We start from the raw sequence: 222,500 nt of genomic DNA, 5'->3' as shown, positions 1-222,500 counted from the left end.
CAGAGCGCCCACTGAGCTCCATGCATTATTCAGAGCTGCAGACGAGGCAGGGGCGGCTGTTTACAGAAGGTCAAAAGCAAGACGGAAGTCAGCGCTTTAGCTGCACTGTAGCATTGCCTTTGTGCTGATGGAGGTGGTGTGTGTGTGTGTGTGTGTGTTTGCATGTAAATCAGGAGACAGTGACTTACGTCTCAAGGCATAAGACGGGTATTCGAAAGCATCTCTGTCTGATTGTGTTTGTGTTGTCTGTGTGTGTTTGTGTGTCTGTGTGTGTGACATGTCCTGTACATTAGCATACAGTCCAGGCGGGGGTATGGCAGTGAAGATGGCACAATGACAGCAGGGTTTTTTAACCTGGCCACCTCTCTGTAGGTGTCTCTCTGGGAGACTGTGTGGGAAGAGACAGCAGGACATATGGCTCAATTAACTTACTGTTTCCTCTCTCCTCCACCTCTCCCCTTCATCCCTTCATCCATCCATATGTCCATTCCTCTCTCCTCCAACTCTCCCCTTCATCCCTCCATCCATCCATCCATCCATCCATCCATCTGTCTGTGGCCTCTCCTTCCCTTTGCCCAGGTGGCTCTAACTTTTGCACCTTGCTCTCATTAATGCGCCGTTTTGTCCCAGATACGCCCTCGCTCTCCTCCCATACTGTACTGCTACCCCCCACTCACCTGGCACGCAAGCACTCCGAGTCTGAGGTCAAACTGGCCCTCATGCACATATGCAGGAGATGGGGCATGGGCCAAACCTGCAATCTGAAAAGTCAATCTGTTCAGAGTCCCTTCTGGTGGAAAAGAACACACACACACACACACACACACACACATACTGTACACACACACACACACTCATGCACCACAGATGATGTAAACAAAAGTCTCCAGTGACCAGCTGGCAAGTGAAGGACACTGCAGAGACATAAGTTCCAGACTGATCTGGGGGAGAGACCTTGAGAGTGCACACTCATGAGTGATTACTCAGGTTGTTAAAAAAATTATATCATCCTCATCAACAGAACTAAGGCCATGTGTTCAAGGTTGACAGCACATGATAATCTGTTTTCACCAGAGTTTCCACAGTGATGTTACATGCAGGACAAACAAAGGAGAAACAGGACAACTAGACTAAAAGCTTTTGTGAATTGCAATGCTTCCTGTTGTGTAGTGAAATAAGATGTTGAAGTGGGTAGAGTCTACATTATTCTGTTTTAGACTTCTGTTGAATCCTCTCTACCTCATCACCAAGAACAACTTTAGTTCCCTCTTCAGAACCAGAACCATCAGTCTCCAGCAAAGAAACTTAATGGGGAACTTTATGGGGAACTTTATGGGGGACCTCTGAGAAAAACATTACATCACTAATTCAAGAACATGGGTGCACTCATGTTCTCCTGTGCTCATGTTCCAGGCATATGATGTATATGCTGACCAGATGCTACAATTTGGCATGCCTCGCTAAATGTTAGTCTAACAAAGGGCCCATCTCCTCTTCTTCTGTCCCAGGTGCAACGTGCAGGAGTACGTGTGGAACAAGGGCGCACGTTGCGAGTCGGTCATCACGGAGTTCCAGGTGATGTGCATCGCCATCGGCGCCTCGGCCGTCATGCTCCTGCTGCTCTTCATGATCGTCGTCTGCTTCGCCAAGCAGCTGCACGTCCTCAAGACCGAGAACAACAAGCTGCGCAAGCGCAGGTCAGACTCCACACCAGCAGGGGCAGCAAAGAGCTGCGGAATGAGAGAGAGAGAGACAGAGAGAGAGAGAGAGCGAGAGAGAGAGAGATGGGAGGAGGGGGGTGGTGGGATATGAAGAACAAAGACAAGGGGTTGTGTTTTAGGCTGCCGCAGTGCGTGCACCGGGGCATAGTTTGATTGGACACACTCTCCCCAGGGTATTGTAAAGAACTGGAGCAGGAGATGAGCAGGGAGAGGTACGTTGAGCAGTACAAGGTAAAGGCATAGGAAAGAGAAGGACAATCAAATGGTCAGTAGCAGATTCCGGACTCGACCCGGTCCGGTTCTAACACTAACCCGCAACTCTGGTCCAGTTGTAACACAGTCCTGTAGCACATCTGGCCCAGATGCGTTCCGTGTCTGTAATTGGTCAGGGGAACACGAGGGAGAGTGGAGGAATGCGGAGGAAAGACAGGAGGAGAGGAAGTCAACTTCACAGATGACAGAGAGACAAGAGAGAGTCACAAGGGTGGGCTGGGAGACGGAGAGCAGAGCAGAGCAGGCCTGGAGAGGGAGAGAGAGAAAGAAGGGAGAGAGAGAGAAGCAGGAGAGGTCTCAGGGAGAGGAGGAGCACGGAACACTCTGATTTAGAAAACAGATGGTGTTGTCATGTATCAGGGCTTGTTTTACCGCTTCACTGAGTGAGTGAGTGAGTGAGAGAGTGAAGGAGAGGGAGAAGAGAGAGGTAGAGAATGCTCTTGGACTGATTGCAGACTCTGTGTTTAAACACAGTATTTTCCACAGTGTTGTTGTTGTGGTGGCTGCATCAGCTAGGCGTAGGGGCACAGGCAGGCTGCAGCTGATGGCAGAGAGAATGATGATGGTGATGATGATGATGGTGATAATGATGATGATGGTGCAGGAGAGTGAAGCAGGAGCTGGATGGCGTGCTAATTCCTAGCATACGGCGCTAGCAGCTCAGAGCAGCGATGCCACAGCAATTCCAGCTGGAAAGTAGGCCAGTGAGCAAAAGGGGGGTAGTGGAGCAGTGGAGTGCAGCGAGATGGAGTGGGGGTGACCTACATACAGCTGTGAGACCTGGGGGTGGGGGTGGGGCCGGGATTTAAAAACTGCAGACAGCTTCATCAAAGAGGTGGAAGATGATGCTGGCAAAAAACAGCGCTGGAAGAACAAGGAAAGGGAACAAAGGAAGAATAGAACACAAGGATGGAATGGAGGAGAGGAGAGAGAGAGAGAGAGAGAGAGGGGAAAAGGTGCTGCATGGAAAGAGGAGGCTTTTGCTGTGGTCAGATTGTAGCAGAGGCAGAGAGTGTGTAGAGAGATGATAGATTAATCGAATGGTGTGGGCAGAGAGAGATGAGACAGAGAGAAGGAGGGAAATGAATGAGTTGTAAAGGAAGAAGAGAGATGGGGTGATAGATGGATGGAAAGCAGGAAAGAACTTGAATTTCCCCTTGGGGATCAATAAAGTATCTATCTATCTATCTATCTAAGATGAAAGGATGAATGGCTAAACAGAGGAATAAAGATAGATGATGTGATGGATAGAAGCAAAGAGAAATGGAGTGATAGACTCATAGATGAAGAGAATATAGATACTAAGAGGTGTGATGGAGAGAAAGACTGACCATGGTGGATAAAGAGAGTGGTGTGATAGAGGGATATTGCTAGAGATGGAAAATAAGAGATGATGAGGTGGAGAGATAGAAAGAGGATGGTGTGATGAGCATTTGGAGGGGTGGAGGAGGGACAGTGTGATGTGTGGAAGAGATGAACAGGCATTATGTCGGCACAAAGACAGAAAGAGGGGGAGAGGACAGAGAGAGAGAAAGGGACAGAGAGAAAGAGAGGGGGAGCAAAAGAAAGAGAGAAAGGGAGGGAGGGGGAGAGAGAGAGACAGCGTCAGACGCCTAACCCCCATCTGCTGCGGATTACTGCAGTCGGCTGTGAGGAGCGTGCGGCTCCACCAACGACATAAGACACTGCTGCTGTCACCTTACTGAGAGGAGAGAGAGAGGGAGAGATGGAACGAAGGAGAGAGGGATGGACTAAAAGGAATGGAAGAGAAGGAGAAGGGAAAAAGAGAGGGTGGAGAGTGAAAAAAGGGGGCTTAAGGTTGAAGGAGTTGAAGGACAGACGGAGAGAGAGGGAGGGAGAGAGGGAGGGAGGGAAGAGGAAGAGAGAGGAATAGAGAGAGGGAGAGTGTGAGTAAGGAGAAGGATAGGCAGTGGAGTAATGAGAACAAAGATGGAGGGTACAGTTTAACAACCAACAGGACTGACAAATTCACCCTCTCTCACTCTTCCTCTCCCACACACACAAACACACACACACACACACACACACACACACACATATCCACTGTTTGAGTATGCACTCTGGTGAAGCAGTTAAGAAAACCGTGCTCTTCAATAGACTCAGCACATAAAATCTACAGGCTCTTAAGCTGATGCCGCACACACACACACACACACACACACACACACACACACACACACACACACACACACACACACACACACACACACACACACACACACACACACACACACTCTAGAGACAGGGCTAATTGGCAGTCTTTCTCTTACTCTCAAGCATCATTAAAGAAGCTTTCATTAGCTAATCGTTAAGTATACATGCAAGGGAATGAGAGAGAGAGAGAGAGAGAGAGAGAGAGAGAGAGAGAGGGGGAGAGGCAAAGATGATGGGCAATGGGTAGATGAGGGATTGGGTTTTGGGATAAGGGGTGTGTTAGTGTCAGCATTATGTGCTTGAGACAATGAGTGTTGGCAATGAGGACTACACACACACACACACACACATACACAGGAAATCTCTCATTTACCGTGCCAGGATTATTCAAGGAATTCTGATGGAACAGAATGAAAGGCTGGGTTTTTCACCAAATACAACATGAGTGTTCTACACACATATGGAGGTTTAGAGTCTGCCAGTGTTGCGTACTGTGCTGTGCTTGCACATGCCAACGCCCTGTCTTAGCAGAGGGCTGGAGTCCAGGTGCAAAGCTGACCAGTGCTCTGGCCTCTGGGTTCGGTCTGTCAATGTGTTTGTGTTGCATCACAGAGTGTTTATTGTTTGTTTATTGTTGTATGTCTCCAGATCTACATGTTAGTATCCGAGTCTTTCCTAGATTTGCACTAATGCTTCTCTCTCTCCTGCTTCCTCCCCTCCCCCCACCCCTCCCATTGTAACATCACATTGTCCTCTGTCCTCTCCTTCTCTGTTCTTCTTTCACAATGCTTTCCCATCCCTCCATTCCTACTGCTCTGTCCATTTTCTACTCTCACCTGTCCCTCGGATTCTCTCCTCTTCCTCGATTTCTTCTTCCTCTTCTCGCTGTGCTCTCCCATTGCTCTGGTCTTACTTATTCTGGTCTCATGCTATTGGTTACTCTCACCTCACCTCTCCCTCATCTCACCCCCATCCCTCCATGCCTCCTCTACCTCTTCCTATTTCCATCACCCTCTCTTTCATCTCCCTCCATCCCTCTCTCCATTTGCACCTCCACCCCCCCTCCCCCACAGCAGTAAGTACCGTCCCTCCTCGGAGCAGCACAATGATAATTTCTCGTTGTCCACCATCGCTGAGGGCTCCCACCCAAATGTAAGGAAATTGTGCGACACCCCTCCTAACCTTCCTCATGCCCGTGCTTTGGCTTACTATGATAACATTATCTGTCAGGTAACGTGTTTCTCGTCTCTCTTTCCCCTCTCTTTTCCCTTTCTGCATGATTCTGAGGGTAACCTTTTTTGATTTGAGTGGGGGGTTCAATGGAAGGGGGTATAAATGATGGATAGCGAGGCGGGGGGGGAGAGACGATCTCTCTCCTTCTCTCCTGTTTCGCGCTCGCACTCCATACGGCAAGTTTGCTCTTCAGACAAGAAGCCCGCGGTTGCCGAGGTAATCACTGTTGCCATAGCAACAGGCATACTGTAAGGAACCGGCCACCACTCTCCCTCCCTCTCTCCCTTGTAGCGTGTAGGCGCCCAGTGGCGAGCGAGGGCTCATGGGTACGGGTTCACTGGGTGTAGCTGCTGACCGCAGTAAATTACTCTCCATCAGCTCCCGTTTCTCATCTCATTCATCTGGCCAGCTGAGTGTGTGTGTGTGTAAAGCACTCGCACGTGTGTGTGTGAGAGAGGAGAGAACACGCTAGCGACGGACTCTCCCATCACACTAAGGGACCCATGAAAAACCCACTGTATCGATCCTTCAGTAGACAATCGATGCATAGGCAGACCTCAGATGGTCAACCACTATCACATCGACACTGCGGCATCTTCCACACACACTCACACACACACACACACACACACACACACATACACACAGAGAGAGAGACACAGACACAAGGTGCTCGTTATTTATTATTCATAGGACCGGCTTTTAGATTCTTTGCTGCTCTTGTCTGGTGGCCATCCTGCCTGTTGGAGTGCCCTCCTCCTCCTCCTCCTCCTCCTCCGACCCCCCCTCCTCTCTTTCTGCTCTCCTTCCTCTTCACCTTTGCATTGGTGTGCCACTGCATGCTCTATCGCTCACATGCGCCCTCCAGTGGTCATGCGAGCTGCTGCTGCTGCTTGTTCGCTGTACTGCGCCCTCGTCCACAAATATAAATATGTATATATTTATATATCTATATATCGATATATCTGTATGTCTGTTTCACTTGTTTATCCTGGTTCTGGGGTTCAGGGGGAGGTGGGAGGTGGGGTTTCACGTTTGAGACAACAGGTGAGTGCCTTGTTAAAAGCAGGATAAACATCTGCGATGCAACGTCTCGCCACCACCTTTAGGTGGTGCTGTGTGGGGGGGTTGGGAATCAGACTCACACACACACGCCTAACATGGCTGCAGCATGGGGAAGTAGATGTAGAGCTAACATGGATGTCGTTCGTTCTCTGTGTGGGATAACCATAGCCTCCTCAGTCAACCAACACGTCTGACAAAAGACCCTGTCCTTTTAACGCGGTAGGAGCAACCTACTGCATAGAGGGACAAAAGATGAAGATCTTATTTTTGCCATCCACCTGCAGTCTCGGAGGTCTGCTATTAGACTGTGTGGCTGCAGTCGCGGTTTCTCAGCTCGGAAACTAACAGTCATTAAATGGTCTACCATTCTCCAGCCCTAGCTGGTAACCACCCACTCTGACACAGACATCCACTTACACACGCATAAACCTTGAGATGAAGCTAACACTTAACCCAATCCATGAAATCTTTTATGGTGTTTGTTCCCTGAAAGCGAGTGCCACTCTTTCTCTCTCAGCTCCTTAAATAGCCACTCTTGGCCTCAGAGAACTGTGAAGTGGAGTCATTCTCTGGTGTGGGCCTTAACTCAGGACTTGGCCGCAGACAACCAGCCACACCATGTAGATGGCACCAGGAAGTTCTGGTCCAAGCCTGACCCACGTCTGCTCAACCACACACTGGCTCTGACCGCTGTGACTGAAAAGAGTCTAACTAAGCCAGTAAGGTCTCATTTTAAGTGACCCAGGGACCTGGGTCAAATGGGGAGGGGAGATCGCAATCCGGGATACTAATCCTTCTCACAATAGACTCCTTTTCGGAGGGATCGCCCTTCTCTTCCTGTCCACTCTCTCTCTCTCTGTCCCTCCGTGTCCCTTTCTCTCTCTTTTCTCTCTTCTCTCTTCTCTCTGTCCACCTGCCCCATCCGTCCGCGTCCTGTCTCTGCTCTGTTGAAGGTGTGTTTGTGCATCTGAGGTACATAACCCTCTGCCCTGCCCCCACCCCTTAGAAAACCATGAGCAGATACACCTGGGAGTGTAAGAACAAAGAGGACACCGACTGCGAGGTAAGATCAACAAACAACCCCCCCCACCACCACCACCACCACCAACAATCACCATCACTACTGCCCCCCTCCCGCCCCCCCTAGCCCCAACCCAGTGAAAGCCCCACCACCAGGAACACTGTCCCTTCTCTCGCATTGTGCTGTGGCCTTGTCAATCATCTGTTTTCAAGTCAACCAATCCCTGTGCAGTGATCATTCAAAAACAAAACGCAGTCCCACATCCCCAGTCCTGCAGAGGAGTGGTCCACATGATGTCTACAGGCTGGCCTCTGGAGAGCAAAACCATAAGGAAAATAACCAAAATCATTTTTGTCTTGTTATGATTCAGTAGTACATACTAATTCAGACCGTCCCACTAAATTCAGATAGCAAATGTTAAAGCCATAATGATACTAATAATCTTAGTTAATATAAGTATATAATAAGTTAAGAAATAAGGATGGAAAAATGCCACTAAAATGCCAATAAAATCAGCTAAGACAGTTATCTCCAGCCCATTTAGCATTTGAGAGCAGTCCCAGCACATTTGGATTACACGGTATAGTGTAGCTCATAGTCCCAAACAGAGAGTTAAAGCAATAGAGGTAGAGGCCCATTTCCTGATCAGTGGGTTGGAGAAGACTGGAGGTTCAGATGTAGAGGCCCATCTCCTGATCAGTGGGTTGGAGAAGAGTGGAGGTTCATCAGAGGGGGATGAAATCAATCCCCTTATCAGAATGAGCTGAGCGCTGCCTATGTCTGCTGCTCAATCTTCATCTCGAGCGCCGGTTTCCTCCTCCTGCAGTCGGACTGCATGTGTCGAGTCCGACCTTCAGACACCGGAGGACGTGGCTATCGATTGTATGCGATGCAAAGGAAAGTCTAGAGTTCCTCATGTAGCGGAGAGCACTCCTGAAAATGAGACGAACGTGGCAGAAAGGGACACATCTGTCAAGATGGGGGAAGGGATAGAAGGAAGGAAATATACAAGCACATGCAGAATACTACACACACACACACACACACACACACACACACACACACACTCTGTCTCTCTCTCACACACACACACACACACGCACTCTCTCTCTCTCTCTCTCACACACACACACACACACACACACACACACACACACACTCTCTCTCTCTCTCTCTCTCTCTCTCTCTCTCTCTCACACACACACACACACACACACACACACATACATACATACAGACTGTCAGAGTCTTTATTACCGTCAGCCAAATGCTGCCGCTCCACGATCAATATCCGCTTGAGTAAAAAGAGCGAGGCCTGGGAATGCAGCCAATCTCAAGCGCACGCACACACACACACACACACACTTACACACTCACTCACCATCACCCCCACACACACACACACACACACACACACATACTCAGATTTACCCTCCAAGTTTGACAGGAAAATCTGAATAATGTCAAAGCGGTATAAAAAAGCTATAAAAAATAAACTCCCCTCAAAGTCAAGAAAATGAAACATAAGCAGAACTAACTCTGAGGTCATCTCTTTAGGCATCATAAGGACCACAATTCAGCAGAGCAGAGGATGAATCTTCACGACCTTCTTTGCTGTTAAACCTCAGACAATGTTAAATGAGCAGCAGTTTCACTCTTCAGTGCTGATGTCCCCTGTCCTCTCTGTTCAGCCCTGCTTTATGGGCTGTGTGCTGTTCTGTCCCCGTGGTGTGACTGAAGTCCTCTACCGGAGTCCTTCAGCCCTGCTTTATGGGCTGTGTGCTGTTCTGTCCCCGTGGAGTGACTGAAGTCCTCTACCGGAGTCCTTCAGCCCTGCTTTATGGGCTGTGTGCTGTTCTGTCCCCGTGGAGTGACTGAAGTCCTCTACCGGAGTCCTTCGCCACGTCCCTGTCTCCTGTCCTCTTCGTGTCCTTCCTCTTCTCTGGCTGCATACGGCTGACATCAAAAACAGCATATGGTCGGCCAAACTTAAACAACAACTACCAAAAAAAAAACACCCACGCACAAACACACAACTGTTCACTTACTTTCCTCTGCATCTTAAATCCACACAGCTCCCGAGAGATCCACTTTAACACGACCAACAGACTGTGCCTCATTTCGTGCCTGTCTTCTGTTTGCCTGGCAGCTTAGTAGCTGACTCCGGCCCACATCTGGCTTGAATCAGGCCCTGATCTGGTACGCATCAGCATCTTAGTTCATCCTAAACCACATCAAATTAGTAAACACATTTCGTCTCAAGCAACTTATAGTGTGTGCTGAGAAGTAGCACTTAAGGAAATGACCTATCTGAGATTGAACCTCTCAGCATTAACAAGCACCATGATGACAAAATTAGTTTTGAAAGCTGTTAATGGGATTGTCATTTTGGACATAATTCTAGCACGCCTATGCAACAGTACAAACAGTGGGAAGAAATTGTCAGTGTACAGCTAACCGCATACTTGCAGTGTTATTCTGGTCAGGTAGGGATCTAATTTAACTGCTCTGCCAACCGCTCAGAGTTTAAAATTCAGCTGGTGACTTCACAGAGTTTGGCACCCACTGGCAGCGCCCCCACGCAGGGCTGGCTAATTTAGCCTGAAATGAAAGGCCAGCAGAACAAATGCAGGTTAAAACCCCCTCAGGAGCGCCGAGCGAGGCCAGCGGACGACAGCGGTCTGCCATCACGTCCGCATGTCCGGGGAAAACTCCGCCAGATTCTCTCAGTTCAGCTTGTTATGTGGCAGCACAAGGGTACGATTCTTCCAACCTAAACACACAAAGACATCCGGCTTTACCCAATACTAATGTGGACATTCTTAGCATATACAAGTAAAGAAGCCATTTATCAATCTGTTAAATATTCAACATTTTGTAAAGTTTTAGATAGAGTCTTTAAATATATAACATATATACAAAATCAATAATAACTGTAACATCTCTGTAAGATCAATGCTTTATTTCGTAAAAATGGTAGAGGGGAAGGATACAAAGTCAAACCTTCATCACCCTCATCATATATCCCTGTGATATCACTATGTCATCTACATATAAATGACCCGACTCCCCCTTCCCAACCAGAAACAAAACACATAAAGGAATCCTTGCCCTCCTCCCAAAGCTCCCTTTCCAAATGCCCTGAAAGCAAAGCCCAAAATGAAACCAAAACCAAAACAACCCCGTTTTCCAGTTCCATGCCGACGGAAAGAAGGAAGGCCCCTACCCCGTTACCCTGGAGGTGGCGTACCCGCACGTCCTGCCCGAAGTCACTATATAGGCCTGCGCTGAACGGGTAAATGACCTCCTGCTGGCTTATGCCTTACAGCACGGCTGCTGCTAGACGTGACACACTGACACACATGCTCACTTCTCAGGGTGATTACATCTGCCAGGCCCTGTCAGCATTTAGTGAGAGTGAGGATGTGCGTGTAATACGTGTGTGTGTGTGTGTGTGTGTGTGTGTGTGTGTGTGTGTGTGTGTGTGTGTGTGTGAATGTGAGAAGTGTTGAAGGCAAAAAAATAAATACCCCATCTCTCTCATTGTTGATAAGGTTCTATCTCTACATTTAGTGATATTTTTATTGCAAACAAACTTCTGTTATCTTTAAAATAAACCTTCTCTTTATCCTCTCAAAACATTACTCTTCAGCTAGTAACATACATACACACACACACATACACACACACACTCCTTTAATGTGTGATTTCTCTTGTCAGTGACTGCCCTAATTAGGGTGTTTGATGGTTATTCCACAGAGGGTAAACGGGGCTTGGTTGGCATTGCAGTAGATTGCTAGTACTTTCCCTGCCTACCTCAAGCCTGATTTTTGTTTGGGTGGGGGTTGCGTGTGTTTTGGGGGAGGATATGTGTGTGTGTGTGTTATCAGATAGATAATACTATCTAAATAGTGGGGAATCAGGAGATGCATAGGGCTGTATAGGAGGCTGAAGGGGGGGTTGTTGCATGTGTGCATGTGCCTTGTGTGTTTGGGTTGGGGTGGGTTGGAGTCATCAGACCCTGAGCTTTTCTATGCAAAACAGTCTCTCATACAGCCCTGTCATCTTCCTTTTAAACCCACTGGTGCTAAAAAGGGTATTCAGTCCCCACTTAACACTTGGTGTGACGTGCTGGGAAGCCAAAAGGGTTAAATGTGGTTCTCTGTGTGCTCTTCTCCTTTGTAAACACCTTTATTCCAGCCACCTGGATAAGCAGGTAGTATTCCCTCTCTGAGAATGACTGACTTATGATGCATTTACACAATGTGTCATCATAGATACATACTGAACTTTATTAAATGGGGTTTAAGTAAATCTGAATGAATAAATTAGTTAAATTATAATTTACATAAATTATAATCTGTAGCTAAGATGGTTCTGGAGCACATTCATGATATTACCACATTGATATTACCTTGAAATAAGAGGGTATCAATTCTAGAAGAATACTAGATCGCAGCTGATGGGAACTATAACAGAGGGTGGGCTGTGTTCTAGACCAAGAGGGTCTTGAGAACGCACCAGAGGGGAACACGCATGTGTGGTTTGGGGGGGTTCTAATGGTTCTATTGGTTCTCCAGGATGATCCTCATGCCCAGAACAAGCTGGAGGACCCCGTGAAGGCCCCCCCTCCCAAGGAGGACGAATCGCTCAACATCCAGAACTCTCTCACCCCCAAGCAAGAGAACCACAAGGGTCTCGGCGACGAGAACTCCTCGGAGGTAAACTCGCTGCAGAACAACATGATGTAGAGCAGAAAAAATAAAGCAAAACGAAAATCAACAACAACTACAACAACAACAGCACTCAACCACTGCCACCCCAATTCTCAGACAAAAAACCCCACCCACCCCCCACATCCTCCACCCCCAACAACAACTACAGCAACTACAACCAGCCACAAACAAACGACACTGCAGCTACTGTTACCAACACCAACACCTCAGTAATGCTACTACACCCTTCAAACTTTCAACCGCCAGACCCCCAACCCCTCGCCCCCTGGCCCTTTGACCCTCACTCAGACTCTGCATCGCAGCCCCCCCACCCCCCACCCCTTGTTGTAGTCTCTTATTTTGATCCTGTAGTCCAGTCTTTAACCCCACCTTTACACACATATACGCATCATTACACAAACACCCAGACACACACACACACACACACACACACACACACACACACACACACACACACACACCTTCCCCTGCCTTACTGAATACTGGCATGCGTTGGTGTATTTTGTAAAAAGTTAAACAAAAAAAAACTACATATATACGGGGTTTAAAATAAAACATTGTCATAAATAGGAAAAAAAGAAAAAAGCTACTGAGAGGTTTTGATGTTTGTCTGACTAATTCAGTGAGTATGTATAAATATATGGAAAAAAAAAATGCTTGGATTGATATTAAGGTTAAAAAACACAATGTGTCTTCGTTTTCATTGATGTGATTTCTAATCCTTTGATGTACTTGTTTTATTTTGTACTTTTTTGGGAAAACCGACTTCAAAGAGAAAAATCAGTCCATTGTTGAAATAAACCTTTTTAACATTAAAACCCTTGTCCCTGTGATTCCTGGATGATGCTCTTACCCGGTCCTGTTGCTTTGTGTGTCTATAACCATGAGGGCTGTCTTTTCTGGCCAGAGGAGAAGCCTAGAGCTGGCATAAATTGTTTGTCTGTTGCCCGAGTGTTGTCATTCACAACGCAATTTAAGCCAGCGTTAGACTTAATCCCTGTCTGGAAGGGCTGCTCTTTGCCTCTCTTGCTGCAAAAATTGCAAATCTGCATGGCTTTTCACTCCTCGATGGCTCCCTGGTCTTTGCTCCAAACCTTGACAAATACACACACGCACACAGACACACACACACACACACACAGGTGGCATAAATCACCAGGTGTTTGAGCATGTGTGCATCAACTAGTGATTGCATCCTTCACACAAAAACACTGGGTTGAACCGTCAAAACGTCAATAACATTGACTGAAAGAAATGCAGAAGTCCATCACAAACTATTTGCTGATGATTGTAAATGGTTGAAAACTATTATGAAATGAGTTGAAATGTGAGACAAAAAACTTATCATGACACAAAGGACAGTACAGTTTATGAAATCTTGACTGGATCATTTGTGGACATTGAAGATACACACACACACACACACACACACACACACACAGATATTTCTTTTTGGAGCATCTAACCACACACACCCACACCTTTCTTTGCCTGTAGCTTGCATGTTCCTCACCTTTCTCTCTCTCTCTTGCTCTCTCTTCACAAACAACACCAACCAACCTGCAACCTGTAGCACACTCTACTGGCATGCCCTAATGGACTTCCACGTTATAAATCAGCTGTGTCCAGATAAGCATCCACTCTTCCACATTATAGATCAGCTGTGTCCAGATATTAATTATACAGCACTTCACCTCTAAAAAACAGCACAATTAGTGTTTGCGTCTAATTAATTAAGGGTAATATAAATGCATGAATGAAAAAGAGTTGACACTTCAGACGGAAAAACAAAATGCCTATTTGTGGAACACAGGTCTATTGCTATCTGGATCCTATGCCTTTTCTTGTAACCACCTTGCCAGTGTCCATGTTGGAGAATTCTGGATAATGTCTTGCATGAGGGGTCTTTTCACTGTCTTGCATTCAGGCCTGTGAGACTGTGCAGTGAGCTAGCCTGGCTGTGCGACTCTCGGCTCTCTCTGCTGGTCTTGCTCGGAGAGGCTTCCTTTCATGTGGCTGCTGTGTGTTTAGATACAGGCCCCTCCCCAGTAGCCAGCTGAGAGACACAGAGAGACTTTACACTGAAGACGACTAATTAGGAGTGGCCAAGCACTGATGAGAGTACTAATTATAAATACCCTTTCTCTCTCTCTCTCTCTCTCTCTCTCTCTCTCTCTCTCTCTCTCTCTCTCTCTCTCTCTCTCTCTCTCTCTCTCTCTCTCTCTCTCTCACTCTTTCTCTCTCTCTCTCACTCTTTCTCTTGCTCCTATTCTGTCCTCTTCTGTCTGTCATTTTATTTTCTCTCTCTCTCTCTTGAACACTGTCTGTCCTTTATTTTCTGTCTATCTCTTCATTTTGGTGTCGTCAGTATACCAGAGGCCCACGGTCGGTATGTCTCATTCTGTGACTCTGCATCTCTTACAGTCTGCCCCCAGTAGCACATGCAATTTTAGCCGCAGATGACGGGGCAGATTGAATTAAGACCTTGTTATTGCCGCCAGGCTCATGCCTCCTGGCAAAACAGTGCAAAAGATACGGCTAGATTTTGTATGCTTACATGTTTGTGAAGTGTGTGTGTGTGAGAGAGAGTGTGTGTGTGTGTGTGTGTGTGTGTGTGTGTGTGTGTGTGTGTGTGTGAGAGAGAGTGTGTGTGTGTGTGAGTGTAAGTGTGCAAGTGTGTGAGTGTGAAAAAGAGAGAAGAAGAAGAAAGGAGAGTGAGGTGGGGGTCTAAATTTAGGTTGATTTAGTCTTTGGAATGTGGAATTATTCCAGAATACAAGCTCATTTACACTGAAATGCTCATCTCATTCTCACTCTCTTTTCTCATATTTTCTTTTCATCTCTTTTCTCTCTCTCTCTCTCTCTATCTCTCTCTTTATCTCACACACACACACACACAAACACCTGCACACAATTTAAATGAGGAACAAGTTGGCGTGAATTGTGTCCCCTCTCTCATTAAACCATTTCTCCAAATTTAATTACTCAAGCCCCGGCAGCTACCATGGTAACTGCATTCGTTAAGTTCGGAACAGAGCGAGAGCAGGCTCAGGAGGTGAAACACACTGCAGTCTCCGAGTGTCTTTGTGGCGCTAATAATAGCTCGTGGGCCTCGTCAGCCTGCCGCTTCACGGGCCTTGATTATGAAAGGAGAGAGAAACAGGAAGCCCTGCTGTAGTGTTGAGTGAATGCAGTCCAGCCTTCAGCATCCTTTAATGTGATTATTATAGGAAGCTGAAGACGCAGCACAGAGGCTGATGAGGACCTTTTCAAAGCCCAAAGACAAGGCGATAGGCAACACATAAGGATGAAAAGAACCACATGTATGTGATGTGGTTTCATCCACAGCCTCTTGGGCTTTCAGTGTGCAAAGAGACCACTCCCCACTCTGCTAGCAGGCCCAGATCACGACCAAATCTGGTCCGTCACCTAGGCGACTGATAACAAGGGATGCTGCGCATGGCCACCTCTCCTATCACAGTCTCCTCTGGCACCATCCTCAGTACCGGTGGCATTCTCTCATACCCTCCCATTTACTTTCTCATTAACTCTCCACCTCCGTTCGCCTACTTGTTCCTGAGATACTGTATTTCACTGCAGTCTCCTTAATGCACACCCTTTACTCACCTCCTCCTCCTCCCTCTCCGCCTCCTCCTCCTCGCTGTTGCCTGTGAGCACGCTCTCACACAAGTGGCACTCCAAGCATAGAAGGCGCGGTTGTCATAGAAACTCGCTCCAATGCTATAGGTCAAAGTCAGATAAAGTGGAAGACTGCCTCCACTCTCATCTGATCAGTCGAGCGGAAAAGCATCAAAGCGGTGCCGTATCAGAACAGCCATTTGCATTTAAAATGACCCCGCTGCAACACATATAGGAGCCATTTACTATTAGCATAGAAAAACACCACACATTTGCCTTGTATCTTATGGATCTAAAGTATGGATTTACAGTATACAGTTCACTATTGGAGAACACCTCCATAAACTATTTTAGCTATAAGCGCCACTCCAAAACCCTGTCAATATAGAACTGTCGCTGGCTTAGTTTTCATCTCCTAGTTGTAGCAGCTTCCTCCTCCCTTCTCTTTCTCACCCACTTCTACCCAGTGACCTAAATCTGTGCGAAGCAGTGGCGCATCTCTTGAATAATGCTCTCGGAATTTGCCTGATGCTCCTGCATGCATAATTGGATTCTTTTGCATGTTTCCCTGTATCTCGCCACATTAACACCCCTCCACGTCCCCACCCCCCCGCTCCGACACTGCCCCTTCAACCCTGTGAAACCAGTGATGAGGAGGCATGGCAGGGCCAGCCTCTGCCACCAGGGGACCAGTCAAAGGAGAGAGAAAAAGAGGCCTGATCTGTGCTTTGTCATTGGCTGAGGATCTGGTGGAACGATGACACACTGATTTCAAAGAAAGCGCTGCCATTGGACAACAAGCACGCGCACAGACACACACACACACACACATACATCCAATGGTTTGGCAGCACACTGTTTGAACTGATTGAACTCAGTAGAAACGCAGTGGCTTATAAATGGAGTTCTCTTTTGGAATGCAGAATCTTTTCATATGGAAATTAGACATGTAGCCATGAAGGCAAATTTACCCTAATAGGCTGTGTGTTGCAGAATCTGAAATAATCCGATTTTGGTACACAAATATATATACAAAAGTATTGGGGTGCCTGCCATTACATCCACAGGAACTTCAACGACATCCCATTCTAAATCCATAGGTATTAATATGGAATTGGCCCCTCCTTTGCAGCAGTAACTGCTTTCACTCTTTTGAGAAGGATGTCCACAGATTTTAGAGTGCCTGTGTCAGTGTCTGGGTTTTGCCCAATCATTCAATAGAATATTTGTGAGGTCAGGCGCTGATGTTGGACAACATATAGATGTTTCATAAGGTTCAGAGAGACCAAGGAAATGAATGGCTGAAGTGTTAGGGTGTGTGTGTGTGTGTGTGTGTGTGTGTGTGTGTGTGTGTGTGTGTGTGTGTGTGTGTGTGTGTGTGTGTGTGTGTGTGTGTATATGAATGTTTGTCTACATGAATGTTTGTCTACATATACATGTGTGTTTGTGTGCGTGTGTCACACTCTGTGTCGATGTGAATTTGCTTTCCGTGTGTCCTTGTGTCTGTGTCTTCGTGTCTCTGTCTGTGTGTTTGTCTGCAGGTGGACAGGACTATAGACGTAGAACTGCACTTGCCCAAAAACGTCAAGGTGTTGCCCACCTCCAGTCCGCGCGTACACTACGACGTGTACCTCTACAAGGTGCAGAAGTCCCCAGCTCCGGGCAAAATGAGGAGCCGTGTCCGCTGGGATGACCGGCCGTACCACCCCTACCCCCCGTCTCCCGGATACAGTCCGGTCAGCACGCGCTCCCTGCCTCTGGCCAGCCCCAGCAGGCGGTCACGGCCACACACGGCCAAGATGGGCACGCCATAACAACCACACAAACCACCACTGCAACCGCACCCACGACCACAACTACCAACCACCACCAGCGAGCCGACCAGCTCAGAGTCCAGCAGGTGACGCGTGCTGCTGCTGTGAGCAGTCAGACCACGCAAAATAAACATGACATACACAGACATCAGTTATTCACTGACTGTCTCGGAGACTCAGGACTGATCAAAACACATCAGAGATGAGTAAAACAGTTGCAATTACTGGACAATGGTGCAGACATATTGGCTTGGTGTAAGCAGGGTGTACACTCCACTGCTGCTGGTGACTATTGTGGATGTCATACTTTTGGGAGTCTTCTATCAGTCTATGACAAGAGGTCTTTACAGTGTCAGAGGATTGACACAAAATCACCTGTCATTACAAGCCAGAGAGGGACCAACCACTAATGAACACGTGGTGATGTTGAGTCTTCATATGCTAATAAATATTTATATGGAATATATATATATATAAATCATGTAAAAATAAATCTTTAAAAAGATCTGTGTTCTCCTTTTTTGGTCTGCCTGTGCCTGTTTGGGGCCTCAGAGTTCATTTTTGAGCGCTTGACATGAAATATAAAATGGGTGCTTTTGTCCCAAATTGTGTGTTCCCGTTCTTGAGTTTGGGAGGTGCAAATGAAAAGTGCATGAGGTGTGGCACAACAGCTGGCTGGAGAGCCGAATCAAGTGAGTCATGAGAGGAACGCTTTTGTGTGAAAACCAGGTCACAGGATCCATTAGCTGCAGTGCCTGTTTAGAGTGGAGTGTGTGTGTGTTTCCGAGTGTGTGTGTGTGTGTGTGTGTGTGCAGGTTTTTCAACGAGAACAGGGTTAATCTGCCTGCTACAACTGCTGAGTGTTGGCACCTTCACTTCAATCATTGCCCCATGCTAAAATGTAATCTGCCACCTCCTTCAGGCTAAACCGCTTCGTAATACTAAATTGATGATGGTTCTGCACAGGTCAGGTTATCAGAACAATCCACTTGTGTCAATCCAAGAGCTTTCCAATGCATCCATGTGCTGATTACATTACTGCTATATAAACTATGTAAGGGTCAATCCAAGAGCTTTCCAATGCATCCATGTGCTGATTACATTACTGCTATATAAACTATGTAAGGAGACTTACCCGACACAGTATACACACATGCAGCGTTTTGCTCAGTGTATATGTTCAAGTGGATAATAGTGTTTCCAACATATACAGTTGCCTTGGTGTAGCCACAAACCATGATTACACACAAAAGACTGTCCCTGTTACTCTATTGCTTCTGTGTGCTTTCAATCCTCTTATCTTATGCTCCTTGATACTTTCTCCTCCTGCTTCTCGATTTCTCTCCCTCCCTGTCTCACACCCACCCCACCACCCCCTCATCTCCCCTGTCTCACCCTCCCCTCACCTCCCCTGTCTCACCCCCTTCACCGCCCCTGTCTCACCCTCACCCCACCACCCCCTCATCTCCCCTGTCTCACCCCCCTCACCGCCCCTGTCTCAACCCCACCCCACCACCCCCTCATCTCCCCTGTCTCACCCCCCCTCATCTTCCCTGTCTCACCCCCACCCCACCACCCCCTCATCTCCCCCTGTCTCACCCCCACCCCACCACCCCCTCATCTCCCCTGTCTCACCCTCCTTCACTGTCTCTCTCTCTCTCTCTCAGCTGGATCTCACACCTCCCTCCTCTATCCATTACAGGCTGAATGAAAACCTTCAGCACCTCTGCAGTCTTTTCTTATAAAAAAAAACCCACGCCTCTCCCTCTCTCTCTCTCGGTCCCAGAGGCCAGCCCCCTGTAAGTGTGAACGATGGCGTACGTCCAGTGGGCCCCTGAGGCAGAGAAAAGCTGAGGGGCCGTCTCCCCGGCGGCAGGGGGCCCCTGGGCTGTATTGTGGCACACAGGATTAAATTATCACACTCCATTAGCCTCTCTGTGACACAAGGGGCCTGCCAGGAACATACACACACACACACACACACATTCCCTCACAGTTTTTTTTTTCTGTCTGTGTCTCTCACTCTCTCCCTCTTTCTTTCTATGGTTTGACAATGTCCCTAACATTTATTTTCCATTGTCTCAGTATCACTTTTTTGCAAACATTGCCATAAGCATTTAGACAAAATTATCATGTGTCTGAAACTCACTCATACCAACCAAGCTCCACTAAGCTCTCCTCAAAGGCAGCCTGGAGCTGTTAGACTCTGAAAGCAAGAATCTGTGATGCAGTAATCCTCAACGCTACAAGCGCAAAGAAAAATAATTCCAAGTGCAGAATGCGATGATTCAATTTAGGAGGAGTCAGAGTGCCGTCCAAGAAGAGCTGCTTGCTAATGAGCCAACAACGATTCTCATATGATGAGAACACAGCATGCTCGCTGCTGGCAAGTGAGCTGGGAGAACGAAAACTTCTCATGGCCTTCCACCATAAACATCTTATGGGTCGCCAGTCTTGAAACCAAGAATGGGGCTGTGGATCTCTCTTTTCGGGGTAAGTCGGCCATGACCAGAGCTTGCCTCATTCCTCTGTGTCTTCCAGGAGACTGACTTGAGGCCTCAACTCAAACAGTGGTTACTGAGCGAGAAGATCACAAAAGAGTGATAGTGCTCTCTGGTGGTTAAGGAGATATACTGCATCCACGCCTAGTCTGCATTGCAACAGAAGGTGGTCATGCACTGCCATAGGCCTACTACTATGATACCGTAGCGTCACATCTGAAAAGAATGTATAGTGCTGGCACACAGTTTTGAGAATTCAGGTTTGATTTTGATCAGTGAACCACCTATCTGAAGGTAAAATTAAACTTATTAAATTACACTTTTTTCACACATATTAATTCCTTCATTTTCTCTCCACACCAAAGTCCAACATAGATTCCCACCATTTTAGCTATTTAAGATGCCCACAAAGACCTTGAAAGGTCTGTTTTGTATAATAAGGGTTCCTGCTGATTATATTTTTAAAATGTTCAAGGAATCTCCCCAGAACCTCTGTTCTCTAGAACACATATATGATGCATGTATTACAGAACTAATCAATGACATAAAGTTATGACTAACACACACTGTGTGGTATGTGGGTTATAACACACCATGCATATAACAATGCATTACATCATCTGTCAGCATCACAGGTTCAATAGCACTATTTTCTCTCAGCTGACTGCCTCCCCAGGCCGCCCCCCAGCCTAAACCCCAGCAGATCCATTTGCATGAATAAGGAAAGGAGAGGTTATGGGGTGCACCCACAGGAAAGCAGGTTTCGTTTCCTACAGACCCCTCTTTGTGTGTGTCCCATCCAGACCCCCCACCCTAGCCCCTATTCAGGGTCTGTTTTGTCTTCCTCTTTTCATCTTGGCAGCCATGAGATGTATTCAATAAGGAGACCAAGTTTCAGACACTCATGATGTATAGGCCTATCTTTCTTAACACAAGACCTTTTCGTCATGAAAATATGCATTCATCAGCCCAAGACCTTAAGAGTTAATGTTGAAATTGGAAGCGTGCACAATGTCCTGTGTGTGTGTGTGTGTGTGTGTGTGTGTGTGTGTGTGTGTGTGAGAGAGAGAGAGAGAGAGAGAGAGAGAGATCAAAGTCAAAGTCAAAGTCAAAGAGAGACATGTTCCAGACATACAAAGAGAGAAATTACGTTCACTATCCCACGGTGTTGTTGTGTGTTTGTGTGTGTGTGTGTGTAATTTCAATGCAATGGCATCACAAGGGTAGGCATAGGCTTCTATACGATTTTGCATTTCGCGTTTTACATATGTCCCTCTGCGGCACCCGTATGCCATGCTTTCGGCACCACTGCACTGGCACTAGAGTTGTTTTGCAGTGTGTTCTTTTCTTTAAAGCTAAATGCTCAAGGCATTTGACTGAAGCAATGAAGCAACCAGTTGACATTGTTATTAATTGATAAGTTCAGTAACGTTAGTTATCATCCTTCCGTTACCAGCTAGCACACAAAGCAGGTATTTAGCATGATGGATGGCTGTTGCTAACGTTAGCAGATATCACTTACTGACAGTCAGCCAACGTTGTGTTGTTCACAATGATGAGGTTTTGCGCGTTCCCTCGAGATATTCCTCTTAAGTGCCGTATTTGCGAGCTAAATTGGTATTGTTTTCAACATAGTTTCTCTCGCCTAGGTTGGAGCTAATGCTGTTAGTTAGTTATCTTGCTAAATGTTTGTAAATACCCATTTATACCACGTTTACGTTCTCTAGAAGTAACGTTAGTTAGTTTCAGGAAAAGCCATTCTACAGACATCATGTTTACGGAACTCAACAGCATCCTCAATAATACCCCGGATAATTGCAAGCTGGTAAGTTACTTACTCACGTCACTTCAGTGTTTCCCACAGAATGGAATTCTATTTGTGGTGGTAGGTTTGCAGAATTAATCTGAATGCAACAGTTTTAAACAAATTAGTGCAGTGTGGTTATGATTCTAACCAGATTTAAGCCCAATTTAGTACAACCAGGAAAATCATTGTGTGGTGGTCAATGTTGATATTGTGGTGGGCCGCCACAAATAAGTCAATGTATGGGAAACACTGCACTTTGTCAAGTGTTGATTGGTAATTTTACTTAGTCTTTATGGATCCACTCTTTTTTTCATTCTGCAGGGAGAGTTTGTTCTTATAATGGACAGAAAGGCTGATGCTTCGTTTCTGGTGCATCATTTCCTTTCTTTCTATTTGCGAGGTGAGTTCATGTGCAATATACAGTTCAAGACTTCTGAATGCAGCTTGAACTGATTCAATAAAGCCAGGTAGTCTGAGTACAGAATGTCTTTGTTTTCCAGCGGGCTGTAAAGTTTGCTTCTTGGGTCTTGTACAGTCTTTTAGTCATTACAGTGCGGTCAGTCAAAGACTGGTAAGTTCAAATACTTTATAATTCATTATCCTTTTTCTGCCTGGGTCAATCTCTTGTTTTGAGTATGTTATTTTACTATACTGGGAAAACAAATCAATGTAATCAGGATTCCTTTTCTTCCTTGAGGGTGTGAGTTTGGCTCAGGCAAAGGAGAAGGGCCAGCTTGTGTTCCTGGAAGGACTGAAAGATTGCCTGGGAGTACTGTTACCTGACGGGCCCAAACCTGACGGTCCCACATTAGACTTTTTCAGGTGATCCAGCACATCCTCTGACACAACAGGAGTGCTTAGAGACATCATCCTCTTTTTAGTCACACCTTAACCAATCTCTTTAGGTTTAAGTTCCCCACACAAAGGATATAGGCCTACTGTTCTGTATGATGTGCCTCTATGGTAATGTTCAATATGTGTTTACGCTGAATTCCATCCTTTCCCTCAGGCCCCAGTGCTTGGATCTGAGAGGTCTGTTTGAGTTTGTGCTGAGCTCTCTGAGTCCACCAGGTGGCACTGGTGGTGAGGGGGACACTGGGTCAGGATGTGCGAGTCCTCCAGTACTGATCGTGGATGACCTGAGTGTCCTCCTCAGTCTCGGCGTTAGCGTTGGAGCAGTGCTGGACTTTGCCCACTACTGCAAGGCTAACATCTGCCACGAGTTAAAGGTTAGTCATAACTGGTGTTGGTTGTCTTATGTCCCAACTGAACACTCTGTCACATGCACACATGCTTGTGTTTTCATGGAAGTTGACATCTGCTGAATCCAGACCATGTGAGTGTCAGTGGAGAAAAAAACATAAGATGCTGTCCTTAAACCTTATATAATTACTATACAACATGTTCTACATCATGTTTTGTTTTCATGATGTTACTTTCTTTATCCAGGGCAGTTCAGTGATGCTCGTCCGGTGTGAGGAGGAGGAGGAGGAGGATGAGGGTGATGAGGAAGGCTCTGAGATGCTCCAGAGGGGTCTGATGCACCAGTGCACCCTGGCTCTGCAGGTTCAAGGTCTCCCCACTGGCTACTGCAGGGACATTCACGGGCAGGTAGGACACTCATTACCATGGGAGCAGCAGTGGGAGGAATTGATAGACTTTAACAGTGTGAGGTTGCAGGTTGTGGGAATTGATAGACTTTAACAGAAATGGCAAATAAAATCACCAAAGCTCATGTTAATGCCAATTAATAGGAAAAGGATGGAAACCCAGCTTGTAACAGTCAGCACGTTTTCATGTCGGGAATAAACCGTTTTGAATCAGTTTATTGCCCAAATTCCATGTCAATATTCCGTTTATCCTGTTTACAAGCAAGTAGAATGTCACATTTTGAGCATATTCCTGTTTACATAGCAATCGACATTATTCCGAATAAGTCAGCGACGCAGCCTACAAATTGGCCCCCAACGTCAATACGTAACTCTCCGCTGGTGGGCTGCATAATACAACGTCTTCAGGGTCTTCCACCTGTATTTCACTTGTTCAGGTGTACATCAATAGCCAGCCTCATTAAGCTTTTTACAAATCTTATTAAAAACGTTATTACGTCATTTTCTCCCGTCGATGAACCCGTCATGATTGCAAGACATAAGTTTGTCTCCTCGTCTTTCCAAAAGTGTGCGCGTTGTTTTGCCATGATTAAGAAAGTGCTTGAGAGACTGGTTCATTTTATCCTACTTCTGTGCGAACTGAGCATGTGCAGGCCTACAACACTCTTCCTTCTGGGAGCATATATTCTGTTTAAGGCGTTTTCATGACCCAATATTCCGTTTAACACAGCCATATGCTAGGGTGTGCAAACTGTTTATTAGTAAACCGAATATGGCCTTTTTCGGTTTATTTCAATTCAGAATAAGGTGTTTACAAGACACACGCATATTCGGTTTATTCCCAATAAACTGATTCGAAACCGTTTATTGGCTTGCATGGAAGCGTGCTGATTGTGACCTTCAGTACTCGGGGTTTAGCATGTGTGAATGTCCTCTCCAGTGTCTCTAGTCTCAGGATTCTCATCGGACAATAAACTGATGTAGTTGCCAGGGATTGTAAACATTGCATTAATCACTGAAACATTAATCTTATACTGTGATTTCCTTATGAATAACACATGTGGTGTACCGTTACAGCACAACAGTGCTCATATCAGTTGGATGTCTTCCAGGTGGACATTTGTTGGAGAGGTCAAGGCCAGCAGCAGCAGCAGAATCAGAAGAAAGTCTTTCAGTACAAAGTCCAGGACAAGGGCGCGTCCTTCTTTGCCCGCGGGACCTCTAGTGCTGTCCTCTGACACTGTACAACACCTGCCCTCAATCCAGGTGGTGAATGTCAGTACACAACTTCATGACCTCGCCTCTCATTATTGATAATGGACTCTGGCTTTGTCATATTATCGTGGAGGAAACATAAACACAAGAGGTCACACTTATATCATTGTGTACATAATGCTTTTCCACTCTTGTTGACTTTGAATGTTTAACCAAGACTTAGAATTAAATGAAATTACTGATTCACACAATTGATCTTAACAGTTTGGCCTGGAGCATCACTATGGTGACTGATTGTGAGATTGTAAAACGGGTTATAGCTATCCAAATTCTTCTGATTTAATGTTCGATCAGCAGGAGCACGATGATCAGTGAAATACATTTGTCAGGCTCATTTATAATAATATCAATTGAATTAAAGGTTACAGTTTTGAAAGTTTCATTAAAGGTGCTGTCTGCAATTCTGGTCCAGTATATCTTGCCACTCACAGTCCTGGCTGTCTGTTCAATGTGGGCAATAATACAACTGGTGTGTGTACACTGTACTGTAAATGGGAAACAAAGATGGTGGCTCAGACGAGGCCATCAGCCTGTCCAGGTGATCAACACATTGCTTCTGGGGAACAGGGAGAGATGTAATATTAGCTGTTGAGGTTGAATATGAATCTTTTGCCAGAACAGCAGACTGTACCTAGACCTACCTAATGTATTGTGGGTAAATAAATGGCAAAATGTCTCAATTGGCAAAACTTTACTATATGTGCAAGAGAATACACAATGTAACTATTGAAAACTCAAATGGGATATCTGAATCTTGTCATGCATGCAGAACTCTCAAAGTCATTGTAGATATGTAACACAGCATTCTGATGTTTTGACACTCCTATTTAGGTAAAGACTCCCTATACACACCCTTCACATTTCAGTTCTTCTTATCATAGCTTCGGTATGCACCTGTCATATTTACTCAGTGATATCCACTTAATCTGATATAAATCAAATCAATCATAGTTATGACAGATTTCCTTACCCAATAAACTAGGGGTTCCACTGGTCATGGAAACTCAGAATTTTGAGAGTTTGTGGCCGAAATGGGCGGAAATGGGCTTCCATAGTGTGCTATGATCATAGTGTACAAATAAAACTGTACTTTAGGTTACACTTATATTTATTCAGGAACATTTTTGCAACAATATGCTTTTAGCAGAGAATGTAGACGGGGTCGGCTTTTAGGTTTTCTGTTGTTTTCCCTTGTTTTCCTATCGGATACGACAGTAAGCCTACAAATCCGCCTTATTGAAAAAAGGCAGTGAGCATAGTATATCCACCTAAAGTCATTTACAGATTAAAGATAAGAATGAAGAGTTGAAAAGAAAATTATTAAGATTTATATATGGTTATGGATTTGGCAGACACCTTTGTCCAAAGCGACACACAAATACAAAACAACATAATATTTAAAATTGAACAGGGAACAGATTAGAATGTTGGTCAAATATAATAAGGAGAATAGTAATAATAAACAACAATATCAATTCAATCAATAGCCTAATAAAATAAGCAATGAAAATGAGGGGAAAAGCAATAATAAAACAATAATGTCCATTCAATCAATAATATAAAAACAATGGTAAGACAGTAAGACTACATTAAGGAGAATATCAATAATAAACAATAATGTCAAATGAATCAACAGCCTAATGAAAATAAAACAATATTATACAAACCATAACACATAAGTGCTTAAACAACTAAGTACATGTTGAACAGGAATGTCTTTAGACCCCTATATATATATATACACAATGATTTCACCAAGGTCATCAAAAATCTTAGCTGTTCTAGCAGTTTGAACTTTGAAGTACTTCATTTCCCAGAAACCACTGCACCGGAAACAGTGCGCCTTCGGAAGTCACAGAAAACACGTTTCTGTCCATGTTAGCCGCAGTCTCAACTGCATTTATAAAGTTAGCGATGTGACAGAATAATACTGTTCCCATTTTCATGTCAGCAGGTTTTTCTAAAGTGAGTATATTGGCATGTGGGGGTGTTTGGGAAAGTTGCGTATGTAAGAATGTGTGTCATTACTGTATAGCTAACTCAATATGTAGGGGGTAACCTGATCTAAGTTAACTTGAACCAATGTAAGCAATGTGTATTTTGACGGCTAGTTAGCAATACTATTGCTACTTAGGGAGCTACTGAGACATGAATTCATGAAAATATGTTGTTTTGATACAGTAAAGAAGAGAATCCCCAGCGCAGCAGTAATGTCGGGGGCCAAACACAGGATGCGCAATAAAAAGATGAGAGATCAGCCCACCAGTGTGACCTATTCAGCGCCAGGCTGGCGCAATGGTGGAGACACTCCTGCCGGTTGGTATCATCAAAGCGTCGTTAAACATCATTGACCCAGCATCACATACCTGCATGTCTAGCAACATCAGGAATGAACCAAGACAAAAAATCAATGTAACGTTTTGCTGGTGTCAAAGTGGAGTAAACTTGGTTGTGTTGTTCTTTAAGGTCGTGCCAGTGACTTCCATCATGCGAAGGGGCAAGGCCTACCCCAACAGGGCGGTGGGTGGTCCAGGGGCCACCAGTCAGGTGGCTCAGTGTACCCTAAGGAGCTTCCCAAATGCATCACCAGTAAGATACATTCATTAAGGCCTTTCAGATGCACAAAGATACGATGGAGATCTAATGTTGGTATGTCATTATGGCTCAGTTATTTATTAATCATTTGTGTGGCATTATTCCTCTAGGCACATATTTTGCCAGGGCCAGGTCTGCAGAGGTGAAGGCGATGCTGAAGGCTGTCAACAAGACGACTGGCAGCTGCCATACCTTTGGCGCTCTGCCCAAACACATGAGACGCAGAGCCATGAGCCACAACACTAAACGGCTTCCCACCAGGCTACGGGAAGGAGCACAGAGGATGGTGTGCTCACATGAGATTAGTCCTAAACCTAATCAACATACGGATATGGCAACATATTGCATAGCTTCTTTTGCAATACGTTATCAATATGCGGGCACCACAAGTTTACAATTCATATTCCAAACTGACCAATTTCACTACAACTTTATGTGTCGTTATGGTGGCTCTTATCAAATGATTGAGGGTAACCCTCTACACACTGTCAATTTTTAAGAGGCACTAAGCTAAAACTCTGGGCACTTTGTACACTGTTTCAATTCAGTTGTGAAATGCTGTGCAGAAATGCATAATTTCAGCTTTTTGCCTTTTCCTTAATTTACACAGATGTAGCATAGTCTTTTGCAATGTATTGAGTATTGCAGAATCGGTGTATCGTGATATTATTGTTATCATGAGCAAAGTATTGTGACGGTATTGATTTACTGAGTGAGTTACTCTGTGATTCCAACCCCTACTACTAATTTGTTAGCTTGACTGTTCCTAAAATTGTAGGTATCTGACATACTGTAGGCCTTACCATGCTGTTGTTTCAGGTGTTGCTATAAAGAAAACATTTGAATTACTTTTTAGTTGGAGAAAAGCCTGCAAGCCGCAAAGAAGGAGAAGAAGGAGGAGTCAAAGGCCAAGAGCCGCAAAGCCCGTCGTCGCCATGGTAACCTGCTCCTGGAGTTCAACCGTAGACAGAGGAAGAACGTCTGGTTGGAGACGCACATCTGGCATGCCAAGCGCTTCCACATGGTGAAGAAGTGGGGTTACTGTCTGGGGGTCAGGCCCACCCTAAAGTGCTATCGGGCCTGCTACAGGGCCATGAGCAGCCACTGCCTCCTGCAGGTGAGGAGGACTCCACACACTAGCAAGTGCTTCCTGCAGATTGGCCTTTTAAGGTCCAGTGAAGGTCCACCATTTTTATCCAATACACTTTTGGTCAAATGTATCCTTGTTATCTATCCGTCTTCTGGGTGTACACTCAAAGAAACTCCTGGTTCTGTAAATTGGAAACAAGCACAGTTGTTCGGGCTGAGCCATTCACTACTCCAACCAACTCCATTGCTTCAGGATTACAGAAGGGAGGGGTGTGACTTTATTGGCTATTTAAGTAAAATATCTATAACTATTCATGTTCCTGACTTTAATTAGCTTTTAGATACTATGGGATATTGGTTAGTTGGGTTGTAAGGTGTTATTCATATATTTCCCTCATCTTTGCTAAGTGTTGATCTTTGATGGTCTTGGACGTTTTTGTGGTAGGACCTGTCCTATTACTGCTGTGTGGAGCTGCAGGGCCCAGAGGAGCAGCTCCTGAGCGCCCTCTCCAGGCTCACCAGCAAAGACACGGGTGAGTGAACATCCACATCTCATCACATCTTTATAGAGACCGCACACCAGGGCAGGCAGACTTCAGAGCACTAGCTACAATGCTGATTGACCACCGAGTTGCCTTGTTTTGCCTTTGCATGGTGGAAAAGAAAGTTTCACTACACACACTGTAATGACTGCCCACTGTCAACTACGGAGGTCCGTCGGTGTTGGTGGGTCCCTATAATAGATGTTTAAAGCAGAAAGTCTCCATATAGGAGTCATTCATATACTCACTATCAGGGCAATTTGTAGGTTATTATGCCTTGACCTCACCTCAGTGGTTACAGTCCATATGTCTGATATCGCTATCGTTTCAGGGAATGTAGGTGGTTGTAAGAAGCTTTTTGCCTTTATTCTCAAAGACTTTAGTTTTCTTGGATCCACTGTAAACTGTAAGATATGGGGATATTCTCCTGACACTTTTTTTCCATTGCGTGTGTGTGTGTGTGTGTGTGTGTGTAGGGCCAACCTTCGCTGCGCTGCAGTGCCTCTCCGGGCGCAAGCAGGGCAGTGTGGTTCTGTACAGGCCTGATCAGTACCCCGCCCAACCGCTGGGCCCTGTGCTCTTCCTTTGGAGGCCCCGTAGTGAGGGCTCTACTCACAGACAGCTGTGGATATGGGGCCACCCCACACTAAAGCAGGTGAGTCTCCACTTTTGAAAGTGTGAATTTGGGTGGCAACCGTAGGGTATCTAAAAGAACACTGCACTGAACATCATTATTTCTGAAGTGATGTGTTGTTTTAAGTTAATTATTAATTATCTTATTAATTATAATTATTAGTTAATTAATTACTGTATTTTCCGAACTATAAGTCACACTTTTTTTCATAGTTTGGCCGGTCCTGCGACTCAGGTGCAACATATACATATTTATATATATGTTTTTTTTCCTCTTCATAAAACATTTGACTGGTGCGACTTATACTCCGGTGCGACTTATAGTCCGGAAAATACGGTATCTTGCTTCTTTGTACAGCCATTAATGGCTTGTCAACAGCTATTCAGTTGTGGTCAAATGTCTCCCACTCGTGTAGGACCTCCTGTCTGAGCTGCGAACATTGTGCCAGTGCTCTGAGCCGGTGAAGCCAGTGCCTAAACCAGTGCCCAGCCCAGCAGTGGAAGCCGTAGCAGTGCCAGCCAAAGACCCGACTCAGAAGCCGGCCAGTGGACGGAAGAGGAAGAGGGAAGAGCAGGACTCTGATGGCCAGCCGGCCAAGAAGATACTTGGGGACGGGACTCGGTCACCTACCTGCCCTGTCACATGGAAGTCAACTACAACTGGAATAGTCATTAAGTAAGCACATCACATATACATCGTTTGTATCCAATAAGATGGTTCACTATCTGAACAAATTGTTCCCTGTTAAATTTAAGTATTATATTGTTGTGTATTTGTATGTCGCTTTGGACAAAAGTGTCTGCCAAATCCCATAACCATAACCATAAACATAACGATCATGTGATGTTCCATGTATGATTATACATATATATAACTGCCTTCGGCCTCGTACCTATGGCCCAATTACAGCCGTGGCGATATCCTTTACCAACCCCACTCCCACGTGTCATTGCTGAATTCAGACTTTGTAACTTGTCAATTTCCCACAATATAACACAGACTATTCATGAACAATATACATGAGATCTAATATGATTTAGTAAAATTTTGCAGAATTGGTGTGACATCTTTTATTCCTTTCCTCTTCAGTGACCTAACCATGGAAATGGTGCGCTATCGCCTCATTGGTCCACTCTCTCACACTGTCCTGACTGAGGCTCTGTCTCCTGCCACAGACTGTGATGTAAGTACACTCCATTAGGGTAGAAACCTGAACAGGCACATTTTGTGACACCAGAGAAGATGACTGTTTTTTTTCTTCCACAGGAAGCAGCCAAAAGCAGTCAGTCATGCTTCTGGTGGCCCGAGTACTCCAACCAGGAGAAAAACATGGCTCTTCACCGAGAGCAAGCCGACGTCTTCCAGCTCCTCAAGGGTCAGTGTCTGTCAGTTTTATAGCAGATCAGTAAGCGGTGGGAGAGGGTGTAGCTCAATGTGTTCCATGGTGGTTGAATTTGTTGAGATACAAGGTTGGTATTAATGGGAATATTATTGCAGAAGTTATCAGAAACTGTGAGAGAGGACCATAAAGGTATTGCTATGGTCTGTCATGACAGAGTGGCCTTGCAAGAAATCTGTGCAAGAAATTAATGTAGAAATGTATCCTCAATGGAGTAGTTACTGTGTAGAGATTCTGTGAATGGGACTGTGTGAGTGTGTTTTAAAGCAGCACGTCTTCCTCCAGGTGTGTATTCCTCCACTGAGATCCCAGCAGGCTCTGTCCTGGGCCTGACTGTAGATGACCCCCGCATCTCCCTGCCCCGCAGGAGAGTCCATGCCGAGCCTGACCTTCAGCAGGCCATAGGTAACCTCACAGCAGAGATGCCTTTTACTCTTGCACACAGTGTCCCTAAGCCAATACAAGGAGCGGATGCCATCTACAGAGGCTGTGGCAATAAACTGAACTAAAATCTAATAGTTATTGTAGAATATTATAGTATAATATGAGACCATAGCTATAATTACATACAATAGTACTCTAGAAATTGCTGTTTAAAAGCAGGTAGTTTTCTAAATGTATGTAGTTTGTGGTGATGAAGGTTCCAGTGTATTGTGGTGTTTGTGGTGGTGATGGTGTTTGTGGCGGTGCCATCTCCTGAGGCTGGTCCGGTCGGCATGCAGTGTGTCTGGTTCTGAGCCCCTGGGGGGCCTCTGCTCGCCCATGCAGATGACCCAGGTTCGAATCCTGGCGGGACCCTCTTCCACTCATGCCCGGGCCACGCCTCACATACTCTCTACCACTTCCTGTCCAGGCTCCTCCTCTTCCTGTTCACCTGCCCCTTTTTACGTGCTAAAAGTCCAAAATGACTTTGGTATAAAAGATTTATGGCGGAATTAATCTAATAATAGTATACTTTGCACATCTGTATATTGTGTAATGTGTAATGTTTGTCCAGCCATTGCCCAATTTAGGCTGGTGTAAGCCAAGCATTGGGTGATGCAGGCCTTTGCCCAGCGTGTGTGTGTGGTTGCGCATGTGTGTGTGTGTGTCAGGTGTGGACGAGGAGAAGAGAAGGGCCCTTACCCTGCAGGGAGTACTGGAGCACTGCTGCCAGAGTGCCCTGTGGGACCGGACCGTAAGGGACAACGTCACCGACAATAAGCTACCTGAGAAGGTACGTCCTCCTAAGGGTGGCTTCACTGAGAAAATACTCATTTGCTACTAGCAGGAATAAAGCAGAAGTGTTTAGGCTATGTAACTGCTAAGCCACAAAAGGAGTGAGATTTCTAATGTACATCGCACAAGCTGTTGGGAGGGACTAATGCCTGCAGTGCTTTGGAATGGCAGCACCAGGTTTATGTGTTGTTTTGAATGCCAGCGTAAAATCAAAAGATCAGAATGAGAAATACTGTATTCAGTTACACGAGAGCCCGCTTTGCTGTGTGTGTGTGTGCGTGCGTGCGTGTGCGTGTCTCAGGAGCTAAATCGGATGCGGAGCGAGCTCCTGGTGCCCGGCTCCCAGCTGACGCCCACCCCTCTGCAGGGCCGTGTGCCCGTGCTGCTGGTGCACCAGCCGGGCAAGCAGCTGGGCCAGGAGATGCCCTCCTGGGGGGTGGGCTGGGACCTGCTGCTGCCCAAAGGCTGGGGCATGGCCTTTTGGGTGCCTCTGGTACGTACAGCTCACTTCAGTACAGACAGTTGGCCCTTGGTATGGAATAAGATACTCATAATCAAATACTGAATGCTTGCATGCTGCATGATGTGTCAGCTGTGTCTTGGTCAGCCTAGATCATTCTAAATGGGCCTGCACATGCTATTCCACTACGACGGTCACCTTGACGATCCGAATAAAGAAATATTTGAAGTTAATCTCCTGAAGCTTTTTGAATGATTAACACAATAGCTGCTTAGTGAGCACAAAGACTCCAGAGGAGGTTTTTTTTATCAGAGCATCTATTTTGTTGATGGGTGAAGACAGCCGTTTTTTTAATATTCTGAAAAGTTTTATTTCCACCAGATCAGTGGCCGAAAATAGTTTTTAGAACTTACTGCTTGCTTCTCTCATAAATTTAGGCTCCTGTTTCTGACTGACAGTCTTTTCTCATTTCCTCGTCAAGTTTGAGTGTGTTTGTTTGTAGATCCCATATGTGTAATAAGTCCTATAAATGGCCTGATGGTTGTGTGTGTGTTAGGTGTATAGAGGGGTCCGAGTGGCCGGTCTCCAGATGAGCCTGAAACACTCCCAGCACAAGGGGGCGCCCCACTTCCCCCATGACTACCCAGACTGCCCTGCAGGTGCCCGCTTCCAGGACGAGCAGCAGGCAGAGCTCATGGACAAGTTTACGAGGTGGGCACCGCACTGCACGTACACTTGACACACTGCCCAGGAACTGCCCTCTCCCATTAATACCATCCGCCACCATGGACACATACCAAACTCAGTCGATAAGTGTAATAGCCACTCGTATAATTTGATGACCACTTTTTGACCTGCTTTCTGTTGAGTTGGTACATGTATGACAGGCAGTTGGTCTGTGTGATGATTAGGTGGCCACTGGGCTGTGGTCAGATCATCCTTCTTTACTGTTCCTTCACGCATTATTAACTGCTCCGCTGGTGCGGCAGATTGATGTAATTGACCTTTCATCCTGCCACAGACGCCCGCCCGCCAAGAGGACCAATTATATCAAACACGGCTGCCTGGCGCCGTTTCGATGCCCCTGGCAACAGCTGGCGGAGGAATGGGTGGAGATCGTCAAGGAGACTGGCAAGGGCACCGATACACGGACTGACGTGGAGACAGCCGGAGCTCCACCCAGTCGGTTTTCTGTGCTCAGGTAGGTGGTTTTTACCTGCACTGTCACGGTGCTACAGGACCTGATGCTGACACACCTACCTGTGCAGAGCAGTGGGGTTAGATGGATAGAGAGCTGCTGCTGTACTCCTGTACACAGATGGGTTGTCTATGAGGAGATTGCAGATATTGAAGGGTGCTACATTTGAAGCTGGTGTTGAATTTGGAGGTAAATGGTTTGGTTGTACACTTAGTGAGGGTTATGTTTTAAACCCAAATTTGATGCTCTTATTTGTTGTAAGACCAACTTTTTTTTTGTTGCTGTTGCTTATAGTGATGATGGAATAATTCTGTTATAATTAACAAACACAAATAATACAACACATTTACTATTCACAAAACTAATACAGAATACATTGTGAATTACTAGCATGATAAGTGTTATAGGCCAATTTCACTATTTTGTTTGTTTATTTATATATATATGTAACGCTTGAATGAAGCATTATCATATCAATTTTATCTGAACCCTTCATGGCTTTAGGCTCCATGTTTCAGTGCAGGCGATGAGCTGTTATTTGATTCTGAGTCAGATTTGGAGAATGGTGAGTGCTCGCTCTATTAGCTCTGCCATGGGTGATGCATGACTCCGCTGGAGGTTGCTCAACACTTCACGCGCTTCCAAATGGGAGCGCTCCGAGCTGGAACCTCGTGAGAGGGAAAAGCCCTCTTCCCAGACAGCCTCCTTAACAGCTGTGAGAGATGATCATCATTCAGCCGCCTCCGTCGCGCTAAATCGTTTGAAGCCGTTTTGGAGGGTTTTGCCAGGGAGCCCGGCGAGAGGCCTAAAGCTTGAAGTATTTGGCAGCAAAAAAACTGTAATTCTACTGAGGACTCAGTCCAGTGCTTTAAAGTTGCAGCGGCGTAGAGCGCAGCGGAGGAGGCTGTTCTAATCTCCTGGCAGAACCCCAGTAGGAGATGACTAGCAGAATTCTCAACAGACTGTTCTTGGAACAGCTTGCGGCCCTGATGCGGCCCAGGTCCAAAACATTGGGGGCCAGATCTGAATGAGTTATTGAAGGTCTAAAGTGTGACTTAAGTTCAAAGATTAAAATCGTGAAATGTTGTCTGTAGTTACAGCAAACCCATCATCAAGTGTAATGTTCACATCTATCAGTGTCTGTTTCAGAAGCTCCTATTTCAACACCATTTCTCTAAGTTTTTTCCTTTCTTCTATTATTAATTTCTATTTATTTATTTTAATCTCTCTTCATCTCTTTCCTCCCTCTTGCTCATCTGTCTTCCTCCTGTCCAGGAGCAGGAAGGTGCTGAAGCAGCTGTCTGCGTGGTGTCAGCCCACCTCCTCCAGAGGCCAGCGGCTCCAGCGCGGGCCCCAGCCCTCTGCCCTCTCCCCGGCCAGCGCCGCCGCCCTGTGGGCCTCGCACGGACGCGTCCTGGTGTGGGCGCGCTTGTCGCTGCTGGCCAAGGGCCGGCCGGAGCTGCACGCCATGGTGTGCGTGCCCACGGAGGAGGACCTGCGGCTGCTGAGCCGGGACCCCCACTGCACGGGCCCCCAGGAGCCCCGCCACGTGGACCACTTCAGGAAGCGCGTGCAGAGCGCTCGCAAAGACAAGAAGAAGAAGAAAAAAGATAAAGCAGAAGGAGCCTCAGCAGAGAGTGCGACTGGCTCTGGTGGTAGCGCCAAGAAGCCGGACGCAGCCTCTGACCCGAGCTTGGGGTCTGCTGAGCAGCCAGGTTCTGTCCCAGAGGTCACCTCCATCCCCGGTAGTATTTCGGACAGCGATTCGAGCGCCATTCCAGCTCTGCCCCAGGCTCCTGTCACGCCATCTGACCAGGACCCCTCCGCCGCCACTCCTGCTCCAGCTCCTCCTGCGGAGGCGGAGAGGCTGGTCCTGGGGCTGTGGCCGGAGCCACTGCCCAGTGTGACGTCGCACTGCTCGCGCGTGACCCTGGGCTGGGTGACGCAGGGCGACTTCTCGCTGGCAGCGGGCTGCGGGGAGGCGCAGGGGCTGGTCAGCCTGACGGGCCTGCTGCATGCGCTCCTGGGCCAGCCGCCCGAGCGCAGGGGCCTCGTGCTGCTCAGGAACCCCTCCTCTCTGCAGTACCGCTTCGCCAAGGTTACCATCGAGGCCTAGACCCCCCCCCCCAAGGACACACACACACACACACACACACACACACACACACACACACACACACACACACACATGTGCTGATCACTCACAGCTGATTGGCTATTATCCATGGGTGAAAGAAGAAAACCTGCAGGCTGCTAGTTTGCTACATCATATGCTAGCTAACTGCATGCCAGTGCAGGCTATCTCTCTCCCTCACACACTCACACACACACACACACACACACACACACACACACACACACACACACAACAGATTTCTGCTCACTTGATGGACACTGGCTATCTTCTGTGGGCTACTGCAGACGCTCCAGCTTTGCTGCATTCTCCAGTGTGCACTGAACGCTTCCTAGCGACACGGCGGAGTGCAGTCGCCTCCATGTGAATCAGAACAGCTTTAATCCTCACAACTCAGACGTGCATGTAGGGCATCGTTCACACCGGCATGTGCCACGTAGAATTAAACTCTGCCCCAGCTCTGGTCAGGTCTGCAAGGATGGTATTTCTGTAGCCTCTATTATAAGCTGTGAGGGACATGGAACAAGCCTTGTGCAGTCCAGTGAAGGGGTTTGTTGTTATTCACTGAGAGCTTGGCTGATTGCTCAGCCATCACAGTTGGGGTTTAGGTGTGTGCGTTTACTTGGTTCTTGTTGGGATGGAACACAAATGTAATTGCTATGGATGATGTCTTCACAAAGTGCATCACAAGACTACATGGTACAGACCCATGCACAGTTAATTATACCTTGCACGACATTTGGAAAAACTGAAGAACTAGTGCCTCTGTTTGAGTGTTACCTCAATCCTTTGTCTGGATTTCTAAACATTCATTTTTGTTCAGTTTGGTCTGGGTCCTGCATGGGACAGACTGCTTGGTGTGAGAGTGAACAACAGGAATGTAAGGTGTTCTGTTCACTCTCGCCACCTCTAGCATGAACATCCTCATCTTCAAACACCCAAAGGTGTGAAATGTGACTAACATTAGGTTAGAAACTTGTGTGAAAAGTGTTGTTTTTTTTTTTGTTTTTTTTTTGCACCTCATCCATTATGACATGTACCATTATCTCATGAACACTTTTTTTTCCCTAAATGCATTCAGTGCCTGGAGTTTGGGACAGGTGCCATTTGAGTTTTAGGTTTGGTTGAAATGCCCTGTGGGCACTGAGACCTTTCTCACCTACGGGACCTGCATCTGGGTCAGATGTTTTATTCAGTTGGATTATAAATAATTAGTTTTTACATGGTGTAACGGTTTTACTTTGATGAATGTGTTATGTTGGTCTCGGCACCAGATCTCTCATTTCCTGCTTCAGTGGTGGTATTCATGCTCCTGTCGCTTGTTTCCTTTTGATGTCAATAAAATCCACCTCTCTCAAACCACCTCAGCATTTTGACTGGAACATCCCTTTCAGCCTGCACTGGTAAAATAAAAAGAATGACATGAAATATGACAAAAGTCTAATCCTCAAATGTGTACGAAGTTGATGAGTTGGATTGGAAAAGTGATTAATTTATTTTTCCTTCTTGCTTTGGCCATCGTTCTCACAGCATTCAGAAAACAAGCTAATGAGTGATAGCAGTTTTGTTGTGGCCAATATTTTTTATCTAGCATAAAAACTATATATTTTTATTTATCAGTGCTGGTTTCAGAAAGTCAGTGACACTTCAAGAGATTAGTGACTGACTCGAGACATTGATTGCTATTGGTATGACTGATGATCTCCAAGATGAGATCACTTGATCATGACGCGGTTCTTTCTTTGAGCCTCAGCTCTGACCATCTCTAATCCCCATATGGTCAGCAGCTTCGGCTTCTGTGTGTGGTCCTTTAACTGTTCTGTCATCTGGTTGTTTGATGGCTTACGTGATGCCAGGTTGCTATTGCCATGCCATCTCAGAGTCCACACAGGCGCCCCGGTATGAGACTTATGCATGTGTTTGTCACTGTTTGTTTAGTTGCCATGTGATGCTGTCGTTGATGTCAGCTCCATTAATGAGCTCTGAAGGGATACTTGATGCGTGTGTGTGTCCTGCCATCGCTGGTGGCGCTGGTGGAAAATGGAATTTCCTTGCCGGCAGCAGGAGTGATTCAACGCTCCTTTCATGAAGACGAAGGAGCGGCGAGTTGGACTGAGAACGTCACCGCTGTGGTTAAGGTCACGGCTTTTATGTCCTGATCTCACTGTAAATTTCACTAGTTTGGAGCCTTCCAAGAATGGCACAACTTGGCATCAGGTCCACCTCAACTTCAGTAATATAAACACCTCAAAGACAAAATGTGAATTTAATTTTCTGTGTAAATATGATGCATGTGAATAATTTCTCCACTAGGTGGCACTAGTTAGTTAACTTTTGGAGACATCCACCAGGGAGACATCCACCAGCAACACATCATGGCATAATAACATTTTTTATTAAATTTCAGTAGAGAAGTTAATATCGCCATGACAACAAAATAATATTATTTTCTCATGAATATTTCCCTTTTTCATTGCTTGCAGAGCTCTGAGAGTGAAGTTATTGTGTTAAAGGCAAACACCAGTCAGTGTCTTAGGGTTGAGCAGCACGCACACATCACTTTCAAGTCAGCGTACTCTATCAGGGCTAGTCCTGACCCATCCTCCATCTTGCTGTCTTTACACACTCTCTCTTCTTTCAGTCATTACACATTGTCTCTCTCTCTCTCTCTCTCTCTCTCTCTCTCTCTCTCTCTCTCTCTCTCTCTCTCTCTCTCTCTGTACAGTATAGCCATGCTGTAGCCCCAGTGGTACCACTCTAGGACTCCTCAGTGTGCACTCCTCTGTTGCACATCAGCTTGGACGCCAGGGATCCGTATGAGCTGCTCTTGGTCTCTGGCTGGACTTTCTCAGTGCACCTCTTCCCTACCGAGAGAGAGAGACGGAGAGGAGTCAGTCATCACAAGGCCAGCGGCACACGGTAGTTGACATCAGAACACCTCTGGCCTGGGTCTCCCCAAACCCATTACAGCATCAGCAGCTGTGTAGAGTGGCGCTGGCGCCATGGTAACAGACATATTGTGTGGCCTTAACTAAGTAGTGTAGTGTAATGTAACTGAGGGCAAACTAGGTGTTCTAGGTAATATAGCATTGCCTGGGATTTGATTAAAAAAAAAAACAAAGGGAATACAAGAACATTGCTGAAGGAATCTCCTAATTCTTTGCAATAATAACCACAGAGTATTAAAGAAGAATGAAATAAAGAATAGAATAGAATAAAGATGACTGCTGCAGAACCATATGTAGCCTACATATATCATCGGAGGACATTTCTTCTCATTGGAAATAATGCACTTTGACCCACACACTGATATTAAAATGATCAGTATAATAATAATGTAACCACAGAGAACATGTTTTCCCAGAGTTCACAAGTCAGAGCCCGTCCTATTAGATATTCTCTGAGTGTACTTAATTTCACCAAAGATGCATCTTATGATAAACACAAGGAATTGGCTGGGTGGTGTAGTTGCCATGGTAATGAGAGCAACTGACAGAGTCTGTCATTAAGTAGATTTATAATTATACAACTAAAGTGCCAGCAGCACAACACAAAAACAACATTTTTGTACAGTTTATAAAATCCTGAAACATTTTATAATGACTCACCTGGGATTTGACCCATACTAATGAACACACGGTCAGTCTTGATTTTAGGTCTGGTTCGAGCAATCAGGAACACTCCAATGAAAGAAAGTAGACATCTGAGAAAAGAAAAGAAATATAGAAAAGTAAGAGACAAAATGGTTACACAACAGCAGTAGGCTACGGTAACCCCCAGTATCACCATGCGTTGCATTCCATACATACCCAAGAACAAACATGAGGATGTTGACTGGAGACAAGCCAAAGAATTCCTGATAGAATAAGATACCTGCAAATAGCAAGGCCAGATCAGAGCACTGGTGAGAGAGGTGTGTCATACAGGTCAGCTTCACTTATCCCCTCTATATGCCTCTGCACACATCCACACACACACACACATCTCAATACTCCTTCAGTTATGTGCTGCTGCAGATGTCTACACACAGCTTACATTTAAATGTATTCACTTAGCAAACATTTTTATCCCAAGCGACTTACAGCAAGAGAATCACATTCAAGCTGCAGTGCAGAGGAGACCTCAGCTAGGAATTACCACTGCGTCTGTCAATACTATTATTAGAGGATAAGAGTGCAGACATTATAAGTACTAGCCAGAGTGTGATAGGAGAAGTACTGTAGAGGAGGGAAGAAAGGGAGCAAAGAAAATACCTGTTATATGCTGCTTCACGTTTCTAAACTTGGTCTATATGATGTGGCATGTTTCTGAACACTATTTATACTTCTAAATGTGTCCAAGGGTCAAGGGTTTTTCCACATAAACCCTCTGCAGGACTGGGGGCCATAGCCCTCTGCCTATCTTAAGGTCTCATTTCATGACACGTTTTGGCAGCAGGAAAACAGGAAGCATGACCAGGATGAGTAACTAGATACATCAATGAAGAACTAAGAAAAAGGGTACCTGCAACTATTGCACTGGCCGTGAAGAAAACATAGTTGATGGGCACAACTTCTGTGGCATCAAACATTTTCATGGCTTGATTGAGAAACCTGTGAGGCGGAAGTGGTAAAGCTACATAATAATGTAATTATATGTAATTACAGCCACATATCATATAATTTCCCAAAAGATAACACAGTTAGCTAGAGTACCTAACCTTTCACCTGTTCACTACTGTGCTGAGGTAATCCAACATCATTACACAGCTGAACTGTAGACTCAGTTATTAAGACCGTTTATTGACCCACCTGCTGGACTGGTGTTGGATATGGATCAGCGAGTGTAGTGGGTAACAATTCGTCACTGTACGATTTTAGATGATCAAACTCTGCCTCTGTTCTCTCTGGTGTAATGCTTGCCCAGAGCAAGAGACATTATCTTTACTGATCGCTCAATAATGACCTAATGCCTGTTCCCAGGAAGATGGTAGACATGCCAGGAGCGGAGTTGTTTTAGCATTTCAGCCAGAAGATGCTCAAAGAAGTCCACTGTTCCTGGACACCGAGCGGTGATTGGCTATGGTGATTGGCTAAAGTGTTTGGCTATGGTGACTGGCTCTGGTGTTTAGCTACGGTGTTTGGCTGTGGCGATTGGCTCTGGTGTTTGGCTATGGTGATTGGCTATGATGATTGGCTATGATGATTGCTATGGTGATTGGCTATGGTGATTGGCTATGGTGATTGCTATGGCGCGACTCACTTGATCTGGAAAGCACAGGAGGCCACCATGAGGATGAACATGACGTAGAAGATGGGGTAGGTGAACTGGAGATGGTTCCCCTGAATGGACTCTGTGATCATGCCAGACACGGCTTTGACTGAGATGACCGTTACAGATGCTGTAACCACATACACACACACACACACACACACACAGATGCAGTGAGGGAGATGATTTGGGTTTGTGATGATCAACTGAGGGCATCCTCAGAGTTGTGTGTAAACGTTGGTCCTTACCAAGCAGGGCGACGAGCAACATGATGACCACAATGTGCTTCATTTTCCTGCACTTGTAGAGGTACAGCAGGATGCAGAACGCAATCACCTCCACAAACTGACAAAGAGAGACCGAGTGCGATTAACGTCACACAAACACCACACAACAAATGCTCCACTGTACATGCAGTTTAATGAAATTAATAGAGTGGAGTCTCTGGAGCACAAGAGTGGAAATAGTCTCTGAAGCACAAGACATGATGTCCCACTGATCAGCATGTATGTCATGGATCTTGGTTTATGTGACAATTGTGCTGAAAGGCAACCCCTTCCCTTAACATTGCACTCCAATGGAACCACTATGAACACAATGAAATACACAGAGATACACCAGGCAACTGACTCTGTGTAGGGTCTGTGTAGAAAGAATTGTTCAGACCGCCCTGGTGTTTAGATAGGATACAGGGACTCCTCCTAGTACTGCTGCTGTAGGCGTTGAGTGTCTAATCAGTGGTGTAGCAGTACTCAGCGTGGTGGTCTAATTGAAACAAATTACCCTGGCGGACGAGAGCAAGACGAATGAAATGTTGGAGAGCTGGCATTATTAATGAGCCTGGCCTCCGGTCGCCAGGCGAGTTCATCAGCAATCAGAACTGGGGGAATTCGGCGATGACGCACACAGCAGAGGAGAGCTATCTCTCTGAAACGTTCTTCTGAGCTGAGCCGCATCGAGGATGCAAGGGCATGCCGTCATTAAATACCTCCACACGTTCCGTTCTTCACTTCTCCAGTTTAAGTGGGTTTTTTTAATTATTGATGTGCTTTCAGCGTAGGCCCTGTCTTTTGATGCCACAAATACACACACTGAAGCCACACACAGAAGAGGTGTTTCATTTGCGCTGCCATTAGTTTCAGTGGCCTACTGTACGTTTCACACCTCCAGGTATGATCACACCTGCTGGAGGAGGTCTTGGGAGACTTTCACACGATGGTAATTTCACACTCACCTCGACTTAGCTGCTCAACTCGATCTCAGAAGCAGGGTGAGTAACACCATGATGCTACGGGCGTGACGCAGAAGGTGGGGATTTAACATGCTCCTCACTCTGGTGGTAGGATTTGGGAAGAGGAGTATGCTAATTGTGTTCCTGTGCCACAACGGTACACTAAAAAACTAACAAAACACCGAGTCATGGTTTCACCACTCAGGGAGTACACTTAGTAATGAAAATGTATTTCTGTTCAGACTGCCTATACAGTCTATAATGACAATGTAAAATGTTGTGCATCTGACTGTAAAATAATTATGGACAGCGTAGCCTATGCTCAGTCAAAAGTACAGCCACCAGAAGGAACTAAAAATGGATTTGGATTCAACCAAATATGGTCAGTTCTAGATGATTTTTTGTTTTATTTATTGCACACAACAGACAAATTTTGCCAATATGGCCGTCCAAGTTTGACTTAATTTCTTCAGAATATCACGGCACAATGATGCATTGCTGTCCATCCAAGTGAATAAATAATTACTAATCTGAGGCAGAATTAAAGAGCCATGAGCGACCAGTAGGCTACACAGTGTCAGCTCCAGGGGCAACCGGTGGCTCAGGCTCTCTCCCCTTCCCTCATGCCCTCTAGAACACTGAATGAGAGAAACCTTTTCATTACTGACTTGAATATAAATGTTTTGTTATTCTCTCCACAGGGATAATGAGAGCTGTAATGCTGCTTTGGGGGAGAACTCCCACGTGTGTGTCTGCTGCAGAAGGACATCCATCCATACCATCCAGTCATTGGTCACACACTCACAATGTAGGTGAGGAACTCCCAGCTCATCAGGCTCCTCTCCACCATGTTTGCAGTGACATGAGGGGCGAAGTGGGGGGCGAAGGTCACCAGGAGGTACGTCCCAGTGATTGCAAGAGCTCCCCCTGCAGTCAACACAAAGAGCGTGCCATTAGCCAGACACACCACGGGAGTTTATTTGTTTTTATTGGACAATAAAAGCCAACTCTAACGCAGACACAAGTATGTTAAAATTTTATTTCCTTTGTGGTTTATGGCTGCCAGAAGCATGAAAGAGATTTATTGTTTATTGAATGAGATCATCCTTGCTGTCTTCTAAATGACTAATGACTAAAGTGTAAAAATATCATTACCAACAATTTCTTTAGAACAAGAATGTCTTTTGAGGTCATTATTGTATGAGTGTTATTGATTTTGACATGAAAACAACATTTATTCAATGACCTGAACACAGCCTTCCAGTAAGCTTCATCAGAGCCCCCCTCTCTCTGTCTCCCATCCACAATAAAAAAAAAATAACATGGAGGTAAGACCAGGTAGAAACTGTGTAACCTTAGAGAAAGCAATAGCACAACTCGGGCATGCCGCTCCAACACGATCTTACCGAGCAGGTCGGAGGCGCGCAGACTCTCTTTGAGGAAAACCACGGAGATAATGGCACTGGCTGTGGAGGGGCAGAAAGAGGGGAGGAGAGAAGAGGCATGGATGAGACACTCCACTGGAGCCAAATAACACCAGCCATCACCACCAGGGAGCCATGTAATATCTGTTACACTTGGCAGGCTCAAGTGAGAGGCAGAGCTGCTTTTCTAATGGGAAAATGGATTGTGGTTCAGGAGGTGACAGTTTCCATTTCATCCAACCGCACCGCTTTTGGCAACAAACCCACTCGAATGGGGGGAATCTGTTAAGTAAAAACGCAGTGAATGGGAGGGCATTTGTCACTGCCATATGGGATATAGGGTTTTTATATGTCAAAACAGGTTCCAAACTGTTTTTTTTTTTTTATATCATATAACTGAACAAACAATGGAGTTAAAAACTTCTTGAGATATGAGAGGCATACTGGGACTTCTGTGTGCACACTGTGCTGATCTATGATGGATGCTGGGAGGCTACACAAAATGTGCACAGTAGGGGACAGAATGCTCATTTTAAAAATCAAACCAAACGAGATACAATCTCTCCAAAGCACCCTCAAACGAGACCTGCGAGAGCTGTTAGTGCCATAAAAGAGCTGCTCAAACTGTTGACATAAACAGTCTCGATCAAATCAACTTCATATTAAAATATAAAATTCCTATAAAAACAATCTTATTCACATTAACTGGGATTGGTCACAGTAGAGGAGGGGGCGATGAAGTGGATTAAAACCACCAGGAGACATGGGGGGGTAGTGTACAGAGGAAATGAGATTGTCCACACACAAACAACTATCAACTGTTACCAACTGGGGCCTGTTGCACAAAAGCAGAATTAAGACATCCGGGATAAGTTACTGAGCTGCGCTCAATGAATCCAAAACAAGAACGTACAGGCTTAATTGGTTGCACAACGAGCAAGCCAAGATGAGCAGACACGGATTCATCAAGCCAGGTGAAACCTATCCTGGATAAGTGTGCGCTCACGGCTCCCTCAAATAGACCCCACCACCGATCACAGATTCACCATGGCAACAAGAGCGGCTTCATTGCTTCTTCTACGGTGTGAAGTAGGTAGATAGCCTTCTCACAACAGCAACAAACAGCAACACCTCTGTTAAGGAGAATATTGCAACTAGTTCCGCGACCACCACGCGTGAAATGGTTAGGCGTCACATGACAGGTCGGGAATGGCGAGTACGTAAAAGTTAATTAATGATCACAAACGTTTAAATAATGACAGTGGGTCTAGGTATATGTGATACCAATGTGTAGTGGGCAGTGGAATAACTATTGGTTTCCGTTTGTGGTGACTGCTGACTGAGATAAGGGATGAGATTAAATAGATCCTGGAATTTAGCCTGGTCTGGAGCAGGCTAGCTCCACAGAATAAATCGCCATGGTGATTTATACCATAACATATCCTGCTGCCCCTTATCCCACTTTTGTGTATCCCGGCTTAATCCCTTATCCTAGTTTTGTGCAATAGGCCCCTGGAGCACACTCTCCACACACATAACAACCTGCACGACCACATGCCAGGGCAGACTGGTGATACAGTTCATCTCAGTGGCTACAAAAGACAGCAGGAACAGAGCACACAGTCTGGGTGAGGGGCTCACCATGGCTTAAAGACTGGCAAAGCTGATGAGACACTTGTTGGAGTGAACACGCAGGAGAAAGCCGTGACAGTGCACTGTTCCACAGCCACCATTCGCATGTAGCCGCCAGTAATGATCATCAGTGCATTAGGACCAGTTACGCTAGGACAAACTCGTCATTAATTATTCACCCGGCTCGTTTGGCACACAGGCACAGAACAACGATGTTTCTCACTTTTCTTTTTTCCAACCCCCTCGGAACAAGGAGGTTCGGAGAGGGTAACCATGGCAACGTCACTTGCAGTACGGCAGTGGGAAGGTTGTTAATAGCGGGGTCACTGGAGCTACAGGAGGGTCAGAAGGGACTTCAGCCAGCGCGAGCGCTAACGCGCTACATCCATCAGCCAAGGCCACTCCATGTGGCTCTCTAGCCTGTCACTCTCATGGGTTATGTGTGTTGGAGAGACAGTACATATGGCTGTGTGGGAATCACACAAACCAGACCAACCATTCTTGTAGTGCCTGGTAATGTCAGCTCAGCTCACTCACAACACACAAGCTGTTGTTCTATGTATTGTTTTGCAACCCCTTACATTTCAGTGTCTTTTGGTTCTCTGTTTTTTTTATTTCCATTAGGGCTGACGTGGACGCACTCATCAATGAGGAAAATGAGCAGTGAGCAGATAACAGATCGCAGTGTGACAGACAGACACCAGTCACGTGCTGTGAACGCTTCATAGTGTCTGTTCAGCCAACACTCAGCTCTCTGTTCCAGGTGACACCAGACAGTCGACACTGAACAGAGTTGAAGTCACACAACAACACAAACTCTGAGTCAAATCTGTGGCTCCCCTTATATAAAACTGTCTTTCTTTTCTGTGCAGTCTTTTGTCTCCAGCTGAATGCAGTGGCCTTTCGGATGTAAGCAAAATGTCTGACGTCTTATCTTTGCTTCGCCTACACGGAGCCATGTCATGCCATGACTATGCTGGAGACACAATGCAAAGGCAGTCAGTAAGCACAGCGTTCAATTACTAACGGGCAAGTGGAAATAAGGAAAACACACTCACTCACTCACTCTCACACACACATACCACACACACACGCACACACTCACACATACACACACACATGCACACACACACACACACACACAGAAACACACAGACACACAAACACACACACACAGACACACGCACGCACACACACACACACACACACACACACACACACAGACACAAGCACGCACACACACACACACACACACTCACACACACAGAAACACACACACACACACACACACAGAGACACATACACACACACACACACACACACACACACACACACACACGTCTGAGCTGATGGGTCTCGCCTCCACCCTTTGTGCGAGAGATGCGAGTAATTGCTCTCTGTACGTGGCTCAGAGGTGTCGGCTGCGGAGCAACGCAGGTGCAGCAGCAGACAGCTCCATGACAAGAATATGATTAGGCCCTAATGTGCCCTCCTCTATCACCAGCAGGCCTGCCTGCCATCGGGGGGGATCCAACCACGCCAGGGCCAATGCAGCAGACGATGGGAGAAAGCTGGAAGTCGTGTTTGATGGTGGTGGCGGCAGGGGAGGGTGTCGCACTCTCTCTCGCTGAATGGCTTTCTGGTTTCAGCAGGATAAGAGCAGCTGTTCTTTGCTCCAGGGTCTCCCGGGGTGCTACTCTGTCAGCGCAAAGTGTGTGTGTGTGAGTGTGTGTGTGTGTGTGAGAGAGAGAGTGTGTGTGTGTATGTGTGTGATGTCAACCCCTCTTCTGCTCACTCTCGCTCAGAGCCTCCTCTATGTTGCATCAGTCCCTTATTCATGAAGGGAGACAGCTCTGGTCTTTAAGAAGAGCCGCTGCAGGGTGCTGGGACACACACACACACACACCCAACTCAGCTGGGTGTCAGTCACAGCAGGATCCAGGAGCACTTTCACACATCTCTTAAGCACACAATACAAGACGCAGATCTTTAAGCAGTGCTGCCCGGTAATCCCAGCATGATGTTCTTGATGTTCTGATTGATTTAAGTTTGTTGATGTAAACCTTGTTGCCAAATATCAGTGCCAAACAACGTCGGTCAGTAACACTGCATTGCTCAAAAAACTGCCCTATGTATACTCAGCTTTAGACAGGGTGTGGATATAGAAAGGATCTGGCTTGGGTTTGGGTTGGGTCCAGTGGATCCGGCAACTCCACATCAGATCAGGGCCAGACTCATCACAGACTCAGCTTCTCTCTAGATCAATTTAATTCTTTACCACCAACTATTAGGCAAAACAGCATCTGAGAATGAGCTTGACTCAGACATTACAACATTAGCCTAGCAGGCTAAATTCTCTCGCGTCATTAATTAGCCTTCACCACAAATGGCTTTCTGGTGACTAATGGTTTAATTCCCCAGGGTTGATGACTTTAAAAAGCACATCTGTGGATGGCAAGCCGCCAGAGGCACCAGGCCCAGCTGAGGTCTAATAATAGGCCTCATTAATACAGGTGACTCAACAATGTCACTACCAACAGGAGTCACAGGTGACGTGCAAACCTGCAGCAGTATTTAACCTGCCATCACTCGGTTGGCTCAGAACACCTGCTGGTTAAGATGGGACGGAGCTGGGCTGGAATTCTGCTGTGCCATTGGTTGGAAACAACCTCATCCACGATCCTTATTGGTTGAGGTATTAACACAGGATGTCCAGGCATGACAGTGGTGAAAGTGGGGGGAATGGGATAGGGTCAAATTTAATCTCTGCTGTGTGATTGGCTGCTCATAACATTAGGCAGATCTTCGATTGGTCCGTGTGTATCCAGGCATTGAGCATTAGCCAGAGGCGTGGCGGTGAGGGAGCGCTGTTTACCTATAACAGAGACGCAGCCCAGGGGTGCGATGAGAGAGGCCGGGGCGAAGCCATAGGCTGCAAAGTTGCCCAGCTCCCCCAGGCCCATGAGGGAGATGCCCAGCCACCACAGCGCACTCTTATAGTAGGGCTGACTGGAGCCCCGCTGGGACTGCCGCACATGGGTGTACTTCTGCAAACACAAACAAACACACAACACCAAATTAAATGGCATGGTTGTATACAGGAATCATACTTATCCATCAATCAATAATCATACATACTACCATTAACATCACTAGTGAAGACACTGGCATTCCAAATCATACCTGGATATTTAAAGATATGCTGATCAGAAAGTTTCCACATATTGCAATGATGATTCCTTGGGTGTATGTCTATAAAGGAGAGGCACAGTGAGTACAAGGAGAGGCAGTGATTAGTCAACTGAAGACACTCCAGACGCTCCATCTCTCCCATCTCTCTCTCTCTCTCTCTCTCTCTCTCTCTCTCTCTCTCTCTCTCTCTCTCTCTCATGTCTCCCTCATTATCTCCTATGAGAGTGCAACCCAGAGCAGCAGCCGAGCTACTGTTGCTCATATGCTGTCTGTCAGTCTGAGCAGGTCCCTGAGGAAGTGGCACAGAGAGATGCAAGCTGTCAGTTCTGACAGAGGGCTCCATTAGCTCTTGGGAAGGTTTTGTAGCATGTTGGGTGATTCAACACAACATCCTGTACTTATAACTTATACATCTCATGTGGTTCACACACACACACACACACATACAAAGTATGCATACATATACATACACACAACTAAAATAAATGCATGCACATGCCTACACACACATTTGAATGACTCATTCATTCACCACATGTAATGAGCCACTGATACAGCCTTGGTAACACGGCATGTGAGCGAGATACACCAACATTAACAGCAGCATTAGCACGGTTCTATTGCTATTGCCAGCTTAGCGCCCCAGGAAACGTGGAGGAACTATCAAGAGGTTTCCAGCAGCCATAATTGCAACATAATTGATGAAGCGTAAATGAGATAATTTGAGAAACCAGCTGTTTCAAAGCGCTTCTAGACTCCCGATCCCCCTCACCCCACCCCTACCCTAACCTCCTGCCTGCAGCAAATCCAATTTGGCCAATTCATAGGCAAGATGGGTGGGTGAATTCATACATGGGAATGAAAGAAGCTATGAGGGAACGGATATGTGGAGGAATTACGGATACGGGGGGAGCGGTGAAGAGGTCTGGAGAGAAGAAGCAGCTGCCCAACTCATCCCAGAACCTCCCATTAAAGCAAACAGGAGAATCAACAAACTCCCACCGTAATCAGAGCCCTGGTTCTAACTCCCACCGTAACCAGAGCCCTGGTTCTAACTCCCACCATAACCGGAGCCCTGGTTCTAACTCCCACCGTAACCAGAGCCCTGGTTCTAACTCCCACCGTAACCAGAGCCCTGGTTCTAACTCCCACCATAACCGGAGCCCTGGTTCTAACTCCCACCGTAACCAGAGCCCTGGTTCTTACTGGCGGCCTGGCACCTGCTCACCATTACCTTCTCTACTGGGACATGTTCTCCGCTTAGGGCTGGGTGACATGACATCAAATCAATTATATTTTTTACACTCCCTAGACAGTCATCAGATCAGGTGGAGTAAATAGCAAAAATAACAGAAACTGTGTTACAGTATAATCTGCTCAGACCCAGGCTTGTTGGCTTAGCTTTGCGTCATTCATGCCACCAGCTTTAAGTGAACTCAGACTAGTGTTAGTAAGACAGGACGGAGGCATGAAACTGAACACAAAGTAGTGTTTTTTTTAAGGGGACAGTTCATGAATGTACGCATGCATTGAGGAAAGTATTCTAAATGTTGGTTTCAGTACATTTTTGGTTAATTGCCCAGCCATAAAAATAAAAATATGGCGGAAATTGGCAGCATGTTGTGGAGTGCCAAACAGAGTTCCCTCAAAATAGACTAGGAGAGTGTACCGAGTGAAACATATCATCTAAGAATACACACACCATGACTAACAGCAGTGTCATAGTGATGCATTTGTGTTTATTCTTAGATTATTCAGTCCCTGTGATCTTGTGATTTCATAAATTCATGTACACTAAAGGATTCCCTGCATTTTGTCATTTGCAAAATCATAGATTTTCTGCATTATTTGTAGTGGATTTTATTAACCTCGAAATCACCACAATTTCACAGTTTTGGATAAACATGCTGTCACTACTGTACATGCTTTCTATTTATTGCTTCTTAGATGCTTATTGCTTGCCCACTGCCAAACATAAACAGCACAGCAGTAATTACTTATCAGTCGATAGCACAAAGAGCACATGCTGCTAGTCCAAGCAGCACATTTGAGTATGTCTACACGACACACACACATACACATGTCCAAAATTTCCCCTGGAATTTCCCTTGGGGATCAATAAAGTATCTATCTATCTATCTATATATCTAAAATACACCTTGTGTACAATGCACACAGTTTCACACAAATAGAAACCCCAACTATCCAAGACTGCAGTTGTTTATAGTCTACAAGAGAGAGAAGTGACATTAAGCACTGATTATAGTACAAACTGCCACACAAATACACCATGATATACACACACATCCTTAGCATATCCTATTACAATATGTGTCAAGTCCCATCACTAAAAGACTGTATACTGTGTGTTATCACAGCACATGAGAGCGACACAAATTCAAGACAACAGGCATTGCCCATTGGCACATAAAAATGACTGTGATGTTTACACATCTCATCATGGCCATTTAAGACCATATCTCTCAGGGAATGGACAAATGGCACCTAGCAAACCATAAAAGTCTATTTATGCCACACTTATGGTTCATGTGGACCTTTTGGTTTCAAGGAAGCATTTGTCACACTTCCCACGGGCAGTGCAGAGCCCTTTTAAATGTGCCAAAGCATCGCTTTGATGCTTTTCTCCACCATAATGGCAGAATAAACAATCGCCCTCCCGACAAGATGAGCGTTACAGCTGGAGTAAAACAAACAAAGAGCCAAGCCTGACGACCTGCCATTTCAGTAATCAATTCAGAGCGAAGCACGGACAAATGACACCATACGCCGTGCATCAAATCCAATCTACTGCACAGCGCCTCTGATGCCGCCACGGGTCAATGCACAGCTAATCTCAAAATCTGACTGAGGATATAAAGGGCATCATGTGTCTTTTGGCCAAGTCTTCATTCTATGGACACGGAACAGGTGGAACGACCCGCCCCTGCAGTAAACACAACAAATGGATGGCTGTGACAGGAGTCACCTGGGAGCCATCGGCCTTCTAATCAACAATCCCAGAAGTCCCTGGGCCCTGGAGAGCGAGCAGCCTGCCATAGATACTTATACTGGCAATAGATGGTGATGCTGTGACCTTACTGGGTGAGGTGAGGGGAGAAAAAACATAAATAGGTAGAGCAAGGGAGAGGAAATTATAGAGAGAGAAAGAGTCTCTATGCCTATCGCTCAGTGAGATTGTGAATTCATTGTTGTTGTTGTTGTGTGTGTGAGTGTGTGTGTGTGTGTACTCATGTGTATATAATCCAATATGCGTGGGGTTATACATGCACCGCATGGCATACCACACATCACCCAAGAGCACAAAATCAACGCACTCTGTCTGCTACACACAAATGAGCTGCTACAGTGAAGTCTCAGCCCAGGCCAAATCGCTGACCTGAGGGTCAAAATATTCACTCAACTCACAGGGCAGACTTCTACTCATTTGTTTACTGCTGTTTACCACTTGCTAAACTCCTAAACAACCTACACAAGCAGCAGTAGCTTCTCCTGTCCATCCAGGTACAAACTCAGCTGTAAAAGCATTGGCATTGTTTCTAGGCTCTGGGACTGCAGCTAAAATAAACTGCCATCATGTCTCTTCAAACAGAGCCAGTCTTCTGGACAGGTTTCTGTGCTGCTGTTGGCAGCGGACAGGACTAGCTTTCCTGTTCCAGGAAGAGGGTGTGCAGAAAACAGGATCACAGACTGGGAGTGGCCACTCCACACTGGCCCACTTGGCAAACATTACCCTGCTGGATAAGCACTCAGAGGAGCAACCGGATGGACCAGTGTGATACTATAACCAGAGAGGGTTGAAGTGGAAGAAACTAATCAAGGATCTTTGCTATAACAGACACATTATAAATACATCTATAACTTTGTAATTACCAGAAGTTTTTATCCAAAGAAACTAGAAATCATATCCAGGATGTTGGTGTTGTTAGCAACGTACTGCTCTAACAGATGAGCTACAGGATCATATTCAATTTGATGCTCAGTCAGGAAGGTTTATCTCAAGGAAACATTTTGCAAATTCGAACAAGCCATAGCACTTTCACAGAATGAAATGGTGTCTTAACACAGATCTCACAGAAATGTTGTACTGAGCTCATTTATAGTAAGCTTTAAGAAAAAATTGTGCCCTCTCTTTGATTGCAAACCTGACACCGAAGCATAATAATGTCCATCATTCATTGCTTGTGGTCGCCACATCTGTATGAAATGTTAATCACATTAAAATGCATCCCTTTTCACCAGTGGACTAATCCTGTAACACATTGCTTCAGTGCAAATGGCCTCTTCTGGCTCCAAATAAGCAGCAATTGAGTAACATCCTAAACAAAATACATCCACCATATGCTTGTTGCAGGAAATAAAAGGGTCTCTGTTAGTCCAAACAAACAGCAATGGGCGTTACACAATGCTGGTGGGCTCCACTCTCTCACAACAGTGACAGTGTTGTCTTGAAATGCCATATGCCATCATATCTGTTAGCACGGCCCTTCTCTCTTTCCAAAAGCACTGATTAGCCATGTGAGAGGCATGTGTATTTTGTATTCTGTATTGTATTATGATTTGGTATTTTGCTATTATTCATATGTAATCATTTGTAAAGCACTTTGGGTCAACCCTGTTGCGTAAAATGTGCTATATAAATAAATTGACTTGATTTGACATATTGGAACATTTGCTGTGTGTTGTGTTTTAGCTCAGCCAGCTTGCTAATGTTGCTGTGTGTGTGTGCTGTGAAAGCGCAACAGGTTGATATTATAATGTGTGAATCAGACACAAGGATACCTCCATGCTGAGAGGTGTCTTCAGCTGTGGTTCCCAGGAAGCACCTGTAAAAAGGCTGTGTGCTTGGTGCACACACACACACGCACACACACAGTCAGAACAAGCTAGATATGAGCACTCGACTGTCCTCTGAAACGAAAACAAAGGCAGGAGAGGAGGGAAAAAAAAACAAAAAACAGCAAACGCTGGTGAAAAAGAAGACATTTCGATCACTCCTGAACTAGAGTGCTTCTCTTTGCAGGTGAGCTCTGGAGCTCTGGAGGACAACAGAAATAAATCAGGTGCAAATGTGATCAGATTATCCATGAAGCTTGAGCATCAGGTCAAACAGTCAAACTGGCCATTAATCTCCGCTCTTTCTTTGGTTTACTAAACAGACCTTCAATGACCTTGATACCTCTGAAGATTTATTTCAAAGGTAACTAGATTGTTGCATCGTTCTCTGCATGAAACAAGAGAGACTGAAAAAACAGGGGAGACTGTTACTACATACCCCAGCACACTTTTCCCCATACCAATGATATACTAATGATGTCCAACATTCATATATAATGCCATTCTCCTCGTCAACATACAATATTCTTTTTTTCCATCAACTGACAGTAAAGACTTAAAGTTAAGTTCACTTCACTGACCGCAATATCAGTAACGAGCAATGATGCCATGACCAGAATCCCCCTACCCACCCCTCCTCCCTTGTCATGCCTAGTCGTCCCAGCTATGACTTCACCTCCGCTGCTGTGGATGAGTCACCCTCATGCCCTGCCTTGCTGCCTGACTCTGAGCTAACGTTACATACATACGGCACGCCAGACGTTGTCCACGCGGGCGCAGACAGTGAGAGATAGATGCCGCAGAAGGGGCTGAGGCGGAGGCAGAGGTAGCGAGACCGCGGCTCTTTCGCCAGTGCCCAGCAGAGACGCAGCGCAGGGTGCCGGACAGACAGGCTGGCCCTTTGTGCTGGGGGGACAAAGATGATTTGTGCTCCGGGGTGGGGCGATTTGCGCCCAGGGGCGGCTAAGGTCTGACGAAAGATGGGGGGGTGTATGGAGCGGTCTGGTGAGAGCTGAGAGGCTGTTTAAGAGGGACAGTGATGCCATTCTTTCTCCTGCCCAGCCCTACGACCCCTACAGTGGGAGGCCCCGTGGGTCAGTTCTCTTGTGTTATTGTTTGTACATGAGAAGCTAAATGTGCCTCAAGAAATTGTGCAGACACAAAGACCAGGACAAATCTGTGACTGTGTTTGTGTGTGTTTGTGTGTGTGTGTGTGTGTGTGTTTGTTTGTGTGTGTGTGTGTGTGTGAGTATGAGAGAGAGAGAGAGAGAGAGAGGGGAAGATAGCAACTGAGAGAATGTATGTGTCTTTGTGTGCTTGTCAGTTTGTCTACAATAAGGGAGACTATACAACACACAGCCAATCACATCTCAAGATGTCCCAACAGCAATAACCACAGCCAATCACATCTCAAGATGTCCCAACAGCAATAACTCTCCCCAGAAAAGAAATGCTGGTGGTTTTGTTTGTTTATGAATCAGCTGATAAAATGCCACTCAGCATGCATAGTACTACAGCAAGACTCATCTACAAGCTCCAGACTGAAAAATGTAAATGCAACACGTGGGCAGAATTCACAAGTACCACAGCGGCTGTTTGTAGGCAACACTGTGCACACTGCACAGTGCTCGTGGCAACGGCAGAGAGAAGGACAGCTCCATCGTAGTGCCATTAGGAGTGAGCACACATTACCCCCCACACACACACACACACACACTCTACTACTAAGCGCTACACAACAGGGCTATGTTCCTGAATCCCAGGTTCACAGGCATATCTACTGAATATACATCACATGCAGAGCCACTTTTATCCACTGCCACTTACTCAGTGAGTACCTACTGAGACACTTCAGTCAGAGCTGCCAATGAATCAGAGATTTCTGGTGATCAAACAGATGTTCAGAGCAGCACAAAAACTTGACTTCTGATGTCAGTCTGGGATAAAGGATAACTGCAGGAATGCAAGGGGAACAGTTGAATTGAAAAGTAGAACATTGTTTCTCAGACAAAAAAGTGCTATGTTTGGACAGTCTTGCAGGATGAATGGATACAAATAAATGATAGATGTGCAAGGCTTGAAACGGAAGTGAATATATACTCTCAGTGGAATGACTGGGTGCTATTTCGCCCTTCACACTGGCAGACAGCTGAAGCTTGTGGTTTACATGAAAACCAATGAGGGTTTATTATGATTATGGCTAATGTTGTCAACACTGTTATCATTAATTTTTTGAAGTAGAAGAATATCAATTACAAGGTAGGCTAAACTCACTGTCAAAACCGACACCTTTTAAGATAATATTAGCCTATATGAAACAAACTTATATTCATATTTCCAAGTGGACATGCATGAATTATTAACTAATGCAATTATCTGTCAGTCATCCATCAATTCATGACTGCACAGAATTGTCGCTTTATAATTCACTTGTTTCACTTTTGCATTTATCTGACTACATAAGTTACCTTTGCATATTGCCTAATTACATTAATTCAATAAATATACTTGTCTTAAAAATGTAGATCAGGCTATCTGCATAATAAATGCTAAAATTAAGTTAGCACTCATTCTGTTCACAATTGTTATATGCAAGATGTTCCTCTTTACCCCGTAAGCATTCTCCCGTATTGCCCGAAGCGGTTCCGTTTGTGAGATATTGTCGAGTGTGTTCTGCGAAAACAATCCATCTGTCGAATTCGCCATTTTCCCTTCCAATTATGTGGCACTTTCTTTTCAGTCAAGGAGATGACTTTGCTGAAGTCTACACTACATTCTCCCTGGGTAAGTTTGAAACCAACTTTTCAACTTCCAGACATCTTCAGTTGCCCAAGGGAGTCTAGGCTAGAAGCGCTCTCCCTTTCACAAGTGTGGCCAGTTGCCGAGGTCAAGGCTAGTGGGCGTGTACAGGTTAGTCACTGCCCGGATGCGAGCGAGGTGTGGTGGTGAGTTGTGATGATTAGGGAGGAGGAGGTGCCAGGTCACCGTGGTTTAGCCTGGGCGTCTGGACGTCAGGTCTCTCGTGTCGCTTCGCTTCATCTGCCCTCGTCAGCTCATCCAAATGTACATGTTCCGTGTATGCATTTAGGTCTCCGGCTGAATTTTTTTGTCTCTACCAGGAGTGGAGTAGCATACAGTAGCCATCGTGGTGGTGGTTAACTGTCCTGTTGAGCTTGTCTTACCAGTTTGAATGAAAACCATTAACTGATGTGAAAATGTCCATAGTAAACACAATGAGGAAGTTTTGCATTGTTAAGCTGCCAAGTTATTGAGCTGGGCTGTTTTATTCCTTATCGCCACTGCGCACAAGGAAGGGCCTCAGCAATATAATAACATGCATTGCATTGTGTGCAAGATCGAAGAGGCTTAGTTTAGACCATATCTTATAATTCCTCGTCTACATCGAAAAAAGTTTCTTTGGAACACGTCCTCCCCGTAATAATGCAGGGGAACTTGTGAATAATGCTTTGTGAATTTCTGTGTCAATTGTCTTCTATTAGACACAAACAACCAAAGCAGTCCATATGTCCATTGTCCACTCTGCCCAAATTTAACTTTAGAGTCTCCATCTAGTGGACAGTACTTGTAGACGACAACGCGTCGGTTTAACGCTTCTCAACAAGTCAGTGAGACACAGGGTTGTACCCGGCCCGTAGTGTTTCGTGCATTATAGGGCGATTCTCAAGTTTTCAAGTATCCATGGCATGCAGTCATTTCCATTTAGGTCTACTCATATTTAACAGCACTCGCTGTGTGAATACTAGATATCGTATGAAATAGTAATTATACAAATCCGCAGCCGAACCATTTAGTACCGGTAGGCTACTACAGTAAATCACTACATGAGGGGAACGAGCAAAAAGCTTTGCTTCACGGACAGCATGTAGGCCACGGCGCACCTGCCCTCTTTACCCGAAGGTGATTACGCCATAGCCTTTTGTTTCGTTGAATAGGTCTCTTTTAAGCAAATGGATGAATGAGCGATGATGTGGCTTCCCTTCAAATCCAGCTCATTCTGAGGTAGGCCTATGTTGTGAATATGGAGAGCTGCGCGCACACAGTTGGGAAAACTAGGCCGATGTAGGCCAGTATATTATTGTGTAGGTACCCTGTTAATTAAGAATGTTAAAACAGTTTGTTTGCGAAATAGGTACATTTAGTATATTATTGGATTATAGGACACATTTTTTTTTTTTTTTTAAAGCAAAATGAATTGCTCAAAAGACACATGGTCATTCAATAGTCGAATTCTAGACTTAAATGCAGACAGCAGCATCAAACTGACTCGCTGACAATTTATGGCAGCGGTGTGCGAGCAGAAGTACAGGAGACAGCCTCATTTCCCAGACATGTGTGTGAGTAATATGACTTAGCCTAACAGTTTTCTTTTACGGCACATATAAATCAGTTTCCATCTCATTTGACTGATTCACTCCACAGGTCCCGAGGTCTTGGCATGCATTCAGAGCAGAACATATGGCTGGCTTTATTGACAACATCAATCATCACGCTAGCCTGATCACATTGGCCTAATGGTTAAAAAATTCTCCCAGGCGTGGAGGTCATATCTGGAGGACCACCTGATGATTATCATAACCAATGGCGGCCAACTTATTCCCGACCGTCGTCGAGTAGGCTAATCTTGTAACTCTTCTTGGAAAGAATGTAACGAAAAAGGACAAGAGATACAGAGAGGCAGAAGGCAGGGAAAGAAAGAAGGGTTCTGACCATACCTGTCAACACTCCCGTTTTTCCCGGGTTTCTCCCGTATTTCAAGGTCATCTCCCAGCACCCTCCCGTTTTGTTATTTCTCCCGGAAAACTCCCGTAATTTGCATGGCCATCAAACATCATTTTAAAATCATTGATCCATTCAGGTTGCCAGATTGTGTATGAAATACACCCTACACATACACGATAACTTACTTTGAATTTCAACCGTTTTGTCATAGGCTAAAACCTGGCAACCCAAAACCCAAAGCGGGTGCCAACTGCGCAGCCTGAGTCTCGTCGTAAGCAAGCGGGCTAGTTGAATGGCCTACTCCAGAACTAGCTGTTGTGAAATTGTTGGGAATTTAATTGATTAACAAATCACATAAACTGTTATTGAGTGTTGTTGATACACTGAACTTGTTCCCTCGGAACCAAATCTGACAACAAGCAGCTTTGGAGTTTTGGAAGGAGGCAGGCAGCTGGTGGATACATAACTGGCATGCGTAAGGTAATGGTAAGGTAAAAGCAACGACCGAAATGCAGTGTTGAAACACGTGTATGAAACGTATTAAATATGCAAACACAGATCCGGTATAAACACTGACCCCCGGAAAAAAATCTCCCGTTTTTGGAAAGCTAAATGTTGACAGGTATGGTTCTGACATATTCACACACACACACACACACACACACACACACACACACAGACATAAAATAATCATATCATCATGATGAATGAAATGTAAAATGAAATGATGGATTTTATAGAGCACGATGAAGTGCAGGGCTCAAGTCCCCCATATGTTCAACTCGAAGTTTCGCTCCTGGGCTCTGTGAGTGCAGATATGTGTATATAGGCCAGTCAGACTCCTACGCCTCTGAAACATGAACATACTCTGCTCTGCAGGCGTGATAAAAGATACAAACATGGACAGGCATGCGCAGAGAGGGTAATCTTGACATAACTCTTTTCGCTGCAGGATGATATAGGACAGGAAATAATCCCAGTCAGTCAAGAAGTCAAGAACTTCAGTCTTCAACAGCCATTAGGTCAGTGATCCTCAATATTTTTTACACAAGAGCCACATTGGCAGTGCAAAATCAAAACAGAGAGCCACTTTTACGACAACATACTAACTCATCTTTGCAAATGTGCATTTCTACATATAATATATAATATATAATATACATTCTAATATAAATATATATAAATAAATATCCCAGAAAAAAAGAAATAACACAGCCAATATAGCTAAATATATACAGCCAAGGCTTAATAACTTCCTTTCACCTTCATTATTTGGGTGAAGGGAGAAGTATAATTCAGATGTTTGCGTTTTTGTAGTGCAGTATTGTATGTTTATGAAGCACATTTGAAAAAATATATTGGCTGTGTTACCACATAGCCTACAGTGGGTCCCGTTTAGAAAGCGGCCACATAGCACATTCAAGGCTTCCGTGATACACGCAGATGCATGAAATGTATTACAACTTATCGCCACAAGGTGGCAGTTTAAGTCCGCTGTAGCATTGCCGGTAAACAGGGCAGCGGACTGCATTCAAAGGCATTGCCAGTGGCAGTGAGATACTGTAAGCAGAACGAAACTAAAGATCACCTCGTTGAAGTCACACAGTTGACTAGGCTAAATCAGAGCCTACTTTTGTTTTTATCAAGATGATGGCCTTTGGCGAACAGTTTAGGCCTACTCAAAATGAGTAAAACCAAATTTGGCGAAATCTCGCCAAAGCTGTATATGAGCCACCAATTATAGCTTGACGAGCCGCATGTGGCTCGCGAGCCGCGCAATGAGTAACACTGCATTAGGTGAACGGCTGGTCTATTAGGGCCCGTCCACACAGAGACACTTTTTGGGTTAAACGCACAGGTTTTGCTTCGTCTTGGCCCAAAAAGCGTCCAAACGAATCCTGTAAACGCACTGCAAAGGGCAGCTGAGGTGTGGCGATGACATCATCGATATGTAAGTAGGATGTGCGGTTTCGCTGTCCAAACGAATTCAAAAGGGCTACGGTTTCAGATTTTTCCACTCTGGGACCAGGTTTAAAAAAAGTGCGGTTTCGGGCAGTGCATTTACAGGATTGTTTGGACGCTCGGCCAAGACGAAGCAAAACCTCTGCGTTTAACTCAAAAAGCGCCTCCGTGTGGACGGGCCCTTATAGTATTGCCTAACAATACTGGTTTTCATACATGACATTACCTACGATTACACTCTGTAGGATAAATATCACAACTGGTGCTGCGCAGCGCCGATATCTTATGACTTGCTGGACTGAACACTGTTTTTCCCGGTGTTTTTTTCATGCATTCTAGCTACTGTCAGTGACGCGAGAGAACTTAAGTTATTAGGGAAGTGTGGTGTAAGTTTACATTAATTTGTGCATAGTGCCAGTGTCATTCATTTATTTTACATGCCTTACAATATATATATACATGCATGAAAGTAAAGGAGATTATTTGTACCTGCGTTAGCCAAATAAAGGACGGGACTGCACCCTTCACAAACCGTAAAAATGAAGTTTATTAGTTTTACAGTTGACTACAGTTGACAGTTCACCATCAGTCCACACAAACAATTCTGGTTTCCTTGCACTAGCCATTTTGTCGTAGCAAAGCCTACAGCGCGAACCCCCACACACACACACACACACACAAACACACAAACATCCCTCCAGAAAGATGGGAGCCTGGTGCGAGTTTGAAACACATTTGCAGCGCCTGCCAAGAGCGAGCAGCATGTAAAGTGACCCAGATTTAAAAGCTCCCAAGTCTCATAAGCTACAGTAGACAGCAGCGCACTCCTCTGCCTGTCTGTTTCATCTGAAGCTTCAGCAAAAGTCTTGGAAGCCTACAGCATCATGTATGCGCAGAAAACACTCGCGTCGCACGGACTGTGGCCTCCACGCGGGGTCGTTTGGCTCAGCAGGAGCCTGACACACGCTGCATGACTACCATGATTTGAACACTGTGATGCCAGCAGCTGAATAGAAATATTGGCAAAGAAAAAGGTAATTGATTACAATGCAAAGGCTACTTCTAATCATGCCCTATGCGGAGCTTTTAAAAGCAAAATTTTTTTTCCAGAAGACGGTTAGAGTATATAGGTTCAAACTGGGAGCACAGACAAGCTCTAAAGGTTGACCTAGAATAGCTAAAAGGCTATTTTGGTATAGGGAATAGGCTACTCTCATCAGATAGAGTTGATATTGTTGTCGTCCTTCAATTTCCTTCTTACAGTAATGTGGATATAATGAAGATGGATATGCCCAGTACAATACAATCACAGAGAGAAATCACTCCGCCAAAAAAAATGATATTTTAATTTATTATACCTCTATCTCTGATACTATTAGGAAAAACGTATTTTGTTTTTAAATACACATTTTATATCTACCAAGAGATCGTGTTGGTTGGATAGCAATTTCTTTCTGTGCGGGTGTGTTAATCTATGCGCGAGCACACACGCCTTCAGAGGTATTCGTGACTCCGGAGCTGTCCCTTTCAGTACCACGGAGGTGTTAAAACCATTCCAAAGGGGAAGCGGTCAGCCTACGTGTTGCTGCGCAGCAACAGACAGCGCATGGTGATGCGAGGGAGTCCCTCCACCGAGGACAGCCTAGGGAAACGTGACACTGTAAAATGCCTTTCAATAACAGTGAGCTATCGCCAAGAGAATGGGCTCAATGAACCGCTCTTAACATCTGACGAAAACAACACGGTGGATGCCGGGCGGGAACCCCGTCTTTGAGAGACAATGCTTGCCAGACATTGAAGCACCTTACTTGGTTCTCACTGGATACATTCTGAGACGCTTCTGTAGCCACAACGTGCATGCTGGATTTGCAGCGCCCATGGAGTTTAAAGTCCAATTTGGTAGAAAACAAGGACATCTTGTAATTGATAGTTCTTTTTGTAAGTATGCGCGCAACTCTCTTTTCCAGTTGATGCATATTTGACCTGCTCAACTTTGCTAGAATTTAACTTACTATATAACTGAGCTAGGCTATACATGGAGTATGTGTTATGGTGTTCTGGTTAACTTTAAACGACCTAAATGTAAATAAATAGTAAATGTGGATGTTTTAAACTGACCTTGTGTAAGCAATTGTATGGCGAGTACGCTGCTTTCGATGTTTAATGTTAACATTTGCTAACCTTCAACCGAGAACATGTGTGTGATCTCAGGGACAATGTCAGAACTCACATATTTTCTTGATTTACAAAATACTTCTTTTGTGTGTGCCCTCTGTGTAGGACCTGTTACCTACGCCACACGCGCCTGCATCACCCTTTAGACATGACTGGCCAGAGTCTCGAGGACCTGAGTGGAACAAACATTGAGGAAAATGTCATACGTATTAACGTTGGAGGGTTCAAGAAACGTCTCCTGTCCAATATGTTGTCTCGGTTCCCAGAGACCAGATTGGCACGTTTGCTCCGATGCCAGTCAAAAGATGCCATTCTGGAATTGTGTGATGACTATGATGACGCCGAGAAAGAGTTTTACTTCGACAGAAACCCGGCGCTTTTCCCGTATGTTTTGAATTTCTACAACACTGGGCGTTTACATGTTATGGCAGAACTCTGTATTTTTTCATTTAGTCAAGAAATCGAATATTGGGGTATCAACGAGTTCTTCATAGACTCCTGTTGCAGCAACGCATATCATTGCCGTATAATGGAACCCAACCGTGACGAATGGGATGACAAAAGTGAGGAGGGAAGCACTGCATCCTCCTTTGATGAGATTTTAGAATTCTACAATGATGCCACAAAGTTTGACAAGCAACCACTGGGAAGTGTTAGACGTAGAATCTGGCTGATGCTAGACAACCCTGGGTACTCGGTTCCCAGTCGAATAATCAGCGTGTTCTCCATTCTTGTTGTGTTGGGGTCCATTGTCACCATGTGCATGAACAGTATGGCCGAGTTTGTTGTGTTGGATAGTGACGGGCAGCCGTTGGAGGATCCGCGCTTTGAAATTGTAGAGCTCTTTGGAATTGGGTGGTTTACGTTTGAGCTGCTCGCCAGGTTCGCCGTGGCTCCAGATCTTTTACACTTTTTTCAGCACCCTTTGAATTTAATTGACCTTGTGTCAATTTTGCCCTTTTACCTCACACTTGTCATTAACTTGGTGGCCGAGAGCAGCCCGGCTCTAACCAACCTGGGGCGCGTGGCTCAGGTGCTGAGGCTGATGAGGATTTTCCGCATTCTGAAGCTTGCGCGCCATTCCACTGGGCTTCGCTCGCTGGGTGCCACTCTCAAGAACAGTTACAAAGAGGTGGGTCTCCTACTGTTGTACCTTGCAGTGGGGGTGTCCTTTTTCTCCGTGATGGTATACACAGTTGAGAAAGAGGACAGTGATGACCTCAACACCATTCCCGCGTGCTGGTGGTGGGCGACAGTGAGCATGACGACCGTGGGATATGGTGACGTCGTGCCCGTCTCCATTGCCGGGAAGCTCACCGCATCGGCGTGCATCCTTGCTGGCATTCTGGTCGTCGTGCTTCCGATCACACTCATTTTCAACAAATTTTCTCTTTTCTACAAGAGACAGAAACAGCTAGAGGTCGCAATGAAGAGCTGCGACTTTGACGAGGGCATTAAAGAAGCTCCTTCTGTCAACCTAAGAAACTATTACGCCCACAAGGTGAAATCCCTGATGGCAAGCCTGTCAAACATGAGCCGGAGCTCACCGAGTGAGCATAGCCTTACCGAGTCCCTCCACTGACTTACCGACTACTCCTGGCTTCGTAGGAGAAGTCGCTCCAAGCAAGATCAAGCACCTGAAACTGCCTAAAAATGCTACACGTACACTGAAACACCATTGCATGAAGAAGACCTATAGCTTCCACAGGCTTCGTAAAAATCAGTGGATATCACGAAAGTGACACTGATGTGCTTTTAACTATACAACCAGTGTTTTCCGTGTCTGTAAAATCAAGTGTGCGTCTCAATGTATTTCTTAATTATAAGGAACCTGTAGCATGGATGGCAAGAATCCTGTGAGTGGTATCAGGAAAAACATAGTTACATGAGCTGTTCTATAAATGTGCTTTAAGTGACTTGTCTTATATGAATGTGTTTCGACACAAACTTAATCTAGACGTCCAAACAGTTTAAATGTGATGTTACCGATTTAGTAGACTAATTAGATACTGTATTAGACAATATTTGATGTCAATAAAGGTACACATTTTTACATACTCTGTTTTGTAGTGTTATGTTAACTCCATAGCCTGGAAATACCCATAGGCTACGAAACTCACAAATTTGGGATTTGCTCTGCAGGTCCGTCTGGCCGAGAGGACATTGAAGCCCATTTTCAATGTCCCTAAAACACGCAAATACAGCCGGACGTATATTTCTTTCTGCATTTAAAACTTTCTTTTACGAGATTGCTACACCTCTGAAACGATTTGGTAAGAGTTAAATGCACCAATTTAAGTTTAATTTCACTGCTAAGGCCATGTTGGAAGTCGTAAGTCAATGAACATTTTCCAGACTCACTATCAATTACAATTGAGAAGGTCTAACCGGGCAATTAACTTTACTGGCAGCAAAGGAAATGTTTGCAAATGTATTTGTGATTATGTTTGCCTATTCTTTTTTAGCCATGATTCAAAATAACAATGTTAATTTTTAAAGAATCTTGAAGTCTGGACTGTTGGACTGTTATGCTTGTAACATTCACAAGTCATTCTATTATCTAATTATAGGCTATTGCTTTTCTTTGGATGTTGTAGAGAAGGTGAGTATAAGAGATTATCCCTGTGCTGACTACTTTAGTAATTGCAACATACATACTACATCCTGGCTACTGTTTTTTCTGAACAAATGATCTGGTTTTGGCAGAATAACCAACCCCTTTACTGTAACAAATGTTAGTCATATCAGCTCTGAGACATAGATAGATAGATAGATAGATAGATCTAGATAGATAGGCCTTACAATAAAATAATTTAATGGGATTTAGTGACCGTACACCAACAAGGATTCCTGGGACACTGAAAGACCGGGGTACATGAAACTTGGTGGGCATGTAACCCCACATGGATAGCATGGAACCATCGATTTTTGTTTTGATCTGTAGCCCCCCCCCCCCCGCTGTACTGGACCCACCGAAAGGAGGGTAGGGCAGACACAGTTTTCTGTGAATATCTTGAGAACCGTAGGGCCTAGGATGACCAATTTTTTCCGTATGTTTGCCTCCAGGGGTCATGTTAACCCATTCCATGTGCACACATGTGCATAAACAGATACACACGCACACACAAACATTCACAGTTATCATACGTATGACACATACTCACACAGTAGACATATGTACGCATGCATGCACATGCACAAACACACATACGCAGGCAAACACACAAGCACGCACACACACAAACAAGCACACACACACATAAACATAAACATGTACACGCACACATGCACACAATTCAAGAATTTCTCAGAATTATGAACAGGCAAGATGGGGGTGGGGTTGTATAAAATGAATTTTACATGTGAAATCTATGAACTAATCATGTTTTGGTACTTGTTGTCTAGCAGATACCAGTGAGAATTGAGTGTGGATAATGCAATTTAGTGAGACAGTTAGAATCATATAGGCCTTTCAGCGTGATTTATTTTTGTGGAAAAAATATGCTGGACTGGGCGGCGGTCATATTTTGTACCGCTCTGCGGTACATCTAGTTGTATTAACAGTAGGCCTACAGCTCTCCCAGCTAGAGTCAGAGAATGACCGTGCCAGTTTTGAAATTATCTATGAGCCCTTAGATAAATATCTGTTCTCATGATGAGATCATAGCTTATATTCTTCACATTGCCTAATGCTTAGGGAATGTTACCTGGATTGTAGTAAACTCTGAATCCAAATTCTGCTCTAGATCATTTCCAGAGTTGTGACAAATCAGACTGTGGGACTGTTTGCTAGAAAAGTGTCCCGGTTAATTGTCTACCATGTTCACAGCTTAGCAAATATGTGACTGGCACTCAGTATAACCACATTTGTTTCTCACAACAAAGTCGGTTATCTGTCAGAGTGTCTACAGAATCATTTGTAGAGCTTAATTATGTAAGCTGGCTGAGCTCCAAAGTTGTGTTTGAGTCATCAAAAGGTTTTGTGGTCTGAAATGAGACATTTTCAACATTGGATTAATGACTGTCTGCTATCTGCAAGAGAGTCAACTGTATCTGGAGGCATTTCGTCAATTTGTTAACTTTTTAAAGTTTTGAAATCATCATAGGCCACTTCATATTTCATCAATGGGGGTCCGCGTCTATGCAACCAGTGCACTAATGGTGTTCTTAAAACCACAATTCTAAGATTCCAAATACCCATAATTCATCTAAAAGTACAAAAAAAGTAGAGCAACCAAATAAAACGAATGCACTAGTGATGCACTAAGCAGTCCACCAATACTAGAAAAGTATTGCAATACCCTGAAATTAAAAATGTTACAATACCAATTTATTTGTATCTGTACTTTAAGGAAGGTGTTTTAATCAGACTTTGATTAAAGCCTTCTTTGCATCAGGTAAAAAAGCTCCATGTTCAGTCATTTGGGCCTTTTCTATTTCTTCCATGGTGTGATATCATTTCAGTATTGGTAATGAGATACTTAGGCATGGCATCATATTAGTCACAATTTTGGTGCCATCACACTACAATGCACACGTTTAAAATTACGTTAACTAAATTCTCTAGTGAAACCCTGAAAACACCAAGCATTTAGATGAGTGCTTGCTCGCTTCAACGCAGATATGATTTAATCTCTTAATCCTTAAGAGACCAATTAATATCTTCTCTTCTTGTCTGTTTGCTTCCAAATCCTTGGAAAGGTGGGCTGCTGCCTTGAGGGAATGGTGACATTAGCACAAGGCCCACTAAATGCCCCCTTCCAACCGAGGGCTCTGTGTACTCAAGTATTAAGCCATGATTACTCACCATTTAATTTGTGAAAATGTTGCCCTCTGTGTGAATACTAATGAAAACAAATTAAGCAAATAAACAGTTTTAAATGTGCTAATGTTTTCATTTTATTCATAATTAAATAAAACATGGAATATTTTAGTTATTATAAAGATACTTATAATATCATGACTTGAAATATAAATAAATGAAATAAAACAAACTGAAATATTTTGGTGTAACATTCCTCTCCATATAGCACTTCATGTGGTCCCTTGTGGTCAAAAATAGTCTCACTGAATGGGCATGCCTATTCAAGATGCAAAGAGTAGCATGAAAAGACCATCTTTGGTATAAACACATCAAAATGGACATCAGTTAATGACATTAGAAAACATTAGAAATTCACAAAATAACACTTTAGTTGTAGTGGAAATGGTTGAATGTCGGCACTCAGCACTATGAGTTACAATTTATAAAAGTCTTGGGTTGTTGTCTCTTAGTTCTGTGGCGTTAGTCTGTTGGACTGTTTTGAGTTTAAAGTACAGTAGACTAAAGTAGTAAAGTAGTGTAAAGTAGGGACGGGTGTGCTCAACTCCAAAATTAAATTCCCTCTTAGGGTGTGAGTTCACTGTTTTGAGTCTCACTGCACAGCAGCCAAAAACGTGAGGAGGTGGAGAGATCTCTCTGGGAATACACCTCTCTGTTAGAATAAGACCCTATATCCAGAGTAGTCCGAGTCTCCATTGAGCTGTCATGCTTTGGGTTGGCAGGCTGGGCTGTAGAGAGGAGGCAGAAAAGCATGGGCTCAGAGGCAGGAGGCCTGCAGTTGGTCCACTTGCACACAAGGACCCGTTCATGTGTCAGAAGTTCTGCTGCCGCCGCTTTTTGGCCTCTATGGCGTCCAGGATGGGCTGGCGTTTGACGTTGTAGCGCCGCCTCAGCTCCTCGATCTCACGCTCCATCATGGGGTCCAGGGCCTTCAGACGCAGCTGCAGCTCGTCGTAGCTCAGTTCCTTCAACTGGGATCACACACAGACACACACACCTACAGTCAAAGACATTGTCAGAGATGGGTTTTAATATCTGAATCCCCTTGAAATCTCAAGTACATGCCAACAGTGTCACCACTGAACAGTATTTTAATTACTTTTCCAACATCCCATGTATTTTTGGGCAACTGTGCTCTGGGTTACCGATGGGACTGTGGCTAAAACTGATGACAGGTCAGTCACCACAGGCAGCTTGTCATGGTCACATGGCTTGTCAGAGCAGTGTGGGCTAATAAAGGACTATGGTTGCTATCTACCTACAGACATGAGGCCGGCACATGTTAGCATCATCAGACGTTTCTATAGCTACAGGGTCATGGCACTGTCAAAACAGAAGTAGTAAGTGATTTCTCTATTTTTACCATTACCTGAGAAAAAGAACACACGGACCACTATGCTTCATTATGATGCTCTGGAGGTTATCTATCGGCCAATATACTCTGTGCACATGAATGGCTTTGGTGCTTTCTGCCAAACTGGTACCTTCCTCTGTATTTGGGGCCAAAATGTGTGGAATATCGAGGCTTATGATCGGCACCCAGGACTACTGTGCTGTCTGATTGTACCTGTCGCTGACCAAATTGTGGTTACATTTTCTGTGCATGTCCAAATATGTGCATTTGTAAGACTGTGTCTGTGTGTATCATGTGTGTGATGTATATCAATGTTACCCACACAGCTAGAAATGTCACCATGACCATGGTTATGTAGGTCTATGACATGAGGATTTACAGTAGATTCTGACCTGGTTTGAACCATCCTGAAATATTCCCATCACTTAATGCAGTCGTTACAGGCATAACAACAGGTTCATAATCCAAGACCTGACATCTATACAGAGAGCATTTTTCATACCTTCCTCTCTTGTCAATTTCTGTGACAGGAGAATAAACAGTGTACTTCAAATTCATCTCACTTGCAAATCACAATCAATACAATTCAGTAATGCTCCAGTGGGCCATTTATTGAATAAAATATGTAAAAGCGAAAGATTTTGTCATTGGCGCGGATACACAGCTCAACAGTCGTATCCATAGCAGTCCTTACGGCAAGACAGAAAAAACACACACACTTGTAGAGGAAGAACTTAGGGGGGCAACTCCCACTGCATGCACAAAATGGTTCAGACAAAATGATGATGAGGACAAATTAGGATAGATAGACCACACGATGTCCCCTCTGAAGAAGGTCAAACAATCCCCATTTAATGCAAGGGGCACTGCAGTGTAAAAATGGCTTGGGGGTTAATATTTAATACCACAAAACCAGGAAGCTCCAAAGGATTAAGTCTTTAAAGAGTGTTTTGAGTCAGAAATGAAAGTTGAGTTAATAACAAAAGTGGCTGAGTCCTCACCCACATCCGTGGCCAGTTGGCGTCGGCGAGTTTTCTGTTACTTGGAGGGTGCTTGCTGTTATTACACATTACCATCTGCTAACAGCATCCTGTCAAGATAATGTGAGATGAGCGCGTCGCACTCGAGCCTTTTTTTCCCTCCTTCGCCGCGCCTGCTAACACCCACTGAATGTGATCCTGTATAATCCTTACTTGCTGAGGGAGTGGGGTGAGAAGACTCCCGTTTTATTAATCCACCAAGGCACATACTCTGTTTAGATTATCACCTACACATCATATGCTAATACCACTCTCTCCTTCACAGCGTGCTATACAACGCAGAGATACACTGTATTCATGGGCACCTGCGTGTTCGTTTTAAATACATCCTTTTCTTTCACATCCACCTGGTAATATGGAGCGCTTGGAGCTGAAATGTGGGTAATTGTCTTATTTTTGTTGCAATTAGCATTTACTTTGTGTTTTGTGTTCCCCATCTGTGTCTCCCCAGTGGTTTAATACCATGTTCATATTGCAGAGTGTACTTTAACAAGTGGATCATGGTATGGTTGCACTGATTTGTAAGGCACAAGTGCTTTAGCAACTAGATGTACCGCAGAGTGGTACAAAATATGACCGCCGCCCAGTCCAGCACATTTTTTCCACAAAAATAAATCACGCTGAAAGGCCTATATGATTCTAACTGTCTCACTAAATTGCATTATCCACACTCAATTCTCACTGGTATCTGCTAGACAACAAGTACCAAAACATGATTAGTTCATAGATTTCACAACCCCACCTCCATCTTGCCTGTTCATAATTCTGAGAAATTCTTGAATTGTGTGCATGTGTGCATGCACACGTTTATGTTTATGTGTGTGTGTGTGTGTGTGTGTGTGTGTGTGTGTGTGTGTGTGTGTGTGTGTGTGTGTGTGTGTGTGTGTGTGCTTGTGTGTTTGCCTGCGTATGTGTGTTTGTGCATGTGCATGCATGCGTACATATGTCTACTGTGTGAGTATGTGTCATAATGCATGATTACTGTGAATGTATGTGTGTGCGCGTGTGTATCTGTTTATGCACATGTGTGCACATGGAATGGGTTAACATGACCCCTGGAGCAAACATACAAAAATTGATCATCCTAGGCCCCACGATTCTCAAGATATTCACAGAAAACTGTGTTCGCCCTACCCTCCTTTCGGGGTCCAGTACAGCTGGGGGCTACAGATCAAAACGAAAAACGATGGTTCCATGCTATCCATGTGGGGTTACATGCCCACTAAGTTTAGCGGTACCATGGTCTTTCAGTGTCCCGAATCCTTTGTTGGTGTACGGTCACTAAATGTACACATAAATTATTTTATTGTAAGGCCCCCATGAACGAAAGTTCACAAAACTTGGCATGCATTTGGAGGGTGTCATAATGATTCTACACTTTCAATTTCACTAATTTTTTGCTTTTTAATTTTTAACTAGGTAGCGCTATACATGAAATAAGTGGTAATGGGATGGGTTGACATGCCCCCTAAGACCAACATACAAAAAAAGGAAAAGATATTCACTGTCTCCGCCACCTACAGGCCAGTTGGTGTATAGTAACATAAATTAATTTATTGTGTGGCCCCCATGAACGGAATTCCACTAAAACTTGGCGTGCATTCAGAGGGTGTCATAATGATCCTACACTTCCAATTTCGTTGCAGTTTTGACTATGTTAGGTCACAGATACCTCAAGATTACAACACCTCATTTTTACTTTTTGTGTTTAACTAGGTGGCACTATACATGAAATGAGTGGTTATGGAATGGGCTGACATGGCCCCTTGAGATCAACATACAAAAAAAAATTGGTCCTCCTAAACCCACGGTTCTCGAGATATTCACAGAAAACTGTCATAGTCCAGCTAGTCCTGGTTTGCTATCCATATGGGGTTAAATGCCCATGAGCTTTCAAAAATGAAAATGATTAAAAAAAAAAAAAAAAAATCTGAGATCATTTAAAATTAGTCCTTTTGCTATTCATGAGCTAAAAATGAATGATTAAGAGCATTTAAAGCCTGACAAAACACACACTTAAACAGAGTGCCTTTGTGTTTTTCTTTTTTTTTTTACTTAAGTTACACCTGCTACAAAAGAGCACCTGTTTGAAGTGAATATCTGCATTAGACTCCTATAGTAGCACTCTCAGCAGTCTTTTCTCTCATCTACTAGAAGGGGCCATAGCCAATGAAGCTTTCTTTATTGATCAACCAACACGTAAAAAAATCTGAGCACATAATTAAATAAGACCAACTTTATCCTACCTCTTAATCAATACCTTTTAATTACCTTTAATCTGTTGGAGCCACAGGAATAGTATGGTAGAGAAGTGTGGGAATAGGACTTACCATATCTGTCCTCAATCTCTACAATTAAGAGACTGCACTCCTCTCCCTCTCTCACTTACTCTCTCTCTCTCTCTCTCCTTTGTTCTCTCTCTCGTTCACTTTCTCTCTCTCTTTCTCATGTGGAGGGCGTTCTCTTAATCTGGTGACACTGTAACCTTAGTTAGGTCCTCAGAGGGCCCAGAGGACACTGTGCCGTCGCTCCAATCTCCAGATCAGCGTCTGTCGCTCAATTAGCGGCAAGGGGGGGAGCCCTGAAGTGTAGCTCCGATGAGTGTGTGTGGGCACAGCCCCTGCAATGCCTCATGGGATGCCGAAAGACTGATTGGTTGTCAGGCAGCACATGCAGTGACCCCAGGCGCAGAATGAATAAGGTGTGAGTGACGTCAAGGACTTTGATATTGTGCACTGTGGAAAGTAGTATGTCATCTGTGTCTTTCAGAGATTCATATTTCTGGAACCATCTGTGAACAGATTCATATTTAGAGCACAGCAAGGTTCAAGGGAATTGTTGCCAATGTTCTGGGACACACTTCATATCTTGGTTGATATTACTATTTGTTCAGTGTTGAGGTATCTCTCTTTGCTATGAATGAGCAGGGTTTTGGTGTCCATGTTGTGTTATGTGCTACCTGTCAATCTATGACTGCTTTTGCAATTGCATGTAACCATGACTCTAGTCTCTTTACAAATGCAGTAAAATATGCTTGTTGTATCTGGAACAGATCAAATGCCAGGTGCTTCATAGGAGGAACTGAACACCATGTTGTGACACTGAATTAACAGTTAAAGTCGGTTAAACAGGAAAGTCGTTATCTGGAAGGCATTCCAAAAGGGTTGGACCTGAAAAAGCAGACTTGTTAGCAGCCTGGTACTACTGATAAAAATTCAAAAGTTATTAAGCTATAATTCAAAAGCTATGCTTTAAGTAGCCGAAAAATAAAATCAGAAAATATCATAAACAGCAAACAGACCAGATGACCTGATGATGTTTGCCTGATGAAGATCAAAAGGTCAACATGCTGCATAATAATGCTGCATGTTTTAGGAGCATAAGTGTTGACTAGACATAAATGCATGTGATGTTGAGGGAACTGGCAAGACACCTGGCAGCTATACATGGAGAAGCTACAGTTTAACTTCAAAGGTAAAGGTGATGTTTAGCAGAGATTTTTATCCAAAATCATATGGACTCACAAGGTGGGCCCAACAGGCCAATTGTCAGACGGCGATGCTCCCACTGCCACCACCATGTCCACAGTACCTGTGTGTAGCACCTTCCAAACATGTGATGGTGATGGATGAGCACACCTTTACTAGTTTGTAAAATAGACCAGGTGCACCACTGTCTCACGGTTCAACATCGTGTTCGAGTTGTGAGCAGAGGACAATGCTGTGGTGATGACCTGGGGTGACTACAGGAACTCACAGGCTTGCTGTTCAGAGGCTTCCTTGGCTGCCAACGTTGACCGATTTTTCCACCTGACACACGAGACATGAGAGGCTCAATATCTAATCTGCTGGGAAAGACACTGCGCAACGCCTTTTGACGCAGTAAATAAAAGACACAATGAAAATCAATACCTCTAATGCACCACAACATAAGACACACAACTATAGTTTTTCCCTCTCCACAAAGGAGTTCATGGAAACTATATTGGTCAGGGGCATACAAAATAAACCAGCACTGGAGATGGACAGGGTGTCAGCGGAGACTGTTAACGAGGCCGGATGGAAGAAGAGTCCGCCTTGAGTGATAAAGGCATAAACAGAAAGATAAACGCAGTCTTGTGTCTGCAGGGTCAAGTAAACACACCTCTGGCACTCTTCTCTCCTCTCGGTGTCTACCCTGGCACCTGGTTGGCACACAATGCCAGCCGACCGACGGTAGTACAGTATGTGCCCCTGAGCTTCCCAAAGCGCAGAACCAGCAAGCATTTTAGATTGCCATCACCATGGCAACCAGCCATGTTTATGATCCAATTGTGTCCTCCAAACATAATAGAGAAAGACAAAAACATCCTATTCTGATGAAGGCCTCTAGTGTATACAGTGTGTGTGTGTGTGTGTGTGTGTGTGTGTGTGTGTGTGTGTGTGTGTACCCTGGAGCAGGACCACTTACTATTCTCACCATGTTGATGGCATATACAGATCATCACAACAGCATCTAAATGGACTTGTATGCCAGTGGTCTCATTTAACACACAGACACAAACACATTACTGTTTATCACCGGATGAGCCCCTTCAAAGGAGGAAAAGAAATTACTCACTTACAAAACACAAAGGGGAATCAATATTAACCACAGTGGTACTAATAATTGTCCTTTGTGAGTAATTAATTTGTTGGTAGACTGACTTGAAAGCTGATGGTGGCAATGTTAAAGCTGAGAGCAAGAAAGAAGAGAAACTGAACACTTCAACACACATTGTAAACTAAACAGTATTTTTCTGTCTTCTTCCATCCATCAAAAGAAAAGGTCATGTTTGTAATTATACCTATCAGTACATGGCATGCCACATCAGTATAAACTGAACAGTCTAAAACCGGCTGCTAAATGATGAACCACTGCCAGAGGAAAGCTGATGCGTTAGATCTGATGTGATTAATGTAAGGATGAGATTGCAGCAGTCCGATGTGTTCCTCCTCTGGACCACCTCTGCAATCCTATGTATATGGAAACTTATATGGGACAGTTAGCAAACACTAATCTGCTTTCTGTGCCATCGCTACTCAATACTGATGATGTCAAGACCTGAGGCCAATCCCACACTGCAATCATACTTTACTGCACTTAAAGCCATTCACCGCTTCTGCTGACGCTTTGTGTTCGCTTGCCATCTCCCACATTAGGAGGCTCAGAGTGTTTTGACACCCTGTTGGCTGTGCCCTTAAATGTTAGCCGTGGGAGCATCGGCAACTAAATGGAATGTTTAACGGCTGACCTTTGACCCACTGCTGGGCTCCCCATACTCTTCTCATAAGCCCTGCAGCGCACTCCCGGGCAGGCAGAGGAGTGAAAAACACACACTGACAGCAAAGCTTCCTGGCTCTCTGACTGACCGCAGACCTGTGTCATGGCCTCCTCATAACTCAGGAGCATCGCCGGCTGATCTAGACTTTTTTTCCTTCTCACCATCCAGTGCTGTGCCAGCTCGGAGACAGCCAGGTGCAAGCCTGCAGATAAGGTCGACCCGAACCAGTCGGGGGACTGAGGTTTCCATGAGAGTCCACTGGCAGTGGGGGGCACGCCGAAGAGGGTGGGGGGTTATTCACCATGCTCTTCCTGCAGTCGCACACAGACGTTCTGGAGTCCCAGCATGCCCTCTCTGTGGGGTGCCAGGGGAGACTCTTTGGGGGAACACTTCCAGACTTCACATCCTGCAGAAGTGGCAATTGGGAACGTTTGCCAGTAGACATTGAAGGGCATGAGAGATAAAACCTCTCGCTCTCTCTCTCTCTCTGTTTGTGTGTGTGTGTGTGTGGCAGATTATAAGGCTTACCAGGTCCAGTCTGAAATCAGGGTTTCACAGCTCAGATGGCAATAGTCTGAAGCAAAAATATGTAGGTTTGAGTTCACGGAGGGAAACATTCTGTTCAAGCTTTCACTCCTATCGCCTGGCCTCCAAAGAACATAATCAATCATAAAATACATTTCAGAATGTGCTTTGTTTTTTCAATAACATGGCCTTCAGAGATCCATTTAAACAGCGCTGTGGTTTGATGTTTTAATGGCCCGGCCCCGGAACAATAATTGCCCTTCCAATCCATCTACTGTGGGGGCTCTCTGCGGAGTACCGGGCTCTTCCACAGGGATTCATCTTCACGCAACCGTAATTACGCAAGTTAGACAAAAGACTGGCTCCTCACACCTACGCTAGGTGTGGAGGCTTAATCACTGTCAGGGAGGGAGATCTGTGTAAGTGTGTGTGTTTGTAAATGTGTTCGTGTAGGCAGTAGTGCTGGTGGGAAAGAAAGTGTTTATTTTCTATAGAGATGGCAACTTTCTTTAGACATCACGACACAGCTCGGACACGGTACAGCATTGAGATGAAGCCATTAGTAAGCTTTCAAAGACACAGCAGTGGAGATCAGACATGGGGGAGACACACAGACACAAAGAGAGAGAGAGAGGGGGCGGAGAGAGAGAGAGAAAGATTTCCCCATATCCATTTTTGTCTATATCCCATCTTATGACAATGGCAATGAAGATGATCACAGGCAAGGTTGCCTGTGGAATGCTTGTATAAGATGCCTCACATGGAAGCCTAACATTTAACTACGGTAAATCAATAGGCTGTCACGCAAAGGGCAATGAAGATATGATAGTGTTAAGGTGAGGGAGGTAGAGGCAAAGAGTGTGAGAGAGAGAGATAAAGAAACACAAGAAAAAGAGATAGAGGATGTCATGGACGTGTAGGAAGCTGAAATTACAAGATGAATGTTTAAAAGGCACCAAACACCAAAACATCCGATATAACAGGAAGTAATCTAAATGTTCCCTTGAGGCTTATCCAGTTTGCATTACAATCAGTCCCCTGAAACACGCACATACACACACACACACACACACACACACATGCACGCACACGCACACTCCACCACCACGAGAAGCTGTAGCTCATGAAGGCTGGATCAGCCAGCTGACACACAACACAATAGATGCTCGGCTCATTTATCTTTCCAGAGCATAGACTGCCAATGAGGGAGAGGTGAATGATATTGATTTCTCAAATGATATGCTGCAGAACCTCTGGCATATTGTATTTCTGAGGCACTGTTGACATGCAATATTGGTCAGTTAATAACGGAAACTTATTTTAAAAGTGCATTACATAAGAATTTAAATTAGTCTCTAAAAGGTGATTTACCTAAAACTGCACTGTGTATAAGACATAAGGTGAAAGAGGCTCATTAGTGAAGCATTTAAATGTTCCAATAAGAAGCTGTTGGTAGCATGGGAGGTAAAGGTGTTCGACCATGTTCAGATGGCTCAGTATGTGGATCTCCTCATTCATCCAGACACTGATCCTCCTCATTGATTTAATGAGCTGCCAGGTGTGATTCCACTCAGAGCAGGCCTGAGCTGTGTCTGCATCCACGTCATTCCCCCAGCCCCACAAACACACAGTGATGCATTTTCTTTTCATTTTCCATGCATTTTCCATTCCCCCCCTCACAGCACCTTCCAGAAGCCTCAGGCCATGTGCTCCTGCTGATAGAGACAGAGCAAAACAATTAGAGGCCGCTGACTCGCACTCAGATTTATTACTTTTCACAAGCCTGAGTTCTGTGGTCTTCCCACTCCAACTCTAATCCCCTCTTCCTCCAACCATACAAGAGTGGAGGCATTTGAGATTCATGCAGGTCCTAGTTATTCATCTGCAAGCACTTAAGCTTTCGTTAAGACTGAGATGCATCTCATCAGAGGCGGAGATGCGACTTCCTATTTTCCCACCCCCACCCCAACCTCCACCTCCACTCCAACCTCCACTCTGCATTTACACTGTATATCTGTTGCCAGAACTAATATCCTCCTCAGACACACATCCATGCTATAACAATACCAGATAACACCTCAGCGTGCATGGAGAGACTTCAAGGTAGTGGCCAAATTGACATCTAACTGCAGTATTTGCTGAGAATTTATCTGACTACCTACACAGACCTTTGTGTCATTATGTGTCATATTGGTGAGCAGGAGGATGTTGGACAGTATAATGGAATTCAATTACTGTGTGTGTGTGTTTGTGTGTGTGTGAGAGAGAGAAAATGAGAGAGAGTCAAATAGAATGCCATTCTTTGCCACAACAATGCTAAAGGCAAAAAATCATTAAAAAAAAGTTCAATGCTCAAATATTTTCTCCAAAAATATAAGACATCATCCGTTCAAGCAGGATGAACTTCTGTAGACCGTGGTGTGGTTTTTGCTCTCTGCAGCGATGCTTTGCTCCTGAGTAGCTATCTGAGGACAGGGGTGGTACACAGTTCACCTCACACTCCTATAAGTTCACTCCCTATACCCGTCCATGAAACCCACACATGCCTGCAGTTCTAGGAAAGACACGCTGATAATTGTGTGACAAGTTGCTGTGATCGATTCCCCCACAACACGTGGCCACCGTTAGGCTGATAAGCCCATTCCACAGAGACCTCCCTGATTGATCTGGCGATGTGTGATGCCATTCTACCGACAGGGAAATGGACTGGCTGCTTGGACGCAAAGATATTTAATGATTATCATTACCCTAATGAGTTTTTTGAAAATATCACAGAGAATAGACCCTGTCTTCCATCGACTCAGCTGGATTCCCCACGGCGTTGGGTAAACAAACACACAGCCCAGGCTGTAATTAGGAGTCAATGTTATCACTTACAGCTCTGGGTGAACACAACTACTGGGCAACTCCTCCTCCTGTTGGTTTGGCACAGCGCTGAATACAATACTACAGGGCTATTCAACTAGCGGCCCGTTGAATTTTACCTGCGGCCCGCCCGCAAACTGCCTTCAACTCTGGCTTTCATGACTATGCTATAATCAATAAAATAAGCAGTGATTGGCTACAAAAATAAACAATGTCGCGTGGCTCGCGCCTGTCACACTGGGCTGTCAGATAGGGTGCATTCATAAATTCAATCTAACACTCTGAAAATAGAATAACGCACGATTAAAAAGTTTCAGTGTGGCAATTTACGAACTCACCCATAACACAGGAATTCCCGCGTTGGCAGCAGTACTCCTAATGTTAATGATTTGTTAACCATGTCTGTCTCTGAAACAGAAAATTGATGATGAAAACGGCAGTTCCAGTCCGAAAGGACTGACTGTTTACATTGCCGTCAACATCAAGTCATAAACCGAAGTGTTTACTGTGCAATGAATGCATTTCGGTAATGATAGCCTACTGTTAAGTGGCACTACAAGTCAAAGGAGTAAAGTCTCGGTCACTTTTGTACGGAACATTGAGGCATTGCAAATTACAATGCTGCTTATTGTTTGTCAGTATGTTTCACTGTGGTTTGTTTTACAAATATGAAATACGACTGAAGTTGGATGTTAATGATAGTTTTCACCTGTTTCTTTTAAAAATATGAGCTATGACAGAAGTTGGGTATCAATGTTATATATTCCATCCCATGGCACTGTTTTACTGGTTTATTTCACAAATATACATGCATTCATACATGCATTCATAAGTATCCAGCTACATTTAATAAGTTCAGTTTAACTGAACTTATTAAATGTAGCTGGATACTTATAAACGCATGAAGGCTATATGAAATTACTATTGTGGCTATATATATATATATATATATATATATAGACACAATAGTCATTTTAGCAACGCCATATTTTGGGTGGCCCACTTGGTAATGAAGTTGAATAGCCCTGCAATACTAAATTAAGTATCACTATTCAAACCAGCATGTGGAATCTACATGCCTGAAGCTGCCTGTCCACACTTGATGAATGCATAATAACAGCTTCAGGCAGTTGTACTACGCAAGGGCTTAGAGAAAGGTGATGCCAACTCATATTTGTTATTGTTTTATATACAGTGTCTGTAATGAACATGACTTTAACAGCAGCAGTTAAAATTAAGGATAAATTAAAGATGACTTTGTTATGACTAACAAAACATCAACATCAAATAGATATAACATCAACATTACTTATCAATATCTATTATTCTTTGTTACCAAAAAGGTTATTTTTAATGTTGTTGCAGCTATTATATTTGCTGATGGTAGCTGCAACCATTTCTGCCATTCAGTCATCATGTCTTATCTCCTTGGCAAAGGCACACCAAATGCCTACCATCATTACTTCCTGCCAGCGAAAGTGCTCATTGTCACTGTAATTCAACAGAGCCATAAAGAAAGGCAAAACACACCATCCATGAAGTTTGGGAAGGAAACAAATTGCACCTGGCAGCTAGTGGGAGAAAGAACAAAAGAATGGAGCACAGACGAGTGCATTAATCAGAGGCTGCCGTCACCGGGACGCTGTCTGAGGGCAGGGAGCGTGGCGCACAGACGCGCTCGACTACGGCGGTGATTTACAGCGAGTCACTGGGAGGGAGGCGATCAGAGCGGCGGAGTCTGACTGGACGGCCCGGGGGGAGGGGATGGTAAATAAGGTCAGGAGAGGAGCGGAGAGGAGCGGGGCGAGGAGATAGAGCTCTAAACAAAGGCAATAAGGAGCTGTCAGCTCCCATACACTCCACACCAGAAGCAGATGACCAGCCCAGTCGACAGCAGGACAGAGAAGGGACCGAAGGTGAGCACAGCCCTATATGACCTGCTCACAGTGACAGCCATAGGACTCCAAATCTATATGACCTGCTCACAGTGACAGCCATAGGACTCCAAATCTATATGACCTGCTCACAGTGACAGCCATAGGACTCCAAATCTATATGACCTGCTCACAGTGATGACCACACTGTAGGACTCCAAATCTACATGACCTGCTCACAGTGACGGCCATAAGACTCCAAATCTATATGACCTGCTCACAGTGACGGCCATAGGACTCCAAATCTTCAAGTACATGACCTGCTCACAATGACGGGCATTGGACTTCAAGGCTGACTATAGCTGAACCTTTGGACAGAGAGCGCTGAGCAGCAGGCATACTATACATGCTCTATTCTACCTTTCTGATAGCACAAGATGCCACTCCCAACTTTTGGCTTCTGGGTCATTCCGTGTCAAATCACCCAGTAGCTGGCAGGTCACCCTCTCTCAAAAAATCTGAAAAAAATCACAGGAGTTTGTAGACCAAACCTATGCATAAATCTTAAACAGTATATCTGTATCACTAATGGTTCCAAAACTACAGCCCTTTGAAGTTTCAAGTCATTTTAAGCATCGTGGTGAACAATCCTTTTTGTTCAACTTCCAACATTATTGGCTCTTTTGGTATTTCACACACATTAGTGAAACTATGTGAATAGAAGTACATTTTCCTGTTGAATTAAACAATCCAATCAAATCAGGTGTATCTTGTGTACTTTCCCCTCTGCAAAGCTCTGAAAATGGCTATAAATTCATTATGTGAAAAAACATCACCACCTTTGAGGGCTTGTCATTCAAAAAGTATGTGACACAAATTCATCAGATTTTTTTCCCACTCATGTATGGATTATAAGGTCATGTCCATGCATTAACTTTGGTTGTTAACATTATCATATTGTCAGAGCATTTTTATTAAATTGGGCTTGATTTTCAAAAAGCCTGTTTTCATCTTCTCATTTCACCACGTGGACAGTTAACAGGATTTTTAAAAAATTTACCATATATCATTCTGTATGTGAGGATCATCTGCCCAAAATTTGGGCTTGTTGCTGAGTTTCTTCATTGAGATAAGATTTTTTAATACAAATATTGTCTATAAATCCACTGAATTTGTACTTTATCTGCAGTACCACTTTGCACCACATGTGGTGCTCTTTTAATACAATGGAAGTCAATGGAAGAGTAAGAGAGTCACTTGTTTGCTGCCACATATCCAAATGAGAAGATGAAAATGGTTCAAGTAAAAAGGGGTTTTTAAAAAAAGTGCATTGTCAGATGCAGAAAAATAAATAACCAAAGATTTATCATCATTTTACAAATGCCTTATTGGATACATGAAGTCCTCAAAAAATTGTTATGAATTTGTGTCACATACTTTTTAAATGAGAAGCCCTCAAAGGTGATGATGGCTTTAAATTCATAATGAATTTATAGCCATTTTCAGAGCTTTCCAGAGGGGAAAGTACACAAGATACACCTGATTTGATTGGATTTTTTAATTCAACAGGAAAATGTACTTCTATTCAGATAGTTTCACTAATGTGTGTGAAATACCAAAAGAGCCAATAATGCTGGAAGTTGAACAAAAAGAATTGTTCACCACAATGCTTAAAATGACTTGAAGTTTCAAAGTGCTGTAGTTTTGCAACGATTAGTTATACAGATATACTATTTAAGATCTATGCATGGATTTGGTCTACAAATACCTGTGATTTTTTTCTGATTTTTTCGGAGAGGGTCACCTGCCAAATTGCGCTGAAATTGGGTGATTTCACACGGAATGACCCTTCTGGCTCAACAAGCAGCACTGAAGCCTGTGCATGTCCTTGCTCTCAGTGCAACCACACACATTAAAGGTCTCATTCACAGAGAAATCGTTTAATACTTGTTCCTTTCGAAATACTATAGCTCACTCCAAGTTGCATATGCATGCTGCATGTGAAAATGATCTTCTACCTCCATTGCCCGCATTAGCCAATGAAAAAAATACACAGAAAAACAAGCGAATCAGAAAGAGCATAACAGATTGCATAACAGATAGAATTGATATTACTGAATGTCTTCATGTGGGTGTGCTACTTAGTACATCATACACCTTACCACAGTCACTAAAATATTTTTGTTTCCATTGTGCCAGTACAGTTTTGTGTGAGATAGTGAATGTCCTGTGTACTATTAGTATCTTGTAACTTGACAGTTAAGTAACAGAATACTTCATGAAAAGTATGAGTATTGATACAAGCACTTCGGATACACCATGGGCATGAGGGCCTGCTACCTCTACTCCCGTCAAGCCTGTTCATCCAAGGCCAGCTAGAAGACCTCAGGTTGATCAAGAGGAGGAGGAGGATGAAAGCGACATCTCCACAATAACACCTGATGGCGCCACCTATGACCCAGCGCAATCAATGAGCAATGTAATAGAATCATCACAGCCAACAAATGTCTTTTGTGTGTTGTCCCTTCGGATCCCCAGGACAACACAAGCCGAAACAACAACTCAGACCTTTTTCCCTAAATAATCCCAGCACCATCTTACAAAGGATCTGTAGGCCAGATGTCTGCATCGTCTGGCAAAAAGAGGACATTGTTAATTCTGTACATAGTTTGGATGTTCTTGTTTTGTGTTTGCATTATTTATAGACAGCAATATTACTGTTTATTATACGACTCTTCACAATGCTAGTAGAACGCTCCATTGACTTGAATGGGATTTCCCAACATTCTACGGTAAAATAAATTCATGTAATTATCGCTGCAAACATATAATTACCGCTGTCAATGGCAACGGGTTTTGTGCTGCTGATCATATCACTCCGCAAGTATTCCGGTCACTTCTTGCATTGGAACTTCATTCAAAAGGGAAAGCAGACAGTTGATCAGCTGTGTTCTAAAGAATGTTTGATTCAAGTTCAGCGTGTGTTGCGAACTACAGTATTTGTTTCTCAGCAAAAGCCACGACAAAACGGTAACGGCAAATAAGTGTAAAGAGACATATCGTGGAGTTTATTTTTTTTTTTTGGCAAGTAGCCGTATAATAAGCGGGATAATGTATAGAACGCCGGTCATTATGGGAAAATAGGTCCCTTCAGGGCGAAACAAGACCCCTCCGCTGGCGCGTCGGGGTCCGGTTTGCCCTGTCGGGACTTATTTTCCCCATAATGACCGGCGTTCTATACATTATCCCTTACTTGATGGACGCTGAACATCAGATCACACACACAGAAAGATAGACAAGCAGACTCATGGCTGAAGAGATAAGATAGGCAGACAAACAGGTAGATACATCTTTTAGTAAATAATATCAATTGATTTAGTTTATTATCACTAATGAGTTTTGCCTTTATTTTGAATGGAATCAGAACTTATTTTTTTATCATTTAATACATTTTGTTTGCACATTTTGCATGATTATTTACTAAACAGGATATACTATCAGCTGCTTCTATCATGCTTAAAACATATTGGGTTTACTCTTTGTTTGAAGTCCAGCAGATGTGGGTTTTACCTATTTAACTCAGACATGCTGTTGCCCTCTATCCACTCCCTGCCATTCTGACTGGATTTGGAGGAAGCGAAGGTAACCGCCCACACCTGGCCTGTCTGTCTAGATTAAACGTCCACACAGCAGTCTGGGAGCAGCAGAGCGTTCTCTGTGTTTCTGTGCCTCTCTCCCACGCTTCAGCTCTCTCCATCTCAGGTACCTGCCCATCCCCTGATGGGCTGCATATGTATTGCATGAGAAAAGCACATCAACAACATCTGCTACCCATTTTGATAAAAAAAAAAACGACTCCCGCCCTCCTCAGATGCAGGATTGCAGTCACATGACTGCTTTTGTTTAATCGGAGACCAATTGTCCAGTCAAGTGGATGATGATGATGATGTCTTGAAAATACACATTTTCACTGTGACAAAACGCTCCCAATACTGGGCTGATGACCATGCCAAGCAGGATCTTGCAGGACCCTTCAGGACACCAAACACACATCACAGAATCCTTCACTCAGTCCACACAAGTACTGGCACCTTTAAAACACATATCCGCTCCTCACACCCCCTCTCCCCACACCCCCTCTCCTCTGCCCTCCTCTGAGGTGCAGCTGTCTCAGGTCACATGACCGTTGCTAATGGACTGAGCACGCTCCAGTGAGAGACCTGTCGGTTTCATCAGGGCCAGGCTCTTTAACATGCAGACAAGCCGCTGCTCAGGATTGCCTTCAATTACTTCACCACATCACACGACATACTGTAGCAAGCCCTGCCTTCATAGTGCCTTCCTGCTGCCTGCTGCTGAGACAGAGAAATGCATAGACAAACACACAGACAGACAGATATACACACAGGCAGACCATATAGACACACATTCACACAGATGAATAGACACACAAGCATTCACATGCACACATACATACCTACAGTATATGGTCTATAGAGAAAGACAGATACACCCACAGACACATGCACAGAAACAAATAAAGCCCAAATACCCCACACATACCACACATAAACCCAAATACCCCACAAATACCACAAATAAACCCAAACACCCCACACATACCACACATGAAACCAGAAACCCATGTACACATACTGTATAAACATACTGGAGCGGAGACACACACACCAAAACAGATGCACACATCAGCACGCTAGAGAGATGACAGCATGTACTTCATCGGAGATTGTGACCGTTTGCCTGTCCAACACACTGAACGCCTCGAGACGCCTCGAGTTTAACACGCAGTCTGCAACTCCAGAGATGACCCTTGCTTCTGCCTCACTCGTTAAGTAGTAAGAGTGACCGCTCGAGCGCAGAGCACCCGGCCGTTCACACAGTGACAGACGGCTTCACCTCACACAGACCTCAGACCAGCCAGTCTGAAATCCTGCATCACTCAGGGACCACCATTTGGAGTCAAGCGACGGTCCCCTGTCTCTCACCCTCACATAAATCATTCATTGTTAACACACTATGTGCCTGCATGCATGTGACTTTCCACAACTCATCTTGCAGTGAGTGGACACTCAGGTGGGGATGAAGTGAGCATAAGCAAGGCTGACATTCCCGACTGCGTCCCCTGAGAGGCCCTGAGGCGGGAGAGTGGGGTCATCTGTGGCGCCAAGACCCAAAAGGTCTCGTCCACAGAGTTAGAGTACGCTGAATATAAGGCTTCATTTGGTGCACAAACCTGAACGCACTCAACTGCACAAACTCCCTGCTCCCATCGGCCCCCATTGAATAATTAACCTCCATTTAATGATTTACACAGAACATTAGAATAATGATGAGCAGGAACGCTCATTCGACAGGTTCTAATGACCTGTGGCCTTGTTAAAGCCAGAGCACTGCAGCATTCAGATCTACCCAGATAGGAGATGCCTGGGGAACAGCTCTGATTTGGACGGGGCCCTCCACTGGCCAGGGTCCAGCAGCGCATCAGAGGCGGATCTGATTCACTTACCTTTTGGCTCACCGGCCCCACCAGGCAGACACCAGGCAAGACAAGACAAAGAAAACAGAATTAGCTGCCTCAAACAACACCTTGATGAGCCCCCTGGATCAATAAGCCATTAAAAGCTGTCTGTCTGAGCGACTCTGAGCTTTTGTAGAGGGGCGGCAGGAAGGCATGGCCCTGAAGGTACCCACGGCGTTTCCTCACGCTCCCTCCTCTTCCTCGGGTAGCCAGAGTGCGTCCTCATCTCTCATTCTCACCCATCTTAGACGCCCGCAGCATGTCTTCATCACATGGGCAGCCGTGGCCTACTAGTTAGCACTTCGGACCTGTAACTGGAGGGTTGCCAGTTCGAACCCCGACCAGTAGGCACGGCTGAAGTGCCCTTGAGCAAGGCACCTAACCCCTCACTGCTCCCCGAGCGCCGCTGTTGATGCAGGCAGCTCACTGCGCCGGGATTAGTGTGTGCTTCACCTCACTGTGTGTACACTGTGTGCTGTGTGTGTTTCACTAATTCACGGATTGGGATAAATGCAGAGACCAAATTTCCCTCACGGGATCAAAAGAGTATATATACTTATACTTATACTTATACTTATACATGCCTTCCTATTCCTGGGCGGCCATTTTGATTAGGTCTCCCTCAGAATTGAGATGCCGCAGGTGTGTGCCCGCACGGGTCCCCAAAGGATCCATTTTTTACAAGGTGAAAGACATAAACCTGCGACAGCAGCGCACACAGCCCTCTGCCCTACCTGAAGTCTTTTCTTGGCTTATTGACTTCTCTGCCCTTCAGTGCTGAGTGATTTCTGACATCCCATTAATATGGTGATACCCAGAGATCCTTGGCTCTGACCCACCATCTCCTGCACATGTCAGCAGCGGCATTCCCCACATAAAGCCAAACCCACACACCCATATTCATGCTGATATTTCAATGCAGGATTTTGTCAAAAGGACAAATCAGGGAGTGTTATCAGAATGTGGGTACGCATTGTGACTAGAGTGGCACAGATTCATTTGCACGATACCCACTGGGAGAAGACTCATGACAATGTGCGCTGCTGTTCCCTAGGAAACCGCCACTTTCATTTCCATTGCTCGCACGGCCGGGCTCTCTCACCGTCGGTACGGCAGCAGCAGCACAGCAGACAGGAGAAGGCAGAGATAAGAAACATGCTTGCACTCACACTCACACACCGTCATGCACACACACACACACACACACACACACACACACACACACTCACGCACCCACACTCTGCCATCATCAATCCCTGCCGCACATCGCCAGAGTCATTTCGCTTAAGTGGAGAGCCAGTTCTGTGCATATTCTGGTAATTGGGCCAAACACGCCCGCGTGCATCCCAAGCCACTGCAGGCGAAGTGCTGGAATCAAACGCCTTTTGATTTGGCATTTATCAGCCTGCGTGCATCTGCGTTGGCCTGCTCCTCGCTCCTTTCCCACCTGAATTATTAGCCGTTTGATCCAACTCCGGCAGGCGCCGAGCCATGGCAGATTCATGTTGTATTCACACACACAGACACACACAGACACACACAGACACACACAGACACACACAGACACACACACACACACACAGGCTCTGTAAGGCGAATTCAGCTAGAGGTACAAACATGTCACTCTGCTCAAGTCACCATTTATGCCTCAAACTGCAGAGAAAACCGACTTGAAGTGAGTGAAGACTGAGCATAGGGAGGAAACATCAACACCAGGCCATTAGGGAAAGGTCAAAATGCTCATCAATAATGAATATCCACACATCCAGGCAGACACTACACCACAAGAAACACCTTAGACCAGACAACTATGAGCAACTGCAAAGAAACTAAATTACAACATTGTGTCAACGAGTATGTGGTGGCACAGCACTAATGTCCACCATGTCAAGAGAGACAAAATAATGTCTGTTTTTGTGAAATGACAACATGGAGGCTGGAATCCTCCCTGAATATGGTAGGGAATATTAAAGAGGCATGTGGATTAAAAAACAGTAGGATTTTAATTCTGACCTTTTCTGAGAGAAAGGACGGAGGGAGTCAAGGCCCTTCTTGGATTCGTAAAGGCAAATAGTGTTTGGATGAAGGTCAAGTTTGATTGAGAGTGGATTTTATTCATTCGGACGGGCAGTAAGGTCCACTTCACACACACAGGCACACACACACACACACACACACACACACACACACACACACACACACACACACACACACACACACACACACACCATGAGCAGAACTCCTTAAATCTCTGAACTCCTGTGAGGCTTACAGCAAATAGAAATTGTGCAAAAAGAATCAACTCCTGATGACACATTTTCTGGCTAGAACATGAAAAGACCTTTTTGATCCGAGATGGGGTGTTCATATACACTACACAGCATGAAGTTAAGGCAACAGAACAAGTCCAACACACACTATAAAGGCACTGCTTCAGATGACCCCTTCCACCATAGCACAGACTAGGATAGACCCAAACATAACACAACACACACTTAATTTCATCTACAATTACTGTCTCAACAACAAAGCAACTCCCCTCTGATCATCTCTTCACAGCTTCTAAGGTGTGTGTGGTGTGTGTGTGTGTGTGTGTGTGTGTGTGTGTGTGTGTGTGTGTGTGTGTGTGTGTGTGTATCCCCGTCCATCCTAAGCACAAGGGTCAGAATGGGAGTGCCACTCTTGGACGATAATGGCAGGCTTTATGAAGGTGAGTCAATAGCATGGCCCCACAACTCCTCTGCAAACACTGATGCAGCAACACACCTCTCAGCTATCTCACAGAGGGAGAGAGAGAGGATGGAGGAGAGGAAGAGAGAGAGAGAGAGAGAGAGAGAGAGAGAGAGGAGAGAGAGAGGGAGGGTGGGGGCAGAGAAAGAGAAGACAGAGAGAGAGAGAAGACAGAGAGAGAGAGAGAGAGAGAGAGAGAGAGAGGCAACAGAGGCCATTTGCTCAGCCCCCTTAGGTGCAATGCAAACATCAGCAGGTCAGCTCTTAGTAACTATGGCAGCACACGTGATGCATGAGAATCACACTCAAGTAAAGCAGAGCCAGTGGACCATCACAGTACTGTATGTGGTGTGTGTGTGTGTGTGTGTGTGTGTGTGTGTGTGTGTGTGTGTGTGTGTGTGTTTGGTGTGTGTGTGTGTGTAAAAGAGGCTGGTACTTAAAAGCCACTGCAACTCCAATAGGAGTGGGTAAACGTCATAACACAGTAGTCTAGTGTTAACTGCCAGACTATAATTACACATCTCTGGCCAGAGTGACAGTTGGGGTTGTGGTTCGTACACAAGCATGTCGTCCGTTATCAGCTCTTTGCAGGTGCTGCACACGGTTTAGCTTACTGATAATTAGCATGTCACGCTGAGCCCAATGGTAGGTGATAACAGTGCAAGAGGCACTCTGTATTACACGCTGTCATTTGGTGTTGGCTGGCAGACTTGGAGGAGTTCTAACCAGGTTGCATTTTTGAGTTTGTGTTGTGAGTGAGGCAGGCTGACTGACAGGCATTCTCCATCTGTCTGGCCATATGGCGTCTGTTCATTATGGTGACACTCTGTCAAGGGCTCAGAAGCAGCGGAGCACATTGCTGATATTTTTGTTCCCATTCTGTCTCTGGTAGTCCATCACTGCACATGCTATATAACACTGCCTTCTTTCTGTCTCTCTTACTCTTTTCTTTCCTTGGGTTCTCAGTAAATCTCTCTCTCTCTCTCTCTCTCTCTCTCTCTCTGAATCAAAACAAGTCAAATAATGCTTTATTGGCATGAATGAATGAAGTCTCCTGCCAAAGCTTCAAGTTTGAGACTATAGACCCTTTCAAGAGAGTTCCATTATCAGCATCATAGTTGCCCTCACAAGACTTCCTTTTCAACATTCCATATGTTATCTTAATGCAGAGGAAGTAGATTGGGGCCCAAATAGAACATTCAAGCATTGTTTTTGTTTTTATTGTTGAAAGGGTCTATATGGAGTACACATTATAATATAGATTTAACATGCATGTTTTGATAAGATGCAGCCTCTCTCTCCTTTCTCTCTCCACCTCTCCCTCCCCCACTTCACCCTCCTCTCTCTCTGCGCTCGCTACTTGACAGCCTCCCTTCCTCCTTACCAGCCTCTCTCCAGCCCTCAGCACCCATGATGGCACTGATAATTAGGCACAGGGATGAGAGGAGAGGAGAGGAGAGGAATGGATGATTGGAGAGTGGGCAGAGGCCGCGAGAGAGCCAGCACTTGACAGCAGGCCCAGGGATAATGAAGAGATTGTTTTTGGAGGAGGAGGAGGGAGGAAGGCAGTGTCTGCAAGAGAAGGGGTGTGTGGGGGGGGGGCGTTCAGATGACGGACCGCAGCTAGGTCCCGGTGCGACGCGCGTTCCTCGGATATGCACCAATTACTGGCCTCCGCTCCCCCACAGCGGAGAGGAGTGAGTTCCCCGACCGCCCCACTTCAGGCTAATTTAATAGCCGGGGGAGCTCAGAGAGCCAAGGCTGCCCAGCTCAGGCCAGACAGCGCGGGGCGCGGTGGCAGCCGTGCTAACCGGAGCTGACAGTTTCTCATTTCACCAATTTGGTTAGAACAAAGTGGAGGTGTCTGCTTTACGGAGAAGCAATCCAAGAAGGCTCTATATTACACACACACACACGCGCACAAGGCACACCTGGGATTGAGGTCTTTGAAAGGAACCCAAAAATGAAGCCTTGTCTTATAAAAATGCTATAAAAACCAAGAAAAATATTTTAGGATATGCTTGGTCTAATTTCGAAACTGGGACACCACTTTGAAGCACCAGTAAATCAAATTTAGCTCTTTCGGAAATCAGCCGTGGCACCTTTCAGACATCAGTGAAGAGGGTGTTTGGTTCTATTTTGGTAGCACTTCCTATATGAAATGAGGCCTTCCCATGGCAGCACAGGTCTCTGTGGATTGGTGTCGTGATGAGGTTGGGGTGTGGTCAGGCTCCTGTGTTACACCACATCTCTGGACAGACAAAAGCTGACACAGCCTCCAGTTTGTCTCGCATGGACTCCTTCTCCTTGTCTCACATTTCCTTCTGTCATTCTCTCTCTCTCACCAATCTTTTCTCCATCGTTCTCTGTCCATCCATCTTCCCCTCCTCTCTTCCAGTCTTCTCTTTCTCTCTCGAAAAAGGACTTGATAGGTTGATATGTCTTTATTGGAAATTCTAATTCATCATGAGGATTTGGATAATCTAATGCAGTATGTGCTTGCAGTTGCAGCTTGCAGAAGTTTGAAAACTGGTTCAATTAACTAGTGTTTTTAAATTCTTCTCTCTGTTTCCCTCTCTCTCCCACCGTCCCCCCTCTCTCTCTCTTTCCCTCTGTCTCCCTCCATCTCTCTCTTCCTCTCTCTGAAGTTTGTCGTTGTCTGTTTCACACTCAGCAGCCCCCCCAGTGACTGGACCAGGGTTCTGAGTGTCCTTGAGCGCTGCTCAGGCCCCTGTCAGACACACGGCTCTGAGAGGGATCTTTCTCAGATTAGTGCTGATCCTTCACGCATGGCGTCTCGGGTCGTGGGAGGAAAGATGGCCACCATGCACGTGCTCCCCAGACTCCCCTTGCATCGATGAACACAAACGACTGGCTTCTGGTGGACTGATGTGCAGCTGCCTTTTATCATGCATGCACACTGGTCTGCTACGGCTGCTTTGATATGCAAGTGTTTGTTCAGTGTGTGTGTGTGTGTGTGTATATCTGTATCTGTGTCCGTATGTGTGTGTGTGTGTGTGTGTGTGTGTGTGTGTGTGTGTGTGTGTGTGTGTGTGTGTGTGTGTGTGTGTGTGTGTGTGTGTGTGTGTGTGTGAAATGTAAACCAAAGACAATCACAAATGATCAAACAAGCTCACATGCATCCCATCATGCTTTGAGTGGAGACAGACTGAGAGTCTTTAAAATGGCTAAACACTTTGTTGTTCCATTTCCAATTGAATCAGAGACACAGTGAGTAGAACACTCATTTGATTTATTTTGAACTCATTAGGAGAATGCCACTCTTTACTATTCTATTCCATGTTGTTGATGAGATTCTGTGATTCTGTAGGATGTTCATAGAGCTCTACAGCTGCTCTGTATGCTGTGGAATCTCTCCCAGACTAAAATGGATCTGGCACTGGTTCCCCAACCTGGTGCCAGTCCTGACCCAGAGGCTTCGTCCATCTGGACTGGCACCACAGCAGGCTCCTCAGAAACCTCTTTAACCTTAGCCTCTGGGTAGCACAGAACAGAGTTCTAGACTTGCTCTTGGCTGTACTTTTGAAGGCATTACAGGCTCAATGTATCTGTTTTGAGCCAGAAGAGGAGGAGAGAGAGAGAGATGGATAGACAAAGAGTGAAAGAAAGAGATAGACCTGAGGCGAAGAGCAAAAAAGATAGGGAGATGAGAGAGGAAGGGAAAGAGAGGGTGAGAAAAGAAAGGGAGAGAAAGAGAGAGATGGCTAAAGTGGGAGAAACACCAGAAGCCTCAGAGATAGCACTGTCCACAGTGTGCCTACACACACTGCTAAACTAAACAAGCTAAACCAAATCACTTGACTGAAGAGCAACCACATAACCATCACCTACATAACACCCCAACTACCCAGCACTACAATATATACAACCCCAGGCAGAAATTATGGAATCATCACTCTTGGAAGATGTCTAAATTGCCTTAAATTACTACATTTTTGCTAATTTCTTAAGCTGTGCTTCACAAAGCTAGAACGGTCATCTGTTACAGAAAAATAGTTTTGAGGAACTTCTGTGATTTGTTTTCTAAAAAATAAAACAGCTGAATGAGCTGAATGAGCTGAATAAGCGGTGATTAAATCATGTTTGCCAGGGGTTATACAAAGCTGGTATAAAGATTGCTACTTATAAATCAAAACATAAAATAATTACTAAGAATTATGAATATACATATCTATTCTTTTTGTATTGTACTTGTTGTGTTTGTCTATTCTGTTTAATTTTTGCCAGGCTTTTAATCATAACCAATCAAACCACAATGAACTATTCCTGGAGGTAAATATATATCCCATCTGATTTAGTTCCATTCCTTTTATCATCATCATCATCATCATTCATCATGCACTATGTGAGAGACAGACATACCATACCATACTGTTTTTATATATTGTTTTTAAAATATGTTCTTTTTCTTGTTTGTCCAGCAATTCTATTATGCTTACATTCTTAAATAACAAGCAAAGTTATTGCACTGTTCAATCCCTGCACTGTTCACTTCAAAGCACTACCACCATTGCACACACTCTACCATAGCACCTTGTCATGGTCAATGCCTCACATGGTCAGTCCATACCAGACCTTTGTAATCACTTCACATGCTTTTTCATATTTATTTCTGAGTGATTTTTATGTATGTGAGATATATGTGTGTTTGTTGTGTTTAAGCTGTGTATAAGCTACTGGATGCCTACAATTTCCCTCGGGATGAATAAAGTATCTATCTAGCCTGATGGAAAAATCTGCTGGTGGCCTGATTGAGACACGGGTAAGTACTCACAAACTCAAAGTTGCCATCCTGGGGCACTTTCCAGTTGTCCGGGAAGATGATGCCAGTGATGAGGTACGACTCCCGCTTGACCTGGGTGTTCTTGTCCTGGGCCTTGACCTTTGACTCCTGTTTGTCGAAGTAGTCCATGAACGAGGGTCGCAAGGGATGCTGGGAAGTGATGTTTCCTGTGTGTGTGAGAGAGAGAAAAAATAATAAGCGTTTAAACTTCTCCCCAACCTACTGAATCATTGTGAGTGTTACCATGTCAACTAACCTCTTTACAATTTCAGTGACTAAATACATTATTTATATAAGCATCTCTTTCTGTGTCACTCACTCTCTGTATATATATCTCTCTCTAACACACACATTTGAGATCATTCTAAAAACCAACAGTTGCTAAAATGAATATACACCCACTACATTTCCAAACATCACAAATGATTGGATGGAAATGGCATGGAATCTTGAGAACATACATTTCGGCATACTCTAAGCAGGAAAAAGTTTGCTTGACCTTGACAGATGAGTTAAGAGTTATGAGAGTGGTGTGTGTGTGTGTGTGTGTGTGTGTGAGTGTGCCTGGAGAATATTATCCCTGGTGGAAGCTCTTCACACAGACGGTTGACTGAGTCCAGCAGCCCACACACAATCCCACACACTACTGCCCACTTATAGGTAGGTACACACACAGCTCCGACCGCCCACAGCCTGTGTGTGTGTGTGTGTGTGTGTGTGTGTGTGTGTGTGTGTGTGTGTGTGTGTGTGTGTGTGTGTGTGTGTAGGTACACACACAGCTCTAACCGCCCACAGCCTGTGTGTGTGTGTGTGTATGTTAGAGGGTGGGAGAGCAAGTGAGAGTACATGTATGTAGGTGTATGTGTGAGCACTTAGGAGAAAAAAGATATAGCACGTGTTTATGTGTGCACCTGTGTGTGTGTGTGTGTGTGTACATGTGTGTGGTAAAGTTAGGTGAGTTGAGGAGAGAGGGTGGGTGAAATATAAGTTCCAGTGTGAACTCCACAACACTTGAAACACTCCACAGAAAAAAGGAAAGCTAAGTTCTCAAAATGAGTGAAACAAGGAAAACATGTTCTTGATAAAAAAAAAAAACAATCAGAAGGAAGTAGAGCTCACATTTTTCATTCAGATTTTAGTATGATCCATATCATGGAGTAGGACAGTAAAGACCTTTCCCCTCATTAGGAGAGAGACAAAGAATTCCAGTTTAAACTAGAAAACATCCTTCATTGTTTGCCAATAAATGAGACAAATAAAAAATAAAAATTCTGTTGTCTTTTTTATCTTTGATGTTCTCTGTTGTAAAACTTCCTAGTCTACAAAGACAGCCTACGTAGCTCTTCACAGCAATATCCCATTTGCGGATGCACCCCGTTATCCGGATCCGCTGCAGATTTAATGGGCCCCTGCTAGGCCCCTTCACCAATTTCATGAAAATCTGACAGGTCGTTTTTGTTTAATCCTGCTGTCAGACAGACAGGCAAACTAATAAACAAACCACGAACGAAAACATAACCAACTTTGCGGAGATAATTAGAAAAAAAAGACGAGTCAGTGGACAAACCTCATCCATGCAGTATATATACTGAAACAGGTCTGTACTGGCCTCGGGCCACGTATGTGCCAGCGCTGGGCTGGAACTGGGCCAGAGCAGCTCCACAATCAATCGTAACCAAGGTAACCACCCTAAAGAGAATTTTGTGTTCCGAGAGCTCAGAGGGCCATAAGACACCCAGCATCCTCAATGTCTTCCAACCAGTTCATAAGTACGTGTTCAGATGGGCCGGGGGACATTTGTCCAATTTCCCACAGCAGTACTCAGCTGGGGCCTAAATACTCCGAGGCTCTCTGGGGCACGATCTGGCTCTATGGCTCACCCAGTCCTCTTACATGAGCACAAGTCTCAATCAGGGAGCCACGTTATTGGGGGGAAGGAATAGGAGGCTCACAGGTAAGCCCCAATGGGCTCGTCTGCTTCTGTGAGCCACTCCAGTGCATTTCAGAGGGAACACAGCCACCCACGTCTTACATCCTCGACACACAAACGTCAGAATGGATTTCACTGGCCACGGGGGTATAGTGGACAGACAGTCACCACTCCTTTGGGTCGCCCTTTTATGTATTAGACTCTAACCCAGACAGACAGGAAGGCAGGCAAGCACACAGGCACACACACAGACAGACTGACAGACAGACATAGAGGCTGGCACCTTTTGTTCCAGTCAAGCAAGCTTTCTCCAGGGGGCAAGGGCGATGGTCCACAGACGCACCCACAGACAGACTGACAGACAGACAGGAAGGCAGGCAAGCACACAGACACACACACAGACACACACACAGACAGACTGACAGACAGAGAGGCTGGCACCTTTTGTTCCAGTGATGCAAGTTTTCTCCAGGGAGCGAGGGCGATGGTCCATTTAACTGGCTGACTCTCCTCAGAGAGAAAAAAATCTGTCATTACTAAACTAGACACAGACACACTCACAACGCCCGGATAAGAAAGCCTACATGTTTAGAATGTGAACTAAGATGGCTTCCATTCCAGCCCAGTATAAATCATGAAATCTCCCTCTCAGTCAGGACATGATGCGTCTCTACATCTCACAGCGAGCAGCTCGCCACTGCCTGTGCTCTCTCAGCAGAAACACAAAGCAGCATTCCAAAATGAATCACCCATTATCACCTGTGTCTCTCCATTTTCTACGCCTTCGCTGCAAAAAAAACGACACATTTCTTGCACAGCCTGTTTCACACTCTCCTCCCTGGGGTCACATCTTACAGAGTCTTCCCACAATGCAGCATGGCATATGGCGCTGGGATGAAAGAACACGCCTGGTTCACCTGGCATGATTGATCTGTCTTTCAACATGGCCATCTCCCTCTCTGCTCTATACACATCCATAACATAGGGATTTCAAAAGTAACTGATCTGTCCTTCATTGTCTTTTAAGAGAGAGAGAGAGAGAGAGAGAGAGAGAGAGAGAGAGAGAGAGAGAGAGAGAGAGAGAGAGAGAGAGAGAGAGAGAGAGAGAGGGTTTCAACTCATCTGAAGAAAGGAAGAAGGAGAAGAAGAAGAGGAAGAAAGACCCACGTACAGGTGTGGACAAGGGAGGACAGGCCAGAGGTAGAGAGTGAAAGAGCAAGAAAAGAAGCAAGTGAGATGAGCTACAGAAGAAAAGACAGAAAAACAAAAAAAGAAACATAATTTCCTATCCCTAATTATTGCATTTGCAGTGACAGACCAAAAGTTGTGTGTCTGACGGTCTTGGAACAAAAAAGTACATGTGACACAGTGTACGCCCTTGTGTACACACTCTGGTCACACAGTCCAAGTTTAGACAGGCTGGAAAGAGGTGCGGTGCCCATCTAGGCTGGTGATGACAACCCCTTATGCCCATGCTGTGGAGCTGTGCCAGGCTGTAGCTGGATGCGGAGCTGACGCAGTGCCAACTCAGAGGGGGTGCGTGGGGGGGGGGTGAGTGTGTTTGGGGGGATTGCTGGGTAATAGTGGCAGCGTTCCTTACAGCCGGAGGCCGCATCTCCTCTGGAACGGAAGATGTGGCGCTTTGGCTCTGTTCACTCTCCCCGGGACCAGAACATCGTATATTTTCCCGTGCTTGGCATCGCTGCCAGCCTCATTTCACCGTCTCCGATGCTCGCTCACGAGTCAGACCTGTGCAAGACTCACCTTAACCACCCCCATACTAAAGCACTTTAACCAAGAGAGAGGTCCTCCAAGGGTGAAAGGGTTTCAAAATATGTCTCATTTTACATTTCATTATTTATTTACATTTGTATTTGGGTTATTTTTACAGTACCGACTGTGGCTTTAAACCAAACACACAGCAGCACAACCCTTTCCATTTGAATGGTATAGCTGCGATGCACTAGAAACTGGTGCCTGCCGTGTTTCCTCTCAGCCTTTGTAGATCAAGGGGTGAGAGGACGATACACATCTGCGGAGGTTCGTCTGTGTTTGCTGGACTCTGCATCTGTATTTGTCAACATATGTGTGGTTTGGTGTGGTTTGCTTGCCTTATAAACAATTCACTCTAACAACAGCCCAGAGACAGTGCTGTCAGTTACAGATGTGCACACTGGCAGACCTTCACACATGCACACACACACACACACACACATCTCTGTGATTTTCATCTGCAATGAAAATCCCCCAAACCTCCAATCCCAATGAAATGAAAAGCCCAGCTTTGTGCATCACCTTTGTCCAGTGTGTGAAAGTCGCAGTTGTAAACAGAATGGGTGGTAATCGCCTGACCGGCCCGGTCTGAGACTTCAGCGCTACGCTGCGCTCCTTTACGGGCCCGGCTGGCCAGTGAAGGCTAAAACGAAGGACCAATGAGCCACCCCCCTCCTCAACCCCAGGTGCACAGTGGAATCAACCAGCATGTGTACTACAGATGTTTAGGACCGGTCCATTTACCACGTAAAGAGGGGGGTGAGGGGGCAGTTGTAGGTCAGGGGTAGAGGCTCCAAGACTGGTAATGTGTTTAAGATGTATGAGCTGAAGTGGTAATTCTTCATCATGATGGTAGTTGTTAATTTTTGTCCTATTCACAAGCACTGGATATTTTGGGAGGATTATGTGACGTGAATTTCTTAGCATTGCTTAAATCCATCTGGGGACAATAGTGAATTATCTGGTTTGACAAAATGATTAGTCTGGTTCTGCTGAATTCAGACCAATGTATAATTACACACTGTCTAGTCTTAAGCCTCACACACTGCCTACAAAGTTCACCACTGCACAACGAGAGAGAGCTGTGCCACATACCAGCAACAGATTTGTGTCTGTGTCAATGTCTGAGAAACAATCATTTGTCAGGATGACTGAAAACACATGTTCCTATGGCTTCCTATGGCTGAATATTTTTAACATTCCATAAATATAGTCACAAAGGGAACAAACAACTACAGAAATAGGCAGGTTTGTTTAAGAGAGAACAGCTTTCAACTGAATGCATCAGCTTGTGATGTGAGAATAAAATTAAATGTAAACAAAGTGCAGGAACAGGAAGAGGAAACAGGACACAAAGCCTTGAAAGTCATAAACTGCAGTGACAGAAATCAGAACAGGCAATCATCTGAACACGTTATAAGGGGACGCCAGTCAATTAGCACTGATTGTGTTTAAAATATTCCTGTATTAGCTATGGCATAATCATATTACTTTTTGAGTTAGTCTGTCTGCATCCATCACAGATGGAAATAGGGGGAGAGGATTATAAAGAAGGGTCTCCATCATCAGAGTCCATGTTGAGATTAAAATGGCTAATACAGTAATTAAAGTTAATGCAGCCCTCGCTCAGATGTCGGAGATGCACTGTCTGTGTGCCAACGCAAAGCACTTGAGCACATCAAAGCTAATCTCAATGGGCACTCCCAAGGGAATGAAGACATACCAAGGTGGGCATGAGGGGGAAACAAAACGCAACACTGCCACCTAGTGGAACATAGAATAAAACCAGCTTGTGCCCAGTTTACATTCCAGTACATTACATTACATTTGGCTGACGCTTTTTTAACCAAAGCGACTAACAACATGGTAAACAGTAAGTGTTAGAACAATTCTCACAATTTTAGGACAGTTTAAAAAAAACATTAGAGTACAGTAAGAATAAGTGCGTCGGTGAGTGCTGTTTTTAACAGTTACTTGATATTTAATTGAAATAGGTACATTAACATAACACATTTAAATACAAGGAACAAGTTTAGGGTTTGTGAAAATCTATACCAATGACAAACAAAAATTGTTTCATTAGTATTTCATATATTACCTTACAAACAACAAGCAATGCAGGGAGACTCTCATTAATGCTCAGTGCAAAACATCCAGGTGGAAAAACCCCTTATAGGCTGCTATACAATAAAATGGATACATCTTATTTATCTTCCGAATTCATTCCTGTCATGTTGAACCTCCTGTGAACCACTGGCCATGATAAGAGACCAGCGGCTGTGATCCTGTCCTAAAACCTCACTGAGGTGTTTGGCTGCTGTTTTAAAAGACAGGAGGCCAACTAGAGTGCCACCTACAGGCCTTGGGTGAGAAAGCACTCTGTAAACAACAGAATGGACATCAATAAAAATCTACTTATACAGGGTGATCTCCCAGAGTTGTCTAATACTATATAATACTATATAATGCAATATAATATATACATATCTTCATACAACCAAAAAGCCTTCTTATGTTCCAAATGTCACAGTGAATGTCATGGTGATTAGATGAGTGTGTGTGTGTGTGTGTGTGTGTGTGTGTGTGTGTGTGTGTGTGTGTGTGTGTGTGTGTGTGTGTGTGTGTGTGTGTGCATGCGCATGCGTGTGTGTGTGTGTGTGCGTGTGTCTCACTTACTCCTTGTGGTGCCATTTTCGTCTCCCCCCTCATCCTCGTCGCTGTTGATCACCATGGTGCCCAGGTTGGACTCCAGTGTGGCGCCACCGGGTTCCATCACCGTCCGTCCCCCTTCACTGGCCGTGCCCGTCGAAACCGCTGCTGAGGTCCGCACGGTGCTACTGCTGCTACTGCTGTCCAGGCCCGTCTTCACCATGGTGTGGGCATCCACCTCCACCTCCTCCTCCTGAGAAGACCAAACACAGAGGAGGAGAGGAGGAGGGCTGTCATACCTGTCTACAGGACATATAGTCCTGTGCAAAGTTTTTAGGAATTTATCTTAATGCATTCTTATCTAGCGTCTGAATTAGTGTGCCAGATTTAGGTTTAGTATACTGTATGTCACTAATTAATTAATAAGTAAAAGCTATTCATATTATCAATTTGAAATGAAAATCACTTTATCACATCATTGTTTAAATCTTTTGCACAGCAATGTACCTTCAAGGACATACAAGACGTACTGATGGTTCATGGAGGTAAAATCACTGGAGTTTCCATATGGAGGGTTTTATGTTATGCTTTCTGTGCATATTTACATTTGCCAGACCAAATATAGATGCCATTTATAAACAAATCTAAGGAGTACATTAAAGTTGCAACGTTAGCCTCTACTGCTACACATAACCATACACACTGGCACACATGTATCAATTAAAGGTGCAGTCAGCGATTTCAAACCCATACATTTTTTTTTTCACATTCCGCAATCATTTCCTCACAATCTGTTAGCGGCCCATTCCGTGAGTACACTGTACATAAAAGCGGGCTCTGTGGGTAGCCCAGGCTCTGAAAACTAGACACAAACAATGTGAGGGCAGCCTGTCCCCCAAACCCTGTGTGGAGTTTCTCTAGGAGTGCTAAAGGTAGGAGTGAGCTACCTCTCTGGTATGTAAACATAAACAAACGTGACTTTCCGAGCAATCGCTGACTGCACCTTTAGGATAAATACAATAAAAGCAAATAAATAAGAGAATAATTTTAACATTCCATAAACATAAATATTCCAACTACATGTTGAACAGCATATCGTCACACTCCCCTAGAACACCATCTGTGTGTGTGTGTGTGTGTGTGCAGTCATGTTATTACAGTTACCCTGCCACTGAACATAAAGTGTGACCAAACAGCTTTTGTTCCCAACAGTGAGTGGCAATTGGTTTTTAAAAAACACCCTGAAGTCTGTTTCTCTGTTTCTCCTCTCAGACGCGGTCACGGTGAGAAGTGCCTGCGGTCAGGACAACACACACACACACACCCACACACACACAGGGCGGGAGAGTGTGTTTGGAGCAGCCGAGGAGAGGACATGCTCCCTGAGTCGTCGGTCTGTGCAAACATTGCCTCAACGCTTTTCCATGATTCCCTGTCTTTCGGAGACAGCCAAGTGGGGACGCGGGGATGAGGTCTTCCATAACACTTTTAGTTCATGAAATAATATCCCTCAAATGTTCCCGTCTGTTTGTGTGTGTGTGTGTGTGTGTGTGTGTGTGTGTGTGTGTGTGTGTGTGTGTGTGTGTGTGTCTGAGTCTGACTGTCTGACCGTACATGCGTCTGTGTGTGCATTTTGTGTCTATGAGTATGTTTGTGTGTACGTGTTTGTCTGGGTCTGTGGTTGGTTGTGAGCTCTCCAGGGAGATGCCTGAATCGCTGCATTCAATGAGTCGCAGCTCTGCCCTGTACATGACATCTTCACACACACACACACACACACACACACACACACACACAGAGAGAGAGAGAGAGAGAGAGAGAGAGAGAGAGAGAGAGAGAGAGAGAGAGAGAGAAGGGGCAGCTATGTTGTGGCCAGCTTCACACAGACGCTGACTGCTTGCCCATGTGTCCATGACATCAATCTCATGTCTGCCTCAAAAATTATTGTTCAGGAATCCCCTTCTGACCTTCATATGCCCTTCCCCGCTCCCTCTCTCTCTCTCTCTCTTCCCCTCTCTCCCATTCTCCTCTTCTATCCCTCATTCTCTTTCTCTGAGTTTTGAAGACTGTCTTCTGATCTCTCTCTAACGACCTCCATTTCTCCTCTGTGCTTCCCTCCACACATTTTCCTAATGAGAAGTGTACACTGGAGAGAAAGTGGCTGCTGATTGATTAGCGGCCTTTTTGGTCTCTCTCTCTCTCTCTCTCTCTCTCTCACACACACACACACACACACACAAGACCACACACACACACACACACACTAGCTTTAATGTGGCAAGCCACTGTGCCAAAGCCCACGCCCAGCATGCCTGGCGCACTCAGACACTGGCGTCACCCCCCAACGTTAAGCGCCAGTGGAGATGGGTGATAGATGGATGGATGGACGGATGGATGGATGGATGGATGGATGGATGAATGGATGGATGGATGGATGGATGGTAGTTGGGCGCATTAGTGCAAATGTCTGCCCCCGAGCAGGGGCCGCCGCCTAATCAAGATGTCCTCTGAAGGAGACCGGGCAATCCATCTTGGGCTGGGCACGAAACAGGAGGAGGAAGAGGGGCATATGTATGATGTATGCGTGCGAGTGCATGTGACTGTGTGTGACTGTGTGTGTGTGTGTGTGTGTGTGTGTGTGTGTGTGTGTGTGTGTGTGTGTGTGTGTTTAGGGGAAAAGTATTTGAAAAGCTTGGATGAGACTTCAAACACAACTAGATGAAGAGGAAAATGGGAAAAAGAGTGAGATAAAAAAGTGTGAAGATAGATGGAGTAAAAGAGAGAGACAGACAGACGTAGGGAAGGGAAGAAACAGGAGAGCGTGGTGCTGGTGGTGGCTCAGTTTAAACAGAAGAGGACATGGACGAGTGACAACGAGACGACAGCCATCGTGCCAACACACACAGCGGCCGCGACAGAGGAGACGCGCGGCTGATTGTTGACATTTCACAAATGAACCCCTCCAGTGAGATCAGAGTGTGTGTGTGTGTGTGTGTGTGTGTGTGTGTGTGTACGCACTGGGCAGGTCTATGCTGCCATGGCAACATACTGTATATATGAGATATCAGTGTTTAAATGGGGCTTTGCATTGGATCACAGGTGGAGTAGACTCCCCAGCACTGGCATGGGTGTTGTGTGGCGTGGCGTGACCTTGAGGGGGTGCTAAATGGCCTCTGTTGTCCATGGCCACCACCCCAACCCCCCCCCCCCCAGACGTGGCCCAGTTAAATCCCCTCATCCTCCATGTGAGGGAAAGAGAAACAGGAGGAGGAGATGCGGCTCATCGACCCCAACAGCAGCAGCAACCACCCGGTCTGGGGGTCTAGGGCTCTGGGGTCTGGGATGTGTGTGAGGGGGTGTGTGTGGAGAGACAGTGGGAGATAGAGAGAGAGATTAAAGGAAAGAGATATAGCGAGAGAGATTAAAGGAAAGAGGAATAAAGTGATAGAGTAAAAAGAGAGGGAAAGGTGCAAGAGCCTTAAAGGAGAATTCCGGTGTGATATTGACCTAAAGTGTATTGAAACATGATACCGAGTGTGAACGTATGTCTCATAGCCCATCTCGGCTTGATCAGATTCCAAAAATAATTCAGTGGAAATGCATGGATTCCAGTTGCTGCTACTGGAAGAAACTGGAATCCATGCATTTCCACCGAATTATTTTTGGAATCTGATCCCTTGTCATACCTGTTCATTCTTACTGCTGTTCGATTTATCGCGGACTAAATTCAAGATGGCTGCAAACGCTTAAACTTGGTGAAGATACTGTCTGTATAAATCGCCTTGTAAGTAAACTACCAGTGCTTTTCAAAGTTCTCAATGTCTCGCTTTAAATGTCAGGGCCCTCGAAGTCTACCAATGAAGTGTGGAGATACATTGAGCCTCGTAAATGGGTGTAAAACAGTGATTTATTTGCAGGGCTAGCCCGATGCAAGCACCACTATTGAAAAAGCTGTTGGTAGCATCGGCTAACTAGCCCAGATTTTGGAGTGCAGGGGACAAGCCGAGATGGGCTATGAGACATACGTTCACACTCGGTATCATGTTTCAACACACTTTAGGTCAATATCACACCGGAATTCTCCTTTAAGTAGAGAGGGGAGCTGAGACAGAAAGAGCCGACTGCTGCGAGAGAGATACTATCAAAAAGACTTAGAGAGAGAGCGAGAGAGAGAGAGAAAGGCGATGATACAGGCCACTGAGAGACTGACAGAGAAAATTGTGCAAGAGAGGGGGTGTAGGGGAGGAAGCGACAGACAGAGGAGTATGGCCAGTGAAACACTCCCAGCTACACACAGTTATGCCGGGAAACAGAACATGTTGCTGTTCCCTCCACTATCGACCACATTGCTCAGACAGCCTCCCACACCACTAATTCACTGCAGCTAGTTAGTCACCCCCACGCTACTACTATCACTTACGGTCCACTTCCTCCTCTCTTCCAGGGAAGAGTGGACATGAAAGACAGCTGGGACTGCGACGCAAGAGCTACAGACGTGACGTAAATTCTCCTGGCCTCCACCGGCCTATGAGTAATGCCTCAAACATGCCCCGAGTCTGTCCAGCATTTGGGAGGCACTGGGTTGGTGCAGAGTTTACCGGTCAATCCTGTAGAACTCTTCCAGTGTTTCCTCACTCTGAACCACAGGGGTGTGTGTGTGTGTGTGTGTGTGTGTGTGTGTGTGTGTGTGTGTGTGGGGGCGGAGGTTGGACCGGGGTCAGTTTCAGCCTGTTACACGGTTACTGGGAAGCGAAGCCCTGAGACATACATACGTACAGACATAGGTGGAGGAGGCAGCAGTTAGGGTTTCTCCACACAAACAATCTACTGTTCTGTGCAATCTAGCGATGGCCCTGCTGGGATACGAATTCAATTAGGCCCAGCAACACTGCTCTGTGATTATGCTTTCAGGTTCCCCCACAACCCCCACCCTCTCAACCCCCCCTTTTTCCCTTCCAGAGGTTAAAAAAGGAAACATTTCATGCTAGAACAGTCCAAACTACTTCCACGCATCCTCCTCACCGATCCTATCGCATTAGGACGCCTGGGCAGCGATTCGAACTGGCAAAAGAGGAAACCAGCTCCATATTGTCCCTAATTGGCCATTTCCAGAGGATGCTTTGGTTTGTGAAAGCCACTTCCAGGGTAGCCACCCCCTCCTCCTTCAGTTACTCACCCCCAAATCCCCCAAACATTCATGGACTCCCTCCCATCTCCTGAAACACGCCGCCGCTCCATATGCACCTTGAGGAAGCCGGGACTTGATTGGCCTGTCCCCACTGGCATGCACTGATTGCAGGAGACACACTGGCCAAACTGCAGCAGAAGGTGGTGGAGGAGGAGGGGTGCTGTGCTTTACATTGCTGAGGTGAAACCCAACAGGCTGCTGTATGGCCAGGACATCAGAGCTTTGCTAACCTAAACCATGTATGGGGCCCAAACTAGGGCTCCGTTACCCCTTCCATTCGAGCTTGTTGATTATCTGTCACCTCCAAAATGTCACTTGCCACTGGCAGCCTGTTTCCCTCTCGCATGCAGATTACAAGATAAGTGATGGCAGGCAATGACGCACATTAGTGCAGTGCCCTCGTCTTCCCCCCCCCCCGATTAATCGGCTGTTTAATTAGGAGGTGAGAAATTGCAATGCTTGTCCCAGACAGGGCACTATTTCCGACGCAGAATGCTAGATAATTGCCGTGCCTGTCTTAAGTGTCGACTACCATTGAATTAGGCAAAGGGTCAGTCACACTATCAAAGTCATTATACAGCGACCTTGAGTTTGAGAAAGGCACTATATAAATAGAACTTATTATTTTTAATTGTTTAAAGGAGCCATGTGTGGATGGAAAACACACTGACAGGAGTGGCAGAAACTACATACACATCCATACAGTCTACAACTTTAAAGGTATATTCATTGTAAAGAACTGTTTCCTTGGGTTATTTGAATAAGGGTAGCTGATGGCCTCTGGCCCAGAGAGGGGGAGAGACTGAGGGGGTTTGTCTCGGTCTGGCCCCGTCACAGCCACTGGTGCAGGGAGTCAGACAGGAGACTGGGGTTCATAAAGCCCTGGAGCTCTGCTGGAATCACATTAACCTGGGCTCTGAATACGAACACGCACACACACCACACACACACACACACACACACACACACACACACACACACACACACACCCTCTGAAAACCTTATTGAAAACACACCTTTCAGTTTTACACCTTCAACAGACTTCTAGAGTCACACACAGACACACACACACACACACACACACACACACACACACTTGGAGGCACACAAACATAGCTTGGTGACATGGGACCAGGCCATTAAGTGCCTACAGATTGCAATCTCATGCCTGGCTATTGGGTTTCTAGCTGCAGGTAATGCACTGATGTGTATCAAACATGATGTAAATGTCAGCTTACCAGCAGAGCTTAAGTGTGGACGACATTGTTCCAAGGACCCAAACAATGGCCTATTCACAGCACTCCAAATGCAACGGCTGGCGTGTAACCTGGTACGGCCACAGACCTCCGCGGGCCGTGAGGAACACACTCTGAAGCCAGCAGTGCCCATTTCAACACAGCTGACTCCCGCCATGCCATACCCCATAGACACCTCGGCAGGTGATGACAACTGGCAGTCCAGTACCATTGCCCGAGGGTCAAGTGTCTGCGGACCAGAGGTCAAGGAGGCCAGGTAATTGCTCCCCAGTGTATCTATTCCACAACTCAAAACACTGTGTGAAACCATGCAACAAGCTCAACTCCAGCACAAGGCTGGTGTGCTCAGTGTGCAAGCTTCTCAGGCTGCTGTGAAAGGTATCAGGTGTTAAGGTATCGAAAGGTGAAAACAACAATGTTTTAGAAAATGTAAAATCTGTAGTTTAAATTTTCATGGTTTTTAAAACAATTTTTGACACAATTCAGTTGAGAGAAATGATCAGGCATTCAATCGCAAGACTGGAACAAGGTGTAAATGTATTAACATCTGCTCTTGACAAAAAAAGTCATATGTGAATATCTGTGAGGGTATTCATGCAGGGCATTCCTGCAGTGAGCAGGCCTCTTGCCTTCAGGACACTTTGCAATGAAACACACCGAGGGCACGCTGACTCGTACCATGCATCAGTTAATAAACACTTATAAACGTTATTTATTTGACAGAGTTTATTCCTACATAATTATAGCCTGGTTAGCACGCAGACCTTTTCACTAGTAATTGAGAGTGGGTCTGGAAAAGGTTCATTGACTTACAGCAGGGGTGTAACTAGCAGTGAAATTAAACTTAAATCGGTGCATTATACTCTTACCAAATCGTTTCAGAAGTGTAGCAATTTACTCAATCCCAAAGAAATACACACCCATGCCGGATTAGCAATTGTATTTGCGCACCTGGGACATTGGAAATGGGCTTCAATGGTCTCTTGGCCAGACGGACCTGCTGAGCAAATCCCAAATTTGCTGAAATATCATACGGATATTCCCAGGCTAACATAATTAATGAGAACAGGTACATTTTATAATAATACAAAAATATGATATTAGCTCTTTGCTGTAAGGATAGTTTAAAACAAGGAATAGTACTCTAAATTGTAAATTTTTCATCAATGTTGCTGGACATCCACAGAACCAATTCCATGTGTTCTGATTTGATGATCATGGCAATTTGCCTACTGGTAATTCAAATCAGAAGATTGTTGCCCAATATGAATGGGAATGTGCCAGAATCTCAGGAACTCAGGAACATTGCTCAGCAAACTTGCTCAAAAGGTTGCCTCAGGAGCTCTGGTGCGTGATACACAAACTGGACTTCAGCACGGAAAATATTCCCAGGCCTGATTCTGTACGTCAAACATCAACTTGCACACACACACATCAGTGCATACACACACACACACACACACACACACACACACACACACACACACACACACACACACACAAACACGAACACAAAAGAAGCACACACAGACAGGACAGAGACAGGCTCAAGTCAGGATATGGAGTCTAAATGGGGGACTTGAGAGCAAGGGGTAGTGAAAGTCCCCGACACACTTGCTCTCTCACACACACACACACACACACACACACACACACACACACACACACACACACACACACACACACACACACACACACAGACACAGACACACACACACACAGAGGCCAGTAGGCTGTTGAGCCCGGGGATGGAGAGTCGTCTGGAGGCTCTGGTGAGAAAACACGAGCAGGTGGCCAATGGAAAGCAGGTGTCCGAGCCCAAGTCTGGGGACCCAATTGAATTAATGTGCGAAAACAAATGACTCCATCAGCATGTCTCGGCTGTGACAAGCCAGAGTCTCAGCCGCACTGGATCTTCGTCACCCGACACTGGCCAGGGATAACACCACCGCATATTGCCCCAAGGATTCATGGGAAAACACGCCAGGGGCACGGGTCAGAGGCAGAGAGGACAGTGCCTCGCCGTGATCTTATTAGAGGGAGGGGGTGGGTGGTAATCGAGCGCGCTCTCGCCTCCTGCTGAAACTGAGCTCACCCGTTTAAAAGCGGGCATTAGGACGGCTTTCGGGGTGACACATTGCCGAGATGTTTTGTCTAATTGAAGGAGACGGTAGTCAATACACATACATGAATGACAGGCACGGTGTAATGGCGTCTCCCATTTCAGGATTACTCTGATAATCACGGGGGCGGCCATTTCCAAGATCCACAGCGGCCTGGCACTGGACCGCAGGGCCCCGAGCATGGACACCGAGCAGGCTCGAAGCCTTACAGCCCCAAACGCTTGCAGAAAGGCCTCTTCTTGGCCTCCGCAGTGTGAGAATGATTGGCGAGCGGTAAAAAAAAACGACAAAGTCATCTGCGGGAAAATGGACAAGCGCGCCTTTTGTTTCGCCAGAGACAGGCATTTGACAAATGTTTCAAGCAAAAGCTGGAAGGGAAAAGTGGACCCTCCGCAGGACGTGTGTGAGTTGTGTTTGAGTGTATGTGTGTGTGTGTGTGTGTGTGTGTGTGTGTGTGTGTGTGTGTGTGTGTGTGTGTGTGTGTGCTTGTAGGTATGTGTGAGCAGAAGTCAATTTCACCCGTGGGGGTCTCATGGATAAATGATCAGAGGAGCGGTGCTGGAGCAGGCTCACGTCCGTGTGAGCCAGAGCATTAAAGCCATGTAAATCCTGGGGGGAGAGTTGAGATGAGGTGGTTCTGTGTTCTGCAGTAGGTCTGTAACCTGCACCCCACCACTCCCCTCCCCTCCCCTCCAACTCCCCAGCAGCAAAGCAGCCCTCGTCCTCCCCGAATACCATTTACATAAATAGGCAGCTCACCGCCACCGGGACCCACGTCGGACAGCTATATTTACACTTGTTGCTGGTCCGTCACCAGGCAACAGAGGGTTTTCCTCTTTGTGATGCCAGAGAGCAACCAACAATCCCTTCCATAAAATGACCCTCCCCCCAACCCCCACAACACCAACCCTCCCTACCCCAAAAAAACATCTCATCCCAAACAAGCCGCTCACCAAACCTCATCAGACTATCATTATCCCCCCTCCCCACTTCCCCATCCCCTCTCAGCTGCCTGACCTCCCGCTCACCCCTAGTGTGGGTGGGAGTGGACGAGGAGGCGGGGGTGGGGGGGGCATTCTTCATAAACTACATGGGTGTGTAGAGTGGAGGGAGGGGGGGGGGTAATGGCAGTGCATCAGCAGCGCAGTGCAGTACGGTGCGGTGCGGAGATGAGATGAGAGCTGTGATCGAGGGATTAGCTTTCTGCCGGGCAGCGGCTGCCTCCACACTCTGGCCTCTCTAATGAGGAAACACACCAGGAATGGCCACAGCAGCTATCCAAACACCCGCGCCAATCTACTGAGACCTCGAGTGTGAAGGGGAGATAGAGATAGAGGTGGCGCGTTGAGCTCTGTGTGTGTGTGTGTGTGTGTTTGAGAGGTGTGTGTGTGTGCGTGTACGCAAGCGGGTTGAGGGTGGAAGGCTGGGTCGGCCACATTCTCCACAGGCCACAGACACTGGGAGAAGGGCAGACGTCTGACCCTTCCAAAGAGAGATAGAAGTGGTGCATGCACCTGTGTGTGTGCGCGCGTGTGTGTGTGTGTGTGTGTGTGTGCGCACTGAGGGTGGTTGGCAGGGTAGACCAGAGGTACACATCTCTCTGCACCCCTATTTATTCTCTCTCTCTCACTCTTTCTCTCTCTGTCTCTCTGTCTCTCTCTCCTCCATGTTCGTTCCTTCTCTGCTTGGATCTCTGCACTACTCTACTCAACAGCCAGATGCAGGCCTATTGGTTATCGACTCTGATAGCATTATCTTGGAGCAAACAGGAGAATCAGTGGACAAGGAGGGAGTGTGTGTGTGTGTGTGTGTGTGTGTGTGTGTGTGTGTGTGTGTGTGTGTGTGTGTGTGTGAGAGAGAGAGAGAGGAGGGGGGCAGGAAACTGGCTATGGAGTGGCTATGGTGGAATGTGGCCACTGTGTTACGTACATAGGCTGGAACTCAGCCCTCTCTTTTAGGCCACTCAGAAAGTGAGTGAGTGAGTAAATGTGTGCGTGTGTGTGTGCGTGTGCGTGTGTGTGTGTGTGTGTGTGTGTGTTCGTATGTGTGTCTGTGTGCATGAGTCAGCCACTTACAAAACTAAAGGTCCCTGTGGTGCAATTCAGCAGAAGCCTGAAGCTCTCAATCTCAAGTTGTTGTTGTGTTTGTGCATGAGTGTGTGCATGTGTGTGTGTGTGCAGGCCCGGAGTGGGTAATCGGGAGAATCGGGAGAATTCCCGGTGGGCCGCTTCACTTTTGAGCTGGTCTAGGGAAAAATATTGACATTTGCCACGTTAATCTATCTTCTCTTAAAGTTGGCTACACACGTTCACATTCTATGCCTAACACCGCATGGGTTGTTCTCCCATCCCAAGTAGAGTTGGTTGGGTCCATATAGCCCGTCTTTTCTAAAAAGTTTTCTCAAGGCCTTTTCACACAGAGATCCCGCTAAATTTGCGGGAAGAGGAGACGTCTTTTTGCCGTCTTTTTGTGTCTGAAAGCGAGGTGAAAATTTGCCGGCCTGCTGATCTGTTCACATGATGCGGCAGTTTGGGGAGCCAGAAGGCAGGATCAGCTATAGTAAATTCAATTGTGACGTGCAACACGGGGCGTGTAGAGTGATAGTCGTAGGCCTTAGTATGCGTGCGTGGGGCTTCAGATACAGCAGGTGTGTGATTTCAAAAACCATGGCGGGAGAACCGACTGCACTTTGGTTAGCTTGCATTTGCTTTGCTGTTGCTGTTAGAATGTTAGATTCTTGCGATAGATATCTTCAGACAATAAAAAGTAATTTGGAAGGGAAATTGAAGAGAAGAGTTGCCCTTAAAATCAGAGGTTCACAGGCTACTGTGGCCTTGGTCAGTGGCGCCGCCAGCCGTAATCCACAATTTATTCATGAAATCATTCAATATTACAACAATAAAAAATAGTTTGTGTATTGTCTTAATTGAAACATGCTTCGCGCACAAATGATAGCCTAGGGCAAAGAGAATGAACATCTCAACATAAGGATACATTAGAAGATGATGATTGGTGTAAACTTTGTCACACGGCGTGATAAGCAGTTCTGGCTTAAAAGCATAACGTTCCATTCAGTCATAAATCATTTAAGCGTAGGCCTAGTGCTCGTCATGAAAAGAAAACAGCAGCTTAATATTTTTTCAGGTGTTTAACAGTAGGCCTAGAAGCACTGTTAGCAGTTATGCGAAAGGCAGTGAGATTATTAGACATTGCATCCTGTCACTCTGTTTGGAACATCGCGAGTTCGGGTTGATAAGATTCAGTTAATGCGGTAGCCAATGGATCGTCTCAAAGTTTTGGACAACCAAACAGCAGTGTAGGCAAAGCAAATCCTAATTGTTAGGTTACCATAGGTGTCTTTTTTTTTCGTAAGCCTGGGCGATCGGAAATCGCGACATAAGCACATTGGTTTCTTTTTTTTCTTTTCTTTCTTGTTCGCGTGTTGGGTAGTGAAGCGATAATGCATTTAAAGCAGTACATCATGTGAGCCAGAGCCGATATGAACAGAGCTGCTGCTCTGTAGGCTATAGGTAGTCTTCCCAAACTACTTGCGAAGTAGCCTATTATCACAGACATCACATGTATGACGAAAGAGCCTTTTCTCAGCTTTAAACGATTTTATTGGTTAGTTGTTGTGGTAAACGGTTCGAGAAAAGTAACTTTAATTTAATCATATTTTTGCGCCCGTCTCCTACCCATTCATCTTGGTGGAATACTTGAAACTTTACCTCAACACATGACAAACCATATATCAGAATAAACAGCAGACCTTACCGAACACAAAGGTGTAAAGCATGCCCCTGTAGGCCTACAGTTAGCCATTCCAGAGTAATCCGTTTTAATTGCAGCAATGTCTTTATGCATGTCTCCAACTTTAAGGTTCCTAATGTGTTTAAATTGTTCAATAGGTCTATATGATTTTATAACAGGCCAAATACAAAACAAATGTTACAAATATCGCCTAGATATCTGTAAAACATTACAATCAGAGGATATACATAGGGCAGACAGGCGGCTCATGAGTTCATGCTTTGTTTTTTTTCGCTGGATTTTTTAGGATAGCCTATTATGGCAACTGATTGCATTCAAGCTACAGTCAACTCCAGCAGGCATTGAATGACTGGAGACTTTGTGAATTTATAGATTGACATAATGTGCTGTCTGCTATTGCTGCTTTTGATCAGTTAGATTTTTTTTGCAATCTCCTGTGGTGGGCTGGACATAGCATCGAAATGCCCGCCCAGATTCCCCTTTCCGCCTTGACCCATTTACACTGGTGCCAGAACGAAAAAACTCGGCAAAATTAGGGGGCTTGGTAGTAAATTTGGCGAGACACTTTGTCCCGCCGTTCCGCCTCGGTCTATGTGAAAGGGACAGTCGTTCCGCGATTCTGGTACATAAAATCGCGTACCAGAATCGCGGAACGACTGTCCCTTTCACATAGATACCATAGCCGGACCGGCCCTACCGTGGTGATAAGCGTCAGGGAGGGTGGATGGTACGAAGAGGCCATGAGGGACTGAAAATGCCAGGTAAAAAAGACGAAAAGTATTGGGGGGAAATGCTGCCAAATGTGCCAAGCTTCCAGATACAGCTTCCGGACAGTGGCAACTGGTTAAGAGAGATAGCCATGATTATTAGCGGCGTAATTATTGGGCTAATACTGGACGTTGTAGAGTTGTCAACCTATTCGCAAGCAACATATTAAATTAATTAAAATATTAGCCTTTTTGTATCATCCAATATGGCGATTCATATAGCCTACTTCGCAAATATTATGCAAATATGGATAACAAATCTCAAGCTTGATCTGTGTATGCAGTAGCCTAGGCCTAAAAACAAAAGTAGCCTCTGAGCAGCAGATCAGCCAGTCCCCCGCTGAAAATGATGGACATTAGCTATAACTGGACAAGTAGAAAGGATAATAGAGTTAACCATATGAATTAAAGTTATTTAATGTAAGAAAGAACAGTATATAACGGCAGTAGGCTACATGATCAACCTATAGCCTATGGCTTGTTTGCTCAGAAGTGGTTGTAGTAAAGGAGTAGGCTAAATCACCAACAACATGATAGCTGACCCATGCAGAAAAAACATGTAAACAATAGTTCAATATGCCTCTTAGTGGAATTGTGGGATACATGTAATACTTTATTTCTTCCTTCCTTTTTTTGTTAACTTATCAATCTATCCTTGTGGAATAGTGGAATATTGGTACTAATAAAGAGCAGCCGTGGCCCACTGGTTAGCACTCTGGACTTGTAACCGGAGGGTCGAGCCCCGACCAGTGGGCCATGGCTGAAGTGCCCTTGAGCAAGGCACCTAATCCCTCACTGCTCCCTGAGCGCCGCTGTGGTTGCAGGCAGATCACTGCGCCGGAATTAGTGTGTGCCTCACCTCACTGTGTGCTGTGTTTCACTAATTCACGGATTTGGATAAATGCAGAGACCAAATTTCCCTCACGGGATCAAAAGAGTATATATACTTATACTTATAAAAACTACAGGATAGTAAGAGCGGAACTGTTGTTTTATTTATCCAATTTCCACCACCACTAAAAAAGTGGGCCGGTCTTGGACCTGAAACTCCCGGGCTGAAAAGTGGCCCCACTCCGGCCCTGTGTGTGTGTGTGTGTGTGAGAGAGAGAGAGTATATAACAGCAAAGTAACTTTTCTGTTACATTGATGCATGTAAAACATCTACAGGCTACAAATGGATAAATAAGGAAACAAGAAAAGTGATTGCATTTTTTGCAGATTTGTATCCGATTACATCACTGTAAACTATCACTGTAAGAGTTACAGGCGAGCAAAAGAACATTCATTTGTTCAGCCCACTGATATCTTTGACTAAATCTCAGAAAAATGTCTTTTGAGATCACCTCGTTTCCCACCGCCCCTTACAACCTCCTATACAAGAAATGTGGCCTTGAGCCCCGGTAGCACTTAGCGAGCGCGTGCAGAGCAGCGGCCTTACGGAGTTCTCCGCGTCCTCGTCCTCCTCCTCCTGCTCTCTCTGCTGCTCCTCCTGCCTCTTGGCCTTGGCCTCCACGGCCTCCACAATCAGCTCCCTCAGGGTGGCCACGGGCTTGGCTTTCTTAATGAAGGAGTGCTAGAGAGGGAGAGAGAAAGAGAGAGGGAGAGAGATGGAGGGTGGACATTATGGATGGATAGATTGAGAGAAAGTGAAAAAGATGAGGGATTCATTTTATCATTCGGACTAAAATTGATCCTGCATGACAGCCTGCATTTCGTTGTCCCTGTCGCCTTAGTCCTCAGTCTGTAGGGGGTTCAAGTTCAAGTTCAACTTGAGCTGTGTAAAATGTCCATTAAAATTCATATTTTATGGCACTATATGAATAAAATTGAACTGATTTAGATTAAGTTAGTGCTTTTGTCTATGTATGCTGTATGTTCGTACCCTGTTCAAATGTTTTGCTTTGGAAACAAACTGGCTGTCAAGTGAAGCCAATAAAGCTCATTGAATCAAGCGAATAGAACTGAACTGAGAGAAAGAGAGATGGAGAGAACCGTTTCAATGAATAATGGCCTTCCTGTCCTGATATAAATCAGCTCATTGCCTCGAGTATTTGTCTTTCCTTCTCTTTCGCTCCTGCGGTGTCCATTTCCCTCTCTCTCTTTCACCACGGCAGGATAAATGGTAGCAGCCTGAGCAAAAAAAGAATAAGACCTACTGATGGAAAACAACTGAAGACAAATTGGTCGAATTGTTGAGAGTAAATTGCATGTAAAACTCCTATTGGGATTCCCTTTCCCTGCCAGGGCTCTGTGTGCAGTGTAGGTCGATGGAGCCCAGCGTATACGCTAAAGACGAACCCAGTCCACCTTGTAAAGTTCTTTAATACCCTGATGCCTGCAGGAATGAAATTTTCGGCTTTGGTCGACAGTGATGCGTTTGGCCGTGTCTTGGCAAAACCGGTCGCATCTTAAAATACGTCCCCTGTCATTGTGGCGAACGCGCGCCAGGAAAGCATTACGAAATGTAAACGCCGGTCCTGCACAGCGTGAGAGCTACTGCTTTTCAGCGGTCCTGACAGCCGCGCCGGCCACAGCGGACGGGTGTGTGTTGTGTGTTTCGCTCGCTCTCCCTCTCTCTCGGCCCAGCGAAAATCCCCCCCCGATGACAGTTTAGGAGCCGCGCGGGTCATCCATCTAAAGCGGAGCGGAGCGGCGCTCTTGCCTCTCGGCCCCGGCCTGCAGCGAGGGATGCAGGTAGTTAAAAAGCAGTTGAGCGCTGAGCGCCGCAATGGAGTGGAACTGAGAAGCCGCGCTGCTGCAAGCTCGCTCCGAGTGCGGCGCGCTCCAACGAGAACGAGGGCGAAAGATGAAGAAGAGAAGGAAAATCCCACCCGCCTCAGTAGGCCTTTAATCATGGGACTCCCATCAGAGCCGTGGCAGGAGTCGGGCTTCATTTGCTTCAATTAGTGGGGCCATGGAAATGTGACCGCCCACCCAATGCATGCGGGGACGCACATACCACACGAGGGGGGTTGAGGGTTAGGGGTGTGGGGGGGGAGGGGTGGGGTAGGGGGGGGGGCATGGGGGGCGAAACGTAAACAGCGCAACACGCTGACTGCCACGCAAGATTAGTTCCTCGCCCTGATTTACCCTAACCCTTCGCATTCTTCGCTTTCCTTTTTGAAGATCAATTCACCCCGGCTATCAAAAGCTGATCGAGTTTGCCAGAGTAGGGTAATTAATTTATTCATCTAATCAGCATTATCAACAAACACTCTGAACAACGCTATCAGCAACTATTCTTTAACGTGGAGATTAAACAAAACAAAAAAAAACTATTTCCACTGTGACTTTCCACCAGCACACGAGGCATCCTGCCTGTCTGCAAATTGAACATGAACGTGACCTTTCCGGGAGTTCGCCCTTCATCGACGGCCAAGCTCAATACCCCGCACAGCGGCCGCCGTACTGGACCGAGCGCAGGCGTGAAATATGACGGCTCACGGCTGGAGCGAACATGTCCTTCAGATCAGCTGGACGCTCGGGGGACTGATATCTGAGTGTGTGCGGTATCTGACCGGGTGTGCTGGGCAAGCACATCAGCGCCTGCCATGGAAGGTGTTTTCGTTGGAAGGGTGGACGTGGGGTATTTATGGTGGGCCAGGGGGAACAGCTAGGAAAATAAATTGGTTTGTTTTTGTAGCTTTCTGCGTTATTGAGTTCAACAAATGTGATCCGACCAAGACGCCTGCTGTCAGGAGGACAAGGGATCTTCTGGTGAAAAGCTGTTTCAACCTCACTACGTGAAAACACACACACATACGCGTGCATGCATACTGTTCACAAATGCATATACACTGACACCTCCACAAGTGATATACAGGGTTATAAACACTTTCCCAAACACTCACACACACACACGTTTGGACAACGCAAGTACACAGCTGATCAAACACATGCACACACTTCTTCACAATCGCACCCGCTCTTCACGTCTTCAGGCACTGGAATAAACACTTGTCTTTTACTGTTTCTCTGTCAATCTCTCTCCCTCTTTGTACTTCTCTCTCTCTCTCTCTCTCTCACACACACATACACATGCTTACATACCCACCCCCCCACAAACACACAAACACACACACACACACACACACCTGTAGGAGTTGTGTGGCGGTGGCCCTCTGCTCTGGGTTCTTCACAAGGCATTTCTTGACAAAATCGGTGAACTGGTCCGACCACGCCTCAGGCTTCCGGAAGGTTGGCGGGGGGTTAGTGGGGATCATGAAGATGGCCTGGAGTTAAGAAAACACACAACTGAGCAGAGGGCAAATCACTGAAACAATACAGAGAGAGGGGGAGAGAGAGAGAGAAAGAGAGAGAGAGAAGAAAATAGACAGACAGAGAAGTTCTGCATATGGAGAAATGGGTACAAGAGAAATGTTCAGCGGAGAAAATAAAATGAAAAGAAAAAAAGACCCGAATCAGCGAGAAATCAGAGGCGCCGCAGCCTCCGGTGAAGGCGAATAAACACATCCTCCTGGACGCATGCGGCCCTATCGGACTGTAAATCTGGACGCAAGAGGCCCTATCGGACTGTAAATCTGGCGAACAAATTTTGGGAGGCCTTCTAGGATTTCTACCATGACAGAGGGCCAGGAAGTGGGCCCATCTGCTACCAATGGAGCCCCTCTGCAGCGCTGCTGGACCTCTGAGGAGAGGGGAACAGGGTCCATCACACCACACACTGGGACAGCACAGGGACTCTCTCTCTCACGAACACACACACATTACACACACACACACACACACACACATAGAGTCTATCTATATCTCTGTGCAGTAATTTTCTCTGTTCACTCTCCAGCTATGGGTTCAGGGCTGTAGCGCTGTGTAGTATTGTGAGGTGGTACCACATGTAGCACTCACCACTCTGTTTGTTTAGTTTGCCTGACACAAGTGATACCCTTAACTCAAAATCCCCTGGCTTTAACCTATGCCCCCTCTCTTTCTCTCGCTTTCTCCCTCCCTCTCCTCCCCTCTTCCTCTCTTCCCTTCCTTATGTACATGTCTGTCCTTCCCTCTATCTCAATAAAACACTCTTCTCTTTCCCTGTCAGGTCTCTCCTAGGGCTAAATATGAGCCCAGACGCCTTAAAAAAAGAGAAAAAAACAGGAAAGAAAAAACAGCTTCAGCAGCTCAGGAACCTAGGAGGAGATAAAAGCCGTGAAATTCAGTTACACAGTTGGCCTGTGCCCAGCTCTGTGGCGAGAGCTACTTCCACTATGGCACAGGATATTCACTGAGCTTCACATCCCAGGCCAAATTAAAACCACCAGCCGCTCGCTCTGGGGACCTTATCAGAGCAGCTTTCCCAGAGTCCCAGCGTGGACAGGGAGCTTTAAAGACAGACAGCGGACATTGGGGAGGGGAGGGAAGGATTGGTGTGTGTGTGTGTGTGTGTGTGTGTGTGTGTGTGTGTGTGTGTTTAGGGGCTGTAATCATCCACTGCACATAATTATAAACGAACTTGTTTTATAGACAAGTTTTGATATGATTTGTGGTATTTAATGAGGCAACTCAGCTTTTGTTTGCTCGCATTCAAATCATCATTATTCATATAGTCATATTATATTATTCTCTCTAAACAATTAGATAAAACAGACTAATGCGCTTATCATTGCTACAAACAAGACTGGATTAATTTCAATGGTATTTCCAAACAGTCATTTCTCAATAATTTTTCCAATTTCTCAAGTATCTCACCGGGGGTTGTGTGAGTCACTCCATGCTGGGACAGAGGGCTACGTGCTGGGGCCAACACCCTGATCAGCTCACGCTGACCGCATCAGTCGAAGCCCGGTCATGGGAGCCACTGACCAACACTTCATCCCAAATATAGTTTCCGCTCAGGATCAACCTCCCGCCTGTCTCAGAATTCATCATCCTCTCAGCCTCCACTAGTAACCCTGCACTCACCACCCCACACACCCCTCTCTCTCCCCCTTTCTATCTCTCTATATCGCCTTCTCTCTCTCTCTCTCTCTCTCTCTCTCTATGTGTTTACATATTGAGGGACTTTTTGAGCAGTGCTGCCGGCCAATGTGGCTGACCAATGCTTTCCAGGTATTTTTCCAATGACATTGGGTAACAATTAATTACCTGGGAAACTTGAATCATTAGGGGGCAACATGCGAGCACTTGGATTTGACCATGTGATTGTCCACCAGACGTAAGCTTATCTCCCTGTAGCTCTGCCTCTCATCTATATATCTATATGGCTCTCTCCCCCCCTTTCTCTTTATCTCTCATCACTCTCTACCTCTCTCTCTATCTCACAGTATATCTCTCCCTCCTTCTCCCTCTCTCTCTATCTCACAGTATATCTCTCCCACTCCTTCTCCCTCTCTCTCTTTCTATTTCACTGTATCCCCCTCTCTGTATCTCTCTCCATGTGTGTGCATCCCACTCTCTCAGTACCTCTCTCTGCATCCCCATATTCTCCATTTCTCTCTGCAATCCTGTCTATCTCTCGCTCTCCTCTTCTAATATTCCCCTCTCTCTCTCTCTCTCTCTCTCTCTCTGTGTCTCCCTCTCTCTGTCTGTGAGTGGGGAGTTGGGTGTTGGCTCCCTTTTCCCGCTCCAGCAAATACTTTGACCAACCTCAGACAGAACCCACGCCAGCCATATTTATCTACCTCAGCGTCGGAAAGAAAAACAGCCTCGGCCGGCGCAGGTGGCAGCTCCGCCACCGTTACCCACGGCAACCCAGCATCTCGACATCTGCAGGCTATTACCAGCCCAGCCCCCAGGGCCACAGGGGCAGAGAGGCATTTTATTCTCCCCCGTGGGGGAGAGGGTGGGGTGGGGGGTTGGGCTTTGGGTGGCCTGGATGCGGCCACAAGACACGGGGCAAAGCCCCCCAAATCCCCGGGCCTTTTTCCAGTAGTCTCACCGACCACCTCCGAACAGTCCCTCCAACCACCGGCCCCATCCCCCACGTGCCCTCCCACCCGTCCACAAGGAGAGAGAGAGAGCGCGTAGGAGGCCAGTGCCAGGAATAGCTGAGGCGTTTGAGACGAGTTAACTAATCAGCGCTCATTATAGCCGATGTCTAGCCAGAAGACAAACAAAGGATCACAGGAGGGCTCAGTGGCTGACACGCTGCGACAACTGAACTGCAGCCCTGTTACTGAGGCCCAGCAGAGCACTGCTCCTGCTCCTTACAGGCCCACAGAGAGAGAGAGAGAGAGAGAGAGAGAGAAAAGAAAGGGAGGGAGAGGGAGGGAGGGAGGGAGAGAGAGAGAGAGAGAGAGGGAGGGAGGGAGAGAGGGGGAGAGGACAGGGGTCACAGGTCATTAGGACCTCTCTCTGGCCACAATTCAACATGGACCCTCACACACTCCCTCATAAAAACACAAACACAAAACCACTCACATATTCATGTACATATATGTAAACCATTTCACACACCAATAGTTACACACACTTCTACACAAAAGGAGAAATACACACAGTTACAGTACAAGTGAGTGCTTCTCTAAGCCTTAACCTGTTCACTGGTAATGATAATATGGATGGTGGAGGCACATTCATCATCATGCATCATTTATAGATCCTGCAGCACTCTGAAGAGCCGTGTAATAAGGATTAATATTCAACATTACAAATGTGTGAAACATCATGCTCTTTAATACTTTAAAAGTGAAAAAAAAAAAACTACTTTAAACCTCCACCAAAGTCAATTTGCACTAATATCATCTCACAATGCCTTAATATGGAGCCGCACCAACATTGAACAAGCTCTTCCGTGGACCAAGCTGCACACCTCCACCCAGTTTCCTGAAAACCAGGCCAGTAGTTTCGCATTATCTTGCCCGCTGACAGACAAACAGCACCAAACCTATAACCTACTTGGTGCAGGTGATTGAACTGTTATCAGATTGATACAGCTGTTTCTTTAGTAGTGAGCACTGAACAGTAGGTTAAATGTTGTCAGATATTGCCTGTTAAGTTTGATGGATTGGCATGACTTATCTCCTATGAATCATATCTCACCCAACTGTGTACAATTCACACGCACTGATAATGGGAACTTTATGATAAGATGATGACACAAACACACACTTCCCCCTGGTAAGTGGCTGGTACCTTATTCTAAAAATGCCCCAGTTGAAGCATGCTCTCTCTCTCTCTCTCTCTCTCTCTCTGTGTGCGTGTGTGTGTGTGTACGCGTTGTGGTGTGAGCCGAGGACAACAAGGACAACAAAAGGATGGCCTGCTGGACAGGACAGTGAGCTCTGTTCCCCGTACCCTTTGAGCGGAGTCTCTCCTCGGCCTTATCAGTGCAGATAAAGCTGCAATACTAAAGGAGCTGGTAGCTATCTGAGCGCAGATAAAAAGCACCAAGTAATGCCTTTATTATCCAACCTTTTGCCACTTCCAGACTTCAGGGTCGGTAAGAGAGCCCATAAAACCGATCTTCGTCCCTGACAGGTGATAGGACAGATCTGCCCACAAACTGGGTGAGGGGGGTATGTATGTCCCTAAACCCCCGCCCCCACACACACACACACATACACACATGATGCCAATACCCCATGCCACCAACCACCACGGCAACATAAGATGTGCCAATATCCCATCAACCCAACAATGCAAGTAAACACAGCACATCTGTTCTCTTCACAAACAAATGCATATCTGATCCGTTCCACTTTGGGCCTGTGCTAGGCATCCGATTAGCACTGCTGATGAGCCATGAGGGCCTGTGGTATCTTAGCACATCTTGCAAGGCCAAGCATGGGAAAACATGGCTGGACGATGGGCACCTTATGGCTCCCCACGCCCCCCCCCCCCTTTATCGTCTGCCGAGACGCTGAGGCGGGGTCTGTAATCTGTAAGTACCCTGGCCCTGCTCTCTCTCTGTGTACAGACCCTATAGCGTAATGAACGAACTGGCCGCCGCTGCCGCCATCGCCACTCCAAGCGACCGCCACAGTGACGCCTGCTGATGCGGACTGGCGGCCACATGGCACCATGGGCTGATGGGAAAATCTGATAGGGACGGCCACTTTATCTTATCGCCGCCATCGCAGAGCACAGGGAGGACCTGCCCACAGGGGCAGATAAGGTGCGTTTTATGTCCCCCATGGCGCTCTTTGGCAAGGGATAATTACCCTCCACGCCCCGAGGAGCAGGGGACAAGATACACACACCACACTGGCTGCTTAGGGAACATGGAGGGGGGACAGAGGTGAGGGAGGGAGATGGGAATGTGTGTGTTTAGGGTGGGATGTGTGTGTGTGTGGGGGGTTAATTGGGGAAATAAACAGCGAAATCTTCACAAAACACAGCAACTAGACTCCTGTTGGGTGCATTATGCTCAGAGCTAAATGTTATTTGCATTGAGTTTTGATGGCTCCATGTGAAATGTGACAGTTATTCTGGGATTGCATGTGCCTTTGATGATGCATTGGGAATTGTTTACAAAGGTGGATGGGATATAGTTAATTGCCTGCAGATATCTTGTGGCATTCTCAACTTCAATTAGCAGATTATTATGTTACAACATGCTGTCACCGATCAAACACAATGAAAAAGAAAATATATTAGAGTAAATTACTGATTAAAAGTAAAATTACATAGTTTGATGGCCTAGTTTGATGTTTAAAATTTCATCAATGAAGTGACTATAAAATAAGATCGAACATTAGGGGGCGCTGTAAACTGGTAGTGTGTCGCCTGCAGCACAAAGCAATAAAAATGGATTGCAGCATCCATCTCCCTGTAAAAAGCAGAGGCAGCTGTATTTTAGATAAGCTTTGCTACTAGACAGCCCTAGATTAGCATATCTGTGGCAGAGCCTTCAGACAGCTTATGGCGACAACACTTATTTAATAATCTTAAAAGTGCACTGTCAGTGTGCAATTAGTGCAATCATTGCATTGCTATTCTGTAACATCATACTATGGACTTTAAACCAGTGAGATGGCAGAAAATAAAACTACAAACAAATTATAAAACAAATAAAACAAATTTAATATCACGCCATAAAAAATCACGATATAGTGCAAATAAAAAACAAGAATGCATTGCCCATTTAACTTCTGGCATCCAGCTGTCTCTATAAAAAGAAAAGAAAAAAAAATAATGCAAGTGAAAAGACAAACCCAACGTCGATATTTCCACAACCAGATATCTCGGAGCCCTCCTTTTTTACCTTCCGCACAGACATCTGTTCAGGAACACGAACACAAACACGAACATGACTCTGACTCATCGGCCTGCGTCGTAATCAAGGACAGTCGGTCGGTCGGGGCTTTCCCTGTACCCCCTGCCCTCGCTGCCAAAACACACCAAAACACATGCACTGCTTTTCTCCTTCACAAGGTCGAGACCACCGCCACCACCACAACCATCGGGCCGCTTTTATGGTTAATAAACATTTGACAATTTGTTTCCCAATCCAGACCTCTCTGCTCACATATTGCAGTCATTTTGCCTGCAAACTGCAGCTGCGGCCGCTTTGTTATTTCTCCCCAGAAAGAGAGGAGTTTTTCCATCAGTGGGCCTGGACAGGCCTGGCTCTCACACTCTCCTGAGGGAGCACGGCTGGCATCCCAAACCTGCTGCTATACTCGGCATGTGTGTGTGTGTGTGTGTGTGTGTGTGTGTGTGTGCAGGGTGGGGGGTAAAGTGGTTCAGGGAAACATTGACGGTCAAAAGCAGCACTCTTATCACAACAAGCACAACCACTAGCCCATCAACATCACCATCACCTCATCATTACCGCTGCCCTCATCGTCATCATAATCATAATCATAATCAACATTGTGGTTTTGATGATCATCGTTTCTGTCGTCATCATCATCATCATCAATGTGGTTGTTGCCATCGTCAGCGTTCATGTAAAAACAAACAACTGAGCGGTGCCTGTGCACCTGTGCTTCCTTCGGGCTGGCTGCTTTCCTGGAGACCACTCAGGAGATATTCGCTCTCTCTCTCACACACACTCACACACACGCACACACACACACACACGCACACACACACACACTCCACAAATACATAATCGCACAGTGAGTCAGAAAACCCCTGGAAACAGCAGCAGGGTTCGGTGCAGCAGAGCACGCTACTTTTGTGAGCGTGTGATTTCACAGGCCGTCTCCTGACGCCGGGTTGGGTTGGCCTGACGGTCTCCCTGGGCCAGTGAGGTGAGGAGAGCCTCCAGAGCGGTCACCTCCAAACACAAAGCAGGCTTCTCCTTCCTCTCCGACCGTACAAAACAGAACAGAGCAAAAGAGAGAGAGAGAGAGAGAGATGAGATAGCGAGGAAGAAACAGAGTCCCCTCCGACCATAAAAAGAACAGAACAAAAAGAGAGAGAGAGAGAGAGAGAGAGAGAGAAAGAGAGATGGGGTGGGAGAACAAGATAGAGGCGGGGGAAACAGAGGGAGCGAGAATGAGAGAAAAAGAAATCAACAGAGTAGAGAGAGAGAGGGACAAGAAAGGCAGTGAAAAACAGAAGGGTGAGAGGATGAGGAAGGGGTGTGAGAAACAGAGCAAGAGAGAAGGAGGAGTGAAAAATGTGGTGATCAGCAATATGAGGACAAAAGGAGAGGAACAGAGGGGAGAGGAGAGGAGAGGGGAGGAGAGGAGAGGAGAGGAGTGACGAGGAATCAAGTGAAGCAGAGGTGGCCAATGAAACGGTCATCATATCAGATCAGAGGGGAGAGGAGAGGAGCGCAGAGGAGCAGCTAAGCCCTGCTGTGGGAGGCCTTGCTCCCAATGGCCAGGGCCTCCAGGATGAGTTCCAACTAAAACAATCCCAGCCTGGAACGCATCTCCCACTTTATAGTGAGCAAAGGTCTGCTGCAGCTGGCACTGCGAGGTCCGAGGCAGGAATAATCTTATCTGCCATCAGCTATAAATATATGACAGGGAGAGGGGGAGAGAGGGAGAGAGAAAGAGAGAGAGAGAGACAGAGATGAATAGAGAGAGATGAAGAGAGAGACGGAGTGAAGAGAGAGAGATAATAAAGTGAGGGGGCGGAGAGAGAGAGAGAGTGGGGAGTAGAGGGAGGCAGAGAGGTGGTGAGACCTTCTTCTTCTTCTTCTTTTTTAACTGCCCTTACAAATAAACAAAGATCTCCATAAGGATCTGAAGAGCGGGGAAAAGCAAAGGGTCGTATAAAGGCCAAAGAACTTTGAAGGACGACATGATATATATCATGCCTGTGCAATACATAAATCAAATGATTATATATGCACATAAGGACATACAAAGGTTGAGGCTATTTTGTCTATTTGTTTTCTTTAGAGATCCATAAGATACAAATATCAGACATAAAAACCTACGCTGAGAGACAGACTAATATGTTCTATAATGTTATTCTGAATGAGAGAGCATTATGTACTATCTTGCATGAAAGTCACCCCAAAACACCCTAAAACAACTTTTGATGGTTTCAAGATGATTGTACTCAGCCAAGTCAAGTCCATTGAGTTTGCATTTGGGATAACAAAACAAAAATCAGGCCCTCTTTAGTCTGGGGAGGTTCTAGCCTGGGGCCTGTTCACACTTTTTTCACTATGACAGCAAATGATACATTATAATAATGGAGGAAATGAATCAAACGAGAGAGACACGTCTTGGGCACAAACAGTAGTTTGTATTCATTGCATTATCATCAAATATTTCAATGCAATATCCTGACCCAGCGATTCTGACCTAGTGATTCAGCTGCCCAGAGCCATAGAGACACGGCTTTGACCCGACTAGTTGCATCTCAGGGGAGAAAACCTGCCCGGGCTTTGAATAGTCAACATGTCAACATGTGATAATCAAGCACAAACTCACTAATTACCTCAAGATAAAGGACTGCAGTTGACACATTCAACCACACAGTGGAAACTCCTCTAATCATATAGTATGAAAGTTAAAAATGTAAATTCCCATTAGAAGTGGGTAAATTGCGTTGAGCTCAGTTTAGAGTGACCCGAACTAACGGTAAACAAGATGCTGACACAAAGGGTTGAATGACACAATGCAGCTATATCAGTGTTGAGATTGTTAGTTTTGGACCAATCACCAATGTGATTAAGTTCCCTTTGTGACAATTTACTCCGCTCTGCCTTCGGTAGAAAGCATAACCTGCCAAATATCCTTTGAGAGGAGCAGCGAGAAATGTCTGACAGACACAAACTTCTCTGCTGTGTTTCAATTTGCCCATGAAACACGTAAACAGTGTAGCGAAAACAATTGGAGCCCCACCGTGCAAAGCATCTTAACCCAATCAAAAGTCCATCAGGAGGACCTCTTGAGCAGCGCTGCTGTCACACAATCTGGGCTAAGATGGATGAGCTGTGCGGGTGCTCCACATACGCACCCACGCGCATCCATGCTTCATTCCCACACCTCGTCACTGGCCCGAGAGGTGGAAAAAGCTGGAGGAGCGCTGAAGGTGTTTTGGAGCCCGCCGTGCGGTCCGAAACACAATTATACGAAGCAAAACTATCCCGTTTGTGTGGACACTCACACATTAATCACTCGGTATTGACAGATCGCTGGGTGCGAAACGCTGGTTTCCAGAGATGGCGTACAGCTGGGGGTATCCCAAGTGGCGATGATGGCGATGATGATCGTGATAATAATAATGATGATGACATCATTGTTCTGGCGGGCCAGAGGGTCAAGGCCACGTCCAGTAAGAAATGGTGTGAAACATTCCAGGACACCATGGAGAGAAGAACAGGCAACTGCATTGCCAAGAGCATGCAGATCCATCTGCCCATGTGAATGACATAGGGACCAAAATACACAAAAACAGTTTCCTAACAGCAACATAACATCATATTAACCCATGCACCTGTCCAATAACTAGCATGCTTCTCTCGACCCATTGTGATTTTCTCTCTAAAAACGCCTAAACAACAACACTGGTAGCAAACTTTTACAGGCACATCTTGACATTTAATCACCAATTAACTACTGTAAACTGTTATCTTTCCTGGAAGAAACACCTTTGAACACTGCTGTGGTTGAACAGTCGCACACAAGGGGTGATAAAGCTGTAAAAGTGACCTGGGCCCTGTTCAGCATGGAGCGCAATTCTGCTCTACACGCCACTAAGGTGAAGGCCATGGAGCCATGAGAAGGCGCTGATAAGGCCCCCTATTAGAGGTCAACCCATCTCCTGATTGGGAGTTGGGGTGGGTGGGGAGATGTGAGAGTGGGGGTGAGATTAGATGGGGGGGGGGTGGACTAGAGGGGTACTGAGCTGGGGGCTAGAGGTCTGTGCTGTCTCAATCCTGACCACTCTCCTCTCCGGCTTCCTCTTCTAGGTCATGGCAGTTATGCAATGCGACAATAAAAAGGCGGTCGTAAACTACTGTTTATGCTCTGGGCCATAAACGAAGAGGTGCGTTTCCTGCGGACATTTACAGCCGCACTGTATCGCCGGCTCCCTTCACACACTTCTTTTATAAGGCAGCTTGTTAAAAAACCAAATGCAAATGTTATTCAATTAAAGAGCAAACACGGGCCACCGTTGCGGCAGAGCACGTGGGTCTGTTCCGTTTGCCCGAGTTGGATGCCGCAGTCGAAGAACCTCGCAGTGAGGGTTTATCCCTTTGACGTCAGCATCGGCTCTAGCTGTTGCAGTCAAATCACATCTGCTATATCATTTATTTAATCTGCCTTGGCCCAGTATAAATACTGCTTATCGAGGGGGGAATATTGAAGAATGGCGATAGCCTTGGGAGGGAGGCTCTAAATAACTAGCACATGATAAGAGTTGATATCAGTGGAGGTATCTGTCTGGACATTTGCTAAGAGTTTCCACAACAAGCCTACGCCACCGGCGCAGCTGCTTCAAGCAAAATCCTGCACATCCAAATGTTACCAAGCACAGAATATATCAGAACCCATCACCTGCTGAGGGCTGGTAAACCAACAAGTGATTTATAGTTCCAAAAGCAAAGCAATCCAAATGCTAAATGCGACGTCTTTCCATTCTCAGAAGAACAAAATGGGAAAATTGAGAAATAGAACTCTAGGAATCTGCTTAGTTCAGTGCAAATCTTAAATATTTATTTTCCGATGCCAGAGATTATACACAGCACCTTTAAGCAGACACTAGCTGTGTGATGTATATGTGGCTCTCACCTCCAAGCCAAACCTCCAGAAGTTAAAAACGGCAGTGACCTCAGGCCTAGCTCATGTGAGTTCCCCCCACACACACACGCTCTCTCGCTCCCACACACACTCTCGCTCATACACACACACACACATACACACACACACACACACACACACACACACACACACACAGTGCTTGCTCGTGGCACTACAGCATGGGAGCACACCGCTCTCTCTCTTGCAACCACCGTCCCATCTGCGGCGGCCCAGGGACGGCAGGCGCACACAGGGTGGGTGGGTGGGTGGGGGCGTTGGTCCAAGAGCAACAGGGCCGGCCACTTAAAGTGTCACAGTGCAATTAGAAGCGCATTAGGAAGCTGTGCAAACACAACCAAACCCCATGACAACCTCAACGGGGCAGAACACGACTTCCTCCTCCAGCGTAGCAGGCTCAGAGGGGTAGTGGGGGGTGGGATCGGGTGGGGTGGGGGGGTGCAGGGGGTGGAGGAAGTTGATGAAGTGGCAAGGACAGAGTTGATGAGTTAATGAAGCTCGCCTTCAAGAACAACAAAGCAGCGCGTCGGCCACTTGGACCGCTCTTCAAAGCGCCGCGGACCAGGGCTAAACACTTGCAGAAGAAAGAATTGTTCCCAGTGATCAGCAGAGAATGGTGGGAGGCTGGGAGTGGGATGGGGGGTGCTCAGAAAGAGAGGAGGAAAGGAGGAGAGGAGGATAGGAGGAAACAAGGCAAAAAAAGAAAGAAAGGGGAAGAAAAGAGAGAGAGCCTGGACAGATTGGTGACACGCCAGTAAAACATAGTGTCCACCAACACGGAGGTTGGTCTCAGGTTTCCCTTTTTTATCAGATGGAACTATTTCACCCTACTTTTCCTTTCCTGTACACGGAACAGACCGGCGTGTTCCTCTCCTCAAGTTAGCATGTAAGCTAATTAAACACAGGTCACCGGGCGTTCCATGGGTCCAGATGACCCAACGTATGAGACCCAGCTGCTGCATGGTCAGTGTGGCTTCGTCTTCACCCCCGCTTACAGACCATTACAGGATGAGAGGCACAAACGGCCTCACCCTGGACATACCTCCAGCCAATACAAGTAGTCCATATCTCTTCATGTCTGCATGTGAATTGTTATTGGTTAACATGTTAATTGTTATTTTCCACAGCACAACAAATATGGGCTAAATATAAGCAGCTGTGGGAATGTTGATGAATGGCAGTTAGTAAAGTCTTTGGCTACTGAAGGTCACAAACTCATTTGCATACCCACACTGTACTCAGCTTTACCAACATCTGAACATTAGGTGCAGTACTCCCGAAGAGGCCAGATGGCGCTTCAGGAGCTAACAATAAGCACGGTCCAGAGCAGAGCACCGACCGATTCTGGGGTGGGTCTGGATCTGGTTCCTATTCTGGACAGTTCCAGAGCCCAGTAAAGAGACAAAATGGCTGGATCAAATTTAGAGTCAAAATGAGCTCCGAAATAGAGTTTCAAAACAAATTTGCTAGGCCGGGAGTTTTGAAAGGAAGTGGTCGAGCTGGAAAGCAGACTCTCTTGTTGTTCCATTAGACTGTTTTTTTTTTTTTTGTAATTGTGAAATTGCGCATCAATCTTTACAATCTTTGCAATCAAGTTCATAAACCACAAGCCTCGCCTAATACCTTTTTTGCCATTCGAAATGACGTGTGAGTGTGCGCACACACAATGCAAGGCCCTGGAGTGTCTTCAGAGAGCTGTGAGCTAACACCTCCCAGGCCATCTTAAGTGTGAGAGAAATAAATAAGAGCAGCGCGTAATTATTACAATACATCATCGATCCATTAGCATGGGATCAGACAAGTGCTTTATTTACGGAGCAAATGCACGCTGATAGAGAAGGCTGTGGCTTGTGACTCAACGCCTCTGCTATGGAGCAACAAAGGAGAGAGCATACTTTCCACAGGGTTCACAGCACACAAGAAAACATTTCAAATTACCCCGCAAAAATATACAAGTACTCAAAGACTTCAATAGGGGCCCATCCAGAGAAGGCTATGGAAGAATGAGGAAAGAGAGACTGAAGGAAAGGGGGGAAAAAAGAGCCTGAAAAAAAAGCTGGTATAGGGTGTTTTTCATTCTAATTATTTTACCAGACCGACTGCTTACTCTGAGAATGATTAATCAGGGAGAGCTGAGCCAACCATCAACTGAGGCATGTTTTGCATTTCCTCTACTGGTGGATCCGTCCTTATTGCCAGTTAATTGAAACCTTGTTTAGGAATACCAAGGTCAACGTTTCCACCCATGTTATCCGAATTAGCCTGAAATGAATCCCTTCTAAATGGGAAGTGCGGTGTGGGCGAAACGGAGTGCTACTTGAATTCCGGCTGGGACACCCACATAGATACCTAAATGGGATGTGTGTGTGTGTGTGTGTGTGTGTGTGTGTGTGTGTTTGGGGGGGGGGTGTAGTGGGATGGCCAGTTTGGGTGGATGGATGATGTAGACCTTGAGGGAGCAGCAGGAACAACAGCAGCAGCAGCAGCAGCAGCACATTCAGCCCTGAGCAGTTGCAAGAGGGGAAAAGAGGGAAGGCATGCATGCGAGACCAGGCTTCACTTTCCATAAGGCTTATATCAGTGACACAACACCCTCGGCAATCTGGACCGGCTTACGCAGGTCTTCGCCTCATCTCCAACAAACACTGTTTAAAATTGGTCTTGAAAAAAACCCCAAATTGCATCAACAGCCCCTTCTGCAAAGATAGGGTGGGAAAATCTGATGTGCAGTCCCACATGACTGCACAAACCACAAAGTCCTTAACACTGTCCTCGCTCTTTTCAGAGCACGAGATTGAGTGGAGGATGGGACGGAAACCGCCATGCTCGTAGAACAAGGGGATGCTGACGCTGCAGAAGATCAATGCTGTCGCCCGGACTCTGTCTGGCGAATAAAAAGCCTTCCGAATCGCCGCATCAGCAGTGGGCCGCTGGCTCAGCTGCTTCAAAGGGACTCCCTGTGGTGATTTCATACCTTGCAGAACGCAAGCAGACAATGACATTAGCCCGGCATTAGCCAAGATGTCTAGAAGAAGGCCTCAGCGAAAAACACACTCATGCCCCCTTTCCACCTCCACCTTCAGATCCATGTTCGTGGGTAAAAAAAAACGCTGAGCCTGTGTGTTTTGGCATATGGACGGAGAGTGAGAAAAAAAATAAGAGAGCGCTTTGAGACAGCAATAAACTGTTTATGCATGCCGTCCGAGAATTGGGCCGGCAGGGGCGACAGGGCGGCTTTTAAATCCGGGAAGCAGAAGTGCATATGGTGTACAGAAGTCACGATACCCCAGTGAGCCAGAGAGAGGGGTATAAATCCTGGACGCCGGTAGGTGATCGACACGAGGCTGTGACGAGGCCCGGCTCCAGTGGGCTAATTCATCTCTCAACCCTACGTGTGGCCGACCACTTTCCCTTACCAGTTAGTGACAGGATGTCAGTTGACAACTCATTTGATCGGTGGTGAGTGAGTGTGTGAGTATATGTGTGTGTGAGTCTGCATACGTGGTTGTGTGCGCGTTTCGGGGAGGTGGGGTTACACGACAGGCGTGGGGGCGGTGAGGTGGTGGGGGCACGGGAAGGAGATTTACGGCAGCAAGCGGAGCAGCAGCTGGCTAGGTGGCGCGCAGAGCCGGGCAAGAGGGAAGCTAATCTTGTTTACATTCAATCTGCTATTTCCTCCCCTCTGAAACCCTGCTAGAAGAAAGTCATGTAATATGTGTATTAAAAATAAGTGTAGCAGACCAGGAAACAACCTAACTGGCAGCACGGGGCCTTTGTGGGGCAGCCAACGTACCCTGCGGCTACGCGCAATTGATACATGCTCTATTCCAGGATGGATTCCTGAATCACAAAAAAAAGGAATTTGCTCCAGTCGGGCCCCTCACTGAGACACATTACTGGGTTAGAACACAGCAATGTGTAGCGTCTGTAGCAATACATGAACTGTGGTTAATATGGTCAAACTGTGCAACTGAGTATATACAGATATACTTGGGTGTGTATGTGTGTGTGAGAGTGTGTGTAGACATTAAGGCGAGGTAGATTACTTTGTTGAGAACTGGCGATAATTGAGACGTGAGGAATGAATTTCTTTTTCCAAGCGTGGTTCCTCGTCTCTGACTCACACAGAAGCCTGAATTTAATTATGCTAACGTGTTGCTGCTACGGGCATCTCACGGCACTGATACACTGCACAGTGCCAGGCACTGCCAGGCAGATATGTACTTTCAATGGCTTTCTATGCTTCTATGGATGCAACTTTGCATCCTGCCAGTACTTCCACCTAAGTCATATGATAAGTATAAGTAGATATAAGATATCACGTCCGGCACAGGGAAACCTGATTCTAAATATGTAATATATAGTGCAGAGTCCAACTGAACCTCAGTCATGAGATAAAAGGTTAAGTGTACACAAGGTTCACAACTTTGGCTTTCTAAAAAAAAAATGGTGAGAATGCCCTGAGAAGACAAAAGCTGATAACCGAGGGGAGAAGGAAATGTTAATAGAATTGAAGAAGAAAAAAACAGCGGAAAAGCTTGTGGCTTTTTTTTATGGAAACTGAAATTTCAACTTCAACCATGCAATCACCACATTAAAGGAGCCCCATTCTGGAGACGACCGCCGGTATGCGCGGCCAGTGCCAGGCTAGTGTTTTTCATTAGATTTGTCCATTTTTTCAGTTGATTTGGCAAATTAACTTACTGCAGGCCAAGCACACCATCCAGACATGGCAGCGCATAGCAGCAAATTGCATTTATCAAAAACACACACAAGACCTGTTTAATTAGCGTGATGTGTTTAAAACAAACACAGGCACACACACACACACACACACACACTCACACAAACTATTCTCAGTAGCATAGGAGCAACAGAGAAGCCATCTCTTTACCAGTCACTGTGTACAAAAGGGAACACATTTAAACTTCATCATTTGTATTTAGGTACTGGTGGTAATCCTTCAGTCTATCTTGGTAACGCAGCTTTTTCCTACAATCTTCATTTGTTGGTAAGACTTCAAAGTCTGTGATTGATCACACAAACAATTTCCTTGCTCCGGCTTCTTGGTTTGTTAAAGAAAAAACAACATCAGCTTAGATAATTTTGCTCTATTATTTGGAAAGCACACCTAACAACTTCAAGCTTTTTTCCCAGGAAACAAATTTGTTTGTAGTTGCATGATGAGGATGATAGATGTACAATGTGGTTTTGGAGCTCAAACGCGGCCCGAGGACGAGGAAGGAGGAGAAGGCCATCCCGGTCTGACGATGGGGCTTATGGTGGAATGAGTGCTTGTGTGCAACTGATTGATTCTGACTTTGAAGTGCACCTCATGTTCCACTGTTGGAGTTATTAATTTGTGTACATAGGTGTGTGTGTGTGTGTCTGTCAGTGTGTGTTTCATTCACTCCTCACATGTGCTGTAATCAGGAATATGCTACAAATCATCGGAGGTATGAGATTATGAGCCGGCAAACCCACTCCACATGTTGGCCCTTGGGGAGGCAGGCAAAGGTTTCCTGAGGGAACACTGGGAGACCGCCCACATCACCCCTGCCATTGCTGTTGTGTTGTGTGTGTGTGTTTGTATAGTGAGTGTACAGTATAGTGGTGTAGTGGTGTGTCAGTGTGTTAACAGTGATGTGAGGGTGTACTGTATGCATGTTGTGGAGGGTGTCTGGAGTGTGCGTGTGTGTGTGTGTGTGTGTGTGTGTATGTATGTGTGTGTGTATGTATGTGTGTATGTATGAGAGAGATAGATAGATAGATACTTTATTGATCCCCAGGGGAAATTCAAGGTCTCAGTAGCATACAGACAACACACACACATTCACTAACAGCAGAAAAAGTAATTAAAAGTATATAATATAAAAACACAACTAAGCAATAAGGACAGTAGAAGATAAAGAATATACCAAAATACAAATTATACTAACACTTAATCTAAATCAATTCTAAAAACAGTATCCACATAGTGGTGATTAATCAATCAAGAAATATATGTGCATGTAGCTGTGTGTGTGTGTGTGTGTGTGTGTGTGTGTGTGTGTGTGTGTGTGTGTGTGTGTGTGTGTGTAAGTGTGTGAGTGTGTGAGAGTGAGTGAATAAGTGAGTGAGAGAGAGACAGAAAGAAAGAGAGAGAGATAGAGAGAGAAACAAACACTCACTCTCATGGGGTGAATGTCTGCATAGGGCGGCTTGCCCTCAGCCATCTCTATGGAGGTGATGCCCAGCGACCAGATGTCTGCCACACAGTTATACCCAATCTCCTGGATCACCTCTGGGGCCATCCAGAACGGCGTGCCAATCACTGTGTTCCTCTTGGCCATCGTGTCCTAGAGAGAGGTAGGCCGGGAGGGCAGGCATTAAGGACACAACACCAAGGCCACAACTAAAGAGGCCTGAATACATAATCTGCTATTTCTTTTCTCTAGCAGGAATTTTATTTTTTACTTCAAAGCCTTCATGTTTTACATGTTCTTTGATGGGTCGTATATCAAACAAAACATTTTTTATTTCACTATTTAATGACAAAAGAGGTTGTACTAGTGGGTCAAAGATGTCAGTTATGAGTAATGCAGGACTGAGACGCAACGAGTGCTGTTTTATGTTTTCCAAAGTAGGAATGGCCACCACCTAAGGGACGACGTAGCAAGCCTGTCCACTGACGGCCATCTTGTCTAGTGCCCACTAATGTAGCTCATCAGATGTGGGACTTGACAAAGGGTGAATGGTCATGAGTTATCAATGGTAATAATGTGGGCACACAACAGATGTACTTCGAAACTGATATGGTCTTTGTGGACACGGAACAGATTTGTTCCTAAATATCCGTACACTAAAACGAATCCACAATAACGTAGACGTAGCCTAAGAGGCCGTGGGGTGATGTTGAGGGAGTCTGTGTGGGTGCTGTGACAGCATGGTGAGGGGTGAATAGAGGGTGGAGATTAGGCCATTGATAAGAGCCAAACATGTTTCAGGCTGTGAAACAGATCAGCCTTCCAGCCTGTCACAGATGCCGTCCGTGAGCCTAGCGCTGGCGCAAAGAGGCCGTGATTAACTTCGCAGATCCTCTGGCGGCCGGTGAAACGGCACACAGCAAAATGAGAAGGGGGCAAAAATGTGTTCTTCTCCCTCTCGACCCACCCCCCCCTCCCTCCACATCTTAAATGATCTCTGTGTTATGTTAAACTCATGGCTCAAAAATGGTTTATTGAACTTTATATATTCCAGGCACCCTCAATTGAAACACCAACACCATCCACAACACACACACACACACACACACACACACACACACACACACCCCATGCCGTCCCGAACGCCTGGAGCCTGAACAGGTTCCGAGGGGCCGTGGTCCCGCAGCTTTTATGGGTCTCTTTAAATCATCAAGTGCTTAGCAGGAACACAGCGTCCAGGGGCGTAAAAGCGGGTTCGGCCAGCGCCAGGTAGGATAATGGGGAGCTTATGCGGTGCGGCCCGGCGAAAAAGAATCGACGAAAACGCGGAACGAACAAACCGACGGAGAAACGGATGGTGGACCACCCTGCAGAGCCGCTAGGGCTAAGTAAAGCTGTTCTGACCCTGCAGAGCCGCTTAGGGCTGGCGCAAAGCTGTTCTGACCCTGCAGAGCCGGGGCTAAGTAAAGCTGTTCTGACCCTGCAGAGCCGCTAGGGCTAAGTAAAGCTGTTCTGACCCTGCAGAGCCGCTAGGGCTAAGTAAAGCTGTTCTGACCCTGCAGAGCCGCTAGGGCTAAGTAAAGCTGTTCTGACCCTGCAGAGCCGCTAGGGCTAAGTAAAGCTGTTCTGACCCTGCAGAGCCGCTAGGGCTAAGTAAAGCTGTTCTGGGCGAGGCCTGTTGCTCAGGGCACCTACACTTCAGCCACTGATTGTTACACAGGTCCTGTGTGTGTGTGTGTGTGTGTGTGTGTATATGTTTGTTTGTTTGTTTGTTTGTGTGTGTGTGTGTGTGTGTGTGTGTGAGTGAGCTGGAGAGAAAAAGAGAGGGAGAGAGTGACTGAGAGAAAGAGTGAGTGAGTGTGTGTGTGTGTGTGTATGTGCATGTTTACATGCCAAAACCCGGTTGTACTCAGAGTCGATTACGCTGTGATTTACAGACATGCTGTAGGAAAGCGAGGCAGCTGTAGAGATGTAATGAGAAGAGATCACTGCCAACTTCTAAACACTGCAGAAGAGTTTAGCAACCCAAGCCCCTTCTCTCACTGTGACAGCACAGCAGGGAGCCCAGGAGAGAGCAGTGTACACTTCTCACATGCAATTTCAAGTCAAACCTAACTTGGATTTGAGAGATTTGACAGACATTAAAAAGACTCACTCTCCTCTATAAAGGCACTGGCTGTCTTTATTTGATGACACATTGCATGATATAGTGTTTTTACAAGCAAATGAGGCAATACGAATGTCTGTCTTTTTTACCCAGTTTTTGCTAATACAAAGCTAAGATGCTATATGCTAATTAGTCAGGTCAGTAAGGTGTGGTGACTTTACCTGCATATTGGAAGAAATAAACGCTTACTATTTGTGCCATTGGAGCCATGAGGTGCTGTCTGCCCAAATGAAAGCTAGTGAGATTTGTACAGTGAGACTTAAGGCTTCTTTGCTCAACAAAAGTCTTTTGCAGTGTCAAAAGTACCACAAGTAGAACAATCTGCACAATCAAATTAAGTGTCTCCCAAAGGCCTTACATAACGAGTGAAACATATGGTGAGTTCAGAAGGGCTTCAACAAATAGCAATAAAGTGTATTTAACAGTAGCAGAATTAGCCAAAACAGCTTAGCAGCAGTGTTGTGAATGTGTGTATGTGTGTGTGTGTGTGTGTGTGTGTGTGTGTGTGTGTGTGTGTGTGTGTGTGTGTGTGTGTGTGTGTGATTTTGTGTGTGTGTGTGTGTGTGTGTGTGTGTGCCCTGACTTCTACCTCGGAGGGGTGGGAAGGCTGCCTAACAACAACCAAAGTCACGGATCACTCCTAGACCTAAGGCGCTAAGTCTTCCAAGTTTCTGCCTCTTGAGGTCAGTTGTTTACAGTTTTCCCTAATCAAGCCGCCGGTAGATTCCCTTCGCCTGCATAGCATAATGGATAGGAAAGATAAGAACAGACGCCTATTTACAATTTCCCCCTGCCAACACACACATTTCAGCTCAGTGTGTTGGCGTAGGCTGAATGCATCCTGAATGGCTGCGCCTTTCAATAATTTAACAGGAATATGTAAAGGGGTTGGGGAGCAGTCTTTATCGAGCCTCAGGAGTGTGTGAGGCCACACACACAACCTGTGGGTTTTTTTTTGAGCTGTGGATTGTGCTTTCCTGAACATTAGTCCAGGTCAGACGCTAGCACCAGCAGAAATGTCCAACTCACCGTCAACTGCCCAGCCACTCCAAAGTCGGCCAGTTTCGCATGACCTTCGGTGTTGAGGAGAATATTCCCAGCTTTAATGTCCCTGTGGATCTTCCTCATAAAATGCAGATACTCCAGGCCTTTCAGGGTTGATTTGAGGATTGTGGCTATCTCATCCTCACTGAGCTGTGCAAGACAAATAGAGAGAGAGAGAGAGAGAGAGAGAGAGAGAGAGAAAAAGATTCTCCTGTGATTTAACTGTTCCAAAGTATCATTCATGGTGAATCTTCACTGGGCTTAGAACAGCGGTCTGTGGGTTGTGCTTTGCACATAAATGCATCTGTAGACACACACACACACAGACACACATACAAATGGGTGCAGGCACACACACATTTGGTTACTGTGTTATATCCTGCTGTGTGAGTGAAACAAACAGGCAGCACTGTTTTTTGCATTTTGGACATGCATGATGTCTTTACCAATGGGCTATATCATTCAACAACAACAATGAGCAAAAAAACAAGCCATTTTATTACACAGTGACGGGTTACTACGTGCTTCTGTTAAACTGTAAAGCTCATGTTTCAGTAATCACAACCCTGTCAAATAAATACACGTTGATTTCAACAAATAACATACTCATGGACTACATTTAACAAATTCACAAGATTTCAGGCCAACACCCCCCCCCAAAAAAAACAAAAAACCCCTTCATCCATAATGTACAACTCAGCTTGGTCGTGTGAAACCTTTGGGTCAGGCTGTCGGTCGGTTGCGTCGGTCTGTCGGCCTGCCCGGTGAGAGCTTGAGAAACGGGCCGGGTCCAGGACGTGAGTCAGTGGCGAGTGGCAGTGGCGGGGGAAAGAGGGGGGATTCCCATTAAGGCCTATATGCGGCGGCGCAGGCAGGGACCGGGCCAAACCGGCCGCACCACGACGCACCGCGCCGAGCCCAGCGCAGCCAAGCGCTCCGGCAGCAGAATGTGCACTTCATTAGTGGGAAAAGTGCCGGAGAGAGCCGGGCCCCGGCCAAGTTCTGTGGGGCCCCATGAAACGCCAATAAAAGTCCCGGCCAGGGGGAACCGGCTCGGACCGGGAGGAGAGGAGGGGAGGTGAGGAGGAGGAGGAGGAGGAGGAGGAGGAGGAGGAGAGACCCGAGGCCTCTCCAGATGAGTGCTACTTCTGTGGAAAATGCTGGGCTCTGTTAGGTGCCCACTGGGGCTCACTGGAGATGGCCACTGACCCGCAGCCCTGGATGGACCGGCCTTACCGCCTACGGGCCAGACCACAACTTCTGGTCTCCCGCAGCTCAGAGCGCGCAGACATCAGACAGCGAACACTGCTACTCTGCCAGCACACGCAGACGCACCTCAGAACAGAGAATCTACATACGTATAAGCGTTTTTGTTAGACTGACACACACATTATGTACGTGCTGTATGTATGTATATAACTATGAGCGTACGCCGTACGGATATAATACAGATTTAACGGTATGTTTACACATATCTAAGTATGTTTAATATCGTGTCACCTAGACTGAACCCTGGACATGTGTGGAGAGAACTGAATTAAAGAGATAATAGAATAACTAAAAGTCCAGTCCATTGAGGAGAAAAGAATGCAGTAGGGAGAGGGGGATGGGGCAGAAGAAGAAGGGGTCATTCAGAGCGCACATCCAGTGGAGGCCAGATGATTCAGTCACTCTGGTTTTCCCAGGCCACAGCAGACACACACACACACACACACATGTTAAGCCGCGCGCGGTCCCCACGGATCACTAACACTCACTGTTTTCGTTTCGATGGAGGCTCTAAACACACAGGCTGGAGATTTACAGCACTTGCTCCCTTTTTCCCTTGCTCATTCTCCCTCACACACACACACACACACACACACACACACACACACACACACACACACACACACACACACACACACACTCTATGTGCACAGGTATAAATGTACATGTTTATACAATATCATGTACACTGATACCAAAAATCTGGACTGTATATGAATGCATGTATGTACATACACTACACTCATAAACACACCCAAAGTAGAATGTTACACACACACACACACACACACACAGCCCTAGCCAGCAGTGTCTGGGGCCTGAGTGGAGCAGCACCTGGATTGTTACTGATCCCCACAGTCCACTTGGGCCGTGGCTCCGCTCAGCAATCCCAGCATCCCTTTCTCCACCGCCCCAGACCACCCCGCCCCACCCCACCCCACCCCCGGCTCCACCGAATCGCAGCACACCGCACCGCACCGCACCCCCACCCCTCGGCCCTTCCCAGCGCACTTAGCCTTGTTTATTTTCTCAAAACAGAAACAAAGAGAAGGCACCGCCGAGAACCGTATCTTTTTACAACTTGGTGACATCACTCGTTAAAGGGCCGGCGCACACATGCGTGAGGGCTCCTGGTCTTCGGGCTTTTTGGGGCTCCCCCGGCGCCCATCCACGCGCCCCCAGGTGACCGTGCTGCAGTCTGACCCCTGATCGGGGTCACCGGCATGGCGTATGTTGGCTTCACGAGCGAGCAAGTGAGAGCATGAGTGTGCTTCTATCCAGAGAAGGAGGGGGGGGGGGACAAAGACACGGAGGAAAACAGAAAAGGAGAGAAGATTGAGATGAAGAGCAAGAAGCATACAAGGTGGAAAAGAGAGGAGGTTGACTTTGTTGATGTGGGATGGGAAAGATATGTGGAATGACCAAACTAATTACTGGACAATGCAAGGAGAGCGGATATGAGTATCTATGCACCCTATCTGACTTAATGGCATAAATATCTGGAATAAACAACTGGAGGAACATCTGCTCTGAAATGTCATGGCTATTTTCCACAACATTGTGGCAATTGAGCTCAACCAACATGAATCTTACATCATGCAGTGACGCATGGGCACAAACACACACACACACACACACACACACACGCGCGCGCGCACACACACACAAACACACCCACACACTATCGTCACACATACTCCATCCAGCTTCACCAGGTGACCAGGAGAGTGAAGTCACTGGCCTCTAAGTGTAAACACAGTGGTTAATGGCATCTTGAAAGACGCCAGTTGATGATGGAATAAGGAAGTGTGATCTACAGTCATGGGTCCTATCCAGATCCTCACAGAGTTCCGTGACTTATACTTACGAGAACACAGCAGTTCAATGAATACCTGGTCAAGTTCTTAGAAGAACTCAACAAGGTGCTATCTAGGATTCTTTAAAGAGTCTTTACTAAGAATCAAGTCTTGCCTAAGGATACCTACCTGAGGCATAGTGATTTCTGACTTTTGTGCCATCTTTAACGGCCCTGTTGTGAGTAAAGAACAGTGTAAGCGAGTCTCTTTACCATTGAAAGTCAGTAAACCCAAACAAACAGAGGCCTTGTAAGCCTATGGATGGTGCCCAGCTGCTGTGCTGTGCTGGTGCTGGAGCTTATTAGTGCACCGCACTACTTCAGCGCCGGGCCCCGCTTCCTCCCTGTGGTCACTCCCACCCAGCGCAGATGCACCAACGCAAATAAAAACACACAAATTAGCCGTGCGGACAGTAAACATTTCCAGTTCTCCGGGCAGACTTCACCCACACTGTGCAACATAAACCACTCCTAATACGCTCTCGCAGTGGCGGCATCGACAAGCAGTACGGCGTTAGTCACGCTGACGTCCTCTGCAGCGCAAGACGCATGGCATCTGTGCATCGGCAGACAATAGGTAGGCGTTTTAAAAAGGTAACTCTCTTTGAGTATCCTTCACACCAGAAAGCGGCCCATGCTTAAAATCTGTTTAGCATTGACCCGTCTAGGTCAGGCAGAACTACCAGGTCTACTGTGCCAGAATCTGTAAAAGTCCGCTGCCTCTTATTTATGAGTTCATTTATAATCATCAAGTGTGCAGTTACTGAGGGGGCAAGCAATCAATTTTCGCCGTTTCGACCAGAAACACATCCACCACAGCATTAGGAGAGATTTATAAATCTTGAAGTCCGAATAATTGTGGATGTGGAACTTTTACGACCGGTTTTAACGGCTCCCCAACCCGCGGTACGGAGCGGTCCTGGGGCTCAGCACGGCGGAGAGTGCCGGCACATCCCGGGCGTGCGGGGCCTGGCCTCTCGGAGCAACCGTCTCTCTCTCTCTCCCGGCGAGGAGTCCACTCGTCCACATGTGAAATCAATACCTCCCCCTCCATTTATAAGCTACTCTCGCTTGTACCATCAAATCAAAACCATATTGCCAAAAAAATGGCTTCTTCTGAAAAAAGATCCCATCCAATCCCCTAGTCCCAGCATGAGAGAAGAGATAGATACTGAGTGGGGCTATGACACCGTTTTTGAAAAATGCACAGTCTGGCTCCCTCAAAATGACCAGCGCATAACCTGCTGACTTCCAGCTTCACATCTATATTGAATTGGAACCTTCAAACTTCATCTCAATTTTGCGGCTTGACATAAATACATCTAAAAGTAAATCTCCGAAAAGTATTAAAGTTGGATGCGGTAGAGCCGCATCAACTCCAGGGCCCTTCCAAGGTGTTTAATAAATGCTTGGTACATCCAGGAAAATACTTTCCCCGGGTTTATGTTCTGCAGAGGTGACCTTAGGGGCTCTTTGAGTTGAATAAAGCCGTATCCTGGCACAAGCTCCGACATCCATCTTCTTGACGTCTACAGTACGTCAACCTAATGGTAAATCTGTGAAATCGCCAACCGACATCAAGACACAGAAAATCTGCCCTTGGCACCCTGGCAGGACCACCTTTTCCTCCATCTCAACGGTATACAGGCCTGGAAGTCGCCTCTTAAGGACTAGCACTATGCAGAGGGAGTGAATGAGAGAGAGAGAGAGAGAGAGAGAGAGAGAGAGAGAGAGAGAAAGACAGAGGGAGAGAGAGAGAGAGAAAGAGAGGGAAGAAGGGAGAGAGGGAACACCCAGTGTTTTCCTCCTGCAGCGAGCTGCTCTTTACCTGCGCTCTGGTGCCCGTCATCTATTCGGCTACTTATCAGAGATTTCCACCCCTGTAAAACGCTGTGTGCGCTACAGTAACGGTGCAGCATGCAGAACTTTTCCATCGCCCCTCGAACAAACGCTCCAGCCGTGACTCCACTTCCCTCCTGTTTTTATGAGAACACGCTGGTGTTGGTGTAAAACAGGTCATTTGGACCTCCCAGGGTCCACTCTGGCAACGGCCCTTCCCGCGTGCCAACATCTACAGCCGCCCAAGGCACTCCCATGACCAATAATTTTGCTCTCACCCGAATGTCGTAAACAGCTTAAAACCCTATTAAAAGCACAAATACGTTTGCAAAACTAAGTAGACGTTTATAAAACAATATTTCCTGTCTGCGCGTTGACTGTAAATAGTGTATTCAGAAGCACATTATTGCTTGTGACTCAAGCAAGTCCGATTTTTTCCCTGGCAGCGAGCTGAGTACAAGTGTCCTATAAATACAAGTAGGAACCTGACAAACTCAGCTGGAAAGGAAGTTATTACGAATGACTGATGAAGGAGAATGTTATATCTCCAAAGAGAGAACTTCTCAGTGGACAGCTGTGAGACTGTGTGTGTGCGTGTGTGTGTTCCATAATGTGCATGTGTGACCAAGTTTAAAAAGTGGGCATGTCATGTGTATATTGTTTATATGTACATATGTCTGTATGTGTTTTGAGTATGTGTATGTGCATGCATGCGTGCGTGTGTGTGTGTGTGTGTGTACGTGTGTTTATGTGTAGAACTCAAGCGTTTGGATATGAATACAAGTTAATATGAGTATTCATGAGAACATGGATGTTGATGTGTGAGAGTGCGAGTGAGAACATGTTCACACACGGCCATCTACAGACACTAAATAACAGTGAAGAAACATGGCTCTGCATATTCCATTAACTCACAGGCCTGCTGGACTGGGCCATCAAAAATCACAGGAGTCCATTTATAAACGTTCAAAGACTTGAAAGGGAGAGAAAAAAAAACGACTGAAGGAAAAACAAGCCTGGAGGCCTGCCACAAACGGAAGATATTTTTAGCCCCAAGCTTCCAAGTGAAGTTCACGGTCATTGTAGTATGTGATAGACTGGACAATACGGCTGTAAGGCAGCAGGACAGACTCCGCTCAGCACATCCTGTAGGGAAGAGTGCAACGCGGAGAGGGGAGACTCGGCGGAACCAACCAGAGAAGAATTTCATAATTCAAGGTCTCTCCCTCCAACAGTGTCAGGCTCTGTTCTCGTGTTTAGGAGTGGAAAACCATTTCCTGCTTGCTGCGCTCCTCTGCACAGCTCTCCTGACTCTGGCACACCATGAAACGAAAGAACCAAGAAAAAAAAGAGACAAAAAAAAGAGAGAGAGCGAGAGAGTGAGAGAGAATACGGGGAAGTGAGGGGAAGAAATGGAAGAAATTGTGCTCAATCACACAAGGATTACTGGGTGTGTTTTGGTTATGAAAAAAAAGGGAATGTCATAGGGCTTCATCTGAGCCCAATTCTTTCATGTATACATCCACAATGTAAACGGAAGATAAGTGCAGTCATACCCCACACACATACAACCACCACCACCACCACCACCCCCCACCCCGCCTCTCCAACTGCCCCAGCGAGAACGACGGAGCCAGGGAGGAACCCGGAGAGTTTTCTCCCACAGTGTGTCACCTGCTGGCCCCATAGTGGACCGGCGGAGCCAGCCGGACCGTGCTTAATCCTGCCATCCAAACGCGGGGTAATAAATATGTAACAGTAGTAAGCGCTGAGAAATGGCTGCTCTGACTCACTGCGCCCTCCGCTTTTTTATTGGAAGTGGAAACATTGAACTCAAAACAAAAACAAAACGTCGAGTCCGACATTCGATGGGGCCGCGTGCATTTCATGCGCCTCTCTCTCGTCATCGTCAGGGCTGCGCGCTGAGACAACTCGGAAAACCCTGACCCTAATGAAAGACTCAACAAAAACACTTTGAAGCTAACAAACATGGGCAAAATTAGTCTTGCAGGTGCAATAATTAATTCTCTGGCAATATGCAAGTCCAGCTGAGGCTATGGCAGGCACTGAGGTAGAGGTAGATTTTTTCCAAGGCACGTTCTGTGTGCGGAATACCCCATTTAGCACAACCATCTGTGCTGAAAAGATTGTTTACTGAAAGTGTCTTTAGTTTTATTATTTAAGTTAATTTTATTAATAGTTCATTTTGGTGACAGATACGTTGCAGCATCAACAGGTAGTTCAACACGTAAACTTAAATACAGCTTGCATACTGTATTTACATATTTTGAGTAGCTATAAGAGGAAAAACACAATGCCTTATATCATTCAACACTTCTTTTGAAGGATGTGTGACAACCACCTCAATTTTGCGCTACAATACTCAATCAGCCCAATATCAGAAAAAAGGATTTCGTTCTAGTAACAGTCACATCTAACTGCGTTAGTGTGCCTTGTGGTTGTGGTGTAGTGTTCACTCTGAGGTGAGCAGCCGTTATCTTACTCAGGGCAGAGGGGCCCACTGCGGCCATGCTGCAGCTTCACCCCACACAGCTCCCCTCCTGCAACAGTAGCCTCTCTCTGGCTCTCATTAGGATTAGCAGCTCTGGGTCCAGCGGGGGCTACATCCCTGCTCAGGTAGCAGTAGCGCACCAGGCCTGCGAGGTGCAGGGGGGATTTGGGAGGGGGGAGGGGGAGGACTGGAGGAGTGGAGCGGAGCGTCGGGGGCCTTTAAAAACGTCACCTCTGACAGAGTGCCCGGGACATTCTGTGCCTGAGCGAATTTATGCCCCCGTCGCTGCGCTGTTACTCTGTTTATGTCTCTCATCAGCCTATTAACTACACTGCAGCGTGGAGACCGGAGGGGGGAGCGGGGGCCAACAGGTGCCTTGGAGAGGGAAAGGTTTACCAGTGCGCACACACACACACACACACACACACACACACACACACACGATGAGAAGTCTGCTGTTCTCTTTCAGTCACAAGGCCACTGTGCTCACAGGTGGAGGTGGGCCTGGACAGGAAGATGTTGGAGAGTAGCAGGTAACACTAAGCTGCTTTTGCAGAGCCACCAAAAGGCATGTGGAGTGGGGGGTGTAACGGTAGAGGTAGAGGTAGAGGTAGAGGTAGGGGTAGGAGTAGAGGTAGAGGTAGAGGTAGAGGTAGGGGTAGGAGTAGAGGTAGAGGTAGAGGTAGAGGTAGAGGTAGAGGTAGAAGTATGGATAATGGTAAGGAAGAGAACTCAACTTCTCTGATCACATCCAGTCCTGAGGAAGAAAAAAAAACACGACTCACCCTGGGCCAAACCCAAATCTGGAGAATGCCCTCACCCCTATCCAGAGGGAATCTGTTCTGCAAATGTTTTCTCCTAGCTGTGTGATTGCTTCAATCCTCAAAAAACATTTCGTTATGAATGATTGAACCAACTCCCCCCACCCCCCAACCTCCCGCACTCACACACACACACACACACACTGCCCTCCCTCCCTGCTTTCATAACGGTCCAGAGACTGTGCTGAGCGGAGCGGGCTTTACGAGGCAGAGACGGGTTTGGGACAGTTTCATAGAGCCCTCTCTGCCAATATCGCAGCCAGGGAGGAAGTGAGGACTGGGGTCACGAGGAGAAATAGCACTTCCTGTGAGACCCTGCTGTTTTTTTTCTCTTTCTCTCTCTCTCTCTCTCTCTGTCTTTTTTTTTGTTCATTTTAAAATGCAGGGCTCTCCACGAGTGTGCGCCGAGCGAGTGCTGGGTCGCATGTGTGTGAACTCGCAGCTGGACAGTCTCACGCGTTCGCTCCTCACTCCTCATCATCTCTCCGGTCAGCCAGAGCTGAGGCATCCCTCGGACACGAAGCTACAAAAGCCCTACAAAACCCCACTACAGATGCTTTTGAAACAACACCTCTAAGGGTACATTTGCACTGTCAAAAGCATAAGTCACAAAAACATGATGGAAAACAGGACAGAAAAACACTAAATGTGGAAAAACCGTTGCTGCTGGACTGAGCAATGAACACAATACAGGCCTATAATAAATGTTACAGAGCAATGCAGTGAATGAGACAAATGTCATATGAATGAGACATTTGAGAAACTACTAAACATCAATCAAATGAAAAAGCTGACACTGATCTCTAGAAAACGGTGCTGACTTACTGTCTTGCTCCGCGCTCTGATAAGGTCTGACACAGAGCCTGCTCCACAGTACTCCATCACGATCCACAGGTCTGTGTTCTTGAAGTAACTGCCATAGTAGTTCACCACATAGGGGCTACAACCAGATATAACAACATGTGGGACTGCAACTTAAAAAGTACATCTCAGCAAATATTCATAACAGAAATGATTATGTTCAATGCACATGCATTTATTTGGCAGATATTTTTAGTCAAAGTCAACCGTACAAGACATTCATTTTGTTCTGTGTGTGTGCACTCAACAAATCAAATCAAATCCATGACAATGGGGTTGCTAACACCTGGCTCTACTAGTGGAGTTCGAGGCTTAAGTGGTGTCAGTATGGAGAGGCAGAGATGTATGAAGTGTTTGCGTGATTGCACACAGAGAGCAACAGGAGGGCGGGGGTTACGAGCTGCGTGCGGTACCTGTCACACTGCTGCATGATTGATATTTCTTTGATGATTTCCTGCAGGTCGGATTCCACGGGCACCTGTTTTATGGCCACCACCTGCCCCGACTCCTTGTGGATGGCTTTATAAACACTCCCATAGGACCTGAGCAGAGGCGCACGCGCACACACACACACACACACACACACACACACACACACACACACACAAAACACACATACACACACACACATTACAAACACACACACACACATACACATTACAAACACATGCACACGCGCGCACACACACACACATCGTGTGTGTCCATGTTTATCTACCTCTATGTCTGTATATTTGTATGTCCCCCCTCTTCCTTATTCTCATCTGGAGAGTGTGACCCGGGGCCTGCAGAGGGACTGGACATGGCATGTCAAAGAGACCTGACGCCTGAGGCCCCCCCTCTCCAGGGCCCCCGGGGGAGGAAGGCCCCGAGGCGTCCGTGCAGCGAATGGGAGTCTGGCGCGCGGGTTGAGCTGCGTTAACTGTGGGTTTTATGGGCTAGAGGAGTACAATATCATGGCACTTTAGTCTCAGGCTTTTTTACGCGCCTCCGGTGCACGAGAGCACCGGCAATGGCGTGGCAGGGAGCGCGGGCGCCCGGCGGTCACGCAGAGGAAAAAGGCGCTGGGCGCTGTTAAACAGATGGCAGCAGAACAGAGGGCGGTAGAGCGCAGCATGGGCGCACGCAGATGGGGAAGAGATCACAACCCCCTCCCCACCCTACACACACACACACACACACACACACACACACACACACACACACACACACACACACACACACACACACACACACACACGCCACACACACACACACACACACACACACACTAAACCCACCCCATCAACCCATACACGCCATCAAACTGGAATGCACCACCTCACCCTGGCTCATGGGGGGAGGGTGCATGTGTGGGGAGCAACGGAGTGGCGGTGGTGGTAAATATTACCTTATATACCCCAAGGCACGGCACAGGCTTGGGATCAGTTTCTGTGGTTTGCCCGTGATGTTGATTGCGGCAGGAAGCTACGCAGGCTACTGATTCACAATTAATGTTAAAAAAAAGAAAGAAAGGTAGCTCTCCAGGTCCCCAGGTACGGAACAATGGAGCTAGTGGGTAATCAGAGCCTGTTGCCTGCCTCTCTGCTCTGGGGAAGGGCCAAGACTGGAGCAGTGGAGGAGGTCTGAGACTGTCAGCTAGAGTGGAAGAGGTTTGTGACAGTCTATGACGGATGATTACAGATTGCTTTGCTCAGTTTGTCACTGGTGATTAATGTGAAACACAATTAAAATTGATCTGAAACATTTGTTACAGAAAACTACACTATGACAATGGGAGTGTCATGGCTATGAAGAAGTCAAAAGAGCTATGATTGAGTACAAGGAGAAAACACATTTAAACATTCCCTTCATTGTTAACATTAGTATAATACAGTCAATTACTTTCTTGACAGTAGACTACTGTAGCCAAAAAAATACAACAATGAAGTAAAAACACAGAAACCTATGTTAGTTAATTAGACAACATGATTTGTCACGTTCAATTCAGATCAAAAACACAAATGGGTTAAAAACATATCTAAGAAGGAAATAGAAGTACAGAAAGGGTGCCAGAGACAAAGACCATGGAGAGGCAGAGAGAGAGGGAGTGAGTGAGAGAGAGAGAGAGAGAGAGAGAGAGAGAGAGAGAGAGAGATGCCCTGTTCACATTTTTACTGCTGTGCCCCTGTAGTCAGGCGGCCTCCTCTGACTGACGTTACACTAAACAGAGCGAGGAGCCGCACCCACCATCAGATGCCGAGAGATGCCCACACACACCAGAAGAAAGAGGGGAGCAGCAGCAGAGAGAGAGAGAGAGAGAGGGAGGGAGAGAGACAGCCAGCGTGCAAGCGCGGGCGAGTGAACAAACGAATGGTTTAAAGAAGAAAAAAGAAACGTGGTTCTCACCCCTCCCCAAGCTTCTCCAGCATGTCAAAAACGTCCTCTGGCTGCTTGGTGAGGCTGTCTTCACTGAGCTTCTTCAGCTTGCTGTGGTGGGAGAAGGAAAAGAGCACATGGGCACATGGGCATCCCTCAGCAAACCCAACATAAACAAGCAGCATGTCCTTCAGCAATGGAGGAGCAGACCTACAGGGCCACAACTAAGGAGCCTTTTAGTAAATAAAACATTTTGTAGTGGTGTTTCAAGCTATGTGCTAAATCATCAAATTGTGATACAGACTGAAAGCATCTAAAACACATTTCCTGTGTGTTGAATGGTGAAGGATGCCACAAATTCTGGGAACACATAGAATTTAATCATAGCAATCAAACGTAATCAATGATTGGCTACTCGGATGACGGCTGAACATACTGCTGTATGTCAAGCTTATAGACTTTAGTTTATTGGTCAATGACAGCATAATTACATCAACCTTGCAAATCCAGTGATATCAAGTCTGTAAAGTGCAACTGGTAAACTGATAGCTTTCAATGAGAGGTCAAAAATATTGCAACTAGCTAGAATGAAAGAATTTTAATTTGATATCAATGCATTTTGTGGCAGAGGTTCAAATTAAGCAAGGTTTTGAGATGAAAAATACAAGCTGCTTCTAAAAAGTCACAAGCCTACTTGTGATGAGCTTTTATGTGTTCAGGACCAACAACAGCTTTTACTTCAAAAATGCAATACAGCATCCCAGTTTACTGTGCAACCATTTTAATGTTTTTTTGATAAGCGGGTGGATGAAAATAAATCAGGGCTTCTGTCTGGTCTCTGAGGAGAGCAAAGCAGAATGCCGCTACCCAAATAGGACAAAGAATGCCAATTTCTCCCCCAGGGTAAAGAAGCCAACTATTTTGACTTGGGAGGCCTCTTCAAAAAACAACAAATGACACTGATATATTAACATCTGTCGTGGGGTAATGCACCGAGGAGAAATGGCCCAGATTTATAGCTGTGTCTACTCGATCTAACTCTGTGGGTGGTGTCTACAGCGACACAAACAACGTCTGGGTAGGAAAATAAATAAATAAATAAATAAACAAACACAAACGTGTTTCTCACAGTCGGAAGACAATGTTTTTGGATTTCCAGACTGAGGGATGTGTCTGGCTGCGGTTGTTTTCTAGTTCTGCCCTAATGGATCATCCAAAGGTGTGATTCAGAGTGGAGATTCAGAAAAAGATCAAACAATACCTGCCTTATCTAATGCCTCAGTGTCTCAACCCAGTATAAAAAAGGGGCATAGTGTGGGACACTTGGCAGTGAGTGGTTGTTGTAGGAGATCCTATGGGATGGAGCACCACTGGCAGCAGGACCAAGATCGCCTGTTCACAGTTAAGAGAATTGGTTCACAGGGTTCATTGTTTATTCTCTCAAAAAGTGACAGACCGCAGAGATTCCTTGTGTTATAAGACGACGAGACCATAGCAATTTGTGGTGTAGTTCCTGCCACTCACACACGGACGAGGCTGCCATTTCTTCACGCAACAAACAGACATGCTTCTCAAGACATTCTCGACCACCCCTTTCACATCAAAATACCGTAACAGATGATCTGCAAACATGCACGGTTTTTCAGAAGCAATTTATTTGGCCATGCCTAACGTCTGTGCACACAGAGTCCTCTACAGCCCTACCACAGCAGACAGAGGGGCCTCAAAAAGTTGGAATCGTCAGACATGATTTGACATGAAATATGAATGACCAACATCACTGTGAATAATGAAAATTGTGTTGTTTTCTCTAAAGACTGTGGCTAAAGGAACATTTTATAGGGTTTTGTACCATAAAGTGAATAAACTAATTTATCATGTGTCACGTGACAATTTAAATATGACAATATCTGAAGATGAATTGAGTGCACAGATTTAAAACAAAACAGGTCCATATGTGGTGTGTGGCCATCAAAATTGGCAATTAGTCAACTCAATTGTTTATCACAAAACAGTGTTTAATAAACAAATACCATGCATTAGCAAAACAAGTAGGCTACAGTGTGATGATCCTAACATGAATAGCCTAATATAAAACACATGTTAAAGTCTGGGTGGGCTGGGCTTTTAACTGGCATAATGAACAGGTGGATTGAAGGCACTTGCCCTGCAAAGACAGTTCAGCGGAATTGAGGATCCTCTGTAAGCGTTTTAGGCTCCTTTAATACATTGATTTAAAACAAAGTATGCAGTAGAATTTAATGCATGAACTTTTAACCTATAGATGAACAAGCTGTATTCATCAGTTTTGGATATTTACAAATTCCGGTAATCATGCGTCGACAAATTACTTTTTATCCCAATTAAGTGGATGTTTGATGATTGTTAGATGTTTATTCTAAACTGCATTTGAGAAATTACTATGGAATAATCCAGGAGATTAATTTAAATGAGGAGTTGGCTGCAGATGCAACCTTTGTTAGCCGCGAGTATTGCGAACCAATGAGGGGGTGGGACCCCTGAAACAAAACACAAAAGCGGATGCTGACAAATCCGAGCAGAGTGTAACAATTTTCTCTGGTGGATTCGCACAATAATGTTTACGTGCACACCCGTTATCGTGTGCAAATCAGACTGTAGACATGATTAGCCATAGGCACGTGGTAACGCTTCTATGTTTGCCATCAGTTGGAGGAGGTACTTGATCAGTTGTGCCAACATCGGCTATATAGCAGCAGCACAAGACTGCGCGGACAGTTTAAATCGAGCGACGTTGTTGTATCCCTGAAGCAGGATATCACCCACCTTTTGGGCGCAGAATAATCCATCAGATGGACTCTTCAATTCAATGGCGCTGGAAGAAATCGCAAAATGAAAGTCGTGTATTGTTTTTGCCTACGCCTACAATTCCAACTATTCAAGTGTCATGCTCAGTTCGCTTGGCCAGCTGTTCGTCGTAGTCTGCTGACAACTTGGTGATGTCACGAGAGAGTGCTGACAAGCATGCTGCTGATAGTAGGAAGAGCTTAGTCGCACATGCCCTCCGCTGGTTGGCTGAGGTCGGAGAGGAGAGCTGCCCTCACTGGTTTCCTAGTATATCCATTTCAAATCATGAACATGGAACATTAACAAGAAGCCGAGTGTATTGTTTTGGGTTGCTTGGAAATGCTTGCTTGCGTGTCGGTGTGTGTTGGGACGGGAGTGGGTAACTCAACTCTGCAATAGCCATGCTGCCATCTGCGACAGATGCAGGACAGCATAGTGACAGACTTGCTGTTGCTGTCTTTGTAGGACTATATTAAGAACACACACTATCCACACTATCACTATCCATCAAATACCAAACAAAACGAGAAAGCTTTGCCTCTGTTCTTATTTCTGAAGTTCTGTTTCTTTTCAATGCCATAGCCTACATTGCATCTTTGCTTAGGCCCAATAAAGCCATAATGTCTTACCTACAGTAGAGTAATTCATCAATAAATCTGCGAGCTAAGTAGCCTGTTAGCATTCATAGAAGGCTTACGTTCTAGAGTATCTACAAACATGGAACTAACTTTAACAATAGAAACAAAGTAACCTTACATTAGGCTACATTACAATATTTGCAGGTTAAATATAGACATGACTGTTGAGCAAGGCATTTATTTTCAGGATCTTTTCTTCTTTCCAAAGCATTGCTTAAGACTATTGGCAAATGACTAGTGAAATACAGGTGTCCATAGGCTCAAATATAGTGTGCGCCGATCACGACAAACTTAGATCCTCAAAACCTACAGAAATTACTTCCCAGTATGTATGTTGGACATAAGCATGTCTTTGCCATTTTATTTAGTGGATTGTTGACTGTTTGCATCAAAGGTCAAATGGATTGTCAGCCCTTGTTCAGTGCAACAACACTGGATAGGCCTACACACTGTGAGCTGACTAAGTGCCATTGCTAAGTACTAAGACACAATGCACAAGTGTTTCCACAAGATAGAGAGTAAAATCTGAATAATTTTAAAACCATAATCATTGCTGTAAAGACAAATCACAAATTATCTGTAGCCTACTTAGATGTCACTTTTAGATTGTTCACAAAATAACAATATGAGGAGTGATATTAGGGTTGGTTGGTTAGATAAGTGCTCTGCACTCATATCTAACTCATATCTAAGCCACTCAAATCTTTACTGCATGGGACATGCCAGAGAAAACTAGAGTTACGTTGAAGCTCTGAAGAGAAGACGTCACCCTTGTAAAAACAGAAACTTAACCCAACGTAACAAACGTAACCCAATATGCAGTCAGGGCCTTTGAACAGACATCCCTAGACTCAGTGTTCCGGGACACAAGGCGTTAGAGTGTAGGTGGGTACGTGAGGTGAGGGGGCTTGGAAACCACAGCAGGTTGCATTAACTTACCACCCTTTCCATTGAGGACTCCACTTCCTGTCAGAGCTGCACTTCAGCTCAGAGTCATAACTAGAGTCTGGTGTCAGGAAACACGCTTCCCAGGCAAAAAACATCTCTAACCCTGTCAAACATTTTGAGATACACAGACAGCTGGGTCCTACACAGGTAAAAATATTTCTGACACACATTTAATCTGCTTTTTTGATAGATTTTCTTAACCTATCTATCTTCTTTATTTTCATAAATCCCTTAAGTCACATTGAGGTACCAGGTTTACAGCTAAAATTGTGTTCTTTACATTATATTCAAAGAAAACATCACTTGTAACTTATACAATAACCTGGAACATCCAACAACAGCAGTGTATTATAACTTAGTACAGATCCAGTTCTAATCTTAGCCTCATTACAACTGTCCTGTATTAAAGTTGCTTAATGTGACATACATTCATATTATACAGCTTGTGAATATTACACATTTAATGATCAAACACACCTGCATTGTTAAGCAGATGTTGGGTGCCTAAAAGCGATTCTGATTTCCTGATTGTTGTGCCTGCCTTGAATGAGAAGACCAGAATGGTCTCGAGGCCATAATATCTCTTCGGCTAAGACCAAAATTGTGTGTGTGTCTGTTTCTGTTTCTGAGTATGTGTGTGTGTGTGTGTGTGTCCAGCTGCTGCATGCGTGAGTAGTGTCTGAATGTTGGAAGATTTTGTGACGGTGGCTGTCACAGTTCAGCCATTACAGGTCTAGTCTCAACGCAACGGTAGCGATTTCACTTTAGAAATGTTATGAATGAGTATAATGATCATTTAGGACCAAATGATATTAAGTTTAAGTTACTCCCTGTAGGGACATGTTATTGAATCAATATTCATTAAAGAGGACCCAGATGAATAACTTCACGGTGATCTACACAATGTCGTCGAAATAAATTTCTCCAGCATTGACAACAGGGGGGCTCATGGTAGACATCACACAAAGGTTTCTCCAGGAAGTGGCCCTATGTTTTGAATCTGAAAATCCGCCATTTCTCCACATTTTCATTTCTTTTGTTTCTTTCACATGCAATTAGTTTAACTATTCTGTCTTTCTCAATTAAGATAATATAATTTGATGATGGTAGGCAGTGATGTAGGCAAATTAACTTGTATTAAACATTTTAAAATGCCATACAGTGTAACATCTCAGAGTGTTCAAGGAAGCCCCTCAGAAATACCTTTTTTTTCTCAGAAACGTAGTTTGCTCACCCCCAGACCTCAGACTGTGCTCGGCTCTGCTCTGCACTGCACTGCTCATGTGATTATGTGCTCATAGATTCAAGGCTTATTCAGGGCTTGGAAAATGACTTCCAGCAATTCTGCAGTTGTTCTGCAAGATAGTATAACCTGTTACTATGTATTAGCTATGTAGATGGATCTCCGTCTCTGTCTGTAGTTAGGGCTAAAGGGATGGTTGATCAGCCTATATCAAACCATGTTTTCTTATCACAACAATTTACAGGAAAAGACAGCTGAATGAATGAAAATATGTTATACCAAAACTTCAATTCTTTCTTCTGCCCAAGTTTCACAAGTACCTTATGGAATTATTCTATCCTTTTTATTTAATTAGTTTGAACAGATAGTTGGTTTGCCTCACTGTATGGGCTTTTATTGCAATGCATACAAATTGATGCACAATAAATGAATGCACTAGACATTTATGGACTCTACATTAGAAATTAATGTGGCTATGTGGATTTCTGGAAAATGTTTGGTCTGATATATTTATGGGTAACCTATTCTAATTTAATTCAAAAGTCAGTTAAAACTCCATTGTTCACAGCATTATTTATAAATAAATCAGAATAGTTTTTTGACATGTTCCTCATTGTAGGATCATGTTTTGTGATTAAGCTACATGTGAATTGCCTAATGTCCTCTGTTTGTGGTTTGATCATCCCTTTAATCATAAACCACATATTTAGGGGCGAATACACCTTGTAATTATTTTATCAAAAAAGGCTCTGGTCAGTCCAAGATTGATATTTGCTGACTATAACAGACGGGGGCCCAGATAGGGCGCGGATCTTTTGAATCATCGCGACTTTACTGAGGCACCTAATCTAGCTCTGGACATATTGAATATGCCATCCACACCGCTTCTCTTATTATTTACTTTTCAATATGTTTAACCCGTATACGATCTAAATCAGACAACCGTTGAAAGTTGTTGCAGGCTTTTTAATATTTGGAAATGTGTGCACACTGGTCAAGTTTGCATGTTTGCGTATGGACATGCTGTTATCGCCGACTGTCCTCTGTGGTTGCGCTTTCCTTTAAAACATAACCTTAACATTTTAATGCAATTTCTGCATTAAAAATAATTCTGACTTATTATGAGAGTTCAACATCACATAAATGTTCTTGCGTACCCTTATTATGTATTATTTTCTGCAATGTTATTTACCCACAAATGTTTTGCATAAGTATTTCTCGTCATTTCGATTAGAAAATGCGATACCGATCGTCCGTAATTATTCATGACATATATCCTAAACGAATGAATATTTTCTATGTATTCTACGTGGTTCATATAACTTTTGCAATTTGCTTTATCATGTTTACGTTTTCACAAACCGCTAATTAGAGGCCACTTCATGTTTTCTTTCCTCTACACACTACCATTTCTTCTAAGAGAATAAAAATGCCACAATATCTTTTCCACGCACCTGAGACCGTTTCCGCTGTGTATCTTCATTGTGGTGAAATTATGAATGAAGTCTTGCACCGCGTTGTTGTACCTCGAATTTAATGTCATTCCATCCACCGCCGATAGACGGCGCTGCAGACCTAAGGAAATAGTGTTCTAGTCGCTTCTGGGATGCCTCTCAGATTCACATTCCTATTCACGCGTATAGCCTACTGCCAGTGGTGTCAGTTATGCATTCAATATAACAAAAATAACACTATATGTACAAGTGCTTATTTTAGAATAAATTTGGTCATTTTTGATCACTGTGTACCAAATATTCAAGCGCAGCTGAAAAAGCGATTTCAGGTGTAAAATCCACTACCTATCATTGAAACAAATCATTATTTACCCTACATTTTTATATAAAATAACCTAACTGTTTCTATTTTTCTGGCGTTTATGAAATATTAACAAATGTAATCTCTTAAAAACACCATTCACAAAATACAGCCTAACCTATATAACAGCATAACAGGTGTAAAATTGAGTTGGACCTCTTGGGCAATCACCTCATCGGCTAATACACAATTTAACTTTCTTATATATAATATAACTTTCTTGGTAATTGGAAATTGGTGGATTTTTGAGGATGGAACATTAGGCTTTGGTAGTAGTAACATTAGTAGGATTTGGCTCGACGCGTTAGGCGGTGTACAAGTGACATATTCAAGTGACATTTTTCAAGTGACATTTTTTTCCTTACCAAAGGAAAATATGGGAAATAACATGTATATATTTGTACAGCCTATGTGCTTGAAGATTGTCTACACATGTAAGGCATTTTTGCTGTGTCCAATTATGATCCGATTGTGTAGCCATATGGCTCATTGGTTATATTAGACTGCAGAATATAAGCATATTATATGTGCATCGGTAAACTATTACTGCTATAACCTGCATTCATATAGGCTAATTAACCATTGACATCTGAATCCGTTATAAATGCAATGTAGCCTACATTACTTTTCATTAGGCTACTAATAATCAAAGTGCTCGACAACGGTGTGCAGTTTATTTAAAAGTATACAGCCGCCCGTCATATATATTTAAAAACGTGGTGTTTTCTAAAATTGCTCTATTTAACGTTTACATTTAGCCGACAGTAATGACGGCGCGCTAGTTTTGCCTTAAATAATTTGATCATCCACTGGCTCAGACGTAGTCAAAAACACTAAGGGCAATGCGACTCAGGACTCATAACCACAATGTAGTAAAACAGTGCAGTGGTTGTCAAACATACCAAGTCTTTACGCAATATGCACGGCTTTCCCGCTGATGTAAGTCGCTCGAGTCATTAAAATCACGTTTTTGAGGCGTGAATTAGGAATAAAACACGTTTTCCCCTCGCTATTTTTGAGTCTCCAAGAAAATCTGAACCACCCCGAAAAAATGTTACGGTTTAGATTTGAGGTGTCAGATCCATGTTGAGCTGAACGCCGTCCTCTTGAATTGTAGTTGCTATCCAAACACAAATAAACAGAGAAGAGCATTGGAGTTGATCGCGGGTGGAGGGCGTGTCGAGGGCGGGCTGAGCGTGCTTGAGCTCTGAGCCCTGAAAAGTGAAGGACCTGTTGCGCTGTACTGCACTCGAGTCGAACTCTCAGCCCAACGCAGGACTTCTGGAGCGCAGCTAAGAGAAATCAACTTTGTCCACTATTTGTTCATATTCTCTGCCACTCCACTCCGAAGATATAAGTAGGTCATCAGCTCAAAGAGGGCAATGAGTTGTATATGGACAAACTTGGAAGATTTTTGCTGATATTACGTGGGTGTTCGTCGCCTTGCACCAAGCGTTGTGGATTACTGAAAAACAGAACTCTTTGTGGGCGACCTTTGGCATCTATTTATTGGGGGTAAGATTGTAGCTACATTTGAAGCAACCATTATCGTTAGTGTTCATTACACTGACAGTCAACCTAGTGTTTTTTTCAAAGTCAGGATTTTAAAGAGCTGTTAGTGCAAAAACAGAGCTGTCAGAAGAGGCTACCGCTCTTGTCATGAAACGTGACCATGTTCTGAGTCCAAAACTATGTAAACGACAAAAATCGTATTCTTGGCACAGTCGACATGCTTGCAATTTAACTTTTCGAAGGACCACATAGTCTCGTGTATGCTGTTGACAATATTTTTTTAAACACGCGCATGACCCAGAAATCCAGAGGGATGTTCTACATTCATAAACGAACAACCATTACCTCTAACTTGAAGATTTTTTACATAAAGTGTCAAAACCTCTTCACAATTGGAACAACCATTGTTGTTTCAACACATGCATTATCCACAACCTTATATTGCCCAAATGACATGTCTTCTATCTTTATGACATAGGTTGTGCTACGGTGTTATAGTGGTCATATAAATTCACGTTCAAAACTGCGATAATGGAATCTGCTCGCTGCAGCCCATGTGCCTTGACAAAACGAGAACCTGTTTTAAAGGCACATTTTCCAAACGGGTGCCCAAACAGCCTTATCTATCCTTACTGAGCTATGTTTAGGATAGTCGTCAAAACAAGCAGCGTATCAAATGATGTCGTAATTCTCAGATTTTAGAAACATGCAGTAAGCTTGGTTGGCCCTACTTTTACTCTCTCGTGTAAGTCATATTATTCTTAATAACAAGAATATCAAATGCGCAGTACACCCATATTTCAAGTCGATCGAAAAGGACCTTTATTATGGAATACACTTTGGTAAACGCTGAGTCTCTCAAATGTAACATGACATTACTCACTTATATGCAGTTGTGGTACAGTTAATACTGTAAGCTACGTGTCTTGTAGGCTTCGACATATCACTGGGTGAATGCATGCACAAGGGAAAACGTTTCTGTAAATCTTACTATAAGGCGACTAACTCTGGTAAGCTTAATCCACGGAGCCACATAGGATATTTCTCTCCGACAATCCAGGAGGCCATACTCATATCAACCCCGCAACACATAACAGTGTCAGGGCAGGCCTATCAAGCCAACTTATTTCACTCTAATGTGCTCGGTGTAAGCAAAGAGGGCTTCTAAAATTCACTCAGGTCAACGTGATCCTGTCCCTTGTTTGATAGTCGCAAAACATTGTTTCCCTTTATGGTGAAGACGTATATGAAGATATAGCCTATTATTTTTTGTTATTTCGGGATTCAATATTTTAAAAAATAAATTAAAAAAAGTATGAAATGTGTGCCATATGGATATCACACACGTTGGTGATTTCTTAATCGTATAATTATAATGTCTAGTTTATTCGTTGGACAATATCTTAAGACACTCTCATCCATTTGGACATATTTAAATCAAACAGAATTATTAGTTTACGCCCTGAGTAGGCTATACCTAAAATTCACCCATTTAATTGCATATGTTGTAGTGGTAGCCTAACAAATAGGACTATATTTTCTGTCAGTCTGAAGTGGGCACATAGCCTATGGAATAGGCTTCAAGTTGTGAATTGCATATTAATGCGTCAAATTCTGAAATATTTTACACAAACGTGCTAAACAAACGAAACGTCTGTACAACCATAACGCCTTTAAATGTCATAAAGAGACTGGAGACTGTAATCGCAAAATATAAATGTATGTAAAAGAGGCCTAGTGAATTAACCCATATTTCCCTTCAGGCTGGGCGTACTTTTACAGCAAATACCCATTACTTTCTTACCCCATGCCAATACCGTCTTGTGAAGTGCACTACTAAAAAGCACATACTCTAATAATTATTCTTGTCTTACAGGTCTCGAACGGGAGTTTGAACTCATACATAGGCAGCGTCTCGACAACAAAACCTGCGTTGAAAATGGGGAGCAAAGCACTGCCTGCACCGATTCCTCTCCACCCGTCCCTACAGCTGACAAACTATTCATTTCTGCAAGCTGTCAATACTTTTCCTGCGGCCGTGGACCACCTGCAAGGACTGTACGGCTTAAGTGCTGTACAAACTATGCACATGAACCACTGGACCCTGGGCTATCCGCACATGCAAGGACTGAGGTCAACTATTACCGAAATGGCTGCAGCTCAAGGCCTGGTTGATCCCAGGTTCCCTTTCCCTGCGTTACCATTCGCCACGCACCTTTTCCACCCCAAACAAGGTGCTCTTACGCACGTCATACCCTCCCTGCACAAAGACAGGCCGAGATTTGATTTTGCTAACCTCGCCATTGCGGCTACACAAGAGGACCCGCCGAAATCTGGCGAGCTCTCCAAGCTGACCGCAGGCCTAAGTGGCGCGATCTCGGAGCTCAACAAACTCTCGCCGGACAGAAAACCCACGCGCGGACGGCTGCCTTCCAAAACGAAAAAGGAATTTATTTGCAAGTTCTGTGGCAGGCACTTCACTAAGTCCTATAACCTTCTCATCCACGAGAGAACCCACACAGACGAGAGGCCGTACACATGTGACATTTGCCACAAGGCCTTCAGGAGACAAGACCATCTCCGAGACCATAGGTCAGCATTTTATTTCTCTTTTTTAATGGTAAACAGAAACGATACATGGCGTGCATTGTGTTTGATTATGTTCTAAATACGTTGGGGGTCGTGGACGCTTTCTGTTTAGAGTTATTGCAGTTTTATGACTTACGATTTATGGAAAATGTCATTCTGCCATCAGCCGTGCCATCTAGTAGTAACCTATATACTTTTCCTTTGGTTTGCTTTGAATCATAACTGCAGTTTCGCTGATAATACTGGAGGGCGCTAAAGCATCGCTTTGCAGATACAAACTGTAAATCACTGTTTTGCATGCACGAACGGAGTGACTTGGCCGATATTTAAATATATTTAATCGGTTCTCTAACCCCGTGATATCTGTGCGTTAATTTGCAGATACATCCATTCCAAGGAAAAACCATTCAAATGTCAAGAGTGTGGGAAGGGATTTTGTCAGTCTCGAACTTTAGCTGTTCACAAAACATTGCATATGCAGGTAAGATTTCCCCCCTCTCTTTTCTTATATCGTTATCTGCATTTATTATGGTGAATAATGAATCACAAAGTCTGGTGATAAAATCCACCTAACCACGGCGTTGGCATAGACAGAGGCTTGCATACACCATGATGTTATTTATAAATGGTGATATCAGAATGGTTCTTTATGCTAATGATGCTCAAAATAGCGCACAATGCAATCCATGTGACTTACAGACACAATTGAAAATGCAATAGGACGGGAAGAAACATTACAATGATTCTTCTTACCTGAAGAAATGCAACAGAAAGTGGGCAATTATAATAAATTATCATGTTAAAATAAAAACCTATAGAAAATTATTGATTTAACAATTAAGGGAATAATCATTTGCTTGCTTCAAATCTAAACAGGAATCTCCTCACAAATGCCCCACATGCGGAAGAACCTTTAATCAAAGAAGTAACCTGAAAACTCACCTTCTTACCCATACAGACATCAAGCCCTACAGCTGCGAGCGCTGCGGAAAGGTGTTTCGGCGCAACTGTGACCTGCGACGGCATAGTTTGACACACACACCCCATCAGGACTTCTAGTCTCGATGGCTGGACAAAGAATTATAATAACAATCAAAACGGACACAAAGAGAATAGCAGCAGCGCAGACTGGAGGATAAACATGCATGGACAAAAGGACATATTAAAGCAATGGATTCATCGCTTGCATATACAACCCACACAAGACAATGACGATCCTGGACTAATTTTTGTCATCCTTGTAAATACAAAAGCCCCTGGAACCCATGTAAATAATATTTTCCCTGATTTTTTTGTATTTGTTCTGTTTGATTGATCTTAAAACTGTTGAAACTTGCTTATATGTGGTTGTTTGTTAAATTGTATTGTAGAAATAAAATGTAATTATAACCATGAATTATTATGTCCCCTTCAGTTGTTTGTAACGCCTAAAATATGGTAAACAATAAAACAGTAGATATAATGTTTTACAGTGCCCACTGCAGGAGGTGTGGAAACAAACAAATAAGTCAATCCTAATCGGTTTCCATCAAAACATGCAATAAATCATTACTGAGCTGGCGAATACTCCTTAAATAACCCTGCTCTTGGCTGAAATCATGTTGTTTCACAAGGCTTTTATTGGAAAGACGTGGTAACACCGAAGCAGTCAGTGTTACTGCTGCTGTTGGAATGGTAACATTAACTCATTCATTCCAACATCATGTGAAATCATGGTTTGGCTTAGCAATTAGGCCTAGTGGTCTATATTATTATCATTATTATTATCACTACTATTATTAGTATTATTATGAGGAGTAGTAGTAGTAGTATTGTTACACATGACAAACCTCTCATTTGTCAGTTTACCTCACACCACTTGCACAGCATGCTTTTCATTTAATTCTATATTTTACCTAATTACAATATCTTATGAACCAAAATCTATTATTATTATTACTATTATTATCATTATTATCATTATTATTAGTATTAACTAATGGCTGATTTATCACAGCTAATGCGTCAAAGCTGAAAACAATAACATCAACATGAAAGGTGTAGTGAAGGCGCTATGTTGGTCTGCGAGGCCGTCAAGAGACATTTTTGGTTTGGGATCCTCTTCTCCCTCTGTCTTTATCGCATTTTTCGCATGTCTCTTCATCTCGGGATGCATGACCTCAAATCCAAATACTCCCCGGCCTTCACCCCCTCGCATGCATGCTGAACAGCCCATGCAACAGGTTACTCCTCCAACAGAGCAGAGTTCATTGAGATTTTACACCGGAACGCCGAGAGTGAGGCGGCTAATAAGAGGTGCCGTATGGTAATGGCCGATAATTTATTAGTTTCATATGTTAATTAAATCAGTGTCAGATGCATGTATTTCAAACGGACTATAGCCTATGGTCTACGTGGTGACGGAAAATCGTCGTTTAAATACGCAAAAATAATTGCTTTACTATTTGTATATACTTTCAAGTCATTTGATTTGGCACTGTTTAGCGTTTCATCCATTTCAATGCTGGTTAGATAGGCTACAACATAGTGTGAGGCGTGAAGTTACAATACAATTCATTTAGCGCCCTTGATTCGGGAAGTAAATAGTTGTGGCAAAAAATAATTGTATTTCTTTTATACAAATTTGGATTTTTTTCAACAAAGCAGAGTAGCCTATCCCATGCAAGCTGGTACAGATGGATGAGTTAACATGATACACGCCGACAGCGCAACACGAAACATTATTAAGACACAACATCACAATTATGCAACAATAACAATATTATTTTATTTTAAGAGGATTGCAAGCGACCAGGCACCACAATCGAGAAGTCACATAAAATGTTAGGCTACCTATTTTTTTCTGGCAAAAGGAATAACGGGACGATATCAATTAAGGTAATTTGCTAAATGTCAAAAGTTGTTAAGTTGTACATACTATATGCGCAAAAAGCAAACGCATGGTGCAATTAATCGAACGCTTATTTCAGTTATTGTTTTATGCGCACAATGTTCTCGTTTAACAAGCCAATGAGTCAGTGCGTTTTTGAGCCTTCACATCTCCAGGTCCAGGTTGTATTTTGAACGAATATTTAAAAAAATAATAATACAGCAATTAAGAAAGCAATTATGATCTAAGTATCTCAAAAGTAAACTTTAACACGAAGGGGTTAAAACAATAAAAGGAAAACACACACAATTTACAATCTCCGTTTGATATTTAATCTGTCTGTGAAATAAGTCCATTTTATGCAACCCCGGCTAAAGGCCTTCGCACATTTAAAAGGGAATACAACCTTTCTTTGGGGGTTAAGCCACAAAAGCTGCTGGGCCTCCTTGATTTTATATTCACGGAAGTGGAAATCAAGCGTGGAGCAAATCTAGAGCTGTCACATGTCCTGATTTTGACATAGGCATTTACACATTTGACCTCTACAGAATCAGTTTTCCATGTTTGGAAATTATGGTAACTCAACACCAGAGGAACAAGACAGGCCTATGAGCTATATGAATGTCAAGTCTAACAAGTGTAAAGACAGACTAAAGTGAGAATTTAGGCCATTTTGAAGCCAAAATTGAAAAGGAATCTTATCCAAAATAAACATGTTCATCAGAAAAGTCTGCTCTTGATTAATAGTGTGTGTGTGACAGAGGGAGAGAGAGAGAGTGAGAAGATGGAGAGAAAGAGCAATCCATATAAGTGCCCTAACCCTGATCAGATCAAATGAAGTTGTAGCATTAGCTGAGTGACCACAGTGCTACACACTGCAGATCACAGGTCCAGTAGTGCAATAGTCTGGTTCTCAGACTTCTTAACCCCTAATCTGGAGTTAATGAGTTTTGGTACTTTTACATCCTGATGGCACAATATTCCCAGTGATTTTAAATGGTGTGCAAAACATTAAGTCCAAACAAGTCCAATATTGACAGGGTGAATTTATTATGAGAACAGGTTGATAAAAATGTGCCATATTATGATTCTGACACCATCAAAGGGACTTTTGCTTTAGTCACCTGCTGGAATAAATCTTAATAATGTAGGACGAGGACACTGAATTTCTAAACAGATGCCAATTCAGTGCGTTACAGCAGTTGCAATATATCTACTGGAGCAATACCTGATACATGACTTAATAAAATGAAATAATCATACCAAGAACATAGGCCTACATATTGCATATGTCCATATACTGCATGTTAATCCACAGCATAGCAGTTTCAATAAATTCGCGTTGGTTTCTTGTTAAGATAACTGTTTATATAGCATGGTCAATTTATAATCATATTTCTTTTAAAATCCTGCCAGCAATATATCTATATGATATGACGCGTATTTTGTAACGTTTCCCCATGTTTGGTTTCACATAAATGTCAAGTTTAACCGGAAAGAAGAGAAGACTAATAAAAAGGGAATAATTTTAAAGTTGGTTACATCAGTAGCTTATGGGACATGGATTTTAGATTTGAAATGGCATAATGAGTTTCAAAAAGGTGAACCGTAAAGTTGGTCGATCTTGATGGGACCAGAGGAGCTGATAGCCTGTCACACTGAAAAAGACCACCCGGGTTCAATTATGCACATTTTTTCTCGGTTTTCAGTGTCAGAATCAAACGGCTAGACGGTCAGGTCCAGTTTCATGCAATCGTTCAACCTACTTGTTTTTTTGTTTTTTTTACACAATCTCATTTTTATAAATAATAATTAGGCTACCATAGCAAGTTTGTGAAAAATGTTTGCATGTAGGAAATTTACCATTTTCAAATTGAGGCACAAATGATTTCTCTTTTTAAATGTTAGGCTATGCTATCCTAATATAGCCTAGTGCTTCACTTCCGCACTTAAATTGAAACATTTCAATTTAGGATATAGACGCAACATGTTGGCGATACAATTGTTTCAATTTATGCAACAGTTAAAAAACTAGTCTCTGCCAGATGTTACCTCAATAAACCGATACAAGGTTGCGCTGCGGCATAGGAAATGACGTTACCCTCATACAGGAAGCTACAACGCGCATACGGAAGAAATGGAAGGAATGATGTTGATGTTTGTGGATAGCTAGCGAAAGCAATGTGACAGTTTGGAATAGTGGCAACAAATCGAAAGAGCTGGAGTGAAGTAAGAGATATTTTCTTCCATGAATGACACGGGCTTGGGATGGGATCTCCGGCGTGATATTTTTACTAGCAGATATCATGCCTGCCAAGGATGTAAACTGCTAGCATGCAAGCTAGGTATTTTGTAAGCTAATTTAGCAAGTTAGACAGCACTGTCAGTGTTGACAAGTAATTTCAAGTAAGTCTACAGTGTCTAAACTTATCAATATGAGAAATTTGAAGCATCATCTGTCGTAGTCTGAAACATATATGTGCGGGGACGTTTCGTGCATTTTGGACGGAACGCATTGATAAACAACAAGTTAGCCAACTTGATGTCAAGCAGCTTGCCAGATGGCTTTGGTTTCTGTCAGAAAAATCAAACATATCGGCGAACTATTTCAGTTTCAGGCCACGATTGTATAGTAACATTGTAACTTGCTTACGTCTTAATGTGAACACATTTGATTTGCAGAGTGTTGCTCTTTAGTAGACATCCAACTGCATAACCAAAGTGCATTGTAGTTGTCGTCAGCAGCGAAGCAAAGACACAGCAGTGTCATTGAGTGCTCGTAAACAGGCACCCCATAAGGGTTCGAGCATAGAATACTACTGGTTTTGGTACGGATTACCCTTTATGAATTGCTAAGAAATGTGTAGGTGTATGTCCAGATGTAGTACCACCAATGTTTGAATGTTAGTCTCTGTTTTATACTCTAGTCATCAGGAAAAATTACCTGTCAGCTTGTGGTCATGCACTTCTCTCAATGTAAGCTATAGAGGTTGGAGGTGTCCTACCACCCATGATGCCTATCTCCAAAGAGCTGAATGGTTTTCTCTCTGTGGAAAGTTATAATGTATCTTCACAGATGTATCTGTACCATAAGCCCAGAGATTTTTGTTGAAAGCATTCTGTAAGTTCTGTTTGTCAAGCAAGACGCGTGTTTGTGTGTGTGTGTGTGCACAGGATGTTTTCACTCTTCTCTTGTCCCATGCCCGGGCTATGACTCATCACTGTCCCATGTTTGCACTGCAGCTGACAGGAGCTGAGGATGTTGGAGTCCTACGTCACTCCGCTCTTGATGAGCTATGTGAACCGCTACATCAAGAACCTGAAGCCCTCGGACCTGCAGCTGTCCCTATGGGGGGGAGATGTGGTCCTCAGCAAGCTTGACCTCAAGCTGGATGTCCTGGAGCAGGTAGGAATTCTGTTGTTCTGCAGCTCTGCTGGTAGATCCAGGTGCTATTACAGCACAACATTGATGAGGTGGAAATACCAAAGATCCTTGATTACTAGCTCCGCTTTAACCCTCTCTGGAAATACTGTATTTCATGAGCGTGATTACTAGCCATTGGTTTATACAGATTCCCAGAGAGGCACACACTGATTAATGACAAAATGTTCGTACACACAATAGCACACTCCTGGGCAGTCTGAGCACATCATAGTATAATTGTTTAAGTTGTATGCATGTGTGTGTTTGCACCTCTTGGTGTGCCATTGTCTTTTTACTTTCCAAAGCAGCCATATGTGGGCCATACTGGGGCGGTGTTGATGTAGTGGTTAAGGATCTGGGCTAGCGTGCAGTAGCCTGAAAAGTTGTGGGTTCAATTCCCGCCTTCCACCATTGTGCCCTTGAGCAAGGCTCTTAATCCCAGGTTGCTCCGGGGACAATGTAATCCCTTGTAACATAATCCCTTGTTGACATATGTACCTAAATCACTTTGGATAACAGTGTTTGCTAAATTAATACATGTAAATTTAAATGTATATTAAAATAAGAATTTCTAAAATTTCCCTCAGGAAGAATAAAATATGTGTGTGTGTGTGTGTATGTGTGTGTGTGAGAGAGCTGTGTCCCCCTGAATGGACACAGCTCACCATCTGTACTGGAATGTTCCATTGCATTTTTAGTGGATTAAATAATTGGTAATAGGCAGTTCTTCTAAATTCCACTGAAACAGGTGGGACCAGCTTGCATTTTTTGCAGAGCAAAGTGCATTCAGTGTGTTTCAGGATCCAGAGAACACCAGAAGCTGACTAATGGCTTGATTAAAAAATGAATGAAGAGCAACTTCAGCTATATGTAGTGTCACTAGCATTTCTATTTTATGTGGACACGTCATTGTGATTCTGTGGCTCTATTTGATCCAAAGTCATATCATGTCAAATAACACCCTTGTTTAAAGAGTATGATACAGCATAGTGAATGCGGAAAATCAGTTTGCTAAATGAAATCACTAAGTCAGTTTGCCAGGGAACTAAATGCCCATACCAGGTATTATTTTTTGCCTTAAAGCTACAGGCTAGGTGCAGCAGGCTACACAGACCATTCCTTAGACCTGTGCTGCTATGAAAACTCAGCTAGTTTGGTATAAACACCCTTGGACTATCAACAATACTATTCCTTCCATACATCAGTCTATTTGAATGTAAATGTGTAATTTCATGGACTGAACACAAGATTGTCACTTTGACCACTGTGTTACTTTTAGCCATTCTCAGATGTCATACTGGGTACAAAATGCAACCTCAAAACCAGTGATTCGGTCACAGCATGGCAGCAATGGACATTGCTGTCAAAAGCAAAATGCAAGATGATAGTTAAGTTTGTCAGGGTGTGTCTAATCTGTCTCAGGTTTATAATAATGTTTCAAGTTCTTGTTGAGGTCTTTTATCATCCTTCAACCCACCAGAATATGAGTGTGAATGCTCACAAACACATGTCTTCTCCAGAAGGGCATCTGATTTTACTAAAAATGATCATGGATGCCTCGACACATGACACTTAGGAGCTTGAAGGCCTGTTTAGCTTGTCAGTGGTCACAGCCTTTTTTCACGGCCACTGCTTGATCTTCCAAAAAATACCCAGAACCGTCCATAGCTCCGGGGAACACTAATAGGGAATAGTCATATATACTCTCTGCAGAAGTAGCTATCGTTGGTGTTCAAAGACACTACTGCAGTCCTCAACCAGAGGCGGACTTGGCTAACCACAGTCAGATTTCTCCTCAGCGTTTTATCTGTCAGCCGACTTTGTTTCACACTGGGACGGATTAATGGGTGCATTTGCTTTGTTATTCTGGGGGCACAGTGTGCCTTCACGTATCTGGATCGAATCAGTCTGCCATGTTTCTGAGAGTGTTTCCTTTTGCTGAGAGTGGCTCACGAGTGTTGCTGAAGCGCAGACATAAACACCACCTTACAAAAAGGGCCACACTGGAAGTGCTGATTGGAGTCAGCTTGCATCAACCCCTCCAGTGGGAAATGGAACGAGCTTTATTGGAGATTGGCCGCAAAAACGGGGTGATCTCTCCAACGTCCCAGCGGAATGGTTTCCTCACCAGGCTACTTGAGTAGTTTCCCCTTGTGGCGGATTGAATTGGGACGCGCTGGGTAATCTGTGCAGAAATAATTAGAGACGATCCGTTGTTCTCTTGAAAAGGCAGGCCATAAATCTACGATAGCTACTCCTCAAAAATGTAATTATTAGCTTTTGGCTAGAGTGGTGGTGGGGGGGGGCATTCAGAACTGCGTGGGGAGTTTGGCTTCATGATGCCTCCTCTCACACAAAACACCATGGAAGAAGTCTGTGATGCATAACGCTCCAGAGAGAGAGAGAGAGAGAGAGAGAGAGAGAGAGAGAGAGTGTAAATCTTCTTTTGTTGTTTCTTTTTCTTTTGGTGTTTTTCTTTCCCTTTAATCCCTATCAGTGCAGCCCAATTTACATTAACTAGTGATGAGTTTGTTTTTTGTGCTCCTCATGCGTAAGACCACAGTACGAAAACAAGGACGTTTCTCAAATATCTGTTTTTCTTTATTCTGCTTTGAGTGCTCCTATCCCCCCTCAGTTCAGAGAACTGTGAAAGTGAATCTTCCTCTAACCATGTCTTATTCTTTCTTCACTTGTTGCTTGCCCGCAGGAGCTGAAGTTGCCTTTCACCTTCCTGAGCGGTCACATCCATGAGCTGCGCATTCACGTGCCATGGACAAAGCTTGGCTCTGAGCCAGTGGTCATCACCATCAACACCATGGAGTGCATCCTGAAGCTGAAGGACGGTGCTCAGGTGAGTGCTAAGACACACTGGTGGGGTCGGGCTTTAGAGGGTCACCATTAGCAGACAGCTATTGTAGTGTCAGAGTGGTTGTCTTCCATTGGCTCATGTTAGTCATGTGTTGCGAGTCTGTGATTGGTTTTGGTTGTGGCGGCCACTGTTCATGTGGCCGTTGCTGCTCTGGGGATTGGCTGGAGTAGCTATCATCATACCATTAGCCATTGAATGGAAGGTAGTTCGTCACTCTTGCTAGGTCTATTTAATACCTCCATAAGGCATAACAAGAAGGAAGAATGTCTGTGTCTGTCCCAGTAAATACTGTTCCCATGGGATTTTTTTTCCACTATGGCTTGTCTTGATGATGTGGTTGGTTGGTGGTAATGTCAGTTCAGAACACATCAGAATAATGTAGAAAGTATGGACATTAGAATTTATGTGGTAGACTTCTTCAAGTGAAGGGTGTTTTGTAAGCTCTGAAGTGGGTTACTGACTCTATAGTGAAGGATCACATCCTTAATTCGACACTTTTTTCCTTTATTGTTCCGTGAACGAGTCATAGTGTTTATTGTTTAATTTTGGAGCCCATTGCCCCCATTATCCTCTCTAATCCACCCTCTGGTTGAGTTGATGTCTTTGCTCCATTCTGATTTGGCCCAGTCTCAGGCTCGCAGCCTGGGTTCTATCATCATCATAGGACGGGTGTTGCTACCAAACGGCTCTCTGCAGACCCCTAAAACCAATACTCATCCTGAGAGAGAGGGAGATGGAGAGAGAGATGGAGAGAGAGATGGAGAGAGAGGAATCAAAGCTCATCTGAACCACAGGACAGTACACCACAGCACACCACAGCACACCACAGCACTCACTTCCCAAGTGTACAGTGTTATTATGCTCGACTTCAGGCTTCCATTATTATGTGGTGACATTCTTTCCAGACATGGCTTCAGGGTTCATTAGCGCTACATGCCTTTAGTAGCACACTCCTTGATCTTCTCCATTGCCTCCGGATTGTCGCACCCTCAGCTCCTCGCAGCTTTTGATGAGGGTGCGCTCATAAGCAAACACAACAAGGAGACCAGAAAGTAAATAAATCAAGAATGCATTGACGGAACATGATGTCATGCCTCCTCCTTGCTGTGCTTTTGGGATTTTTGATCTGTGCATATGAAAAAAAAAGTAGAAGAGAATAACCCATGGGGAATCAAAAAGAAAAATATAAAAAATAGAAAGAGAGGCAGACACTGGCGTCACCGACTTTAAAAGAAGTTTTCCAACGAGGAGCACATTGGAGGATGAAAGGGTTTGTGACGGGAACGAGCCACTTTTGCAAACGCTCTTTTAATTTAAGGTCAGAAAGAAGGCCTGCTGCTGCTGTTGCTTCAGAGCGAGTCACATTTCACTGCAAAGCCAAGCGCCATGATTATTAAGTCGTCTATTTCTGTTGTACACAAGTGCGCTGCTGCTCCCGCTATCACAGAAGTGTGACCCCCATCGCTACGCTAGTGATCTCCGGAAAAACAAGTCGGTTCTGATGTCTGACGACGTTAGATTTCTCTTGTAATCACAGCGCTGATGTGAGCTGGAATCACACGCAGCACATTCTTGTGCCAATTCTAGGTTACTTAAACTTAGTGCATTAGATAAAACCTAATTAAGCCCACAGGAAATGATACACATTTCCTCAAACTGCGTTAGTGTATATGTCTGTGTGTACCTAGTCAAAATGTTTGAGAACGTTTACTCTATGGCGGACCATAAAGAAGGCAAGCGAAACAGTGTGGCGCTTTGTGGAGTGCAATTTCAGAAGCTTTTCATGAGTTTGGTCCCCTTTGAGATTTTTTTTCGTCCTCGTGCAGGCATCAGTTGCTTCAGAGTACACATCGTCAGTCACTTTAGAGGCGGCCGGATCAACTCCAGCTGCAGCAGCTCAACGCGCGGCCCACCAGAGGGAAGGCGACATTCCCGGCGCTCATGCCACCAAAACCGTCCGCTGGAATCTGAAAGCCATTACGGCGGGGAGAAATATTTATATTATTTTATTTGGGTTTGGGATCATAAATGTTTTCATATCGGAAAATGGCTTGCATGAAAGACAGCTCTGAAGAAGCATTTATTTGTGCGGAAGAGACCGGCCTTACGTTGCTGGTCTGGTCTGGTTAGCACCGATGCCACCCATGGTGCTGGGCCGACACGGAGCTCAGCCCAGAGCAGCCCCCGGGAGAGGAAGGTGGTGGACCCAAGGCCACATGGCCCGGCAGAAACGCATTTCGAGAGGAAGTCAATTACAGCTAATTACCCAGACTGCCACGAGAAAGATTTGTAACACATGAGTTTTTGAGCCCGTCCAGAAATAATGGTAAATATCATGCCGTTGCAGAAGGCTACTGCGGGAGCGATCAGGTTTCCCGCCCTCCCTGCTCCCTGCGCGCATGGAAATGTCTGAGTTTTGTTCCTGTCGAGCGCGCTGCCTTGCACAGCTTAAGGTCACTCGGCTCCGGTGTAAGCGCCCTCTCAAAACAAGTATTTGTTACAGATGTGCTTCAAGCACAGGGTCTCTGGTCAAAAGAGAATTGTTAAGGGGAAGAAATTGAAATGACGTTTGGACAAATTATTGGGTGGAATGCACGCACCCCGAGAGACGCAATTTGGAGCGTGGCCAGAGCGACAACAGAAGTCATAGCTGGAGGAATTTAAATGAGCCGCTTCTGCACCCCCTGCTCATAACCCCTCCTAACCCCCATACACTCCTGAGCAGGAGGCAGCGTTGCGCTCTTTGCGTACCGTCACCTCAGAAGCCAAGAAGGTGTGTGTGTGTGTCTGTCTGTGTGTGCGTCTGTGTGTGTGTGTCTGTATGTGTGGGTGCGCGTGAGACCTCCTGTGATTTGTGAAACCTAACAGCTATTTATCACACTTACCGGATAAAGGTGTTGGAGCTAATCAGTTTCAAAGAACGCTGTTGCACTTTAGGAGCGAGTGTGTGAAATCCAGCTAAGCCTCCGACTGCGGGCCGATTTCTGATGACTGATTGTATAAGATCATAAGCCGACACCACACTCCCTCCATAAATAAACCTATGTTTTATAAGTCACTGGGATTGGTGCTTACGAGTGCGTGCAGGAGCCAATTTATTATAACCTCAAGTCCGAAGCACAATAATGACCTCAGCGTGAATCAGTTGTTATGATGGAAAACTTTGCCATCGGTTTATTGTCTTTAGTCTTGATGTTGGACCCCGCACTGCGAATTTACACAGAAACCTCACAGGAAAAGTTAGCTGGTAGCCCTCATAGGAGGAGCGTGTGGAAATGATTAATGATGTCATTAATATGGTTTGTTTTCACAAATTACAGTTAAAGGCCGAACACTCGCCTGCAAAAACATCCGCAGGCCTTTTGAAGTTCATTAAGAATCCTGTAATTTGAGTGATATTCAAGAGGAGGAGTGGGGTGGGGTGGGGGGTGGCTGCAGAGCTCATAATGTTTCAGTCTACCCCTGAGGGAGAGGAAACTCTCTGTGATATTAGGATATTCAAATGACTTCCAGTGCCCATTTGCCAAACTCTGCACCGAACAGACAATTATACTTTCCAGCGCTGCTGGGAATGGAGACAAGTTGCCGTTTAAGATTACCACTCCCGCTGACAGTGTAATTGTCTTAAATGGGTGTAATGAGCAACTTTTTCAGCTGCTAGAAATATGATGATGACGGCCCTTAAAAATAGAATACAAAACAAGAGGGTTGTCGACTTCTCGTTGTTTGTTTAACAAACTACTGTGAGGAACGCTGTTTGTTTGACAGTGGGCGCTTTGGGTTACAGAAGAGCGTGATGGGTTGTCTGGTTCTTCAGCCAGTTCAGGAAGTAGCTCAACCTGTGTACGTGTGTGTGCGTGTGTGTACGTGTGTGTGCGTGTGTGTGTGTGTGTGTGTGTGTGTGTGTGTGTGTGTGTGTGTGTGTGTGTGTGTGTGTGTGTGTGAGTGAGCGCGCGCGTGCGTGAGTGTATTCTGCGGAAGAGGGTATCATTTCCACTAGCAGTGATTTCTGAATGGCGAATGACATTCACAAGCATGTGAATGTTTATTTGGTTCTTTTTGTGGTTGCCGTGGCCACTGTGTCCATCCTGCGCTGCTTCCTTCTGTTCTTTTGGAAGAGCGTCCAGTCCTGGAGGGGCTTCCTTCTCCTCTGATTCACAATGAACTCCTATGGGCACCAGATCCCAGCCTGGGAGAACTACACTGCATGTCTCAATGAAAGTATCTACATAAACAGTGGTTTGATGGTCTCTCCCAACTGGAACCAAATATGTACACAAACCCTTCGAGGACGTCATGGAGTATATTAGGCTGTCTGTATGATATCTGGAGTTGGTTAGTTTGACTGAAGTTCTCTCCCGTGGTTCCAACTCTGGAGAAGTGGATTAGGGAGTTCTGCTGCTCGTCAAACTGACCCATTTCCGGGCCTGTGAACAAATTAGTGCCAACTGTGAAACAAACAAACAAGTCCATTTCGATGAGTCTTAGATGAGAGAGAGAGAGTCTAACCTTGGAAACCCATGTGTTGTGCGTGTCTATCTATTCTGAGGCTGAATTAAAACTCAAGACGGTTTTGGTCAGTAGCAACTATATGGGTTTTAATAAAACCAAGGCAAAAAAGAAGCCTCACAGGGGGTGAGTTAAACACATATGGTGTACTCGTGTCACTTGATTAAAAGCAGGGAGACAACACCCAGACAGACAGACAGAAGGTCAGAGGAAGCAGCTAACAACAGCAGAAGCAGTGGCAGTGAAAAAGAAGACTTGGACTTGTGGTGGATTGACTGTAAACCATCTCCTTTTATGTGTATCTGCCAGTGCCATGGCTCTCCCTGACAGTTTAATTGAAGAGTTCACAACTCGCAGCTCTGGTGGCAACTTTTTGCCAGGGCCTTTTCTGAAAACACCCCTGGCCAGATGTCAGAGGGCGAGGTGTGAAGACCGCTGTGATGGGAAAAGTACCTGCAGGCGAGCAAACTCGCAAGGAAGGCAGGCATGCGGGCACGCGGGCACGCAAGCTGGATGGATGGAAGGCAGGCGGGCAGGCAGGCGGCCACAGGATCCAGCGGTCCTCCCCAGCGTCCTGGCAGCGCTGCTGGGCTGCTGAGCTCCTGAGCTCCTGATGTGGCCTCTCCTCAAGCTGCTGATTACTGGCTTCCCTGCCACCCGCTCCACAGGGGGAGAGAGGGCGGATGCGTCGCCCCGCATTTGGTCAGGGGGAAGTCCCTGTTAGGCCAGGCTGTTCTTTGGCATCCCCCCTCTCTCCATGGTTCCCACCAAATTATTATTATTTTCATTCATTTTATGGTGCTGGTAAAGGAGGCAGGACTCTTTTGATGAGTCATGGCTTGTTTTCGACAGCGTTGTGAATCATGCCATTATCAAACAGGTCATTTATTGGTCAGGAATTGGTTGTGTGAACTCTGAACGCATCAAGTGGAACAAGGAAGGTTTAAAAAAAAATATATATATATTTTGAATATGTCTAAAGGCATTATGATGTCACTCATCAAAGTGTTACCACGGTAATGGTACAGACAGCCCTCTCTTGTAGTCATGTTGTTACTGGTGGTTTGGCCCACTCCAGTCTGTTCTCTCATTGGCTCGAGCTGCGCTAGTACTGGAAATGATTTCTCCAAGGGTTTCCCAGGATGGTTTTCCACTATGCTTGCAGCGTGTTGTAATCACAGATATCTCTAGATATCTCACAGTGATTCCCCAACAGAACCCCCCCCCCCTCATTCACGTAAAACAGAAGCCTGGCCTGACCTGGCCTGTCCCCTCATTCTGCCCCCGACTCAAAAACCTCTAACTAGTTGTCCTGAGGCTTTCGAGAAGCTTCTCAGCACTTCTGTCTGTCAAAGCAGATCGTTTACCAGAAATTAGCCCCTTTTAGACATGAAGCCTCCCTCACCCTCTCTTCTCTGCGCTGAATCAGCTTACTCACTTCTTCCAGGCTGCATTCTCTCATAATTGGGCTCAACCCCTCCATTTGAATTCTCTGTGTAACACTAAATAAGAGTTAACAAGAACAAAACAAAAACAAACAACAAAAGAAATCAACAAAAAAAGAGATAAGCTAGATCCGTATGTGGCGCAGAGAGAGGAAAAGCGGGGAACGATTCCAAACGGAAAGACGCTGAGCTAGTAAGAGAAAACAGCCGCTGGGGGGGTTAGCAATCAGATTGCACAAACGGGATAATCTGTGTCCCGACGCTGTCCGGAAATCTGCCCTTTGATTTGCCAGCTTGCACCGAGCAAATGGCTTACAGAGATTCCTCCCTGAAATCCATGTGATCATGTGGGCCACTCGGCCTGCCATTAGAGCACCGCTTCTCCAGGGGCAGAGACACAGAGCTGATGTACACACACACACACACACACACACACACACACACACACACACACACACACACACACACACACACACACACACACACAGTACTGGTACTGATACTGATTCACAGGCTGGAAGCTGTTATTGTTGGTAGTGTTGTTGTTTCTGATGTAGATGTAGAAAATATAAAGGAGCTGTAAAAAATTCCAGCATGTGGTTTGTGGATGAGCGAATGTGGGTGTGTGTGTGTGTCCGTGTCCGTGGGTGTGTCCGTGTGTGTGTCCGTGTGTGTGTCCGTGTGTGTTTGTGTGCACGTGCCTGTGTGTGTGAGAGCTGGCATAGTGAGATGTTTACACTGCGTAGCTGGCCCTGAGGTAAGGCTGTCACAGAACCGCGGCCTCTGTTTGTTTCATCTCTGTGCCTCTCCCTGCCTCCTCCTCCTCCTCCTCCTCCTCCTCTCGCGCCGCACCGACTCCTTGCACAAACACACCGCTGTATATTTTCACAGCCAGCTCATTAAAGAAGCAGCAACAGGACCAGGAGGAGGAGGAGGAGGAGATGGAGGAGGAGGTGCAGGTGGAGGGATCGAGTAGTGTCGGGAAGGTGTAATGGCCATGTTTGCTTTAAGGTTTAGTTCAGTGAGACGAGGACGGACTGCCATTAACAACAGTGGCAGCGAGAGGCTGAGTCTGTCGTTGTGTTTTCGGGTACTACCAAGATGGTCGGCTGCTTACTTTGAGGCCCGTTGTTTGGTAGCTGCAGGCGCTGGGAGGTGGCGGTGGTGATTGGCGGTGATGTGGTGTTTGTTGACCCAAGTCGTGTGTTATAAGCAGAGGTGTCTGTAGCCCGTCATTCCTGGACCCCCTGGTCACACCACCAGGCTTGACCGCGAGGTGAACTTTCCAATTTCAAGGACAAAAGCAACTTAAATGTTACACACACACACACACACACACACACACACACACACACACACACACACACGTCTTGTCTCCCTGCCCCCGCTCAACGAGAGAGAGAGAGAGAGAGAAAGAGAGAGAAACCCGAAGAGTCAGGGGTATTCTCCTGTTACCACCGCACCACCGGTTCCATGTTGCTCTGCTCTTTTTAAAACGCTTCCACTCTGCCCTTGAACCCTCACACAGTGTGTCACTCTGGGCAACGGAAAGTGATTTGCCGCCGAATTCATATTGGTGGTTTCCAGAAGCATAACTTTATGGATTTAGCACACACACTGTAGCAGACTGCTGGCGCTACTGGAAGGCCTGCGTGTGCTGATGGATGAGGTGCCTGGCGGCCACAGCTTCCCCCGAAGCCATGTACGCCGCTTGGTTTTCCCGCCAATTATGCATGTTGCGAGCGAGGCCATTGTGTCATTGTTGAAATGCGAACACAGGCGATATTTCATTCGCAGCCATCCGTAATTAGCGACTACTAGTTTTATGGCGGGTGCTTTTTTTTCAAAAGCAGTCACACCACTGTGATGCCTGAGCGATGACCGAAGGAGCCTAGGACTTTGTCACAGGGATAGCCGTCCTCATAGTCATCACCAGACGTTGTGGTCTCTGGCCTGGCAGTCTGTCCAGTCCCTTCTCCCATGTGCGTCGGTCACCACTGCGAGTCTAACCTCTCCCAAGGGCCCATAAAGCAGGCGCCCTGTTAGTCCTGTGCACTCCTCATGGCCCCTGTCTTCCCCCCTCTCCATGTGCTCATAGCCCAGGGCTCACCAGACCTGACCGCAGTAAAGACCACAGCCTCCTGACCGCACCCCCACCCACCACCACCACCTCCCTCCCCACCCTGGTTCTGTGCTAACGGGAATTGATTGTGCCCGCCTCAGCGTTGCTCGGGTGAACGTGCCGCCAGGCGTCTGCCCTGAGTGACTCAGTGACTCAGTGACTCTGAGCAATGCCCTAAAGACGCTTTAATAGGCCCTCTCAGCAGCTCCAGAGAGAGCTGGGACCTGTTTTCCATTTGACCCCCAGAACAGGAGTCTGTCTGGTCGTTCCCTTAAATAATCAGGAGCTGGTTCTGTTCTGCTGCCCCCCCTCAAAAAACGTGCCATTAACCCGGTGTAATGTGCTGCAAATATGCCTGCCTGCTCTAGAAGCAAAAACAGCAAGGGCAGCAGCAGCGTCATCATCATCATCATCATCATCATCATCACCATGAGCAGCAGCTGCCGTGGCTTCCCCCAGACACAGGAAGCAGCGTGGAGGACCAGTAAAAACCCAGATGCTACCAGGCCGGCCTGACTCAGCTGCTGATCAGTGCACCTCGAACGGACACGCAGACAGGTCAGCGATTAGCCTCCCACCACCCATCCCCACACACACACACATCTCCCTACCCACCCTTGGGGGCAATCCGGACAGGATGCTTCCTCCCAATCACAGCTATTTCTACCCCCCCTCATCACCACCCCCGCCAGCAGCCCCAGATACATGCTACTGCTAATGGGAGGATGAAAGCTCTCCAATAATCTTGAGGCTTTCTCTCTTCCCTGCGTAATGAAATGTTTAAATGATGGCGGTTAGCCCTGGCGAGGATTAGCCTGGGTTTATTATTAGTGCTGATTGGATGGAGGGAAGGGAAGCCGTGTGCGCTCCACAGATGATGTGTTGGATATACGGCCGTCCAAAAGAGTAATGGAGTTATCTAATGGATGGATCTAGAACAACGTCTAGAGACAGCTCCGCTTTAAGCGCCATGTTGAAATACACCCTGTGCCCTCATGTGCAAATTAGAGCACTGGAGTATGATGGAGACTGGGTTTGTATTTCAAAGACGGGTTTTGCAGGTGATTTTACAAATACTCTTAAAGTGCTCGGTAAACTGTTTCAGTAGAACATGATAAAACTTCACAGTGTGTTTTAACTACTGCCGAGAGCAAAGGGGAACTGAGCAGAGTGGGGCTTTCGTGTGTGTGTGTGTGTGTGTGTGTGTGTGTGTGTGTGTGTGTGTGTGTGTGTGTGTGGTATTGGTATGTTTTTTTTTTTCTTGAACGCAACTCTGTTTCATGTGTAACATGGTAACTGTGGTCCTTTTTCTCCCCCTCTTGGGTGCCCTTGAAGGCTCCATGAGTGGCTCTGGGTTGCGGAGCGTGTGGGTGGTCCGGCGTTCGTTTAGGTTGGTGTACTCCATTAAGCAGACCCTCACCCCGCTGACCCGCCGCATAATTCCACCTTTCCAGTCGGAGCGGCGGGACTGAAGTCCTGTGTAGCCGTTTCTCCCTGCAGCCCTCTTTTTTCTCGTCCCTTCCCCTCTTGTCAAACAGCTCTGATGGGATGTGACTGTTGCGGCTCCCCGCGCCACCCGCCATCTTTCACAAGTGCGAGATTTTCTTCTCGGAGGCCGATCCGGTAGTTTACTCCGTGATCAGCGCGGCTCGCCGGTGGCCACGTTTTTTAAATTTTTTTTTTATTTCTCTCACATGGGTTTATCTTAACGTCTATTTACACCCAAGTGGTCGGAAGGTTGGAAAACACTGATTACTTTAACACTAACTGTGAACAGAGGTGGAAGGATTTACCTTCGCCAGGACGCGGCTCCTCTGCTCGGGCTTATTTGTTGGGGCCGGCCTGTTCTGGTGTGTTGTTGAAATGGAAATGGGCTCCACTTGCTGGGGGGCGCGCTGGAGCGAGATGTGTGTTTGCTTTTATCCGTCCCAGCAGCAGAGCTCTGTGATGTGCGCCTAAGAAGGGAAGAATGCAGTGGGAATAATTGCTCGACATGTCACTCTTCGTGGTGGTGGGGGGTGGATGGAGAGGGAGAGAGAGAGAGGGAGGGAGGGATGGAGAGAGAAAGAAAGAGAGAGAGGGAGAAAAAAGGGATTGCTAAAGCATATGGTTAGCTGAAAAGATAATAAACATTGTAGGCTTGGAGAAGTGTATCGCCTGCTTGAGATTTAACACATTGCTTCTTCAAGTGACCGGCATGATAAGAACGTACATGTGTTATAATTACATTGTAATTGCTTAAATCTTTTGCTAAACTTTGAGACGCTTATAATTTCCAGCTGACAGTGAGTTGGGTGTTCAGCAGAGGCGGGAAGCAAACCCTGGCGTCTCCTTGTGTGAGCCCCCCGCCCCCCGCTCCTGCCCCCTGGCCTTAACACTGGAGATGAATCATCCAGCGGTTATTAAATGCAGGACAGTAGTCATGCCAACCCCTGTTGTGCCGACGGAAAAGGCTACTCTACTTCAAAGATGGATGTGTTTGTGCGGTAGCTGAAGACGTGTTAGTCAAGGTGGCCTATCAGGTGTTTGGCTCCTGGCCTTTGAATGTTGACTGCTACCTCTTTAGAACTTACTTACTGAGAGATGTTTCTGGAAAGATAATCATCAGTACTTTAAAACTGGCAGCACTTCCGTACACACTTCTCTTTCCTCACTCGTATGACTGAGTCTCCTGAGTCTGGAGAGCTTTTCAACACCAGCCTGCCTTTCGAGAGGTGTAGTTGACAACAGCATTATGAAAGAGGCTGAGAGGATGGATATTTACATGGCTTAAAGTTCTCAGGCGTGGACAAAGCTGTTCAAGTAAAAAAATAGAAAATATTTTTGTCATTTTTTTTTAAAACTTTAACAGCTTTGTTTTGTTTTGTATTTATTTATCCGGGAAGGTCCCATTGAGATACAATATCACTTCTGCCTGACAGTCCTGGTTAGTGGCTTAGAACATTTTTTGACACAGACCTTTTTCTTGTGTTGTGTCCTGGGCTTAAGACTGGCATCATGTTCATTGTTCCCCTCATACTGGAGAGAGGCCCTCTCCTCTCAAGGAGTGCTCACACTTCACAGAGACCCTCTTACTGTAAACCTCATGTCATGTCATCCCTATAGCCCCCACGCACGGTCAGGTAATTGCTCGCGTCTGATCCAGGTAGATCCCTCTTTGTTTACAGTTGCGGCGTAACTACAGGGCGGTCGCCGAGGAACTCACGGAATCTCCGGCAAAACAGCAGCTGCAACTCCCATGTGCAATTAAGATGTCAAAATAGCTGCAGCGTCCCGCCGTTGCAGAGCGCGACTCCAGCCACCGCCGCACGTATCTGCGCCTGTCCGTCACAGCGCTGGACGAGTGTGGACGTCGGAGGAGGAGGGTGGTGGGGGTTGTTGTCACACATGCACCAAACTCTCAGCCCCCACACACACGCAAACACACGCGAGTGCCGAAGAAAGATGGCGTCTGTCAGTCATCAGTGGCTTCTGTGCGTCAGTGTGGGTATGACTGAGAAGACCTCAGGTTGACGGATGAGTTCAGCACGGAGCTGGGGGGGAAACCCAAACGAGATTACGGTTGGTTTGGACTGCGTCGTGGGCGTCAACTTTGACGTGGTGGAGAGATGACATGAACACCTGTTCTGTGCCGCGAAAATCCAAAGCGTCGATCTTGTGCATTAAAATTCATGTCTAACCACCTCTCCCATTTTAAGCCATACTGCGAATGTGTCCTCCAGTGTTTCAGGGAACACATTACTGAGGCCTTAAAAGGCACACAGATGCGTCAGGCTCACTTCCCGCTCAGGAACGCTAAACGCTAGCGTATTAGAAATTAATGAGTGGTTCCTATTAAAGGCTGTGGTTTTGGATACGAGTTTTGAATTTTCCCCCCTGTCCACTGATTGTTTGTGTGTGTGTGTGTGTGTGTGTGTGTGTGTGTGTGGGACTGACTGGCAGGCAGGCAGACAGACAGACAGTGTGGATTGCTTTATTGTAACACATTGCAGTTATTAGCAGGAGGGGGGGATGGAGGCTGTGCCAGGCTAGTCCAAATGCTTCACATGTTTGGGCTGAGGTTGCGGTTAGCTGATGGAGACATCTGAAGAGCTGGAGCCACTCTGTTCTAAATCAGGAACTCTCTTTCTTTTTATTTTCTCTCTCCTCTGTCGTCTTTTCATTCTCTCTCTTGCGTTCTCTTCCTCTAGTTCTTTCTTTTCTTTTTCATTCTTTTACTCATCCTCCACTCACCCCCCCCTCCTCCTCCCTCTCTCTCTCCCTCTCACTATGCCTTTTCTCACACTGTTTGCACGTATTCTTAAATAATGTTTCCTCTCTCTTTTCTCTCTACTCCCGCACCCTCTTTCTTCTCCTCTTTTTTTGGAGGATGTGCTTACTCGCTGCCTCAGTGCTAGTCATAAACCTCACTGCCACTGTCTAGTCAGTGTAAGTGATGAGTAACAAGGATGTTTTCCACTTAAAGGAAACGCATAATCCACTGAGCTAGTGTGTTACTCTATTATATGCTGTAATGTTATTTCTGTCCATTCTCCCACTCGCCCACTAGCTCACTAAATCCCTAAGAATGTAATACGAGAACACTATAGATTTTTTTGTCTCCTGTATTTGATGTCTCGTTGTCCGTTTTTGTTTAGAGTGTTCGAGGTGTTTGGACTGGTCCAGTGGCAGTAGTGCCTTGTTGTTGTTTGTAGCGAGAGTATGAGAAAGCTTTCCTCTGTTTAGCGTTTAGCGCAGTGTAGGGGCAAAGCACATTTAGCAAAGAGGGATTTTCTGCATGAATACCTTAAATATCAGATTTATCCCCCAAGCCCGATTTATAGCGCATTATTCACATTTTAAGGCTCTAGCAGCTACTGTACCGTAAACACAAGAGAGCTTTCTTGTGGTTTTGCACTCCAGACCGAATGTGGAAAAAAAAGAGACCTAATTGTTGTGTTGCTCCTTTTTCTTGTGGAGGGGGGCTGCCTTAATTGTTTTGCAAGCCCGCGTTTGATCCTCGGAGAGTCACGTAATAAACAGCCGCAAGAAAGGACCTTAACGAGACGGGAAGATGAGGACGATGAGCAGACGCTCCGCTCGTTAAACGCATCCCCAGTCGCAGCAGCACAGGAGAGTTCAGGACGAGTGCTCTTCTGGATAGTGGGGCTGTGCTCTGGCCTCTTCGGGCTGCTGCAGGATGGCTCTTCTGGATAGTGGGGCTGTGCTCTGGCCTCTTCGGGCTGCTGCAGAATGCCCCATTCCAGCGCCCTGTGTGCCCGAAAAATAGCTGCAACCGATTACCTCTCTGCAGGTCAACCTGTCTCCCAAAAAAGGGCCTTTTGTTTTCCTTGCTCAGAGGCTCTATACAAAAAAGGCCTGAAAAATGAGGAGGGGTATAGAGCCTTAGCTCACAGCCTGCCGGTGCACAACCTGACTCCCTGTTTGTTTTTGCTGTTATTCTGGGCTTGTTTGAGGCAGATATTAAACATACCAAGGTTGACTTGGGCACAGCAACGGCTGTCTTGGCAGTGCGGGCTGCCTATGACATCAGCGCTGCCGTAGCGGTGCCTTCCGAGGCTCTCAGCGTGGAAATAGTTTAGTAATTATGCAGCGTTCTGGCACCGGCGACTTGTCCCTTTTATGAACACGTTTTTATTTCTGGCTCCTGAAAGAAGCACATGCTTGGAAAATTAACCAACTGCTTTCATTGTAACATTATGCAGGGCTAAAATGTGCTTAGTAACACATTTGGTATCGCCGGGCTCATAAACAACTCTGGTTTCAGAATGATAACAGAGGAAGCTGCTGGCTCAGACACTTTGTTGTGGCTGAGCGAATATTTTTTGGTGCGAGAGCTGTTTTGAGAGATGTCTGTTCTAAAAAATGAAGCCTGGTATAAAACAACAAACAGAACTCCTCTGGCCGAGCCCAGCTGGGTGGATGTTTAGTGAAGTTTTTTCGAACGTGAGTGATGTTTGAAATTCAGGGTGCCTTGTTTATCTGAGCCGTAAACACAAACACGCTCAGCATTCGCTGAGTGTTTAGTTATGCTGCAGTGTGTGGTTTTCATTAAAGCAATTAGGCTTGGAGCGTATTTTTATAGAAGCTTTATAATTGTATGCTATTTATGTATTTTAAATTGGCTCGATCGGTTCGCATCTTTCATGTTTCTCTCTCAAACCAAACCAAGTCGCTGAATGACAAATCTGGATTGAACGTGGGTTGAATTTTTCTTTAGCATGAAAGTTCTGTTTAGTATGATGGTCTGTCAGCTCAGCAGCCTCACGTCAAACTCTGTGACCTTCGGCTACTGCGGTAAGAGTCCCTCCTCAGGCTGACCACTTTTGTGGCATCGTGTTGAATTGCAGTCGAAATTGAAGTGTCACTTTCTCCAACGACAATAAAAGCAACGTGTACTAAACGTCTCCGCGTCTTTTCGAGCGCTGCTGATGTGGAGCTCCAGGCAACGAGGACTTGTCGATTCCCGATGCACGGCTCCACTTGATCAAGGCAGAGCTTGTGGGCAGAGTCTTGCCTCTGAGGCGAGCATGCAGAGCACTCAGGGCCTGTTACAGAGTCATGTTGGAGTTTAGGAGTGACCACATAGCGCATCAAAATGCAGCCATGCATTTGAATAACCACACAGGGCCTGTGCTGTGAGCAAGTGGTTGCATACACACTAGCATACCTTTTCTGTTTATTTCAGCACCACTGTTGTTGTTTTTTTTTTTTTGCAATGCTTCTCTATATGGAAACATGGCTTCCACACAGAAAAGGACTTTGTTGGTTTCTTTATTCATGTCTTATTCATGACGAGGTAAAATGAGCGTAAAAAAAAAATAACGGTGCAGCTTCCCATATTTGCAACACTTCGGCGAGGCTCACAGCGCAATTTCTCAGGCCGCCCATTTTTCATCCACCCAACACCAGTGGTTGCCCCGGCAGCGCCACTATCCCAGGCCTCTCGCGAACAAAACACATTTCTATGTAACGAGCTCCTTTTCATTGAGATGATTAATCAGCCGGCCCTCGAGGCTAATAGTCCGGCGCACTCACCGGAGTCGGATTCGGCTTTTTAATCCCCGGCGATTCGCCACGGATTCCTCAGCTGCATTTCTCTGATAGTGGAGTCAGCTCTTTTACGGCCTCCTGTACTGGGATCCAGCAGGCGCGGCGTTGGCGGCCATGTTTTCTTGAATGACTCCGTTAAAGCTCTGGGATTGGAGGAGGAGGAGAGGGGAAAGCAGCAGGGCCTTTAATCACAGGCCCATGGCTTTCTCAGCATCGGTTACACGTTCATTAAAAAGACATTATGGACTCATTCTTCTTATGCATCTGACGTGCACTCTCTTAGGTGTGAGTGGGTGGTGATTTGAGGCAGTTGTGTTGAGCTTGTAAGTTCTTCACAGAGCAGCTCTAATTTCCTTGTTTATTTCTTCCTCTCTGTCCGTTTCACATGCCTGTACCCCACACACACACACACTCTCTCTCACACACACACACACACACACACACACACACACACACACACACACACACCTTGTCTGTCATGTTCTATTACACATTCTCCGTTCTCTCTTCTTCCTCCAGTCCTTTTTGTATCACTTGTTCTCTCCCTCTCTCTCTCCATCTCTCCCTCTCTCTCTCTCCCTCTGCCTCTGTGCCAGCTGGAATCCATTCCATCAGATGGGTGTCATCCCTTTTTTAGAAAAAAAACAACAATGTGCTGGTTGATTACTGTGTGCGGTGCGTTGGCGGCTTGAGTGTTGATATGAGGAGGGATGAGGGCAGCCCCAGACAGATTCCTCACCCCTCTGCAGCAGGTCACTCTGCACCCACACACCCCCAATACTCAACCACACACACACAGACACTCATACACACACAAACACACACACACACACATACACACACATACACACACACATACACAACACCCCCACAACGCCCCAAGCCCCATGACGACCAGGGAATGCAGACAGCACAGTTCTATGAGGTTCTGGAAGTTGATAAAAATTAGTTCTTGGTTCTCGCCTTCCACAGCTGGACCTGGCTCAACTTCACGTTAGTTCCAGCACAACCATCCTTGTCTCTGGCTTGAGATTTGGTCGCTGTCCATCTCCCCTGGAAACTCAATGCCCCCCCCTGCACTGGGGTTGCAGCCCTGCCCCTGTATGGCTGTGCACTGATGGAGGGGTGACGTGGTCAAGGACTGGCTTCTCGCTCACTAAACTGAGTGCCTTCTCCCAGGAGGAGGAAAGCCCTGGGCGGGGCAGGAGTGAAGCGGGAGGTGCTGGTGAAGGGGTCTTTGTGTGTGTGTGTGTGTGTGTGTGTGTGTGTGTGTGTGTGTGAGACCCAGCGGGGGAGTCTGATGGAGATAAGAGTGAGTCGGGTTCCCTCCGTTTGTTTTTCCATACCAGCGGCGTTGCAACCAGCCATGACACCCCCACCCCCCCTCATCCACCACCCCCCTCCTGATGGGAGTGTCTCTTGGTGTGTGTGTGTGTGTGTGTGTGTGTGTGTTGGGGGAAGGGGTGAGTGTTGATGTCATTCTGAGTTCACTAGGTGAAAAAGTAACAGAAACAGGCCGTGACACTCACCCACTGCCTGGTTTGAGCGTCTCCAACCAGGCAAACTCCATGCGGTACCAGTGTTGGAGAAAGTTCACAGAAGCATGTTTCTCAGCCAGTGCCTGTTGATTTGATTTATGCCATTGACGTGAACAGCACTGACAAATTCTCTGGGTAGGATTTAGCCATGATGTCCAAATGAAGTACAGACGTGATTTATTCTGCTTTATCAAAATATACCTGGCACATTCCCTAACAAAAATAAGTCATCCCGGGAGCGTTAGTCTTTCAAACATCCAAGGCTTGTGTCTAACAACACACTGTTGTACTCAGAGCCAATCTATGGACATGATAAACAGCACTATCTTTGCCCAGCTAAAGTGTCCAGGCCACGTGCCAAGTCTATCTACACTCATTCGTTTTTCCCTCACTGAAAACAAACCCTGCTCTGTTATTTTGTCTGCCCTAACTTCATTCCCGCTGCTTAGATTTGCTTGTTATAGTGACGTCAGTTCGAGTCCTGTGTATCTTGCCTAATCAGGGAACAATTTTTTTTTTGCGGCACTATTATTTGGAGGGGGCGGGTGGGGGCGGGGTAGTGGGTCGGGGGTATCGAGAGCAGTGTGCTTTCTATCATTGTGTTTACACAGCAAGCCTCCCTTAGCCCCTGTGTTTGGAGAGGGAGGGAGGGGGTAAGTGTGTGAGTGTGTGTGAGTGTGTGTGAGTGTGTTTGAGTGTGTGTGTGAGTGTGTGTGTGTGAGTGTGTGTGAGTGTGTGTGAGTGTGTGTGAGAGTGTGTGTGTGTGAGAGTGTGTGTGTGAGTGAGTGTGTGTGGGTCACACTTCAGGGTTTACCGTCCAGACAAGGCTGCCATGCTGCCTATCAGCGAGCCAGACGTGTGTGTGTGTGTGTGTGTGTGTGTGTGTATGTGTGTGAGGATGGGGGGGGTGTTGGGTGTCAGGGGGCCGCACACCTCACCTTCCTGTGCCCCCTAACCCCTCCATCGGTGCCCACTTACCCTCTGAGTAGGGGGTCTCCCCTTGGCTGTCACTCACTAGTCTGGCTATGACAGAGGACAGGGGTCTGGGCAGAGAGTAAGAGGGGGCGGGAGGAGAGAGGGTCACCACTTCACTTCATTCCTCTCCTCCTCTGTCTCTGTCTGCTCTCAGTCCTCCCTACCCTGGTTCTCTCACTCTTTCTCTGTGTGTCTGTCTGCCTGTTGGACAGTTAATTTGTTTGCCACCCTGATTAACATTCTTCTGTCTGATTCTCTCTCTCTCTCTCTCTCTCTCTCTCTCTCTCTCTCTCTCTGCCTCCATGCCCTGTGTTGTACCATGGCCCAGATCACTTTACCCCACACCCTCTCTCCCCACCCCACCCTTCCTAACCCCCAGCAGCTGAGAGCTGGGAATGCCTGCATCTGTCCCAAGGCTTTCCCCCAGAAATGCACACACATATATATACACACACACACACACACACACACACACACAACCCCTCCCTCCTGTGAAACACCACAAACAAGCCAGACTGGTCTCCCCAGTCAGCCCGAAGTCTGAGTTAGAACTGCTTCAGCAGCACCCTTGCTGAACCTGCAGGGGCTTGAAGCTACAGCAGCATGAGCACCCTCGTTGAACCCGCGGGCGTCTGCAGCTAGAGCGGCTCCCATAGCCTGGCTGAACCTGCGGGCTGTGGAACCGGTGGTCTTGGATGGACATGTGTGCTGAAGATGTGTTGATATGCATGATTGATGATAGAGATGACTGAGTGGAGATGAGTTGTACAATCGAGAGTGCGAGAGAAAAACAACGCCACACCAACACCCCTTCCCAGAAACAGTACTTTGTATACAAGCGTTGGACTCTTTCAACAAGAACCAATCAAATCCTACCCCCCACCACACCCCTCCATCAGAAGAAGAGGGACTGGAAAATGAGGTGTTAGCAATCAGCAATAATCTATTTCTTATTATTGCCCCGAGCTCATAATTTGGCTCTGATGAGATTATTTATTATTCCTGGGCGCTGTGTTTACCAAGGCGAGTGGAAAAGCTAAGTGGAGTGGGGCCATACGGGCATCCAGACCCGACCCACGGTGGCATAAATATTTTGCCTGGGTGCTTTTGTTGCCTGTTTTGGCGTAGGTCTGTTTACGTTAGCACGCCGGGTAAGAACTCTGTATCTTCAAGAGCAACCACCTCCTTCAATTATGCGAGGCACGTTTAAAATGTAATCTTCATCAGCCGCAAGCGGAGAGCTCATTACCGTACTCCGTCAAACTGAGTGGAGAGAGAAAGAAAGAGAGAGAGAGAGAAATAAAGAGATACAGAGGTAGATAAAGATACACACTTAGAATAAGGGAAGCAAAGAAAGACAAGTAGGGTGACAGATGGGAAAGTGTGGCAGTTGGGGCCTACTGACTGTGATTTCGTTTCAGCAAAGGGGCTGTGATAGTGTAGTGGCTAAGGAGCTGGGCTAGCATGCAGTAGTGTAGTGGTTAAGGAGCTGGGCTAGCATGCAGTAGTAGTGTAGTGGCTAAGGAGCTGGGCTAGCATGCAGTAGTAGTGTAGTGGCTAAGGAGCTGGGCTAGCATGCAGTAGTGTAGTGGCTAAGGAGCTGGGCTAGCATGCAGAAGTAGTGTAGTGGCTAAGGAGTTGGGCTAGCATGCAGTAGCCTGAAAAATTGTGGGTTCAATTCCTGGCTTCCACCGTTGTGCCCTTGAGCAAGGCACTTAACCCCCAGTGGCTCTGGGGAGAATGGCCCTTGTAATATAATTGAGTAAAATAAATATAAGTCAATTTGGGTAAAAGTTAAATGAATGTAAATGTAGCACCATCATTACAAACCCAGAGTTAGTAGGACTCACAGAGCTCGACATACCAGCTCATCCCCGCTGACCTCTACACACACGCAACGGAGCCCTCTGACCTCTTAACACAGATCAGGCCAAGCCTGCCGTGCCTGTCAACACATTCCTACCCTGGACACCAATCAGGCCTGTTCTTTCCTCAGTGTTACCAGTCTTACCCAAAGCAGCTTCCAGCACTGATAAGGCCTAGATAGTGCATGATAATGGTACAGTAAAGGAGCTGCAGTCTTCTGCCTTTCTCCTCCTCTGAGCAGCCAACGCGCTTTACTGAGGAATCCCTCACATTCACCCGTTCACACACACACTGATAGCGAAGGCTGCTATGCAAGGCTCCAACCTGGGAGTTTCGGGTGCAGTGTACTGCTCAAGGACACCTCGACAGGGTCAGGAGGAGCTGGTGGTTGACCGGTTCCTGACTGGCTCCTCTACTTCCTTAGCCACTGCCCACCAGGCCCACCATGATGGGCCTAGAAAGAGTGGGTGCTGCTCTGGAATCTAACATGTGACCTCAGTATTGTTCGTTCCTTGTTCTCTCGGTGCAGCTAGAGAACATAGTGACCATCAGACGCCTCTATGGACGTCCAGCGGTCTTTTCAGGTCTTCATTAGGATGTTTGAATTTTATGGCAGCCAAGGAGCAGGCAAGGGGGAGGGGCAGGGGCAGGGACGTTGACATGGCCAGATAAGACGAAATGATTGAAGTGTTTCCATGACTTCTTCTTGTTGACTTCTCTCTCAAGGTTCTGACCGGATTCTCTGCCTTAAAACAGTTTGTCATTATTCTGACCTTTGCCCCCGTTGGCCATGTGTCTGTGCCAACCCGAGTAAGGCGTAATGGTCACTTTTATTGCCCTAATGGGCTGTTGGTGAGTGGGCCAATGATGGTCTGACCCTGGCTCTGGCCATTACCATTTATCCTGCACTCGGTGTGTCCTGTGTCCTTATCCTTAACAGGGCCTGGAAACAGAGCTGTAAACAGATCACTTGTTAAATGAGTAAGCCACCTTCTGATGGTGTGTGTGTGTGTGTGTGTGTGTGTGTGTGTGTGTAGGGGTGCATGCTGGGCTAATCAAAGTTAAGGGCTGCAGTCTACACCCCCCTCCCCTAAGCGCCACCCAGGCCAGTGGAGTGTGGGCACTGGGTTTCCTCAAGGCTCTAATTGTTTTTGTTGCACCTCATCTTGTGGCCGTTGGGCTCTTTTATGGAGGGGCACTCGCCTTGGCCAGCCAATAAATAACTGCAGTCCGCCCGCCCTGTGTTTACTCTAGGGGCTTTTCTCCTGGGAGTGTGGGGGGTGGGGGGGTGGGGTGGGGTTCCCTCCCCATTCCTACCTCTGCCATTCCCACCTCTGCCATTCCCACATTCCGGTGCATGACTGAGTGCCACTGACATGAGGGGGGATGAAGAGAGGAAGAGAGAGGGAGAACAAGAAAGATGGATGGATAAGTAGAGAATGAAAGATAGGGAGAGGGGCTTAGAGAAAGAGTAAGTGATGAGGAGTGATTGAGACAGCGAGAGAAGAGAGAGAGAGAGAGAGAGAGAGAGAGAGAGAGTAAGAGAGACTAGAGACAGACTGAGAGCTGGAGAAAGGGATAGAGAGAGCGAGACAGGGAGTGTGAGTGAGTGAGAGAGAACAGACAGACAGACAGAGATAGATAGAGAGAGAGAGATAGATAGATAGAGAGAGAGTCCTGTGCTGTTTTTCATCCTTGAGGTGGGGTTTATTTGTGCAGCCCAGGAGGTGGTTGTAAAAGCGCAGCGGACTCCCTCAGTGGTGCGTGACCTGGACCTCTGTCTGTTGGCTCTCTCTCCTCATTTTGTCTCAAAGCCCCCTGCCCTCCCTCCCTCTCCCCTCCTCCTCCCTCTCCCCCTCCCTCCCCTCCCCTCCCTCTCCTCCCTCCTCTCCTCTCCTCTCCTCTCCTCTCCTCTCTCCCTCTCCTCTCCTCTCCTCTCCTCTCCTCTCCTCTCCTCTCCTCCCCTCTCCTCTCCTGCTCTCTGCCCCATCACTCGTGCCCAATGGAATGTGGAGATGCTTTCCATTTTCTTGGCTGTGATTTAACAGAGGTGGCTAATTGTAGAGAGTGAGCACAACCCCCACTCTGCCTTCTCTGATTATGTAAAAGCTCGTTATAAATGTGATACTCAACACCCACAAGCAGTGGTGTCATTTTATTATTATTAGCATTCTACAGCCGTCCTCCAACAGTATCGCTCTACATCGTTTCATCTTTTTGATCTTCTCCTCTAATCGCTACCTTCTCTCTCCCTTTTCTTTGATTTGCTCTCTGCAGGATGACCATGAGAGCTGTGGCTCGAGCTCGACCAGTCGCAGCGCCTCCGACAGCTCCAAGTCCCTGGCCAAACCGCGGCGGGTGCAGCAGGCCGCCCCTACAGACCCAGACCTTCCCCCAGGTGAGTGACGAGACCTCCATGGCCACCCCGACGCCCTGCCTTCCCCCCCACACAACACCCCCATGGCCTGGGCTGAGGTGTTTGGGAGGGGGAAGGTGTGTGTGTGTGTGTGTGTGTGTGTGTGTGTGTGTGGCGAGGGCCATATATCAGCGGGTGGTGTAGTGTGCCTTATCAGCAAGGCCACTTGACCCCATGCCTGGACAAGGATTCCTTGCTTTCCTCTCTCTTCTCCTTTCCTCTCTCCTTTTCTCTCTTCTTTCCTCTCCTCCCTTTTCTCCTCTCTTCTCCTCTCTCTTCCCTCTGGTGTAGAACAGCACTAGCATATCCTGTTGAGGTTCATTAAGCACTGTACAGCGTGGTGGAAATGTTCTGCTCTGCCCAACGCACTGTGCAGACCTTTGCACCTCTTTGTCCTTGCTGAGTGCGCTTGGCTCTGCTCCAATCAAAGTGTGTGTGGCGATAATCTCTTTTGCTTTGAGTGGCAGGATGACAATCTCTGTGTGTGTGTGTGTGTGTCTGTGTCTGTGTCCAGGGGCTTCTCAGAAGGACCCCACACTGGTCTCTGTCCCTCATTGCTGCTGATTTATGGCGTGTGTGTGTCTGAACAGAGTCCAGTCCGTGGTCTTAACACCAGTGGAGCGTCCAAGCCACAGCCGCTGCTGCACTCCTGCTATATGTCACTCATCAGACATAAGCACGCCCTACTATGACCTATAAGAGTCTCAAAAATGGGGTGTATATGAGGCGGTGTGGCGGCTTTCAGGATATCGGACGATCTTGACCTTACAGGCTGGATTGTGATAGCCTCATAGCGCTTGCGCTGTGTGTATCGAGAATGTTCTTGTTTGTGTACCTATGAAGGAGAGAGGTAGGAGGTGGGAGTGGGTGGATGAGGGAGGAGGGAGGAGGAGGAGGAGGAGGGAGGAGAGAGAGAGAGAGAGGGAGAGAGAGAGAGGGAGAGAGGAGAGAGAGAGAGAGAGAGAGAGAGAGAGAGAGAGAGAGAGAGAGAGAGAGAGGGAGAGGGAGAGGGAGAGGGAGGGAGAGGGAGAGGAGAGAGAGAGAGAGAGAGAGAGAGAGAGAGAGAGAGAGAGAGAGAGAGAGAGAGAGAGAGGAGAGGAGAGGGAGGGAGGAGGAGGAGGAGGGAGGAGGGAGAGAGAGAGAGGAGAGAGAGAGAGAGAGAGAGAGAGAGAGAGAGAGGAGAGGAGAGAGAGGGAGAGGGAGAGGGAGAGGGAGAGGGAGAGGGAGAGGGAGAGGGAGAGAGGAGAGGAGAGGAGAGAGGGAAGAGAGAGAGCTGGAAGAAAAAAAGAGGAACCACTGAAAGAGGAAGAAAGTGAGACCGCAAACAACCAGGAGGTGTTTCCTCAACTGTTGTGTCCCTGGCGGAGAGTGCAGTGGTGGTGGGGGCCTCTCAAGGCCCCCTATGAACCCTGGGGCTCGTGCCCAGGGAGGATCCTCTTCCTCGGCTGCGGGGAGATAGCATCAGCCCCCCAGCTGTGAAAGCAGGGGATCTGCCCTGCACCCCATCTCCCACCCCCTCCAGGCGTCCTGGGGGACCCTACTCCTGCTGGCCTTGTCAGGCACAGCCGGGCTGGGATGCACTGGGTTGGGCCGGCCTGGGCCCCGGTTGCTCTGTTACCCAGCTTGCGGTGGTGAACTCGGGGTAACCTCTGCTCCGCTGTGTGGTCATCAGGCTCACACTCTTGGAGATCAGGACGCCCCCTAATCCCGTCCCTCCTCTCCTCTCCTGTCCTGTCCTCTCCTCCCCTCTCCCTCCTCTGCACTGGCTAATGCAAACAAAAACACACAAGCCACTGGAGCGGTTTATTTCCCTCACTACCCCCTCCGCTCTCATCACTCACATGGCACTCAATTAATTGTGCAGAAATGCTGATCACTCAGCCAGTGAATGTCTTTCAGTCATTCTCTTGATCATGTTCAATCTGAAAGAGGGGAGAAAGGTTTTGTGCACATACATTTTGTTTTTTGTTGTGTACGGTTTCAGTGCAACAATGGTCAAATGGAAAATGTTTAGTACGATGGTTAATTCCAGTAATTATAATTCCATATGAATTGTTATTACTCTATGCCAGCTCAGGATTGCCCGAATCACTGTAAAGTTGATTAAATAAAAGACAGAGAGCAGGAGGAAACAGGATTGGGCAGAGTGATGTCCAAACGTTCCTCTTTTTTGGATGTATATGTCCATGTTCCCTCTCTTTCCTCTCCTCTCCTCTCCTTTCCACTTTGTAGTCTCTCGCAAACCCTTCGGAGGCATTGCCGTGCTTTCTTCTGTGTGTTTTTGAGCGAAAGCTCTTCAGCGAGTCTCGCTCGGCCGAGTCCCTCGGGGCCCCCTGACTGTGATGTTGTTTTGAGTCTCGTGCCGTCTCGTCTCGTCTCGTCACGTCACCCACCCATGGCTGTGGGCGGCCTGTGGCCCGTCTCTCCACCCGTCATAAGGCGTGCCCACACCCCTCTTCACCACACAGCTGCCCACCAAGCTCCGCCCATGGCGCATCCTCAAGTCATCCACACACACACACACACACACACACACACACACACACACACACACCACAGTCACGTGATCCACACGTCATCAACTCAAACACACAGTTTGACTCATATATATACACACTGTACACACACTCTCTCTTCCCTCTCTTTCTCTTTCTCTTTCTCTTACACACACACACACACACACACACACACACACACACACACACACACACACACACACACACACACACATACACACACACATACACACACACACACACACACACACACACACACACACACATATATACACACACACACACATACACATACCCATACCCATTTTTCAAGCTCCTCACTGGAGAGAGGCAGATGGGATTAAGGTCCAGATATTTTTTGATGCTTTTGTTTTGATGCATTATTATTTTTCGGATGCTCAGTCTCTGACCACAGGCTTTCTGAGAGTGTCTGAAGAGGCCGTCCGCTTGCGGTCAGTGCCATGCATCTGCAGTCTGTTGAACTGACCCCACCGATGACCTGCTAGGATCGCTCCTCTCTGCCTCTTCTTCTCCCTCTTTCTCTCTCTCTCTGTGTCTGTCTTTCGGCCTTCTGTTTTTTCTCTTTTTTCTTTAACACACACATTCCCCCTGTTTTCTTTCCTTTTCATTCACTCCCTCTGTCTTCCTCCCTCTTGGATTCTCTCTCTCTACCTCTCCCTCTCTGTCTCCCTCTCACTCACTCTCTCTTTCTGTTTCTCTGTTGCACCAAAATTACAGCATCCACCATGTATTCTCTGGTAAAATAACTATTCCTAGGCATTCAGCGCCCAGAATAGTTTTGTGACTCTCTGTTTTTTGCAGTTTTGGTGACCTCCTCTGGCATTTCCTCTTGGGGTCTCCGGTCCCTGTGCAAATGGGACATTTAGCTCTGGCAGTTAAACTTAAATATCATGGCAGTGCACACTGCAAATGAAAGACACACACACACACACACACACACACTTGCATGTGCTCTTAACGATGTGCTGTAAACACAGCTACTGTCTTGTGGGGTTTTGTCTGTGGATGCCTGTGATGGAAGTTTATTCTGTCACTGTTATTTTTTAGCAATCTACTGCCACTGGTCAAAATGCCCTCAAACTTAGATTTCACATCCCTTACTTTTGTATTTTATTCTTTGACTGAATTAAAGGCATTCAGTGTATAAATTAGCATTTGTGGCGTCTGGTGTATGGAACAATTGCTTTGGCAATACAAGTGTCATTTTTCATGCCAACAAAGCACCATTTGAATTGAATTGAATTGACTTGACTGGTTGGGCTTTCTGGTCAGGTTAAGGATAGAGACTGGTCCGTGCTTGTCAGGTTATTGATGGAGGGTGATGTGTGCCATATTGGATGAGGATAGAGACCGGTCTGAATACTATCCCCCTCCGTGCGGAGCAGGAGTGTAGTGACCCGTGCTTGGCTGACCACTCAGAGTGGTCCCTGGTAAGACTCTCTGAACTGTGAAATGGAAAAAAAAGGGGCAGATTGTAAACCTCTAATCTGCAGTTAAATCTGAGGGAGTGGCATGGCTCTGATGAGAGCGGCGCGCTCGACGCATTATATCAACAGCTGAGCACTGGGTCCTGAGCGATATGCTAAACAACAGCAGCTCAGTCAGAAGATATGCTAAGCAACAGCAGCTCAGTCAGAAGATATGCTAAACAACAGCAGCTCAGTCAGAAGATATGCTAAACAACAGCAGCTCAGTCAGACGATATGCTAAAGAACACCAGCTCAGTCAGACGATTTGCTGAAGAACACCAGCTCAGCCAGAGTGCCAGACAATATGCTAAAGAACACCAGCTCAATCAGACGATATGCTAAAGAACACCAGCTCAATCAGACGATATGCTAAAGAACACCAGCTCAGCCATCTGGAAAGCTTTGACTTTGTATCACTTAATAATTGCTCTTGGAAGACAAATAAAATATTTGTCAGAGGTCTAAAATGGAGCTTTTATAATTCTGTATATTATACAGTCAGCTTTTGAAAGTAGCTGTGCTTTAAAAAAAAAAAAAGAGAGCAACAACCTTAAAACGAGATCTATTTGTGGGCGCTTTATAAACAGACGCCACACAGACAAGCACACTGTATATTACCCAGTGCATCCGTCTTGCTGAAAAGACTTGTCACTCTTCTTGTTTCCTAATAATTGGCAGCGCTAATAGCTGCTAATACCTTCCGTCAATAGGAAAAAGGAGAACACTGGGCGGTATAGGGTTTCTTTCCTGAATTGCACTGAGGAGACTCTGGGCCCTGGCCTGTGCGGTGATCGCATAAAGAGGTTGGTTTTTCCAGTCATTTTATGGTCGAGGAGATTTAAGTGGGCCTCATCCCGACGGGCCCAGTCACAGGTGCTGGCTGTGTCAACTGTTTATTGAAGCGGCACGCTGCGCAGCGACTAGTCGAGAGAGAGAGAGAGAGAGCGAGCGAGCGAGTGAGTGAGGTGAGGAGAGGGAAGAATGAAAGACAAGAGAGAGGAAGGAGAGGGTGAGTCAGGGAAAGAATGAGAGAGAGAGAGATTGAGAGTGAGTGAGAAAAAAGGAGAGGGAGAGTGTGTGCGTGCTTGAGAGAGAGAGAGAGAGGAAAAGAGAGTGAGTGAGAGAGTGGACACACAGGTCTTGTGTTGGTCCTGGGTAAATTGGATCCAGAGAGGTGATCGGCGGGGGGCGAAGCGTCACTTTGAGGCCCCTCTGCAGGTGCGCCATGCAGGCCCTCAGAGTGACCCTAACACCCTGCTCAGAAACACACACACACAGACACACAGACACAGATACACACACACACACACACACCCTGGGGCGGTGTTCACTGTAACCTTGTGTACAATCTGTCTTCCTCTGTCCCTGTGGTGTGAGAGGAAATGATGTGACATCACGGGTCAGAAGAGTGGCGTTGAGTTGCTCTGATATCCTGGCTCGGCAGGCGGGCCTCTGGAGAGCCATCTCACAGATCATGTAAATGGTTAGACACAGCGTCACCTCCACAAATATGTGTGTCCATGTGTCTGCGTTTGCGTGTGTGTGTGTTTGAGCGTGTGCTTGCATGTGTGTTTGTGTGTGTGTGTGTGCGTCTGGCCACTGGTGTCCTGAGTCCCCATTCAGCTGATACTTCCTAACCTCGGAATAGGTTTTCTCACTCCTGTCATAAAACCTCCACTTCCATCGCTGAAGTATCTCTTATTTGTCTTCCAAGAGCAGTTATTATGGGGTAGAGGCTTTCCAGATGTCCGAGTGGCCAGTTACTAAGTTTAATTTCACCATTACTCACTCCGCACGCAACGCAGGACAGACACAGGGACTGGGGATTGGACATTTCACGACGTCGGAGAATTAGGGGAAAAAAAAAAAAAGCAAAACTATGGCCTAAGTGGGTTTAGGATTCTTTTTCTTATTCAGTGATACATCACAGGTCGCGTTAATTGTCGTTTGTGTCACTGTCTCGAGGAGGCTTGTACTTGCAGGAAGACAAACATTTGGGTTGGAAAACAAGGAAAAAGCATTAAACTTTTATACGTTTAACTCTGAGTTGCTGTGTTTAACAGTACAAGAGAGGAATGAATAATGTCATTGGGGCTGTGGTTAAGAGGATTTATTGCTGTATATTTTCATATTTTATGGTCGAAACTCCCCTGTCTGTAATATTTTAAGTTCTTTCGTACTTTGTTGAGTAATGACCTTACCATGTATGTTTTTCCTCACGAGCTTCTGTTTCCCTGCGTTGGTGTGCTGTTAGGAGTGACTGGTAACACTGCAAGATAGCTCCCCAAGCACCGCTGAAACCCAACCTTGCTCACAGTATGCACACACACACACACACACACACACACACACACACACACACACACACTCACTCTCTCTCGCTCTCTCTCTGATTCTCTTTATTTCTTGTTACTTACTTTCTCTCTCTCTCTCTCTCTCTTTTTCCTCCTGCAATCCCTCTCTCACCTTCTCTTGTGTTCCTGATGTTCCGTGTCTCTGCTCCAGTGCTTGGGCTTTTCCACTCTTTACTCTGTTTTTCTCTGTGCCGTTGAAAGACCAACTTGACTTGCCTGCAATGCCAGCTCGTCACATAGTCCAGACAAAGACAAAGGGCGTGTGTGTGTGTGTGTGTGAGTGTGATTGTGTGTGTGTGTGTGAGTGTGTGTGTTTCTGACAGCAACAGGAATACTCTAAAGAGGTGTAATAGATTATCATGACTGCATGTTGCCGATGGCATTTTGTTTTAGCATTTGCGGCTTTCAACCCCAGAATTACCGTAATATTGAACGAATGTTGCACTACAAGTCAAATTCTTTGTTGGTCATGACTCAGAGTGGTCACAGCATTGCATGTTGTCCTTACATGCCACAAGGACACAAAATGTGGCCAGTTTCTCATTGTGTTGGATATAATGTTGATACATATTATCTCTCTCTGTCTCTGTCTCTTCCTCAGGATATGTACAGAGCCTGATCAGGCGGGTGGCCAACAACGTCAACATTGTGGTGAATAACCTCATCCTGAAATACGTGGAGGACGACATTGTGCTGTCCGTCAACATCACCTCAGCGGAGTGCTACACTGTAGATGAGATGTGGGACAGGGCCTTCATGGACATCGCTGGTGGGTCTTCCACATTCCTGTCACAGCCATTCTCTCTCTCTCTCTCTCTGTGTGTGTGCGTGTGTGTGTGTGTGTGTGACATGGGATACATAATCAGTTTTGCCCTCCAAATGTTCTTTATTTTTTATTTTTTAGATTTTAGAACTTATTGTCACTGCATAAGAAAAATACTAATACAACGACATGTAGGTGTATATCTTATAACAGGACAAATTGTGCTTTTGATGCAACATTTGCACATTATATGAATGTAGTATGCGGTTGCCTGGATACAGTATAAAGGGTGCCAAATGTAAATAGCTTTGCAACATTCCATAGATGATGACCAGTAGTCTATTTCACTGTTGAGACATTGTCTGTTCGCAAGTCCTTTGCGTGATGAGCTCCAGTCTTCAGATTAGGCTTAGCCAAGTATAGGCTCGGCTATGGCTGGACAGTATATAAAGACGGAAATAACACTCCATAGCATTCCATAGACGTTGTCTAGTAGCCTATTCCTGTGGATCATGCCAATATGATGAGTTAAACTGGCCAACAGTGACGTATCACATCAATAGTAATAGGAATAGCCCAGGTGATGAAATTTATAGAGCATACTTTCAGGACGTTGGCAATGGCGACAATAAGCAACAATAGCAGCAGCAGTCGCTTGTAAAGGTGGCTGCCTTTGAACTCCGTGCTGAAAACAGCCACGGATGATATCCCGGAAAGCTACATCAAAGGAGATGTCGATTTACGGGCCGTTGTATTTATAACATCTGAATGGGTTGGAAATGTCTATGGACAGATGAGTGTAATAATTGGCCCTGGGATTGAGCTGTGGGGAAGCTCTCCATTTCCTGTGTCAACACTCTGCCTGCCTGTCTGTGTGGGAAATGAATCCGGCAGCACTTGTGTGGTGGAGCCCAAATGGACTTCTATGTGTGGGATCGCCTGTCCCAGAGCAGTTGCTTTCCGTCTCGATGAAAGCCTGTGGGTAGAAACACACCAGTTAAATAAAGTCTCCATATCTCAATGGGCCCTAATTTAAATGGTGGACAAACTGCAAAGTCTTTCAACAAGCAAAATCCTTGTTCATGAGAACATATCGTGCGGCATGTTGGAGCATGATGTTAATTTAGCAAATCGATTTGTACCTTTACTTTTAAATGAGCTTTAGTTAGACTTAAGACTTAGCACCTAATAACCCATCATTAAATGAGGGCCCTACACCTGTCACTCTCTCTTAAGCACTCCTCTTCTTTGCTCGTCCTTTGCTCATTGTCTGATGGTCTTTGTCCTTCTTCTGTCCAGCCCCTGATCTGGTTCTGAGGAAGGTGATTAATTTCTCGGACTGCACGGTGTGTCTGGACAAGAGGAACGCCAGCGGGAAGATCGAGTTCTACCAGGACCCGCTGCTCTACAAGTGCTCCTTCCGAACACGCCTGCACTTCACCTACGACAACATCAACTCCAAGATACCGGCCGTCATCAAAGTGAGCCTCCCGCCGCAAGCACTCGTCCCTTGCTCCCTAGCTCACTCGCTCCATACTTCCATCTCTCTCTCCATCTCTCCATCTTTCTCTCCATCTCTCCCTCTCTGCCCTGCCTCTCTTCCACTTCTCTACTCTTGCACTTTCATGCTTTTTCTTGTGTGCTCTTTTTCTCCTCTCTCTTCTCTCTTCATTTTCCCTTTCTCTCTCTCTCTCTCTCTCTCTCTCTCTGCACATCTCTCTCTCTCTCTCTCTCTCTCTCTCTCTCTCTCTCTCTCTGCCTCTCTCCGCCCAGTCTATGTGGCCTGGCTCTTGTTTACATCATAGAGTGGTGAGGGGGTTGGGAGCTCGCTGGTGTTAATAACTTCATTTCTGTCGGCACTGTCTTAATACTTCACACATGGAGGGCGGGCGGGCGGGTGGAAGAGGGGACACGTCGGTGCTGCTTCTTTCACAGCCAAGTGCCTCCGTCACCGGTAGCCGGATGGCCAGGGCTGCAGACCGCCGCCTGCTACCGATCCTCATCCCAGAGAGGCTGTAGGATCCTCGTGTCAGGGTCCTCTGTTTGTGGGAAGAGCTGAAATGGACGCAATAAGATGAAACATTTGAGACATCTCAGTAATGTGTCTGGACGTTGTTTGGGCTGCCACTGTGGTTTTTGGTTTGGGCCATCGGGGAGGGGGTGATTCACATTTATGGATGCTGACTGACGGTTCTGTGTTGGTGTGTGTGTGTGTGTCTGTTTGATTGTGTGCGTGTGTATGTGTGTGCATGTGTGTCTGCCTCTGTGTATTTGGGCGTGTGTGTGTGTGTGTGTGTGTGTGTGTGTGTGTGTGTGTGTGTGTGTGTGTGTGTCTTTATCCATACAGATCCAGACCATGGTGGAGAGCCTGAAGCTGTCCATGACTGACCAGCAGCTGCCCATGTTCATCCGCGTCATGGAGCTGGCCTTGGCACTGTACTACGGCGAGATCGGCACCAACAAGGAGGCGGACGGCGACGATGGAGCGGGCAGTGCCAGGGAGGTGGTGGTCAGCATCCCAGGTGAGGACAACAGGTCGTCAAACTCAACTAACCTACCAGGTCATCAAAGGCATCCGACTGATGGGTCAGCAAACTGAGCCTTTGGTCAAACTAAAGGAGCTCACAGCAAAGATGGGCCCTCAGTTGACCTCAAATGCTTAATTGTTTCCTCATTGAAGAAGGATGCTCTTTCTTGGTCTGAAGAGAAATGTTTTTAGGTTTGTTCATATTCTGGATATTTTTAGCGGTAGGTTTTTTTTTTTGCCCGCTACTTGACTCGTGAGTGTGTGTGTGTGTGTGTGTGTGTGTGTGTGTGTGTGTGAGGCCTGCCTGTGTGTTTGTTTGTGGAGCACAGCAGCGGGACTTACCCCCCCCCCCCCCCCCCCCCGTCAGTGACTCATGGTCTCTGCCCCCACTCCCTGCGCTCAGTGTGTGCTTCTCCACATCAGTGCACAGGGACGGTCACTGTTAGGGAACGCCACATTGAACATCAGTTTGACCGTGGCGTGTTCTCCATGTCCTTCCTCGAAAACGCGACGCGACGCGACGCGACGCGACGCGACGCGACGCACGCCCTTGCGACGTTACAATACACACTCACAGACACACAGACACACAGACACATGTGCATATGGACACAAACACAAAAGCTCACCCGGTCAAGCAGCGGGCAGAATAACTGGACACAGACTGTCGTTGTCGGAGCCTGATCTCCTCCATCTGCCAAGGCTCAAGGGGCGGATGAGAAAAGAGAAACAAAAGTCCTCCATATAAAATAAGAGCAGAAAGGAGAAGAAGGAAAAACTACAGTAGCCCTCACAAAATGGCCGAAACATAGTTTCACTCCACCAGCTTGACTGTGTTCCTACACTCTCCTGCTGACCACACTCTGTGTTGCGGTGTGTGTGTGTGTGTGTGTGTGTGTGTGTGTGTGTGTAAAAGTGTTTGTTTGTCTGAAAGGACACGTGTGCGTATGAATTTGTGTGTTTGTGTTTGTGCGTGTTTGACTTTTTGTTTGTTTGCATGTTTGCATGTGTCTGTGCCTGTTTCTTTGTGTGTGTGTGTGTGTGTGTGTGAGGGAGAGAGAGAGAAAGGGAGAAAGAGCGAGAAAGAAAGAGCGAGAGAAGGAGAATGCCAGGCCTGAAAGGCGCTGTAACTTTTGAACAGAATGGGGAGTTGGCATGGCCTGTGGCTTCAGTCCCATGCCAGATGTAAGCCTTGGTGTCATGCTACTGCTATGTGCAGCTCGGCGGGTGAAGTAGGATCCTCTCGCAAAAATATACAAGAAAGGCTGACCGCTGCTGGAACCTGAGCATTTGAAAATCGCATTATGCTGGAGGAAAGTGAGGGAAGGAAAAAAAAACACACACACACCGACCTCTCGTTCACCCGGCTGGGGAGTTGTAAGGATGTTTCCCGGTGATATTTTAGCAATTGTTCTGACCCTCTGTTTCATCGCCCTTTCCAGAGCCGAAATAGAGAGGCTTCTGGTAACACTTCAGTTGGACGCGACCGCCGAGCGCTAGACACTAAACACTGCACCGCTCCGCTCCGCGGCTCACAGCACCGCACGACTTTACTGGACCGGCCGGGCCGAAGCTTGGTCGCTAACGCCCAGAAACAGACTCCGATTGGCCAACGTGCCAGCTCCTCTGGGGGTCCAGGAGGCCGTGCGATGCGTAGCGGTGGGCCGGGGTTCGGCGCAACACCCCCGAGTGTCTGGACCGTCGCCCACGGCTCTGTGCACTTGGCTCATTGTTCACAAACGCTTTTGCCGTGTTTTGTCTCCCAGACGTAGAGCTCGGACAAAAAGGAAGAAAAAAGAGATGGAATAGTGGGCGAAATCTGGCTGCGGCTCACAGGTTGGTCAGTGAGAGGAGCCAGGGCAGCCGAGTTCAGAAGCACTTGGAAGGACAAAGAGGAGAAAGTCAGAATCCTCCACCTGAGCCATTGTTTTATTGGCTGTGATCCCTGGTGAAATGTGCGGGGTGTTCATGTGTTTTATTTGACTATGTTTAATCTTTATTAGCCTTTCCTTTTTTCACACAAAAACTGAACTCTTGCTTGCTTTTAACTTCATATCAAATTTTGTTGTTGGGATTAAATCTGAAAACACCAGTTAATTATTAAAGATGTTTTGCCTCTGCTGCAGAAGAATAGTGTTTAGCTGTGTGTGTGTGTGTGTGTGTGTGTGTGTGTGTGTGTGTGTGTGTGTGTGTGTGTGTGTGTGTGTGTATATGTGTGTGGGGGGTGTGTATTTTGATGGGTACATGCAGGTGTGTTTGTGTGTGTTTTGGTCAGTAAAGTGTTTTTGCCTGTGACTAAGTTGTCTTGGCTCAGCGTGTGTGTGTGTGTGTGTGTGTGTGTGTGTGTGTGTGTGTGTGTGTGTGTGTGTGTGTGTGTGTGTGTGTGTGTGTGTGTGTGTGGCCTCTTTAACAGCCCACTCTGGACATAGTAATGCACCGTGACTTGTAATGGTGCGTAGTTCTTCACAGAGCTTTTTCAAAGAGAATATTCATTTTCCCCTCTTTTTAGCTCTATGTAGTGGAAATAGTTGGACAAGGAGGCCTGTGTGTGTGTGTGTGTGTGTGTGTGTTTTTAGTTTGTGTATGTATGTTGGTGTGTGCGTGCGAGTATGAGGGTTTGCCAATCAAAGTGTAAAGTGAGTGTGTGTGCGTGTGCGTGTGTGTGTCTGTGTGATTTTTTTACACGATTCGGAGTTCCCCTGGCTGACACCAGCAATGTTTTGTTAAAACACAAACAAACGAAAGCAAACAAAAAGAAAAACAAACAGAAACACCCTATTTGAGAGTGCACAAGCTTCTGCAGGGTGTATTGAGCCACGCACCCAGACCAAACAGACGTGCTTTACTTTTTTTTTTCTCTGCTCTTCGTCGTGAGCTGCATTGAAGTCTGTGGACAGCAGTAAAAAATTCAGTGGTTGGAAATGGAGATGACTAACGTGCCTGCATGGACTGGCCACTCACGGGCGAGAGCGAGGGGAAAAAAGAGGGGTTGTGAAGAATGCAAGAAATTAAGAGCCTCAACAAAGAATGGAAGAGAGAGAGAAAGAGAGAGAGAGAGAAACCAATGTCCACCCACACTCCTCAGATGCCTGGAAGTGTGAAACAGACATCCACTGCAAGCCGTCTGACCATTCTGACTCAAGAGGGAAGTGTGTGTGATTGTGTGTGTGAGTGTGTGTGTGTGACTGCTCCTAGTCGGTCATAAGATGAGACAGCCTCTGGTTTTGTGTTCATCAAGGTCTGGAGATGAAGGCGGCGGTGGTGGTGTTTCGCTTCAGAAGTCGGCGCAAATGTGAATCTCTCTGCAGTATGGTGGCTTGGAAAGGGAGCTGGAGGAAACATGTGCTGCACATGGTGCCGTTCTCCAGGCACACACACACACGCACACATATATTCACACACACACACACACACACACACACACACACACACACACACACACACACACACACACACACACACACACACACACCGTAGACTTGTGTTGTATGGCCCAGGCACCTGAGAGAATGTGCCATAGTGACAGACGAGGTGTGAGGAAAGCAGATGAAAAGTGTGTGCGCGTGCGTCTTCGTCTGTGTATGTTTAACATTAGCTGTTTTTTTCATCTGCACTGGACTACATGTGTTTATCTGTACAATAGCCTGGAAGTCAAAGAGTATTAGTCCTCTGTTTCTTGGCATAGATTGTGTCTGGCAATGGGAGTGAACGTGTGCCTCAGTCTGTGAAGCTTTGTGTGTGTGTGTGTGCGTGCGTGCGTGCCTATGTGCTTCTCTGTGTGTGTGTGTGTGTGTGTGTGTGTGTGTGTTCTGCTCATCAGAGGCAGAGCGGAGTTGTGTTGTTCCAGTGCCGGTCACTTCTCTCTGGCTGTGCGCGGCTGCTGTGAGGGGTCAGGTGTGCAGCGCTGCCTCTAGCACCCCTCACGCTCACACAGGGACATCTGCTGGAGCCTGCGGGCACTGCCTCTGTCACACACACACACACACACACACACACACACACACACACACACACACACACACACACACACACACACACACACACACACACACACACACACACACACACACACACACTGCTGATGCTCACTCACTGCCTTTTTATGGGCTGAAATATAGTCCAAATTGTCTGCATTTGTGCAATACTGATGGATGAAACAAAAGAAACTTGTTTTTATCAGTGGGTCTCCAATGCAACACAAAGTGTGCTCCTGGTACGGGAAAGCCCTCACAGGATCAAAAGAGTATAGATACATACTTCAGTAACAGGGCACACCGCCGCACAAACACGCTCATACATACACACACATTGTTTTATTCTCCCATACAAATACTGAAGTATGGATGGAATGGACACACTTACTCACACATACATGCCCCCATTCAGTCATCACACATCCACATTCAGACACGTACACACCCCTGACAGCAGAGTACACACACACACACACATATACAGAGACTCACAGTGCTGAAGTGATTTGCCTGAAGCCTGAGTGCCTAGTGAGTAGTTCTGTGTCTCTGTCTGCTCCACTGCTCTTTAGAGAAGTTCAGAAACAGTCCCAGGTCCTACTGAGGTGAAAAGCAACTGTCAATTTCACACCTGGATGGGCCCAATAACTCTCCCGTCCCTCAGCATGTTTGTCTTTCCAGTTCACTCAGCTGCAGTGTCACTGCCAGGATTAACACTTGAGAGACACTTCTCCCCTTTGTTTCCTCTTCCCCTCCTACTTCTTGAGAAGTTATTTTTTCAAAGTTGTGTTTTTTTTAAATTCTTTTTTTATATACCTATAAACAGCCCTGCTAAAATTCAAATATGGGAATTGTCATAGAGCCCACAGAACCCTGGAGCTGAAAGGATTTAATGTGCAGGGGGACTGACACCTCAAAGCCTCAGCCAGCAACAGTGAGAGAGAAACGAAAAAAAAAAAAAAAAAACACATCCTCACAATCGAGTCTTGAAGTCTCTGGTGCTCCGTCTCCAGAAAGTGTCCGATGTGGTGGAGTGAAAGATTTCATTAAAACATGTGGCGGTTTTTCGCCGCCTAAGCCTGTGGGATTCCTCAGGCCTGACCTCACCGGCCGCCTGTATTGTTTCCCTCGGGCAGACGCGAGGTGCTGTGGAATGGGATTACACATTCTTACGCGCTGACATCAGCTTCCCGTTCTCCTCGCCGCGCCAAGGGGGGGGGCAGACAGGATGGGCCGGGGGTCAGAGGTCACGGCGAGCACATGACTGAGCCTATGGACGTGCCCACCCCCCCAGCCCCCCCACACGGTTCCTCCCTGATTCCCTTCATCATATCCTGGGCAATGACAGCGCAGCTGCGGCCGCACTCTACATGTCCACGGTGCTGTGACCCGATTGGTCACTTGCATGTCACAGCCGGCGTTCCTGGCTGGTCTGAGGAAACTGCCGATGACCAATGACCATGCTCCCTTGCCCGGCTCTTTTCCACTACCCCCCCCAAAACCGTCCAACACACACATATGCACAATGGCAACTTCCTGTCTCATCATGGCCTCTGGACACCTGCATGTCTGTCAGCAGAACGCTACTGTGCTGTCTCTGCGCCGTGCTGCGAGGAAAGATTTTTTTTTTTATTGTTTTTGCTGACAGCGGAACCCGTCTGTCAAACACGTCACTCAAGCGCCATGGCCGAGTGACAAAATAAAGTTTGTCTTCTGACACTGTGCGAGAACGACACTGCGTTTGAAGCCGCGTTTTTTGTCTATTTTTGCCTGCGACCCTGAATACTTTGGTTAGCGGAGCGCCGACCAGAGGCATTTTCTTTGGAGCGGAGACAGGAATGCGGGCCTGTTTCTCAGCGCTCCAGCGTCGCCAGCGGCATAGCAGTGGTTACGTGCGGTCGGCAGACCTGTAACTCATAGCTATGACAGGTGTGAGAGATGAGAAGGGGACACAAGAGGTGAAGTGCACCGTAATACCCCTCCGCCTCCCACCTTCCTCATCTAGCTCTCATGTCTGTTCTTTTAAACTGTTAGAACCTGTGTTAGAACCTCTCTTAGAACCTCTGTTAGAACTGCTATAGGTTGTGGATATTCAGGTATGGTGGCGGACCAGACCAGTACGTCTAGACGCAGACATTACTAACATGTTTATGTTGTAACTGTGTTATAACTAATGTAATATGCTATGGTTGAAGAACTGCTTTGTTGTGTGTGTCCAGGTATGGAAGTGGACCTTGACCCCCAGGCCATGGCGGGCCAGTACCCAAGCCCAGACCAGTACATGTCCCCGGGGTCAGATGACGACGAGCAGGGCTGGGTGTCGTGGGCCTGGTCGTTTGTGCCGGCCATCGTGAGTGAAGATGAGGAGGATGGGGAGGGGGGCTTCTATGTGGAGGGTGACCAGGGAGACGGCAGTCCCAGCGGCCCTCAGCAACACACGCCCAAAGACCCCATAGTGTCCATCGGCTTCTACTGCACTAAGGCATCAGTCACGTTTAAGGTGAGGCTCTCACACACACTCTCTCTCTCACACACACAGACACACACACACACATGCACATGCACATGCACCCATGCACACACAAACAAAGAGAGGCCATTCATGGATGTCCACCAGTACACTGTAGCACACAAACAGACACACACACGTACAGACACAACAGAGATGACACATGTCCTCAAACATACACTAGCAAAAACATTCACACCCTCCCCACAAACACGCACTTTAATCATACTCATATCTGCACACAGAAACAAAAAACACACACACCCACACACACATACACTCACACACTGCACAGTAGTGTTCTCTCCCAAAAATGATGCCGGCAGTTGGAGTAGAGAAAACATGTTCAGTCAAATTCTCAGAACAAATTCAATTGTCCCGATCCAGTTGGTTGCATTACAAAGGCACATTCCTCTCACCACTGAGTGTGCCTTGCTCTTCATCCTCCTTTTGCAGCCGGCCTGGTCTATTTTCGTGGGTTTGTGGAGCACAGCTGGACTCCTCTGCTGTAATTAATTCGCTCTGCTCCACTCGGCTTCACTCTGCTCTGCTCTGCTCTGCTCTGCCTTGTTCTGGGTGTGCTTGGTGAGGCCGTAAAGTTTTCCACATTATGGTGGAAGTGTGGCAGGAGTGCGGTTGGTTTACCTTACCTCCAGGAGCTTACTGCCGACCTGATTACTCTTGACTGAGACACCTCCTCAGAGAGAGAGAGAGAGAGAGAGAGAGAGAGAGAGACAGACAGACAGACAGACAGAGAGAGAGAGAGCCTACGGAAGCCCAGCGGGCCCAGAATTCATAAAGCCGGAGCTTCGCATGCAGAGCCAACCGGTCGCATTAATGTTTTCAACATTACACCCGCTGTGATTGCTATTCAGAAAGCAGATAAGTGCAGTAATCCTGCTCGTTTAGCGTAGAATTTTCTGGAATTTCTCCACCACTCCGTTCACTACCTCCGATCAGGTTTCTGCGTTCCGACTTGTGGAACGCCGGGGGAAAGCAGAACCGGTGCCAAGCAGAGCCCGGTGTTTTTCTAATAACGCTCAAATTGGTCTTGTAGTGTTTGGGTTCTTTTAATCAATTAATTGCTCCTCCTGAGCGGTAATTGCAGACAGCTGAATGGTCTTTCGCCTCTTTTAGCGTGCATGGTTCTGCCGAGCCGTTTCATGCCGGAGGAAGCATTTTTTTTTGTCTGTTTTGTTTTGTTTTCTTCCTCTGGCTTTGAAATGGCTTGCCGCTCGAGTGAACCTGCTGTAGAGATCGCAGTGAAACTGGAGAGCTACAGTGAGAGAGAAAGAGAGAGAGAGAGGAAGGAGAGAGAGAGAGAGGAAGGAGAGAGAGAGAGAGAAAGGAGAGAGAGAGAGAGAAAGGAGAGAGAGAGAGAGGGGTTCAGAAAACGGCAAACTTTACCATACCTTGTCTGAGATCGATGAAAGCTTTTGATCCATGGGTGGATTGCCATCTGGCATGATGGCGAACGCAGACCCTTAACGTTTGATCGAAAAGACAAACAGTCGAGAGTTTCTTTTTTTTTTTCAAGTCAATCATCACTTTCTGACAGACCACCCTCTCAGCCCATCAGCTCCAAACCCTGGTGGTCATGCCTGAGGCTCCACTGACCAGGCCATCCAGACCCACACAAAGCGGCCTCATCCTTTGGTCGCCCTGCTCCCAGCTTCTCCTTTTTCCTTTGGTCAATGTCACCGCAATGTAGCTTCAGCGCTGCCAGTGAAAAACACATATTTGGAATAACGCTGGTAGGAGGTCCTGCTAATAGTGGGGAATTGGATGAGTATTGTTTTAGCAGGTTTGGAAAGTTCTGGTGGAAAAGGGAAGAGGGGTAGCAGCAGCAGCGGCTGCAGCCGCAGTAGCTGTAGGCTGGGGTTACAGTGAGAGACTGTGCAACTGGCCTCCGGTGTTGTTTTAGGAGCAGGTACAACCGTCCAAGTGTCTGGAGCCAGCAGCGGCCATTTTGGCTCTGGAGAACACATCAGCCGAGCCGGGGGTTTCTCTGCGGCCCAGAGGCTTCAAAGGGCCACGCTAACACCGAGGCTCTCTCGGCGGCCCTCTCGGGGGCTTCTGGGAAAGTGTTTGTGGCATTCCACACATGTGATGGGGTAAGGGGAGCGGGGTGTGAGGGAGAGGGAGAGGGCTCCGGCAGGGGGATAATAAGGCGCAGCTGCTGCTGGTGCACCTGCTTCCTGTGCTAAAGTGGAGGCTAAGTCCTCCAGCCCGCAGACGGCCTTCCCATCACACCTCTGCTCGCTCCACCAACGCACCGCACAAACACATGGACCGTGCAACACACATATATGCAGAGACACACACACACACACACAGACAGACACACACACACACACCACACAAACACATAGACCATGCAGCATACACACATACATGTAGATGCAGACACCACATACTTTACTCTTACACACAAGAACACACACATTTTTGTAGAAATACTACACACACACACACACTCACACACGCACGCTAGCCACAAATGACCTATTCACAGACCATGAAAATACTCAGACCAATACTCAGACATGAGAGGATGCCCAACACACACATGACATCCCAAACATCACAAGCATCCATCCAGCCATCCACACACACATGTCTGGAGTTGGGGCTGAAAAAAGTGCCTTAAATGTATCACATTATCATTTTGGAAAATCGGCTTCCACCTCAGATTGCATCCTATTCAGATATCCCAGATATGCTTAACTCAGTTTTACTCGGGTAACTCTCCACCTTCTTACACACACACACACACACACACACACACACACACACACACACACACACACACACACACGACTGTCTAGTTTGTCTTTCATGCTAGAGTGATACTTAGCTCCCTGGTGCTCTGAATGGGCTGGAGTGGAGACGCATGGCCTCCCGGTCAGTATCAGTGTAGTCCGCTGAAAGGCCACTTGAGTGTCTTTTGAAGCCAATGTGTTTGCTCTCCCTTTAAAGAAGAAAAGCCCAATTCCCACTCAGACAGGAAAAAGCATACCTGTGATGCATGTCTCTCGGGCACAAAGACTCCTCTGGACATTCCTCTGGTCTTTTCTCCGCTATTTCCACCATGCTGAGCCCAGGTCTGTCCAAAACACTTCCCACTGCTCCAACAGGGACTTTCCCCTCATAAGTCATATAACGGTAGTCTTGTTCACTGGTTAATCAGTACTATGTTTAATGCAAAGCTGAAATGGCCTCTTGCTGCCAAGTCAAACTGTGGCTCTCTCTATTAAGATGTGGAGGAGTGCTACTGTGGGATGATATTTGCATTGGTACATTAATGCTGTGCTTTCTGTCCAGCATGGCACGTTGCCATAGTTAAATGGTTCTTTCTCTCTACGCAAACGTCAGCTTTAAGACAAAGTTGTGTCTAGTGCCTTGAGCCGTGTGATGGTGCTTGATGTACGAGCCTGTTCGCCTGTCTAAGTTCTGTGTCTGTGTTCTAAGTTCTGTGTCTAAGTTCTAAGTTCGCCTGTCCCTGTTCTGTGTCCTGTGTCCCCGCCCCCCTAGCTGACGGAGACGCAGGCGGAGAGCAGCTACTACAGCCCCCAGAAGGTGAAGTCCAGGGAGGTGCTGTGCGTGGAGCAGGAGGGCATCACCGTGGAGGTACTGTAACCATGACGACAACACCACTCATCTCCCTGATGTCCCATTATCAGGCTCACACTCAAAGCTTTGCACTCCAAAACGCTGCAGATCTGTGTTCCATAAGGTTCATGCAAGGCATCAGAGTCCAGTGTTCTCTGCAAGCCGAGGCATTTCACTACTTTCACTTTAAGCATTTCACTGCTAGACAGCACAGCATCATCCGAGAATCGACATGGTCTATCTGACATGTCCATAAATAGTTTTGCACCACATCATTTAAAATAATATGATTTGGTGGAAAATAATAATGTTATATTATTTCTACAAATAATAAAAAATAGCATTTTTGTAAAGCCAGATAGAGCTTGTTAATTCCCAGGTGATGGCAGCACAGTGCTCCAAACATGATGACCCAACTGTGGTCTTGTCCATCTCACTTCTATGATCCATAAAGAGCACATAAATCAGTTTTTCCTGGAACTCAGCAAAATTCATTTCTCCAGTCAGGATGTCATAATTCAAAGCTCCCAAAAGATATTTTTCAAAGCTCCCTACATGACAATTATGTGTGTCATACAAACCAGTTCCATTTGGAGACTGGCGTATCGTCTCCTCATGTTGGCTAGCGGACTATGGGATAGAACAGAGAGCCTGCACACTTCCATCCCAGAATGCAATGGGAATATCCCCTTAAAATGTATGGATAATGTATGTACTGTAAATCAACTTTCTATTCCTCTTGAACCGCATGACTAAAGTATGTAAATTGACTTTCCACTGGAGTGTTGGCGCTCTCCAGTTTGCCCCTGTTCAGTATGAATATCCTTGAGGTCAGGTCTGTGGGAAAGTGCAGCGCTTGATGGTCACTGGCTGTGACTAGGAGAGCACACAGGAGAGCAGCGCACCTGGATGAGGGCCTGCGTTACCCATCACGCTTACATTCTTCTCTGGGAAGGAGGAGCAGGGAGGGTGGGGGGGACCTTTTCGTGATCCCCCTGGCAAGCGCTGCGCCTACAGCCGTCCAAGTGTCTGTCCGTGCGCGTCTGTCTCTCCTCGTCTCCTCTCATTCCTTCCTTTATTACGGCTTTATTAGCTTGTGTGGTACTCTCCTCTCCTCTCCTCTCCTCTCGTCTGTCCTCTCCTCTCCTCTCCTCTCCTCTCCTCTCCTCTCCTCTCCTCTCCTCTCCTCTGCTCTCCTCTGCTGCTGAGCAGGCCTTCACTCTTCACTCTCATTCCTCTCTCAGCATGGTCATCAGACTGCTCCAGGGGACTAAGACCACTGCCACGGAGAGAGAGAGAGAGAGAGGGAGGAGAGAGAGGGGGGGGGGTAGTAGGAGAGTGCAAAAAGAAATGTGTAGGGACATGTATGAAGATGGAGAGTGAACTTGGAGAGATTGAAAGATGGGTGGAGAGAGAGAAACCGGATGGTGGAAGAGAGATGTATTTAGGGAACAGAAGTTTAAAAATTGAACTTGTGGGAGAGAGAGAGAGAGAGAGAGAGAAGAGAGGAGAGAGAGAGAGAGAGAGAGAGAGAGAGAGAGAGAGAGAGAGAGAGAGAGAGAGAGAGAGAGAGAGAGAGAGAGAGAGAGAGAGAGAGAGAGAGTGAGAGAGAGAGAGAGAGAGAGAGAGAGAGAGAGAGAGTGAGAGAGAGAGATGTGATCTAAAAGTGAGTGAGATGCGAAAGAGAGAGAGTCCATTCCGATCATTTTCCCCGTCCCTCCTGGGCGCTGAGGTATTTTTATACCTTGTTCTCTTGGATACTGCTTACCTGCTCCGCTCCGCTGGGCTCCGTCCTGCTCCGCTCCACCACCACTGCCGCCGCCGCCGCCACTGCTTCCCAAACGCTCCAGCAGATGTGTGCACTCCCCTTCCAGCACATTTCACTTATACGGCCACTGGAATGGGGACCTGGAATTAAACCTGCCTTAAGTGTGTGTGTCTGTGTGTGAGTGTGAGTGTGTACAGTATGTGTCTGAGGGAGCTGATGTCCATTTGTGGTATTTCTTTTGTGGTGTTTTCCCTTGGGCTCTTTTTGGTGTAAATGTGGGAGCCTGTTTGTTGATGCATTTTGATACTTAGTCCTATTAGTCTAATTTCTGTGTGTGTGTGTGTGTCTGTGTGTGTCTGTGTGTGTCTGTGTGTGTCTGTGTGTGGTCTGTGTGTGTCTGTGTGTCTGTGTCTGTGTGTGTCTGTGTGTGTCTGTGTGTGTCTGTGTGTGTCTGTGTGTGTCTGTGTGTGTCTGTGTGCCTGTGTCTGTGTGTCTCTGTGTCTGTGTCTGTGTCTGTGTCTGTGTGTGTATGTGTGTGTGAGTGTGTGTCTGTGTGTGATGGGGAGTCACTGTAAGCTGTGTTTGGCTGTCCAGTGAAGGAGGGGTGGGGGTTTGAGAATGAGGCCTTGTAATTACTGTGTGGTGAAGCTGGAGGTTTTACTGGTCGGGCCTGTTCCCCGTCGAGTTTGGCTCTGTGCAGCTCAACCCCAAAGAGATTGGAGGGGGGGTGTGGTGATGAGGGCGGCGACGGCGATGGTGGTAAACCACACCTTCACCCCCCAACCCCCACCCCCACCACTCACCGACCGAGAGAGTTTTATTAGTAGACCTTAATGAGATAGTAACCTCACCCCCGCCACAAATGGAGGTAGACATGCCGTGCTCGGGTAGGTTATTATGCTCTAGGTTTATGATGCATTATATTGAATTTGACATGCTCTTAAAGCTCACACCCAGGATGGCCCGCGCCAGACCCAGAGAGAGGGAGCTGCGCTGCCTCCTGGAGCTCACAGAGGAGCAGTGATGGGGGCATGATGAGTGTGTTCTGGAGGTAGAACAGGGAGCATTGATGGGGGCATGATGAGTGTGTTCTGGAGGTAGAACAGGGAGCAGTGATGGGGGCATGATAAGTGTGTTCTGGAGGTAGAACAGGGAGCAGTGATGGGGGCATGATAAGTGTGTTCTGGAGGTAGAACAGGGAGCAGTGATGGGGGCATGATGAGTGTGTTCTGGAGGTAGAACAGGGAGCAGTGATGGGGGCATGATTGTGTTCTTTCATACCCTCCCTCCTCTTGCCCGTAGTACTATAGTACTACTAGTACTGTACATCGGTATGCAAGTTATGGATTTATGTTATGTGTCAACAAACTGTCTCATTCACCCTCTTGTTCTCTCTCTCTCTCTCTGTCATTCCACCCCTCTCTCCATACAGGCGCTGATGAAGGGCGAGCCCTTTTTCGACTGTCAGATTGGCTTTGTGGGCTGTCGGGCCCTGTGCCTGAAGGGCATCATGGGAGTGCGGGACTTTGAGGAGAACATGAACAGGCGTGAAGAGGTAAGAGAGAGAGAGAGAGATTAGGCCATCGGCCACCGACGCCCCTCTCTCACCTGTCTCCCAGTGCCCTGGACAGGTCAACCTGGCTCAGATTGTTCCACTGCCAGTTAGGGTAGATTCATAGATGTGTAGAGGTTCTCTGCTGACCTTATGACCTGTATTACTAATAGATATTATTTATTTATATCTGTTTGTGTAAGTGGTTAGGAAAAGGGGGGAGGGAGGAATAGAAACAACTTAAACATCAGGACATGGTATCAGGGCATGATATTAAGGAACCTTGTATGTCAGTGTCTCCAAATGATGCATTCAGTATCATGTGTTTTATTTTAAACTGATCACTGGTAGGCTCTGTAGATCCACCCCTACAGAGCCACTGAAAAGGAAAACATAAAAAGACTTCCCTTTATCTGGGGCAGATGGCGTCCTTGTACAGTAATGTTTGTGTTTGTGTGTGTGTGTGTGTGTGTGTGTGTGTGTGTTGACAGGATGCTGTGTTCTTCACCTGTGGGGAGAACCTGAGCTCCAAAGGCATGACCTACCTGACCAACTCCCTCTTTGACTACCGGAGCCCTGAGAACAATGGCGTCCGTGCTGAGTTCATCCTGGATGGGAACCTGCACAAGGTACCTCTCCCTGCACTGGCCCCTACACATCACTGCACACACAATGCTTATGCAAAAGGTCCTAATGGTGAAGGAAGGGGAAACGTGAAAAGTAGCATTCTCAGATGAAGATGATTAGCAGTGTAGCTGTCTAAGAATACTGCGAGAAACCATTGCTCATGTAATTAATGTTAGTGACACAATTAACAATAGTTAATAGTGCTCAGTTTTGGCACAAGTCGGTTTATGTTGGGGATGCATCAACTTAGAGACATCTGCATTTGAAAAAGCTAAATTCACTGGCAACTTCCAAACCTCCAAAGTGATCCAGTGAGTTGCAGGGTTTACGGGGTTCATCCGTAGTATGTAAGTAGCGACTTGGGGGTGTGTGTGTGGGGGGGGGGGGCTACTCTGTCCCTCTGTCCCAGGTTGCCATATCAGTGTCAGACTTTGAAAAAAATGTGTGTTTTCCTCCGAGCTGTCCGAGCTGAAGGGGTTCGGAGATTAATGCCCCCTCTCCAACCTTATCAGAGGTGTGTCCCACACAGCACCACCTGTTCACACACACTGCGGCCTCTCCACCTGGTAGTCAAACAGAGAGCCCATCCGTCCTCAACCCGCAAACAGCGGCGTCCGCGACCGCCCGGGTGGCCCTGCTTGCTCTCTCCGCTCAGGTGTGATTAGGTGCCAACGCGGCCATTTCAGGATATCCTGGGATGAGCAAAAGTGATGGACGATGCCGGACTGCGTGCATTTTGCAGGGGGGGGCCCTGGGGGTTTGTTTGATTGGGCGTTAACAAAGTGGACGTATTTGGCTTCGGTTGTGTTTTATCCCATAAGCATGCCATTGCTTTTTTTGTGCTTTACCGTTCAGAGTTGGAATGACTAACTGTGCCTCAGTGTGTTTTGATCTGAAAACAATCTGGACATTCCTATTTTGACGTTTTTGCACTCTGTCAGAAGTCTGCATGACCGCGTTTAGGGGGGAAATTCCGACTGATAAAGCCATATTATGACTTCTCCCTAATACAACACTTCTGTTTGGTAGCACGCTCATTTTCCCCTCATTTCCACCGGGGGGGAAATACACCTCTCCCATTGATCATTCCTCAAATTGTTAATAAGTGCTTCCACATGCGCAGAGCACACAACAACAACAAAAAAAAGCAACTACCAAACAAAAAAAGAAATTTCTGGTGAGGACGCCACCTCCCCCCGTGGCTATTGAAGTGGTGGGGTCTCGGCGGGTCCAAAGACATGCATTCCTCTCATAAATATCACTCAGTAACCCCTTCCTTTCAGGAGCTCAATGAGCTGATGGTGTAGGTTTAGTCCCACTGCTGGACAGGCAGCAATTGAAGTGGCATTAGTCACTGAAGAGGGCCACAGTTACTGATAACCTCCCGCAATTGAGTCCTGGCTTTGGGGGGGGAGTGTGTTAGTGTGTTAGTGTGTTAGTGTGTTAGTGTGTTAGTGTGTTAGTGTGTGTGTGTGTGTGTGTGTGTGTGTGTGTGTGTGTGTGTGTGTGTGTGAGTTTCAGTCTTGTTTACTCTGGCCTCCTCTTGTCTTGTTTGGCAGGAGACCTACACAGAGATAGCGGGCATGCAGAGGTTTGGGGCTTTCTACCTGGATTACCTCTACACAATGGAGAATGGCGGTGACAAAGGTATTGTCCCTTTACGTGACCGCCCCCAACACCCCCACCCCACCACAACGTCCTCTAGGGTGTTTGCTGACTCTCAGTCTGTTTTCTTCTGCTCCTCCTTTCTTTTCCAAGAATCATCTATCTCTCCCACCACCCTCTCTCTCTCTCTCTCTCTCTCTCTCTCTCTCTCTCTCTCTCTCTCTCTCGGTTTCCCTCCCATCTTCCTGCTCTCGCTCAAACGAGCCGTCCGACTTGCAGAGTCAAAAGAGTGTCGTTTCTGTGCGGAGGGCGCAGCCACCTGGCCCCTGCCCCGTGTGTCCTCTCGCTCACCCCAAACCTACCTGCAGGCCACCTGAGCTGAGCCGCGCTGAGCTGTCACCACTGTTTAGACAGCGGTGACGCCTGTTTGAGGCGCTCGCTTTCTTCTACGTGTTAATACACTTCCCTTCTCACACCCCCCTTTCAATCTCTCCCTTCAGACATCCCTCCCTCTCTCCCTCCCTTGTTCTCTCTTTCTCTCTCTCTCTCTCTCTCTCTCTCTCTCTCTCTCTCTCTCTTTTTTCTCTGTCTGTGGGCTGCCTCTGTGTCTTTCTTTCCCTACCTTTACCTGTGGCTGTTGAGAAAGAGAACAAGCCCTCTTGGCTAATTAGGTGTCACTCAATCTTCTTTGGGTCGGGGGCAGGTGAGCGTCAGTTTAAAGTTTAAGTTTGCCTGCTCAAGATGAAGAATCTGGTGGGTGTGTGTGTGTGCATGTGTGTGTGTGAGTGTGTGAGAGGAGGGGTTTTGGGTTTATATCATTTCTTTGTAAAGATCACATGTTTTGCCCCTCCCAGCTCACTAACATATTTGCCGCAGCCTTTGATCTCTGGTTTTTGGTTGGAAGTGCCCCCACATAGAAACAGACAAGCGTGTCTTTGTGTGCAGAGAAGTGTGGAATCCAGAGAGAGAGAGAGAGAGAGATGTCTCACGTCAACTAATCAAGACTCACCTGTGGTCATGTGACTTCTGCGTCCACCAAGAAGGCGTGAGGGTACACACAGGCGTGTAGTGCACACTTTTTCCTGGGGGGGTGAGTTAAAATCCCATTTGGGGTTTGAGGTTTTGGCGAGTTCCAATGCATGCCAAACACGGCAATTAAAGCAGCGCCTTGATGAGCTTTCAGGTCACCAGATTGGATCCAGCCGGAGCGCTGGCGTTGCCATGGCGAGTGTGTCTGTGGCCCACATGTCACTGAGGGTCATGCAAACAGACGGTGAGGTGATAATGGATTCCCGCTGCATGGCTTTGCTCTCTCTGATTGTTTCCAAGCCCCTTTGGTTGATTCGACCTAATGCCACAGATATGCGGTGTTGTCACCCCGCGCAAATGAAGCCATTATGGCCCAGCGTTGATTAAGAGGCCATTCATCTCACTTAAGCTAACAAGCTAACGAGGCAGGCACTGGTGTTGGCAGTGACTGATGGCTTTGCCCTTTATCTGGAGGAGATGGTGTCCTGGAGGTCCAAAAAGGACCAACATTAAAAACTAATAAGAATTTTTTATTTTATGTTTAGTAATATTTCATGTGTTACTCATTTAGCCTTATTCTCATTTCTTTAATTAGTTCATTCATTCATTCATTCATTCATTCATTCATTCATTCATTCATCCATCCATTCATTCATCCATCCATCTATCCTGTCTTCCTTCATTCATTCTCTCTCTCTCTCTCTCTCTCTCTCTCTCTCTCTCTCTCTCTCTCTCTGCTGAGAGCGCGGTCACCTTTGCCTTCCCACTCATAATCACCTAAATGAAAAGACAACACAGATACGGCGGGCCTCAGCTGTCAAACTCATTTCAGAACAGAGGGATAAGTGTCAGTGGCCTCTTCCAGAAGCTCTAATATTACACCCTGTGATCGGAATGCCTCCCCTCTCTCTCCTTCTCCTCCTCTCTCTCCTCTCCTCCTCTTTCTTTCCCTCCTCTTCCTTCCCCCCTCTCCTCTGACCGTCCTGCGGCGACCCAAGCAGGCGAGTGGCCTCAGCCACCGGAACCAGAGTCTTAAGCCGGGTAAACGTAACCTGAGGCGGGCTAGCTTGGCCCTCTCTGGCTTGGCCCGGGTTGGCCCTGCCCGGCCCGACTGGACTCTGAGCGAGTGAGAAAATGGAAGACACCTCTAATTCTATTAAATCCCGCCTAATTTCCATCCCTCAATCCCCCATCTGCTCTAAGTGCTGCCATATGTTTGATATTAGGCTTAATCCACCCCAGCCAAAATGGGAAAAGGAAGTGACATCGCCTGCTGCAACCCTTTTTATTCTCTTTTTCTCTCTCTCTCTCTCTCTCTCATTTCTCTCATTTCTCTCACTATTTGAACCCGGTGCAGCCGGGAAAGTGGAATTTGCCTCCATGTGTGTGAACTCTGAAAAGTGCTCGGTGTGAGGAGAGCAGACTTAATGAATAGAAACTGAGGTTTGCTCAAGCACTTTGTGCACTCCCCCTCCTCCTCTTCCACACTCCCTCTCTCCCTTTTACCTTCAATTCTTTCTGCTTTATTGCAAAGGATTGTGGGTTTAAGGCTAACCTCTGTTTTGTCTGTGTAGAGTGAAGGGACAGCTGTGTGTGTGTGTGTGTGTGTGTGTGTGTGTGTGTGTGTGTGAGAAAGCGAGAGAGAGCAGGATTGAGCGGACATTTGGAATATCCATTTCTCCTCGGGGTAGCGTTGAGCAGCATGAGCGCCGTTCGCTTGCTCGCTCACTCCCTCTCGCCCTTTCAGCCGTTCGGCCGTAAAGCCGCTAGACGTCTCTCTGGGCGTCATTTGCGTGGCGCGGCGGGCGTAAATCAGAGCCCAACCCGCCTGTCTCTCTGCTGCACGGGCGCGCGACCCCCATTAAAAAAACGAGATAAATAATCGCTCCCTCTGCACAGCCCAGCCCCACCACGCCCCGGCCCAGCCCGCCTGGATCCACGCCGAGCCGTCAGGGTCTGGAACCCGGCCCCCCGGGTGTGTCTTGCCACGCTGAATCAGAAAGCAGAACCAGAACTGGAACCAGAACCAGGGCTCCTGCAGGGACGGTGGGTCCCCAGGTGGCCATTGGCGGGACTTGGACATGGAGATGGTGCTGCTGCCCTGCAGCTGCTGACCGCTCCTCGCTCACGCCACCGTGCCTCTGCTTGCTCTGCTGCGTGCATTCTGTTTGAGCTCACGCTCCATTTCACTATGCTCTATTTGTTGATGACTTCATGTTTATTTTCTAGGTGTTGCTTTGGTGTGTGTGTGTGTGTGTGTTTGTGTTTTCATGCATATGTTTTGGTGTAACTATGCGTATGCAACTTTGATGTTTTTGCTTATGATTCCTAATCAACATCTGGTCATTAGCTAGAGTACATGGGCCCATAAACTTGTACTCATCTGTTTAACAGAGAGTGTTTGTGTGTGTTTTTGTCTCTGTGTGTGTGTGTATCAGTGTGTGTTGGGTCTCAGGACTTCTCGTCAGCGGGTAAAGAGGAACCGTCGCCGCCAGTGCAGGAGTCATCTGTGAAGCGTCTGGTGGTCGGTCCTGTTGACGTGCGTCTCCAAAGCAGTGCCGTGCACCGCATCCTCAAGATGGTGGCCTGCGCCCTGGACCATGAATATGAGCCCTACTGCAGACCCAAGCCAGGTGAGACACACACACACACACACACACACACACTACGCACACACACATACACATATACACACACACACACACACACACACACGCGCATACATACACACACACACATACACACACACACACACACACACATATGCATACACACACACACACACACACCCTCACACACATACGCACACACACACACACACACACACACACACACACACACACACTCACACACACCCTCACACACACCCTCACACACATATACACACACACACCAACCCTGCCATTGCATTACGTGTGATGTTCTGTTCTTGTTTTTGTTATACCAACTACCTGCCTAGTCAGAAAAGTTTTGGCAGAACAAAATTTTGATTTAAAACATACATTTTGCAATGCCAAAATGACACATTTGAATTAGAATGGAGAAAGAGAGCGTTCAGGAGAGCGTGAGTGAGAAAGGGAAAAAGAAATGGAAAAAGATGGAGAGATAGAGAGGCCACATGCGCACACACACACACACACACACACACACACACACACACACACACACACACCCTTGTACACTGTGGCAGTGATGGACACCGAGAGAGAAAGAGAGAGAGAGACAGTCAAAGAAAAAGAGACAGCAAGTGAGAGGACGAAAGGGCCGACAGCAGAGAGAGAGAGAGAGAGAGACACAAGCGCAAGCTACAGGCCCATGAACTCTCCAGCAGCCACATCTGTGGGAGCCATTGCTCTGAAAAAAGCAATCCCATTTCACATGAGGCAATGCGCTCCGTAAAGCAGAGTTTAAGAGTCTTTTCACACCTTGGTCCACACTGGTGAGTGTGCTCTGGTCACTCTGAGGCCACGCCCCGGAGAGCGACTGCACGCCCGCCAGGGGCAGGGAGCCATGTTTTGGCAAAAAGGCACCGCCGCCCCTAACTGCTGTGTCATCACAACACAACCGACCAATTACGAGCTGTCATAAAACCAGCCGACCAATTGTTGGGCTTGGGTAAACAGCGAGCTGTTTTTTTTCATGGGGGATTCCGGGAGCTGGTGGCCAGAGCAGGGGCCCCTGCTCCGCTTGGCGCTTTGGCAGCGCTGCGGTTTTTGATTAGCCTCGCCACGGGATGTTTGGAAAGACGCTGCGCCCAATGTGCGTATGGAATTTCGGGGAAGAAATGAGTTTGAATTTTGCGAAACCATAACATCCGTTGCTTTCAATTATTGCGCATCTGCAATAAATAGAGTAATTAGGGCGCATGAAAGGGGGCTCGCTGCGGCAGATTCCTTCCCCTCCTATTGTGCGCGCACGCTTCTCCAGCCAGGACCAAGGAGGCGGCTCGTCTTAGCGGAGGATGCGGGCCCAGACGAGAGACGGAATTTTGTCAGGGGGTCAGGACGAGGCGGGAGAAGCGTGCCCGTTCGTCCTCCCCGCTGTCTGGTAGTCATTTGTTGGACAGCTGCTCTGGTGTTGCTGGGGTGGAGAGGGGGGTCAGCCACCCTGTGCGTCCACCCTGGAGAGAGGACAAAGGTCAGAGGGATGACAGGATACTTGTTTCTCTTTGTTGTTGGTCTGGGTCTCTGTTTTCTCTTTTACTTTCTCTTGCCCTCTTTTCACTCTGCCCTCTCTCTTCCCACTGCCCCCCCTCTCTCTTCTCTCTCTCTCTTCTCTCTCTCTCTCTCCTTTTCTCTTTCAAGCTTTCTTTCTTTCTCTCTCTCTCTCTCTCTCTCTCCCTGCCTCTCTCCCTCTCTCTCTTCTTCCCTCTCTCTCACCTTCCTCGCCTGCAGCCCAGGAAGATCCGCTCTCCAGAAGAATCCGAGCCACCGAGAGTGGGGCCAAGTTGGCCCGTGCGCTCGAGCTTTTCAATAAGTGCCTGACCTCCTTCTCTAATGCAGGCCACTCCAAGCAGCAAATTACTCCCAGTGTGTGTAGCGCTCGCTTGCTCTTTTTTTCATCTCAA

General features: G+C 46.1%; 8 protein-coding genes across 20 annotated transcripts in view; 6 read left to right on the top strand and 2 right to left on the bottom strand.

The window, feature by feature from the left end:
• Nucleotides 1-13,042, top strand: part of cspg5a (chondroitin sulfate proteoglycan 5a) — a 34,446-nt gene extending 21,404 nt beyond the window's left edge. Inside the window, exons 3-7 of one of the 8 annotated variants that reach the window (XM_048260173.1) lie at nt 1,509-1,697; nt 5,243-5,321; nt 7,474-7,530; nt 10,682-10,783; nt 12,069-12,198. In XM_048260173.1, the coding sequence (XP_048116130.1) occupies nt 1,509-1,697; nt 5,243-5,321; nt 7,474-7,530; nt 10,682-10,768 (412 nt within the window). In that variant the 3' untranslated portion in view covers nt 10,769-10,783; nt 12,069-12,198. Of the gene's footprint in view, nt 1-1,508; nt 1,698-5,242; nt 5,400-7,473; nt 7,531-10,681; nt 10,784-12,068 lie in introns of all 8 variants that reach the window. The other 7 variants (XM_048260170.1, XM_048260169.1, XM_048260172.1 and 4 more) reach the window with 7 other exon arrangements.
• An 8,432-nt stretch (nt 13,043-21,474) lies between these two features.
• elp6 (elongator acetyltransferase complex subunit 6) lies at nt 21,475-25,250 on the top strand. The gene is made up of 7 exons (XM_048260175.1): nt 21,475-22,003; nt 22,307-22,385; nt 22,486-22,556; nt 22,683-22,807; nt 22,995-23,214; nt 23,435-23,596; nt 24,708-25,250. The coding sequence occupies exons 1-7, from the start codon at nt 21,950-21,952 to the stop codon at nt 24,831-24,833; spliced, it is 837 nt and encodes a 278-aa protein (XP_048116132.1). The 5' UTR covers nt 21,475-21,949; the 3' UTR covers nt 24,834-25,250.
• A 1,481-nt stretch (nt 25,251-26,731) lies between these two features.
• pop1 (POP1 homolog, ribonuclease P/MRP subunit) lies at nt 26,732-36,131 on the top strand. Its single transcript, XM_048260165.1, has 16 exons — nt 26,732-26,835; nt 27,052-27,186; nt 27,337-27,459; nt 27,576-27,751; nt 28,322-28,582; nt 29,000-29,087; nt 29,573-29,751; nt 30,146-30,405; nt 30,820-30,913; nt 30,997-31,105; nt 31,415-31,534; nt 32,224-32,345; nt 32,649-32,840; nt 33,364-33,518; nt 33,829-34,008; nt 35,281-36,131. The coding sequence occupies exons 2-16, from the start codon at nt 27,081-27,083 to the stop codon at nt 36,119-36,121; spliced, it is 3,006 nt and encodes a 1,001-aa protein (XP_048116122.1). The 5' UTR covers nt 26,732-26,835; nt 27,052-27,080; the 3' UTR covers nt 36,122-36,131.
• Nucleotides 36,132-38,515: 2,384 nt separating this feature from the next.
• On the bottom strand, nt 38,516-56,662 carry LOC125306452 (NIPA-like protein 2). 3 transcript variants are annotated; one of them, XM_048261840.1, is made up of 12 exons: nt 54,468-54,927; nt 53,669-53,712; nt 48,860-48,928; nt 48,552-48,723; nt 44,027-44,086; nt 43,426-43,547; nt 41,638-41,734; nt 41,381-41,519; nt 40,643-40,731; nt 39,949-40,012; nt 39,748-39,842; nt 38,516-39,003 (listed from the first exon to the last, which is right to left on the bottom strand). In XM_048261840.1, exons 1-12 carry the CDS (start codon nt 54,766-54,768, stop codon nt 38,897-38,899), a joined length of 1,359 nt encoding a protein of 452 aa, XP_048117797.1. In that variant the 5' UTR covers nt 54,769-54,927; the 3' UTR covers nt 38,516-38,896. The 3 variants fall into 3 exon arrangements, with proteins under 3 accessions (XP_048117797.1, XP_048117799.1, XP_048117798.1); XM_048261842.1 differs by having other exon boundaries at nt 54,472-54,927; XM_048261841.1 differs by lacking the exons at nt 53,669-53,712; nt 54,468-54,927 and adding an exon at nt 56,333-56,662.
• Nucleotides 56,663-61,937: 5,275 nt separating this feature from the next.
• Nucleotides 61,938-64,694, top strand: LOC125306009 (potassium voltage-gated channel subfamily S member 2-like). The gene is made up of 2 exons (XM_048261140.1): nt 61,938-62,362; nt 62,705-64,694. The coding sequence occupies exon 2, from the start codon at nt 62,748-62,750 to the stop codon at nt 64,179-64,181; it is 1,434 nt and encodes a 477-aa protein (XP_048117097.1). The 5' UTR covers nt 61,938-62,362; nt 62,705-62,747; the 3' UTR covers nt 64,182-64,694.
• Nucleotides 64,695-67,473: 2,779 nt separating this feature from the next.
• On the bottom strand, nt 67,474-152,390 carry LOC125305362 (serine/threonine-protein kinase 3-like). 3 transcript variants are annotated; one of them, XM_048260042.1, is made up of 11 exons: nt 151,759-152,390; nt 148,984-149,064; nt 147,009-147,137; nt 146,560-146,674; nt 137,424-137,588; nt 134,213-134,380; nt 117,006-117,143; nt 114,350-114,484; nt 99,834-100,059; nt 93,446-93,621; nt 67,474-68,392 (listed from the first exon to the last, which is right to left on the bottom strand). In XM_048260042.1, exons 1-11 carry the CDS (start codon nt 151,779-151,781, stop codon nt 68,234-68,236), a joined length of 1,515 nt encoding a protein of 504 aa, XP_048115999.1. In that variant the 5' UTR covers nt 151,782-152,390; the 3' UTR covers nt 67,474-68,233. The 3 variants fall into 3 exon arrangements, with proteins under 3 accessions (XP_048115999.1, XP_048116001.1, XP_048116000.1); XM_048260043.1 differs by having other exon boundaries at nt 68,305-68,418; XM_048260044.1 differs by lacking the exons at nt 148,984-149,064; nt 151,759-152,390 and adding an exon at nt 147,314-147,525.
• A 5,294-nt stretch (nt 152,391-157,684) lies between these two features.
• osr2 (odd-skipped related transciption factor 2) lies at nt 157,685-161,920 on the top strand. 2 transcript variants are annotated; one of them, XM_048261188.1, is made up of 4 exons: nt 157,685-157,938; nt 159,812-160,527; nt 160,906-161,005; nt 161,483-161,920. In XM_048261188.1, the coding sequence occupies exons 2-4, from the start codon at nt 159,875-159,877 to the stop codon at nt 161,555-161,557; spliced, it is 828 nt and encodes a 275-aa protein (XP_048117145.1). In that variant the 5' UTR covers nt 157,685-157,938; nt 159,812-159,874; the 3' UTR covers nt 161,558-161,920. The 2 variants fall into 2 exon arrangements, with proteins under 2 accessions (XP_048117145.1, XP_048117144.1); XM_048261187.1 differs by having other exon boundaries at nt 161,401-161,920.
• A 3,603-nt stretch (nt 161,921-165,523) lies between these two features.
• The window catches only part of LOC125306527 (vacuolar protein sorting-associated protein 13B-like), a 341,904-nt gene continuing 284,927 nt past the window's right edge, over nt 165,524-222,500 (top strand). Inside the window, 13 exon segments of the mRNA XM_048261942.1 lie at nt 165,524-165,622; nt 166,637-166,799; nt 169,525-169,668; nt 191,472-191,592; nt 198,572-198,739; nt 200,033-200,214; nt 201,081-201,255; nt 207,451-207,731; nt 211,275-211,370; nt 214,553-214,675; nt 215,164-215,301; nt 216,859-216,946; nt 220,372-220,566. Coding sequence (XP_048117899.1) covers nt 166,653-166,799; nt 169,525-169,668; nt 191,472-191,592; nt 198,572-198,739; nt 200,033-200,214; nt 201,081-201,255; nt 207,451-207,731; nt 211,275-211,370; nt 214,553-214,675; nt 215,164-215,301; nt 216,859-216,946; nt 220,372-220,566 — 1,858 coding nt within the window. The 5' untranslated portion in view covers nt 165,524-165,622; nt 166,637-166,652.

The sequence above is a fragment of the Alosa alosa genome, chromosome 13, assembly GCF_017589495.1.
Source record: "Alosa alosa isolate M-15738 ecotype Scorff River chromosome 13, AALO_Geno_1.1, whole genome shotgun sequence".
Taxonomy (NCBI): domain Eukaryota; kingdom Metazoa; phylum Chordata; class Actinopteri; order Clupeiformes; family Clupeidae; genus Alosa; species Alosa alosa.
This window is presented reverse-complemented; position numbering and strand designations above follow the sequence as displayed.

Excerpts from the sequence above, each read along its gene's own strand:
- elp6 (XM_048260175.1), top strand. The coding sequence starts at position 21,950 with ATGTTTACGGAACTCAACAGCATCCTCAATAATACCCCGGATAATTGC. Across the intron at positions 22,557-22,682 it reads GTGCGGTCAGTCAAAGACTG|GGTGTGAGTTTGGCTCAGGC; the intron begins GTAAGTTCAAAT and ends TTCTTCCTTGAG. Across the intron at positions 22,808-22,994 it reads CCCACATTAGACTTTTTCAG|GCCCCAGTGCTTGGATCTGA; the intron begins GTGATCCAGCAC and ends CCTTTCCCTCAG.
- LOC125306452 (XM_048261840.1), bottom strand. The coding sequence starts at position 54,768 with ATGGCATCACTGTCCCTCTTAAACAGCCTCTCAGCTCTCACCAGACCG. Across the intron at positions 53,713-54,467 it reads CAACGTCTGGCGTGCCGTAT|GTGCTTCCTGGGAACCACAG; the intron begins GTATGTAACGTT and ends GCCTTTTTACAG. Across the intron at positions 41,735-43,425 it reads GGGAGTTCCTCACCTACATT|TTTGTGGAGGTGATTGCGTT; the intron begins GTGAGTGTGTGA and ends TCTCTTTGTCAG.
- LOC125305362 (XM_048260042.1), bottom strand. The coding sequence starts at position 151,781 with ATGGATTATTCTGCGCCCAAAAG. Across the intron at positions 147,138-148,983 it reads CTGGAGAAGCTTGGGGAGGG|GTCCTATGGGAGTGTTTATA; the intron begins GTGAGAACCACG and ends GCCTCTGCTCAG. Across the intron at positions 137,589-146,559 it reads TCAGAGCGCGGAGCAAGACA|CTCAGTGAGGATGAGATAGC; the intron begins GTAAGTCAGCAC and ends TGTCTTGCACAG.
- osr2 (XM_048261187.1), top strand. The coding sequence starts at position 159,875 with ATGGGGAGCAAAGCACTGCCTGCACCGATTCCTCTCCACCCGTCCCTA. Across the intron at positions 160,528-160,905 it reads GACCATCTCCGAGACCATAG|ATACATCCATTCCAAGGAAA; the intron begins GTCAGCATTTTA and ends GTTAATTTGCAG. Across the intron at positions 161,006-161,400 it reads ACAAAACATTGCATATGCAG|GAATCTCCTCACAAATGCCC; the intron begins GTAAGATTTCCC and ends AAATCTAAACAG.
- LOC125306009 (XM_048261140.1), top strand. The coding sequence starts at position 62,748 with ATGACTGGCCAGAGTCTCGAGGACCTGAGTGGAACAAACATTGAGGAA.
- pop1 (XM_048260165.1), top strand. The coding sequence starts at position 27,081 with ATGTCGGGGGCCAAACACAGGATGCGCAATAAAAAGATGAGAGATCAG. Across the intron at positions 29,088-29,572 it reads GCTCACCAGCAAAGACACGG|GGCCAACCTTCGCTGCGCTG; the intron begins GTGAGTGAACAT and ends GTGTGTGTGTAG. Across the intron at positions 30,406-30,819 it reads ACAACTGGAATAGTCATTAA|TGACCTAACCATGGAAATGG; the intron begins GTAAGCACATCA and ends TTTCCTCTTCAG.